Source organism: Phacochoerus africanus, chromosome 3 (assembly GCF_016906955.1).
Source record: "Phacochoerus africanus isolate WHEZ1 chromosome 3, ROS_Pafr_v1, whole genome shotgun sequence".
Lineage (NCBI taxonomy): Eukaryota > Metazoa > Chordata > Mammalia > Artiodactyla > Suidae > Phacochoerus > Phacochoerus africanus.
Genome location: NC_062546.1, coordinates 182,283,599 through 182,571,956, shown reverse-complemented (window position 1 = coordinate 182,571,956; position 288,358 = coordinate 182,283,599). Strand labels below are relative to the sequence as shown.

The following is a 288,358-nucleotide window of genomic DNA, read 5'->3' as shown; positions in this document are numbered from 1 at the left end:
TCACTATTCATAATTAAAGGTCATTTGGTATGACATTGGAAATGTAATTTTCCTAAGGCTTTGATCCTTAATTGTGCTTTCCTTATCAACACCTGGAGGGTTCTCCAGACCTTGCACACTTCAGAGGGTTCTTTTTACAACTACCCAAAATGTTCAGAGCAGATGATTCTTAGAAATGTCCTGTTAGGAACCAGAGGGCCATTCCTATGGGAGACAGTCTGTGGTTTATGGGTTTAGGTCACAGCATGTCTTAGCAATGTGAAGGGATGGAGGATGGTTGCAAGAGAAGAGAGAGAGAGAGAGACCTAGATTTTCTGGAAAGCCAATGGAGCCACATAGCTATGGGAAAAGTAATGTAACACTCCTAGAACCTCTTGTGTTGACATTCCACTTGTACCTTCACTGCCCTAGGGTCTCCAGTAAACTCTAATTTAACTAGCGCTGTGATGCCCAAATAATTGGAACTTGCTGAACAAAACTTTCCCTGATACTCAGCTCTACAGTAACAGCAGCTATGAAAACACACACACACACACACGTCGTGACAGTAAATCATTGTTATAATTTAACATTTATAGGATGTCAGCAGCATGCTTGGTGCTTTGAAAAATGAGGAATATGATACTGAGATAGCTTGATGAGTTTATGTTGTCAAGTAAATAGCAGCAGCTGGAGCAATTAGGCTATCCCTGTTGAAAGGGACAGGACAAATTTGCTGAATTCAATGATTTGTTTTCCTTTATCTCTTTGCTCCTTCAGTGTTCTTGGATGTCTCATATCTCACAGCACAGTATTTCTCAAACTTGGTGACCTGTTGGAATCATCCGGTGAGCTTTTAAAAATAACACAGTTCTTCTCACTCTCAAAGACAGTGAAGTAATAGATCTAGGATATGTTCTGAGCAACAGGAGGATTTTTAAAAGCATCCTACGTGATTCCCATTTGTAGCTAAGGTTACAGACCACATTCGTGGTCTTGTTATTGTTATTGCTGCTTGTTATTTTAAAAATTAATTGCCCCTGATGGCACTACAGTTGCAACAGCCTTGGTTCCTATTCTCATTTTTTTCCTCTTTTCTTTGTGCCTTTTGCAAAAAGAAAAAAAAAAAGGGAAATCAATCCCACTATTCAGCCCCATTTCTACCATGATATTAACAGAAGAGCATTCTTGCTCCTCTCCCATGTGGCATGTGAATTTTAAATGGGGTCTTCTGGATACCATGGCTCATCTTTATCCAAAGTTGTGGCTCTCATGGTACAGATTTTAAGTGAATCAACTGGCAGATAGTCTCAACTTAACTTGTGAATCACATTCTGGCCCTCAGTCTATTTGCTTGGCACATATATGTAAGAAAGATCTTTGTTAAGATCTCCATGTTGTGTTTCTCAACCAGCTTCAGGTATTTATTTTTTAATTTTATTTATTTTTATTATTTTTGCTTTTTAGGGCCCCACACACAGCATATGGAAGTTCCCAGACTAGGGGTCGAATTGGAGCTGTAGCTGCCAGCCTACACCATAGCCACAGCAACACAGGATCTGAGCTGCCTCTGTGACCTACACCATAGCTCACGACAATGCCAGATCCCTGATGCATGAGCCAGCCCAGGGACTGAATCTCCATCTTCATGGATACTAGTCAATTCGTTTCCACTGCACGACAGGAACTTCTAGGTCCTTAGTTTAAACAACAGACTTTCCCCCCAGTGATAGATGATGTTTATGTTCATCACGTCTCCTCTACTTTGGTTTATTTGACATATAAATAAATACCTTGTGCTTTGTATCAGGCTCACAACATAGACTATTCCATATAATTCTACTATATTATTTTCTTCCTAAAGTAGTAACAGATCATGCCTTGCTAGGGATTATGCTTGGAAAGAAAATGTTGATTATCAAAGATACTGGGATGACATCCTAAACCTGGATTATGCTCCCTCTAATGAGTGTGATATTTTTCAATAAGAGGGTGGTGGAAAAATTTGTCTCCCACCATAGGGACTTTTTTAAAATCATTATCGTTGGTATTTGTTGTTGTTTTTCTTCTATATCTACTGTTTTATTTAACCACAGTATTTTGTGGGTTCTTTGGGAGCAAACTAATTTTTTTTTTTTGCTTTTTAGGGCTGCACCCGAGACCTATGGAGGTTCCCGGGCTAGGGGTTGAATCAGAGCTACAGCTGCCGGCCTATACCACAGCCACAGCAATGCGGGATCCAAGCCATGTCTGCAACCTACACCAAGCTCATGGTAATGCTGGATCCTTAACCCACTGAGCAAGGCCAGGGATTGAATCTGCAACCTCATGGTTCCTAGTCAGGTTCAGTTCTGCTGCGCCATGATGGGAAATCCTAGACACATATTTTCATCTCACTAATATAGAACAGCTAGTGAGTGAAAATGCTAGACTCAGAACTCAAGACTTTTGACTCCAGTATTGTCTAATACTCGATACACTACCTACTTTAGCAATAAAACATTCACTCTCAGAAACTCTTTTAATCAGGTAGTCTGATGAATAAGATCCCTAGCGGATCAATCTCAGAATAACTATGTGAGGGAACAAAGCCAGACAAGAAAGAGTATGTATATATTGTATAATTTCATTTTTTTTAAAAAAAGGTCTACTGAAATTTTTATTTATTTTATTACAGTTCATTTACAACATTGTGCCAATTCCTGATGTACAGAAAAGTGACCCAGTCATACGTATATATACAGTCCCATTCTTATATTATTTTCCATTATGATCTGTCCCAAGAGACTGGATATAGTCCCCTGTGCTACAATAAGACCTCATTGCCTATCCACTCCAAAGGCAATAGTTTGCATCTACTAACCCCAAACTCCTAGTCTATCTCATTCCCTCCCATTTCCCCCTTGGCAACCACAAGTCTGTTCTCTATGTCTGTGAGTGTGTTTCTGTTTTGTAGATAGGTTAATTGGTGTCATATTTTACATTCCTCAGATAAATGATATCAAATGATATTTCTTTCTCTTTCTGACTACTTCACTTAGTATGTTAATCTCTAGTTGTGTCAATGTTGTTCAAATGGCATTATTTTGTTCTCTTTTATGGTTGAGTGATATTCCATTGTATATTTATACCACGTCTTCTTAATCCATTCATCTGTCAATGTATCTTTAGGTTGTTTCCATGTCTTGGCTATTGTGACATGTCATGGCTATTCCATGTCTTAGCTGCTGTGAACATATGGGTGGATAAATCTCTTTTTTTTTGTCTTTTGTCTATTTAGGGTCCCACGCATGGTAAATGGAGGTTCCCAGGCTAGGGGTCGAATCGTAGCTACAGCTGCTGGACTATGCCACAGCCACAGCAATGCCAGATCCAAGCCACATCTTTGACCCACACCACAGCTCACAGCAACGCCGGATCCTTAACCCTACTGAGCGAGGCCAGGGATCAAACCTGCAACATCATGTTCCTAGTTGGATTAGTTTCCTCTGTGCCATGACAGGAACTCCCCTATATCTTTTAAAATTGTAGTTTGTCCAGATATATGCCAAGGAGTGGGATTGCTGGATCATATGATAGCTCTACATTTAATTTTCTGAGGTGCATTCATGATGCGTTCCATAGTGTTGGACACAATTTACGTTCTCACCAATAATGTAGGAGGGCTCCCTTTTGGACACATCCTCTCCAGCATTTGTTATTTGTAGATTTTTTTTCTTTTTGGTCTTTTTTTAGGGCCACACCTGTGGCATATGGAAGTTTCCAGGCTAGGGGTCAAATCAGCTGTAGCTGCTGGCTACACCATAGCTACAGCAATGCCAGATCTGAGTGGCATATGTGACCTACACTACAGCTCACAGCAACACCAGACCCTTAACCCACTGAGAAAGACCAGGGTTTGAACTTACATCCTCATGGATATTAATTGGGTTCATTACTGCTGAACCACAATGGAACTCCCTTTAGACTTAATGATGGCCATTTTGACCTGTGTGAGGTGGAAACTCATTGTAGTTTTGATTTACACTTCTTTAATAATAATAATAATTTCTTTGATAATTAGTGGTGTTGAACATCTTTCATGTGCCTACTGGCCATCTGCATGTCTTTGGAGAAATATCTATTTAGGTCATCTGCCCATTTTTTGATGGGGTTGTTCATTTTGCTTTTGTTGTTGTTTAGTTGTATGAGTTTGTCTGTTTTGGAGATAGCTCTTGTCAGTTGCATCATTTGCAGCTATTTCTCCTATTTCATAGGTTATCTTTTTCTGTGTGTGGTTTCCTTTGCCGTGCAAAAGGTTTTAAGTTTAATTAGGTCCCATTTGTTTATTTTTGTTGTTAAGAAAACATTTGTATGGTTGATGTCAGAGAATATTTTGCCTATATTCTCTTCTAGGAGTTTGATTGTATCTTGTCTTATGTTTAAGTCTTTAAGTCATTTTGAGCTTATTTTTGTGCATGGTTTGAGGGTGATTTCATTTATAAAAATCTCTAGAACAGTGGTTCTCAATAAGGGCCAGTATGATATATAGGCAATGTCTGATTACATTTCTGGTGGTTGTCACTGGGGTAGGGCTACTACATACATATCTCAATGGCAGAGACCAGGGATGATGATAATCCCTCTGAAATGCAGTTATCACCCTTCTACAACAAAGAATTATCTGGTCCAAAATGTCAGTAGTGCTGAGGTTGTGAAATTCTGCTGTAGAAAACACAAACTAACCTATAGTGACAGGAAATCAATGGTCTTAGGGATTGGGACCCCAAGGAAGGATGGCAGGGAGGGATTACAAAGGAAGACCAGGAAACTTTCAAGGGTGATGGAATATTCACTCTCCTGATTTTAGCGATCAGTTCATGAGTATAAACATATGTCAAAAACAATCAATTTGTAAATTTAAATATGTGAAGTTCCTTGTCTATTATGTCTCAATAAAGGTGTTCCTTTAAATAGTTAAAAAATTAAATGATTATATTTGGAGAATATAAGTAGTTTAGTCTTATCGAAGTATGAGAGGAGAGATTGGATCCCAGAGGTGGGATATGAGCAAGAGGTAAGAGTCCATCAAAAAGGAAACATTTTATCTTACTGATGAGTTTGGATTTTATTTTATAAATGGTGGGAAACTCATAAAGTATTTTCAGCAAAGAAACACAAACTGGTTTGTATTTTGGAAAGATCGCTTTGGTGCCAGTGTGGAGAATTGATTTCATGCCTGTTCTCATTATTGAAGTCTAGGGATGTTTGTTTCATCAATATTTTATTATTTCATTGTCATAAATTAACATTGATTTGTGCAATTATGCTTCATTGCTAAGTGGCAAAAAATGACTTCTTAAAAGAGAGAAGTAATTCCTAACATAATTTTTGATGTAAAGAGCCAGATAAATACAGATCATTTTTTTTTCTTTTTTAATGGGGTTTTAGTTGAGTAATGACAGTTTGAAACTACCCTCTGCCCACATGAAGACATTAGAAGTCCCCTGCGGCTGAGGGTGAGCAGAAGTTGGAGGCAGGGTGAGCAGAACAGCTCCGGACGTGGTGAGGAGTGGGAAGCCTCCTCCAGGGAGAGGAAAAGGGACATGCTGCCGTTTAGAAATGAGATTCACAGCCTATTCTGTACTGAAGAGGGAAACGGGATTCACAAGTCACAAAACTCTGTCATTTTCAAAAAGATAAAATTCTCGTCTAACAGAGATTATGGATATTTTATCTTCCTGGCCAGATTTTGACACCCCTTTATAAATCTACAAGGTCCTCTCGTCCTGGACAAACATTAGATGCTAAATGTCCTCTTGTATAATCCTGTGACCTCCTTCCCATGGATGTTATTGGCACCCCTTTTATAAAGCCTTTGTGTTCTGTGCTAACTTGTAAGTACAGACTGCATCCTTTCTTTTCCTATCTAGTGCCATGTTTTTGGTTTTTTTTTTTTTTTTCGTTGTTGTTGTTGTTTTAGGGCTGCACCTGCAACATATGGAAGTTCCCAGGCTAGGGGTTGAATTGGAGCTGCTGCTGCCAGCCTACAGCACAGCCACAGCAACACGGGATCTGAGCCGAATCTGCAGCCTGTACCACAGCTCGCAGCAATGCCAGATCCCTAACCCACTGAACGAGGCCAGGGATCATACTCTCATCCTCATGGATGCTGTTTGGATTCATAACCTGCTGAACCACAACGGGAACTTGTGGTTATTATTATTTTTTTTAACTGAATCTTACATCACCGCGCCGATCTAGCTGACCACAAAACAGACTGCGGAGGATCTTAGACTATGCTCATGTCCCAACCAAAGCTTGTCATGTAGATGTGTTAGGGAACTGGATATGTTGGTCTGTTCTTTGAGTGCTCTTTATTTCTTATAAGCAGAAAGCCCTGTTTTTATATTCTGAGGCTGAATTGATTTTCTTCTACAATAGTACTGATTTAGCCTACCGTACGGGGCCCTTCATTCTCCTGGAATGGAAAACTAGATATAGGAAAACTTAAGACCAGAGGAGAAAAATTAGGACATGAGAAAAAAAAAAAATCTGAGTTTGCAAGAATGAAACTTAGTCAGGCTTGAATCCTAGGTTTGCTGAGGGATGTTCCTGAAAACTTGACTTTTTAAAAGTTATTCTCACAGGAAACATGCTGCGTTACTTCCTTGCACCTGTTGAGTGTGTAAACACAGACGCTAGCATAGGCAGGTTGGGAAGAGGCCATGAGGATATAAAATATCCCCAAGGAAATGCAAACGTGAGTTTATATGCCTGGCAGAATCCCCATTCGGGGAAGAGGGAAGGTGGTATTCACATCTAGGAACTCCCATGGGGGTCTTTGGAAACTGGAAAGCTCTATCTCTATTCGGGAGACGTAATTTTGTCTCTATAAAATTTTAAATATGTGCTGTTAAGGGACTTCTCAAGCCTCTCACTGTGATTGTGGCTACTTTCCATTAACTGTGTCACTATTCTATTGAAACACACATGCCTGTGTCACATGAAATCTATAGGAAAAAATTGTACTCTAAGAAAACTGAAAAGATATGAGATTGTGAACAAGAAACCATGATTAATATTTTCAAATATTTGATGGGTTATTATGAGATACAAAGATTAGATTATTCTATGTGGTTTCCAATAGTAAAACTAGGACCAGAAAGAAGATACTGGGTCATGATAGGGAAGACTTTTGTTTATTAAACAATTTAAACTGGTCATGAGCAGATTTTTAACCATTGTATGTATTCAAATGGAAGCCTAATTACACTGTTATGTTACCAGGGAGACTTTCAAATTTGAGTCAGACTAGATATCTTCTGTCTCTTGGAAATGGAATGTTCTAGAATTGATAAAGATATGATACACTCAATGTCAAGATTGTGAACTACAATCTTTATATAACTTTTGGGTCATTGAAGATAATCAAGGCACTACACATTTTTGTTTGCATAATATGCTGTCCTCGTTTCTCTTCTGTGACTATTTTTGTGTTCAACAGCTATTTTACTTTTTGATTTTTTAATTTTAATTTTATTTATTTTTTTCTTTTTTCCAGCCAAACCCAGGGCATATGGAAGTTCCTGGGCTAGGGATTGAATCTGAGCTGCAGCTATGACCTACACCACAGCTGTGGCAATGCCAGATCCTTAACTCTCTTTGTCATGTGGGAACTTCTGACAGCTATTTTAATTTGCTCTTTCATTTGTTTATTTGTTTATTCAATCACTTACTCAACAAATACTGTTGAGTTCCTCATCTGTAGTACTGGATACTGTGCGAAGGACCCAGAGATGAAAAAGACTGTACTGCTTTGTCCCCGTGAAGATATGAGTCTATGCTCAGTTGCTGGAGACTTACCCTCAAATATATGGGATAGTTTTATCATTGTTTAGACCCTTAGACCATAGCGTTATCCATTCAAATTGATGGTTCCAAGCAAGGATGAACTCAAAACAAATGTTCCACAGAGTTAAGTGAGAAGGCATTTGAGAGACATCATTCAATGACATGTGTTAATACTTTCTCCTTGACCGTGAGTGGGTGGTTGAACTTGTTGATGGTCAGTTCTTAAGGGCAAAGATTCTGGGTTCAAACAGCAGCGTTCAAATTCTGCTTCCTCTGTTTATTAGCTGTGAAACTCAGCTACCTAACCCTTCTGTGTCTTGATCTTTTCACCTGGCAAAGGGAATTATAATAGAATCTACAAATGAAGGCTATTATATGCAACAGAAATAATGTTTATAAACTGTTTTCCAGAAGGCTTCACATAGAGTAATTACTCAATGAAAATAAGCTATTTTTATGGTACCTTAGATGAGGCTTTCATTGCTTATTTCTATTTTAGCATTTATTGCATTAAATTTTAGGAACTGCAGTTGACCTTTGAACGACACAGGTTTTAACTGTATGGGTCTACTTACATGCAGTTTTTCTAACAGTAAATACTCCAGGAGCAAGATATAAGGGTATTTAATATCTAGGTAAAAGTTCTATTTAGTATGGTTTAAAATTTCATAGCAATTGTTAGGGGAAGATGCCTATTTTCCTATTTATCTGTAGACCATGGCAAGAGTTTTGTTTTTGTTTTTATTTTTTTTTTGGCTGCACCCATGGCATATGGAAGTTCCCAGGCTAGGGGTCGAATTGGAGCTACAGCTGCTAGCTTCTGCCACAGCCACAACAATGCACAATCTGAGCCTTGTCTTCGAACTGTACCACAGCTCATGGCAATGTCGGATCCTTAACCCACTGAGCGAGGACAGAGATTGAACCTGCATCCTCATGGATACCAGTTGGACTCCTTTCCACTTCACCACATTGGGAACTCCTGAGAGGGCTTTTCTTAAATGCTTTAAGACTCTTGCCTCAGTCATTAGTCATAGAGGTAAAATGAGCTAATTGGTTGGTGGCTGAAGGGCATTGATCCACAGCTTTCTACTGGGTGGAGCCAGTTTGTTAAAAATGCTTAGGCTTAGATGATCCTGTCTCTTGCAGATATCTTATTTTCTCTTAAACATTTAGGCACTGATCTTCAGGAATTGTGTGTATTCTTGGACTTAAACTTTGTTTCAGGTAGACTGTTCCAAAACATAAACTGTGGTGGGGGCAAGATGTTTTTACAGATCTATTTGGCTCTTGGCACTAAGCCATTCCCTCTGATAGGACTTTATCAGAAATCAAGTTGCTATTATGGCTTTCACTTCTCTGATTTCTGTATCTGTATCTCAATTGGTTCCAAATTCAGACAGAAGAGAGTATTGTCATTTATTAGGCCTTCCAAAATGCCAACAGTGGCCAATTGCTGTTTATTAGTATTCAATATATATTAAAAGATAATCTTCAAAACAGAAGTGGTGCATATAGATGGTAAACCATTCCGACCCTATATAAGAATAAGGTGAAATATGAAATTCACTTTCCTTTGTCTTATTCTTCCCTACAAATTAATAACTACGAACATTTCTGGGAACCTTGAGAAAGAAAAGCACCCAAGATTACACAGGTTTTTAATGTGCTTTAGAAAATTTGCACAAAATCTTGGGTTAGGCAATGCTTTTTAGATACAAATTACAAAATACAAATTTTAGATACAAAAATACAAATTTTAAAAAAGGAGATTAAGTTGTACTTCCAAGTACATCATCAAGAGAGTGAAAAGACAACCCACAAAATGAAATATCTGCACATGATCTATCTGTTTAGGGACTTATATTCAAAATACATGGATAACTCAATAATGAAAGACAAATAACAAGGTCCTATTGTGTAGCACAGAGAACTATATTTATGTTCTATGATAAGCCACAATGGAAAAGACTTTTTAAAGAGTATGTACATATATAACGGAATCGCTTTGCTGTACAGTAGAAGTTAATACCACATTGTAAATCAACTATATTTCAATTAAGAAATAATAAAAGAAATAACTGAAAAATGGGCAAAGGACCTGCACTGACATTCCTCCCAAGAAGATGTATGACTGGCTAATAGCACAAGAAAAGAGGCTCAACGTCACTAGTCATTAGGAAAGTTCAAATTGAAACCAAAATGAGTTGCCACTTTATACCCAGTGGGATGGGTATAATAAAAAAACAGAGATGGACAAAAACAAATGTTGGTGAGGATGTAGAGAAATTGGAATCTTCATGTGTTGCTACTGGGAACATAAAATTCAGCCACTTTGAAACACAACCTTACAATTCCTTCATAATGTTAAACATAGAATTGCCATATGACTTAGCAATTCCATTTCAACATATATACTCAAGACAAATAAAAACATATGTCCACCCAAAACCTTGTACATGAATGCACTTAGAAGGATTACTCATAATAGCTAAAAAAGTGGAAACAACCCAACTGTTCATCAGTGAACAACTAGATAAATAAAATATGATCTATCCATATAAGAGAGTATCATTTGACCTCACAAAACGAATGCAGTACTGATGTGTGGTACGATATGGATGGATCTTGAAAACACTATACTAGGTGAAAGAAGCAAGTCACAAAAGACCATATATTGTGTGATTCCATTAATAGCAGATGTTCAAAATGGGCAGATCCATAGAAACAGAAAGCAGTTTAGTGGTTATCTGGGTCTGGGAAGAGGGAGAATGGTTAGTGTTTCTGGGCAGAGGGTTTCTTTTTGGAATAATGAAAATATTTTATCATAAGATTATGGTGATAGGTGTTCAACTCAGTAAATACGCTAACAATCATGAAATTGTACAATTTAAATAGGTAAACTAATGGTATGTAAATTATATCTTAAAAAAGTTGTTGGAGACCTGCTGGGGTGCAGGGGGTTTAGGATCCGTCATTGTCTCTGCACCAGCGTGTGTGCGATCCCAGCCCTGCACAGTGGATTAAGGATCTGGTGCTGCTGCAGCTGTGGCATAACTGCAGCTGTGGCATAGTCATGGCTGTGGCTTGGATTTGATCCCTGGCCCAGAGCTGTGGGTGCAGCCATAAAAAACAAAAAGTTAGGAAAAAAAAATGTCCACATATATAATTCTGTTGTATACACTGCCACCTTATGTTTTCACTTAACTCATCTTAATGTGTTTTATTTTTCTGTATAAAAACAGGTAAAGTTACCTATGTTTTTAAATGGTTATGTAATATGCCAAATCATGGGACACTTGAATGTTTCTTGTAAGTTAAACTTTTATCATAGAGTCTCCTGAGGTTAAAAAGAGTCTTGTTCTTGGCCTGTCTGTATCCTACAAGTGACCACAATAAGGGAATGAGAAGTGTTTAGAACTGATGCAACAGAACAGTAGGGAAAAGAGGTGCATAGTTTTTGTTGCTGCTGCTGAGTCCAGGTGTGATGAAGAGGCAGGGCAGCGGCAGGCTGCCCCTTGCTTTCTGGGAATCTTTCCTTGTCTGACCTCATATTTTCGGGTGTTAAAAATAGACCACCAGGCCTGCCCCCAATATGATGAATTTTATCAGAGTAAACTCAGTGCACCTGTGTGGCTGATGATGTTGCTTTTTGATTAGACCTACTTTGCATTTTTTTTGTGGAAGTCTATAGGTTTTTAATATTTATTTATTTATTTATTTATTTATTCTGCCTCACCCATAGCATGTGGAAGTTCCTAGGTCAAGGATCACACCAGCACCACAGCAGTGAAAACACCAGGTTCTTAACCTCCTTGGCTACTATGGAACTCCAAAATTTTATGTCTTATTTTAGTATTTTTTTTGCCTCCTTTCCCAGCTCAGGTCTGCAAGTTTATTTTTATTTATAATTGATTCCTTGGAGGCAATGAATATTCTTCCTTTTATAAATATATAGAAATATATTTTGCTGTTGGTTTCTGATAAGCCTTTGTATCAGATTAATGACATTTTCTTCTATTTCTTGATGAATGATTTTTCTTAAAAATCAGGAGTGGATATGGAGTCTTACCCAATTTGGGAGGACATCCATCACAATGGTTGTATACGTATTTATTTTTCTCCTTTAATCCACTCATGTGATGAATGGCATTAGTGTATTTCCTAATCTATTTTCAATCATTCATTTGGCATTCATTTCACACATATTTGTTTAGTGCCTTCTGCATGGCAGATGCTGTTCTGAGCACTAGTGATACAGTTATAAGCAAAACAGACATCATTCTTTAAAAACATTGCTGAAATGCAATCTGCTAACATTTTAACTTTTTTTCTGCATTTAGGTTTTAGAATCTATCGCAAGAAATATTCAAATGTACACACGAAGATATAAAGGATGGTTATTACAACATTGTTTTTCAATGTTAACATGTCCATTAAAAGGAGAGTGTTGAAATATATTTTAGTTTCTCCACAGTATAGAATAATATATAGTAGTTCAAAATAATCGGGTAGCTTAGTACATACGCATATGGAAAGATTATGAAGAAAGTCAAGTTGCAGGATTTATGTATACGTAGCATCATGTCACTTTTGTAAAAAAAAAAAAAACCTCTGTGTGTTCATAGTTTCTGTAGGGATGAGAAAAAAATAACTGGAAGGATATGAAAGAGCAAATTATTAGATATGAATTCCTTTAGGATATAGGATGAGAGCTGGGGAACATGAGCACAGGTTTTTATTTTTCAATGTATAATTTTCATAATGCTTGATTTTTTATTTTTATTTTTTACAATAAGCAGATGTCATTGTAACAACAAAAGGAGAAAAAGTAATGGAGCTTAAGGGCTGGAAGAAGGGCAAACAGGAACACTCTGAACATGACTCCATGGGTTAGGGCCCAATTGTAAGCAACAGAAGCATCAGAGCCAGTCTTAAGCAGAAAGGGTTTTTTACTGTATATGAGGTGGCTTACAATCTTACTGGAGTAGCTGAAGGAACAAGTGGTTGAGTGCAGTTTCCAGGAACACCTCCAGAATCACACTGCCTTCCTTGTAATCAAGGGCAGTTAGCACCACTGGTGCAAGAAGCTACAGTCAGGAAGCTGGGGTGTGGGGACCTCAGAGCTGCATAGCTTCTACAATGATCTGCTTCAGTCTGTACCCCACAGCCTGACTCCCTTTCCATTCAACTCGCTTTCAAATTCTAGCCACACGTGAAGGTGTCTAACTGGCAGATTCTAAGTCTCATCTGGAACCCTCGCTGCAAAAGAGTTTAAGACTATCTATAATTTTCAGCTTTGCGAACACTGCAGTATAGAAAGATGTACTAGAAAAAGGCTGGAATGGATATTAGGCAGGCCAACACACACAGTGTCTGCCACGATGAGCAAATAGCATGTTCCTTTTCAAATGAAATAAATGGCTATTTTCTCACAAAGGCTGGGCAATTCATTGATTCACTGGCAAAATATTTTTGCATGATTTAAAAATTTATATACTAATTACAGAAAAATAAGAAAATAAGCAAGCACAGATCAGAAAAATGTATATAAAACATCTGAAATCTCACCATCCAGTGTTACTATTTTGAAGTATGACCTTTCAAACACCTAAAACACCATGCCCCCACCCTGCCGCAAATGCACTTCAAAAAAATTGTCATATCGCACATCAACAGAATCTGTTTTAAATGTGTAGTAAAGGTTGATGCATTGTTTAAAAAGTAAAGTTAATTAAAAATCATAAAACACGTATGGACTTAATAACTTAATTTAAAAACTCATTGAAGTAATAGACACTGAGTTTTAGAAGAAATGAGATTCACTTTTAAATCACTTTCATCAAGTCAAAAATAGGCTGTCTTTTCTTCATTTTTAATGAACTCTAATTTTCAACTTAATCAGGGTTTGTTTTTAATTAACTTTTTTTTTTTTTAAATTCAAAAAACCTCTCCCTTAATACCTTGTCTCCCCCGGTACTGGGGGAGGTTCTGTACACTGTCCGGTTTTAAAGAAATGGGAAGTGCTACCAAGGTCAGTCGCTAGCCATCTTCATGACCCACAAAAGCCGTAAGACCTCTCCGTATCTTTGTTTCAGTGTTTGGAAAGTGAAGAGGATGAACTGTACTCTCAGGTTCAGATCTGAGACTGAACATTCTATGTAGAGCTCTTCATTGTTGGGTGTAAGTTTCAGGCTGCAGACTCCTGGCTTTGATTTCCAGGCTTGCTCTTTAAGGGCCAGGTGACCTTGAGCTCATTATGAACTGCAGGATGCCTGAGTTTATGTATCTGAGTGCTGAGATTAAAAAGAGTTCCTATTTACTTCCTGGAGCTTGACAAGGGCTGCCAGCTCCCTTGCAGCAAATGTCCTATATACATATTATAACTAATTAAAGAAAGGACAGTAATGTGGTCCAAGAGATAGCTAAGCAGAGTTCTTTAATTTCAGTGTAGATTTTAATTTTGAGATGGCTCCGTGAGAGCAGAACCATCTCAAAATTAAGCAACAATGGCAAAATGTTAAGATAACAAAAAAGCACAGGAATTTATTTCAGATAGTGAATGGATTTGATGACTGCTCCAAAGGAAGTGTTTACCTAGCAACATATATTACTCTATCTGCAAGTCTACCAATCTAGTAACTTACTTTCCATACCTCTACATATATCTTGAAAGGCTAATACAAATTAAATGTGTTTATTCTGGGATGGAATTACAAGGGATTTTCGAATTTTCCAAGTTATTAATGAAATGAGATTATTTACCTTTAGTGAGCTATTGATATTTTGTATATGGAAAAAAAATACAAGCAAGTGGGTTTTTAAAATGTATGCTCTTTTTTTTTTTTTTTTTTTTTTTTCTTTTTTAGGACTGCACTGGCTGCATCTGGAGGCTCCCAAGCTAGGGGTTGAATTGGAGCTGTAACTGCTGGCCTGTGCCATAGCCACAGCAATGCTATATCTGAGCTGCGTCTGAGACCTACAACACAGCTCATGGCAACATGGGATCCTTAACCCACTGAGCAAGGCCAGGGATCGAACCCACATCCTCATGGGTACTTGTTGGGTTCGTTAACCTCTGAGCCATGATGGGAACTCCTAAAATGTATGTCCTAATGAAAGTTGTTCTGTGTTGCACATATTCTGAAGCTACAGCAGGTAGTAACAAGGAAAGAAATAGTATGTATTTGTTAGATTATTCTTCCTGATATGAGAGACAGAGAGGAAACAGAGGAGAGAGAGAGAGAGAGAACAGCAGTGAGTAGAGAATTCCAATGTCTTTTAGTCATTCATGACTCAAAAAACTCCAACAACAACAAACAAACAAGCAAAGAAGCAAACAAGCAAAAAAACATATCCTCCAAAGTCTTTAGGTAGATGTTCAAGGCCTTCTTGTCTGTGTCCCAACCTATCTTTCCAAGCTATTCTTTTTTCTGTCTCCAATGCTTTCGTACCTGCTCTTTGCCCTCGCTCTTGCCAATTCCTTGGCCTGCCCTTCCCCACCACCTCCACACATCTGTATCCTTGTCCTTTAGGGTTCAGCTCAAACCCCTAGGAAGCCACCCCCAATTTCCTCCCTTGAAATGCTCTATATTTTCCTCTCTGCTCCTGTAACACTCAATCTTTTCATCTCTTGGGCAGTTGCTACCTTCCACTGTGTATTGTGGTTATTTGTGCTCTCTGGGAGCCCAGCCGTAAACACTCTGTCTCTGATTTGACATAGTATTTTCTATTGTAGGCCTATAATAAATATGTGCCATTAAAGAATTGGATCCAACATTGTTTCTGGGTTAGATCCCACCAGGGTGGCTACATAGTGGATGCTTATTGAGCTTTTGAAAAAAAAGAATTAACATCCCAGGCCACAGAAGCCCCATTTAGTGCACGAGGACTACAATTTATTAAATGATCCAGACTTAGTTATTTTCTTGAAGACGAATTGCCCAAAGTTAACACTATGCTGTCTTTGGGGGAGTGTGAACTCTTTCCTGGTACTAGCTCCTGAATCTGCATGGGTGGCTCTGAGGCTAGAAAATGGAAAGGTCATTTATCATGGCTTTTGAACTCACAGGCAATGGAATAAATTTTAAACTTCTTATCACACTTTGCCCACTTTTTCTTCTTTGCCTCTTGCCCCTCTGATTTATTTGTTTATACTTTTCTTTCTTGTACAGGTTGGCTCTAGGCTATTTTTTTAGAGTGATTCCTTTGGGGTAGCTGCCAACCTCTATTAATGACAACCTGTGAGTGCTGAGGAAGTGGGTAGGAGTTTGTTGAGAAAAAGGCAGAGGAGGCTACTCTCCCCCCAACCCTGGGGAAGTGAGTATTTCATCAAGGGTAGTGGAAAACTAGATTGCTCCCACCCCAGGTTACGTGATCCATCCACCGCATCTTGTGTGGATACCCTGAATCCTTGAAGGTGACCTTAAATCCACAGATGACCTTGAAATGATCAATATTAAATTTCTCGACTCAGCAGCATGATGTTTCAGAATTGAGTATTAATTCAAAGAGGGAACATTCAGTAACATTTCTTGAACAACTAGGTTTATGACCTGAAATTTGGACCCATTACATGGAAGTCTTACATGTCACTTTCTGATGATTTTGTTTGGTTATCCTGAGTCTGGTAAATTCCAGTATCCTTAAGTTGATTTTCTAGACTGAAGGGCTGTGATGAAGTCCCTGGATGACTTCTCCAGAGTTATGCTGTTCTTGAACTCTTCCCTTTATGAGGCTTTGACATTATCACTGTGACTTTTTAAATCACTGTAAGAAATAAGAGTTCCTATTGTGGCTCAGCAGGTTACGAACCTGACATAGTGTCCATGAAGATGCGGATTGGATCCCTGTCCTCACTCACTGGACTAAAGATTGAAGTTATTGCCAACTGCAGCATAGCTCACAGATGTGGCTCAGATCCCATGTTGTTGTGGCTGTGGTGTAGGCTGTAGCTCAGATTCGACCCCTAGCCTGGGAACTTCCATATGCCACAGGTGTGGCACTGAAATGAAAAACAAATTACTATAAGAAATATTAATGGTGAGAGAAGAGGAGTGGCATTGATGTGGGCATGGTGACATGTTGTAGAGGTGGTTTGTTCTGGTTAAAGATGTGGCAAAATCCTAAAAGAAGCTTATAATTATAAAGTTCAAGGGAATGATTTTATATATCAGTTAAAAATAATATTTAAAATTTGCATTGAACAAATATATGTAACTGCTGCCAAATTTTTTGACAGAATTACCTCAAAACACCCTTTAAAAAAATACTCAGAGTTCTCATTGTGGCACTAGATCAGGGAGTCTCTGAAGCATGAGGATGCGGGTTTGACCCCTGGCCTTGCACAGCGGGTTAAAGGATCCAGCGTTGCTCCAGCTGTGGCATAGGTTGCAACTACAGCTTGGATCTGATCCCTGGCCCAGGAACTCCATATGCTCCGGGATGACCAAAAACAAACAAACAAAAACCCATCATTTTTTTCTTTGCTTTTTAAGGCCACACCTGCAGCATATTGAGGTTCCCAGGCTAGGGGTCTAATCAGAGCTATAGCTGCCAGCCTACACCATAGCCACAGCAACACCAGATCCAAGCCGTGTCTGCGACCTACACCACAGCTCACGGCAATGCTGGATCGTTAACCCACTGAGTGGGGCTAGAGATCGAACCTGAAACCTCATGGTTCCTAGTTGGATTTGTTTCTGCTGCGACACGATGGGAACTCCAAAAAATTTTTTTTAGAAAAGAAAAACAGACAGAACAAAGTAATGCAGCACGATTGTTAAGATGGAACTCTTTTTTTTTTTTAATTATTGAGTTTTAGCAGCAACTTGAAAGGCTAAGAGTAATACAATAGGTTTCAGGCACCCCACATTGAAAAGTGACATGTGGAATCACCTGTGCACAGTGCACAGGGAGATGGAGGAATGGAGCAGTGTCACATCCCACGTGGAAAGCATTGAAGAGGTGAGTTGCTTTGTCCTCTCTTTAGCTAAGGGAGACAAGGGGTTTCCAAAACTCTACATGGAGGATTTGATATTCATCTCCTGGGATCCAGTGAACTCAAAACTGGGGACTGGTTCTTTCCAGGAGAAGGCTGAAAGTAAGGCTTGATCGAGGATGCTGGAAGTGAGCCAGGCTTCCTTGGAAGGTGGGACAAATGTGTTTCTTTCTTGGGGACCAAATCCCACTGGAAGGAGCAGCCTGAGATAATGTTAAAATAGACTCTGTCCAGAATACTTTATGAAAGCACAGCAGGACACCAGCCTGAATGTGGAGTGCTGGAAGTCCGGGGTCCCAGGGGGTGTCGGAGTGTGTAAGAGGAGTGGCACTGAGTGTGTGAGACAGAACTATAACCAGAGGTGCTTGGGGATGAAATATCTGAGGAATTGCGAAGATCCCTATGAAAGAAATAGCACTGGATTGCCATTTCCAAGGCGCCAACACCAGGTTACAAATGAGTCACTCAGGAAAACCCTTCCCTGTGCCTTTATCTCTTCTCATCCTCCACTCTCAACCAAGAGGCACACATCTCAGCTGGCGAGTTATGGAGGGTACAAGGAGAGAAGCCAGCCGGGCTGTCATCCCTTTTCCCCTGTGCAGTCTGTGTGTCAAGTGGGGCCAAATGTGACTACTTCTCACTCTATGTAAAGAGATACACTGGATCTGAATTTGGAGTGTTAATATTATACCTGATCAAAATCGTGTGATTCTTAGCTTGGACTGTACTTTGTATTATCCAGAAAAAATAGACCATTCCTTTTTTATTTAAGAGTCACCATAAAAAAGATGGAAACTCTGTGAAATTTCATCTAAGGACAAGGTATAGCAAATTCATAGAGTGGATTCATGGGAGCAGCACTGAGAAAACATGGTTGGTTTCTGCTTTTTCTCTTCTAGTACCAATCACCCGAGATAACAACCACCCACCGATGCCCAGCGCATCTAAAAATGAAACTGGGATCATATTTTCTTGGTTATAGTTATGCTTTTCATCTGTTTTTCTCTAGTCCTTTACCAAAGTCTTAAGAAAAAGTTAGACAACAATAGCAAAATCCTTTAAAGAATAAACTGGGGTGAATCTGGAAGTGGTAAGTCACTTTAACGCTGTCCATTTTCTGTAAAGGTCAGGGCAATTGTGTAATTGTAGAATGACTATCATTAAGGACCATTATAGTGCTTTGTAAATCAGTTAGTATTACTTGCTGGATTTTGTTGACTTCTGTTCAACAAAGGCAGTTCAGCATCTGAAAGTTTTACACTCCATTTTGGTCGTACATAGAACTAAAACTGTGTGAGTCCCTGGTCTGTCCCTTTCACTATGAGTCATCAGTCTCTGTTGAAGTATCAGAAACACCTGGTAATTGCAGCGAGACAATAATCTTGGCACTATGTCATTAATTACGTCTCCTTCCCAGCTGGTGTTTTTATTTCTGGAATGTTTTTTCCTCCCTGTGTAGACTTCATGCCCCCTGGGCAGGGACCACATTTTCCATTTTGTCTTGTCTTGTGCTATTGCTAACGAATACTGAAATATAATTTAAAAAATGGATTTGATTCACTTAGTTAGGATTCATTTACAAAGATTGGCAAGGCCACAGGTATTTTACAGCTCTGTGTCACAAAGCTATTACGCTCCAAAGTTTTAGCTTTTCCAACACATCCTCTTGTCAGGGGCACTGGGCAAAGGATTCATGACTTTTTTGTAAATGAGAATGCCAGATATTAAAGATATTCTTAATCAGAATAGACTGACTACTCCTTTCAACTAAGGTGTGACAAATACCGTCAAAGTTATTTGTTTTTTTCTCTATCACAGTTGCGAACTGACAGCCTATGAAAGGCTTATTTTGTTTGGGTTATACATTTTTTAAAAGGTGAAGTAATTGAAAATATACACAAGAGACTCACATAAATATTTAAGATAAAATAAAACAAAAGTTGCTCGCAAATCAAGGCTTGTACTCCTGCACAACAATAATCGACTGAATAGCTCTTTGGCTTTTGGATAGGGTATGCACATTCCATAATGCTACAGTCTCCACTACTCTTTAGTGTCTGCAACTCTGTGACAATATGTTATTTATCCTTCAATGATGCTTGCATTTTTTCCCCTAGACTCAGCCTACCTCAGTCATTCAAATAGCTTGCCTTGTCCCTGTAAGCATCTTAATTTTCTAAGACCTGCCTGTGTCCACCTTCCTGATCTTGTTTGGCAATTATGAGGTGCCAGTCGGGTATTTTACTGATCACTGACATCAGTGAATGGGGCTGCTCCAGGACACCTAAGGTCATGACACCACAAAAAGTTTTATTTTGAAAGAAGTATTAGAAAAGGATTTGAAAACAGTAAATATTCTTGAGGTTCCTCATTAATGAAATGAAAGCAAATTCTTTATTAATAAAATAAAACCAGACTCCATCTTGAAGCAATATCACTCTTACCAAGCTCTAGAAAACAAGTGGTTTAACATGCTACTGTAATTGAGCTAGGTGTCTGCCTCCCTTTTCTAGTTAGAATGCATGCAGAAAGAGGCATCTGCCCGATGGTCTGGATGACACTCCGGTTGATAAAATGATGCTAAGCTCTCCTTTCGTCATTATAAGTGGTTGGAATTCTGCAGTTCTTTTCAAATCCCAGCTGTCAGGAGGACCATTTATCTTTATAAGGACTTAGGAAAGCTAATCACTCACTCCCAGGTCCCTGAAAATTACGTTCTAGATCAGCTGATAGACTACCAGTGTAACTTCGCTTTAGGCAGTGTAGCTGTTACTTCAGAATTTTGTTAAGTTTGTTTACATTTTAGAGGTGACAGTTCTGTTTCATTCTTTGCTGACCTCCTCCACCTCCAGTGTCTTTTAGCTCAGTGTATTACATCCATTCAATCCAGCTGTTCAGGTCAGATACAGGGAGTCGTCTTTGACAGTATGCTCACCTTCATCAACCACATCCAAGCAACTCCTGTTGATTCTACTTGTTAAATACTCTTTCTTCTCTTAATATTAAATTTTAGTTGATTTACAGTGTTGTGCCAATTTCTTCTGCACACGTATTAAATACTCTTGACTCATCTGCTTTTCTCCTTAACTACTGTCACTTTCTTGGTCCATGCCACTATCCTTTCTAGAAAACTCTCCTAAGTTGTCTCCCTGAATGTCTCTTGCCCTTCGCCAGACCAGTTTCCGTGGGACAACAGTGGCTCCCCATTATCTTCAGGATAAAGTCCACTGTAATTCACATCTCTCCGGGACCCTCTGTTTTCCATTCCAATGAGGACTGCCATCGTCTTTCCAGAATCCTTGTCTTCCCCCCCCCACCTCTGGACTCTCTCTCCTGAGGACATCATGTATGCTCTATGTTTGTCCTGGAGTATTCTTATTCTCACAGTTCACTTCATGTTTACTTTCCATCCTTTTTTTTTTTTTTTTAAGGGCATGTATAAGTTTCTGGACTAGGGGTCAAATTGGAGCTGCAGCTGCTAGCCTACACCACAGCCACAGAGACACCAGATCTGAGCCACATATGCAGCCCATGCCACAGTTTGCAGCAATGCTGGGTCCTTAACCCAGTGAGCGAGGCCAAGGATTGGACCCACATCCTCATGGATGCTAGTCAGATTCTTAATCCACTGAGCCACAAGGGGAACTCCTTACTTTTCGTCTTAAACCTCCTTTCCTAACCAGTTCTTCTTCATACTTGTGGGTTACTCTCCTAATATCCCAGAATTTCCCTTTTGAAACAGCTATCTCGTTTTAACTTAGTTGTTCAATTTCTTGTTTTCCACTAGGCTGTAAGGTTCACAGTTCTATTTGTCTTATTCACTGTTGTAACTCCAGTGCTTAACACAGGATCTGGTACCTGCGTTAAGTGTTCAAATACATGAAAGGAACCAGACATGAAGCTATGAGGGCCTGTGAACATAAGAAATATGTATGAGAGTTGAAACGCTTGAGAAAATTGGTTATTTAGCACTAGAAAATTGCAGTTTTGTTATAGAAGTTAAGAAGGAAAATCATAAAATGCAGAAAAATAATAAAGGATAAATAAAGGTAATAAAAGTCACTCCAAATCCTCCCTTCTAGATAAGTTAGAATCATAATTTCTATATAAAACATTCCTGTGTTTATTCTATGTACACAGAGATGTAGACATAGGTTGGTAATTTGACTTTTTTTCTTGAGTGTATTAGGAAACTACTCCTATGACAGGAAATATTTTTTCAAACATCATCTTAATGCCCATGGTATGTATGTTTCACAATTGAGGTCCACATTCGTGACTATTATTGTCTTTTTAGATTGCTCGTATTTTAACTTTTACTTTCGTTTAGACCTTAAGTATCTGTTTATTGAAGGTCATGCCATGACCATTCCCTTTACTTTTGGGATGGTGACAAGGACAGTATGTTTTTGAAAAGTCTTAATATTGTGAAGTCCTACAGGAGAATGGTTAAGAGCATGGACTTTGGAACTAGATTTCCCAGGTTTGGATCTTGGATTTTTTTTTTTTATTTTCAACATTTCAAAATCAATTTTATTGCAGTCAAAACAGTGGAATTAACTGTACATAAACTATTATACACATATATATAAATTTTAAGTTATAGGGAATAGAGTTGATTTTGGCAGAGAATGTTAAACAAGATGAAAGTTGCATACATTAGTAAAATAAATCCTTAATTTGGTGTGAGACACACTTTCTTGCTTTCCTGTTCTAAACAGTTGTGTGACTTTGAACATACTACTCAACTTGTGGATGCTTTTGTTTCCTTATCTATAAAATGTAACATAATGTCAAATCAGGCTTTCTGTAAATCTGACTTGGATTATTTTCATAGACTTTTTAAAACAAATTTTCTTTCAATCCTCCCTTTTATTCTAATTAATAGTCTGTTTTCTATTAACTCTTGGAGCACAGCTCTGATATTTTCACTCTACTGCTTAAGAATCATCAGTACCTTTCTGTGTGGAAGAAAATATGTATACCCTTTAACTGAGAATTCAAGGGTCTCCAGATCTATGCTCCCATTCTACTTCTTCACTCTTATTCTCTGCCCCTTTCTTGCTCTTCACTTGGGCTCTAGTCAGTGCCTTGGCTTGAGGTTCTTCCTCACCCCTACTCATCCTTCTGCTTGTAATTAAGGACTCTGTTCAAACTTCTAGGATGTTCAAAGTTCTTATTGCCTTCCCTTAAAGGGCCCTCTTCTCTCCTTGGCATGCTCATTACACTTTATCATTCCACCTCCTTGGTCACTTATACATTTTTTTCCAGTTGCGTTTTGGTCATTTGTGATTTGGGGAGCTCAGCATGTAGTCATGAACACCGTCTGTCTCTGACTTGGCCTGACTTTTGCTACAGGACCATGACTTTGCAGAAAGGCAATAAATATGTGCTAAATTAATAAATGGGTTCCAAAATGTTTGGGGACTATATCCCACTATACTTTATGGGAAAATTAACTTTTCAAACCCACAGGGTTTAAGTCATGTGGTTAAAAGGAGAATTAAACAATAATACCAACAAAGCACTTTCATCTCATTTAGTTCTGCTTTGTGTGTCTTTTCCTATACTCACTGTATTTTTCTCAAATATTCAAGACCAATGGATTAAAAAATAGTATTTTTTCAGCAAGAATTCATAGCGGGCTTTGTCCTTTGATCACCTCCACTTATGGCACTTTGCTTGTAAACAGATGAACAGCTATCACTGTGGCTCTCTTCTTTGCTCTTTCGCCATCGCATTTGCTGCTGCCTGGTTGCATTCTGGAATATACTATTTGTCACTGCATAGTAAAAGATAAGAGGGAGGACAGGGTTATGAATATAGTGTTTTGTTTGTCTTAAAGAACAGTACCTTCATGCCATTGAAGGGTGGTTCCCCAGGGTTTTGGTGGGTACCAGCTATAGAACTTGAGAGTCAGGGAACAGAGTGGTGGAAATTGCCATGTCTTCTTACTTAATTCATGCTGCCTGTGTTTCACGGGGCAAAGCCTGTGTCAATTTCCTCTAGTCCAGCACCATCATCAGCCTCTCAGTGCCCCTGCCTCAGAGCTAGGGAATGACTGCCCAGATTCTGGTGCTGGATTATCCAGTATTCTTCAGTGTAAGTTTTACTTGTAAACACTGAGTCAAAATGGGAAGTAGGAAGGGTGTACTTCAGATCCTCCTTGGCTGATGCATTTGTGAACTGGAAGTCATGAAAGACAATTAAAAAAAAGGTTTAATTTTTTTCCTGCTTTTTAGGGCTGCCCTGGCATATGGAGGTTCCCAGGCTAGAGGTCGAATCAGAGCTATAGCTGCTGGCCTCTGACACAGCCACAGCACCACAGGATCTGAGTCACATCTGCGACTTACATCACGGCAATACCAAATCCTTAACCCACCAAACAAGGCCAAGGATTGAACCTGCATCCTCGTGGATACGAGGTGGGTTTGTTTCCACTGTGCCACAATGGGAACCACAAGTTTGTTTTTTATACTCGAAAGTTTGTATGTGAAGCTGGTGTAGCCCATTATGCCACAATAGCAGCTTGTGGCACTGTTTAAATGCCAAAGTCACAGCAACAGTCTGTGAAACTCCCTGTGCAGATGGCATCCCACTTACTCTGTGGCATTTGGATAAATACCCAAATAATTTCCACACGGTGTGGCTCTGATCAGGATGACAATGAGCCTTGTCAGTTGCATTGGGGAGGGGGAGTCCTCCTTCAGTTTGACATCGGATATAGAGAGAAAGAGAAAGGTTGGGCCTGAAAGCCTACGTCAAGCTCACCGAGCTTTCAGCAGCTTTGCTGGTGGAAGTCAAAGGATTGAGCAGAAACCAGGTTTTTTCCTGAGGAGTCAAAAACAGAAGTCCAGGTAGCTATAACTATATTTTTATCCAGACCTCCTTTGTCTATACAAAGATAATGAAGAGAGAACACACTAGTTCCTTCCTTTCTCCCTCTGTCTGTCTTTCTTTTTCTTCCTTCCTTCCTTTCTTCCTTTCATCTTTCTTCCTTTTCTCTGCACCTGAGGCATATGGAAGCTCCCAGGCTAGGGGTTGAATCAAAGTTACAGCTGCTGGCCTACTCCATAGCCATAGCAGCACTGTATCTGAGATGTATCTGCTATCTAAGCTGCAGTTTGTGACAATGCCAGACACTTAATCCAGTGAGTGGGGCCAGAGATCAAACCCACAATATCATGGACACTATGTAAGGCTCTTAACCTTCAATGGAAACACGTACATTGGCTTTAAAATTCAGGAGTCTGGATTTACTTTCTCTCAATTATAAGCTCTGAAACATGCTTAGAACTGTACTTTGTAGTATCATAAAAATTACATAAATTTCTCATGGCATAAATATTTCTCAAATCTTAGCATATAGACTGATGGTACTGAGTTAAAATTTTTAAAATCAAGCAATCAAGAGAAACAAGGAAATTAACACTATTGCTTTATAATGAGGGTTTGAAACAAGTGATTTAATCATTAATTGTGGTGCTCCTGTTGTTATACAGCAGGTTAGGAACCTGACTAGTATCCATGAGGATTTCAGTTCTATCCCTAGCCTTGCTAAGTGGGTTAAAAGATCCGGCATTGCCAAGAGCTGCAGTGTAGGTCACAAATGCGGCTTGGATCCTGCTTTGATATGGCTGTGGCATAGGCTGGCAGCTGCAGCTCTTATTCAACCTCTAGCTTGGGAACTTCCATATGCCGTGAGTGATGCCTTAAAAAAAAAAAATCATTAACTGGTTCATGATTGCAAAGCAATCAGAAGGTAGGCATAAAGTGCCAGGAAAAGGCTTCAGGAGAAATACAATGAGGTCAGGCAGTGCCTTTTAAGCTCATCGTAAAGCAAATGCACAAATGTGTGGCTTGGAAATTTTCTTTTAATAAAGGAATAACTTTAGAAACCCTTAAAATACTGCCCCTCCAATCTAGAGCTTTATCTTCTGCCTTTCCAGTCCTCCCCATCCAGCCACGTTTTTTCTGAAACCAGTGAACAGTGGTGGGGGATGGCTGGCTGTCACAGCAGCGTTGGTCCACTTGAGGTGTGAGAGGCATCTACACAGCGCTCTGCCCTCAGGATTGGGGTGCCTTTCCTACCACACCCACCAGGGGCGAAGACACCTAGCCACACATGATCCTGAGGGTTGTTCCTTTGGCCTCAGGATGTGATTTGCAAATCCTTTTGTGCAAGTACCTCTACTTGGCATGGGGATTTCCCTGGATTTGGTCAGCATTCACCCAAACTTGGTGTTGTGCCATCTGCCCCCTCATCCTCTGGGGACCTAGTAAAGATGACTCCTAGTCTCCACTCCAGACCCACAGAATCAGGATCTCTGGCAGCAAGGCTCAGGAATCAGCATTATCAATCCCTTTGGGATGATTTAAAACTCTCAAGAGACTGGATATAGTCCCCTGTGTTGCCCAATCTCTTGGGATAGAATATGATGGAAGATAGCATACACACACATGACTGGGTCACTATGCTATACAGCAGCAATTGACACAACATTGTAAATCAACTGTACTCTAATAAAAATTAAATAATACTCAAGAAAGTAAAATTAATTTATCAGATACATGAACACCCTCCACCAGCACTAGCAGACATAATTTTATCATTTTGGTTTTGAATTTTTCATAAAAGAGATAGCACATCTCAGATAAAATTTAACCACCTTTTATTTGTCTCTCTACTCATTCCCTTACCTCTTTTTAGCTATAATCACAGTCATGAATATGGTGGTTATTTCTTGAGTCCAGGTTTTATATGTATATTATGGTTTCCATGTGAGAATTCTTTTATATCATTTCTTGGGTAATTTACATACATATTTTAAATCTCAAATCTTGAGACAAATCAGGTGAGACATTGGGAAGATGGGTAACTATAATTATCTTGAAGTGAGCAACACAGAGACATTACTGATTGGTAGGAATCCATTCAAGTCAAGTCAAAGGAGACAATATTGACAAGAGGAGTTGAAGGTTAAGGTTGACGCCTCCAGGGCCGGGACAGGAGTTTGGAGGAGAGAAGTGATTGCCATCTAACCAGGTAGTCTTGCTTGTGACTATGGCCATACTAAGAGTGTGTGTGCATGGTTCTGTCTGCGGCTAAGAGGAAGTCATTCTTGCAAATAAAATAAATATTTATTGGTTCATATGCCCCATATACTTTTGACAAATCTTATGCGTGGCGTTCCAAGAAATAACAAGTTTTGGAAGCAAAAGAAGTACTTTAATTGGCATTTTCAGCATATAATTCTATGTAGTTCTATAACCTTGGTAGGAGATTTAGGCATGACATTATCTGAAGACTACCCAGTTGTGTTCATTGATGTTTTCCAGTGTTTGAATATTCATTATATATTACGACTCACTGTAAAGCAGACAGAATATTTTCTTTGGAAAGGGAACCCTCCTACACTGTTGGTGGGAATGTAAATTGCTTCACACACTATAGAAAACAGTATGGAGGTACCTTAGAAAACTATACATAGAACTACCATATGACCCAGTAATCCCACTCTTGGGCATATATCTAGACAAAACTTTCCTTGAAATAGACACATGAACCTGTATGTTCATTGCAGCACCATTCACAATAGCCAAGACATGGAAACATCCCAAATGTCCATTGAGAGATGAATGGATTAAGAAGGTGTGGTATATATACACAATGGAATACTACTCAGCCATAAAAAGAATAAAATAATGTCATTTGCAGCAATGTGGATGGAACTAGAGACTCTCACCCTAAGTGAAGTAATTTAGAAAGAGAAAGACAAATACCATGTGATATCACATATCTAGAATCTAAAAAAGGCACAAATGAACCTTTCCACAGAAAAGAAATATGTGGACTTGGAGAACAGACTTGTAGTTGCCAAGGGGGAGGGGGATGGAGTGGGATGGACTGGGAATCTGGGGTTAATAGATGCAAACTATTGCCTTTGGAATGAATAAGCAATGAGATCCTGCTCTATAGCACTGGGAACTGTATCTGATCACTTGTGAAGGAGCATGATGGAGGATAATGTGAGAAAAAGAATGTATATATATGTGCGTGACTGTATATTTATGTACAGTAAAAAATTGAAACACTGTAAACCAACTATAATGGAAAAATAAAAATAATTAAAGAATATTTTCTTTGGAAACAAAGGGAATTAGTTTACATTTAGCAACATTTACCCTAACATCCAACTGGAAGATGCTCTTGGTGTCACTATTAAAACTGGACCAGGAGTTCCCGTCGTGGCGCAGTGGTTAACGAATCCGACTAGGAACCATGAGGTTGCGGGTTTGATTCCTGCCCTGCTCAGTGGGTTAACGATCGGCCGTTGCCCTGAGCTGTGGTGTAGGTCGCAGACGCGGCTCGGATCCCGTGTTGCTGTGGCTCTGGCGTAGGCCGGTGGCTACAGCTCCGATTCGACCCCTAGCCTGGGAACCTCCATGTGCCGCGGGTGCGGCCCAAAGAAATAGCAAAAAAAAAAAAAGACAAAAAAAAGGCTGGACCAGTGTTAGTACAAAATGACTGCTTTTTCTATATGTGGAATATTAATTATCTTTAATTTTAAAAATGACTTTTATTGACATTTTTGGTGTTATTGTTTCATTTTAAAATGTTTTCTATTATTCTATATCTATATCGGGTAGAGATAATTTTATATGTAAATGAAATATATTTGTATCACACTAGAGGGGTTAATTATAACAATAAACCGTATGTTTATTATTATTCAGTTTTCTACAAGGTACCTCTAAGACTTTTAGTATAATTCTATCAAAGAAAAAAGACTCACTGTTTTTGTGGTTACTTATTATTATTTTAAAACTTTTAGGGAGTTCCCGTCGTGGTGCAGTGGTTAATGAATCTGACTAGGAACCATGAGGTTGCGGGTTCGGTCCCTGCCCTTGCTCAGTGGGTTAACGATCCGCCGTTGCCCTGAGCTGTGGTGTAGGTCGCAGACGCGGCTCGGATCCCGCGTTGCTGTGGCTCTGGCGTAGGCCGGTGGCTGCAGCTCCGATTCGACCCCTAGCCTGGGAACCTCCATATGCCGCGGGAGTGGCCCTAGAAAAGGCAAAAAGACAAAAACAAAAAAAAACTTATAAAAAGTTTTATGAAAAACAGAATAAATCATGATTTGGGGAATTGCTGAGAATTTCAGTTTCTCATTCCAAAATCCTAAGTATAGTCTAGGAAGATTAGATGATAGTTGGGGTATTTCTACTACATTCCTTTCTCATTCAGTGTTGTTTCCAGGTGTACTGTAGCAACAGCGAACATTTTAAAAGAACTTTCTGTGAAGGCTGTTCCAAGTCCTTTCCATGTCTCAACCCATTTAATCTCCACAACAATCCTCTGAGACAGTTTACCATGACTATCTTTTTTTTCTGAGGAAGAAATGAAGGGACAACAAGATGAAGTAACTTGCCTGTGATCACTCTGCTATAATAATTCACATAGGTTTAGTTCATTGATTTTAACTGCTATATAATATTTTATCATACAATAACTATGAGTTTTCTCCCTTTAGTATACTAGTTATAATTCTTTTCTTTTCTTTTTTTTTTTTTACATTCTTAGGGGATGCCTTAGAGTTTACAGTATACATTTACAGCTAATCAAAGTCTACTTTCAAATAATGCTGTATGAATTCATGGGTAGAGTGCATACTTTTATAAGAACAAAATAATGCTAATTCCTCCCTTCCATTCTGAGTGTCATTGCTGTAATTCTTTCAACTTATATAAATAAGCACACATAGCATATATATATATATATGTATGTTTAAATATACACACGCATACACACATATACATACATAAGCATACAGAGCATATATGTATATATACACAGACGTGTATACACACAAGCTTACATGATCAAATACATTATTGGTATTACTATTTAGAACACTGTTATCTGTTAGATCAATTAAAAATAAGAAAAATAACAATTTTTATTTTACCTTCACTTATTCCTTCTTTACTGTTCTTTCTTACTATTACGTAGATCTGAGTCTCCGACCTATAGTAGTTTCCTTCTCTCTAAAGAAATTTTTTTTAACATTTCTTACGAAGCAAGTCTGTTAGCAACAATTCCTTTAATTTTTATTTTTCTGAGAAAGGCTTTACTTCTCCTTCACTTTTGGAGGATAATTTCACAGGGTATGGAATTCTAGGTTAGGAGGGGCAGTCTTCTCTGCACTTGAAATATTTCATTCTATTCTCATCTTGCTTTTGCATCACTTCTGAGGAGCAGTAGGATGTAATTCTTTGTTCTTCCATAGGTAAGGTATTTTTTTCCTTCTGGCTTCTTGCAATTTTTTTTTTTTTTAAAATTTTGAACTTCTGTAGTTCGAAAATGGTATGCCCAGGTGACTTTGTTGTTGTTGTTGTTGTTTTGCATTTATCCTATTTGTTCTTGGAGCTTCCTAGATCTGTGGTTTGGGGTTTGACACCAATTGGAGGAAAGTCTTGTTATTGATGTTTCAAGTATTTCTACTCTTTCTTTCTCTCTTCTCCTTCTGGTATTATCTCTAGCATTTCTTTTTGGTCCTTGTATTTTCCCTCACTCTGCTTACACTGTCCATCAGTTTTGGATGCTGTCCATTTGATCCATTAGAACCCTTAGGATATTAATTATAGTTGTTTTATTTATTTATTTATTTAGTGGCACCCATGGCATCTGGTTCCTGAGCCAGGGGTGAACCCGTGCTGCAGTTGGGACTTGTGCTACAGCTATGGCAATGCTGGATCCTTAACCCACTGTGCCACATTGGAACTTCCTAATGATAGCGGTTTTAAATTCCTGTTCTGATAATTTTTAACATCCTCGGCATGCCTCATTTTGATGCTTGCTCTATGTCTATATTTTTTTGCCTTTTGGCACGCCCTGTAATTTCTTCCTGATAGCCAGACATGGTGAACTAGGTAAATAGACCTTTAGGGATATGGTGAGGTGTGGGGGGAGGAATCCTTCTATAACCTTATGATCAGGTCTCAGTCTTTGAGTAAACCTATAGGCCTGAACTTCGAACTTCACAAGTGTTTTGCTTTTTCCCTACCTCCTTAGGGGGGACTGGATGACTAGGGCCAGCTGGAGTTGGGCATTTCCCTTCTCCCAGATTAGGCTCTGATACCATCCCAGCTGGTTAGGTTCTGTTAACTAGTTTCTCCTGAAACCAGGCTTTATTAAGAAGAGCAGAGGGCCCTGATGAATTTGAAAATGGCTCCTTTTCCCTTGTCCTGTTGGAAGGCTGCAGGGATTTTTTCCAGTATTTATTGGATTTGCTCTAGCTCCTGGAGGCAAATCTCACCATATTGTGGGAGCCTCCCCTTTGACAAGGTTCCCTTATGATTTGTCTGCACTGAGCCTCCAGCAATTCACCAATACCATTCAGGGTTTCCTTACAGGAGCGATTTCCCCCAGCAGTTTCCCTTCCTGGAGCATCGCTGCTCTGGTAAGTCACAATTCCCTGTATTTGTCAGTTTGTCTCCTCAGTCTCGGCAGCTGGGGTTTGTTCTGTGTCCTCCCCTCTGCTATGAATGCAAGAAGAGTCGTTGATTTTTTGTCAGTCTGTTCAGCTTTTTTCCTTGTGGTTTGGATGGACTGGTGAAGTTCTGAGTTCTTTAAATGGGCAACTGGAGGCCCACCGCTCCTATTCCTCTGTTGATGGACCTCTGCTTCCAGTTTTCCACTTTCGAAAATACTGCTACAATGAGCATACTCATATGTCTCCTGTAAGATCCTTAGGCGTATATAACTAGAAGTAGTATCTCTGGCATATAACATGCTATGTTGTCAACACTGCTGTACTTTAACAAACTGTTTTCAAAGGTTAAACTAAATTACTCTCCCCTGAGCAGTGCTTGAGTGTTCTTATCTCCTCATTTTCTCAGTAATATTCGGTATCATAAAATTTTTATTTTTGCTGGTCTGAAGGATGTGACATGGTGTCTCATTGTTGTTTTAATATGTTAGTATCACATTATTAAAGATGAAGAAGCTAATGCATAACAAATTTTAATAACTTAAGGTCATGGACATAGTGGAGTTTCCTGGAGCATAGAAAATGAACGTTGGTTTACTGAAGTAAAATCTTTGCCTATCGATCATCCTCTCCAAGCCTGACTTGACTTGTATTAAACAAGTTATGGAAAGAAAGTTGGCCAAAAATCATCTGACTTTTGGAAAACTTCAATCCAAAGAGGCCTCTTGAGAATTTGTTAAATGCGGTCATTAAGACTCCCTGGCCTTGCTCAGTGGGTTAAGGATCTGGCATTGCCACAAGCTGTGGTATATGTTGCAGATGTGGCTCGGATCTGGCATTGCTGTGGTGTATGCCAGCAGCTACAGCTCTAATTCAACCTCTAGCCTGGAAATTTCTGTATGCCTCACCTGTGCTCCCCCCCAAAAAAACCAAACAAAACAAAGGAAAAAAAAAACCTATTGTGCAAAATTGTCTCTGAGACATATTCCTTGGACTACTAAACAGCAAGAGTGTGTATAGGTATTTTCAAAAATGGCCCAGTGTTGTCAGAAACATGTTCCCTCAACTTGTGACTGCATTTATACATGGTCTTTTGCCGTGTGTCAGTTTGCATCTTTTGAATATATGATAGCATTTAATAAAACTCATAATGCTGGGATTTGTCCCCTCATCAGTTTTGAATTTACACTGGTGAAAGCCTTGGAGCAAATGTTCTGGATTAACTGACCCACGAAAGACGCATTTTCATACACGTGAGGTCATACTCTGGATTTAAACATTTTGTGACCATTTCTTTACCCAAATGGTTATAGCTATAATGTCTAACCCCCAAAATGTAGTAGATGGAATTCCAGAATCATTTTTAGTACCAAATGTGATGGTTGGTTCTAGTCTTTTTGTACTTACTACCTTAAATCGTTCCCTTTTCAATTCCTTATTGAGAAAAAAAATGGATTTAAGGAAGCCAATTAGAACATATTTTCCTTTCTTTTGCCAATTTTCTTTCAGCTTTCAATCTTTCCTTGTGAGAATAAATCAGTTTACGTTTTGCATAGAGAGTGATCTTTTGCGTTTTTAATATTCAATTCCCAGCAAAATGCTCCTCAATGCAGTAGGAAGCTTATAATAATTAGTCCCCTGGATTTGAAAAACATTCATGCGATTAAACCTAGTGATCAACATGCCAGCACACATATTTATTAACTGGTATCTGAAGTATTATGGAACAGGGAAAAGTATATGTGGAACTGATAGAAAAAAATTACCCAGGGATTTAAGGCTAAGCAATATGATGAATAATTTATTGCGTTTGGATAATTTTATTTTTTTTAAATTCATGAAAGCATGAAAAATTAAGCCACTGAACTATTTGCCTCTACTAAGGGAAAGAAAACAACCAAAGCCATTAATATCACATCACTTTAAGAGAACTGAACCTCAGCTGGAATTGCCTGAGTTTTCTGAACCAAAGCTTGGAATTTTGTTGAGTGATATTAGACTCTCAGGCTGGGGCAACTGGCTGGAGAATGGTGCTGTATAAAACTCTCTGTGTTAACTGGAAAATATGAGACAGCAAAACAATGAGAAAGAATAGGAATTTCTTTTCTCAGAAACTAATTGATATTTTTAGTGTCAACAGAGATCCTCCCATAGGAAAAAGAGCTGGAAAAAAACAATGCATTGAACAAGGAAGCAGTTTAAAGAAGGAAATGAAATTGTTACTTTATATAAGGATAAAATGCAGAGAGAATATTTTATATAAGAATAAAATGGAGAGAGAATACTATTTAGGCATAAAACCATATTTTGGAGATGGTTTTGGGATTCTAAATATCAGAGTATCTCTTCAATAAATTTTCATCCTTTTCTTGCCTTGAATAATTGAAAAAGTTGAAATGGTTTATTTTTGCTTAGGTTTTCCTAAGGTTTATCAAAGATATTGTTTTACAATAGAAGATATTGTTTTACAATAGAAAAAAGTTAATAGCATAAACATTAAACAATTGGGGAATAATTAAAATATTTTATAGTTCAACCATATGCTAGAATGTGCTCATTAAAATTACATCCAAAGAAATACTAAGAATTTTTTTAAAATAATATTTAGTGGTAGGGGGAATGCTGTCTATAATGCTGTGTGAAAAAGAAGTAGACTACAGAATGGTGTGGGAATTATGTTCTTAATTTTACAAGAAAGTGCATATTTACATATTGTATAGGTAGAAGAAGGACAGGAAAGAAAGAAACCACAATCTATTTTACCATCAGTAAATATAAACATTGTAAAAGTGGACAAGCAGATTTTTTGGGTTATGACTATATGCTTTTATGACAAAAATCCCTTACGCAAATATTTCTTTCCTTTTTCTCCCCCTCCCCCCTATTTCTTGGTCCCATAGCACAGTGCCTGATATCTAGTAGATTCTTAAGTAATTGCTTACTTAATATGGAAGAGTATTGTCATGAGTTTATGACACTAGAAATTGAAATGAGAAAATATAATTTCTTGGTCTTGGTACTGGGTTATCTTAATGAGGGGGTTATTAATTTTGCATGGTCTAGTGCTTAAGAGTACAAGTGCTTTGAATTCCAAATGCCTGGCTTCGGATCCAGTGCAATACTTAGCTATGTCCTCGGACACGTGGCTTAACCTCTTTATTCAGACGCACTTTTTTATGGGTATATTGGAAGTATTGAATGATACACTCTTGTCAAAGTGCTTAATATTGTGGCTCACCTTGTGAATGTTTATGATAGCATTGCTTTTATTATGAAAAGAAAAATCCAGAAATAATTCAGATTGTTTAAAATGAAACTGGAATAGGACTAGGTCATAAAGCACAATAATTTTTAGAGTTGCTTTAAAAGACTAGAAGGTTATTGTCACAGATATTTTAAGAATTTGACATGTGGTCATTATTCTCTTGTAAATATAAGAAGTGTTCTGTAAAGTAGTAGGTACATGTAATCCCATTTATATAATTTTTTTTTTGTCTTTTGTCTTTTTTGTTGTTGTTGTTGTTGCTATTTCTTGGGCCGCTCCCGCGGCATATGGAGGTTCCCAGGCTAGGGGTCGAATCGGAGCTAGAGCCACCGGCCTACGCCAGAGCCACAGCAACGCAGGATCCGAGCCGCGTCTGCGACCTACACCACAGCTCACGGCATCGCCGGATCGTTAACCCACTGAGCAAGGGCAGGAATCAAACCCGCAACCTCATGGTTCCTAGTCGGATTCGTTAACCACTGCGCCACGACGGGAACTCCCATACTTTTAAGACTTCATTTTGCATCAGAAGAGAAATGTGCATTATGTTCTGAAGGGTTTGAGCAAATATGTCCTCATTACACGTGAATCTACAAAGAGTCTATTACAGAAAGGTACTCAAGTTGGAAAGAATTATTTGAAATTATTTCTATGTTATTTGTAACTAATACAACTTTAATACAAATGAGAAAGAACTACCTCATCATTACTGAGTAACAGGAAATATCTATACAACAAAACTGCTCTTATTGAGCCCATTTATTTATTTATTTATTTAATTGACTGCACCCACAGTGCATGGTAGTTGCCAGGACAGGGATCCAATCTGAGCCACAGCTTCGGCAATTCCAAATCCTTAACCCACTGCACCAGGCCGGGGATCAAACCCTAACCTCAGCAGACACCCAAGCTGCTGCAGAGACAATGCTGGATCCTTAACCCACTGAGCCACAGCTGGAACTCCTTGAGTCACATTTATAGGAGCTCAGAAGTACTGAGGATGACTACAGCTGCTTACTGTAGTGGAAGCTGTGGTGCAGCACCTGCCTCCTCTCCAGGACTGAAGTTTCTAGTCCTCCGATGCTTTGCAAGGGTTTGCCTCCAGCTCAATAGAGATGCTCCCTTCCTGGGGTGGGGGTGGGCAAAGGATGTGTCTTGGCCTCCCTCCCTATTCCTACCTCCTCAAGAAGCTGGTTACCTCAATAGTGCCAAATTATATACTTATGAACTTTTCTTGATTTAATGACTTTAAGTAAACTATATACTAACCACTAGAAAAGCTGAGGAATTTTGTATACTACTTACTACTCACTTCTGGAGATTTAGTTACATTATTCCTGTTCTTCTAATTAATACTCTAGAACTGTAAATTATGAACCTAAACCTCTGTTTTTTGAGCCAATAATTTAAAGCAATATCTAATTATGTAAAATTAGAAAATTAACATATTTTACTCTGTTACTCTTTACTTCTCTGGTCAGTTACTCCATTTTGTTTCATTTTTTTCTCCTTTTTTTTTTTTAAACACAAGTGTATAAGGACATACACACACATTTACACGTGTATGTTTTTATGTATCACTTTTGCCTCATATGGAAACATTTATTGTATGTATCTGTATGCTATATATATAAATATATATGTTTATATATATATATATATGAAAAATTTGGAGTTCCCATTGTGGCTCAGTGGTTAATGAATCCGACTAGGAACCATGAGGTTGCAGGTTTGATCCCTGGCCTCACTCAATGGGTTGAGGGTCTGGCATTGCTGGTGAGCTGTGGTGTAGGTCGCAGATGCAGCTTGGATTCTGTATTGCTGTGGCTGTGGGGTAGGCCGGTGGCTACAGCTCCTATTAGACCCCTAGCCTGGGAACCTCCATATGCCATGGGTGTGGCCCTAGAAAAGACAAAAACAATAGCTATGTGTATATATATATATATATATATATATATGAAAAATTCATTTTAGGATTTTGATATCTGCCCATAGGTTAATTAGGAAAATTAAAACAATGAATATTACATACTATATTATGACTATGTAAGTTGTATTCATTGCACAACTAAACAAAGAAGTTCGTGACTAGATCTAGAGAGAAGGAAATATAATGCTATATCCTTAAGCCACTATTTAATAGAGAATATTTTCAGTGTTAAGATCAAATGTATTCATCTTTCTCTTACTCAGTATTTGGCTTTATATTTGGACCATGACTTTCTTGTAGAGCTTTTTTTTTCCTCCCCCAAACTTCTGAATGCATTGTTTCTTATGGAACACTTGTTAAGATTTTACATTCTCTAAGAAATGTGCTTAAATCATTGTTCCTAGAGATTTTTATCTTGTTTGTAAAATCTGTCCTACTTTACTGCTATAATCCTGAGGTATAACCTCATTGCCATGTTGGGTTGGTTTCACTATTGGATCTCATTTTTCCCCTTGGATTTATTTCCTCATTTTGCTGGGCTATAACCTTAAGTACTGTTTTCAAAAGGCTCTTGGTGGATAAGTTTTCTGAGTTCTCCCATGTCTGGAAATGGATTTATTTTGTCTACACATTTGTTTGATAGACTAGTCATAAAATTATAAAAGTTCAAATAATTTTTCCTCAGACAAATAATTTGAAAGCATTAATTATTGTCTTTTAGAATTCTGTGTTGTTGTTAATCTGGTTCTTCTTCCTAATGTCACGTTTATCCCTCGTTAGAGACGTTCAGAGCTTTCTCTCTAATCGCAGACCTCCAAAATGTCACCCTAAACAGCTAAGCATGAGCCTTTTGTCATTCATTCTTCTTGACATTTGGTGACTTCTCCATCTGAAAATGGTATATATATATTTTTAACTTTTTCTTTTCTTTCCTTTTCTTTCCTTTAATTCTCTCTGCATTTTCCTTATGGGATGTCTAGTAGACAGATGTTATGCCTTCTGGATCGAGCTTCTGTGTGCTTTAATTTTTCTCTGCTTCATCATTTTGTCTTTTAAATTCCAAGTGATTTATTTTCTGTTATCTTTCAGATGTCTAACTTGGTCTTCAGCCATATCCATTATAAAATTCAATCTCTCTAGTGAATTTTATACTTTAGTAATTACATACATAATTTCCAGGAATCTATTCTTGTTCTCAGATTCCTTTCAAAAACCAAAACCAAAAAACAAAAACAAAAAAGAAATCCGTTCTTATTTTACAAATGTAATAATATTCTCTTTATTGTCTTTGGGGGTAATAACAAATTGGTTAAAATTGGATTAAAATTAGGAGGAAACAAGTTATTTCCACTTATTTGTATTGGTTTTGCAACCCTCACCATTACTGTTTGTTCATCTTGGTCATTCACTTTCCTGGTTGGTTTTCATCCATCGTCAGACAGGAAGACTAATTTGCATAGAAGGTTAGCCCAGGTTTTCTTTGCCATTGACTAACTCTCTTATTAAAAAGCCCTTTCCCTTGAATGGGAAGATGTGCTAGATTAAAAATGCCTTCAAATTCTTTGGTACTCCCTCTCTCAAGAGGTGAGAATCCATGTCTCTATAAAAATAGCTCTTGGATGCAGTTCCTGCTATGGCACAGGGGATTAACGATCTGACGTTGACTCTGTGGTGGCGTGGGTTTGATCCACTGGTTCCGCACAGTGGGTTATGGATCTGGTGTTGCCACAGCTGTGGTGTAGGTTGAAGTTGCAGTTTGGATTTGATCCCTGGCCCAGGAGCTTCCATGTGCTGTCGGTGTGGCTGAAAAAGAAAATAAAAACAAAGAGTAGCTCTAGGAATTCAACCACCAACTGAGAGGAAGCCCAAGCCGCTCTGTGGAGAGGCCTGTATGGAGAGAAACTAAGGCCCCTAGCTGCCAGCCCTGGGCAAGCTCTTAGCCGGAAACCAGCACTTCTTGGCCAGCTGTATTAATGAGTCATGTGGAAGTGAATGCCTCCAACCTCAGCTGAACTGCCCCACTGATGCCATGTGGAGCATAGATGAGTTGTTCCCATCAAGTTCTGCCCCAATGGCTGACTCATAGGAAAATAAGTGCTTATTGCTGTTTTAAATTAAATTTCGGGGTGGTTTGCTATACAGCAATAGATGATAACTTCCATATGCTGCAGGTGTGGCTGTCTATAAGGCCTGCAAAAATGGACAACTTCGATCAATGGAGGAGTTTCCTTTTGAAGTACATAACAGGGAGCAGCAAGGCAAAATCAAGTTCAAGAAAGTGAATGAATTGAGCCAGATGCACACACAAAAATATTATATAACTCAATTTACATAAATTTGCATAACAGATACAATTTATATATAGTGATGGAAATCAAATAGTGATAGAAATCAAATCAATAGTTGCCTGGATATGCAGTGGAGGGACTTTCCAGGGAAAGTCATGAGGAAACTCTGGGGTGATGAAAATGTTCTATATTTTGATCAGGATGGCAGTTACACAAGTGTGTATGTTTGTCAGAACTCATCAAACTCTTAAAAACCAGGTGCATTTTATTGGATGTAAATCACACTTTTATTAGATTGATTTTTAATGTATGATCACTTTTCTCCCATCCTATATATATTCAAGGGCTCCATGCTGCTGAAGTATTACAAACACATCCAAATTCTTTTTCCTGGGATTCCTGGCTCTCCATGGTCTGGCAAATGCATTCTCCATGGCCACTCCGGATTCATCCCGTGCTCATGTTCTCCAGTCTACTCACCTTTTCCAATCATGGATCTTACGTCCTAGAGCTCTCCCCAGTCTCTCTTCAGGAAAGAAGTCTTTCCCACTATCTTTTTTTTTTTTTTTTATTGGCAGCATCTGTGGCACATGGAAGTTCACAGGCTAGGGATCACATTGGAGCTGTAGCTGCAGGCCTGCATCACAGCCACAGCAATATGGGATCCAAGCCACATCTGCGAACCATGCTGCACCTTGTGGCAATGCCAGATCATTTAACCCACTGAGCAAGGCCAGAGATTGAATCCTCATCCTCACAGAGACTATGTCAGGTCATTGACTCACTGAGCCACAACAGGAACTCCCCAGCCATCAATTCTTAATTTCCGAAATCCCCTCTTTTAAGGCCAAGGTCTCAGAGTTCCTCTCATGGCTCAGGGGTAATGAACCCGACTAATAATCATGAGGATGCGGGTTCAATCCCTGACCTCCTTCAGTGGGTTAAGGATCCGGTGTTGCCGTGAACTGTGGTGTAGGTTACAGATTTGGCTCACATCTGGCATTGCTGTGGCTGTGATGTAGGCCAGCAGCTGTAGCTCCCATTTGACCCCTAGCCTGGAAACTTCCATGTGCCGAGGGCGTGGCCCTAAAAAGCAAATAAATAAATAAATAACGCTAAGATCTAATAAAAAATCTTTCTGGGAGTTCCCATTGTGGCTCAGCAGGTTAAGCATACGACTAATATCCATGAGGACAAGGGTTCGATCCCTGGCCTTGCTCAGTGGGTTAAGGATCCAGCATACTGTGAGCTGTGGGCTAGGTCGCAGATGCAGCTTGGATAGGCTGGGGCTGGGGCTGTGGCCTGCAGCTGCAGCTTTCTTATCTGAATTGCCTTTCTCTTTTTGGGTTACCACAAGTTGCTTGCCCCATTCCCTTAGAATGTGTATAGGGATACCTTACATCATAATTAGACTGTCTATATATTTGGTATGTTGAGCATCTCTTCCACTGGATCGAAGCTCCTTGGGACAAGGAAGTTTTCTTGTTCAACTTGTAATTTCAGTAGTTCTTTGCCCATAGTAAATGCTCAATAGAGGCTTGTTAGTTGAATTATTTCACTAGTTCTAAATTATCTTGTTTTAGGATAGACTGCTAATTATGATTATATTTTTCTTTTGTATAGTGATTGTTTTATGTGGCATTTCAAGCTAGCTTTGTTTTAATCTTTGCATATGACTTTTGTATCATACACATTTCTCCACTTTGTAGGGTGCCTTATTCTCATTTTCTTTGCTGTTAGGAGTTAATAATTTTAAAATATTTAATAATAGTGGTATAAAGAGAAGATGAACATAAGTGTTCAATCCATTGTTTTTAACAGAAAGTTCCACTGTAATATCCTAGATATCCCAATTCTGTACAATTATATAAAATGTTCTGTTACTGTGTTATCTTTACAAACCATTTCTCTCTTTGGTGCTTCACTTCCTCATCTATAAAAAGATTGGAATGAACAACATGAACTTTAAAATATTATTTCAGGTTTAACTTTCTAGTGCATTGAGTTCTAGGCAGACAGACTTATTTTTCCAATATTGAGGTTTAATTGTGCACACCTACCGTGATATTGGGGAGAGAAAAGAATGATAGAGATTTAAGAGAGCTTTACATATGTTCTAGCAACAATCCCCATTAGCTGCTTTTGAATGAGATGGGACATCCTGTCTTTTTACAGAGAAAATTCTCTGTCTGTTTTGCACAAAGATCTGATCTTCCTGCAAGGAGCCAAAACAGAGGCTTGGAAACGAAATCATTCTCTCATAATCCCAAATGACCCTACATGTGCTGTGGTGGCTCTAATGTATATGAGGAACTTTTTAGAATGATTTATTTACAGTATACAAAATGGGTAATCTTAAGCGTTCATCAAAATGATTTATAAATAAACACAAGTAGTAACACAAAAATCTACCATCCTAGACCTTGTCTCTCATGTCACTTATCAGTCATTACAACAGTTACTTATTTCTCCACATTTCCAAAACACATGTACCACTTAAACAGTCAGAGGTATAGAACAGTGCTCGTGAGAGTGGAAATCTAGGCATAGCAAGTAGAATACCGTTTCTCTTCTGGTGGGTTGTGTTTTTCTGGGAAGTCATATGTGTACACACACACACACACACACACACACACACGTATAAATATGTAGGGCCACACCCATGACATATGGGAGTTCCCAGGCCAGGGGTCGAATCGGAGTTGCAGCTGCTGACCTACACCATAGCCACAGCAACACAAGATCCAAGCCATGTTTGCAACCCACACCACAGCTCATGGCAATGCTGGATCCTTAACCCACTGAGCAAGGCCAGGGATTGAGTCTGCATCCTCATGGATAATAGTTGGGTTCATTACGACTGAGCCACAATAGGGACTCCAAAAATTATTTTTCAATTAACATTTCATTAAACCTGTTCCCAGTTCAAGGATCTAAGACTGACACTATTAGAAATGATATATTCAGTGTAATACAAGAATGAGGAAGGAAGGAAAAGAACCTTCAGAGAGGGAGGATGGAGGGAGGGAATTCTCCGTGTAACTGTGGAATGAATTGTTTTTCCACTGAAGGCTGAATCTGGGCTCCTCCTGACCTGTAAGGAAAGAGAGGGATCTGCAAGAAAATGCTAACATCCTGGTGCCTGGACTTCAAAGTCAAGAAGCAGAATCAGAACCAAGGCATATTGTTGGAGCTGTGAGAATACTCTGGGGAGAAGGGTTTGCTTGCTAAGCAAGTGTACTGAAAGCACTATTAATATTAATGCTTTGGTTATACAGAAACAAGATCACATTTCTGTACCTCAAAATCCCCTCGAGGCATGTTTTAGCTTGTCTTTCATTTTCCATAGAGATTCATGTTATCAATTTAATATGTAAATGACTCTGGTTTAAAACCTCTGACCTGGAAGAGGTAAAAGGTAAAATGTTAGCCAGTTCCCATTTTGGAAAAGTGAACCTCAGAAGCTAATCTTTGGTTTTCATTTTCTTCAAAATGACACAATGACAAACAAACAACAAGGTCAAAAGGAATCCATCAAATGCATCCATATACATAATTCACTGAGTGTATGGTAGTGACGTGAGACACAGGCATTCTGAAAACTCGCTTTTGCAACTGGAGTTGCAGAGACAAATTAAAATGCCAGAGCAGACATCCGAAGTTCATAACAGATGCTGTTTTGAGCCTGGTGAAGTAAAGCCAACAACCACCATCCTTAGTATCGTTTCAACCAGAATGCCTTATTTTTCTCAGATGCTACTCAAGTATAACCTGACACATACAACAAATTAACAACATTCCCTAAATAAATCAAACTTTTCATTTTCTTCTCTGGAAAGTCTAATGAGATCTATGTAGCAATGATTACATCTTTTGTTATTCTAAACCTCTAAAGGCAAATTGTTTAACACAGAATTGTTCAGTTTTCAGAGTTCAAAACCCATTTTCAAGTGTTTGCTTCAAACCTCAGCAGTAAGGTTCATTATGTGGGTGACTAAGGACACCCTTAGGATGTATTCCCAGGACACCTGGGTTTTATTTGTGAATGTCCTCATGAGATGCCTGTTTTCAGGAGCAGAAGTGCTTTCTAGTGATTATTGAAGAAGTCAAGGAACACCTGCTTTTCCATGCTAAGACTCAGAATTTCCAAGGCAAACAATCACCTTTCATCTCCCATCACATAAAACAAGAGAACTCAGGACCCATTTACACACAGGTGAACAGAAAGGAGTGGCATGGTGAGGATAACTTAATAGCAAAGGGCAAGCTGAGAGCTCTTTCAGTGCTTAGAGATCAATTGCCTTTCACATAAAATGAAGAGGTCATATTTCTAAGCATCTCCTCAACAGCTTCATTGCACCTTTATTTCTACCTTGACTGCACATGCCTTATTGGTTTTCATGGGAGATGATGACATAATTTCCAGAAGAGCCTTACCAGTCAAGGTGTAGGAGACTCAAGGTTTTAGAGGAAATCTGCTTTCAGGAGGAGTGAAATGATATGAGGATCTGTTTCCTTTCCACATGTATCACTGCCTCGAGAGCTTACTGTATTCATTTTATGCATGAGTGCCTTATTTGTTTCATATGAAATACAGCACAAAACTACTGGAGCAAAATCACATTAGGTCTGGAAAAGGATTGGGTCACTAATGCTTTGTCATCAAGGCTCATTGGACACAGATTTTGTGCCACCTTTCATGTATTTATTAAGTGATAAGTATCAAAGGAAGCATATTGGTATGCATGTACAAAGGCATGACATTTGAAATCGGTTAGTAAAGTGACATTCCACTTAAAAGCAAGGCACAGGTGCAGCTGTGTTCTGGGGTGCCTTGAGTGATTGGTTTTTCTCTTCTAGTTTTGACTCTGGCATTGGTGGAAAAGTTAATCTTGGCCAAAGTTTATTGTTTAGGATATTTCTCATGGGTCTAGGCCTAATGGACTACTTACTGCTTTGAATAAAAGGGAGGGACAGGATAGGGTGTGAGGGGTAGGTACAGGTGCTTCTGGATATCTCTGCCTATCTATTGAGATAAACATTATTTTCATATATAGTGTGTATTATTATAACTTTATGTAGTGGTTAATAGCAGATTCAGGTTGCTTTTTTTCCCAACCCTTCAGCTTTAGGCTAATCAATCTCTCTGGTTCTCGGTTACCTAATCATCACACAACTCTACCTTTTTCTGTATTTTATTAATGGAGAAGCTCTAGTACACAGAATTTAATAATTTTCCTGAACTCACACATTTAATGAATGGTAAAGCTGAGGTTTGTACCCAGGTTGTCAATTTCCATGGCCATGATTTTTATACTAGCTTCTATTGCCTTCAATTCATGTAAGCACTTAGAACAGTATCTGGGATTTAGAAAATAAAATCATATATATATATATTAATATATATAGATACATATGAAAATTTGTTATGATGATTCAAACATTTATAGAGCACTATTATATGCCAGTCACTCTGCTGGATGTTGGGAATATAAAAGTGAACCAAAGCTGACATTAGTCCCATGGAGATGATGGTTAATTTGCAGAGAGTGATAATTAAAAAGGAGACAAAAGTCTAATTATAGACTATAATAAAGGCTACAAAGTGAAGATATTTGGAACTCTAGTGGCATATATAACGGGGCAATCTGACACAAACTAAGGAGAAGGGAAAGCTTTCCCCAGAGAAATGATGTTTGAGCTCAAGTTGAGAAATGAATAGACATTAATTGGATAATGTGAATGGATGGTGAAAGAAGTGGTGGTTTTTAAGGGTTACCTTCCAATCAGAAAGAGAAATAGGGAACAGAGCCTACTGGGGAGAACTGAAGATGGCAGGTGTGTTGGGAGTGTCATGGCTAGAGGAGGTGGAGGTATAACATGGGACAGGAGAGGTTGGTAGGGAATGGATATCACAGAATTATGCGGGCAATGTTTGGATTTTTTCTAAGGGTAATGGGAAGTCATTGAAGGGTTTTATACTGAGGGGTAACAGGCTTGACTTATAAAAAGATCATTCTGATATCAAGATATTCACACATTATAGCCCTCCCCCCATGACTCACTCTTCCTCATCCCTTTCTAATAACTTAAAAAAAAAATCAGCTTCTAAAGTTGCCTCTTTTTTTTTTTTTTTCCTCCAGAGTCCACAAACATCCTCTATACAAATTCTTTCCTATCTTCTAGTGAACTCTAAGCGTACGAATTACAACCAGCTTACTCTAAGTGTCAGGGATTTTTTGCTTTTTAGGGCCGCACCTGCGGCACATGGAGGTTCTCAGGCTAGGGGTCCAACTGGAGCTACAGCCGCTGTCCTACACCACAGCCACAGCAACCCAGGATCTGAGCTACTTCTGTGACCTACACCACAGCTCACAGCAATGCCCAATCCTTAACCCACTGAGTGAGGCCAGGGATGGAACCCACAACCTCATGGTTCCTAGTCAGATTCATTTCTGCTGCACTGCAACAGGAACTCTAGGGATTTTTTTTTATTATATCACAACACTGCCATAGCAGTATTGCTGCTGGCTTTAGATGATTTTCTTCCTCTTGCAAAGAATAATTTGTAGGTTTTATTTAAGGTTCTGTATGTAATCCATTTCCCTAATTTCTACATCATTATACTTTGCTAGCCTAATCTTTTCTATTGGTTCAGCTATAATCTTCCTTTTTTTTTTTCCTGCATCCATGGCATGTGGAAGTTCCTGGGCCAGGGATGGAATTTGCACCACAGCAGTGACAGTGCCAGAACTTTGACTCAATGTGCCAAAGGAAACTCTAAATCATCATTCTTTTATCTGACATTTCCTCCCAGGTTTATTGAGATATTATTGACTTAGAACATTACAGAAGTTAAACGTGTGCAGTGTGTTGACTTGATACACTTACATGTTGCAAAATGATAACCACCATGGGTTAGCTGACACTTGCATCACATCATATAATTGCCATTTCTTTTTTTGTGGCAAGGATGTTTAGGATTTGCTCTCTTAGCAACTTGCAAGTATGCAATGTAGTATTGCTAACTAGAATCACTGTGCTGTACATTAGATCCCCAGAACTTTATTCACCTCATAGCTGGGAGTTTGTATTCTTTGACCAACACATCCCCTTTTCCAGACCCAAATATTTTTCTTCATAGTTGCCGGAATATATATTCAGTATTCAGTGGTGAAGAAAAGAGACAGAGTTTCTGTCTTCATGGAACTTAGGTTTAGGTCTCTAGATGACGTTCAGACCTGTTCATCCAGTGGTCTACTGGGCCTATCTCCAGGATCAGTACTTAGAAATGGCACAACATCTTCTTAGCAAGCTTTATTATAATGCTTCTAGATTTCAAACTTCAGAGACTTCTTGGCTGACTCCTTTCCCATGCTGTCTCATTGACTCCTGATCACAAATTCTCTCATTTGATACATTTGGCAAAAGCTTCCTTACTTTGTTCTTCAAATTCTTTCCCTCCTTATTTCTAGAGCTACCATTCTAGTGAATGTTTATTCCCTTGCACTTGGATCACTGCTTTAATAAAGCAGTTGATCTTGTGAACATCTGTGGTCATTCTCTTCTCTAGACTATGATGATCCTTGGATGGTAGGTTCATTTTCTAGATGTACAGTTCTCATATGTCACACTCCTCATGACAACTTTCTGTGGTGTCCATGTTCCCACTGAAAGAAATCCTTGCTCTCCATATGGACACTCTAGACCCAAAGTTTCAGTACAGTTTCCTCCCCCTCAGGTGTCCCACATCTCAGTTAAACTGTATTTCTGCTTTTCTCTGAACACACCTCATGCTTTCTTAATTTTGTGTCTTTTGCTAATGAGGCTCCTTCCATCTGGAATATCTTCCTGAAATATGTCATCTGTCAAATTCTTTCAAGACTCATCCAAAATGCCACCTACTTCATTAAGCTGTTCTTGAGTTCCTCAACCAGATATGTTCACTTTTTTTTTAGCTTGTCAGTAGACAAATAAAAGCTAATAAAAGACAGCTTGTAAACAGGTGTTCATTTAGGCAGCTATTTATTAAACTATTCAATTAAAAGAAAACTCTATACCAGGTACACTTTTTTTTTGTTTCTAGTGTATGTGCTTATCACATTCTATCTTATAATCCTTTAAACTATAAGCTAGATCATCCATCTATTCATCTTACGAATATTTGTAGAGAAAAGAATGAATTATTATTTTTATCTATGCAGAAGATAATACAAAATTTTTACCCGGTAAAAAGGCAACCAAGTAATATTCAGTGAAAAAGAAATGGAGCAAAAGAGATGAGTCCTTGGAAATAAATTAATAAAAGTATTCTGTTATCTTGCAATTTGTGAGCTTATTAAATTTTTGTTAAATTTGTTATTTATCTGATTCTAAATGAGCATTTACTTTGTACCTTTGTACCGCTTATGATATTTTGTTTTTGTTTTTTCCTTAAAAAAAAGGTCTTGAAATTGTGTTGACTTAAGCTCCTCAAAGCCTGGATCTACCCCTGGCTTTCTACCCTTTCCACCGTTAGACCAGTGAGAGGTTACAGTCTTAGGTAAGTGTGTCTGCTCTGTGGATTCAGATTTCCTCTGTTCCAAGCTTCAGGTCAGTGGTTCTCAAACTTGATCATTCGTCAGAATCCCCCGGCCCATCTCCCCAGGGCATCTGGTTCAGGTTGTCTGATCCTGATTTGCATTTCTAACAAGATCCTAAGTGATCCTCAGGCTGCTGCTCCAAGGACACTACTTGGAGAACCACTGCCCACTACTTTGATCCAATGATTCTCAATTTTGGCTTCACAGTGCAAGCACCTGGAAGGGGTTTAAAACTACTGATGCCTGGGGCAAGTCCTTAGTGAGCCTTCTGATTTAATCAGCCTGGGCATGGGATATTTTACAAGTTTTCCAGGTAATTCTAAAATGGAGTCAAGGTTGAGAACCAGTGATACAGACTGTGGGGCAGGAGTTAAGACACTTAGGTAGTAGATCTAAGCTACGCTTTTCAGTATAGCCTCCTCAATAACAAGGGTGGTTTTTTACACATCATTTATTGTGCCCATGGTCTTCCAATGTTGATATATGAAGTCTGTTAACTAAGAAGCCAATGTTATATGAAACAGTGGTACCTCTCATAACACTACCCACAGCTTTTTATATTTTTAAAATACGTCAGTATGTCTATGGAAAATCAGTGATTAATATTTTGAGGTAAAATTTTTGGGGAGGTCATGATAGAATTCATTAAATAGAAGACATTCTGCAAGAATTCAGCAAATGAACAATCTTCCTCTTGGACTAGAATTTGGAGTTTTAGGCTTTTGATTTGTGTACATATCATATGCATATTTTACCCTGTTCTGGTAATGAGAATTAACTTGTGGTTTCCTATTAATGGTTTTTAAATTATAATTTTACCTTCTTAACTAATTCTTTTTTTTTTTGTTGTTGTTGTTGTTGTTGTTATTGGGCTATTTCTTGGGCCGCTCCCGCAGCATATGGAGGTTCCCAGGCTAGGGGTCCAATCGGAGCTGTAGCCACCGGCCTACACCAGAGCCACAGCAACGCGGGATCCCAGCCGCGTCTGCAACCTACACCACAGCTCACGGCAACGCCAGATCGTTAACCCACTGAGCAAGGGCAGGGACGGAACCCGCAACCTCATGGTTTCTAGTCGGATTCGTTAACCACTGCGCCACGACGGGAACTCCATCTTAACTAATTTTTATACCATTTCCCTGTTTGACCTGGCTTGGCAGATCTAAGAAAATGTATTATGATACTTTATTTAATGCTCAATTTATAATTTTTCTCACCAGAAACTAAACCGCTTATGATATTTTCTCTAAAACACATTTATCAGCCTTATCCACTAAAAACCTAAAGGACTGTGGCACCTCTAGACTTCCAGTTAGCAAGGCCCTAAAAGAGCTGGCCCTTGATGATCTAGTGAGCAGTGGATTGAGAATGAAAGTAATTTTTTCCTTTGAATATCTGGGTGCCTCATGGAGATGGGAAGTCTTTAACCACATATTACATCTTTATACTTATTATCATTCCATTTGGAAAAACATGTCACATAGGGCCAAGGAAGATCCAGTTATGCTGTGGATTCTGCTTAAATGAATACCTGATGAAGCGATAAACCCGTTTTAAAATGAATTTGCTGCTCCCATCAATTCTTTGCAACTCTGTTGCAAGCCTGAAAAATGTATCAAATAATGAAACTTGATAATCTGAGTGCTAAGTGCTGCAAGCAATGTCCCAAGCTGTACATATGGTGGGCTCTTTATTATTTAATTCTTAAAAAAAAAAAAATTCTGTGTAGAGGAGTGTTTTTTTCCATCTTCCAGATAATGCATTGAATCTGGCTACACATGAAACCTAAACAAATTATATTGGGTTATTTGGACAAACATATAATTAATTCACATTAAGTACATTGTGACACTGTCATTAATTATGATAGAATAGAAGGAAACGGAAGGAAAAAAATGTCTGATTCTTGAGGCTGACTTTGCCACTGGACAGATAATGCAAGGAGGCCAAGTTTCCAACAGGAGAGTTGTCCTAATTGGCAGTCGAAGGAGCACATCTAGTGAGGTTATCTTCTCTTTCACAGACTTTTGAACTCCATGTGAATAGTCCTTGGGCTGAAGGGCTGTATTTTGATCCAAATTCATTATCGAGGCTGGAAATTCATGCCTCCCAGAAGCACAAATTTTATCCAAGTGCCTCATTTTACCCTGGTGAGAGATTAGCATGTCTCACAGGAGCATTGAAACTAATTGTTACAACAAATTAATTAATGACATGTACAGACGGAGTTATTCCCTTGCATGGAGAGGCCTAGAAAGGCAGCATATATCATTTTACTTAATAATTTAATTATAATGGAATGATTATGATAGCACCTTGTTTCTGTGGGTCTTCAAAAATTGAAGGCCGAGGTGCAATTTTTTTATCGGTGGCTAGGGATGCTTCAACCAACCTTTCAGTGTCAGTCTTCATTTGCTGTTTTCTCTTACCTTCAGAGCAGCTTCCAGATGATAACTACTACTTATCATAATTACTTGTTCATATGACAATGTAGTGTTGACTCTCCAGAGGTAGAAAATGGATTTTTAATTTATTTTTTTCCAGTGATAATGATGAGTTTGTACTGAGTTTGTCATGCTTTCTGACTTCACCCTCTTGTGACTACTGCCGCTACCCCTTCTGATAATGGTGGCCCAATTTTGCGGGGGGAGAACCAGCCCTCACTCATTCCAATCCATCTTATTGGGGTGGTTAATTCCTCTCCTAGGCTCTGGGGGTGGGGCATGTGGACCAGACATGGTAGAAGAGAGTCCAGCATATGCCTAGATACATTAGTTCAGGGATAGATGTGAAATCTGGGATTCTTGCTAGAAATTTCAGAAAAGCAAAGCTTCGTGTCTGTCTTCTGATGTTGCTAAACTGTGTAGGATGGGATTTGAGAGTTCTTGTTGAACCTTGGTGTCATTACTGGGGGAGAGCCTATCTTAGCAAAGTCATCCTGAAAGATGAGGGGGTTATAGATGCCTGAAATTGGAGCACCTGAATCTACCTGTGCCTGAAGCCGATGTCTAGACTCTTAAGAGGTCAAAAATCCCTCTTTTTGTTGGATCAAATTGGGTTTCTATTACTTGCAGCCAAAAGAGTACTCTCATGCACATGTTCTGTGGCCATGATTCTGAGGATATTAAAGGGAAATGTGAAAATAGAGTCCTCTCAAGTTATATCTGTGTAATGAAGAGTCCAGGTCATGGTGTTTTTAGTTGATTTCACTGCATTACAGTCCACATCAATTCTGTCTCAGAGTTCTTGAGACAGGAAGGAGTTCTAAGAATTTCTCACTTTAAAGAGGAAAAACTTAAAAATAAAGAGGAAAAACTTAGAAATTTTGAATGCTTTTATGAGAAATTGGGAATGTTTCTTATTGTCCTCTGCATCTGAATGTGAAGGCTTATTTACAGCCAAGATTGGACCAAGCAGACAAAGAACAAGAGAGATGTAAAAATGCATTTCTTCTTTGTAAGGTTTACAACAGCTTATGCTGTAGAATGCCCAGTCTTTTACAGAAAAGAAAGCTAGACTGGTTGGTGAATGGGGGTAAAATATTTGTAATGATGATTCAATTTAAACTTATCTGTAATTACTTCACTCGGTGCAAAAGAAAGAGTCACATGAGAACAGAGCTGTTAATCCCGGGCTATGGTATATTCAGGTCATTTTCTCTGAGTTTGCTGCTCCCATTCACTAGCTTCTGTAGACTGTTTCATTCTGTGAAGATTTTTTTTTTTTGTTCCTGGCACAATGTTTATCCCCTGGTCATGGAGATCTGAAATAACATGAGAGGGGCTGTTTGAACTGGGATAAAGGTAACCTCCCATTGCCTCTTTCTTGCTATTAGGTTTCAGATTCTGGAATTTAGAAGTCAAAGCTTTTTGAATGGTCAGTGCCCCATTTTTTACTGGCCTCAGTTGTTCAGTGGGTCAGTCGGTAGCAGCTAAGTGGCTAATTGTGTGTAGCGATGAGTGAAGCTAATTAGCTCTGATGGGCATCAAATGTGGCATCTTGGCATCATGAGCACTATCCTCCAAACCCCTGAGTACACTGGATGTAGAGTGACAGCTGAGAAGCTGGCAAGCCCAGCCTTTTGTGTGGTCACAGGGTTCACCCACACAGGTGTCAGAGTGTGTCTGAAAAGAAGCTGAATTTAAAAAACCTCCTTCCGCCTTTCCTCAGCTCCTCTCCTAATATTTGACCAATGAATTAATATCAATAAAATCATCACTTTAAGAAGATGAAGCTCATCTCCCAACTAAGATAAAACATTTTTCCCCTCTATTTTAAGTGTTGACTATGTACAATTGGTGTTGTGCGTTGAGTTGCATCCTCCCCAAATTCATTTGTTGAAGTTCTAATGCCCTGAGTTTCAGAATGTGAATTTATTTGGAGGAGAGGATCTGTACAGAGACAACTGAGTTAAAATGAAGTAATTAGGGCGGGTCCTCATCCAACATGACTGGCATACTTATAAATAGGGGACGTGTGAATACAGACATGTGTAGAGGGAAGACAAAGGGAAGAGACCACAAATCAGGAAGAGAGGCTCTTTGCCTCACAGCGCTCAGAAGGAACCAGTCTTGCTGACACCCAGATTTTTGGACTTCTGATTCCCAGCACTGTCAGACAATAGAAATGTGTTGTTGAAGCCATGCAATTACTGGTGCATTGTTACCACAGTCCCAGCACACTGATTGATAATAGTTGACCAGTATCCAAGGTCTTGGAACTCTGGATATCTCATTTAATCATCCTCTGTGAGGTAGTCATTGCATTTCCATTTAAAACTCAGGAGACTTGTCCATGAGCACAGAGCAATCTAGTAGAAGAGCTTGGTTTATAAACCAGGCATTTGATTCCAAGTCTAGTGAGTTTTCCTCTCCCAAAACACAATTTCAAGAAGCTAAGAGAAATAGATTACTTTTCTAAAAAGGAGGGGGGGCACAAAAAAATTTAAAGGGTCACACAAAAAAAATACTGGTTATAAACATCGATTTAGGTGCCATCCAAATTTAACAAACATTAAATTTGTTAAATGTTTTTTTGTTTCCTTCAGATTTTTTTTGTTCAAGACATAAATCATTATGAATATATTCTTTTGTTTCTCTTTATAGGTGATTCCTTTTCCTCCTCCCTAAAGGCAAACAGAGCCATTAATTTAGTTTATATTCAGTCCATATTTTAATATTCTAACTATTTTTTTCTGGTAAAAATAATTATGCACAAAGTATTGCTGCCATGGAAATCATTGAGCACGTCCCTCGTGTATGTTTGGAAGAATTTTCTTTAGATTAATATAGCTGGAAACCAAAATGATGGGTTATTAATAGGCACTTCTCCATTTTTACTAAATATTGTCAAATTGATCTTCATACCAAATGACATTCCCAGTTATTTGAGAGTTAGTACTTTCCCATAATGTTGATATTGTCAGACTTTATGTTTTTAGCAATCTGATATAATTTAAAAATATGTCATATATATATACACATGTATACATGTATATGTACACCTATACAAATAGATCCATTAACAGCATATAGTATTATTTCCATGTTTTAAAACTGATGTTAAAGGTATTATATTTTATGTATTTTACTGCAACTTGCTTTTTTTACTTAGTGTATTTTTGAGCTTTATCTAAAAGTTGGCTTTATCTAACAGTTGCACTGTTCTAGTTCATTCATTTTCACTGCTATATAATATACTCCTGTGTAAACATAACCCACTTTATTTATGCATTCTCCTCTTGATGAATAATGAGGATATTTCTGATTTTCTGGCCATGGCAGTCAGTATTCTTGTGAATATACTTATACATGTCTCCTCGTACATACATGTGAGGAGAGGATCTACATGCCCTAGGGAAGAAATTGCTCAATTATAGGATAAATGTTAGTTAGCAGTTTAATATAATCATCACCATTATTGTTATTGCACCTTGCCTTTTAAAAACTGTCTTTTTTTGCGGTTTTGAGTTTTCCCAAGCGACGTCCAGAGGGTCCTGGAACTTCGGTGCTCTTGGTATGTGCATCTCAACACGACTTTGTGGCTTTCTGTTCTTTATCATGTGATCTGTATTGCGTGCCATCATCTAGTGCTGACAACTGAATTATTATTATTATTTTTGCTTTTTAGGGCCCCACCCATGGCATATGGAAGTTCCCAGGCTAGGGGTCAAATCAGAGCTGTAGCTGCCAGCCTATGCCACAGCCACAGCAATGCTGAATCCTTAACCCACTGAGCAAGGCCAGGGATCAAACCTGCACCCTCATGAATACTAGTCAGATGGATTCCTTTCCACTGCGCCACAATGGGAATTCCTGAATGTTTTTAATGTGTGTAAAATTAGAGATGAAATAAGATATATGACTTAATAAAAAGTTAAAAAAGAGGTAAATTTATTGTTTTGAAGTGGAAAGGAAGCAGGTGATTTTTAATAGAATATGGTTCTGGAGCAAACTAAGATCCTTTGCAGAATGTTCTGAAATAGTGAATTTAAGGATATGTAAAGGACCCTGGAAGTAGTCATAATGAATCTTAGATGTCCATGGTAAATATTTGTCCATTGATGTAATTTGAATTGGTCTTGGAAGTTGCCTCTGTGATACAATTTGAAAAAATAGGAAGATTTCTTGTTCCTAAATTTCTCCCTGACGATCATAGTGTATTTCCTCATCAGAGATTCATTACTTTGTGCTAAGTTTTGACCTCTCTCTAGAGACATCTTTTAACATTTATTCCATTTATTGTCAAGGGAGCGGGAACATTGTCACCACCAATTTAGGCTAAAGGTTTTCAGAGATGCAGACTCAATACTTCTTGAATATCATGTATGCCACACTCCTCTAGCTACTGTGAACAACAAAAAGATGAAACAAAAGTACTTGTCTTTTGGGAACTCATGGTCCAGTGGAAAAATGGATTGAATGAGATATTGAAATATAATGTAATGAGTGACATTAAAATGTATGAATAAAGCTATCTGGTAGCTTAGAGGAGGAAGCAATGACTGATTCTAAGAGAAATAAGGATACTCTTCAGAGAGGAGGCCACATTTGTGTCTTAGAAAGAACTAGGGGAATGTGCTTGCTAGGAAGAGTTGGGAATGATTCTTTCTATGAATGTGAACACTAAATACAGATATGGAAGGTTAAAATATGGTGAAACAGGCGGGGCTCTGGAGGAAGGGATGGGAGTGTCACAGACAAAGTTCATTTCTTAATTGTCTAGTTGTCTATTCCAGCCAGTTGAGAATCATAAGAAGAATGTTTTATTCCATAACACTAGGTGCTATTCATAGCCTGAGTAAGACCTCAGTGATTTTATTGCATGTATGTATATTTATTGTGTGCTTAGGGTAGAAGGTAACATCTGCCTAGCAGTCTGAGGCTTTAGCCTTAGACCAGTTCCGCCACTTATTAATCATGTAATCCTGTGCAAACCATTTAACTTCTTGGAGCTTCAGTTTCCCCAACATGGTAATGCAATAAATACCAGTTGCTCTGTCACTACAGTGATTTCTTAGGGTAGGAAATTAATAGTATATTTGAGAACACATTGAAAATAGGAAAATGCTACACAAATAGAAACTTAAGTATGAAGTACAAGTTAATGTGTCAGACTAATGCCTGGATGACCAGGGATGATGTGTTGGTAAAGAGTAAGTTTAAGGCACAAGAGCTAGTAGAATGGTTTGGAAGCTTTTGTGTCCCAAAGATGTTTTCTGGATTGCGTTTGACAGGACGAGCGCTCACGTATTCTTCACTTGGTTATCCCAACCTTAGCCCTGTTCCTAATATGCCATTTTGAAAATGAGGATATAAATAGCTGGGGATATGCAAGCTCATACTTAAGAATAGGGAATAGTTTAAGAGAATGACACTGGCCCATGGAGACATCACCTCTGTCTCTGTCTGCCTTTAGTCGTGAGGAAAAATGAGTTGAGCTCTTCTTTCTTTAGCACATTCTTGTTAAATTAGCAGAAACTGGAACCCCCACCCCCCATTATACTACTACCTTTTGGATTTTGAAGAACATGGCATTCCTACTTTCGTTTTTGTATGGGATGCAAAATTAGTGAAAGACTAATAAGTGAAAGCAGTAACCTTGAATTTTGTGAAAGTTAAGGAAAATCAAATGCTGAAGAGTTATACATCTGCAACGGAAATTAGTCCCAATGCACCCCTTCTGCTCTCGGATTCCGGGCGCACCAATAAAATACCAGAAGACATGCAATACAATGAAAATTGGTTCTTTGGGTATCGTAGCATCTTGACTTAGGCTTTAACCTTGGCCTCATGCTTCCTGCGGGGCCTGCTGCTGATGCTGTGTAGATGCTGGAACTATCAAGCAGCACTCAGAAATTTTCATCTGAGTAAAATTAAAAATGAAACCTTCAAAGTCCTATCGATTCTAGACATGTTCTCTATGCATTAAACTCAACCTAATGGACTGAGAAATGAATATTTCAGCATGCATAGATAAGAATTATTTCTATGAGAATCAATTATTCATATGCCCTTTACCCCGCAATATATGTATTTATGTACATGAGTAGATAATACCAAAGCATCCTGTCGAATCTGAGATACCTGAGAATCAGTTTTCATTTGGGCCACTTAGATTATGGTCAACATTAAGCCAACATTAAGCCATCATTAGCTCTTGGCTCTGGACTTCTCTAAAAATATAAGTGACAAGATTTAATGAGCATTTTGACCACTGGGAGCACTGAGAAAGGACTTTAGCATGACTAGAATACAAAAGAACATGTGGCCGCAGAGATTTATGACTCTCTGATCATCACCCCACGTATCCTCATTTGGCTTATTTCTCTGTGTTATAATTGATATTTTCCCAGCTCTATAGTCTGTGCTTGTGTGAGCTTACCTGCTTCATGTCTTTTATGTTCTTAAAACTCCTCACCCTGTATCCCTATCTGCTTCTTGTCCTTGAACTTCAAACTCATATATCCTATGATCTGCTGGATAAAGTTATTTAGAAATCTCGTTATCTGCAATTCAACATAAACTTTAATAGGACTTAATTAAAGTTTAAAATCTTCTTCCTTTAAACCCAACCTGTTCTACCCCTTGTATTTCAGCTCTCACTCAGACCACACTGCTTCCTCCTTTCAGTTCCCATATTTAATTCTCAGGTCTTCATGATTTTACTGCTTAAAGTTAGGTCAGATGGATCTCCTTCTCTTTATCCCTATAAAAAATGCTCTAGAGTAGACCATCATGATCTCTTTAATTGAGTACAGCTGCCCTCCAGCCTGACCTCAGTATAGTGTCCCACCCTTAGATGCATTTTCATGGTGTAGCCAGGATCAGAGTCTTCTCTCCAACTTGCACATTTGACTCTGCATCTCCTCTTGAGAATCTCCCACTGGTTCCCTAACATCTACCAACTGAAGTTTAACTTCTTAAATCTTCATTTATTAATTATTTATTTACTTTGACTGTGCCGGCAGTAGTGGAAGTTCCTGGGCCAGAGACTGAACCTGTGCCACAACAGTGACCTGAGCCATAGCAGTAACAATGCTGGATCCTTAACCTGCTGGGCCATGACGCAACTTCAAGTTTAACTTCTTAATAGGGCTCACAAGACACCTCCCCCACCCAATGACTCAGCCCACACTTGTCCTAATAGCTTCACCTCTCCATCTGTGTGTACTATGAAGTTGCTTGTAACTCACCACACTTGCAGCATTGCCTCCCACCACATGTCCTTGTTTGTGATGTTCCCTTGGCTGCAACAACCTGCTCATCTCTCCACATCCCATTAGCCCTTGTACACCTTTCAGGATTCAGCTGCCACATCTCTTTCTCTAGAAAGCCTTCCCTAAAATCCAATGTGAAGTAATCCTCTTTTATGCTCCATCACATCCTGTGCAAACCTCTATATATTGAAATTTTATTGACAGTTTTGTGTCTCTCCTTCACTAGGCTATAAAGTTTTTTTTTGAGAAATACTATTTTGTATTCATCTTAGTACCCTTAACATGAAGCCTGATGCCTTCCATTTGGTAAATGATTTAAAATGCTTGTTAAATTGTCTTTGAGTTAAATTAATACATTTAATAGTTTTTCATAAGGCTTCTTTGGCTGAGAGTTTTGGTTAATTGGATAGATTATGGAGAAAACCTTGGAGGGATTCTTAATTTAGAAGCTCTTTGTGTCACTTATAGGTTAGAAACAGGTTTTAAGGGCAAGTACTGTGTTAAAGTCCAAAGGAATATACACCAAAGTTTCAGCTTAGTTTTGTAAGATGCTGGTTAAAAGTGTCTGGGAACTGTTTGCACTTCCAGGATTATAGGATTGTTGCTATCCTGCAATAACATGTACTATGAGTTCAATTATTAGAAATGTAAAAAACTTTTTGTGTAAATGATTGGTAATAATTAATGCCCATCGGGTTAAGAAATTTGCAGCCTCTGAGACCCTTCCGGTTTTGGAGTTTTAGGAATTTCTAGAACTCATTCCTAAAGAAAGTCAGAATAAAGATTATTTTAACTGTATTGTACCTGCCAAATTGGACCATCACTTGGTCATGTTGGTTATCTAAAACTGCAAAAACTGAGCCTATCACGTGACCATCTACCACCTTTTTAAAGAAATCCCAAGTACTTTGTATTAATGTGCTCTCTCGGTCATTTTAGTCAGTTTTCTCAGTTAAGAATCTTAAAAGAAGAGGTCAAAAAGTCTAATTTCTCTGAAGAAATGGGAATTTTACATAAAAATAGATAGCACTTTGTCTCTTCTCTTTGCCAAAACTTCATTCTGATGGACCCACTAGCTGAAAGGAGGGATATGCACGTTAACAAGTTTTTTTTTTTTTTTTTAAGATGTCATTTAATAGTCTCCATGGGTCCATTTGTCTGAGATAGGGTAATATGCTTCTTTTTTTAAGTAAATGTGTTTGCTTTGCTAATTGTCCCTTCATTTGGTGGGTTTTGGCACCAAAATGCTGAGCAGCTAGACTTTTAACTTAAGGAACCTATAATGTACATATTCCTGGAAATGAGGAAACATTTTGTGTTTAGAAAGAAGTGGATTTATTTGACACATCAGAATTTTTGATTTGTTTAGAAAGACAACTTACATATTTCTCCTGACATAGAACATCCAGAAGAAGGAAACAAATCATAAAGTTTAGGGGTAAAATTGATTTTGTGTCTTGAGGGTACCTGCAATATTTACTTTATTTTGTTCCTTTATTAGATTTACATCTTATTACATGCCAGACACACTGCTTAATGCCTCATCAACTTATAATCTGGTAGAAGGTACAACTAAAAAGATAATTTATAAATTTCCTGAACAGAGACGTCCAGAGGGCAAGGGAAGGACATTCTGAGGGATCTTAACCTAATCAGAGTGCAAGGCTAATGCTCCCTACAAAATGCCCTTTATGCTGAGGGCTGAGGGCTGGAAAGGAGGAGTTGGGGTGGGGCCGGTTCAGGTGTTCCAGGCAAAAACTACGGAGCACAAAGTTCCTATTGGATGTGGGCCATCCCCTTGGGAAATGGTTAATACTCCCTCTAGTCTCTGATGACCCCAGCTTCAGTGTCCTGATGCTTTTTTCCTTCTCTATTTCTCATCTGACCTTTCAGAACTCACTTGTTGGGGAGTCTTGCCTCTCTTTATAGACTTGTACAAGACTTTACTGACCATTGAAGGGAGATGGTGATGAAGGAAAAATTTGGCTGGAAGTGATGAAATAATATGAAGGACAAGCCCTTTCCTTCAAGACTAGAAACTGGGCTTCACTGCTGGTGATTTTAACATTCACCTCTGCTTCTAAGCAGCTCTCTGCAGGAGTCCAGTACATTCCTAAATTAAAGTATATTAAAATGTAAGTTTATAGAGATTTCCTCTTATTTTTTCCATAATAGCTGATCTTTGAGTGAGATTGAAGATTTTTTAATTTTAGTAATTACATTTTTCCCCCAAAATAAAGGGATGCTGTACTATGAATGAATTTCATGAACAAAATGTTGAATGAAAGATGCCAGCCAGGTTCAAAAGATACCTCTTGTATGATTCTGTTTGGTTTCAAAACAGGTGAAAGTGAGTTGTGCTGTTTGGCAGTTCACTATTTTTGCTGGGGATTATCCTTGGTGGCAGTGAGGGCATTGACTGGAAGGGGGCGCATGGGGATTTGTGAGGTACGAGTGATACACCCTATATATTCCACATTATGAGCATCATACTCTGTGTGCTTTTATGCATGTATAGTGTAAGTCAAAAAGGAGCTTGGAAAAAACATTGTTCACTTACAATGACTCCTTTATATAAAGGAAGAAAGCATTTGGCTTTGCAAACGTGATTCTGACAATTTCTACGGAGTCATTAAGAAGTGGGTCTTGACCATGATCCAGTTTCTTTGATTCAGCTCAATAGACATAAATCAGGTCTCAAAGAAAATTAGTTTGGACAAGATTATTTAGTTCAACCTCAAGTCCGATGATGCTAAGGATGCAATTGCTCAAACTAAGCAGTTTAAAAAATCTGCATCCCATTGTGTCAGAGCAGAGGGTAGGAGAATATGTTTCTAGACTGTATTTTATTGCATGCAGGGTGCATTTCCAACGTGCCCTTTTATTTCTCCAGAAGACAGCTAAAGAAAATTACAGTGCTATATACCCAGTTTACATACAGTGGATTTATATGTCCTAAAATAGAGATTTCATGGTAAACAAAAAAAATTTTTCTGAGTTGACATCATTTCAATAAGGCATATGAGTTTGATGATTGGCCTTCCATTTTCTGAGAGTACAAATCAATGGGTTAGAATATGTGATTACAGATGTATGTTCTGGTTTTACTTTCTTCGGCAAGTGCAAAGGGGGAATGTATCATTGCACACTGCATTGGTGTCATGAAGCCTCGTAATTCTGTGCAATCTTCTATTTTTTAAAAAATTACTTTATGATTTTCAGATGTATTATTTCACAGCTTCGCCACTGTGACCCTGGCCACCCCTACTCACTGCAGGATAGCTGAATGTTTTTTGTGTTTTGTTTTTTTTTAAAGCCATAATCTTTTCACAAAACTATTAAAAGCTGCTTACTCTGGGTTCTGGGTAGCTGGTGGCCTGGCTGCTGATAAAAAGCATGTGCTGGAAGGAAGAAGGTGAGGAATGGAACCCTGGTTGTCTCTGTTCTCATTCCTGAGTGGTGCTGGGATCTCTCCTACTATTATTTCTCTCCAAAGTGTGCCATATAGAGCTGTTCAGTCACTCCTGAGCTGGAAGGTAGAGTGGGTAGCTAAAGCAAACTCAGGCAATTAAGTTAACATTCCTGGGGGCAGAATATTCATCAGGCTGAGAAATAGGTAACTAAATGGTAAGAAGCCCCTGCAACATGGCTGTGTTCTCTGGTGAACTCAAAGTGGCATCCAGCCCAACCAATGGCATAGCAGTGCACTTTACAAAAACAAGTAAAGTGGCTTGCAGACCACTCTCCTCTGACGGCATGTAGGTATCCTCTGTATATCTGCATATCTGGATACCAAGGGGAGTCCTTCTCTGTTCCTTCTTTTTTTTTTTTTTTTTGGCTGCCTCTGTGGCACACAGAAGTCAGGCTACGGACTAGGGAGGGATTGAACCTGCATTACTGAAGTGATAACTGTTGGGTACCTAACACACTGAGCCACATGGGAACTCTGTGGTTTATTTGTTTTTTTTGCTTTTTTTTTTTTTTGTCTCTGTTCCTCTTAGAGCAGAGATGCCCTGCAGGACCACATCAGATAGTAAACAGAGCAGGTAAATGGAAAGTAAGTCCTCTTGAACAGAAACACTTGTGTAGATGCTAAAAAAAAAGCAATCAAACAACCCCCCCAACTATATGTTCATATTAATATTTCACATATTTAAGAAGACATTATTTTCCTTTTTATACCTATATCTCATATTGTCACTGCAATGATTTGGGGTACCATGGCAGCTTGATTTTCATCCCCTCAGCAACTCTCCTTTCCTTGCATTCAGCCTCCCTCTGAAATCAACGTACCACATGAGCCACAAATGCTTAGGGATGGGAAATTAAATCTATGAACAAGCAGAACTAATGAAATGCTTCACAGCAAGGCAAAGGTGGGATAAGAATTACTGTAGGCTAAACAAGCCTGCAATTGTTAGGCACAAAAGTGGGAATGTTCTAACTCTATGGAGAATTAGCAAGTGTGTGATCTTAATGACATAGCCATCAGCCCACCATAATGTCTGTAGCTTGTTACCTTTCTATAGATACATTGTCCTGTACTATTTACACATAGATATGAATACACAGTATGTACCTTAGACATTTTCTACTTGCAGTTTAGAAATCATATGTCTTATATATCCAATAACTGCCAATCTTCTCTGTAAGATGTTGCCTAGCATCTTTTTATTATGTTTATAAAATTATAACACAGGAAACTTCTTTTCTTTTTTTCTTTTTTTTTGTCTTTTTGCTATTTCTTGGGCCGCTCCTGCGGCACATGGAGGTTCCCAGGTTAGGGGTTGAATTGGAGCTGTAGCCACCGGCCTACGCCAGAGCCACAGCAACACAGGATCCGAGCCGCGTCTGCAACCTACACCACAGCTCACAGCAATGCTGGATCCTTAACCCACTGATCAAAGCCGGGGATCGAACCCTCAATCTCATGGTTCCTAGTCGGATTCGTTAACCACTGAGCCACGACAGGAACTCCATGGGAAACTTCTTGACAGCTTGTTTCAAGACTAGTCTTGTGAGTTTACAGAACACATGGTCATCCCCATATTGTCATTTCTGAACATTTGGAAAGGGCTCCTGTCTCCACAGCACATCTCTTGTTTGCTTTCTGATGCTTTAACAGGGACCACATGGTTGAACCTGGTATCAAGTAGGAAGAGTCAATAGGTAAGGTAAAAAATGCAAACACTCTTAATGGATGGCACTACCCAAATCCTACTGAGATACAAGGACAAGTTTTGATAAAAGGAAGTACCCTGGGTACCCCAAATTGGGTAGAGGACAGTGAATTTGACTGGGCTGTAAGCTGACTACAGAGAAAAGGGCAGATGGCAGCAACATAAGTGATTCCTTCATAATATGAAGGTGACCTATATTGGCTTTATTTGCTCAAAGTCCTTGGTTTGGTGTTAGGCACGAATTAACTGACGGATAGATTTCGTTATTAAAAAAGTGGGTACAGTTCCATGGTCAGAGGTGATCAGAAAGTTTACTGTATAAACTGTCCAAGGGAATCAGATACTTCCATCATTTTATCTTGTCTTTTCCTCTTTTAAAACTCACAGTCCAGGAGTTCCCACTGTGGTTCAGTGGAAACGAATCTGAGTAGTATCCATGTGGATGCAGATTAGATCCCTCGCTTGGTTTGTTAAGGATACAGTGTTGCAGTGAGCTCTGGTGTAGGTCACACATGCAGCTTGGATGTGGCGTGGCTGAGGCATAGGCCAGTGGCTATAGCTCCAATTTGACTGCTAGGAACCTGGGAACCTCCATATACCGAGGGGGTGGCCCTCAAAAGACAAAAAATCCAAAACTAACAAAAAAAAAAACACCTCACAGTCCATCTCCCAGGAAGCCTTCCCATAGGCCCAGGATGATGCCTTGCCTTTTGCAAATATTCCAGTATATCTGTTTCTATCTAGAGCACAGCACTCATCTCTCTCTTTTTGTGAACTTGCCTTGCTGTTTGTTCTATCAGGCCATAAGCTCCTGGAAAGCAGGAAAAAAAAAAAATGCCTCTTTGTATTTTAACCATAGTGACTAGTTTACCAGCTGGAACATTATTTATTGACTTATTGAATAAGCTCTTCAATTAGGATGACAGACAAAAGGAAAAGTCTGATGGCATTGATTGGGTCAGCCACAAGACAATAGTGGAGAAGAAACAGGAAACCTAAGCATTTACTGTATTAACATAATGCACTTTAAAACATCAAATTTATTTTTCTGAATTAAAAAAAGGACTGTGTACAGTATAGTATTTTTCTCAAGAGTTCCTGGTCCATCCTGTTTGCATAACAAATTTCAGTGGAGGGATCTGATGAGATTCAGGATGAACTTTTTTGTGATGACTGAAAAGGCCCTCAAAAATGGCGACCTCTGAAATGGCTTTCAAGTCATGAGAAGAGTAGGTGGTTGAAGACAGCTATTGCCTAGATGCTGAATAACCTGTGTGTGGTTTACCCTGAGATGGTAGCTACTAGAAGCCAGAGACGGACCTTTCAACAAGATTAAAGAGATGCTATTAATTGCTATCGATCATGGGTCAACAAATTAAATTGCATCTGCAACTGCATCTCTGAAAGGTCTAAATGAGAAATGCAGTTAATGGGTCTGGCTGACCCAATGTTGTGATTAATTAAAAAGAGAGTGGAACCATAAAACAAACAAAAGCCAAAAAAAAAAAAAATGTAGTGGAACAGGATGGGCATCCTTGGAAATCTCAAATCAAAAGGGTCTCCCAGGACCTAACTTGCCACTTAATCCTGTATATTCTGAAAGGAAAAACAAGAACAAAAACAAAAAACCAGCAAAGGCCCCAGCAGATGGCTAAAATATTCTTTTTTTTTTTAATTTTGAGAAAACTGATGAATAATAATAGGAAAATAAAGCTGACATTATATATTCTGAAGGGGTATGAACAGAGGTGCTAGAAATTTATAAGCAGGCTGTATTCACAATATACAAAAAATTATTTAACCATGATGAGAGATTATTTACCACAAATTAGTAAAGAACTCTGTTATTCTTGCCATTGCACCTTTTGACTTCTATTTCAAGAATATTATGAAAAAGTTTATGACCAGTGGAGGACTTTGGCTCTTCAAATTGTAGTTATTCAAACCAGGATGAAAATAGAATTGGTAAATAGAAACAGAGAGGGCTGCCCTGGAGGCAAACATATCTGAGGTTTATCCTAAATACCTTTGCCATTACCAGCATCATTCAGCACAAAGTCTAAAGTAGAGTATGTGCCACTCCCAAGGAAAGCATGGGTTCCATGTTTTTCATGGTTGTTAATAGCATCAATATCCTTCTAATCACCTAAACCAGAAACAAGGGCTATTTTAATTCTCGAATTCCATTTGATCCTCCATGAAGTCCTATTGCCCCAACCAGTCTGAGGGTCACCACTACCAGATCAGATCCTCATTATTCCTTCCTGAACTCTTGTGGTTGCTTCTTGTTAGCATCCCCACCTCTCTCCCCAGATCCCAACCCATCCTTCATTCTGCTGTCAGAATTGTTATTCCCAGATCTGCATATGGCCATGTCACTCTCTTGTTTATTAATTAACGCACAGTATCAATTAATAAAAAACAAGTGCACTTTCTCAGCATGATTTTCCACCACTTGACAACTATATTTCCTTCCTGGACATGTCTTTCTCTGTGTCCCACCTACCTCCAAATTGACAATCAAATCACACCTGACTACTTATACTCCAAAGATATATTCACTTTTTTTGATATGCTATAAAAATATCATCCCCTAATTCCTGCACAACTTGCACTCAAGCTACATGATCCAAACTCAGGGTTACCTTATCCATGAAATTTCTCTTATCATGTCAACCAGAACCATGCTAGCTAACACATCATATTTTTCTTAGGTTCCAGGCTCTGTTCTAAGTGATGTTGGGGTAATATTCTGTTTAATACTTATAATCCTGATTAAAAGATGTTTTGGCTCCAATTGTGTGAGCCTGAGAAAATCACCCTGAATCTCACTGTTCCAGTCTACAAAATGGGAAAGTAGTTCATGATATCATGATGGGTGAATGGTTAAACACATGAATGTAAATCATCTCATGTAAAGTAGCCAATACAGCTTCTGATGCACAGAAAGGTCTCAAGATGTGGAAGCTGAAGTTTATATCCAGATTCCTCCCTGCCTCACATAACAGTTTTTACAACTCAAACTTAATAAATATAGCTCTTTTAGTAAGTATAGATCTTTAAAAAGGGTTACTACTCAAAGCCATGGAGTAAGGTAAGCACAGGAATTTATGAAGTTAGAATTTGGGCTTCAAAGAACAATGAGTTCAAGATTTTCAAATTGAGGAGTACCTGTTGTGATTCAGCACATTAAGAATACAACATAGTGTCCGTGAGGATGCGGGTTCTATCCCTGGCTTTGCTCAGAGGGTTAAGGATCTGGTGTTGGCAAAAGCTGTGGAATAGGTTGCTGTGGTGTAGTGCTGCAGCTGCAGCTCTGATTTGACCCCTAACCCAATCACATCATCACCACAATTGAAAGTGTTTAGAATAGAAAACAAATTTTGAGTCCTTAAAATTAAGTGAAGGACATTCCTTTAACTCAATGTATTTAACTCTTGCCCTATGAAAGGCACTAAGGCACTAGCTCATCAAAAACACCAAGATGCCTTCTGGATGTATAAGGTCAATCAGGGAGAAGCAGGTGTTCACACCAAACAGAGCAGATTGAGGCTCATTAATAAACCTGTCCCCTCCATTTGAGGTATAAATCCCTTACCAATGGGCGAAGAAAGTATAGGTGAGATTGCCCGCTCAGAGAAAGTGTTTGTCTTTCAACATCATGAAGGTACCTTTCTTTAAAAGAGTAATATTCCTAACACGAACACTGAAACAACCACCCAGGACTCTATCAGAGTTCAGAGCTTTCCCTCCAAGGCTTGGAAGGGTTCTTCTGTGCAACTTGAATCAGAAATGAACTGTAAACAATCTTTTGCGAGGGACATAGGCAGCTGGGGATTGGACACATGGGAAACTGAAAAGCAAGACAGCCTCATCTTGTTTTAAGAAAATGTTGGTGGAGCAGGAGTGTGCATCCATGTGTATGGGGACTCCATGCTGCTGTTTTTCTAGTGGTTGGCTCTTTTCATTCTTCTTCCAACAATGCAGTAAATGATGGCGATTTATAAAGCATTGTTCAGTTTTACTCTGTATTAGGCAGTGCGTTTGTCTCAAGGAGAAGGAAAATAACAGTTTGCTCTTACTCCCTAAGGAAAGCTTATACATGGACAAAGGGCAGCATCCTCTGGGTGCTGGTTATGGGCTCACTCTGGGGCTCTTTGTTGATCCTCAAAGATCAGTTGGTAGAAAGCCTCTTGCCTGTCACTTGCCCTGCTCAGCACCTAGGAGGGGGTTTAACATGCACTTTAAAAGAGTAATTTTCCTCAACATAAACCCTCTAATAACAATAACAAACCTGTGAGTCTGTTGGAGTTCACAATTGTTCAAATCCCTACTGTGGACTTAGGCAGAACAACCAAATGCAATGTTATGGTTGGTTTGGATCATGCAAACACCCCTTTTCCCTCATAGTTTAGAAAATTAAGGAATTTGAATATCAATTGGATATTGATGGTATTAAGAAATTATTAGTTGTGTTAGGTTTGTTACATTACCCCTTTTTTTCAAAGAATTGACTATTGCAAGATGAAGGGATGAAATGATAAGCTTGGTGTTTACTTTAAAACACTCAAGGGAAAAAAATAGATGAAGCATTATGCAAAACCTTGAAAATTATTGTATCTGGGCAATGGGTAAATGGAGGTTCTGTATTCACTTTTCTCAATGTTTGTGTATGTTTGAAAACTTGTACAATAAAAAAAAAAAGTCCGCTTTGCCAGTTAAGATCCTATGACCTTGGGCAGAGCATTTAACCTCTTTGTACTCTGGTTTCTTCAACAGCAAAGCAGAGAAAACAAGAGTCTCTCCCTCATAGCTGTGCTGTGTGGATTAAATGGAATATTGTGGGTTCAGAGCAGAGCACAGGGCCTGCCACAGAGCATGCACTCAATAATTACAGATTATCATTAGTAGTGTGCATGGATACAGGTCAGAGAAATATTTTTCCTATCGCTTACACTCTTCACTGCTGGTTTGAGTTCCTCTCTGATCCCTAAGTCAGCCTTGCCTTGTATTATGAAAAATGAAAATGTACACAGTCAAATGCTAACGGCCGAGCTTAATTTGAATTGAATCTCGCTCTAATGACACATGTATTTTCAGATGATAGAAGTCCCTGAGAATTGGTCATTAAATGATGAGATTAGGGAGAAGGGAGAACTTTAGGAAGGAAAATATACCACAAACAATGTTTGCTGGTTAACACACTTTATATTTAACAAAATAATTTTTTAATAATATATTCTTTTACACATCAAAGATTGTTGCTAGAATCCCCTTTTTATACAGTTTAGTGTTTAGTTTTTTTTTTTTTCTCACTAGTTTTCAGGCACACCATTTTTCAAAGATTTTAGAAACTGAATCGTTTTTGAACAGGCATCAGCCGACAAACAGGATGTTGATCCCTTATTTAAACAGAGCTGTAGTTAAAGCCGAGAACCAAAGGCAGAGGAAAAACGGGGGGCGGGGAGGGGGGGCGTAGAGGTGACAGGGTGGCTGCAAACAAAGCTTTCAGAAGAAAAAAAAAACAAAAACAAAACGACAACAGAGGAGACCAGAACTCTGCTGTTCAGAGTTTGGAAAGAATTTCTCAATGACCTGGGTAGAGGAAGTTGTAAAACGGTTATCAGTTGATGAGAAATTCTGTCACAGTATAGGTTCATCTCTCCCTAAAGGGGGAAAAATGTCAGTGCTACAAAGTCTTAAAGGAAACAGCTTGCAGTGAAACTCTGAGAGGGGGGAAAAAAAAAAATCCAAGGACAACAAAAGAAAATCCCTCTCTCTGGCTGGAGCAGAGGCCACTCAACAGCCTTCATTCTGCAAACTCTGTAGAGAGTTTCTTGATGGATGGATATTTTACTCTGTTCTAGGAAATTCTTGCTGTGACTATCACTGTGCCAAGACTTTGATGCAAAATTTCTGTATCCTGGCTTCCCATTGCTCCCTCCTTTTGTTTTCTAAAAAGGACATAGTACCTCCTTAATAATAGATAGGGTACTATGCTACATGGCTCTATTAATGATGTTTTCTGGGTTTCACACCTTATTCCTGTCATTTATTATTATTATTCTTTCTTTCCAAGAGTGTAGATTTTTGAAGCTGGCAATAGGCAACCTCAGGGCAAAGAAAGCTCTATAATACATCTCTGTCTAGACACACGCTGAAGTGTAGAGTGCCTTTACTTTGGAGTGCAGGCATAAATCATGCAGAATTGTTCATGAATGATTCATGACTGTCTATATGATGTATCCAGGGTGGCAACTGACAAGCACCAACCTTGCTGCAAATTGGTGTTCTAAAGGGAAGGCAGCTTGATGTTCTCCCTCAGATGGCACCAGCCAGGCTATTTGTGTCATAACACTAGCCTGGTGTGCATGAGAAGTGCCAGGTCTGACTCATCAACACATTAATTTTGGAAATGACAACTCTTTCTTGATGACAGGAGGTGCTCCCAAGGAGGAGAGGCTTGACGATTTTAAATGAAAACCCAGTTGATGAGACTAAAGAAATGTGTGTCCTGAGGCTGGACCTGTGGCACAGAAGCATCACCCCCTTTGGATGGGACTGACTTACCCTCTCAGGGCTGCTGATTGTGCCTATCCCAAAGGGCTCAGAGCTCTCACCAAAGCCATAGCCTCAGCCAGACCTTGCCCGGTATGTCCCACTGGTAGGAAATCACTCTATACTGATTATTCTAGGCCACTGGTTCTCAGCCAGGTGAATTTGGCCCCTCCCCCATGCCTTGGGGACATTTGGCAGTGTCCGGAGATACTCTGTTGTTACCATTAGGGTGCTGCTCTTGGCATTTAGTGGCAAGAAGCCCCAAATGCTGCTAAACATCCTAAAAGTGCACAGGACAGCTCCCAACCACAGTTAATTGTCTGGCCCCAAATGCCACTAGTGCTAAGGTTGAGAGGCCTTGTACTGGGATGTGACACTCCCCTGGAGCTGTGGCCAAGCCCCGGTGGGGGTGGAAGCAGAACAGACAAGGACATCGATGATGAAGACAACCTTCAAGTGTCCTCAAGGACCCTCCCCCACTTGCGCCAGGGTTTTCAAAACAGGAGAGTGGAATAAGCAGCTAACTATGCCATGTGGTTTCAGAATTGCTAAATTTGCACTTGAATCGAGGTGGCATCAGATACCCTGTGTGTTTTATTTTTTTTCAGTTACTACACTAGCAGCATTACCAGGGCAACCTTGAGACTCTTCAAAGGTTCACTTTAACTGTTCAGTATCTAATATATACATTTAAAAAAATGTTCAACAATTGGAATTGTATTGTGCAAGACCCACTCTACCCTAATCTGTAGTTTTAATCAGCACTTGAGGTGGAAAGAGTGTCCTGAATCTGTGTTTTAGATGTAGGGCTGAGGGGTCATTACTATGATATAGCAAACACAGTCCTGAACCAGAAAAACTGCCTGTGTATACTACCAGCTCCCAGCCAAATCTGAACTCCAAAGCTGGAAGTGTTCAGAAGGATTCAGATTCACAGTGGGGCTACCTACTGTTCTGGTATTTATCGTGCCGGGTGACAGAGCGGGTTTTAGAGTATGTTTTGTTATAAGCCGGACTTAAATTCAGCATCATGAGAAAGTCTGGTGATTAACACTGCAATTTTGAATACCTGTCTCCCTTTAGATTCTTTAGTCAAGCTCAAGTATTCTTCACCTATTAGTGTTTGATTGGCAGTTTCAAGGTTTTGTGTATGAAATGTGTGGTTTGTAAGAGTTGAATTGTGAGTCCCTGCGTAATGCACCAAGCACCGGGTCCCCTCTCAGCCCAGCAGAGGGTCTGTCTGTGTGTACCTCTCTCTTCTGACCCTGCTGAGCGTTATTCCCTCAAGGGGAGTGATGGATACTTCTGCATCTTCCTAATCAGGAAATGTCCTTACCCCTGACACTGCTTTACCAGAGTTTGACACAACTCACAACCTCACTGGCCCCTCAGACTCTAAAAAGGAAAAAAGTAAATTATTACAAGAGAGAAATGGCATGTTTACAGAAGAGTGAAAATGGAATAAGTCGGTAGATGGTGAGCTGGCGGGCCAGAGGTGTCACCAGAGAAGCCTGTACAAGGCTATTTCTTTCTTTTTGTTCCAGAAATCCGGTTGTCAAGTCACCATCAAGCGTGGATAATTACAAAAGCGGTCTTGATAGCTGTATACTATATATATTTTATATAGCAAGAAAGAAAGAGAGAAATTTCCTCTTAGTAAAATAATCACTTTTGTCAACCCTAAAAGGTTTTGCTGGTGACCCTGTTGGAGCTGGCAGGAGTTTGTTTGTTTGTTCTGTCTCATTTTAAACGTGTGCAGTGTAGAAGCCATAGCATCCTCTCCTAAGAACTTGTCATCAGGTGGGAATCTCTTCTACACAGTCTGCTTGCCTTGGCATTCGCGCTTTGAACACTGAGCAGGCTTCCACCAGTCCCCGTTGTGACAGTGACAGATGTTACATTCATCCACTTTCACTTCAATGCCAGCCGGAATTATCGTAGTTCCTGCAAAGCAGTTTGGACCTGGAATATATACATACCTTGATTAGTTGATTAAATCTGAGCGGCCCCTTTTCTTTCTTCCATCCCCTACCCCAATAAAAAACACCCGACCCCTAAAGCTATGAATGAGTAGGTCAGACCACTCTTAACAGTATATCCTTAAGAAATTTTCTAGTTATCGCCTTTAAATGCAAACATCAGCTTCTATCATCTTTTGCATACCTATTGTCTTTTTTGCACATGGCTTGTATTCCCTATAAGTGTCATGCATTCAAAAGGGAAAAGATCCAATGCTCAAAAAGTCTATCTGTTACTGAGTACATGCAGTTTTCTAAAGTAAGGGTCTATGGACTAAACTATTTGCTTTACGCTCTCCTTGTAAAATCTGCCAAATTGTCCCATGAAACTCAAGTGGAGGTCTAGCACAGTTTGCAGCAGTTGGCAGGACCCCATGGCCCATCCTCTCTCTTCCATGGTGGGTACAAGACAGTGAACTCACTAGCTCCCTGGTTTCAGCACCTCCCTAAGCCCAGTTCCTGGAATCCCCAGCTTGTTTCTTGATAACAATGAATAATTCATGACCAGATGATTTATTCATGTCCTAAACAAGCTTTGTTAGAGGTTCATTTGATTTTTATAAATGGAGTTCCTTTAATCTGCTGGCTATTTTTTTTTTTTTTTTAAGAATGACCCAAAGGGTTGGCTTTTGAAAGTCAGCAGGAATTTCATTTTACTTTCTAGATTCAGGAAAGCTTTACTGAAAATGTCACTTGCTCGTTATATATAAACATTTTTAATATTCACCATTCTCAGTTTTTTTACTTCTTCTCTTTTTCCTACTTCCCTTTTGTTTTCTCTTTTTGTTTGTTTGTTTTCTCTTAACCCTCCCAATGCAGAAATGCTAGTATTTGATATTAGTGATCTTATTTCTCAAATTCAAATGAGATGAAAATTGTTTCCCAAGATGCAGTGGGTTACAGTGGGGTGGTGCAATTTGCTGTTTCTTTGAAACAATTTGGTGTGAGTCTCTGAGGTATGTATATGGATAAAGAGAGGAAGACATGTTCCCTAACTGCAAAGTAACATGGCCACAAGCATCTATATCTGTACCTTACTTTCACTTTCTTACCATTGGGTAAGAATTTATGGGGGTACATTTACCAATAAATAAATAAAATCAGGGGCAATTTGTAGTTCACTTCATAATTGGAATCTTACCTTTATAAAAATGGTAATTATTACATTATAATGTCTATTTCTCAATGCATAACTATTTAGTATGTCATGGCTCTAATCCCCATTATTTGAGAGCTCCTGGAGCTCAGTTGTGCATGTTCTTACCAATGGCATTGGTGCACCTATGCCTTTCTTTCACTTTGGTGCACAGACACCAGGGACATGTGCCTGGGCATGAAGAGCCAGGAGAGTAGGAGGGATATAATGGGTCCATGCTGATAAATAGCTTAGCAAACCGCTTTTGCCCAGGAGGGTGCTTCTTGTTAAGATCTGTGGCCAAGATAAACTCTTGGCCATCTTAATTGCTGATTATATAAGGATCACTTTCTCAATTCCATAAGTCTAAGGGTTTAAGTCACTGTTCAATACACTGAACTGTCTTTGGGACTACAGCACCTCCCTGGGAAAATTCCACACCAAATCATGAATTTGTTCTGCTATCAGAACCAAAGGGGTCTTTAGAGAACTTGGCAAGGAGACTTTCAGAATATAGATGGTTCTCCCATGGCTGCTGTTGGCAGACCTCTCCCAGCTCTGTTAATTCTTGGCTGGAAAGGTGCTGACCAGAGCTACACTAGCTTCAGAAATTGAACTAGATGAACACTACCCGTTAACTACCTACCTATTTCTCCAGAGCCAGCCCAGAGGCGGCAGTGGTTTCTGCCTCGCCTCCTCCCCATATATAACCAACTCTTTTCACCCTAATTGTTCACTTTTAACAGTTTTTTTTCCTAAACAATGGTTCTAAAGCAAAAAATCCCTGAAACTAGTAGCATACGATGTAGAAAGAATTCCCCAGCTTCTTGAGAGGTTCGGAAATGTCAGTAGAATCTTAACTCTGTGTGTGTGTTTATGTGTATGTTTTTACGTGTGTAGAGGCACACTACTGACTCCCAGGGGGTAGGTTCATCTCAGTGGAACAACAAGAGAAAAAGGCAGGCAGGGATCTTGGTAAAAAGAGATTTCTGGGAGTTCCTGTTGTAGCTCAGTGGATTATGAACCCAACTATTATCCATGAGGATTTGGGTTCAATCTCTGGCCTCACTTAGTGGGTTAAGGATCTGGGTTTGCCGTGAGTTGCAGTGTAGGCTGCAGAGGTGGCTCAGATCTGGCATTCCTGTGGCTGTAGTGTAGGCTGGTGGCTACAGATATGCTGTGGGTATGGCCCTAAAAGGACAAAAAAAAAAAAAAAAAAGGAGAGAGAGAGACTTCTGATAAGTCATTGTGCTTACCTTAAAGAGAGATTTTACTGGACCTTTGGTTTTCATATCTGGCCCTTTTGGCATATGTTGGTATCATACAATGGTCAGCATGTATTTGATCAAGCTCTATAACATCATTTCTTAAGAATTGGTGGGAATGTAAATTGGTACAACCACTATGGAAAACAGTATGTGGAGATATCTCAGAAAATTAAATATAGAACTGCCATATGACCTAGAAATCCCACTCCTGTGCATATACCTGAACAAAACTTTCCTTGAAAAAGATACGTGCACCCCTATGTTCACTGCAGCACTGTTCACAATAGCCAAGACATGGAAACAACTTGACAGACAAATGGATTAAGGAGATGTGGTATATATACACAGTGGAATACTACTCAGCCATAAAAAGAACAAAATAATGCCATTTGCAGTAACATGGATGGAACTAGAGACTCTCTTACTAAGTAAAGTAAGTCTGAAAGAGAAAGACAAATACCACAGGATATCACTAATATCTGGAATCTAATACATGGCACAAACGAGACTTTCTACAGAAAAGAAACAAACTCATGGACTTGGAGAACAGACCTGTGGTTGCCAAGGGGGAAGGGGATGGGGTGGGATGGGCTGGGAGTTTGGGGTTAGTAGATGCAAACTATTGCATTTGGAAGGGATAAGCAATGAGATCTTGCTGTGTAGCACTGGAAACTATATCTAATCATTTGTGATGAAGCATGATGGACGATAATGTGAGAAAAATAATCTATATTTATATATGACTGGGTCACTTTACAGCAGAAATTGACAGAACAATGTAAATTAACTATAATAGAAAAAATAAAGGCCTGAAAAAAAAAAAGAGTTGTTTTGAACTCCTGCACTCAGCTCAGGAAATATTCATTTACGTTGATTGACAAAATGCATAGAAAAATCCTTAGCACCTTGCCAGGATTGACCAAAGTCTCTGCCTGTAAGTAATATAGTAACCTCTGGACAGTCTACTTGGCAGCCAGAGGTATTTTACCGAATCAAAAACTCCTGCTTGATTTCATTAACAGTGATTTTATTAGCACCCGTTTGAGAACTTCAGGTGTAAATAAGCAAGCCTCAAGTTTGCTGCTAATAGCCTTATCTGATTAAAAGTAGTTTAGATAATTGTCAAGGAAAATCATTGACACTATTTGAAATTACTGTGGTCTTGGCCCTTTCTCCTTGATATTGGTGACAATAAATTCTAATTTGCTTTGAGTATGTGAGTGTCCTACATGAATTCTTTTTGGAGGAAATCTATGCTATTGTCTACTTTATTCCTTTAGTTGGGAGCTGCTTTCCTTTTGTCTTGGTTTATGTGAAAGAATAAGTTGCTTAGAACAGTGAACTCAGTGTGGCAAAAGCAACAAATTTTAATGCCAAAGACTTGGAGAGAGTCCAGAGGGGAGCCGTGAAAATGATTACACTGAAGCCTGGCAAATAGGACCTCTGAGAAAAGGTTAAAGGGATTGGAATTATTTAATCTAGAGAGAATATGAGGTATAACTCAGTAATTCTCAGGGAATGAAAGTTTATTATGTGAAGAATGGTGACCAATTGTTCTCTCTCCCTTCTGACACCTAAAGTAAAAGGAAATGGAGATGCATCGACTCTCAAGGGATTGGAAACACACCTACACACATCAATTACTCAGAGAGTTGAGAATTGAGTGTGGTATTTGCCAATAGTGTGGTGAGGTCTTCTTTCTCAGAGATCTTTAAGAACATAAGAGGTCTCACCTGACAGGTAGATGGATATCGTCGGCTCCTTGAAAACAGGAACTGAATATTTGTTATTTCCTATGGGCCAGCCCCACTACTGTGTCTTGAAAATATTACATACTCAGTATATGTTTCTTAACTGAATGAAATAGTATGAACTAGCTAGTTATATACTGGAGGCAAAATTATTTTATGAAGCTATAGATCCGGCCTTGCATGTATTAGGCCTAGCTCTAGGAATATAGAAATATTTGTTAATTACTGGAAATTCATAGTGATAATTTCTTGACCACTTCATGCCGGGAATTTATCTCATTTAATCTTCCCAAAGGACCATGTAAGATGTACATTCCTATCCTGAGGATACTGAGCCTCAAAAATAAGAAATAACTTGCCTCAGATCACATATCCAGGGAACTCAAGTCTGACTTTTAGGAAAAGAGGCAGAGTCCAAGAGTGTATTTCTAGGTTCCTTTGTCCAAATCCAGAACTTTTGATCCAAATTTAGAAGCCCAGTTGGCTTTAGTATTGAGAATGCATATTGAGGTAAGAAATTTGATGGCTAAAAAGAAGTGAGACCATTTTTCTATAGGTCTTTATCAGATATGCTAGTTTTATACTGTATACCCATATGGTCTCTAGAAAACATAATTGATCTAAAAACTAAATGAAATTCCTCAGGGAGAGGATACATGGGAACTGAGGCTTTGGCTTTCCTTTGGGTAACAGTGAAGTTCCCACTGGTACTGGAAGTAGATAGACTAAGAAGCAGAGTACTTCTTGAAGACCTCAGACTACTGACTCAGGAGACCTGGTTCAAGCTGTGGTTCCATGATTGGCAAGCACCCTGTAACCCAAATGTAGATGGGAGCCCATATGGTCCAGTCTCAGAAAAGATTCATAGCTTTGAAAATGCAATAAAATTGGAAATGTAATTCAAATCTTTACTGGGAGTTGGAACACACGGAAAAAACAGGCTAGGAATTCTCATATGTAACAAAATTTCCATGAAACACATAATTTTCTTTGTTATTCTGTATTTCTCTAGGCACCTATTTTTGCCCACCTAAAAAATAAAAACTGGTTTGCAATTTTTAAACAATAGATATTTTTCATAAGAAATCTCATAAGGAAGACCAATATAAGAAATACTTAAAAGCCGAACATTTCTGGTGAGGTGGCCATGGGGAGCCTCAAGCTCTATCATTTCAGCAGGATTTTTCCCCAACCTCCTACCACAACCTTGCAGAAGTAACCCATGAGGCATCTGTGTAGAATACCTAGTGATCAGAGAAAAAGCATTTGGAATAATCTCCTCCAGCTTCAGTAATCGAAGAAACCAGAAAAAATTACAAGCAATTCTGTCATATTTGTGGTTGTAAGAACTGAGCCAATTTGCTGAGCCATTGAAGTTCTCTTTCTTGGTGAGTCCTGAAATTTCCCTCATAAGGAGTGCATCAAAACTACATGGAAAAGAAAATCTGTAGCTACTTGGATTATACTTCCTACAGATTCATGTTTGCCTGCAATCTTAAATATTATATAAGTTGTGTGAAGGGACAAATTCGTAACCTGAAATCAATGCTCTGAAGGTGACAATCACAAAGCTGTGGAAGGTCGTAACAGAGAACTTGACCTATGGGTTTGTGAAAAGATTTGAGTTGTGTGTGCGTGTGCACTCACATGCACGTGTGTGTGTGTGTGTGTGTGTGTGTGTGTGCAGGGAGAGGAGGAAGGTGAAAAGCCAGTGGGGTTAGAATGATGAAGGTACTGAGAAGTGGCTAGGAAAACAGTGACGTTCTGGAGCTAGAGGCTCACACTGGCTTGCAAGAGCCAGTTGTTAAATATTCAGGAATTTTATAACCTTGTTGACATTATTTTGGTGCTTGAAATTGACATATGAGATGTATTTATGCCACTAAAATCATCACATGCTACAAATCAGGATTTTAATTGCCCCTTCCCCCTGCTGAGAGCCAAAGGATATAATCATTTATATCACTAGGGTTAGGGCCCAGGATTCAGGGCCTTATTGGTCATGTTAAAAGGTGTTGTTTCTCACTCTAAAAACAATGGGATGCCACTGAAGTATTTAGGTAGGTGTCTGCATGCACACAGCATCTGTGTATATACATGAACATGTATAATCATCATGTAAAGACTAATTCCATAAACTGCACCAGTCTCACTCTACGTCTTGTCCATAATGCACCCCTCATGGGACTACACGTGATATATCTTGATGGATGGACTTTGAGATTGCAGACAACAACTGGAACCCTCACAGGGCCTGGTACTGTGTGATGGCAAAAGCACATTGCTTTCTCTTTTGCTCTGAGGCATTAAATGTATCTGCTGAAATGCTGGAGTAATATTAAATTAGCGCCAGCAATTAACACATTGGTTTGAATTAATGGATCAGATTATTCCTTATAGAAAGTAAGGTCCTAAGGGAAAAGGCACCGGGAAATGAGCAATTTGATCCGGGGAAAGAAGGAAAAGGGCTGGAGCCAGGTGGGAAGGTAATTTCTAGGAGGATGGTTTAGTTGGAGTCTCTTAGGGACAAAGATCATGTTTAATCTGATGGAGATATTGGGCTGTTTGAGGACTTGAGGGAATCCTATCAGTCAAGAAACAAACCTATCCTGGAGAATTTAAGCATAAAAAAGGCACTAATTAAAGGAAGTTGTATTTAGAGAATATACAGAATAGCCAAAAGAACCAAGCTTGGAGGTAATACAATCAGGAGCAAGGGCCAAAATCATGCCTCAGATCTGACTCAGTGAAAGCACACCCTGGATGTAGGTACAGCAGCCAGGCTCCATCAATATTACCAACCCAGGACTCTGGCTGCTGTTGTGGGGGATCATGGACACAGCTGGCTTTCTGACAAGTCCTGCCAAGATGGAGATTGTGTAGTCCCTCTTGAAATCACTAGCTGTCAGTGGAAAGTGTGCAGTGAGTGAACCTGGATACAGAGCCTAGTCAAGTTCCCGCACTCTAGCTGCAAGAGAGGCTCGAACATGGGTACCTAGCATTTATGGCTTCTCTAGGGAGAGAGAGGCTTTCTTCATATATAGAAGATTCCTCTATCATAGGAATAAGGCATTTGTTCATTTCTGATGCTAAGACAGGGAGGAGGAGTGATCAGTGAGGGCAGATTTCATTGGCTTCAATTTTTTTTTTTTTCTGGGGCTACCTGCCAGTATGCTTGTCTAGTAATCACATAACAAAATAAATATTCATTCAGGACAAGACTGCTCTAAGCATGAGATACAGCTGTTAAGAAGACAGAGTTTCTGCCTTTGGGGAGTTGACATTCTAGTGGAATAAATCGGACAAAAAGCAGAAAAAACAACAGGGCATTTCCGGTCATTCTCTGCTATGAAGAAAATAAACAAGACATCATAGTTGAAGGCCTAGACTCAGAGAGGGAACATTCTTTAGAGTTTATAGAATATGTTTATATATGCATTCTCATTTCATATTCACCGTAACACTGTAAGGTGTTACTATGAATCTCACACATGTGAGGAAAGTAAAGTTTAGCGAGATAAAAGGACCTGATGAAAGGTGACTAAACAATTGGAGAGCTTAAATTTCAACCTTCCTCTTCTGACTTCTTTTCTTCAGGAGAGTCTTTTTATTTATTCTTTTCTCTTCTCTTTCCTATTCACTTTATTTTATTTTATTTTTTCCCTTTTCTGCTATACCCACAACATATGGAAGTTCCTTGAGCCAGGGACTGAATCTGAGCTGGAGGGATTGAATCTGAGCTGGAGTTTCAACTTATGCCACAGCTGCAGTAAAGCCAGATCCTTAACCCACTGTGCCGCAGCAGCAAAAGTCCAGGGACGGTCTTTCTTTTATCTACTCCAGCGTCAGGCAGAATCGTATTCTCCCCTCTTCCAGATTCTCCAGGTTTCTCTTGTAGATGCTCTTGTGAGAACCAGATCCAGGTGGCAGCACTGAATTCAGTGAACCTTTTTGGAGTTCTCTTTAAGAATTTTCATGCACGACCTTATTTCTTCCTCACATGCGCTGCAATTTTCTCTGTTGTACAGGTGAGACAAGGAGACATAGGCATGTCACGTGACTTTCTCAAAGTCTCACAGCTAGTGAATGATTGAGCTGGGACCCAGAGCCACTTTTCTGTGCTCTGTCCCAGAAGTCAATCTTCCTGTGAGTTGGAACTACTTTTCATTTTAATACCACCCAGCTGGATTTGAGGGAAAAGACTAGGATGTTTAAACTCCTGTTTAAGTGCGTGTAGGGGGTAGGGGCATGTGCTCACACGATGGTAAAGGGGTTATTGGAAAGGGGGAGGTCTGGCTATAAAATCCCTGTGGGGTGGGCAACGGAGTCCCTGCAGGAGTATTATTTAGCCTCTTCTCCTTTAGTGCAGAGCCGGGATTGCTCTCCAGAGGCAGACATGGCTGAGAAAGCAGTGTGGCTCTAGCGACCTTCTCAGAAGGCCGCCAGGCTTGTGCTGAGATCTCTCAGCAGGAGATGCCTTGTTCTTGTTGCTTGTTGACCTGAATCTCCTTTACAGCCAAGCCTCTTCCTTCTCAGCTGCTTGGAAAGCTAGGCTGCTGGTCGTGACCATTTTATAGATGTTTCCAGATTATAAATCAGTATGGCGTCCCTGAAAATCCTCCTTCTGACAACTTCATATTGCTTAATAGTCCTTTTTTGCGTATTGCAATTTCTGGCCTTGATTTGAAAATTTATTACTGATGCTCGGTGTCTTTTAGAAATTGGCTGTAAACGATCTTCCTGCTGCATAAATGAGGCAGATTCCTATTGTGTAAGGCCATAAACATCCTATATTTATTTGGCAGGGCATCTCAATCATTGTTTCAGCAAATAGTAGGCTTCTAGGCAGCAGTCTGGGGTTGAATTGGATTGGATTATGTTCGTCCTTTTAACTGATTTTAATTCTCTGCATCACGAAGTCTGATAGATGCTATTATTGTGCAATGGAAAAGCAAATAGGCTTTCGATCAGGTGAGCCCATTTCCGACTATTAAAATCTTGGAGAAAATGTTTCTAAAAACCATAATTAGAGCTGATTGCAGCTAAAATTGAACTAAGGGACTGAACCCTCCCTAGGAACACATTCCATTGGCCTTTTTAGGCCTGGACAGAGAGCAGTGACAAGACTCCAGGTCCTGGAGGCATCTTCCGGACTAGAGAAGGTGGTGCTGCTCTCTACCTGCTTTTAGTCCCTCATTCCTACAGTACTTTCCAACCATTTGATTAAACCCGAGAATAAAAAGCTTCCGCAGATTAAGGTGGCAAGATTCAAGAAGGATTGTTTTCTCAGAAGCTGCCCTAGAGGTGTCTGTTAATCATTTTACTTGAAAATTCAATATTGCCAAACTCCCACACAAATTTCAGTGTGAGGGCTCCAGAGAGTTTTCTGGCCCTTAAGTATGTAAGATTTATAGCCTGGTGCATCAATTAAGCAAAATGCAAAGACCAGAGCAGAGGGAGGAAGGATGAGGTCAGGCTACACAATAGAGGTGAAGGTTGGCTACTCCTTTTCTAATTTCAGGCAAATCAGCAGCTGTGAGACTCTGTGTTCGCCTGTCCTATACATCCACTCTCACCTTCACAAGGGTGTGTGTTGTCAGAAAATGGCTTGGTTTGCTGTTGTATCAAATACTACCTGCTTAATTTTTGCTTCAAATGATGAAATTGACTCAGCTCAATTTCCAACCTGATCCCAGATGACCCCCACCCTTGTTAGAACTTTCAGGGATTTTCAAACCACTTTCCTGGTTCTTCTGAGCAGTCCTAAAGGTAGGAAGAGCTGTTATTACTCTACCCACCTTATAGCTGAGGGCCCTGAGGTTCAAATAGAGGACATGAGTTGGTTCTCTATGTACTTATTTCCCAGGTGATGTGCTTTATTTTCAGGTGAGCATATAGGACTCTGGAGTCGTAGTGTCCACATTTCTGTCCTTCTTCCATTTATTGGAGTTATGATCTCAATGTCCTCAGCCATAAAGTGGGAATAATATTGAAATAATAGAATATTTACCTGAAGGAGATTCTGAAGAAGGAAATGAATCAACATAGGTATTTAGACCAGTGCCTATCATGAACTAACAATAAATGTTAGTTGTTGGTATTTATTATTCTGATTATTATTAAGTTATGACCTATGCTGCTTGGGGATAAGCTATAGATTCTAGGACCTTTGATTCCTGGTCTAATTTTTCTTTTTTTAATTTTAAAATGTCAGGAAATTAATCTTGTTAATGTCATTTAATATTTTTTTGCAAAGTGAGTAGAGGAACAACAGTAAAAAATCATTCTCCTGTGGATTTCCCCCATCCTTGTTTACCATTTACCAGGAAGCCAGATGGGTGAAGAGAACACCTGAGTAGCGAGAATATGATTGGGGAGAGTTAAGGGGAGATAAATTAGACTGAACCAGTTGTTGACTGTGGAAGAATTCATTAGGGAGTTGATTAAAAATGATTTGCTTGGACTGCTAATAACAACTGGCTTAACCTGTTGGAAAGAAAGAGCCCAGATGTGGTGGGAGAACATCTAAGATAAAGGCTAACAAAGAGATTGCAAGCTAATTTAAAGAGTAAGCAATGATAGCTAGCAGTCGATTGATTGCTCTATCCAGAGTTTTTTTTTCTCCTTTACAGCAGTTTTCATAGTGCTTAAAAAAACACACACATACAGAAAAAGTATAATGTGTAATGCCCAGCAATAACAGAAATATTAAATGAATCATGGTGCCCCCCTCCTTAGACTCTTCTCCATTCATTGAAAAGAATGAATTATAACATCAAGCTGATTTGCAGAGATTTTCATGAGTTATTATTGAATAGGAAAGGAATTATGCAGAGGAGTGGGTATAATGTCCTATTTTAATAAAACAAATATAAACAAACAAGCTTCTCTGTTTATATTTGTATAGGATTATATGAGGGTGGAGGAAAAATAAAGAAGCGTTAATACGATGTTGTTAATGTGGATTATCTTGCTGGCAGAAGGAATTGCTAATGAGGGAGGAGATGGGGATAGGACAAAGTGACAGGAGAAAAATCAGTGCATCATGATATGTTGGTATTTGGTTCTGTGTTTAAAATAGAGAATTCTTAAACTGGCAGGCATTTTAAAATCATTGTCCACATGTAATACTGCAATTATTTAACATCTGTTATGACATTGATAATGTGTCTGACATTCAGACATATCCGTGTTTTTTTTTTTTTTTTTGTCTTTTTAAGGCTGCACCTGTGGCATATGGAGGTTCCCAGGCTAGGGGTTGAATTGGAGCTGTAGCCATTGGCCTATACCACAGCTACACCAAGGTGGGACACAAGCCATGTCTGTGACCTCCACCACAGCTCACTGCAATGCTGGTGAGCTTAACCCACTGAGCGGGGCCAGGTATTGAACCTGCATCCTCATGGATCCTAGTCAGATTCGTTTCCACTGCGCCACGAAGGGAACTCCCAGACACATCTTAGAACTAAGAAAGTGTAGTGAATGTCATAGAAATGGGCAGACCAAGCAGAACCCTCAATGCCCCCATTTCCTTGAATCTAAAGGTCAGTGGCCACACTGTCCATCATAGAAGCCACTAACTTTGTGTGCCTTTGCAGTACTTTAGATGCAGCTCGTCCAAAATGAGATGTACTATAAGTGTCAAAAACAGACACAGAATGCATAAGTTTCTTGAATTCTTTGTAATATCTTGATATATCTTAGAATATATGAGAATAAGAGTAAAATCACTCATTACTAATTTTTATATCAAGTACATGTTGGGTGACAATATTTTGAACATACTGGGTTAACTAAAACGTTATTAAAATGTCATCTTCTTTTTTCTAATGTGGCTTTTTTAGAAAATTTCATTTTAGAAAATTAACTTAATTTGAAACTAAGTTTAGAGAATTTAGAAATCAGTGTGTGGCTCATATGATATTTCTATTGGACAGTGCAAGCCTCAAGGAATTACCAACGGATGAATAGGTGTTAGGAGTGGCCGAGAGAAAACTAATTTGTATATTATTTGGTAAGAAGGAGGGCTAGGTGTCCTAGGAAAAGGACTAACTTTAAGACAGGGGCTCTCAAAGCATGGGCCCTCAAGCAACAGCATCAGAATCACTGGGAACATGTTTGAAAGGCAAATTCCAAACCCTACCAGACATCTACTGATCACAATTTCTGGGTATGGCACCCAGTGATCTGTGTTTCTGTATTTTAATAAAGATTCCAGGCAATTCTGATGCAGGTTAAAATTTGAGAACCAGTGCTTTAGGATAAGGCAGAGCTTGGTATAAAAACCGTAGAAGATAGCATAGTTAGTCTGGATTTTAGAAGATACCTCAAAATAGACTAAGCTTTCCACACCACAATGAATTCAGCCTGCTACATAGGCTTTTAGCAATGGGTCATTCTTGAGGAGAAATTGTGAGTGAGGAAATGGTGGTTAAATGGTTCAATTACTTTCAAGTTTCAGCATCAGACTCTGAGCTGTCATTACTGTGTTTCTTTGATAAGTGTAATTTTTACCCACATGATGGCTTTGAGAATCAAAGAGTCATATGTGAAACTTGACATTTGAAACCATTAGGATGCTTTAATGACCTCACTTTCCAAAAACAAGTTTTTTATCACTGGAAAGAAAATAATATATATTTTTCTTTGGGATAGAAACAGGTTAGAAGAGATACTATTCAGTTTTATCTAAATTTCATATAAAAGATATAATTTCTTGAAGCAACAAACTTTCTACCTCTGACAGTGAATTTAGTATCATCTTTAAAGCTGCCGACTTCATTTATGAAAAAATTGCAAAACTATTTCATTTCCTTAAAATGCTTGAGTGAATACACTAGAATGGAAATTATATCCTCACTGAGGGAAAGGGGTGTGGGACGTGGGATAAGCTTATCAATGAAATGCTATCAACACACACAATATTTGCACATTGTTTCATAATGGGGAGGAAAAAGAAAACTTTCCATTTTCATTTTCTGTGTTTAAAAGGTGATATGCAGGTTATTTCCTTAGTAGATCATATGGCCAAAAATGCCCTGCTGATATTTGCATGATTTTCGTGGTAATGAATTGTTAGACATGCCCTTGGTAAATTAAGTAACAAAGTGACATTTTCTTTAATGTTCATCCAACAATGCCTGTAGACAGCTAATAACTATGACACAGAAATGATGAGAAAATTAGTAATAATAGTCCACAAACTGTATACCAAGTCTAATCTATAAATAAAATCTTGACTAGGCAAACATATTTCCTTTCCATATGGATGTGGCAAAAGTAGGTATCGAACATAAATAACAAAGGGATAAAATTTCTGAAAAAACAGTAAACATGCTAAGGTTATTTAATTTAGTCTGGAAGTCAGAGAAGGGCACCTTGAGGAAGTGATAGGTGATAATGGGAGGGAGGCATCAAAGTAGCTATAGGTGAGCATCTTCCAAGTGCAATAAAAGCTTGGCATCTAGGGGAGCATTTCAGGTACTACAGAGCAGGGAGCCAGTGGAAGGCGGATCAAAGATAAAAGCAGAGACATAAGTAGGAGCTAGTTTCTAATATTTTTGAAGAACTACATGTGGGGGTTTGGAGTGCATCTAAAGGGCAGTTGAAACTATGACATCACCAGATTTACTTTTTAAGTAGATTATGCTGGCTTCAGTGTAAATAATGAGCTGGAGCAGAGGTGAGGGCCCTGCTGCAGGAAGTAGACCAATGTAATCAATTCTTGCATCAGTCCAGGCAAAGCTAATCATGGGCTAGACCAGGCGGTGGCCATGGGAACGGAGAGAAGTGAGTGAATGTGAGATATAGTTAGGAGGTTGAATCAACATGAGTTGGTGGTAAAGTGGAATAAGATAGAAGATGTTCCTCAGATTCCTGAATTAAGCAAAGATACAGGACAGTGATGAAAGAGTGGGATTTGGGGGAAAGGGAAGGCAGCTAGTGTTAGAAACATTGAGCTTATGAACACACAAGTCACCTAGGTGGAGATGAATAGTGGGACAGAATTGACTGGGCTGGGCACAGCGAGTTGGGTGTCCCTGGCAAGCCAGTAGTAACTGAAGCCGGGGGGTGCATGAGGGGTTCTTGGAGCATTTAGTGTAGGGCAAGAGGAAAGAGGGCCTGGGACAGAAGATGGGAGAGTTGGGGCCAAATAAGGTGATTAACAAGAAGTCTCCAAAGGTGGTGGTGGTGGGGATTAGCTGTACATGGTGTCAAAAGAGCAAAGGAAAGGAAACATTTCTGGTGGGGGCAGTGACAACAGAGTTGAATGCAGCTGAGACGGTAAATGGGATTGGGGCTGGGGTAAGTTTATTGTTGACTCCCAGGAGCGCTTTCTGTGGAGTAGTGAAGGCAAAAGCCAGAGGGTTGAAGGATAAATGGTGTTCAGGGAATGTAGACATAAAGAAAACCCAGTTGTAGCCTGAGTTGAGAGAAGATATTTAAAATCAGAGGGAGGCGTTCCCGTCGTGGCTCAGTGGTTAACGAATCCGACTAGGAACCATGAGGTTGCAGGTTCGATCCCTGGCCTTGCTCAGTGGGTTAAGGATCCTGTGTTGCCGTGAGCTATAGTGTAGGTTGCAGACGCATAGCTCAGATCCCGTGTTGCTGTGGCTCTGGTGTAGGCCAGTGGCTACAGCTCTGATTGGACCCCTAGCCTAGGAACCTCCATATGCCACAAGAGCAGCCCAAGAAATGGCAAAAAAAAAAAAAAAAAAAGAAAAAAAGAAAAAAAAATCAGAGAGAGAGAGGGAAATAAATACGTTTGAGATCTGGTAGGAGAATCTCAGCAGGGAGAGAATAATTAAATGTAAAGTGGTGGTGGGGGTAGGGCTGGGAGGATAATTGATAGAACAGAGTCCCTGAGAAAACAAAAGGGTATGGGCCTCTGTGTTCTTAGATGGGAGATAGGGAACCTCTTCCATTGTAATAGGCAATAGGAGGATAAGGGAGTTTTTCTCTGGAACGTAAGAGGGACATGAAGATGGGAAAAGGAGAGGGTTGAGGTGGTTGTTTAGGAAAATGAAAAGGGTAACAGCCTGGGGAAGCAAAATCATTGAGCAGGGTGAGGGTCCAGATGAGGATGCTGACTACAACTTGCAGTGTTTCCCATTTAATGGCTCCTGTGATCCTACCCCCGGAGTCCCCCAATAGCGTGGAAGAGTACCCCAGGCTGACAGTCATCATTGGATAGCCATGTCACTGGGGCAAGTCACTTACTCTCCGTTTCCTCATCTGTGAACTGGGACCAATAAGAGTATACATCCTATAGGATTGTTGGAATTATTAAATGAGTTAAGACACATAAAGTACTGGGAATAGTTAGGAGATGGTGTACACGCTATAGTAAGTGTTAGCTGTGCTCCGCTGTGGGGTTTTGTCAGGCATGAGATGATGGAAGCAATGGAATGGGAAGTATTGACAAGAGAGTGGTTGAAACTGTAGGCTGAAGAGTTCAGCTGCAGAACAAGGGAAGTGAAGCCACAGATTTTAGAAATCACTTGACTATTCTGCACTTACTGGAAGTCCTTCTGGCCTAAGATTGCAGTATGCTAGTTTTGCTGAGCGAATTATAATGTTAATGAAAAATGAATAATAGTACCTGAGCTCTGTTATTCCAGCTCCCATTCTGATTACTCAAAGAATTGACAGTAGAAAGATGTTGTTTTGAGAATTTAAGCTTGAAGCAGATCCTGTGTGTGATACTTGATGTTCTGAATTTTTGTGAAATGGGAAAGTTCTTTAAAAAAGAAAAAAAATGTAATAAGTGAAATGGGAATGTTCTTTAAAAAAGAAAAAAAATATAATAAGTCATATTAAGGGAATCTCAAGTTAAGGCAATTTTGTTTAAAGGCCGTAAATTTGCCAACAGTTTGTTTTTTTCCTTGAGGTCTGCAGTGCAATTTAAGCCAGAAAAAACAATTGGCCCAAGCTTGAATTTCTGCAGAATAGACAACCTCCAAAAGTGAAATTTAAAAGGAACTCTATGCATAGCTCGTGGGCTGAGACACTCAGAGATGTAATTTTGTCTGAAGAAGACATTTTGTTCAGTTTTTCAGATTATATATGGGGACCCTGGTCTTTTATCATAAGTGTAAATGGACTTTAGACACCAACATTTATTTACAGGTTGGAAACTGATTAAGGTTTTGTATGGCAAAAATATTGCTGACAAGCCTATTGAACTCTCTGAAAACAGGAAAAAATTTTCTTGCACTAACAAGAAAATAAAGTACAATTATAGACTAGGGCCTGCCCCCCTGCCAATCTAGAAATCTTGATTTTATTTTTTCTTGGGCCAAAATTTTTTTTTTCATTTATAGAAGACATTTCCAGGTGGAGTAGGTGGAGAGAAGAGAGATCAGAATGGTCCATCTCAGGTACAAATACTGCCATTTTTGTCTCAAAGATGTCCTGGAATCAGCTTCCATCCCGGGAATTGCCAATGGATAGGTGTCAATTATTAAGGATAGTTTATTTATTCATTTATTCAAAAGCAGTTATTGAAACCTTCCTATGGGCCATGAAAACCCCTGAGATACTGTGACAAGAAGTCATCTTCCCTAGGAGTTTCCTTCACAGTTTAGTGATAATGAATCCAACTAGTATCCACAAGGACTCAGGTTTGATCCCTGGCCTCGCTCAGTGGGTTAAGGATCTGGTGTTTCCATGAGCTGTGGTATAGGTTACAGATGTGGTTTGGATCTGGCATTGCTATGGCTGTGGCTTCGGCTAGAAGCTGCAGCTCCAATTTTACCCCTAGCCTGGGAAGTTCCCTATGCCATGGGTGCGGCCCTGAAAAAATAGAAAAAAAGAAAAAAGAAGACATATTGCCAGGTCTCAATGGGCTTATAGTCTAGCAGAAATGAGGCAAGTACAAAGTTAGAAATAGGATTTTATAGGCAAGTATATGAGGGAACCTACTCAAAACAGAGGAAGAAGAAGATTTCCTCCAAGATATGAAGACAGCGTGGGTCATTGTAGGTGCACAGGAACAATTTTGATAAAGAATCAGGACAATATTGTTGAGTGTGTTGAGCGGGGAAGTTAGTGGCATAAGCAAAGAAAGACTTTGGAAAAATGTAAAGAATTCTGGAGAGCTGGAGCTTAGGGTCCCAGGAGGAGAACAGGATGCTGAAGCTGGAAGAGAAGGAAGAGCAGTGGTGATGTTTTGGAAGGCCTTGTAAGCTGTACTGAGTAGAATGGAGTTTACTATTGTAGCACTGTGGGGACCCTGAAGGATTTTTAATTGATATGGTGGAGTGGTGTAACCATATTTATGCTTTAGCCAGATTGTTCCTGCTTCTGTGTCGGGTGGGGTTGGAATGCACCCAGCTTGGTAGAGAAACAAGAATAGTAATGGCTCCAGGAAAGAAATGGGGAAGGTCCACAATGAACCAGTGGAAATAGGAAGAGAGAAGATGGGATGGACCAGGGTGATATTATAAGGAGTTGAATTGATAGAATGTGGATGTAAGTGATATGGAAAAGAAAGGAAATAAAAAGATGTCCATATTTCTTGCTTATGTTCTGGCTGGCAGGTGGTATCTTTCATAGTAAGAAGAAATGTAGGAAAGATGAGTTTATTTATTTATTATTATTTTTTGTCTTTTGTCTTTTTAGGGTTGTACCTGTGGTATATTGAGGTTCCCAGGTGAAGGGTCGAATTGGAGCTGCAGGTGCTGGCCTATGCCACAGCCATAGCAAGTGGGATAAAAGCCTCATCTGCTACCTACACCACAGCTCATGGAAATGCCAGATCCTTAACCCACTGAACAAGGCCAGGGATTGAACTTGCATCCTCATGGATACTAGTCGGGTTCATTAACCACTGAGCTACAACAGGAACTCCAGGAAAGGTAGGTTTAAGTGGAACAGTCCAGTGTTCAGTTCAAGACATATTAAGCTTTAAATTTCTTTAGCTTGTAACACGGAAAACTTAAAGTAGTGGGATCTAAGAGCTGAGATCTCAAGGGAGATATCTGAACTGGAAGCATCAATTAATTTAGAAGCCTTCAGGTTATAGGTGGTGATTAACTACATGAAAGTGGCTTCCTAGGAAGGGAGGGAGTAAATAATAGGAAAATTACCATTAGCAAGAATAGAAACTCCAAGGAACTAACATTTACATCAAGAATAGAGGAATGAAACTCAGAATGGTGTGTAAATGAATGATTATGTAGATGGGAGTAAGACCATATGATAGAAGTTAATGGAGAAGAGGATTTCAACAGGAGTCAAATGCTGCTGGATGCTGAATAAAATACAGGCTGAAAATATCCATTGAATTTCATATCCAGCAGGCCTTGGATAGCCTTGACAAAAGCGTTTCCATGTCATCATGGAGCTTAAGCTGGACTGGCATGAGTTTAAAAGTGGACGAAAATATGTAACCTACACATTCAAGAAAGCTTGTTTTGAAAAGAAGGTGACATGTAGGGTTAAATTATGAGAGAAAACTTACTGGGCTGGAATTTATCAATTCAGTCAACTTCTGAGTTTTGTTGTTGTTGCTGTTGTTTTAACATCAGGAGAGGTGCCTGTCTATATGCTGAGAAGGAAGAGCCCCAGTGAAGGGAAAATTGCAAATTTGGAGAAGAGGAAGTTCTGGGTGTTCTGGCAGAGACAAGTTTATGTGTCCTTAATCAAAGTGCCCTGATCTCAGGGCCAGAGGCAAAGGCATCACCCTGGAGCTTGTTAGAAATGAGTCATGTCAGGCCCTACCCCAGATTTATTTAACCAGAATCTGCCGTTTAGCATAAAAGAAACATTTCCAGAGATATGAAAATAAGGAAGATAGGATAGGAAGATAAGAGCAGATAAGTTTTTTGATATTGGAAAGCAAGGGTGTTATCTTACCTTACTGTGAAGGAATGAAGGGATTTACAGAGAAGTAAGGAGCAGGGCGGGTGGTAAAAGAGAGCAAGCTCCTGGGATTTGAATGGGTGGCACGGAAAGCTTGACTGCAAGAGAAACTCTGAGCTGAGTGTGGTATGCAACTAAACTTGTGTGTGGATATCTCCAACTGCCTGGGGCCGTTACAGGAGGGGCAGACCCTTTGGTTTCTGCAAAAGTGGGAGTCAGCAAGAAAGAGGGTTAATGAACCATGGGTCTATGTTGGAAAGAGAAGTCAATAAAAATCAATAGGAACTGATAGATTGGAAGGAAATGGAGGTTAATCATAGTCATTAATAGAAGTGAGAACTATTACACTGCCAGCAACATTGGAGCTCTTCCTTCTCACTGAAGAGCCTTTTTGCTTGTATGTTTTACAAATAGCACATTGAAAACATTCTCTATTCTCCTTTCCCTCGTCGCCTATGCCTATTGAACTAGAGTATGAGGCTGCTCTAGGCGCTGCAACTGCCCACTGAGATAGCATCCTCTTTATGACATGGATGGCAGCTTCTCAGTTCTTTAAATGGAAATCAAGAAGACTTGTGAAATCTGACTGAGGGCTTTGGAAGAGCAGAGTGATGTTTTTGGTATTTTTTTAGAATGTTCTTTCTTATCCTGAATGTCCTTTATTTTCTTTATAACCATGGCAAAATTTATTGTTATAGAATGTTATGAATATTACACTGATTCTTCACTCAGATGTTTGTTATTTTTGAACCTCAAAGCACATTTTCCTTTCTTATGACTCTGTTTAACTATATAGCCGACTCTTGAACTACATAGGTTTGAACTGCCTGGGTCCACTTATAGGTGGATTTTTTTTTCAAAAATGATTACTCTTGTATTACACAATCCGTGGTTGGTTGAATCCAGGGAGCTGCCCATTCAGAGGGCCGATCAGGAAAGTTATAGATGAATTTTTCACTGCAGAGTTGACGCCTAACCCCCCACATTGTTCAAAGGTCAACTGTGTGTGTGTGTGTGTGTGTATATGTGTGTGTATTTTTAACATAGTTCAAAAGTTTCATCCCTTATAAGAGGTGGTAGAATTTTGAATATCATGAGCCATCTGGCTAATTTTTGTTGCATTGGCAGGGAAAGGTTTTAGAGCTAAATTAAAGGGTTCAGAAATAGAGCATGCTAGAGAGAGGGCTGGTGGAAGATGGTGAAAGGCCCTTTGTACTGAAGTTAAGTGTTTGAACTTTAACCTCTAAGATGAAGAGCCACCAAAAAGCAAAGCAGGGACATGACATGCATGCTCTGGAAGCTCATGTTGTCCAGAGCCTAGAATACTGCACAGAGGAGTTCAAGGTAAGAGGTAGAGATGTGAGTTACAAAACAATTGTGATCGTCCGGGTGAGAGACAAGGGTCTGAAATCAGGCATAACTTTGAATATGGACAGGATAGCATTTACTATTTTGTAGGATTTAATGACCTTGGGGGTAGAGGATGAGACTGGGGAAGAAGCCTGTAGCTCATCTTGTGTTTCTGGATTGGGAGACACAGATACTGCCATTCACTGAGATGGGAAGAGAGAAAAACAAGTTCAAGGAAGATGAAGGGGGGGTGGTAATGATGTGGGGAAGGTGGGATGGATCAATTTTAGAAATTCTACAATATTTTACCTATGGTAAGAAACAGGGGGTTGACTGCATTCAAAGAAAAATGAATATGAGTCTCTTTTGAACTTTAAGGAAGAGCCAAGGTTGAAATGGAAACATGTTATTAAAAAAAAGTTTACATTTATTTCCCCCAAGTGGAACTTATACACCACTCCTACTGCCAAGTCTGTGGTGGGAAAGCAAAACATCTGGATGAAATTCCACTGACCTTTAGATACACCCGAATTTTCCTATGATGCTCATTTTCATTCCAAATGCTACAGCACAGCCCTAGGGACCGTACTTCCTGGAACATTTGAGCAATAAAGAGAATTTGCGCAGCACTTGCATTTCACATGCAGATTTTCCAGCCAACTTGGTTCTAAACACTGAGTTGGGCACTTGCAAAACATTTGCATATCTGAGTTTTTCTTCTGTGCATCAGAAAGTTTGTAGAGTGAGTGTGAAAAAGGTTAGGAAGTCAAATCTCTGACCTAGTCAGTGTTTTTTCTCTGCCTTCTTAGCAGAGGCATCTAGATGAAGCAGTAAAAGGGGCTTTAAGGATGTTATGTTTAGGAATCAAGAAGGAAGATCCAAGAAATACACTCTACATTTTTGCACTGTTCCCAATTTTTGATAACATAAATGTATGGCTAGGCCAACTTCTTAATACAGCTTGTTTGCAGGAGCAGAATTTAATGTTCCCATTGCTTCTTTCATCTGTGCTTCTCCGATGCTTTCAAGGGGGGGAATAATGTTCTAAATATGCAGAGCTGCTATTTTTGTGTCCTTTTTACTCTACCACCTGGGATAGGCTGAATATTGGCCTCTTTGAAATGTTCACATGCTAATCCTGAAGCTTGTGAATATGTGACCTTACATGCTCAACCAGTGTTTACAAATGTGATTAAGTTGAGGATTTTGAGTTGGGGAGATTATCATGGATTATCCACATGGGCCCAGTGTAATCACAAGGGTTCTTGAAAGAGGGAAATAGGATCAGAGTCCGTAGTAGGACATATGATAAAGGAAGCAAGAGACTAGAGTAATGAGAGAAAGGTGTCATGAACCAAGTAAAGCCACAGACCTCTAGGTGCTAGGAAATACAAGCAAACAGATTCTCCCCTGCAGCCTCTAGAAGAAATGCAGCTGGGCAGCCTACATCTTAATTTTTTTCTTCTGATCTCCAGAACTGTACAAGAATAAATTTGAGTTGTTTTAAGTTGGTAAGGTTGTTACAGAAGCAATAGGAAATTAAAATACCACCCCTTGAGTCAACTTGTAGATGGTGCTAGAGTAAGAAGGATAAATTTAGACATAAAGTAGAATTTCCCAATGGATTTTAAAAGAATTTCAAATTGTATATTGATTACTAATGCTCTTATTAGTGCTTTTTACAAAGGATCTCTGGAGGGATAAAAGTTGGATCCACCCTAAATACTGAAGCTCAAAAAAGTTGCTTGCCACCAGCAGGTTATTGTGATAGCCATTTGACAAATTGTCTGTGTGAACAACTTGGCTGGATTTGACTGGAGCATTTATGATCTGTCCTTAACAGTTTCTCGCACACTAAAAAAAAATCAAGGGTTCTTCGAGGCTCTCAGAATGGTACTTTGATCCACAGGATTTGGTTGAATTCACTGCTTAGATCTAAATTTGCAGGCAGCATTTTAGAGTATTTATATCCTGCAGGGAAAACATGGAAATTTATTTATGAATTTAAGTCCTGGCTTGCCCTGCTAATTTTCAGAAATCAAAAGTACATCATCTCTGCCAATATGCCATTAAAAAAAAAAATTGCCCACCCAGATCCTAGAGAACATTGGCATATATATATATATATATATATATATATATATATATATATATATATATATATATTTTGTCTTTTGTTCTTTTAGGGCTGCACCCAAGGAATATGGAGATTCCCAGGCTAGGGATCTAATCGGAGCTGTTGCTGCTGGCCTACGCCGGAGCCACAGAGACAGCAGATCTGAGCCTCGTCTGTGACCTGCACTACAGCTCACGGCAATGCCAGATCCTTAACCCACTGAGCGAGGCCAGGGATTGAACCTGCAACCTCATGGTTCCTAGTCGGATTCCCTTCCACTGCGCCACAACGGGAACTCCTAAATGTTTTAAAAATTTGTGTAAATATTAGGCTTGTAAATTGCATGCCTCGTGTTATTAGGTAGTGATGAAAACCCATAATATAAGGAGAGATGGGGAGTCACGTGACTTAACACAACTAACAAGAGTTCTGAGTAGTACAAGTGACTAATTGCTAGTTACTACTGGCAAAGAGCCTCAGAGAAGAAAACATTCACGAGTGGTATGATTTTCGTAGATTTAATGACAACCCTAGAATTACATTTGGCATTGCCTCCAAATTGAGAAGAAATTGAAGGAAGCAGAATTCACATGACTTGGTGTGGCTCAGTGTGGAGCCTAAAGCAAAGCAAGAAGCTGGGAGGAGAAGTAAGAATTCTCTTGTGCACAGAAGAGGCAAATCTTCATGTACGTGTGGGTTGACTCAACAAGCTCTATGTAGCACCTGCAGTACACCATGCACTGTGCTTTTTCAGGACAAAAAAAAAAATCTTCTTCCAGCTATGACTATGGGAGAATGGTCATACTAAGCTGAGAATGACTAAGGTCTCTGGAAGGCTGGGGACTTAGAGAATGTGTTTTACTTGTTGGCATCCCATGGAATTTCTGTACTTTGAGGTGTCTGTGACATCGAACACACCCAGGACACTTTAATGATTGAATCCTGTTACAAGGGAAGAAAGCCTGGCCAGATTCTGCTGAGTTTTGTTCTACATGGTCTTCAATGAGTACTGCTCAAATGATCTCCTGCTCCCCAGTAACTTTCACATTGAGGCTGGTATTTATCATTAAAAATTTAAAGGTAGCATTTATTTTTAAAGAGAGCCAAGAACACAGATGTTAACAATCACAGACCACTTGGTGAAAAGTCTTTGAGTGTCTCCTACGCTGTCAGCCCTAGTAAATTTTACCTTGCCCCAGATTGTATGTGTAAAATATTCCCCAGCCTGCTCTGATCTGTATGCATCTATACCTGCTCTGATCTGTATGCATCTATTTGTTCTACTTTGGCTTCTAATCATACTTAAGTTCTAGGGTTGATTCAAGGATTTTAGGAGGGTGCACATTCAAATGTTCATATATGTATATACCCAAATGTATGTATACCCCGAGTTCTTAATCTCTATTGCAGAATCTGCCACAGAAGAGTATTTATTGACCAAGTTCATTTCAGTGCTGGACTTTGAACCCTGCAAAGGCATTCAGCACAGTGTGGAGGAGTAGTTCTATAAATGATGTGTTCATCAGTACTCCTGAAAGGTTTTGCCTTTGGTATTAAAAATAGGGTAGCCTCCTCCTTGAGTTTCCCTCTGTGACTCATGGTTTTGGTGAAGAATCACTTGAACACACCAACTCTACTAATGAAAAGCCTTCTCCCTTGGTCACTCACCTGGTTTGTGACATTCAGTGCTCTTGGTGTTTGCTAAAAATGATGTTCACAAAAACTGGAACTTCAGGGTGGAAGAATGACATTCATTTCAAACATGCAAACATTGTCATATGTCATGACAAGGTTTCTGAATATTGCATGCATTTCTCTGTCATTAAAAATCTGATATTTGCCATCCTTACTTGGCCTGCCCATGAATGCCACACTTCATTTTTATGAAGATAATGATTGCTGGCAATGAGGACAACTGCTGCATAGAAGAGCAGTATTACTCCTACTGTGGCCATTTCTGGAATAAAACAGAGCTCTTGCATGCTCCCCACTAGAGCATTATTGAGAAAGGAAGGAAAACAATAGAATTCAGGAGAATCTAGGAGATGCTGAAAGATTCACCAAACAAGATCTAGGGAGAATTTGATTGAAAGAAAATTAATACAAGGAACATATGGTAATCAAACTGAAGTTTTGTACATCTTAGCAGCTTTGTGCCAAATGCCACAGCAATTCCTTCTCCCTGCTTAGTAAATGGGCCTAACCATGAGAGGAAATGAAAAATTCAATACCCCAAGAAAGCAGAAATTATTAAGGCTTAGCTCAGGAGACTCTTTTAGGGGCAGTTAATTTCCTAGAGCTATGCTACTGTCATTTCTCTCTTGTTTATACAAATTACCTCCATATTCATCCCCAAGTATGCTTGCTAGTATTTACACTCTGGTGTGGGATTCAAAATCAAATCCAGAAATTAGTGAGTAGAGTTGGAGATGGTGGTGAGAGGAGAGTGGATATAGAAATGCCTCACAGGAAGAGAATATTTTTGGTGAGCATCCCTCAGTTATTTTTGTTAGATCCAGTGTAAAAAATTTGAATCAGCTGATGCTGAATGATTATATGATTTCACAGACTATTTTTCCCTTTGGGGTGTGGGAGTAAGAAAAGTCAGGCATTCCTCACATCATGTAGTGGAGACCAGTGCAATATTACGGTTGTGGGTATGGTCAGAGTCATCAAGGATGTTTATGGAATTTCCTGATTTCTCTGATACCCCCACCAAGAATTTTTTGTTTAAACCATATTTTCAATTTGCCTGAAATTAAAAAAGAAACAAAACTTTAAAAATCACCAGGGAAGTAAATTTTTTTTTCAGGAGTGGTATCAGTGTGGTTAGCTTTCTGCTAGCTCTGAAACGTCAGAAATATCACATTATTTTTAAAAAGATTTTGTGATGTGATGTTTGTTTAGGCTCAGTATTACTGTCACAGATACCTTTTATGTTTTGAGCAGAATTATGTCTTGTTCAAAACACACCCTTTAAAACGATCATATGCTAGTATGGTACTTGGTTTAATATAATTTATGTCATTAATCCACATGGCAACAGTCATGGATCATGCCATATTTTCTACAAAAGCTTGGATAGTGCTGTTCTTCAGTGTGTTGGCAGAGATATTACTTTAGGATGAGCAATTAATAACAACAGCTTTCAAAGTGAGAGTGTACACAGATATAACACATGCCAGGGCATCTAAATTACCTGGTAGTTTTCTTTTTTTTCCTATTTAACTAATCTTTACAAAATCCTTGTGCTATAGATAATTGAACTTTCCAGGCAGCCTTCGACTATTTTACTGCTTGCTTTTATCCTCTATTTTATAATTCTTCAAAGTTTTACATGCATTTTATACTCATAGCAGCCATCACATCATTGCTAGAAGAGGCCTTTAGTAATGAATTCCTGGAGACTGAGCATTTTATGTCCTGCTATCCAAAGTAAAAAACACTATTTTTAAGTGGACAGAGTATACAAAAAATCAGGATACTTGGGAAATGGCATAGCATAGTGAATTAAGGAGCCTGGGTTCCAATCTTATTTTTGCTGCTTAGTAGCTGCATCCTCTTGACTAAGCTGTAAGTTTTTTCATCTTACATCCTCTAAGCTGTAGCTTTTTTCATCTGTAAAATGGGTTAATACTAGTATGGACTTCAATAGAATTGGTATGGAGCATAAAATAATGCCATAGTTTCCATAGCAGAACCTAAGAGATTAATCCATTAATGTTGTGTAATTTTCTCAGCAAATGCACAAGAAGCATAGTAGTACCCTCCATTAGAGACAAGGAAATTGGAACTCAGGGAAGTTAAAAGACTTCTCCAAGGTCAAGGTTAGATTCCTGCTCCTGTTCACCATTATTCAGTCACCTGTTGTTACCATGTCTTGGCTTGAGAGTCTTTACTCAAACTTGAGGATGAAGTGTGGTGTCAAGGAGTATCAAGAGCACCAGTCTTAGACTGGGATGTCCTAGAAAAGACACCCAGGTACATAGGGAGTTCCTGGAAGGTAGCCAGGCATAAGGAACTTGTAGGTCATGGAAGGGCTGAAGAGAGGGGCTGTGCTGACCAGTTTGGCTCAGTAGATCTGACTGGTTACCTGCTGGTGGCCATCTACCACCTTCTTGAAGACTTTACAAACTAGATCTTCTTACTCCAAAATGAATCCATACTCTGAGGGTCTATCTCCATGCCTATTCAGGCACATGTATCAGAATATTCTGAATGCTAGGCCTTGGCTGCCCATGCCTAGAGTCCTTCCCCTGGCCCCTTGACAAGCACAAAACAACAGTCTTGGAATTAGAGGCCAGGAGCTCTAGTTTTCTGTGTTCTATGTCTTTTCAGCTGTAAGAGCTTTCTGAATTTTTTTTTTTTTTTGTCTTTTTGCCATTTCTTGGGCCGCTCCCGCGACATATGGAGGTTCCCAAGCTAGGGGTCTAATCGGAGCTGAGCTACCAGCCTACGCCAGAGCCACAGCAACGTGGGATCCGAGCCGTGTCTGCGACCCACACCACAGCTCATGGCAACGCCGGATTGTTAACCCACTGAGCAAGGCCAGGGACCGAACCCGCAACCTCATGGTTCCTAGTCGGATTTGTTAACCACTGCGCCCCTATGGGAACTCCGATCTTTCTGAATCTTAAATCCTCGTTTTTATACAGGAATAGGAATATAATTCCTATATTTTTAGCCTCATGGGGTTGCAGGATTACCAAATAAAGTCATAAGAAAACATTCCCATAACTTGCCGATAGCCATGGTATTCTTATTTCCGTAGTCCTGATGTTGGCAAATAACACTTCTAGATGCAACAGAAAGGCCCCAGGTTGTCCTCTTACCCAGAAACACAGTGAAAGTGAAGCCATTTGGCAGGTCTGGCTGAAAGCCAGGCTTCTAAATGCCCTGTGGGAACCACTTAGCCCTTTGGAATCAGCCAGATTGGCTTGGCTTTGAGGAGGGGTGTAGAACACTATTCGGAATTCCCTTGTTTATTCAATTAAGCTGAGACCTCGCTGATCATCTCATTTTGCTCTTTTATTTCTCTTGTTTCTTAGAGGATGAACTAATCTATAGAGTTTTCTTGGAGCAAATACAACATAGTTTATATTTCTGAAAAGCTCTCTGGATAAGACAAGGACTTCTTATTGATATTCAATAACTATCTTATTATATTCAATAGCTATCTTGAAAAAATCCTATTTATGAAATGAGAAAGGAAGGCCCCGATGGAATTGATTAGGTTCGATTGATTAACTTTTTTTTCCACTTTATGAAAATTTTTATTATATAGGATCTTTCTTTTCCTTTTCATCATTTGTTCCCTGATTCAATTAACTTTCTAAGTTGTGAAATTGAATTAGCCTTTCCCAATAATTTCAATTAAATTGAACCACACCCACGTGAAGTGACTGTCATGATCGGGATATTTTGTGATAGTTAATCCAAATATTTTTAAAGGAAAACATTCTTTGGAGAATTGAAAGGTCTCGAAAAAAAAATTCAAAGTGTGGCTTGGTTAGAAGTTCTGTTTGAACACATGAATGAAATCATTCCCTGTCAACTTTGTTAAGAATTCTGGGAGTTCCCGTCTTGGCTCAGTGGTTAATGAATCCGACTAGGAACCATGGGTTTGCAGGTTCGATCCCTGGCCTTGCTCAGTGGGTTAAGGATCTGGCATTGCCGTGAGCTGTGATGTAGGTCACAGATACAGCTCAGATCTGGTGTTGCTGTGGCGTATGCTGGCAGCTACAGATCTGATTAGACCCCTAGCCTGGGAACCTTCATATGCTGCAGGTGTGGCCCTAGAAAAGACAAAAAGAAAAAAAAAAGAATTCTGGAAGAACATGGGGAGGGGGCTTTTGGTGTTGTAAATTGGAAGTCAACTTTTCACATTAACCTAAAGGAGCTGTGTCACAAGGTTGCTATTGCTACTGAATGTGTGAGAGAGATGCACACTCAATGTTACATTCTCTTAGGTGCAAGTCATCCTATGAGCAGGAATTAGATTTTTCAGTGAGAACTATCAGAAACTTGCAAAGAAAAGGTCTCAGTGTAATACAGCCACAACCCAACACAGAGTGGGTGTGCAGTCAATGTTGGCTGAACGCAGGGACCTAAAGTTGGCACGTCATTTCTAAATTGTGCACACGTTTTAGGAATAGGAAGGTCTATATAAATAGGTCTTGGATGAAGGTGTATGAAAATTGTAGAGCCATTAGCTATAATCACCCCTGGGATAAATCCATTCCTGGAGTGGGAAAGGCAGAGAGAGGATGAAATTTGAAAGATTGGAAAGGGCATAGGAGAGGTACACTAGGGGGATAATCAGATGCAGGAAGCTTATTCTGACTGATGCCTGAGGCAATTTTGGCTTGCCTGGGGCACCCGGTTCACCACGTGGATACTAGCTAAAAGAGGAACTCCGTGGGCATTGGCAGCTCTAATGCCAGCATCTCCATCTTGCATTAACCGCACGTTTCCGAATGGTGTCAGGGTCAATCTGAGACAGGCATCAGCAGGAAAAGTTTTCGGCCACTTCAGCTCACCCCAGTGTTAGGAGCATCAGAGTCTTGTCAGCAGCGCTGATTGCTCACTGAGACAGCAGGTATGGAAGACAGACCATTGGCAATGCTGGTCCCCAGACAGGGGCACAGCTGCTGGGTCAGGCACCTGAGAGGGACTGTGCTTCTTGTCCGTTTTGGAGGTGTTGCTGTAATTTTCCCAGCTGCCTGGAAGCTTGGTGGGTTGTGTACAAATTATCAGATGCAAATTGTCCCCAGTGGTCACAGCTTGTTTTCCCCAAATTTTACCGTGCCACACTCAAGGACAACCTGGAAGGACTCTCTTAATCATCTACCACCAGAGCCACTGAAGGTGAAGGGAAGCCGTTAAAACCAGACAGACTGTCATCGGCATTACATTCGCCCAGGGAGCCAACACCATCCTGTAATGAGTGCCCTCTTGCACCTGAGCAAAATAAAACAACTACGCAGCTCTTCTGCAGCTGAACTTCCCTTCTGGTGGCTGTTTATTATTATTCGAAATTAGATTGAACACTTTCACCTCAGGAAAAAAAAAAAAAAAAAAGAGAGAATTAACCATGCTTACTCTTTTCCAGAACTCTTAATGCTATTCAAAAATTTACCTAGACTATGTTTCAGTGGCTCTTATTAAAATCTCCACATGATGAGTGTAAATGTGTTACCTACTTACCACAAAAAAAATAAATGCAAAATAAAAAGTGCTATTACTGTATATTTGCTTGCGGTTAGGCACAGAGCTGAGCCTGTAACATGCTAATTGTTGCAGTTTTAGAGACAGGGAAGCCAAGGTTTGGCGGGGTTGAATGACTTGCCCAAGGCAGTATGTTAGGGCAGGAATGCTGAATGAAGACTGCCCTCCCCCCCCAAGCTGGAATTCTTTGTCATGATGCATACTACCAGTTTTATCTCTGTATTGCCCAGAAAATTCTTCCATTTTAAATTGTGAGTTCATTCAGTAATTTCTTGACACATGTTGTTTGAGTTCCTACTCTTCATCAATGAATCAAGACAATGTGGAGCCATATGGCAGCTCTGTAGAGGGATGAGATAAGGAGCTCTCAGAAGGTCATGTCCCTGGGGGCTCAGCCTGATGTGGAAATGCCTAAATGTCACTGAGACATCAACAAGGAGAACACACAGAATGGAGAGTTTTATTTTTTGTTTGCCTATTAGAGTGGTACTAAGTCTGGAAGCAAAATAAGGTAATTAAAAGGGATGAAGAATAAGCTATATGAAGAGCTAAATGGCCTTGACAGGTGATGGCAGAAGAGAGGATGCATTGCTGTCCATCCGAGCCCAGGTTCTTAGTTATCTTATACTGCGTTCCACCCATTGTGCCAAAGTGTTTCTGGAGTTGGTCTGAACAAAACACCCTGAAGTTTACTAGCTGAAGTACAATCTTTTGTGATTCTATCCCTTTTGTGATGTTATTCCAAGTATTATCATCTAACTAGTATGTTAAAAAGTCAAAAAACGAACAAACAGTAAAACCTAACAACAAAGTGTAACCTGAGATGGGAGATGGGAGATGGGAGATGAAAAGCTAAATTTTGAGACATTAGAGGTTAAAAAAAAAAAGTGAAATATGTTGGGAGGGTGCTTTTTTGACTTCTTTTATGTCTTGTCTAAAGAAAGGCTTTGGTCCCATCTGCTCACTATTTGGTGAAGAAGAGAACATTTTGACACTGCTGAGGGCACATGTCACATCATAAAATCTACCCCAAGTCTCTCATCTTGCTTTTCAATGTATTGTTTACAGATGCTAGGCATTTTAGAAGAAAAGCTGTCTGCCATTTACCACACGCTCTCAAGGAATAAATTAATTTCCCTGGGATTCCTCTAATTCAGATGAGGTCTGAGTTCTTCTCATACAAATATTAGTGAAAACTTGATATTCATTAATGTTGAAAAACACAAAACTCTGGAAATAAATGTCTTCCATCCAGGTATAGAAGATAATGGTTATGTACCAGAGTTACAGACATCAGCTGTCTGATATGTGTCCACCACGTATCAGGAAAAACCATATCTTCTTGGAAAAGATAATGTTTCATTTTTAGACAGTGTTGCACATAGGTTCCCAGCAGGGGCCATGGGGCCATATTGCTTGGATTTGATCTTGCTCCTACAGAATTTTCTACCTGTAGGACCTTGCCTAAGCTACCTCACTTCTCTGAGCTTTAGTATCCTTAGTTGTAAAATGGGATGTCCTGCTCATAGATTATGGTGAAGATTCAAGAAATAATGCACATATAGGTTGTGCCAGGTGCCCATTAAATATCATTTTTGATGAAATAATCAATTATCTTCTTTCTGATCTTTTTCAAGCAAGTTTTCCAATACAAAGGGCTTATGTGGTATCCTTAGAAGGTGGAGATTCTATTCAATAAACATTAGAGATTATTGCTATTTTATATGATCCTCTCACCAAACAGATTACAACTCTTCTAGTGAGATACTCAATTCTAAGTCAGCTTTCTTGGGAAAGATGAATCAGAAGTTCTAAATTTTGTACCTCATTCTTTTAAAGCCACTTTGTCTGATATTTTTGAGTTTTCTGTGAATTTTGCCAGTCAAAACTCACACAAAAAGCCTTATGTAGCATTAAGAAATATTTACCCTGCATCAAAATTAATCTTAATTTTTGCTTTAAAAATTATTTTAGAGGTGAAATTTAAACCGGTTTAATTAAATTGTGTAATATGTTGTATTTTCTAATATCAGTGATGCTTGAGAGTTTTAATTCATTTTAAAGGAAGATAAAGCAGTCTGTTTCAGGAAAGTTAATATCTTTGTTAAAATATTAGCTGTAAAAAGTTTATGCAATTTAATTATGTTGTTTATCAAAAAGAAAGTGTACATCAAGAGAATACAGAAGACAAAACCCTCAGCTTATATTAACTACTTTTGAACAAGGTCAGGATAACTTTGTTATTTGCTAACAAAGTTTGTGGATAAGTATGGAATTTGGATGTTCTCAATTTATTGGGCCAGAATAATAAGTAGTCAGACAGTAACGGAACTAAAAGGTCTCTTTCATCCTCATTGATCTTTTTTTCCTAATTGGTACAAGGTACACACAAAGATATCAGCTAGCAGTGACAACTTTATTAGCAGTGAACTAATCACAGCCTTTATGTGGCATTTGCATTTTGATTGTGGCAAATTTTGGAAGAAGGAATGCAAGGATCCCCCAAATAATTTTATAAACTTTTCTGTAATTGAATTGAACACATTTAGGAAATAAGCAGTTTGGCTTGATATCAGCTGGGCTATGCTTTGTTGCTCAGAGTTAATTTACATCTCCTTTGCAATGTTATCAAGTGTTTGTTATCATTCTTAGTCAAGCACTATTGTCCCCAAACAAATGAGAAGCAGTGTGGTATCCAAGGAGAGTACCATCACATTACCTTTTAACAATTTTAATTGATTGTATAGTTGCTTAATTTTATGAAGAGGCATTGCAGCAAACATCTTCAGGTATGAAGCCAGAGATCTGCTCATGCAAGGAAGATCTATAGATGCAATTTAAAAGCACTCAGTTTAGAAATTATGAAGGCTTTTCCACAATGGAAATTTTAATGTGAGTTGTGCAAATAGGCTAGACAGCTAATTCCTCCCTCAAATAGCAGAGAACTGAGGATTTTGACAGAAGTGACCCTGCATTCACCCACTTGATGACTTTAGCTCTTAAGTAACTTGAAGCTGACAAAGCAGAGTACTGAAAATTATGGTAGCAGAAAATATTTTGTAAGCATACTTGGGAGAAAGTAGAGAAAACATTCCATCAGAACATTTTTTAACTAAAAGTATACTATTACACTAAATCATATGCACTAAATAGATATGTATATATATATGTGGGTGTTTTTGTGTGTGTGTATATATATATACACTAACATATACACTAAATTATAATAAAATTATACTGACAATGATTGTTAAGGATCTGTTTGCATTTTTGAGTTTGCATTGCAATGGTCACCCGCTTAAAAATATTTGCTGTAGTCAGAATATTTTTATTTAGGTATGTCCTCACCCCCAGCATTTGAAGCCACAAAGTTACTTATTCAACATACTTTTGTTGAACTGATTGAATCAGAGACATTTGTAATATCACAGTATTTGTTTAGCTTGCACAAAACAGGCTGAATATCTCACTATCTTCCTATTTGTACAAGAAGCCAGCTATACTCACCTACAGAGTTGGATGCTGTCTATGGGTACATCTAATCAAAGTGATACTTTTCTAGAGTGATAACAGCTCCCAAAAATGCGAGCAAATTAGCTTATGAGGAGCCATTCAGAAATTGTCGATGAGTAATACTCAGTCTATCTCTCTGACTCTTATTTTGTCTATCATGATCTCGCCGATATTGGGATATATACCTGTCACGTTGTTTGTCACATCTCACGGTCCAGTTCCAAGCAAAATCACCCCAATTCCTACACTCATAAAAAAAATGGCAATAAGTACACTTATGCCCCAAAAAAGGAGACTGAAGAAGGAGAACACTGCTTGGGGTGTGGGTATGGGCACACATGATGACAATCAGTATATTCAGTGTCCAGTTCAAAATCTTATCCATAGCAAGCCCACCAAAGACAGTTCATTATATCAATCCATTTGGAAGCAATATGCTTGTCCTTGTTGGCTTTATTTGGGTTTGTGCATTGGGTTGATAGGTTGAAAAAAAAAAATCTATGCTGAGGAGTTCCCGCTGTGGCCCAATGGGATCAGTGGTGTCTCTGTGGCACCAGGACACAGGCTCGATCCCCAGCCCAACACAGTGGGTTAAAGGATCTGGCACTGTCACAACTGTGGCTCTCCTTGGCCCAAGTCCTCCGCATACTGCATGTTGGCCAAAAAACGAAAAAAAAAAAGTAATCCCCATTGTGGTACGATGGGATCAGTGGCATCTTGGGAGCCCTGGGACGTAGGTTTAATCCCTTGCCCAGCACAGTGGGTTAAGGATCCTGAGTTGTTGCAGTTGTGGCTTAGGTTGCAACCATGGCTTGGATCTGATCCCTGGCATGGGAACTCCATATGTCACAGGGCAGCCAAAAAAAAAAAAAAAAAGAAATCCATGCAGAATATTTTTGGAGAAAGTATAAACAAATACAAAGGCATGGATATATTAATTCCACAGAGTTCGATCAATTTTTGCTTATAATAATAAGCATTATGTTGGTTGCTAGGGATCCAAAGACATTAAGATACAATCTCTGCCTTCTAAGAGTTTACAGACTGTTAGGGAAGGGGTGAACTGACAAATGAGTTATGTATGGTGGTGCAGGGTTTATTTAAGAGGGCCACTCAGCTAAGACTGTGGGAGGAACTCATGCATGAGGACTTGTACATGTTTTGGAAGAATGTTCCCTGAGCTAATTAAAAAGATGAATTAGCCTGGTTAGATGGTTAGCCTGGTGTCTGTGTAGGGTATGGGTTTGTGGGTTGAGGAGAGAGAGGCATTGTCATACAGAGAGGACAAGTGGGAAAAAAAAGGAAAAGTATCTGTGAACTTCAAGTATTACAGATTTATTTGGGGTGGTGACGGTTGTGGTTATTGCTGTGGAGAGTGCTGGGGCATAAGCCTGCAGAATAAGCAGGGGCTAGACCATTAAGATTTTGGTAAGTCATACCATGAACCTGGACATTACACTGAAGGCAGTTGTGGGATTTTAAGCACAGAGTGAAGAGATCAGATAGATATTTTTAGAAAACTCTCTCTAGGGGCAGTGAGAATAAAACACTCTATAGGATCATAACAGTGATTATAACTTTTGTTCTATAAGAAGAGGTGTATCTTTTTTTTTTCTAAAAAAGAGATAAATGACAAATCTTCACTTCTATGTTGGTTTTTTTTTTTCCCCTATTTTTACGTACAAATGTTAAGATTTTGCGCCTCATTTGGATGTTGCCAAAGTTTGAAAATTCCAATGATGGGTTAAGTGGGTACTGGCCAGAAGGTGGCAGTCTATTAGGTGGCTGAAAAATACACAAACACTACAGGAAGTAGCCAAGGCCATGAAGTTCAACCCTATTCCTTGTGATCCAGGGAAATACTTCTCATCTAAGAGCAGAATTCAAGGCCATCTAAGGTATTTATTTTCTCATCCTAAAAGCTGACCTTAAATTGAAAGTGCTCTATAATCTAGGAACATGTTTATCAAGTGCTGCTAAATGCTAGGAAGGCCCTGTGGTAGATACTCAATAAGTGTGCATTCCATGAAAGAAAAAAAAAAAAAGAACACTTTTTATATTAATCCAAAAATATTTACTGAACCTTGGAGTTCCCATCATGGCTCACCAGTAACAAACCCAACTAGTATCCATGAGGGTTTGATCCCCGGCCTTGCTCAGAGGGTTAAGGATCCAGCATTCACATGAGCTGTGGTGTAGGTCACAGACATGGCTCGGATCTCATGTTGCTGTGGCTGTGGTGTAGGCTGGCAGCTACACCACTGATTCGACCCCCTAACCTGGGAACTTCCATATGCCACAGCTGTGGCCCTAAAAAGAAAAAAACAAAAAACAAAAGTATTTACTGAACCTTTACTATGTGTCATATACCATTCTAGCCACTGGGACAAAAGGTGAACAAAAATAGTTCCTCATGGTACTTAAGAATGTAGTGTAATAATGGAACACAGGAGAAACACATCTCCTTCCTTGTACCAATAAAGGATACTGGAAAATATTTAAATGGGTAGCCAGAAGTACTGTCCAGGATGGAGCTTAGCCTTGGGTAGAAAGCCCCAGAGACTGAGACAACATAGTCCCATTCTCTTGTAGAAAAGGGCATATATGACTTACTTCCTAAGGCCAGAGCCCCATGTCTTCTCTCTTGAATGTTCCTAGGTATAAAATAGCATGTACCCATGTGTGCATGTTTTCATTTTTGTATCTCGTGTTTGAATTTCTATCATGATTATTAATTTCTGCTGTAAACTCTCTTTACCTAACTGAGCTCAGTCCCATGTACCTGTATCCAGGCCTGAGTTAGACTGACACCCCAATACCCAATGTTTGAAATTGGGATGACTCATACAATTTTAAGAATCACTCTTCTGTTTCTATTTCTAAAACAAGGGCTCGTGGTTTAGAAGCAATCGTAGTGTCACTTGGATTACCATCTTAAAAACTGTAACAAAGACTGTTCAAAGGCAGTGAACCTGGTGTTTCCCATCGTAAAGCCAAGTTTGGTTCACATGTCAATAGCCCAGTGTGGACACAAGGGCTTCTTGAGTGGGAGGTGTGGCACCACTCAGTGTGAGAATCCTGCACTGGGGAGTAGAAAGAGACATGGGGAATTTTATAGAAAAGGTATCTTCAGGACACCTATGACCTTTATAAATCAAATGACAGAATGTAAAGCTCAGTAAAGAATTTGGCAGGTGGTATTCAAAAGTTAGTTTGAGAAAACACTGGGAAGAACATAGTTTAAAAAATGTATCTGTATCTTATTTCCCCAAATAAAGGCCATTGCTTTGTTTGTTTTTTATTTAAAGCAGATTTTATTTAGCTCCAAGAATATATTTTCAGCCTGGGGGGAAGCAACCCTCCTAAAATCATTTTTGAAATACTACCTGTATTACTTCAATGGAACTTTTCTTGATGCTCTCATGCCGTCTTTCATTTTTATGCAGTACTTTCATTTCATAACCACTTGCCAAAGGCCTACCTCAAAACAAATGGGGATGATTTGGAATTTCTTCTTGTTTTCACCAATAGGCACTAGTTACAAGAACACTACTTGGAAGAGAGAAACATTTGCATCAGACCTATTACTTGATGTTTATGAACTGACCTTGACTCAGAATTACAGAGTCTCTGGATTTAATACTAGAGATGATCTCATGTAACCTTCTTGAGAAAAAGGAGGAAAGTCAAGACCCAGAGGGCAAAAGACCTGGAGCCTGTGTCTCCTAGATGGGCACTTCTAATTTATTTGAGTCAGTCTTTCTTTAGGAAGATTTCCCTAGGGGTAGCTGGGATCTTGCAGGATTTTTTTATTGCACAGTTTTAGAGGACACTGTTCACATTGTGATGTGAGTGAACACTGCCCTTTAGGGTATTGTGGCAACTTGAAGTGGTACAGTCTCTGCACCCCCACCCCCGCCTTCCCTGAAGTGGTGATGTTCTAGGTGGAAGGTTCTCACAAACAAGTCCCTAAGACTCCACCCATATCACAACTTCAGTTTTGAAATGTTTCTGTCGAAGAATGCAGAGATACTAGACCATGACCTGAAAGACAAAGAATGCAACTGTTTCCTTGAAACCCTACATTTTAACCCCAGAATATGCAATTAAAATGTATGGTGTCCAGGACAGTGGTGACCTGAGCAGGATGCACTGTAGCCACCAGGGGCACTAAGATGTGACACCACTGCTTTTCAATCCGACGAGCGCTGTTCTGGCTCAATTTTATCATCTTGGCCGCAACGTTCTCCGGACTTGAGACACTTACCCCGCATCTCAGAGACACATGGTGTGAATCAGAGGGTCAGATTTGGCCCTAGGTTATGTCCCCTCTGTGAACCTTTTCTGAGGCTTTGCCCTTAATTTCAGCCAGCAGTATCTGCAACTGAAGGGAATCAAGCAGCGCTAGGGTTCTGAAGCTACGGCCAAGAAAGAGAGAGAGAGAATTGAAAGTGTTCCATCATCTTATTGTCAATGAGTCAAGGAAAACAGCTTAGAAATCTTTGTTTGGAGAGGGGCTCAGAAAGTCACGGATACTTGGAAGGTTTATGGCTAAACTCTGCCTGCCGTTATCCATAGATAACCCCAAATGATGTAAATTATAGAAGCCTCATGGGAATAATTCAGGGTGAAGTTATAGGCATTCCCTAAAACCTCCTGCTCTCCACTTGGTTGGCTAAGACCAGAAAAATGTCCATGACTTACTAGGCAAATGCCCTTAATCAGAGAATTCTTTGTGATTTTACTCTTGGGCTGAATTTGCATTTATATGAATAGAAATAACAAGTGTACATTTGGAGGATGGATCCTGTCTCTTATTTTTTTTTTCAATTACACTTATTAATCCCTTGGTTTTTTTCCTTTCCCCTCTCCTTAGCTTTGCAAGGAAGTTCATCACTTCAGATTGTTTTAAGGATGCATGTCGAGGCAGGAAGACTCCAAAGTAGAAGTCACACCGAGCAAGTCAGTGGCAGAGCCAGAGGGTAGAGACCTGGGAAGAACAGCTTTAAGTTGGCTGTGTAATACCAGCAGCCTCGTGCAGAGAGTAGACTATGGCAGCTGCGGGCTTATTCAATTATTCTGACTTTCTCTTTAAATATTGCTAGAGCATCTTATAAAGCTAGTGCTTTAAATATATGTGTACACACACACATACACATGTATTTACAATTACTGCTCGAAACAATCCCATGAGGTAGAAGTGCCCATTTCTGTGTTTTTGAGATACAAAAGCAGGAGCTTGATGAGATTAAATGGTAACTATGAGCAGAGCCGTGAGACAGATACAGTGATACAGGTGGAATTTCATTTTCCTTGTTTGTAGAGGTTGTGGACTTTCCTAGACTTTCTTCTGTGAAAAGAGCCATGACTTTGGAAGTTGGTTATTTGGAGCAGAAACTATTTGTTTTGTGGGGAGAGGATCATGAAAAGAAAAGCAGAGGTCAGGCTGCTAGGGACCCACCATTCTAGCATGAGATCACTGGCTCTGGCATCTGCATCCCCAAGCCATCCTCAGGGGTTTTAATGGGGTTGCCTCTGGCTCTTTCCCACTCAAGTCTCAGGTGGCAAAGACTCATCTGGGAGAAACCTTGAAGTTCGCACACAGATGCCTGAAGAGAACCCTGTCTGTTGCGCGCCACCCCACCTTCTATTTCCAGATAGTTGAAACCACCAAATAAAGTAGCCATAGTCAGTCTTTTGAGTTCAGAAATATGTGACATAAAAACAAACCATACAGTAAGACACACAAAAGAACCTGATCGTTTCTTAAAAGGCTACAAAATCACCATGGAGCTACATGTAAGAGAGATTAGCCTTTTTTCCTCTCTCCTAATTTTGGTAACAACAGAATAGAAATGGATTGAAAATACATTTCAACCTAATCATAAATTTTTTTTTATTAAACTGTTGGAAGGAAAGGTGGACATTGGGTTGGTCCTGCTTGTCCATGGGAAGGTTACTCATGGAGCCTGGGTGTGGGGGGTCTCTTTCTAGATTCAGTGAAGTGAATTACTTTTTCCCTAGTATATTTATCAAAAACACATTCTTACCTCAGTAATAATCCATGTGAGCAAAGCGAGAAATCAAATTTTATTGCCAGATTTTACATCTAGAATCTGAAGTAATAATGATGGTACTCCAAGTATTATTACTACCTTTACTGTGACTACTAGCTATTTATTGCTTCCCTTCTATGTACTAAGTGCTGTGCAGGCATTTTGCTATGATCAGAAGTGGATTATGTCAAATCAGAGAGCAGGCTTTTGTCAGTTCCTGGTCTGTTTCCTATCTCCGTGACTACATTTGCATCTTGTGATCTCAAGGTTTTATAACCATGCTTTGTGGAAATTCCCAGAGAAGTAGACTTCTTTTTCTTCCCCTAATCTTACTGAGCCTATAGAGAAATAGCAAGTATTATGGGATAGCTCCTTTTGGACGAAAGACTGTGGATTGCAGAAATATAAAATTAGTGTGTGAGTGGAAATACAATAATGCTGCAACTGGATATGTTACTACAGTTTTCATTTCTCCTCATCCTTCAAATCTGATAGTAAAGTAGTTGGGGGAACCTGAACACAAACATTCAAACCTGATCTGTTTCAATAAGAGAGTAAGATGTTGGTAGCTTCCGCGGACAGTCCTGTTCTTATGTGGGCTCTGCCGTGGACAGTCTGTAACGCAAGAAATCACTTTGGTTGGCGCATCCCCTGGGCCACTTGTAGCTCTGATTCTGCCTTAATGTGAAGCAAACCACTTCTGCAAAGAGCCCACTTAAGAAATGGCTTTGCTTGACATCTGCCTATCGAAGAGTTCACCCTCCCTGAAAAACAGAACACTTCACTCCCAGGAAAGCTGATTACCTGCAAAATAGACCTAATATTCTAATACAGAGAAAATGCAAAATTGCTTTTTTATTTTCACATTTTTCTACTGCGCCAGAATGAATATTCTGTTCCTCTGTACATTTGGAAGAAGGAATGGCATACCAAGGAATAAAATAACTTGATCTAAAAGGCATTTGTTACTTCCCTGGAATAATTATTTGGCACTGTTTCTTTACATTTCTGCAGAAAAATGTGTCCTAATACAGTCTGCACATAATCAGAACATGTTTACACGTGGAAAGTTCTATATATATATACGCTGGGTAGGTAGGACCTGCTGGCTCCTTTGCTTGCTTTCCTGCATTGCTTGCATTTTTTATGTTTTCTGTGATCCCAGCATGATTCAAGATTTGTAGATGTGTCGGTTGGAAGGTCCTTAGGGAGTACCTACTTTGCTTTTCAATCTCATTGAGTCTATGGAGAGGTAGCAAGATCAAAACCAAAACAGGCTGAAGTTCACCTGAGAGGGAAAACAGAAATATCCGAGACTTGGGAAATACTTAAATGACTGTGTGGGTGGCAATGTTAAACTACCCCTATTGTAGACATTATTTTCTTTTAATTCTACTTATACATCCTAATGTGATTACCAATACCTCTAAAACACACAAAGTATGACTTCGTATTTCAGCAATGGGTTAGAGATTTGGGAGTCCCCTCCCCTTTTTTGTCTTTTTGCTATTTTTAGGGCCACTCCCGCGGCATAGGGAGGTTCCCAGGCTAGGGGTCGAATTGGAGCTGTTGCTGCTGGCCTATGCCAGAGCCACAGCAACACGGGATTCAAGCTGCGTCTGCAACCTACACCTATGCCGGATCCTTAACCCACTGAACAAGGGCAGGGGTCAAACTCGCAACCTCATGGTTCCTAGTCGGATTTGTTAACCACTGCACCACAACGGGAACTCCAGGGGGTCTCCCTTTTATATGGTTGCCATGTTACTGTTGTTTTTGTAATAAGCTTTACTTATGAGTGTGCAGAAATTTTGTGTCTACCTACACCATTTACTGTGGCTCCTCTTCTGGTGTTCCTCTCATGAAACCATGAGTCAAGAGTGGATGGCCAGGTCCACCTAACTTTGCAGCTTCATCAGTGCTAAGAATGTGTTTATATAAAGGACCAACTGCTATGACATTGAAGCAGAGATAAATGTTACCTCCTGTGTATTAGAAGCGAATGGTTAAGTGGGGATCAATACTAATTTTAGAAGGTGAGAACTGTGCCATCACTTACAGACGAACTCAAGAGGCAATCTCAACCCCCTTCCTCCTGCTTTTGGCATTAACTTGCCCTCCTCACGGAATAATTGCCGGTTGTCTTTGTTACCCACACGCCACAAGCCGTGGAAATGATGGTGCTGTCATGACTTCCACATTTTAACTAAGGAAAGGTGAGCTGTGAAGGAGAGAAGCTTTGGCTTGGGCCCCACTTGGCAGGAATTCATTTTAAAGTACTTCACAAAGAAAATGGAGCCCTAAGTAGAGTATTTTCATTTTTTCCCCTACATGGTAAGTGATTCTCTGAGCTACTGTAATTCTCATGACTCTGACATGGTTATTGCTATTTCAGCTGCTGGTACTCTGAGATATGGAGAGCTACTAGTTAGGAGGAAGCTTGTGTTTTTAAACTTAGGTTGCTCTTGAATATATTGCATTGTATGACTTTAGGATGGAGGCTTCTGGAACTGCCAGACCCTCATCTGATAGAAAATGAGGGATATAACTATCATATATCTCAGCTTAAGCATAAATCACTGTAATAGATGCATAGATGTGATTTAATAATTCCACTGAGCTGAGATATAAATTAAAGAAACCATGGTGACTATTTGACTTCCTCAAACATGATGATGATACTGTGTAGGATCAGGGCAGTAATGGAAATGACTCAGCACTTTCCCTATGAACCCGGATTGTAGAAATACTTAATAATTTAGATGTAAAAGGGCGATGGAACAAAACCTGAACTTGGCAATGGCTTTAGTACAAGTGCTTTTTGCCTCACAAGCTTTTACAAATTATCTCCATAGATTCTACTGCCTAAAGATGTAAAACAGATAGGTGTCCTTGTGTATTTGTCGGAAGAAATGACTTATAAAAAATTTATTGAAACCAGAAAACAGATTTTGGTCATTTTGTTTCTATTGACTTTTTCAAGTTAAAAAAAGTCAGAAAACCCCACACAACCAGGAGCTGTTAATAGTAAAGACAAACGGTAGCAGCGAAATAATGAATCTGTCACACTGGCTATGAGTGCTTTGCCCTGGAGTCAGAGTGCCCACGTTCCAATTCCCAGCTCCCTGATTTGTGATTTTGGCTAAGTTAATAAACTTCTCTGAGATTCAGTTTGTACATTTTTAACACTGAGAAGATGATAGAATCTCCCTGGCAATAGAACGTATTCACTTCGTCTCTAGGAATCTGAAAGGCTCTTCTCAGGTAGAGACCAAGTGATGTGGTAATGAGAGTCTTGGGTCAGGATTCTGGCTTCTGATCTTGCACTTGTCACTATTTGGCTAGTGATCCTGGAGGAGTTACTTACTTTCTACTAACTAACTTCTTCACCTGAATAATGTTGATGGTGTATTTTGTCCTTATATACATGTTATATTGGGTTGAGTTCTAAGAAATTGCCACGTTTTTTCAGCTTTGCTTGAGATACAATCAATATATAACATGTAAGTTTAAGGTATATGACATGCTTATTTTGTACACTAATATAGTGCAAAATAATTATCCACATATAATGGATATGCTAATAACTCCATCATCTCATATAATTGCAATTTTTTTTATGTGCAAAGAATAAAAAATTCCCTCTTAGCAACTTTCAAGAACATAGTGCAGTGTTGTTAACTGATTACCTTGCTGTACCTTTGATACCTCAAACTTTTTCATCTTGTAACTAAGAGTTTGTACCTTTGTCATTCCACCCTCTCCATCCCTGGTAAGCATCATCTGGTCTCAGTTCTGAGTTCAGCTTTTTTAGATTTCATCTTCAATGATAAACAGTATTTGTCTTTGTCTGACTAATTTCACTTAGCATAACACCCTCAAGTTTCATCTATGTTGTCAGAAATAGCAGGATTTCCCTCTTTTTCATGGCTGAATAATATTCCATTGTGTATGTGCACACACGTACTCTTCATTATCCATTAATCTGTTGTCTGACACACCACTCTTCATTATCCATTCATCTGTTGTCTGACACTAAGCTTGTTTCTGTATCCTGGCTATTGTGAATAAGGCTGCAATGAACATGGGAGTTCACATATCTCTTCAAGGTCCTGATTTCATCTTCTTTGAATATATACCCAGGAATGGAATTGTTGGATCGTATGGTAATTTCATTTTTAATTTTTTGAGGAACCTCAATACTGTTTTATGTAGCAGGTGCACCAGTTTACATTCCTACCAACAGTTCACAGGATTCCCTATTCTCCACATCTTTGCAAATGCATATTATCTCTTATCTTTTTGATGGTAGGCATTTTGACAGCCGTGAGGTGATATACCTCATTGTGGTTTTGATTTAAAACTTGCTCTTTTTTGTAAGTTAAAATAACCACATATTGGCAATTTCATATAAGTTGAGCTAAGTAGGATTTTTCATTTTTTCTTTTTGCTTTTTAGGGTCACACCTGGGGCATATGGTGGTTCCCAGGCTAAGGACCAAAACATAGCCTCAGCTGCCAGCCTATGCCACAGCCACAGCAATGCAGGATCCAAGCTGTGTGTGACCTATACCGCAGTTCATGGCAATGCCAGATTCTTAACCCACTGAGTGAGGCCAGTGATCGAACTCATGTCCTCGTAGGTACTAGTTGGTTTCATTACTGCTGAGCTGCAATTGGAACTCCTAAAGAATTAAAAAAATTTTTTTTCCAGACTCATTCACTGTGGAGAGATATTCCCTTCCAAGTAATAGTAATATCGATATTACTAGAATTTTTCAGACTCATTCACTATGGAGAGATATTCTCTTCCAAGTAATAGTGATATCAATTTTTATAGAGCACATTTAGGAAGTGCAAATTTTGCAGAATATAGCAATCAATTTGATACTCTAATAGGAGTTGCTTAACTTGGAATCATGAACTTCCCAAAACTTGCTGCAAAAAATGTGTATATATGTATCCTTTTGACATAGGTACTGCCCACCTTTCCCAGGTCCCTTTACCTCCAAGGCCAGAGGTTCATTGCCTTTCTCTGACCCCCAGTATGGTTAAGAATTCCTTCTAGGAATTTTCCCTGCAGAAAAACATACTTGAAAGGATGGAATCCTTTTTAGCTAGTGTAATAAGAATTTATGGAGGGACCCATGAGCTCATTGTTTGTTTAGAGTTAAAAAATAAAAGAGAAAATTCTGCTCTCCCTGACCCCCTCCAATTCCAAGCTTTTTAAAACACAAACCACTCAATGAGTATGTGGCTCTGTCTTGCAGTTGGCATTTCTAAAAAGCATAAAGTTAGTTTAAGTGTCCTTGCTTCTGAAGCCATCAGTGAAGAAATGATAATGAAATTCTTCTGTGTTCCTCTGAAGTTTGTTTGAGGCAAGATTAAATGATAACTGTCTATAGTATATTTAGTTCGGTGGTCAAATGACCCGGTTCTTTTAAATAAACTGTGAAAAGTGGAGTCCTGTGCTTGAAGAGACAGAACATGAGTGAGAAGACAGCAATTCCTAAGGCAGTGATGCAACATCATGCTTCACTCATGAGGGGCAAGGGATGTGGGCAGGGACCCTGTGCTGTGCTCATCATCATGTCCTTGATACTTAACACAGTGCCTGGCACACAGCAGTGTTTACTAAATCTTCATGGAATGAATACAAAGTAGCTTATAATCAGGATAATTTGCATTTTATTGCCAAAAAAGTTCAGGAAGGCTTTGGCTTAATCCTTTCATTTTTAATAATGTGAGAAAATCTAGGCTTCAACTCAGACCAAGGGAGAAAAATTCTCAGAACTTGGCTGAGATCTAAGAATCTCAGCGAAGGTAGAAACTCTTAGAAACAAGAATTTCCAGAACCAGATCTGATTACCTTTAGAAAACTGAGATACTCTTTCTAGTGTGAAGGTGACATGCAATGGAACTTCACCATTCAACAACTGAGAATGAGTTGAACAGATAGAACCAGGAAACTTAGAGGTTGACAATATACAAATCAGACAGGGGGACAATATAACATAACTTATTGCAGTTAGATGACAAAGCATGTATTACGATAATTTGCTTTTTTTAAAAATTGCTCTATATAACAGGATGTGGTATGTTCATTATTTGAAATTTCCTTTTTTTAGTTTTGTTCTCCTGTAAATAATGAACAATATCTTTAAAATAAGCTTATGGCTCTATGAGACATGAATTCCTTATTTTTTCTGCCCAAATTAACCTTAAATCATTCCCTCCACTGTGCTTTCCTTCATCGGCATAGCTAACCCCAGGAAGTAACTATTGCCAATTAAGGCAAGAAATTTGGCAAAACCTGAGTTTTTTAAAGACTAACAATAATTTCATATTTACCACTCCCTGGTGTTTTAAATCATTTCTTTTTTCATCTTTGAAAAAATCTCAGTTTCTCAATTTAAAAATGTAGACATTAGGATTTCTAAAATACTTACTTTCTAATGAGGAATCCTCACATTTAAAATACAAAGGACAAATGGGAACTTAGAAGCCTCTCAAACTATTATAAATGTGTTGGATATCTTAGCGTAATGGGAAAGACAAGTTTATCAGATTCCCAGATTTTTTACTGGCTCTTGGAAAACAAGAAACAGGTGGTACTTTTCTCAAGAATATGAATGTCCCAAAGGCTTCTGTGCTTTGATTCCTATTGTCATAGAGGTCAAACAATTAGGACATGACTGAAGTTAAAATAAAATGAGCTAGTGGTGTGGGGCCAGGGAGCTGGGCCTGGACATTGACACTGTAGCCTTAGAAACAGACAGAAATCACTACTAAATGATAGAATCATTATGAAGTTGTTTCTTTTCTGATAAAAGTCAACAGAAGATGTTTACCTGGTTCCTTTCACCTGGGAAAGTTTACTGGGAAAGTCTGGCTTGTTAGCGCTTATTTCTATATTGATATAATGTCGGACAATGTGTATGAAATATATTACGTATATAAAAAATTAACATGCTCTTTGAATATTAAAGTTAGCTTTGGGACTTTTAACTTGCATACATTCTTTATTTCTTCTTTATTTTCCTGTATGTTCAATTTTCAGTATCACTATTTAACATATCAAGATATAATATACGACATTGTAAGTCAACTATACTCCAATAATTTTTTTTAAAAAAGATTTAATAAAACCCCAAACAGAGATAACATTTTGGAAAGTAGTTACTTATTCCATAAAATAGCTATTGTATTCATCTATGTGCAAACTTTTATTTTCATAGCTTATAATGATCATTAAGTAGTATGTTTTTAAACATTTACCCAAATGTATCTTTAAAAGACAAGTTAGAATGACTTTGTAGATATACACAAGGTTTGTTTTGTTTTGTTAGGTAGATAATATAAATTTAAAATACTATGTGCCTGTTTAAGGACTACCATAAAAAGCATCTAGCTGTTATCTGGATTTTAATAAACGTAGAAGCAAACCTGTCATTTATAAACACAAGAACATAATCATATTTAACTTATCATTTCCTGCCTTCTATCTTCTTAAAATTATTAAGATCAATACTAATACAGAGAAAGTACAATAGCTTTATCGATGCAGGAAAGACAACAGTTTGGATTCTGACGTTGTCTCCCTAAAGCAGCCACTTTGCTCACAGAGGTGGTGTTTGTCATGGGCAGGGTGCATTGTCACCACCCAGTTAATGTTACCGGCATAAGCAACTCCCATTGTAAAGTACTTTCAGGGGTGCCAGGAAGTGATGCTTCAATTAATACCAAGGCTAATCCCTTGCTTTTGGGCAGCCATGGCCACTGCGGAACATCCAGAGTAGCTTATGTTCATATCTTCTGGAGCTGGAGAAGCAGCTCTCTTTCTGGGGGATTGTTCATAATTTATTGACAACAGCTTTAGTAAGGAACCCTTTTCTTTGAGAATGGCTGTAGAAATACTGACTGCTTTTGATGATTTTTAAAAAGAACAAATACTCATTGACAGAAAAGCAAAAATATGGGAGAGTAGGAGGAAGAAGAGGAAAAAGCCAGAATTGTGGAGTTAGTTCAGCTTAGGTTTAAATCCTGGGCTGGCTTCTATGTAGGTTTCATATTTTAATCATGCTTTTCTGTAAATGGTATATTAAAACTTTCCAGAGTTTTGAGGATCAAATGAGATATCGTATGTCAATTACCTACCACGTTGACTGAAACATGGTAGCTTTTGAATCAGTAGTACATGTAGTATTATTAATATTATTACATGAAAATAGCTGTAATTTAATATTCTACAAACAGGAGCTAAACATCCTAACATTTTTATGTATTTCCTTCTATTCATTTTTTTTCTAGGCATACATTCCCGTTGTTGAGAACACATTGCCTGTGCAGGTTCTTTACAACTCTGTTTTATTTAACACACATAGCATCAAAAGTGATAGTTTTTCATGCATCAAACTGCCAATGGTGATAAAAAGATAACACTTGCGACTGAGAGTTAGGAGCACTGTTGTACATCATCGGTGAGAGTATCAGCCAGTATATAACCTTTCTGGAAAGCAATTTAGGAAATATATTTCAAGAGCATTAAAATTGTTTACCTTTTGACCTGGTAATTTTACTTCTATATAGCCAGCTGAGGAAATAAGTGAATATATGAACAAAGACTTGTGGTCAAGGAAGTTCATGGAAGAGTCATTTACAACAAGAGGAGGATAAAAATCATTGCCGTCTACCATAAGGAAACTGCTACATAATTTATACTACACCCAAAATATAAAAATAAATTTTATAAAGAATAATTAATAACATGGGAAAAGGGTTCTTGATAGGCTTGCACATGAAATGAACAAACTTCATGCTGCAAAATCCCAGTATTTTGAGTTAGTTTTTTAAAAAGCAGGTATTGGACAGAGAATGGCCTTGAAATAGAATGGCCTAAATGTTAGTAATGGTTATTGCTGGGTGTTGGGATTTCGTCTGATATTCATCAAAATGGTTAGCTTTTTATTTGTATTTCTCACATTTTCTGCTTTGAATTGTGGACTTATATAGACATAAAAGGTGAATATATATGTATGCATGTATATACACATGTACACGTACACACATTTCATAGATACACGTCCACACACATGTACACACCCACATTCACTGTTGATGTTTACAGAAGCTCATGTTCAATGCAGAGAATTTGAGAAATATAAAGACACACATACCTACATGCATATATACATATAATTGCTATGAAATAGAAGCAAACATTATACCCATGCTATTATATAGTCTTAAAATTTCAGAAATATGGGGGGTTTGTTTACTTGTTTCTTTTTTTCTTTTTTTGAGCAGAGAAAGATTTATTTCAGGGCTGAACAAGGAGAACAGGTGGCTCATGCCTAACATGCCTGAACTCAAGAACTATGAATTTTAAGTAGCTGTAGAGTGTTTCATTTTGAAGATAAACCATAATGTCCTTAACCTTTTTTTTTTTCTTTTTTTGTATTTTTAGAGCCACACCTGTGGCATATGGATGTTCCCAGGCTGGAGCTGTAGCTGCCAGCCTACACCACAGCCACAGCAATGCCAGATCTGAGCTGCGTCTGTGACCTATAGCACAGCTCATAGCAATTCCAGATCCTTAACCCACTGAGCAAGGCCAGGTATCAAACCCACAACCTCATGGTTCCTAGTTGGGTTCGTTAACTGCTGAGCCATGATGGGAACTCCAACATTTTTTTATATGTTTAAAATGTAGACAATTTCAGTGTACCTCTTTGCACGTAAATACCTTTGTTTGCATCTCCAGACAACTCTCTTAGTGATGCAAAGGCATCATTGGGTTGTTTAAGTGAACCTGGGGGTGTGGGTTTGAGTGTGTGCATGCTCACAACTGGACAAGCACCTTTAGGAGCAGGAGGGAGAAAATGAGACCATCCCTTCAGATTGCAGAGAGAAATGATGTGGCACTTATGGGAAGGAAGGAAATGGCTTTTATCATTGGAAACCACAGTATTTTAAGAAGACCTACTGCTTGGGAGAGAATTTAACCAGCGTGCTGCTGTGGCTATTTCTTTTCTTTCTTTTTTTTTTTTTTTTTGTCTTGAACTTACCTTGCAGATTTTTCTCTGGCTAAGATCTTATTTTTCAAGACACACTTGTGCTATAAAAGTTTTCGATGTAGGCTGAAACTGGTGCTCTCACAGCAGTCTCTACCTACTTCCATCTTTGCAATTTCTCTACTATGGCGAACTGATCTATACACTGAAGTGGTCTCCATACCCTGTTTTCTTGCATGCTTCTCAAGGGCAGGGGTTAATTCTTACTCACTTTTCTATATCCAGTGCCATGAAAGGTGCTTGGTGCATAGTGGGTGCTCTGTAAATGGTTTTTTGGGCCAGCAATACATTGGTAAGAAGTGGAAATCCTCAATGGAAGGACAGGGTCTGACAGTGGACATCTTTGTCATTATAGGGACTATATGTAACCCTGCGTTTCCTTTCTTCTCTTTGCTACCTGATCACACAGATTATGCATAAATCAGCATGGTTTTCATGGTAAGGCCTTTTGAAAGAATAGAGATGTTCCTAAGCTAAGCTTTTTTTTTTTCTCCCCACAATGCTCACTGCAGCTCATTGCAGTCAAGCCTCTTTCCTATAAGCCTGCATCAGTGTGCTGCTAGTGAGGAACACTGGCCTTCCAGTAAGATCTGATATGCTCTTTGCTGAGCATCTGGCAAATAAAGTAGGATATTCCCCTAAGTAACTCAAGGGCTTTGGAGAAGTAAATTATTCAATGTGAAGGTTAATATTTGTATTGCAATTTATAAATTAAAAGTGATTTCATCTATATTGTCTCACTTAATTTGCTGATTTCTAACTTTCCTTTGAGAATAAAGCTGCTCATTCCACAATTTCAGATAAAACTTTAAGATAGAGTCCTACTGAGAAAAGTAATCCCAGTAATGTACTGTTATCAGATGGTTTTCCAGTGGGAGGTATTGGCAAGAGGAAAAATCCTGGCCTTGAAGGACAGGAGAGGGGGAAATGACATAAAGGAGAATAAATATACCAATCAGAGATAAGTTTTTCATGATTCATGATGTTCCTTGTACTAGTTCTGGTTGGAGAAAGAAAACCCAACTTAGCATCAGTCATGGTTCTCTTAAAAATGAAGCAAGTCATAGGCCAGCTTCTTAACTTAATTCCCCCAACTTTTCTGAAGGTCTGTATCATCATCATCAACAACAGCATTTAACGTGTGCTTGCTTTGTGGCAAATGCTGCTCTAAAAAGTCATATATGAATTATTTAAATTAATCCTCTAAGAAACTTATGAGATAAGCTAATTGTTATGTACTTATTGGAGATAAAGAAACTGAGGTACCTTGCCCAACATCAAAGAAAGTGGTGAAGTGAGTTTAAATCCAACCAATTTAACTCCCATTTCCCCATCACTTGATACACAGCACTTCTCTTAATTTTTATCTTTATATTTATTATAAGCCCAAATCATCTCACTGAATCTCTTAAGTACTAGTACTTATATCTTTTATGGCATCTTTCAAATAATATTCTCTCTTGTATTAGAGTCCTTGGTATACAAATATTATATCCTCCCTACTTTCTTTGCTCCGGTACCACCAACCTGTCTCGTTTTTGGTATTTACCTGCTACCTTCCCCATGGAGCCTTTCTGTAAACTGCACCTTCCCCTGGGGATCTGCTTTTACTTCTCATTCTTTATCTAAATCAGTGTTTCTCATTGTTGGTTGTACATTGTAATCACCTGGGGATCCTTAAATAACACATATGCCTTAGTCTCACCTCCAGAAATTCTAATTAATTTGGTATGCCCAGGATATCAAGATTTCCAAAAGCTCCCCAAGTTACTTAAATGAGCAGCTCAGACTGAAAACCATTGGCCTGAGCATTTCCTGCTCATTTTTCATATCTCACCTACAGCATTCTCACCTCCTTCACCAGGGTTCAACATTCCTATTACAATCTGTTATGACAGATTGGGTTATGACCCAATGGAGTTATAGCCCATAGACCCCTGGAATTAGTAGTGCCCATGGGGAGGAGGGGAGCCATGAGAGTCTGGGGTACTGAAAACCCAGTGAAGCAAGTATACGAAAAAGGAGGGGTTGATTAACTGTGTCACATGCTTAGTCACGTAAGATGAGAGCAGACTTTACCAATGGATTTAGTAATATGCAGGTCACTGGTGATCTTGACAAGATCAACAGAGGCTATTGGAGCAGTGAGAAATAAATCCCCAAGTAGAAAATTAAAAAAAAAACAAAACTGATGATGCAGGAGAGAGGGAGACATCCACCAGGGCCAAATTCTTGGGTAGGCAAAAGGGATGGGCTTTGGTGCACCTCATCTCATTTAATCCTTGTCACAACCCTAAGAAGCTGATGTTATTTTTTATTTCCATTTTACAAATGAAGAAAGTGAGGCTTAGAGAGGTTACTAACTTGTCCAAAGTCACAGAGCTCAGTCAGCAGAGCTGAGATCAAACATAAGTCTGTCTGCCCACAGAGCCCTTAGCAACTATAGTCTCTTGTCTCTTATTGATAAGAAATATTCTTTTCTTTGCCGCTATGTCAGCTGTATATCCATTTCTTCCTGAGATTATTGTCTTATTTTCAAGAAATTGTTTCTCCTACAGCAAAATTCCACTTAGTGATAAAATATATATAATCTACATAAAGTAGATACCAATACACTGTTTTTTTGTTTTGTTTTGTTTTGTTTTTTTGGTTGTACTATGGTATGTGGAAGTTCCTGGGCCAGGGGTTGAACCCATGCCACAGTTTCCACCTGTGTCACAGCTATGAAGACCCTAGCTCCTTAACCTACTGTGCCACAGGGAACTTCCAGAAATGCATTCTTTAGATTAAAAGAAATAAGCCTTTGGGACCTGAAGCTCTGACAAAACTATTGATTATTTTTCTATACATCAGTGACAAAATTGCCTGTTCTGATATCTCCTGGCTTCAGAAGAAGTCTTGGTAGAACCCTCACCCCCTGACACAAGTAATTCTCAGGATTTTTATACACTTGAAGGAGCCTCATGGCAACTCTAGCATGCTGGATTATCAGTGATTGAGAGTTGATGGCTGGAGACCGAGGTAGAGGATGAATGTCGGTAGGTGATCTGAACCTTGATGAGCTAACTCCTGGGCTGGTGCAGTAAGAGCAGTAATGTGCTGATGTGTGTTTAACAACCAGCTCTAGGAAAAGAAGAACCCAATTCATAGTATTTGCCCAATTCTGTGGTGTGAATATTTTCACCTTGGCGAATTTCAAGCTATCAGTTTGAAGTCACTAAATGGGAGTCAGAAAGAGATGAGAACAATATATTGTCTTTTGTCTATTTTCCAGTCTACTGTGGCACAGAAGAGTCTGTGCAAACTGGCACTAGCACACCATTAGGTAAGGAATAAAAAGTTTTCCCCTGTACCTCTCAGTGGACAGTCTCACTTATTCCTTGAGGTGCCAAGCACTTCCTGAAGCGGCATAAAGAGGTAGAAAGAACACGCTATTCAAATTCTGAAGAATAGTAGTCTGGTTCTGATTCAATGATTAGCCATGTGGCTTTTGCCAACTCACTTAGCGTCTTTGGACTCTGATTAGAAATGAAGCAGCTGGCCCTTTAAGGCTCTTGAGAGTTTGAAGATGCTGTGAGGCAGAGCACAGAGGATGCTAGATATCGGCCCTTTCCTCCACAGGGGTGGAGAAAATCTCCTTGTAAAACTATGCTACATTGTGCTTTTGGGTTTCCGATGAAAACATTGTCTTTCCTCAGTAGCTTGCCCATGCTGTTCTCTATCACTATGGCCTTTGAGATTTCTCAAAGAAACCAGCAGGGATGTTTGAGGTTGTTCGCATATAATGTTCTCAACGAGACTGTCTAAATAATGAAAAGGAGTATGCAATCACACCAGATAACTTCTCATTCTGGGCATAGGCAGAACTGCAGTCTTAACCTTTCATTTTATGGCTTTGCCATCTTTTGCTAACCCTTTAACATTATATTAACAAAAGATGGACTGGGAAGGAGCAGGGAGGGGCTTAATGTTCTTTATGATCTATTTTAACATTTTTACTTCTCTTAAAAAATAAATTTACCATAAGAATTAAAACTGTATTTTATGCTTTTAAATATAGCCCGAGATGATGTATGTAACTGCACTGGCAGCCAGTCAAGTCTACACAAAGCCCAAATTGAATCTTCCTTCTGACTACAGCTGTGCATGACATTTTATGCAATTTTTATGCTGGTCATAAATGAGGTGGAAACTGTGATTATGCCAGTTTTGGAATAACACATTCCACCAAAAAAGTGACGGCCAGTTTTCAGACATGTGTATGTATTTACAGGATCCAGCCCTCCTTTTCCCATCACTAGATTGCATGTTGTTGACCTGATAAAATATTTCTAGGTAAAGTGCTGTAGGCATTCAATATCCAATTGCTACTGAATGTAAGATTGCAAAAAAAGTGCCATGATTTCTGCTTAGAACAGTATTTTGTAAAATGTAGCCCCTAGCTACTGAATATTCTGTAGTAGGTAAAGGGCTTTAGTTGTAAAATGATCTATTCCATTATATACATAGATGGATTATTCTACCTAACTAGACAAAGACCAAAATTAATGGGAAGGGAGGTTTAAAAATACAGAACTATGCCCCGGTACTCAAATATCATATTTCACTGTGTTACATGAAATGCTGTCAAGGAGGAAGAAACATACTACCTAAAGATCAGACATGTATGCTCTACTGTTTCTCTTGTCTGTGCTTGACACAATACAGATGCTTTCTATCTACATCTAGTATTAATACAGAGATTATCCTTAAACAATTTAAATTGGAAAGCTTGAAAGGGAGACATTAAAATGTTAAGGAAATGATTACAGAAAAAAATAAACCTTTGATATGAACCTTAACAACCATTTATCCAAATTAACATGGCATTACATTTAGGGCTATAAAGATGAAGCCATTAGCATGAGTGTGCTTATGTAGGCTGAACCATCAATCAGTTCTCACTGACAAATAAAACCCAGAGCCAAAGTTATTTGCTCCACTAGCACCCTGCTGTTATCCTGCAGACCACTTCTGGCAGAATGACAGCCCTTTAAGTTGCTGACTGAACCTACCATGTGACCAGCAGAGAGCATTGTGGCTGCTGGCAATCATATTAGTGGGCAGATTTCCTACATTTCAGAATTTTACTTTAGAGCTTTCTGGAAGGTTCTTAAATCAGAGACTGACCACTCGCTAAGGGTGCTGAAAACTGTACCATTGCTTGGATCAGTGTTTTGTTCTGTAAGTTATGTTCCCCCCCCAGCTTGGTCCTTTATTCCATGAAAAAGAGATAATGTGGTTCATTGGGATCATCAGTAGCAACCCTTGTTTGGCACTGAGTAGCTCTTCAAAATTATATGTTGAATATTTGAGTGAATGAGTGAATGAAATGGTAGATTGGGGCCAGATGCCATGTTGAACTCTGTGCCACAATGCCGTACTTCTGAGGAGTATTAATAGTGAGAATCTTCTCTGCCACACTATGAGTGTTCACATGTAATTCTTGCACTGCAGATAAAATATCAGGTGAAAATAATCTTCCCTCTCACACTGGCCTAATGGAAAAATGAATCAGATTTTGCACATCTCAAGAAATATCTCTTGGGATTGTAATTTTGGCAACTTAGACACCATTTAATTATCAATTCACAAACACGTTAGCTTGGCTTGCATAATGTTAGATGTTCTTGAGTGGGAAGGTGAGTTGACGAAACGTCAAGGTAAAGGAATTAAAGCTTGAAGGTCAGGTTAAAGGTCTAGTATATGTAATGAGTAGGGAGACATTGCTGGCTCTCCTTGACCTTAATGGAATCACTTGTCTGACCAAAATGTCATTCATTTTTAAGATGTTACCATCAGTTCTAGGACAGTTGGAAGATTTTCCTTGTTTGTAGTTGTTCAGTAATCTTTGATGATTAATGACCAAGTTTGCTGGATTCTTTTTTTCCAAGAGTTTTGCTCCCTTTGTCCATACATTATAGTTGGGTTACCATTACAGTGGATTCTAGAAGCATTCAACCTTGAAAATAACTTCAGTGGATTCTGTAAGATGTCAGCCTTGAAAATCACCGATGTTACAGGAGGAACTTTCTAGCACATGTTTTCTTAGATGGTCTAGTTTATGTGATCATCTTCTAACTATAATTCATTTTGTCAACCTTGATACATAAAGTCACCAACAGTTCAGTTTCTATTTATATTCACATTATACATTCTTCTTGTGGTCTATCATGGTTGTATGGTGAAACAGTGTCTCTTTTGACAGTCCTTAGATTTGAAATTCTTGGTTGTTGGATTTAACACATCTTTTCTTTAATTTTATATTTTGACCTGATAACACAGGGTTTTTTTTTTTTTTGGTTTGTTTGTAGCATAAACCGTATTATTCATCAGCAGATCTCTGTCACATTGATCAAATAATTTTTAGAAAGTGATAGTGATTGATTTGGAAATGTATATGACTCTTATCACATTACAGTAGTAGAGGTACCATGAAGATAGAAGAAACACATCAAACCAAAGACCTGCTGACTTTTTTTGCTTGAACAGGTAGCAGTATATTTTTTCCCAGCTGATTTGTTGTAAAAATAAAAATTCATTTTAATTCCTCTTGTGTGCATTACACAAAACCATAATCAAATGAGATCAAGACTATAATCAAATGAGATCGAGTGGAATGGATGGATGGTCCATTTGTGAGAGAGGGACAGTTTGTAAATAACGTGTCTCAAAAAGAGAAGTATAAATGGCAAGGGTAAGAATTAAGTTCATCACCTTTTGGGAGCAAGACCAAAACCATCATCTTTTATTTCATCCAATTTTACATCCTTATATTTTCAGTTTAAGTAATGCAGAACTTCACAAGGTTATGTACCTCTTATGGAGAAATGCAATGTAACATCTTTTCCAGAAAAGCTGTAAGTCTGCTTTAGCTGCCATGACAAAATACCATTGACTGGGTTACTTAAACAACAGGAATTTATTTTTAAAAATTCTAGAACTGGTTAGTCTGAAATCAAAGGGCTGGCAGAGGTTTCTGGTGAGGGTTCTCTTTCTGGCTTCTAGTAGTGTCCTCAGGTGGCAGAGAGAAATCTCTCTCTTCTTCTTTTGATAAAGCCACAGTCCTATCAGTTTAGGGCCCTACCCTTATGACTTCATTCCACCTCAGTGACCTCCTAAGGACCCTGTATCCAAATACAGTCCTCCTGGAGGTCAAGGCTTTAACATAACAGAATTCAGTCCACAGCAGTATAGTTAGGACTTTTCATTTCCTGATCACTTTAACAAATATTTACCTATAGGTTCAAGGTATTATGTTGGTGGATAAAACTATAAGACAGAATTCTTACCCTTGCACATCTTACAGTAAAGCTTGTTGGCCTCTTGCTCTCAAGGGACTTACAATGCAAAAACAGGGAAGAGATGCATAAGAAACATCAAAAAGGGCATTAAATTTACAAAAAGGAAGATTAATTCCTCTGGGGAGGAGGGCTCAGTGAAGGGTTTCTGTGGAAGTGGCATTTAAGATGAGTGCTGGAGGATAGATAGACTTTTCAATCAGCAGAAATAAAAGTGAGAGTATTTCAGGAAGAGGCCAAAGATATATTATTTTTTATTAATGCTGAAACAAATGACCATAAACTTAGTGGCTCACACAACACCTATGTATTAAATCACAGCTCTCTAGGTTGGAAATCTGTCACGCTGGGCTAAAATCAAGCTGCGTTCTTTTTTTCTGGAGACTCTAGGAGAGAACCCATTTTCTTGTCTTTTCTACCTTCTAGAGGCCACCAGAATTCCTTGGGTTATAACTCTGTCTTCTGTCTTTAAAGCCAACAAGATTGCACCTCTCTGAGCTAAGCTGGGAAAAGCTCTTTGCTTTTAAGAACTGAGGTGAATAGATTGGGTCCACCTGAAAATTTCAGGATAGAGCCCCCATTTCAAGGTCAATGACCTTAATTACATTTGTAAATTCCTGTTTGCTTTGTAAGGTAACATATTCATAGGTCCTGGGTCTTAGGATGTGGCATCTTTGGGGGAGCTATTTTTCTGCCTACTTTGTGGGCCAAGAGAGGAGCTATTCTAGGATTCATTCTTTTACTCAGTAATTATCTGTTAGGGAATGAATATGTGCCAGGCAACACAGTCTGTGGGTGCATCATTAAATGGCTGAGGATGTGATTGCAGCTGAGGAGAAGAGCCACTGGTACATGTCTACAGGGGTCAGGAAGAGTTTCAAGTAAGATTAACCTTCCTTTCAATGTTTTATATCATATGAAGCCATCCTTCCCAGAACCATGAGAGAGGAAAATTGGAGTAAGTTAGTTTCTCAGAATCACAAATACCTTGTCAGCTTTACCTACAAAGATAAATTGAAGAATAAGATGTGGAGGAGAAACTGGAAATAGTATGGTTTTCTCAGGAGACTTCCCCAGACAAACAGAAAGCAGCTCCAAAAAGAGGAATTAATAACATGTGAATGAATTAAATACTTAATGCCTAATACTTAATACATTAGAGGAGTAAATTATAATTTCTAAACATTTCAGTAGAGCCAGAGTGATCCCAGAACTACAAACATCATTGATCATTACAATCTCTGATGGTCAATTCAGCTAACATCTGGATCCCATTAATGAGTTATTAGGATTCAAAATTTCTAGGAGTGTCAAATGGCTTTCTGATTCTGAAGGAAGAGAGACAAAATTATAACAAAGCTTGGAGTATAATAGAGATTTAATTAACAAGTTAGGCCCATCAAATGGAGCCAGGTGCTTTCTGCACACAAAATTGTATATACTGTATGATCTTCTGTTCGCAAATGGGATCTTATTTTAATGGTTCATAGTTATATAAGGTATAAAGTACATTTTGCTGATAACTTTGTTAATAAAAAGAAAACCACCAGCTTCTGTTTGAATACGACACCCTGATCACATGTGTTTGTTTCCTTTTCTTCAAGAGGCTATCCTTAAATTGATCATAAAGTGACTGATATAAAAATGTATGAATCTATAGTCATGAAGAGAATAGGAAATGAACCATCATCAGTAGGAAATTTCAGCAATGATCTAGAAGGAGAATAAATGAGGTTTAAAGTAGAGCAGAGAAAGCAAGTGCTGAAATTATACAATAAGGGGTTATAGCCAAGCAGAGAGTCACTATGCCCTGCCAAACCCCACAGCAATTCAGCTCTCAGTTACATGGGGTAGAGCAGAGGAGACACTGAAGAAGTAGAATACAAGCCTGTCTTCAAATCAGTTGTAACCCCCTTATCATGTCCCTCCCCACACCAACCCCACCATCCAAATCTGCAACATCCATAAGCGAAGACATTTATCCTCCAGGCAAATTCAACATCAGCAGCAAACAAAGAGCTTTATTAGAGCAGTAACTTTTTTCTTTAAAGAAAGAAAACCCAACTGTCTTGGGGATGTATGGGCAGTGTCTTAGGAGCCAGAGGCTGTGACAGAGAGTAAAGGTATTCATGCTTAACAGCAAAAACTCTAAGACTCTTCAAACAAAATGAATGCCTTATGACCATTTAATCAATTACTTCACCTTCAGTATGAATGAGCAGTCAATGATTTGACATACATTAGAAATTTACTGTCTTCTTTGAGATGAAAGTACAGCTGTCCCTTGATATCCAGGGTTCTGCATTCGGTTTTGTTGAATCCAAGGTTGTGGAACCTACAGGTATGGAGGACTGACTGTACTACACTATTTTATATAAGGAGCTCGAGCATATGCAGGTTTTGGTATTCACAGAGGTCCTGGAACCAGTCCCCTGTGGATTCTGAGGGAAGACTATAGTTTATTTGGGAGGTGATCTCTAGAAACTCTAATTGGGTGAGTGGGGTGGGGGATAAGTCTAGGAAGAGAAGGAGGCAATAAAAGCCTGTGTACGATTGGTGCCTAGTCTCACTGAGCACATTTGGTACACCCTGCAAACTTGCTACACAGTGATTCAAACAGGGGGCAGGGATCTTGTGAGCTGCTGTACCCAGAAAGTGGAAGAGAAAGACAAGAGAGGGAGGAAGAAAGAAAGGAGAAGGAAGGAAAGGAAGGGCTCATGACTTCATGTCTCCAAGGCTGTTCAATACAAAAAAATTAGAACTTCCAAAATAAAATTCAGATTACTCAAGTAGATTTGAGGAAAAAAAGAAATTTTATTAGTAAAAGAAAAAAAAAGGACACTATAAAAAAGTAAAATCAGAAAACTTGAATGGTTTCTTGGGAGTTAAAAAATGAAAATGATTAAAAAAAAATCCGTAGAAGCATTAGAAGAAAAGTCAAAGATTTTTATAAGAAAAAGGAAAAAAAAATCAAGGGGAAAGGAAATGGGAAATCCGAGTTAAACATACACACATTATATAGGAAGGAAAATGTGACTATAGTAAATTGCTTGGTTGTTGGTGAAAAAGCAATTATGTTGTCAGTTATAATGTTGCCCTATTTCTAGTTCTATCACATAGAATCATCCTATGACAGAGCTTGACAGATTGTAAATGTCACCAACTTTGAACATTTAAAAGTACAGATGGCAGTTAGGGGAAGTAGAAAGGGAAAGGTGGGGTGGAAGGGAGGGGGAGAGACATTTATATCTTCATCTTACCAAATGGGAAATCCAGAGGTCATTTCTATAGTTTTGGAAAAATAAATGAAAATAACTATGTCACTTAAAATTTCAAGAAGTAGTGATAATTTAAGCCCTTAATTAATTGACTTTTTAACAATATTAATATAATATCTATAAGGATTTTGATTAAATTGTGTTTTAAAAATGTGGCAAATTGCTATGAATTCATTGAAACCCATTCATCAGGTGATAAGCAGGCTCTATGCCATCTAGTGGTAATTTGAGCCCACTTCAAGCTCATGACTCATCTCCAAAGCTGCTCAATACAAATATGTGTTGTTCATCAAACTTACCAGTTACAGGTTAGAGGTGATGATGTACTTTAAGAGCAATTATTTTTAGTAGAATCACATGAGTAGGTAAGAGAGAGTAATTATTTTGGGGTTCCAGAATGGAATATTGGCACAAACTTTGGACTTTGGTCCAGGATTAGAAATCAGGAGAAGTCAAAGACCTGGTTCCATCATTGACTTACCAAGATATTTTGGGTTACTTCTTTAATTTTGCTCTAACAATTTCTCCATATCTCTAATCAGAAAAGTACTATTCCTGTTTATAAATATATGGGTCAAGTGTAGTAATATATATGAACATGATTATTAGTGACTTAATTTTTATATCTATGATCATTTTATATCATATTATTCCACCTGATTCATTAATTAGTGGATTTCCAAATTCTTTGGCACAGAATAAAGGACTCTAAATAGAGTTCAAATTGCAATTAAACTTTATCTGAGTATGTTGGGTAGATAATGACATTCATCATTTTAAATTTATTAGTGAATACCTTAATAATGTTAAGATATCTATGTTTTAAATATTGAGTCTTTAAGGCTTTTAGGTACAAAGATTAAATATTATAAATATTTTCAGTTACATTTATTTCTGGAAGATCTAATTTTAAACATGCTTCTCTTCTAGTACTTATTGCTTCAAAGAAACATTAATCCTGACCTTATTTTATAAAATAGATTTTATACTTTGTAATCATAAAACAGAACATTCTCCTTATAGAGCATTTCATAAAAAATTAGAGAAAACAATTTCCAGTAATTTCAATCACCTAGATATAACTTTAATTAATGTTTTAATGTTTTCTATTCTTCTCTCTATGTACTTAGATATCAAGTTTTTAAAATATTTGGATAATAGAGTTTATATTTTGTTTTCAAAAAAATATTTATCATAAATCTCCATGTCATTACATACTCTTCAGAAATATTTTTATTGGCATAATATTCAGTAAAAAGATGATCAATATATGTTAAAAATTTTTCTGTTGACATTAGATTATTTCTATTTTTTGATATTTCAGTTATGATATTTGTTATGATTAATAACTTGTATGTCTCTCACTTCATATTTGAAGATATTTTTAAAAAGACTCAGACGTAAAATTACTAAGTCAAAACATGTGCTCATTTCTAAATATCAATTTTGCCCTCGCCTCTACAAACATTAGGTGTTATGATTTGAAAACATTCTTTTTTTTTTTTTTTTATGGCCACACTTATGGCATGTGGAAGTTCTCAGGCCAGGGACTGAATTCAAGCTGCAGCTGTGACATATGCTATAGCTGCAGCAACGCCAGTTCCTTTAACTCACTGTGCTGGGCCAGGGATCCAACCCTCATCTCTGTAGCAACCTGAGCCACTGAAGTCAGATTCTTAACACACTGTGCCACAGTGGCAACTCCTAGACATTTTTAATACTAATACAGGAGTTGAGGGTTATTTTCTTTTTCTAAATTGAAATTTATTTGATATACAATATTATATGTTATAGGTATGCCATATAAGGATTCACAATATAGTAAAGTTTATGTTCCATTTATAGTTATTATAAAATATTGGTTATATTCCTTGTATTGTACAGTATATCCTTGTAGCTTATTTTAAACCTAACAGTTATTCCCTACCTTGATGTTACCCCTCCACCTTTTCCTCTCCCCAGCAGTAAATATTAGTTTGTTCTTTATATCTGAGTCTTTTTTATTTTTGCTAGTTTGTTGTATTTTTTAAAATTTTCACATGTAAATGATGTCATAGCAGTATTTATCCTTTTCTGTCTGACTTATTTCATTTAGCATAATGCCCTCCAAGTCCATCCATGTTGCTGCAAATGACAAAATTTCATTCTTTTTTATGGCTGAGTAGTATTTCTTTGCATATGTATACTACATCTTATTTATCCATTTATCTATAAATGGACACTTAGGTTGCTTCCAAATTTTGGCAATTGTAAATATTTCTGCTAGGAACATTGGGGTGCATGTATTAGTGTTTCAAATTAGTGCTCTTGTTTTGTTTTTTGTTTTGTTTTTTTTCCAGATATATATCCAAGAATGAAATTGCTGTGTCATATGGTAGTTCTATTTTTGGTTTTTTGAGACACTTCTGTACTGTTTTCCATAGTGACCACACCAGTTGACATTCCCACCAACCATGTAGGAGGTTTCCCTTTTCTCCACATCTTAGCCAACATTTGTTTTTGTGTTCTTTTGATGATTTCCTTTCTGACAGGTGTGAAATGATATCTCCTTGTAGTTTTGATTTGCATTTCCCTGATGTTTAGCGATGTTGAGCATCTTTTCATGTGCCTGTTGGCCATCTGTATTTCCTCTTTGGAAAATGTCTCTTCAGATTTTCTGCCCATTTTTTAATCAGCCTCTTTGTTTTATTTTGTTTTGTTTTGTTGGATGCACTGTTTATATGTGTTGGATGTGAACTCCTTATTGGCCACAGCATTTGCAAATATTTTCTCCCATTCAGTAGGTTGTCTTTTTGATTTGTCAGTGGTTTCCTTTGTTGTACAAAAGCATTTAATTGGTTCCCATTTGTTTATTTTTGCCTTTTTTTTTTTTTTTTTTTTTTTTGGCTGCATCTGTGGCAGCATATGAAAGTTTCCGGCCAGAGATCAGATCTAAGCTGCAGCTGCAAGCTATACCATGCTGAGGCAATGCTGGATCCTTAACCCACTGCACTACAGAAGGAACCCTTGTTTAGTTTTGTTTTTATTTCCTTTGTATTAGGAAACAGATTTAAAAAAAATGCTATGATATATGTCAGAATGTTCTGCCTATGTTTTTCCTCTAGGAGTTTTGTGGTATCTGGCCTTATATTTAGGACTTTAGCTCATTTTGAGTTTGTTTTTATATTTGGTATTAGAGAATATTCTAATTTCATTCTTTTATATGTAGCTATCCATTCTCCCAGCACCACTTATTGAAGAGACTGTCTTTTCTCCATCGTATATTCTTGCTGAGGGTTATTTAATTTGATTTATATTTCTTTGGTTACTAGTAAAATTGATCTGCTTTATGTTTATTAGCTATCAATATTCTTTGTATGTGATTCTGTTCATGCCCCTTGCTTGCCTTTATTGATATTTTGGTATTATCTTACAGATTTGTATAAGCTTTTCAGATGTTAAGCATATACATCTTTAATTTATCATACTTGTTACAATTGATTTCTATTTTTTGGCCAAATGTAAATGATTATATATCATTTAAAGTGGAAGGATAAATTTATGCATGTCCATAGAAAATAGTCTTGTGAAAGACTAAAGATGGAAGCATGAGGTAATATTTTCCAAATTGTTTATTAAATTGCCCTTCATGAGACCTTATTGTTGTTATTAGAATTAATGATATGTATAATATTTCCATATATATTATTAAGCAGTGGAGTCAGATTGCTCGATATGAAAATGTCATCTTCTTTTCAGCACCTCTTGCTATTCTCTATCTCCCCTCACCACTATCCCTAAGAAATTTGAAAATTTAAAACAACCTCCAAAATATAAGATTACAGCTCAGAAATTTTATCATTTTAAACAACCTTACTAGAATATGGGTATATACCTTTTTCTGCCTTCCTTCTCCCTTCATTCTTATGCTATTTTTTACAAAAAATTAGTGATTGGGAATGTCACTGAATTTAATACAGTGACAGAACATGGTCTCAAAAAATGATAGTTTTTTAGGACAGTTAAGATTTTTCTCATTGACGGTTTCTATTGTGACTCACAATGCTAATTAATTTCTTAATTCATTAGAAACATAACCAAAGAAAAGGCTTTGAAAACACTGTGCTTTGTGTAGATGTCTTTTAATTATGGCTAATTAAATACTATGGAAGGACCTGATTATACCTTTGAGTATTTCTTAGTCTGAAAAAAGAAAAAGACTTGTAGTCATGAATACATTGAACAAAAGCTGCATTCAACATCTCTTTATAACAAACAAAAACTTCAAAAAAAGGAACAAATTATAGAGTAGCACTGGGGGAGTATTCTCTAAATATGTGTGCAGATTCTCTGCGGAGGCTTATGCACTACTGTTTGTTTTGGTTATTAGGCAGAATCTCAAGTAAACCCAAGTAGAAATCACATTGATTCTGAAAATGAAGAGCATTGCCAGTGGGTAAACAGTTTCAGGGCAAACTGAAGCAATACTCCCTGGAGTTAGGAACGGATTTTTCCAGATGGTCACTGTGCATATGGCTGGAGTACTGTGGTAGCTGAAATAGGAAACGAGAACATGATTCTTGCCAATTAAATCAACACTGTCCTTGAGAAAAGAAAATTCACAGAATATAGCTGGGGGGGGGTGGGGGTTGACAAGAAATAGCATTCAAGTCCATCAAGACATCTTTAATTTCACTAATTATAATATCTTTAAAAATGTTCAGACCAGTCAAATCTATTTTAGGATTTTAGGCGAGCAAGGCGATGAGCTAAAGGATGCACTAGAAATTCAGAGCTTGAAACTGGACTTGTCTGTCCTCTTTCATTCTGGAACATTGGGTGAGTTACTTAATCTCTCTCTGATTGTCTCCTCCTGTGTAAAGTAGGAATCACATCCCCAGGCTGCCCAACAGGCTTGTTGTAAAGATAAAACAATAAATGTTATGAGGCACTTGGTAATCATGAAACACTGGATTGTATTTTCCAGGACTTGGAGGGAATAACCAGTAACTCCAGTTCATGCTGTGTCCCACATCATGGTCTCTCTTAGGGAAGACGTTGCTATTTATAATGGGGTAAGACTTCTAGCTTTGTTCAGGCCCTTCCCCTGATAAATTCTTCGGTGGTTACTCAATTCTTAATTAAAGAATAATTTACTGGCCTGTGTATAATCAGCTTGGCTGGAAGCTGACTTTTGTGAGCAGTCTAGTTGACTTAATAAATTTCAGGTCCCTAAAACATGAGCTACATGGGCTGCTGTTACACATGGTATCACAAGTGAGCAATCAGATGGAGACCCTAAATACTTCTTTGCGGAAAGCAACCCATTCTTGCAGGACATTTGTTACATCCAAGGAGTGCGAGGGTCACAGGTGGCTAGTTGGCACACCAGTCATTTCAACCCAATTATCTCTTCTTTTTTTCTTTGCCTCATGTATCTTAATTTCACCCTTCTTTAAGAGAATCATCTAAAGCTATTTAAAATTAACAACAAAGAATCTTTCTGTCTTCTTATTTGAAATGTATGTTTTTTTTTTCTCTTTAGTTTTTGCTTAGTGTTTCAATCATCTAGCCAACTGATCCCATTTGTACAGAGACCCACCAACAATTTGTATAATCTATTGGAATCTCAGCTGTTTTCAAGGATAATCTGATATATCTCTCTTGCCAGTGTACAATTTAAGTGGTTTTCTTGTAGTCAATACATTGTACTCTTTTTTTTTTTTTTTTAAGGATAATATACCTACAGATAGAATTTTAAGGGACTGCCAGGTAGCTGCTAATCATGGAGCCAATAGCGTAATACTTACCATATGTAAATGGTAAAAACAAGTCACTTGGGGGAGAAGTTATAACAAATAGAAACATACTCATACCTTATTTGTCCCATCCTTCAGCTCTGTTCCTTAGGGATAAAAACTTTCATCATTTCTAGCTCTTCTTCTTTAGTAATCCTCTAATTCAATGTGTAGGAGAGTTATCTAAATTGCTCATTAAGAATGCAGATTCTTAAGATTTATTCTAGCCTTGCTTAGCAGGTCTGCTGCTATTGTGTCTGAAAATCCATAAAAGAAAGATCACAGGAAATTCTAATACCTTCTAAATTTTGAGAATGATTAGCCTAATAAATCTTGGGCTACATTATGACTTTCATGAGCTCTAGGCATTTTTGCCTTCATGGTTCTCTTCCTCCATAAAAAAATACTTAAAATTGTATTTTATTACTGCATTAGTATATGTATGAATATATTAATGTTACATATTAAAATTTTTTTCTTCAGCCTGAGTTAATTTCATTGTCCAATTGGAAAAAAATAATAAAATATTTTCATTGGCCCTTGAAATTATTGTGGGCACTAGGCATTGTTCTTCCTACTTCTCCTACAGCCCAGAATGGATTCAGGACTAGTCAACCTAGAAAACTGGCAATCTAATATTCTGAAAATTTAAATCCTAAACATATCTTTGACATATTACAATGAAATCCAGATGAAAACTTGCTGGAGTTCAGAGGATACAACTTGATATGAAGATAATTTGCAGGTTGTTTTTACGCTTGGAGCCAGATGCCTAGATATGAAGGCAGCCAGAAAGCTTTCAACTGACTTCTCAAGGATAACTAATGCAGAAGGGGAGAAAATGCTGGGTCATAAGTTTGCTCAAGTGTTACCATCCTATTTGGTGACACTAACAAATGCATATGATAGCCATACACATACAGGTTTATGAAATATTGGGTTATAGGAATATCAACTATTAAGGCCCAGTGGGTAAGTCTGGCAAAGCTTCTTCTTGGAAGCAAGAGAATGGGAGGAAAGAGAAAGGGAAGATGAAAAACTCAGTGTAGCTGAGAAGGAAGTTCACAATATAATAGCACTCATGAGAACTTCTAAGAGAAAGCAAATAATGAAAGCTGCCTGCTGTTGCACAGAAATAGAATAGGGACTGCAACAGATAGAAGATCATAAAATGATGACTTTAGATCCCTGAGAAGACTAGGTATCATTTTAAGAGTTTTAAGAAGGCCACTAGCAGCAAACAATGCTCGAAAGTGATTATTACTCTGAATATTTACACTTACTCTCACATTTGCCATTTACAAAGTAATTTACATAATAGTAGCTAATATTTATGGAGAACTTACCAATATTTCAAGTTCAGTGGGAATACACACTGAAACCAAGACTAGATAAGGAGACAGTATAAAAATGATTGTAGAAGAAATAGTAGGAATTGCTTTGGTTATTGGTTGTTCTTTCACAAACCACCCCAACATTGAGCAATCTAAAACAATCAAGATTTTATTTGCTCCATTCTTGCCATCTGGGCTGACTTGGCTGGGCAGTCCTGCTCATCTTGTTGGCAGTCCCTCATGGGCTGTAGTTAAGCAGGTGAATCAGTATGGACCTGGCTTAGCAGGCACCCTGGACTTCTCTTTCCTTCTCTGTAATCTCAGATCCCTGTCCTCTTAAGTGGCCTTTCTGGAGGGGTAGCTCGACTCTTACACATTAGCTCACAAGTCTCAAGAGAGCATCTAAGCAGCAAGTGACTTTTTTTAGACTTAGACTTAAGGCTGATGCTTTCTTTTGGTTCAAGCAGATTGAAGGGAAGGGCACAAACAGGGCATGAATCCTCAGAGGACCTATTCCATGGGGCCCCCAAGGGACCAGACACCACAGCATTAGGGAGAACTTTCACCTCACACCTCAGATTTCCTTCCAGTTGGTGGTGACCGTTTGTAAAATATTCTGCTACGGGTCCAGTGGGGTGGTCTATCCTATTGCTAAGTTTGTGAAATGTAACAGCATATTTGCCTCTCAGGAATGAGCTTTTCCTGTAGGAGTCCAGCATTGCCAGTAGGAAAGTCTATATTACTTGGGGTTTCAATATTAGCTACTGGCTAATAAACCTGAAACCACACTCTACAACTTGGTCTCCACAAGTGACCGAAATGATGTTTGGCTTCTGTCTGCTACTGTATGATTTTATTTCTCAATTCAGGGAAGAGAGATGCTATTTATAGGCCTCCTTGGGGATTATGGCAATCTGAGGAGATATGTGGGGGGGATTCAAAGAAAAGAGATGAAGAGAAAGTGATGAGTATACTGAGAAAGGTATTCTGCGACCTCAAGTGGGCAATTAATTAACAAAATAATAGCATTTTAGACTCACATTTAGTTAGGGAATGGAGGTTGATTATTTGTGTATACCTCTTCTAACTGAAGCTGTGGGTATTTTATTTTAGTAGCCTGCTGATATCAATTCTCCCCTTCATCCTTATATAACCCTGATCTTGTTGGGGACAGCAATGTATCCAGGTAAAAATGTATTTCCTGACATTCCTTGAAGATAAAGGGGCTACATGACCCAATTGACTGGTGACAGGTAAGTAGAAACTGTGAGGCTGTAGCAAAGTTCTTCAGAAGCTGTCAGTGGAGCACGGTACAGACCTGGAGAGCAGATTAGAATAGGAGGTAGCAGATTCAAATATGTCCTCCTATATGCCCTTTTTAAAAAAATCTGTGATTTAGATATAAGGCTAAATTCTGTTGCTGCAGTGGTCATATTGTGACCATGAGGTAAACTTGAAGAAGAAATCCTTTAAGAGTAGAAAAGCAAAAAAATAGGAGGCTGAAGCCTTGATGCTATAATAGAGCCCCTGAAAACCAGCCCTCCATCTGATGCTCCCTGACTTCAGTTTACATGAAAGAAAGGAAATACCCTATTGTGTTTAAATTCCTGTTTTTTTTTCTTTTTTTAACGTTTCTATTAGTTTGCAGTGGAACACAGTTCCTAACTGGCCATTTTATCAGAGCATATAAATAAAAATATGTAGTTGACACTTTTTACAAGAAAAATGAATGCCATTTAGATGATAATTATTTAAAATCATATGAGAGATTTTTTCCCATTTTTTGTGTTTTATTTTAATTTTTTATTGTAATTGATTTACATTGTTCTCTCAACTTCTGCTGTACAGTGAAGCAACCCAGTTATACATACACATACATTCATTTTCTCACACTACCTCCATCACGTTTCATCACAAATGATTAGATATAGTTCCCTGTGCTATATAGCAGAATCTTGTTGCTTATCCATTCCAAATGCAATAGTTTGCATCTAGTAACCCCAAACTCCCAGTCCATCCCATTCCCCCTTGGTAACCACAACTCTGTTTTCCAAGTCCATGAATTTGTTTCTTTTCTGTAGATAGGTTCATTTGTGCCATATATTAGATTCTAGATATGTGATATCATGTGTATTTCTCTTTCTGACTTAGTATGAGAATCTCTAGTTCCAACCATGCTGCTGTAAATGGCATTAATTTGTTCTGTTTTATGGCTGAGTAGTATTCCATTGTGTATATACACCACATCTTCCTAATTCAATCATCTGTCAATGGAAATTTGGGTTGTTTCCATGTCTTGGCTATTGTGGATAGTGCTGCAGTGAACATAGGGGTGCATGTATCTTTTTCAGTAAAAGTTTCATCCAGATATATGCCTAGGAGTGGGATTGAGAGAATTTTATTATATGAGCACATGTTAGAAATTTCTACTATAGGATACCCTGTTTCATCAGAGCATTAAGCACTTTTTCTTATCTGGCTCGATACTCTTCCCATGAATATTCACTTGGCACGTGCCCTCCCTTCACTGAGGTTTCTGTTCAAAAGTTCACAGCTCAGAAAGGATGTTCCTAGTTATCCCTTATGTGCAGCAATAGCCCCATCATTCTCTATAGCTTTACCCTATCCCTCCCTACTCTTGACATTGTTTATTATTGTTCATTATTGGCCCCTCAGTTTTTAGAGGAGTGTCTTACACTAGCAGTTGATTGGTGACTATTTGTTAGACAATTGACTTAGTAAATGGAAAAGGCAAAACTAATGCATGTTTGATTCTGAAAGTTTTCTGAGAAAAGTACCAATAAAACAATGTGTGTATGAAAAATGAGAACTCACAGCCCATTTCAGGTTGAGAACTTCCAATATACTGTTAAACTTCAGGATATCTCTGTGCCTGTTAAAATAATATGTCTGTTAAAATTGTTCAGTGTAGCTGGTAGTATTCAAGCTAGAAGGCAATTTTTCAAACTTTGCTGATTTTTTTTATTTCAAATTTATCTGAAAGAAATAGAATGGTGAGATATAAGCCTCAAAAGGCACATGAAGGTATTCATAAATCACCTTTATGTTGCCTCGTCCACATAGTCCCTAATTTTTCTTGGGCAGATATACCCTATGTCTCCTTAGTAGTAAAATGAACACAGCAATGATTTATGCTCATGAAAAATATATCTGCCACATGGTTTTGTTACACACACACACTCAAAATGACATCCAGCTGCAGATATATTTGTAATGTACCTATGTAAATATTATGTAATGAACATAAAATATTTCTAATGTACATTTGTGAATATATGAATATAAATACATAACATATATTTACTATATGATATATAGTGTGTGTGCATTAGAAAGAAAAACAAAAGTTTTATACAAATATACAACTTTGTTTTTCAATATTAGGAACATGTTAATTTACCCATCAATTTTTATGTATTATAGTATTCATATAGCTCAACTCCAAATTTAATAAAATCTGCCTATGTTTCTAGATAGCCAGGGAGAAATGTTAAGAAAAAGAAATGTGGAAGATTCAAACAGTCCAAGAGAGAAGCCTTGAGGGGATCCTGGTTTTCCTTCTCAGGTAGAAATGGGGGTCTTTGAATAACTGACCTCTGTGGTATGTTGTGGAAACATGGGCTTCATTTGTTTATCCTCTGGGTGATGCTAATGGCAGCAGTGCCAGGAGTCTGGTAGAGTTGCTAGTGGTGCACAGTAGTGCACAGTGGTCTCTGGAAAGCAGCTTCCCAGGGCCCAGGACTTTCCAGGCATCAAGATGGAACCCCAAGTTCATGGGGATACTGGCAGAAGTCATGGAGGCCACTTCCAGCCCAGACCCATAAACATTGCCTAGGGCGTTTTCCATTATCTCTTCCTCAGTTGATTGACTAGATGTTGATGTTCAAGGTAACAGTGGGAAACGTGGACTGAAGAAGCCAAAGCCTCTGTCAGGCTCAGTCCCATAATGTGTGTCTAGAGCAGAGCATCTCTTCCCAAATGTCTGTTTGGTTAAGTTGGCAATTTTTTTTTGTCTTTTTTTGTCTTTTTGTCTGTTGTTGTTGTTGTTGTTGCTATTTCTTGGGCCACTCCCGCGGCATATGGAGGTTCCCAGGCTAGGGGTTGAATTGGAGCTGTAGCCACCGGCCTACGCCAGAACCACAGCAACGCAGGATCCGAGCCGTGTCTGCAACCTACACCACAGCTCAGGGCAACGCCGGATTGTTAACCCACTGAGCAAGGGCAGGGACCGAACCTGCAACCTCATGGTTCCTAGCCGGATTCGTTAACCACTGCGCCACGACGGGAACTCCCCTTTTTCCTTTTTAAGGCCAGACCTGTGGCATATGGAAGTTCCCAGGCCAAGGGCCTAATTGGAGCTATAGCTGAGCCACAGCAACACCAGAATCAAGCCATGTCTGCGACTCACAGCATAGCTCACGGCAATGCCGAATCCTTAACCAGCTGAGTGAGGCTAGGGATCAAACCCGCATCCTCATGGATTCTAGTCAGGTTCATTAACCACTGAGCCATGATGGAACTCTTATGTTGGCAATTTTTATTTCTACTATGTTATAGCACCGGGTACTACCTCAGCTGGTACACAAATGCTACAGCTTTTAATGGAGGTTATGAACTTATCATCCTTAGAGAGAGCTGGCTGAGCAGAGAGCAGTAGTTCTTAAACTTCAGAATTTTCTGGGGGAGAGTTTGTTATGAATACAAATCCCCAGGCCTCACTCCCAGATTCTGATTCATTAGGTTTGGGATAGGGCCCAGAAATAGGCATTTTAATCACAACTTCAGGTGATTGTAATGCACATTTGGAGGAAAACTAGTGTGCAGAAATGGCAGCTGGGAGTCTGGGGCTGGAAATGGACAGCAGGTTATGTTCTGAGCCAAAGTCTGAGCTGGATGAATTAGAAAGCAGTGAGTAAGGGAAAAATTGTCAGAGGCTCTTCTACTGCAGTAATGAGTATTCATACTTGGGCACTTATGACCCTGACATCTTTTAAGGAGGATAAAGCCTCAAAGATGGGGTTACAAAGTGGGGTGAAGCCATAAAGGATGCAGTTGACATTTAGAGAGGCGGGGGAGGATAGTTTCAATATAAATGTTTGCAAACAGAAGCCCCTTTAAACTGGCATAACACAATTGAAATAGATAATTTTGAGGCCAAAACCACTATCAACACCAATTTGCCTCTCACAGAAGAACAATATGTGGAAAGGCAAGAGTTTAAAATGAATTTTTTTTTTCTTTCCAATATGCCATCAAATAAAAATGTTACAGGACTAAAGCCAGAGACTATTCTTGGACTGGATCTTTTCCAAATCTCTAAATTTAACCAGCTGGGATTCTCTAAGTACCAGTCTATTCACCCTTTGGAAATGCAGAATTTGCCTTTTAGTGGGAAATCTGCATTTCACCTTAAGTGGAACAAACCATCTTTCCCCTCAAAGAAATACGTTTCTTGGTACCTTTAATTAGCACAATTAAAAGATTGTAGTAAGAGAGGAAAGGGCCAAAATATACATATCAATCCATCTACTACTAAGGACCATGAAAAATGTACCTCTCTTCATTAGAGCCCATATCATGAATACTGTTAGGGATGATCACCACCAAGTTTTTACTGAAAACCAAGTATCTGGTGAGAAGAGAATTTGAAAGAAGTGTACTTTTAGAATAAATGGTTGATAAAATTATATCTTCTTATTTCAGTTAAAGCATCACTCAATTATTGGAGATTGACTTGGTCAGCAGCAATGTTAAGCAGTGGTATACACTTGAATAGGATTTCTCTTTAATCTTGCTTCGTTTGGGAAACCAGGTGCTCTAGTTAAAAACACCTTTGCTCTGTAGTAGTGAAATCAAATGCAAACATGGTCGAAGCAGAGTGGTGAGCAAGTTCTTAGAAATAGTAAATTAATTAAGGGGTTTATCAATGCTCTGAAAGTGGTGCTGTTTTTTTTTTTTTTTTTTCCCTTCTTTCTGTTTAGGGCTGCACCTGCTGCATATGGAAATTCCCAGGGCTAGGGTTGAATGGGAGCAGCAGCTGCCAGCCCACACCACAGCCATAGCAACGTGAGATCCAAGCTGCATCTGTGACCTACACCACACCTCATGGTGACGCCAGATCCTTAACCCTCTGAGTGAGGGCAGGGATGGAACCTGCAATCTCACGGATACTAGTTGGGTTTGTAACCCACTGAGTCACAATGGGAACGCTCGTCTGTGCTCTTGTGAATGAACAGGTCAGGAGACCTAAGCATAAGAGATATTGTAAAATAATACAGGACAGTACCCAGGTGTCATGGTCTGTGAGAAGATACCTAGTATCTTGAGGAAGTTTAAAACCAAGTCATGGAGAATACAATGTTTCTTATACTTGTAGCTAAATCGTATCTCTCTTTTCAAGCAGGTAGGATATTCAATTCATGAAATATCTAAACAGACTTACTGGCTTTTTTGAAATATTTCTGGTAATTTACATGTTTTTGAGCTGGTCATGAGGATTTCAAAAAGAGGTCATGCTGCTGTTCCAGTTTATATACCTTGCCTATAAAATGACAGTTTGCAGGTGAATGTTTTAGGTGTTTTGTACTTTAGGAAAAATAGTCACAGCATTTTCAGGGTTATCAAATACTTTGACAGAGAACTTGTTTGACACAACAGCCCTGTGGTATAGATGGTGGAAGCATATTGGTGGAATGTGTCGGTCCTCATTTTACAGATGAGGAAACAGAACCAAAAAGAGGTTAAGTAAACCCACTAAACTAGTAGGACTGTGAGTTGGTCCAGTGGTGGTTCCCAATACTAATCAGTCAACTGAGCGAGACTGATGTTTGAAAGAGACCCCTGATTATCTTAGCAGGAAGCAGAGAAACGAAATCATTCAAATTAAGAAATGTTTGCTGAGAAGCTACCTTGGCATTTGAAGTGAAACAAGGATGAGAAACCATGATCTCTGCCATCAGGCTCCACAGTTCTGAGGAAAATGAAGCAAATAATTTCAAAACAGGTCCTGGATGTCAAGGTTTGCTCAGCAATGGGAAATGGCAGATGTGGGGTAGAAAGTCAGCAGTGATGGGTCAGTAAAGGATGGGAGCAGGGGACAGCTTAGCACCTATGTAGTTGATTTCTGCAACTCCTTGTGACTTTGACAGTGGGAAGGGCGAGATGGCAAAGATTCTCCTTGACCGAACATTAGTCAGGCTCCTTTCAGCCCTCTTCCCAACTAGGCCTTGACCTTTGGACTTCCATGTGCATCTCTGAATTGCCTAATTTTGATAAGAATCTTTCTCAGCCAGTTTAGCAGAATCCCACCCTGGATGTCCGATCACCCTCCACATCTGGCCCAGCGCCTCATTCCACAACACCCCCCAGGTGTCAAGCCAGAATTCCGTCAAGCCTGTTTAGCCAAAAAAAAAAACCAAAAAACAAAAAACAAAAAAAAACAACCTTTTACCCTTGATGTACAGTTTAATAATTTTCTATTCATTTACAGCCCCCCCCCCCCCCACTATTTGCTTGGCTAGAAATTCACGCTTGTCCATGTTGTATTTAGAATTGAGGGCAGTTCTATGCTGAGGTCTCCTTCCCCTATTCCAATAGTTCCCGAAAAAAAAATTCTATTTTTACTGTGGGACTTCTGTCAGGCTCTTGTTTTTTTGCTTCTTTATTGCTGACAAATGATTAGCACAATAGTTTTCTAATCCAGAGAAGTAAAAAAGTAAAACACATCAAAAACTATTATGCTAGTCATCAACATAAAGGTATGAAATACTAAATTATTTATGAAAATTCGAGACAAACCAAACCACTTTAAAGTATTATAAAGACTATGACGTATTAGAAGAGAGCTCAGAAGCAAAGACCTTAGAAATCTAAGTTGTTCTAGATGGAAACTTTAATGGGCAAATCAGAGCAACAGTGGCAGTTTTCAGAAAGTTCTTTTCTACTTGAAGTATGCCCTTGAAGGGAAAAACAAGAAGAAAACACCCAAGACACCAAATTAGAAACTTAAAAAAAAAAAAAAAAAGGATGCAGTGCTATAAAACAAAACAAAACAAAAAAACAAACAAATAAAAAAAACCAGTTGTGTAACATCTCAAGGATGACTTTTAAACATATTCAAGTCTTGAGGCAGGCAACACTTGCTTAGTTCTGATCAACTTTAATTTCTGATTTGATTTTAAGAACTTCTGAGAGAAAGAGGTGAACAAGGCTGATCTGAAGAGACTTTGAGACTCAAATATGAGCTGAGAGATTTTCCTATGAAATGGAGGGGACTGCCCCAAATGGGAGAGGTCAAAGAAGACTGGCTCTGAAGAGGGTGAAGGTCAAAATCATTCTTGATCCTTAGCTGGGAAACTCTTCTGCAACATGCAGAAGGAGGTTTTCATTGTCTGGTTTGCTGTTAAAATGCTTTTGGCAGTGCAGGTGGCAAAATTTATCTGTCTTAAGTCATTCGAATAGCCTTGTGTTCACTGTGCATAGGAAAGCAGTTTTCTTTGCTCAAACATATTCCAAATCAGGATAATTGATAAGTACTTTATTTCATGTCTTTGAGAATAAATTATAATATTTTATTACACCTAGGACTGGATAAATAATCGAAGGCACTGTAGCGAGAAACAAAACCTTAGATAAGCAATTTACAGTATTCCCTGTTCATCTGGGAATGAGGTTATGCTAAATAAGATGACTATAGTCTCATCATGTGCTGATGAGGATATAGTGGGTGCATTTAGCATGAAATATAATAACCATAGCAAATCACTGATTTCCCTTTTCTATTTATTTTTTATTTTTTATTTTTTGGCTGTGACAAAAAAAGTTCCCAGGCTAGGGGTCAAACCTGCACCATTTCGGCAACCTGAGCCACTGCAGTGACACCACCAGATCCTTAACCCACCATACCACAAGAGATCTTCTTCACTGATTTCCTTTTGAAAGTTAGAAAACTAGGGATAGATTTATAGAATTTGGCTGTATATTTGTTTTGTTTTGTTTTGTTTCTTTTTTACCATATCCACAACATGTGGGAATTCCCAGACCAGGGATTGAACCTACACTAGGGCAGCAGCCCAGGCTACTGCAGTGATAATGCTGGATCCTCAACCCACTGGCCACAAGGGAATCCCTGTATATTTGTTCTTTAGCTTGTTAGGAGCTGGTGGCACTAGACAGGTTCATTATGGAAATAGATTGAGAGAAAAAAGTGAATGAATAGGGCAAGAATAACCTCACTCCAGAACATTTGCAAACAAAGTGATTGATGTTCTTTACTTGGTTTGGGTGCAGCATTTCCTTCGTCAACAAGCCCTGTTATCTCTGTGACAATCCTATTCAGTCTATGAGGTCCCAGTAAACCCCCTCTTCCTCCAGTACCTTAGATGGAAGGTGACCAGGGCACAAGCTCAGAATACATTCTTTTCTGATTTCAGAGGTGAACATGTGACTCACTTTGAAACAGATTTCTCCTTTGAAACTTTGCCAGAACTCTTAGAGAGACATTTTCTTTTTTTACTACAGTTGTCAATTTGGTAATTTATAAAACTGACCACGGCTGTATTTGCCGCAAAAATTGGTGGGATGCCTAAGAATGAAGGGAAGAGAGAGGAGAGAGGTGCTGAAGTACAGAAAAACCAAGCGAAAGACCCTTAAGACATTTCTGGACTTCTGCGTCTAACCATGCATGAAACTGTACCTATCCTTAGATTTTTCAGTTCTTTGAGCTAATACTTCTCTTTTCATTTCTTTTTTTCTTTCCTTTCCTCTTTTCTTTCTCTCTCTCTCTCTTTTTTTGTTTTTGTTTTTTGTTTTGGTCTTTTTAGGGCTACACCTGCAGCATATGGAGATTCCCAGGCTAGGGGTCAAATCAGAGCTGTAGCCTCTGGCCTGTGCCATAGCCAGCAATACCAGATCTGTGCTGCATCTGAGACCTACACTACAGCTCACAGCAACACTGGATTCTTAACCCACTGAGTGAGGGCAGGGATCGAACCTGTGTCCTCATGAATACTAGTCAGATTTGTTTCCGATGAGCCACGACAGGAACTCCTGAACTAATAATTTTCCTTTGGATCTTGTTAACATGGGGTTAGGTTTCATCATGTGTACAAAGATAGCCACCTAATTGAACAGAATATGGGTTAATAGGAATAATACTTAATCAAAAAGTCAATTAAACTCTGCCTCTCAGAAGCCATAAAGTTCTTCACTGAGATATTCTTCTGAAGTGGTAAGGTGTTGTTACATTTTGCCTGGTTTTCCCAGACAGGCCCATCTAATTGAACCTGAATTAGTGCAGATTTGAAAGTTTAACAGATACATATATGTAGGTATACTCTACATTAGGAGTACGATAGGTTTTAATATAGTACTCAATTATTGGCTGCCCTCTTGCTGTAAAGCCGCTCTATTACCCTGCCCCACTGGCACAGACTTGGCCAGGTGATTTGCTCTGACCCAGTGCGATGTGAATGGAAGTGATGAGCCCCGCGTGTGAGTGGAACCTGGAAGAACCCTCTCGTTGTTCAGCCATTGCTTTTTCCCTCCTCTACCAAGAAAATATCGATCCCAGATAGGGATGCTCCTTCAGCTGAGGCTCCAGAATGATGAATTTGTGAGAGGCAGAGTCATAGCTGTCTCATACCTAACATATAAATGTAAGGAGAAATAATAGCTTGTTGTAAGCTCCTAAGTTTGGTTGGTTGGTTTATTAGAACATCAAAACCTAATAAACACGGACAAGTATATTAGGCGTAGAAAAACCCCATATAAAGAATCAGTGATTATTTAGAGTTAATAATTCGTAGTACCAATGGATGTCTTTAAATTACAAGTTCCTTGAGTTCTTGCTGTGGTACAGTGGGTTAAGAATCTGACTGCAGTGGCATGGGTCACTACAGAGGTGCAGGTTCTATCCCTGGCCTGGAGCCATGGGTTAAGGATTCGGTGTTGCTACAGCTGCAGCTGGGATTCAGTCCCTGACCCAGAAACTTCTATATGCCATGGGTGTGGCCATTAAATAAATAAATAAATAAAACTATAAGTTCCTTTGGTGCATTAATAATACTCAATTTCCAAAAAAAAAAAAATTACACAAGATAAATGAATGTGTTCATTGTAAAGTCCTCCCCAATCCTGAATGTATTTTAATTCCGTTTTCTTCCTTGGTTATCTTTTCTGGGCTCTGCTTGTTCTTGTACATCTAACATGTTCTTGTGTGTCTATGGACTGAACTGTTGATTTACTAGATCTCTTTGATGCATTGTTCTGACAGCTCCTCAGCTGCTCTGCCAACAAATGTCAGAAGAAAAGGCACCTGTCAGAGCAGCACCTCTTTTGTAATAGCCCTTTGTGGTCATGGTTGATGAGCAGTGAAGTTCTTTGAACATCTGTTCCCCATTGTCACACATCACACTCTGAGTGCAGTGATACCAGCCACTACCTCTAGGGAGAGTTAGTCATCATGCTCTCTTGCTTCCAAGAGGCTTTATGTTGCTTAGTGGGTCACCCCAATGCGTATCCCAGAGCTACACACAGAAATTTGCTTTTCTCCCTTATTCGTTTGTAATTTTTAATTTTCTAAGATCAGCTGTCATCATGCTTTATATATATATATATATACCCATATATATACATACATATATATATATATGTAATACTCCTTATTAGTTGCCAGATTTCTACAAATTAGGTCATTGGGAGGAAATCAGAAAGTGAGGTTAGAATTTAGGCGGAAAGGAGGAGGAGAAAGCTTATTATGTGCCTGCTATTGGGCTAGGAACTGCAGTGACTAAAATGTAAATGTTATTTTCCCTGTATTATACATGGTTGAATAAAACTCAGAAGGTTAAGTTATGTGACCAAAGTGCCATAAGTAATGGACCTGGGATTCAAATATATGTCCCTCTTGTCCAAAAGATCTTTTTTAAAAATGTGATGATGTTTCTTAGAATTGGATGAAGAAGTTCTCAGGGCATTATAAAAATTCATAATTTGGGGAAAATTATTTAAACTTCCTAGTTAATGACAAGATTGAAAAAATTTTACCCTAAGCTATCATAACATTCTGTGACTCTGAAATGGTTGACCAAAAGCCTTTACAAGCCAAGGTCTGTTCCTAGAACCTGGCAACATACCCGCCCTTCAGATCCACTGATTCATTCCCAAATATATCATCAGTTCCCAATTTATTCTGTATGTCCATTTGTCTCTGAAAACTCCAGAGACAACTATTTGTGGCAGAGACTGGCTAGATAATGGCTGTTTCTTCTCTGGCATGTAGCTAAACTCTTCCCAGCCTGCTTGCCTCCAGTGACTACACTGCCAAAAGAATGAGACTGAAAAGTTACTTCTGGGCTTAGATGCTTAAGAGTAGGTGCACTTTCTTTACTTTTTCTCTTCCCCAATATAGTGTAGAACGCTGTCACCATGACCTTGAAGCACATGTTGAAGATGGAAAGCCCTAAATGATTGCATGGGGGCAAATCACCCTCCGCCCTGAGACCAATAGAACAAGAAATAAACTTTTACAGTCTTAAGACTGAGATTTAGGAGGTTTAGCTAGAACAAATTCTAACAACATTACTTAACCTGACTAATGTGTTGTCTTACAGCTGCTTCAAATTCAATGTGCTCAAAACCACATTGATAATCTTTCCTTCCTCTCCAAAGCTTGTTATCTCAGTGAATGGTTCAATGTTAGAAAAAAAACAGTCTTCTCTTTTGTGTTCCTCCTTTACTCTCATACTCCCACCACCCTCACAACACATCTGACATCAGATGTATGGGGGCTTTTCCCCCACCAGACAATGCTCTGTGACACCAGCTGAGTCTGTCCTCCAAGGAAACTCAATTCTGACACTATCTACTGGGAGAAATTGTGAGATCTTACAGGTTAAGAACTTAGTTCCACAAGCTTGCTCCCACTCCACTTCAGATGCCTAATCTAATCAAGCATTATCACTTGATTTAAGCTGAGTATCACCATTTGGTTGCAGAGAACCAAAGATATCATGGTCTACCAGGTGTCATGACTTGCCCTCTTCTTGCTTCTCCAGCTTCCTCTCCTAATACTTCCACACACATCAGACACTTTCACCATGCTGGCTATGCTACATTCCTCTATGGTCCGTGCTCAGAGACCCCTGCATTCTCAAGTGCAGTTTTCATGGAAGGTCATCCACTGATTTCTACTTATTCTTCAAAACATAGCAGTTACAAATGTCTCTAGGGTGCCTGGCCTGACACCTTACTCTCTCCAGCATGGTTCGCCTTCTATGTCTATCGTCTGCATCCCCACATCACATTGGGTACAACTGTTCATTGCTACTTTATCATGCTGTGTGATAATAATCTCTTCCTTTGTCTGTCTCCTCCCGAGGCTTGCAAGCCTCTTGAGGCAACAGCTATGTCTGCTCACCACTGTATGCCCAGCAACTGGACAGAGCCCAGCACATAGTAGGTACTCAGCAGTGAGCACAGTAGGTACTTACTACGTGAAGATTAAATACTTTCAGTGCTTTGAGCCAATGCTTGCAAACTAGTAGTAAATATAAAATTAAGATTACTAAATGTATTTGTTTGCTAGAACAACCATGACAAAGTGCCACAGACTGAATGGCTTAAACAATAGAGATCTGTTTTCTCACAATTCTGGAGTCTGGAAGTCTGAGTTCAAGGTGTCAGGAGGGTTGGTATCTTCAGAGACTTTGGCTTGTAGATGGTTGTCTTTTCCCAGTGTCCTCATAGAGTCTTCCCTCCGTGTGTATCCTAACCTCATTTTATGAGCACAGCGATCATATTGAATTAGGGCCCACTTTAATAACCTCATTTTAAATTAATTATCTCTTTAAAGACTTTATCTCCAAATGCAGTTACATCTTGCAGTACTAAGGGTTAGGTTTCCCACAAATGAAGACACAATTCATTTCATAACACTAACTTAACAAATTTGGCAAGATTTTTCCTTAGAAGCTCTTGAGTTTTGCTTTATGTTAGAGTGCACAGTAGATGAAAAGCAAACTAAGAGCAGCTTAAAGCAGACTCAGGGATGACACAGAGGAATTGCAGCTAATAATGAGGGAAACAATACAAATAAAAACCCATGGTAACTAGACATCACGGTGGTCATTTTTATATGTATATAAATATTGAATCTCTGTGTTATACACTTATATACACTATATAGCACAGCATTGTAAGTCAATTGTACATCAAATACAAATAAACTCACTGAAAATGAGATCAGACTTGGAGTCACTGGAGGTGGGGAATGAGGAGAGGGAAAAGGGATGAATGTGGTTAAAATGTACAAACTTCACTTATCAGATAAATAAGTACTAGGGATGTGATATACAACATGATAAATATAATTAACAGTGCTATAAATTATATATGAAAGTTGCTAAGATAGTAAATCCTGAGTTTTAATCATGAATAAAACATTTTTTATTTCATTAATTTTGTATCATATGAGATGATGAATGTTTACTAAACTTATTTTGGTAGTCATTTCAAGACGTATGTAAGTCAAACTATACTGCTGTATATCTTAAACTACACAGAGATACATGTCAATTATATCTCAACATAACTGGAAGAAAACACTAAAAATGTATGTTAGAAGCAAAATTTTTTATGAAGTAAAAAAGAAAAAACTGTGCAAACTAGAGGTCCAAATCCAAAATAATAATAATAATATAATAATAATAATAATAATAATGAACCTAGACACAGAACTTTTTACCCTTTACAAAAATTAACTCAGGGAGTTCCCATCATGGCTCAGCAGTTAATGAACCTGACTAGTATCCATGAGGATGCAGGTTCAATCCTTGGCCTTACTTAGTGGGTTAAGGATCTGGTGTTGCTGTGAGCTGTGGTATAGGTTGCAGACGTGGGTCAGATCCTGTGTGGCTGTATCTGTGGCATAGGTCAGCAGCTACAGCTCCGATTTGACCTCTGGCCTGGGAACCTCCATATGCTGCAGGTGCAGCCCTATAAAAAAAGACAAAAATTAACTCAAAATGGATCATAGACCTATAAAACTCCTAAGAGGTAACACAAGAGATAATCTAGATGACCTTACATATGGTGATTCCTTTTTAGATAAAACACCAAAGACATGATAATGAAAGAAATAATTGGTAAGTTAGACTTCATTAAAATTAAAAAAAAATAAAAATTTCTCCCCTGTGAAAGACAATATCATGAGAATTAAAAGACAAGCCACAGACCAAGAAAATATTTGCAAAACAGGTATCTAATAAAGAACTGTTATCTAAAATTTACAAAGAGCTCTTAAAACTCAACACTAAGAAAAAAATCCAATTAAAAAAATGGGCCAAAGACACCACAGAAGTCATACAGATGGCAAATAAAAAGATGCTCTACATTTTGTGTCCTCAAGGAAATGCAAATTAAAACAAGACGATTAGAATACAGACACCACATGATGGCAAGGATGTGAAGCAACAGAAACTCTCTTTCCTTGCTGATGGGAATGCAAAATGGTACAGCCACTTTGGAAGACAATTTGATAGTTTCTTACAAAACTAAACATACTTTTAGCATATGATCCAGAAATTACACTCCTTGGTGTTTAGCCAGAGGAATTGAAAATTTTATGTCCATGCAAAAACTTGAATGTAGATGCTTATAAGCAGCTTTATTCATAATTACCACAACTTCGAAGCGACAAAGATGTCTTTCAGTAGGTGAATACATAAACTCTGGCACATCCAGACAATGGAATATGATTTAGTTTTAAAAAGAAGGGAGTTATCAAGCCTTGAAAATATATACAATAACCTTAAATGCATATTACTCAGTGAAAGAAACCAATCTAAGAAGGCTACATACTGTATGGTTCCAACTATATGACATTCTGGAAAAGGCACAGAGACAATAAAAGATTAGTGGAGACAATAAAAAGATTAATGTTTGTCAGGCATTGGGAGGAAGGTAGGAATGAATAGAAAGATCACAGAAGATTTTTAGGGCAGTGAAAATACTCTTTATGGTATTATAATGATGGATGTATGTTATTATACATTTATCCAAACCCATAGAATGTACATCAAGAGTGAATTCTAAGGTGAACTGTGAACCTTGGGTGGTGATGCTCTACCAATGCAGGTTCACCTTTTGTAAAAACCACATAATTCTGGTTAGTGATACTGATAATGGAAAGTATGCATGTATGGAGGCAGGGGCATATGGAAAATATCTACTTTCCTCTCAATGTTATTGTAAACCTAAATATGCCCTGAAAACAAAAACAAAAACAAGGTACACACAAGGAGAAAACCCCAAAGGCCCAGCTAGTGAAGTTCCTGGGCTCCAAATATCAGGATCTCTTCCAGACTTCCAGCTCAAGGGGCCAGGAAGGTTCTCTGCCCTGCCTTCCTCATCAATGGCTGGTTTCTACTCACTGATGCAGAGATACATACATAATTACCAGAGTAGTATGAACACAGTTCTGAGCAGATCTATGAAGCTGCCAGATGAACAAGATAGTCTGTTTGGGGCAGGGAAGAATTAAGGAGAGGTGGCAAGCTGTCTCAGAATAATTTTCAATCCTAGTCTCCTATGATTTCCTGTAAGAACAGACCATCACAAATCGTGATAACTCACATGCAGTGGTGCTAAGCAATAAGTAGAGGATTCAGGAGCTCTGAACTCTAACACCTACTTTGCCATTGATTCACTGCTTGCACCTTGCTAAGCCACTTAACCTTTCTATGGCTCAGGGTCCTCGCTGTAAAAAATGATGGTATCTGCAACATTCCTCATCAGGTGGCTGTGATAAATAAGCAATTAAAGGGGCTCAATATAGTAATGGCTATTTCCTGTTCATACACACACATCACCATCTACACACAGTCTACATGTATATCACATGACATGGGAAGGAAAAAGACGTAGAATTATTTTTAGTTGGAATGATCAGATAACAGATTCATTCACTGGAGCCAGGGTCTATATCAACTGTACCTTTAATAATTTATTCCTAGGAAAAACTTTCAGGTTTTATTATTTCTTTTTAATATCTACCCATGAAATGAAAAAAAAGTCTTAGTAGTTATTCTTTTAATTATACCTATTCATTCATTCGATAATGTTGAGTGTGCCAGGCATTGGAGAAGAAGAGTCATGGTTGTTGTTTTTCTTCAAGGAGGAGAAGTAGGAGAACAGTTACAATCCTCAATTCTGAGTGTGGGTAGAGCTATATGTAAGGTTGTGCTGGCACAGAGGAAGAAGAAAGCACAGGTCCTGGGGGATGAGGCAAGCATGTGAATTTCAGCTTCCCATCATGTTTTTCAGTTGGGTTCTCTTTATTTTTCTCTTTTGGGCCAGGTACTGAGCTAAGTGAGTTTCACGCATTATTTTTCATCTCTTATGGCCATTGTATGAAAAAACATACTTTAAAAAAATTTTTTTTTGCTTTTTAGGGCTGCACCTGTAGCATACGGAAGTTCCCAGGCTAGGGTCCAATCAGAGCTGCAGTACTGGCCTACACTACAGCCATAGCAATGCCAGATTCCAGCCACATCTGTGATCTACACCACTGCTTGTGGCAATGCCAGATCCTTAACACTTAATGAGGCCAGGGATCAAACCTGCATCCTCATGGACACTAGTCAGGTTCTTAACTTGCTGAACCACAATGGGAACTCCAGAATATATTTTTCTTACCCTTATTTTTAAGAGGAGGAAAAAGAAACTCAGAGAGGTTAAGTAATTTGCCTCAAGTCAGGCAGCTAGAAATGTGGCAGAGCTGAAAAATCATATCCAATCTTGTTTCTTTACTACTGCACACAATTTCTTCTCCAACAAGTTGTGTTTAAGATACAAAGTTCTAAAGGTATGTTCTAAAGAAAATGTTTGCTTTGTATGTCTCAGCTTCAAAGAGCCCTTTAATAATCTTCATGATGATATATTTATTATGTTTATAAAAATATAGATGACCAGGAAAGGGTCTTGTTTGAAAGTTCATTGTTATAGAATGATCTATTCAATTACTCTGTAGCCAAGAATTTGTGAGAATATGTAGCTTGCAAAAATCAAATGCAGTTATGAAAAAAAAAACCCATACCACAGATGTTATCATGTTGTTTCATCTTTTGTCATGCTTTAGAAGAAGACTTCCAGAGACTAAAATAAATCAGAAATAAATAAATCAAATAAATTTGAGCTGTAAAAACTCCATTGATTTCTAGTTGAGGCTGTATCTTAAGATGGACTGCATGTGAAGCCTAAATTGAAACTTAGGCCTTCACTGACTAGGCTGCCTAAAGGGAGACCTGTCACTATTGCTCTGTTGTGTGAGCTGTGCTCCTTGCCTGGCCAGCTGGCTGATAAGTGTGTGGCATTGTTCATAAGGGGAAATTGGGACAGCTGGAACTGAGCACATGAAAGAATCAGAAATGGCTAGAGATTGGAGGGCTCTCAGAGAACATCTAGTTCAAAGCTCTTTATTTTAAGGGGAGGCTGAGGCCTGGAGTGGTGGAATTGTTCAGTATCACACAACTAACTTGTGACAAATCTCAGGGAAGAAGTCATACCACCTGAATCCCTCACTAGCATCCCTGAATTGGGTTAAAGAGCATCTTCCCCAGATGTCTGTCTACCCCGTACCTCAGAATGTGACCTTATTTGGAAATAAGGTCTTTGTAGATGTAATTTGTTAAAATGAGGTCAGCTGGGTTAGGGTGGGCTCTAGTCCAATGGCGTGGGGGGCTTTATAAGAAAGAAGAAGACAACGACTCTATGATATCACTTATATGTGGAATCTAAAATATAGCAGAGATGAATCTATCTACAAAACAGAAATGAACTCATAGACATAGAGAGCAGACTTGTGGTTGCCAAGGGGCAGAGGGAGGGAGTGGGATGGACTGGGGGTTTGGGGTTAGTAGATGTAAATTTTCCATTTAGAATAGATAAGCAATGTGGTTCTACTGTACAGCACAGGGAACTATATCCAATCTCTTGGGAGAGAACATGATGGAAGATAGTATGAGAAAAAGAATGTGTATATTTACATATATATGTATATACACATACACACATACGTATATATATACACACACACATACATATGTATATATATGATTTTTGCTGTACAGCAGAAATTGGCACAACATTGTAAATCAACTATAATTTAATAAAAATTTAAAAAAGAAAAAAGATATGCAATAATTAATAAAAGAAGAGAAAACAGATACAAAGAGACATAGGGGAGAAGGCAATGGAGGCAGAGATTGAAGTGATGCATTATAAGCCAAGGAACACCAAGGATTTCCAGGAACCATCAGAAGCTAGAAGAGGCAAGGAAAGATTCTATGCTAGAGCCTCTGAAGGGAGGATGGCACTGCCACACCTTGATTTCAAACTTGGAGTCTTCAGACCTGTGAGAGAATAAGTTTCTGTTATTTTATGATAACTGGTTTGTTCTGGCTGCCTAGGAAATGAATACAATCTCTTCTGCTTAACTAGTGCTTGTCTTGGGTTTCTTTCTAGATGAAAACCTCCAAGTGTACTGCCACTGCCAGCAGTTAAGAGTCCTCTCTGCACATATGAAGGACGGCATTTTAATCTGTAAACTTAAGGGCTCTTGCACTCGCACCTGACAAACACACTTACTGTTGTTTTTTTTCCAATTAGTTGTAAGTCACCTTAAATCTCATCACAAGAAGCAGTGATCTATTTAAATTGAATGTAAATATATTGCTGCCTGCTTTGATACCAAACAGGAATAGAACATGGAGAAATTAGTTACAAGGTGTTGTGCCTCTTGAAATCTAGAACTGATAAGAAAGCTTAGATTCTTGGAGATTGGGGTAAGAGAAATATTGATATTCTAGGTACTAAATCTCCATAGAATTGACTGGCACATTGCAATTTCCAAAACCTTCTTTTTTTAAAAAAACATTTTGCTAGATATGTTGTTCTGATTTCTGCCACGCTCACTGAAGGTGAAAGTTTAACAGAAAAAGAGATAGTTTAGCCATTAACTCAGATGACTATATTATGGTTTATCTGAGACTAAGCTCACCTCCAGCTCGCCATCGATTTGCCTTCTTGGATATGGTAGCAATAGCTGCTGACTCTTACTTTGCACTCAATTATACCACATGTGAGTAAAGTAGGGTTGAAAGCTTAGACTCTGTGACCAGAAAAGTCATTTTAGACTGAAACACTGAGGTTTTGTTTTCATGACACATAAACAACCAGGAAATTAGAACTTTGTATTTCAAGCCCCCTCATTCTTACAATGGGGTTGCTATGAGAGAAAGAGAGAGAGAGGGAGGGAGAGAGAGAGAATATATTGATTTCAAGCCCACTACTATGTACTGCTGCTTGTGATCAAAGGAGAAAGAGAAGAAGGGGTCAGTGCTTTGTGCTTTGTTATCAGGAGTGGGCGGATAGACTGAATACAGGTGCTTTTAGTGCAAATGGCCTTTTGACACTTCTAAGAGCCCTGGGAATGGGCAGATGCTCACAATCCAGGACAACAGGTTTTAGGGAGCAATAGGGGAAAAGAAACTGGCCATAAGATAGACAAAAATCAGTGATGAATGAATATTTAAATTTTACTTCATTTTTCCATCAGTTTGGAACAACATGCAGACATAGTTATTGCTTTTGAGTAAAAGGGGAAAAGAGAGAGATGTAGAGAACATTTTCTCCAAGCTGGAGCTGAGGCCAGTGAGAGATGGTTCACATCCTCAGTAAGGAGTTATGAGGACTGAAGAATTGCGTGATATGTTTTGGGAGGAAAGTGGTCCGCTTTATATCTCTTTATGGGTGCTTTTAGAAGCTTTATTAAAAATTTTCAAATCTTGGAATTCCCTGTGGCACAGCTAGTTAAAAATCCAGCATTGTCACTGCTGTGCTGCAGGTCACTGCTGTGGCATGGGTTCGATTCCTGGCCTAGGAACTTCCACATGCCTTGGGGACAGCCAAAAAAAAAAAAAAAAAGAATTAAAAAAAATCTATTCATATACTTTGTGGTATTAAATGTTGGTAAGCACTGAGGAGGATGAAGGCCTAAGTTTTCAGAGCCTTTTCTTCATATTATGACTATATGGCTGCCCTTTTGGTCTTTGGCCCTCATTGACTATCCCTGCCATGTTTGGTATGTCCAAATCACTTTTTATATATTTTTGCCGGTGTTTAAATTATCCATATCCCAGACTTAAGTATTAATGTGCTCCTTTTGAATACATGCTCTAAATTAAGAAATTGGTTCACTTTTAGCCATGTCCCCTGCCCCCAGAACCCCCCCCGCCTCACCACTTATCACATTATCTTTTTGGTATGGAATATTTCTTCACCTTATTAATCAAGAACATTGTTTAAGAATTTACACTAGGCACCAGTATCGGGGAAAAGGCATTCTGCTCAAATATGGAAATGAAACTTTAGGTTACTTTTATTTTCAAGAACCCATAAAATACTTATGATGCCTTTCTAAGAAGGTAAACTGACTAGCACCAATGCTACTGTATTCCAAAATTAGAATTCAGGTTAATACTTTCAATATTTGTCATAGAGTTTATTTAATGTCAGGACTCTAATGTAGTTTGTATAAAATTTAAAAACCAGCATCTCAGAGTTCCCACTGTGGCACAGCAGGTTAAGGGTCTGGCATTGTCTGAGGTGGTGCAGGTTCAATCCCTGGCATCATGTAGTGGTTAAGGATCTGGTATTACTGCAGCTTAGTTGTAGGTTGCAGCCATGGCTCGGATTCAATCCCTGGCCCAGGAACTTCCATATGTAGCAGGCGCAGCTGGCCAAAAAGGAATAAAAAGCCAGCATTTCCAGTTATGTCAAATATCAAACTATTATTTGTGATGATTTTCATTTGTATCATTGTATCAGTTGTCTATGGCTACATAAAAAACCACCCTAAAGCTTAGTGGCTTAAAAGAGCAATGATTTATTATTTCTCATATTCTGTGGATTGACTGGGTGGTGGGCCTCTTCTGAGCTCACTCAAAAGGTTTCAGTCAACTGTCAGCTCAGAAGGTGCTGGAAGGTCTAAAAATGACCGTATTTTAAGCCCAAGATCCTCGTGCTGGCTATCTGGGCCTGTTTCTCAATGGTCACTCATAATTCATTAACCTAGCTGGGCATCACCATGGATGGTAAAAGTGTTGCAAGAGGATGAAAATAGAAGTTGTGAGGTCTCTTAGGCTTAGAAATCTGACAGCATGATTTCTGCTGCATTCCATTGGTCTAAGCAATTCATAAGGTCAACTCAGATTCAAGGGGTAGAGAAATAGACTCTACCTCTGCTTGGTGGGAGGATGAAAGGGTCACATTGGAAAAGGATGTGTCCAGAGGAGGATGGTGGGGTTGTTATTGTGCATCCCTATCATCATTTTCTAAGGCAGCTCCTTTGGGAGTCTGCATGTCTCTCTGCCCCTGTAGTCTTCTTCCTATTTGGCTGAGTTCTCTGTATTTGATTTTAGGTTATGAGAATAAATAAATTTCTTTATCTTTCTGTGGCAGAGACTGCCAGCTGTCCTTCAAAATCCATTATTTCCTTCCTTATCAGAAATAAGTATCCTATTTTTTTTTTTTTTTTTTTGGCTGGGTATATGGACCTCTGAGTTCCCTGAAACCAAGAAATACTATGCAAGCTATTGACTGATTTCTTGAATGTGAAAGTGAAATAAATTTCTTAATTGTCTGAGCACTAGTTCTTGAGCACTACATGCAGAAGGAGCTGCATGACCATATATTCCTTTATTTCATAATTAAAGAGTCATTAAGAATGTACTGAACCCATCATCAAGCTGTTGTCTATTTTTCTTTTGATATCATACAGGTATGGAAGCTCAGTTATCTTCTCCCTTGCACTTATTTATCTATAACTTTAATACATCATGAATATTGGTGAGTTTGGATTTTTCTAATTTAAAAAGTTTTTTTAAATTCAAGCTATGTATATTTTTATTAACATAGAAAACAAGGAACTATTTATTATTTTAAAACTACTGATACATGAGAATAAAATGTATCAGTATAAATGAATAAAATGGATCTAGTGTTCTTACTACTTGCTATACTTCCAGACTATAAAAAAAGTTTAAGAACACTCAATTCTTTGAGAAAGTATACCCTTTAATGGTTTTTAAAAATTTCTTTGATTATTACTTTTTGTTAGATGCAAAAAGAAATGAAAATTCAAAGCTTTATGATCTAAATGCCCAACAATAGGGAACAGATGGGTAAATATGAAAAATAAATAGGAATATTGTGAAGTCATTAAGATGGTAGATATGATAACCATAACAAGAAAGAAATTGTTATGGCTAATATAAATTAAATAGTAGAATATGTTAGTGGTATCCTATGGTGTACTATCTTTAAAATGATATTAGAATGGAAGTTTGTTCCATCAGTTTTGAATGCTATGATATCATCATAATAAATATGAGTTTGAAATAACCTCACCCATATGAAGAATTTACAAAGGGAGTAAACTGCTGCATGATTTTTGGCTCTTCTAATAGATCAGGGATATTATTGGGTGTTGGAAAGAGGATCAGAATGAGGAGGGGACACTGGTGAAGAGACTTTTGTGGAAATGATTGTCTTTCCTGAGTCTTCATACCCCCACTTTGGAAAAGGGATACAAGTTCCTGACCCCAAGCCTAATGAAGAGGATTAATTGAGAGCTTTGGAATGTGCGTCTGGCATTTTGGGAGATATATAAGACTGATGCCTGACCCTATACCTGGGAAAGCTCAGGTGGCTTAGGGATTAAGGCCTGGGAAATAATGAGGGTGTGTGAATGGCTGCCTGGCTTTCTTTTATGGTAGAACCAGGAAAGATCTGCTGCACAGAAATACTGTCAAAGCAGGAGGGGCTTGAATAGTTCTCATTGCATACTTGTGGCCTACATGAGAAAGTGAATCTATGTGGGGTTGTCTTGGGTTCTGCTTAGCAGTGTTATATGGAGGTGAGAAAAATTCAACAGAAGCCAAAGTTCAGGAGGTGGAAGAGGTAAGCCTAGAGAAAAATCACATAGTAGCACCACACCTTCTCCCCAGTCCCTGGCTTCCAGACTGAAGCTAGAGAAGTAGAGATCTGACATTAAATGAGACTTAGAGTTTTGATTAAGATCTTGGACTAGACATTCTAATTAAGGAGTTAAGGTTATGTTTGTGACTTTAAGTCTCCAAAGCCCTGGCTGAGTTTTCATCTAAGAGTTGGGAAAGGTAACATACACCAAATAAGTTTAAAGAGAAGATAAGAGTCAAAACTAAAGTTATATTTGTTCATAATCTATGTTAGCTTTGATCAATAAAGTATATACACTGTCTCCAGTATTTCTCCCAGAAATTTTTCAGGAAATGGATGTAGTTTGGCTGATACTGCCTAGTGACTATAGGCTGCTTAATTCATTGGACAGAGGTAGTAATTTATTTTAAAAATAAAATGATTAAGTGGGGAAATTTATAAAGCTAAATAAATATATTTTTTTCATACATGTTTGAAGTGCAAATCTGAGGGAATTCCATTTGTAGGACCAAGTTGACATACCAATCCTAACATTGTATGCTATAAGAACTCTTCTGAGGATGGACTTTTGATTAAAGTGCAGTGGAAGATGAAAAAAAGTCATCTGAAAAAAAAAATGAAAAAAATGGCTATTTCAAAAACCTCTCATCAAAGAAAAGCGCAGGACCAGATGGCTTCACTGGAGAATTCTACCAAACACATACAGAAAAATTAAAACCAATACTTCTCAAATTCTTGCAAAAAATTGAAGAAGAAGGGGCACGTTCCCATTGTAGCTATTGGGTTAGGGACTCAACATTATCTCTGTGAGAATGTGGGTTTGGTCCTTGGTCTGGCTTAGTGGGTTAAGGATCCGCCATTGCTGTAAGCTGTGGCACAGGTTGCAGATATGCCTCGGATCTGGTGTTGCCATGGCTGTGGCATAGGCTGCAGCCTGGGAACTTCCTATGCCACAGGTACAGCCTTGAAAAAAAAAAAAAACTGAAGAGGAGGGACTAGTTTCCAACTCATTTTGTAAGACTATCACCACCCAGATGCCAAAGCTAGACAAAGACAGCATGAGGAAAGAAAACTAAAAATCAATATCCCTGGTGAATATAGATACGAAAGTCCTAAACAAAACACTAGCAGACTGAATCTAATAACAGCACATTAAAAGAATTGTACTCTATGGCCAATTGAGATTTATCCCTGGGATGGAAGGATGGTTCAACATATAAAAATCAATATGATAGGCCACATTAACAGAATAAAGGGTAAAAATTATATGGTCATCTCAATAGATGAAGAACAAGTGTTTGACAAAATTCAGTACCCTTTCATGGTAAAAACTCTCAACAAACTTAGGAAGAGACAGAAATCACCTCAATGTGATAACAACCATACACAGAAAAAGCTCACAGAGAACATCATACTCAACATTAAAAACTAAAAGCTTTTCCTCTAAGATCAGGAACAAGGTAAGGATGCCCACTGTTAGCATTTCTGTTCAACATAGTACTGGAAATCCTCCCCAGAGCAAGTAAATAGCCAAGAAAAAGAAAAAAATCCAAATTGAAAGAAAGGAGTGAAATTGTCACTGTTGTAGAGGACATGAGCATATATATATAGAAACATGCCCTACCACCCCCTAGAAAAATTGTTAGAATTAAATGAACTCAGCAAAGTTGCAGGATATGAAACCAACAAAAAATGTCTTTGTATTTCTATATACTAACATGGAAATATCTGAAAAGGAAATTAGGAAAACAATTCTATTTACAACAGCACCAAAAAGAATAAAATACTTGGGAATAAACTTAACTGTGGAGATAAAAGACACATATACTCAATACTATAAAACACTAATGAAATAAATAAGATACAAACAAATGGAAATGTGTCCCGTTTTCATCGGTTGGGAGATGATATTGCTCAGATATCCATGCTACCCAAAGTGATCTATAGAGTCAACAGAATTCCTACCAAAATCCAAAGGGCATAGAAAAAAAGCCTAAAATTTATACAAAAGACCGTGAATAGCCAAATCAATCTCAAGAAGGAAGAATGAAACTGGAAGTATCACACTGTCTGCTTTCAAACTCTATTGCAAATCTGTAGTAATCAAAACAGCATGGTATTTGCATAAAAGCAGACATATAGACCAGTGGGATAGAGTATTCCAGAAATAAATATTCCAGCCCAGAAATAAATCCATGCATGTACAGCCAACTAATCTTCAACAAGGGTTCTGAGAATATAAGATGGGGAAATGTCAGTCTCTTCAACAAATGGTACTGGGAAAACTTATACCCACCTACATCCAAATGCAGCGAAATCGGATCCTTATCTTACACTATACACAAAAATCAACTCAAACTGGATCAAAGTCTTCAAACATAAGACTCAATTGTAACCCTCCTAGAAGAAAATATTGGGGAGTGGGATGGATGGGGTGCTTGGAGTTAATAGATTCAGACTATTGCTTTGGGAATGGATTAGCAATGAGATGTTTCTGTGTAGCACTGGAAACTATGTCTGGTCACTTATAAGGGAGCATGATAATGTGAGAAAAAAGAATGTATATACATGTATGTGTAACTGGGTCACCATGCTGTACAGTAGAAAATTGACAGAACACTAAACCAGCTATATCAAAAAAAATAAAATAAAAAAAAGGAAAATAGGGAAAAGCTTCATGACATTGATCCAGTTCTTCATAAATATGACGCTAAAAGTACAGGCAATAAAAACAAAATAAGCAGGACTACATCAAACTAAAAAAGCTTCTGGAGAGAAAGGAAATAATCAGAGAGTGAAAATGCAATTTGTGTAATAGGCACAATATTTGTAAGCCATGTATCTAAAAAGAGGTCAATCTCCAGAATATATAAAGAACTCCTACAACTCAATAGTTTAAAAAATAACTATTGATATTAAATTATTATTAAAATAACTGATTTAAAAATGTTTTCCAAAGAAGACACAAAAATATTCAATAGGTATATGAAAAAATGTCTAATCATCAGGGAAATGCAAATCAAACAATGAGATGCTACCTCACCCTTGTCAGAATGGCTATTATCAAAAATGCACAAAAGATAGTAAGAGTTGGCCAGAATGTATAAAAATTGGAACCCTTGCACATTATTGGTAGGAATGCAAAACAGTGTAGCTGTTTTGGGAAATGGTATGAAGGTTCCTCAAAAAAATTAAAAGGAGAGCTATCAAATGATTCAGCAATTCCACTTCTGAATATTTATCTAAAAGAATTGAAATAAGAATCTGAAAGATATACTAGCTCCCCTATGTTCTTTGCAGCACTATTCACAATAGCCAAGTTGTAGAAACAACATAAATGCCCATCAGCAGATAAATGAGTAAAGAAAATACAGCATTGATGTACAATAGAATACTATTCAGCCCTAAAAAAAGAAATTTGGCAAAATGCAATAACAGGATTGAACCTTGAGGACCTTATACTAAGTGAAATAATCTAGCCATAGAAACAGATACTGCATGATTCCATTTATGTGAGGTATCTAAAATAGTCAAATCATAGACTCAAAAAGTGAATTGGTGGTTGCCAAGGGCTGGGGAAGTTGCCATTCAGCAGACTTAAAATTTCAGTCAGGCGAGTTGAAAAAGCTTTAGATATCTGTTGTATGACAGATACAGTCAATAATAATTTATTTCCTATCTAAAATGTTGAGTAAATCTCATGTTAATGTTTTTATCACAATAAATTATATATATATATGAAAAAGAGAAAAAGCAAGCAAATAAATCAACCCTAAAAAAAAAAATCATAACTTGGAAATAACCTAAACAGTTTCTTTAATATTAAATAGTACTACCTAAGAAGGAATGAAACTCAAGGAAAGCTGAAGCCTTTTGTTGTACATCCAGCATAACACAGGGATTAAGAGTCAGCCTTGGAGTTCCTGTCATGGCTCAGTGGTTAACAAATCTGAATAGGAACCATGAGGTTGTGGGTTTGATTCCTGGCCTTGCTCAGTGGGTTAAGGATCCGGCGTTGCCGTGAGCTGTGGTGTAGGTTGCAGATGTGGCTCGGATCCTGCGTTGCTGTGCCTCTGGTGTAGGCCGGTGGCTACAGCTCTGATTAGACCCCTAGCCTGGGAACCTCCATATACCGCGGGAGTGGCCCAAGAAATGGCAAAAAGACCAAAAAAAAAAAAAAAAAAAAGTAAGCCTACCTAGGTTCAAATCCTGCCACATCATTTACTAGTTGTGTGATTTTAGGCAAGACACTGTATTTTTAAGCCTTTGTGTCCTCAGCTGTAAAACAGGGATAGTAATAATCATAGCTGCATTGTAAGCTTGTTGTGAGGATTAAATGAGCTCATCCATAAAATATTAAGTGTTCTACGTATGTTAGCTATTGTTTTTGTTATGCTTCCAAGGACAGTGATGAAATGAAGCAGGACTGTCCCCTTTGCGGAGGTGGTGGTCAGAGAAGCAAGGAATATTTTCTTATAAATCAAGGGAGTGTTGCAAATCTCCTAGCAAAGCTTTGTGCCAGAGAAACAGGTTCCCATTAGAGTTGAACCAAAGATGACCTCTGCATATCTCTCAAGGCTTGCCTGCAATGCAAAAGCACAGCTGTGGCTTCCAGGAACGTGATGGGTTAAAGGAGAGAACATCCTGGCCACTTCCATTTCTTTGGGAATTTTCCAACATTGATGTAGATAGTAAGAACTCAATTCACAGCCTCCTTAGGGAGTGGAATGTTCATACAAATGACATTTTCTAATTCACTGAGATCTATCCCTTTTCTCCTTACATAGGTATTTCTTATACTCCAGTTCTGAAGGGATGGTATTAGCTTCAGGGGCCATGAAGCCGTAGTAGGTGGAAGCTACATTAACAATGGCAACCTTTTTCTTTTTCTTTTTTTTCTTTTTTTCTGTCTTCAGAACTTTTGATTTTATCACAGCATAAAATTCAATCTCTCTGAGTATGGGGTTCTAAAAAGGGACTGGACCTTTAGGGAAGTTAATCAATGCCCTTGGATGTGGAAAGAACACCTTGGTTCCAGCTACATAACCAATTGACAAGATAAATGTTTGAAGTTCAGCTTTTCTTACTAAGTTTCCACACTCTTAATAAGTAGACGAAATATAAAAGTACTTCAATAGCTCAAAAGGAAACAGAGAGCATGAAAAAGGCAGAGGGAAAATGTGGTTTCACTTCCAAATGTGCTGAATAAATATAATTATGGATGTAACGAGGCCAGCTCTAAGTTTTAATCACTGTTTTTCCACTACCTAATAATTTGCTATTCAGCACCTGCTGTCATATAGCTTTTGGTTGGGTGGCATTAGCTCACCAGGTAACCACAAGTAATCTCTTTAGTTTAAGCCTGTGGTGCATCAGAGCATGAGAAGCTGGACAAATTAGATGCACTATGTAAAAAAATTTTCTCCATTAATAGTTGGCATTTGACGCCTTGATCTGTAACCAAATGAGTATTTTTGCAATTGCTATGCTGTGTGGAAACTATCATTTTGACCAGAATATCAGTATGTGGTCTGTAAATTTCATACTGGGTGAAAACTATGCAAGCTAGCAGTTGGAACATGCATGAGTTTGTTCTGAATGTATATCATTGAAAATATTGATTTAAATGATACAATAGTGCAGCTTATACCAAATCTCTCAGCATTCAGGCTGTGGTATATTTCCTTAAATCTACAAAGACATTGGCTATCAAGCAGGAGATTGCTTTCTGTGAGTGTGAGAATTATTATCACAATATGAAAGGAGAAAGGGGGTGGTCTTATCATGTCCTGGATAATACATGAGAAAAAGGGGAAATCTCTTAAGGAAAAAAAAAAAAGAAATAATAAGAACATGTATTTTTAACCTCTCTGTTCTACTTTTAAGAATTATGCTCTCAACGATGTTGTGATTGATTCAGATGTAAAAAGACTGACTGATTTTCCTGTGCTGGGGGTTGGGGGGTCAGGAGAACCAGGTTCAACTTCTGGATTTGCCAATATCAGTGTGACCGTGACAGAATCACTTAGCCTCCTTTGCAATCAGTTAATTTTCTGGAACAGGGGCTCTTGCAATTGTCAGCAATCACAAAGCCCTATTTGGCCTACAGATAGTTTTTCTTGACCTACATTATGTTTGCAAATGTCTCCAAGTCAACCCAATGCTAAAAAAAGATGAGAGGTTTCACTTAAAAATCAGATTTCTGGCTTCCATTAAAAAATTGGAAGATTTAATACCAGACTCACATTCTTACAGGCAGAATATACCAGAGCGGATGGTACCTCCAGTTCAAATGACCTGTGCCTCTCCCATTTGTTTCAGTCTTCACCATTCCCTGCTCTCACCTGAACGCTGGAACTAAATGCTAGTTCTACCTGCTGTGCTTATTGTTGATATTCTTCTAAATGGGTAGATATTTCAGTATCCACCACCATCTCTATCTAATATAGAAAAAATAAAAATCAAGGCATCCACAGGTTTCAAGAATATATGGGAAGTGTACATTTCCTTTTTAAATGCAGACCATCTGGCTTTAACATGCTAACAAAGAGTTTCTATGGAAAGAAAATGAGCCCAACTTCACTTATTTATGTTACTTGCCTGGCCCCTCTAGATATTTAAATGCCATTCCATGGAGTTCCCTTTGTGGCTCAGAGGAAACGAATCTGACTAGCATCCATGAGGACGCAGCAGGTTCTATCCCTGGCCTTTTTCAGTGGATTAAGGATCTGGCGTTACCTTGAGCTGTGGTGTAAGTCACAGACACAGCTTGGATCTGGCATTGCTGCAGTCTGGCGTAGGCCAGTGGCTACAGCTCTGATTCGACTCCTAGCCTGGGAACCTCCATATGCCGTGAGTGCGGACTTAAAAAAATAAAATAAATAAATTTGTCATCCCTGGTTCTCTTAGGTATAAAATGCCACATTTCTATAACTTCATGAAAAAACTTCTCAACAGATGTCTTCTTTTAAATGTCCCAGTGATGTACAACAAAGAGAGAATTTCTTTGGGAAGATGTTTGAGTCTAATAGCCAGAAGAAGGGCTTACACATGCAATATGACACTTTCAAAAGAAGGGCTCTGGGGGGCCAGACAGTAGCTTGCTGAACAGTTACAAGAAATTTGCATTGGTTCAGGGCCCTTGGTGAGATCACAGTGTGCTAGAGAGAATGGTTTTCCTATACCAAATTCCATTTCTTTCTGTATATTTCTTCATTTCCACAGTGAACCAAAGATTTCTGTTCTGCCTAGCACTGTATTGAGGTGTTTTTTTTTTTTTTTTTTTTATCTTTCAGTCAGAGAGACCTGACTGAGAAGGGTGGGAAGCTGGAAAAAAGCAAGCCTGAGGGAAACAGCATCTCATACCCTTCCTGATAATAGACTCAATAATTGGCTGGCATTTACTATGTGCCAGGTGCTGTGCAAAGTATTTTACATACATTATCTCATTTAATCCTCATAATTACTTTATTAGGAACATATTTTCCTCAATACACATGGGAGGTCTAAGGTGCTAGGAGGTGAAAGAGCTGGTTCAAGGTCACACAAGCAGCATGGGAGAATTGGTCTGTTGCCACAGCCTCTGTTCGAAACTACTTCCAGATATTACGTAATGACCTTAATGGTTTTGAAAAAGAAAGATCAGAGAATAAAATAAATGGCCTATTTATGCAATAATAGAAAGTATTTTTTTCCCTCAAACATTGTAATATTTTCTACCAATATGCATTTTTGTCTCCCTATAATTCATAGTTGACAAAATACTTTCACACACATTAAACTCCCACAACAGACTCAAGAGGCAAGCTGGCCAGTCTTACTGATGTCATTTGAAAATGAGAAAACCAAGCCTCCTAGAGGTGAAGTGACTTGCTCAAGGTCATACGACCAATGGAATTGAACTATAGTTCTCATGTGCCCATCTCTGCCACTTCCCAGCACACACTGCTGCCTCTCTTCTTTTAGGCTAGCAGGTTGATAAGTTTCTATGTATGAAAGATCCTCTTTTCTTACAAAGTTAAGGAGAAATGATCTGACGTCTATGAACACTGTAAAATATTTTCTTCTTCCTCAGTTTTTCTTTTAATGTTGCAATGTGGATGGTGATAAAACAAAATTATTATTGGAAATTGGGTTATACTGATAGAGCAATCTGTCCATTTTAAACCCACTTATTCTATTATCTGCCATGGGTAGACTTTTCAGATGGACATAACATCTTTGAGAGGTGTCTGTGATGTTTAAACCCTTTCCTCAGAATCGGAGACCCCTCGTGTAATTGATTAGCCCACTTAGACATATACTAATGAGACCAAGATGATGATTTAGCTTTGCTCATGTCCATAGATACAGATTGCCCCCTGACCTTGACTATGTTCCCTAAAGCTGATAGGAGGGATAAGAAAAGTGGGCTAATTTTTTTGATACCACTAAAAAGTAAATTCTTTCTTTCCCAAATTTTTTATATCAAAAGACTATGCATAAACTATGTGTATCTCTCTCTATTCCTAAATGAATATTCACGGAGTCTAACATTTCTTAGACTAGTATTAGTATTATTTTCCTTGAAATACTAATAGATGTTCTGACAAATAAGGAGATGACTGCCACAATGGTGGCATGGAATGCCAGTCTGATGAAGACAGGATTTATGTTATAGGTCTCTTCAACCCATTTCCCATCTTTGGGTAAGGTTCTACTGCCAGATGCCTTGTGTACAAAGGTAGTTCTTAGGTATGAACTGAACATGCAGAATCATGACCATTATAGACTTTCTATCAATGTTTGCTTGGTCTTAAATTATCCGTTATGTATTTGTCACTGTTACTGGCAAATATCTGTAGGTTTGGTTCATATGCACACAGATTTTTTGTGGCAAATATTTCAATTTTCTTCCTAATTCTGAACTGTAGTGGAAATGTCATGTTTTTTGACATTTAGGAAACAACCTTTTTTTCTGAGTATAGCACTTTTTATTTTCCTAGGAAAAGTATCCACTGTCACTCCATACGATGAGTGACATTGTCTCCAATCCCATCTTCAGGAATGGAAATGTGCCTCCAGCCTGGCCAACTGAGTGTCCCATTCTTCCATACAGGGGGATTGGTTCAGGAATATCTTTATTCTAACTAAATACTAATGTTAGATAAAAATCTGTTACTTCATACTCCACTAGTTATAGTCATCTGAGGAAGTAAGCCTGTACCGTCTGGCAGCCATTTTGTCACCATGAATGACTTCAAAATGCAACCAACAAGAGAAATACAGAACAGAGAAGTGAAAAAAAAATCAAGTCCTCCTTTTGTCTGAGTTCCTTGATTCATCTAGGCCTAGAGCCAGTACCCTTGGATTTTTTAGTTAGGTGAACATTTTTGGCCAGGTTTTTTGTTTTTTGCAATTGAGTTGGTCTTCACCAATGCAACCAGGGAAAATAAGGACGCTAAAGGCAAAGTACAGAGCACATCCATAGTGTTCGAGTCTGTAGCATCCCATGAGTTCACTCCAGAGCCCAAAGCCCCTGTTCGTTGTGCCTTTTGTTAATGTAGTACATGAATGACAGCATTATACACAGGTAGTGTATTCATAGAGCACATGTTGGCTGTGTGGTTTGGTGGAAAGGGAATGAGATTTGGGCAGGAAAGAGTGATGAATATAGGTGCTACAACTTTCCAACTATGTGATACTATGATAAATAAGTTTCTAAGCCTCAGTCTCATCTGTACAAGGACAGTTGGGAAGATCAAACCAGATTACAGGTGTACAGTATTTGGCCTAGATGCCCAACACACAACTGTTTCACAGCCAAGTTTACCTTTTACAGCTTTATTTTCATCTAACCCACTCATCTTAACACTGCATAAACAATGCCTATTTTACTCATTCCTGTCTTAAATTATTCACTCATCATTTTTTTTTCTTTTTTAGGGCCACAGGTGTGGCATATGGAAGATCCCAGGTGAGGGGTCAAATCAGAGCTACAGCTGCTGACCTACACCACAGCCACAGCCACAGCCATGGCAACATGAGATCTGAGCCAAGTCTGCGACTACACTGCTGCTCATGGTAACACCGGATCCTTAACCCACTGAGCAAGGCCAGGGATCAAACCCACCTCCTCATAGATACCAGTTGGGTTCCTTATCACTGAGCCACAATGGGAACTCCAGTCATCAATTTTAATATCCAGTGAGTTACTATGAATAACCTTGGTTTTCCATTTAAATTTCACATACTCACATACCCATGAAATGCAAAGTAAAGAGTCTATGAGCTCTAGGAAGGGCAAGATTTAAGCTTTGAAACTTCTTATCCCATGAAGGAATATAATGCAGCTTAGATCATGGCCAGTCTGGATAATGTCATCTTCTTATGCTGGGAAGATTACTGAGACATTTGCATGAACAATAAAAATTACTGAAAAATCATTGGGATAATCTTTAAAAATTCTTGTGGGGAAAAAGATGGTTTGTAATCAAGAAGATACATTCATTAATTTTTTAAAAAAATTTGAAGTATAGTTGATTTACAATAATAGTTTCAAGGATGCAACATAGTGGTTCCATATTTTTATAGATTATACTCCATTTAAACTATTATAAAGTAATGCCTATATTTCCTTGTATTGTACATTACATCCTTGTAGCTTATTTATTTTATACATAGTAGTTGGTGACTACTCTGAATCTGCTCATAACGTGCTCACTTAGCTGTCTCAACAGGAGGCTGCCAACTGCGGTTCTGTTACTTCTGCTTGCTTATTCTTTGAAGAGCAAATACTTTTATTTTCCTATAGGGAGTCTTTCAAACAACTTTAGGCCTTTTCTCTTGAAGTCTCCAAAACAACAGTGGAAGTAAATGCTTTCCAGTTCTAAAAATTAAAGGAACAATTCACAGATGTTATCATTTGGAATTAGATTGTTCTTTACCTGCTGGTGTTTTAAGGGAAATTATAGATGATTTAAGTTTCTAGGACTGTCGGAGGGAAGATGATTGAAAAATATCAAGTGGTGTGGGAACAAAGAGAAGACAGCAAACTCATAGAAAATTTCAAATATGCTAAGGAGATCCAATCTGGATCTCCTTAGGTTGCCAGGCTCTAATCTTTAATTCCTATATTTAATATTTTCTAAGAGGCACTCTATCGGGTTTTTGTTTCTTATTGTGGGAGTAGAGAGCAGGAAGTAAGGAACCATCTATTCTACCTGCTAATTCCTAACATTTTATCAAGGCTTTGTATAAGCAGAGAGCAATAAAAAGATATTAAACATTTATTAAATTACAAGTACATGAAATCAGTCTTTGCAGTTGTGCTCAAACTAGTGGACATAATGGTTCAAAGAATCTGTAGATGGGAAAGCTTAAGGACCAATATATTGCCCATATTGGTTACTGATAATTAATTCTCTCCAATATAGTCAAAGTGACTTAAAGTTCTGTTTACTTTTTTCTCCCTCTAGGCACTTTTCAGCAAATTTTCCTTACAACATTTTTTTTTTTCTTTGAACATATTGCAATAACAATTCATTACCTCTTTCTTATTTGTTTTTCTAGATTTCCCTTAAAGCTGGAAGTTTCTTGAAGGAAGGGACTAATCTTGGTTACTATTGTATTTCTGGCAGTTATAGCACAATGCCTAGTCTGTAGTGGGTACTCAATAAATATGTGTTGACCTAGTGAAGGAGAGCAGTAAATTCTTGCTCAACAGAATTGAGCACAAGAGAGTTGATATTTTAATTTTATTGTGCTGTGGAATATATTCATCGTGACAACAATAATACATGCCACTAGAAAGATGTGGATGCTAAAGAGGAACTCTCATTAGCTATTTTTCAACATTTCACTTAAAAATTTGGGGATCTCAGAGTGCCTGTTGTGGCACAGTGGAAAGGAACCAGACTAGGAACCATAAGGTTGCAGGTTCAATCCCTGGCCTTGATCAATGGGTTAAGGATCTGGCATTGCTGTGAGCTGTGGTGTAGGTCGCAGATGTGTGTCGGATCCTGTGTTGCTGTGGCTGTGGTATAGGCCAGCAGCTGTAGCTCCGATTAGACACCTAGCCCAGGAACCTCCATATGCTTCAGGTGTGGCCCTAAAAAAACCAAAAAGAAAAAATAAAATTGGAGGGGATCTCTTCTCCCAAGAATTACTTTGAAATGGGTTTCATTTCTTTCCCCCAAAGTTGTTCCTTGGGACATGGTGTTTCCCAAACCTATAAACATGCCAGATCCCCTAATCTTTAGTAAATATTGTCATTAACATTCTAACCACACATTTTTACTTGTAGGTACACAAGTGCTTGCAAAATCAAAAATAACTTTAAGAATCATTTGATTGGCACTCAACACCCAGCGGCATATAAAAACAAATTAAATTCTATAAAATACTTGTCATAAAAATGTACAAGCATTCCTATTAAATAAAAACAAACCAATACCTGTGGATATCAAGCAGAATCGTATTTATTTAGTTTAAAATGGGTCCCCTGAGAGTGAGCAAAGCTGGGCTGTTGCTCTTTCTGATATAGTCTTCTGAATAATACACCCTCACATGCCATCCTGGGGTTTTTATTCAAGTGCAAAAAAAGATTTACATCAATTGATTTCCAAGGTCTCTTTCAGTTTTAAAATTCTATTTTTTAGGAGTTCCCATTGTGGCACAGAAGAAATGAATCTAACTTGTATCCATGAGCATGCAGGCTCGATCCCTGGACTCACTTGGTGGGTTGGGGAGTCTGGTGTTGCTGTGAGCTGTGGTGTAGGTTGCAGACATGGCACTCGGATCCCACGTTGCTGTGGCTGTGGTGTATGCAGACAGCTACAGCTCTGATTCAACCCCTAGCCTGGAAACTTCCATATGGAGCGGGTGTAGTCCTAAAAAAGCAAGAAAAGAAAAATAATAAATAAAAATAATAAATTCTATTTTTCTTTTCTATGATTTTCAATTTTCTCCAGAAAGTAACTAGGAAAAATTCATTTATAGAGTCTGCAGTCCAGCCCTCTTCTTAGAACTATATCTTCTCTGTAATGGGTCTATACCTATCCACATTATTACTATAATGTTTTACCTATATTAGTGTAGGACTTACATGTAGCATCACTTTGGCCCTCGCCTTTTTAAAAAAATCAAATCCTGTTTAAAGGTGTAAGAGTCTCTTCTCCTTCTAAAGGAGTCAGCACTAAGTTCTTTGGATGCTTGAAAAATGCTGAGACAGAGGGAATATCAGACCCATTTCTATTCATTACAACCATGCTGTAAAGAAAAATAATTCTATCATAAGTATTCATTTGTGCAGCCAAGATTCTTAGTCCTCACTTCATAGTAAGAATGAAATAGTCTTTGAGTTTACATTTTGCTTCAATGTAGGAAATTTTAAAAAGCTGAAATGAATAAAGAGTAGTTTTAGTATATTTATTATTTTGTCCTAATACTTTTCAAGGTGATATTTTACTTCCAGTTATCCTTAAGGAAATACAGAGATCTCAAATGCTATATGAATTTTCCTTTCATATTCTCCTATAAAATGTCCAAATGATAACATAAAGAGCTTTTAGTGAGGAAATAACCTGAAGGAGACCCACTTCTCATGTAAGGTTGTGGTTGACTGCGCAGGTTATACTGGAGCTAACTGGTCATTCCTGACTATTTGATAGTGTCATTAGCACAATATGTATGGGATTTTCTTTAACTTAATTTCACTTTGTGTATTTTTCATCATTGGGCAGTTCAGTAATACAATGCAATTATTTTATTTTTGTAATGGTTATAACATGTTACATGAATGTTTTAAAAAGGAGTATACTAGTTATAACATAGACGTTTTAAAAAGGAGTATACTTTGTACTGAAAACATTTTTTAAGATTGTATTTGTTTAAAGTATTTCAACCAAGATCTGAGAGTAAAAGCGCTTTTAAATTTACTATTATTTTAGGTAATAGCTTTAAATAAAAAATATCTGTTACCTTTAACAATGTTTAAATCGGTAACATTAAAGTTTAAAAAGCTTCTTCTTCAACGTCTAAGAAAGGGTTTGTAGGCCACAAAAATAATACAGCTTCTAAAAAATTTGAAAGTTTTGGTCCCAAGTCGGAAGCCATGTACTGTTTGGTGGTTTGTCAAATGTACCTGTTTCTACCTCTGAATCTTTCCTTTGGATTTCTGAATCTCTGGGTCCCTTCTCTTCCACTGCAAATTCTTGTTCTCAGTATTTGGCATTAAATTGAGTAATAAATTTAACCACTTTATAGTCTTTTCATTTTATCACTTTCATTCTTGCAATACAAATTTTCTTTCCCTGCTGTTCTACAGAAAACCTCTTTTAAAATTCTACTTGTCAGCTAAATTTTTTTAAGGTGGTACGTTAGAAATGCTTTAAAGCATAATTAGATAATTCATTATTAAATGCACTATTTCTGTTTTATGGTAAATATTAACCGCAGCATGGTGGAAAGTGAAAAGTCTTTGGAATCAGAATCATCTGAATTTGAAAGCTACATATATCACTTACTGAATTGGGCACATTATTTCACATCCCTAAATGTAATTTCCCTCATCTACATAAAAGGTAAAATTAAAAAAGGAGGTAAAACCTCACAATATGAATAGAAATAATTTGTGTAAACTATCCAGCAAAATGGCTAAAATATGGTATGTACTCATTATTTATTGAGTGACAACCATTTGACAGTTATTGAGAGGGCAATGAGTATTACTGTTTTAATTTGTTTAGCTCTGAGTGGTTCAGCATCGTTGTGTCAGAGAGTGGATGAGCTTGGGTCTCTGTTGAAAAATACAAATTATGAAATTAAACAGTGCGCTCTTCCAGTTATGTCCAAGGTAGAGTAACTGAGAAGATTTATACTCTCACTAGAAATCTTGAAAAACAAAATAGGTGAAACAATCATTTTTAAGACACTGGATATTGGACAAGGAAGGAGAGCTACTTCTGAAAGAAGGGAAGCAAATAAGGGGCGCTCTATGATTGCCCTATGTTTCTGCCTTCAGAATTTCTAGGTCTTAGTGCTAGGTAGTGAAACCTAAGGAAATAGAGCTAAAGTTTTGTGGAGACCAAGGCACCTGGAGTTTGCAGAACAGTATTGGTGAGGGGAGAGCTGCTCAGAGACAGAACACAAGAGACCTGCAGATATTCAGTATATGCATGTGAGGAAACTATCCAAGACAGGGAAAGAACCACCAGGGAATAGGGCTGGCAAAAGTAGCATCCCCACTGGCCAGACTAAAAATCTTATGATTATTAGGGTATTGGGTATAGTATTTAAAAATCCTTACCTTAGTAGGGATGTAATTACTTCCAGACTAAGCACTGTTTGTTTACTCTGCTGAACAACTGTCAAAAGCCAGATATAAAAGGAACAAAATATTTCCAAGTAACTTAGCTTTGTACTACAGCAAATTTCAAAAATATTTATAGAAATACAAAATGTCCAGCACCAAACAAGTTAAAATTTTACCATATCTGATGTTCAATTTAAAAAAGTAAAAAGAAAGATCTAGAGATAATATAAAATAAGCAAAAAAATATTAAAATAGTTATAACTTTATTCAATACATTCAAAAAACTTTAGAATCCAGGAATGCTAACCAAAAATAACAACAAAAAACCTACCCTCTAGAGATAAAAACTATAAAGTATAAAATATATTGGTATTCAATATATGGTTATTGACAGATTAGATAATACAGACAAAAAGATTAGTAAATTTTATGATGTAATTGTAGGAACTATACAAAATGAAAGTCAGAGTGGAGAATCAGAAAAGATGAATAGAGCTTGATATGTGTGATAACTTTTTGGCAGCCTAGTGCATATATAACTAGGATACCCAAAGGTGATGGAGTGATAAACAATATTTGAAGAAATAAAGGCTGATTATTTCTAAGTTTGAAAGAAACTATAAACCACAAAAGTTAATGAAGCACAAGAATAAGAAACACTAAGAAAACTATTGCTATACATAATAATAATAATTACATAATAATCACATTGCACAAAAATAGTGAGAAGGATAAAACCTTAAAAATGCCTGGGGATGGTGTTGGAGGGAAGCATCTTAAATTCACAGGCATTAAAAAAAAGGTAACCGCTGATAGCTTGTCAGAAAAAAATGCAAGGGAAAATACAGTGGAGCAACCTCTTCAAAGAACTTGGTGGGGAGTGGAATCTGTCAACTAAGAATTTTGTACCAATAACAATGATCAGACTGTATTAAAAAGCAACAACCAATCTTATACTGTCTACAAGAAAAGGACTGCAAATATACAAACACAAATAGATAAACAAGATAGAGCATCTAACACTATCAAAAGGAAGCTGGGTTAGCTACATTAATGTCAGCACAAAGTAGATTACTGAGCCAAGAATATAAAGGCTTGAAGAATGCCATTTAATAATTATAAAGAGCTCAGTTTATGAAGAGATCATAATAAATTCCAAATATTGATACACATAATAAAAGAGTTTCAAAGTATATGTAACAAGGCTGATAAACCTGCTAGAAGAAATAGATAAATCCAAGAAGAGTCAAGGGTTTCAATACCCCTCTCTCAGTAATTAACAGAACAAACTAGACAGAACAGCAATAGGAGTATGAAAGACCTGAGCAATGTCATCAATCAATTTTACTTAGTTAATAGTTATAGAATTGATACTCAAAAAAAGCAGAATATACCTTCTTTATAGGGCACGTGGAGTATTTCCAAGATATATATATTCTTGGCCATGAAACAAATCTCATTAAAAATAAAAAAAAAATGAGTAGTAAATATATTTCCTCCATCTTTGTAAAATTAAATCTGAAATCAGTAACATAGATATGTGGGAAATATACAATATCTGGAAACAAATTAACACATTCTAAATAACCTGTGGTTCAAAGAAGAAATTAAAAAGACATCATGATGTATTTGTTTTATTTTATTTTTGCTTTTTAGGACCACACCTGTGGCATATGGATGGTCCCAGGCTAGGGGTCTAATCAAAGCTGCAGCTGCTGGCCTACACCACAGCCACAGGAATGCAGGATTTGAGTTGCATCTGCAACCTACACCAGAGCTCACAGCAATGCTGGATCCTTAACCCACTGAGTGAGGCCAGGGATTGAACCCATGTCCTCAGTGTTGGGTTCATCAACGCTGAGCCACAATAGGAACTCCAATAACGTATTTTAAATTCAATAAATGTGTGAACACAACATATGAAAATTGGTAGATGATACCACAATTAGGGTTTTATAGAAATACCAATGTTAGGAAAGGAGAAAAGTATCAAATTGATTATGTCAGATCCTAACTTAAGAAATTAGGAAAAAAGAGACCAAATTAAACCCAAAATAAGCAGAAGAAAGGAAATGTGTACACATCAATGAAACAGAAAGCAGAAAATGTTAGAGAAAATCATTGAACTCAAATGTTGGTTATTTGAGAAATAAAATTGATGAACATTTAACTAGAAAAAAAAGTAGAAAGGATAAACTACCAATATAAGAAATGAGAAAGATGAAATTTTATAGAATTTGAAGCTATTAAAAGGATACTAAGGGAATATTAAAAACCCCATGATTACAAATTCAAAAACTTAGATGAAATGGTATAATTCCTTGAGGACACAAATTTCCAATGCTAACTCAGGATGAAATAACCCAAATCACCCTACATCTGTTAAATAAATTTGTTCTAAAGAAACTTTTCCACAGAGAAATCTACAGCTCATATAACTTTATAAGTCATTGGTGAATTCTGCCAAACATAAAAGAGAAAATTAATACTAATTCTACACAAACTTTTCCAGAAAATTAAAAAGAGCAACTAATTTCATAACTCACTCTATGTGTTCAGCAATACTTTGATACTCAAACCTGGTAAAGACACTACAAGAACAGAAAACAACAGATTAATATGCCTCATAAACTTAGATAAAAAATATAAACACAAATTTAGCAAATAAAATCCAACACTATATAAACAAGGATAATACTTTATAACTAAATGTAGTTTATCTTAGGAATGCAAGGTTGGTTTAATTAATAAAAATCAATCAATTGAATTTACTATATCTATTCCTATCAAAGAAAATCATGATCCCCCTCTAGAGATACTAAAAAAAACTTAACAAAACCCAGTTTCCATTCCTGATAAAATCTATTGGGAAAGTAGGTATAAAAGGGGAGTTTCTCAGCCTGATTTGGGTATCTAGGAAAAACCTACAGGTAAAATTATATTTAATTGGGAAAGAAGGCATGATTTTTATTCCATATCTGAAGAGCACAAGGATGTGTGGTTTTAGCATTTCTATTCAATACTGTATAAGGTGTAGTAGCAATTTCAATAAAATAAAATAATGAAAAGGCAAATTTGTAAGAAAAATAGAATTGTCTCTCTGAAGGTAACATTATTGTGTATGTAAATTCCAACGGAATCTATTAAAAAACCCACAAGTAGATTTAATAATTGAACCTAGCAGTGTTTCAGGATTAAAAATCAATAGAGAAATATCAATTTTATTTCAAATATTAGCAAATGATTAGAATTTTTAAAAATGCAACTAACTACAATAGCAGTAAAAACAAATAATTTGGAATAAAACTGAACAGAGACTTGACAAGCCCTGTATTTTGAAAACCACAAAATAGTACTGAGAGAAACTGAAGAATGAAATAAATAGATATATCATGTTCATGAATTGTAAGACTAAATGTACTTTTAAGACATCAGTTCATCTCAAATTGATATATTCATTCAATGTAATGACAATCAAAATAGACTGTTTTTGTAGAAACTGATAAACTGATAAAAAAATTCAGAAGCAAATGCAAAGGATCTAGAATAGCCATAACAACCTTAGCAAATGAGAATGGAGAGTACATAAATAGATGAAAATATATAAAGACTTAAAGAGACAACTGATTTTTAGCAAAGGTACAAATAAAATTTAGTGGAGAAAAAAAGTTGTTTTTAACAAATGGTATTAAAACAACTGGATAGCCATATTGGAAAAAAAAAACAAAAACTTCAGTCAGTTCCTTGAATCATAATCACAATGTAGCTTAAAATTAATCATGGTTCTAATATAAAATCTAAAACCAAAACATTTCTAGAAAAAATGGGAAAAACTATTTTTGACTCTGGGTTGGGCCAAGATTTCTTAACTATGACATTAAAAGTACATAAAAGAAAACAGTGATAAATTAGATTTCATCATGATTAAAAGCTTTTGCTTTTCAAATGAAAGGATGAAAAAACATGCCACAGACTTGAAGAAAATATTTGCAAGACATATATATAATAAAGAAGTTCTCTCTAGAACATAAAAAGAATTCTGCAAACTCAATAGTACAAAAACAACCCAATATTTTTTTTTAAATGGGCAAATGATTTGAACAGACGTTTCTCTAAAGAAGATATACAGATGGAAAATTAGCATATGAAAAGATGCTCAACACCAATAGTCATTAGGAAAATGCAATTTAACACCATAATAAAATAATAATACACTTGTATTAGAGGAGCTAAAATTAAATAGCACTGATGATCCCAAGCACTGCTGAAGATGTAGGAACTGGCACTTCCACACATTTTTAATGGAAATTTCAAATAATGCAGACACTTTGAAATAGTTCTGTATTAAAGAAAAACTAGTGAATTATACACCTACCGTATGATCTAGTATACTACATCCAGGTATTTTCACGATAGAAAATAAAGCATACATCCACTCAAAGACTTATGGGAAAATGTTTAAGACAGCTTTATTTGTAATAGTCAAAAACTGGAAACAACCCAATGTCCACTAACAAGTGAATGGATAATTTTTACTGTGGTATATCTATTTAATGGGGTAGCACTGAGCAATAAGGAAGGAATGAACTAGGATATATGCTATATGGATTAATTTCAAAATAGTCATGCTGAATGAAAGAATCCAGAAAAAAGAGAATACCTACTGAATAGTTACATTATGCCAAGTTCTAAGAAATGCAAATTTATGCATTATGACAAAGTAGAACAGAACATTGCCTGGGATGGGGTGGGACAGAGAAGGGCTAAAGGAAAGAATTACAAAAGAATATGAGGAAAGCTTGGGGAGTGATAAGTATGGGTTCAACCATGACTATACTTTTACTCCACTGGGGTTTACCATCCCTAGATCCTCTCCAAGTGGCCTTGCTTTGCCTCCAGGGCATTTTATGTCTAACCCTTCCTTTCCAGCCTTGTCTTACTTCTTATCCTGCTATAACACTATCTCAGATACCATTGGCTGATGGTTATTTCAGCTTATATTCCCCAACCACCCCCAACACACACACTTATTCTTTGTTTGAAAGACACTCTCGAAAGACACTCTCAAAAGACACCAGAGAAGTCCACGGTTCTCAAATTTTGAGCAGCAGAATTGCCTAGAAGTCTTGTTAAGACGCAGAATGCTGGGTCCCACTCCCAGAATTGCCGATTCAATAGATTTGAGGTAGATTCAGAAATCTGCATTTCTAACTGGCTCCCAGATAATGGTGATATTGCTGGCCCAGGGCTACTTTGAGAACTACTGGTTAAGCACTATTGCCTTTGAAGTTGGATAGAGCAGGGTTCAAATCCCAGAGGTATATGTGAGGGTAATTTGTATACTTTCCGTTTTCTTCCCTCCAATAAATGACAGCTAGTGTTACTCTTAGTAGTTTAGGTTAATTACCATTATTAGACGAGTCACTGAGGAAACATATGAAAAAGACAACTATTTTTCTCAATATGTGTATGTCTTTTCATTTCATCCTCCCAGCATTCATTGCTCCCTTGCTCATCCTAAGGCATGCATCTCAGGTATTCTCTCTCCCTCTGGTCCAGTACCTTCCTGCTGTCTCCTTGTCACCCTGGTTTTACTCTCCCCCACTACTTGGGTCTATTTGATGATCTAGTCATCTGATGAGCTCGAGAAAATCTATGTAACTTAATTGGTGTCATTAATACCTAGGTACCAGCTATTTTCTTCAGGCTTTTTAGTGACATTAATTATTAAAAACTTAAAAATAAAAGAAATTGTGAGTGTGGGAGTATGTATGAATGTGTATATGAGGACATGTACGTTGGCAGGCTAGAAGGGGCACTATTTTCCATGGGCTGAACAACTTTTGGTGCATCTCAGATGACATTGCATAGGGGGCTGATTACTTCACTCAGCTTAGGGACCTGACTGTTGCATTTGCTGGGAGTTAAAGCAGAATCCAATTAAGTTTTCTGCCGTCAACCTGCAGGAATTCTGGCTTGAGAGCCTCCTGTGCCCTCCTCTACACTGCAGCTTTCCTCCTCTGCAGCTTCTTCTTGTCTTCTATCTCCATCCTTAAAGAGCTCATCAAATGACATCAAAACAGGTAGGACAAAGCAGACACAGAATCCCACATCTTAAACACATGACATCAGCTCTTACCCCCGTTTAAAGTCCCCATACAGAAAGTTGGAGCGAGGCAGGCTTTTAAGATTTGGATACAAAGCTGTCAACCGTTTTGTTCTTTAATGACATTGGCATCTGAGTTTCGCCTTCCAGAAGGCAGATTGTGTTGCTTTATGGACTTTTCTGCAGAATGTATAAAAATGATGGGCGAACGGAAGAGAGGACTCAGGGTTGGCTGGTTATCTACCATGACAAGCAGCAGCATTTATGGCTGCTCTGTGTCATCACCTTGTACAAATGAAGCTCGTGTAAGCAAAATAAGAATGCGTGCAGGAACTTCCCATTTCTCTTTCTCAATTGAGGGGCATCCAACCATAAATATGTTTCAAAAGAGGTTTGACATTTGTGATAGATTGATTTGAAGCAGCTCAGAGCTACATTTAAATATCAGAGGTCTTACTCTGAGGGCTTCCTGCCTCAGCCACAGCAATCCTAGGAGAGTTTCCCAATCACTATTTGCCGGAAAAGATACTGGTTAACTAGTTTCCTTGGTCCCTGTTTGGGGCCATACTTCTGATTTCTTTTTCAGTTGGACAGTTTGATTTCTTTACTTAAAAATTCTCCCCTACAATCAGTTCTTCTTCGGCCCTGATATATGGTCTCATTTTCTAAATATTTTTCATATCTTCACATTAAGTTCAGTTGATTATACCAAATACTGACTAATTACATATTCAGCCAATGCTCATGACTTCCTTAAAAAGTCCAATCCCTACTATCAGATAAAACATATCATTATAGATAATACTGACTAAAGTATTACTTTAATTTTGCGCTAAGGTTACACACATCCATTTCTTAAGAAACAGAAGCTTTAGGTGTCCATAGCAAGGCTATGAAGCAATAACACATCAAGCTGGACTCAGTTTTCCCTGGCACCCAGCCTGTCTCTAAGAGATTACTCTGATACACCTCCCATCAATAGATGTACCACTAATCCTAGTGGCAAACCAAAGAAAACAATTAGGAAAAAAATCTGCTAAGGACCTTCCTTCCCATGACACAATGCCTCCTAAACTCTCCATTTGAAAGCTCTTCTCTATGACACAGAAGGCTGATGTTTTATAAAAAAAAAGAAGTTAAAATAACTCAAAGAATCAATTTTCTTATTTAATATTAGCTCTTCCAAAAGCACAATATGGCTATTCATTCATCCACTTATTCACAAACATATATTTGCATCTAGCAATTTGTTTTAGAGAGTGGAAGCACAAAATCTTTTCCTATGCGTTCCCGTCGTGGTGCAGCGGAAACGAATCTGACTAGGAACCATGATGTTTCAGGTTCGATCCCTGGCCTCACTCATTGAGTCAAGGATCTGGCATTGCCATGAGCTGTGGTGTAGGTAGCAGACATGGCTTGGATCCCACATTGCTTAGCTGTAGTGTAGACCGGCAGCTGTAGCTATGATTCGACCCCTAGCCTGGGAACCTCCATATGCTGTGGGTGAAAGCAAAAGCAAAAAAAAATCTTTGCCTGAAGAGATGTTATACTCCTGTGAGTAGGGGAGACAAGCAATTAAAAAGGCATAATGTATGCTATTCAGGTGCCCGTAGGTGTGATGCAGTATGACAAAGCAAGGGATGGGACTGGAAAGTGGGGGTATGGGATGTTCCTTGGGAGTTCCCTTCGTGGCTCAGCAGTTAATGAACCTGACTAGGATCCATGAGGAAGCAGTTATATAACTCATAGAACCATGGGGAGATCAGAGTCCTAGTGGTCCTGGGCTCCTGGTGGGATCTGAGAAACAGGAAAAATTGGTCCTAAATGTCTGAAGCCAGGCCGTGAGGGTGAGGCCATGATGGCTGGCTGGGGAGGTGTTGGGATCTTTTCAGGAATACTCAAAGTTCTGGGTGCCTTCTTTACCAGTGACATGAGATGTAGAGACCCAAGAGGGTTGGTCTTATCTGTAAGAAAGGGAATCTGGGAATCTGTTTCTCTGAGATGAGTCTGTTAGACACTCTTGCTCCAGACTGCTGAAACTTTTGAGGAAGATAGAGTTATACCTTCCTTGAGGGCTTTCAGGCTCATCTTGCCCAGTGCCTTTGAAGACATTCAAATTCAAGGCAGGTCAAGGAACAATTTTTTTTTTTTTTTTTTGGTTTTTAAGGTTGCACTCATGGCATGTGGAAGTTCCCAGGCTTGGGGTCGAAGGGGAGCTAGAGCTGCCATCAACAGCCACAGCCACAGCCACGGCCACAGCCATTCGGGGTCTGAGCCATGTCTGCAATCTACACCATAGCTCACCAGATGCCTAACCCTTGGAGCGAGACCAGGGATCAAACCTGCTTCTTCATGGATCCTAGTCAGGTCCATTAACTGCTGAGCCATGAAGAGAACTCCCAAGGAATACTACTTACATAGCAACTCTGTTTTATTTTTGTCTGGCTGTACAAGTTTTATACTAAATAATGATGGGGAAAGGTGGTGGGGTGGTTGGACACAGCTGGCTCTGGGCTTCCTCCTTTCTGAAAAGCCTGAGCATCTGTACGGCAAAGTTGACGTGAGTTGAAGGAGTAAATCCAACTTGCTAATGTGCGTACCTCAGAAGGGAGGTTTGGATAAAGAGAAACTGTTCCTTCGTCATGCTTTCATTATCACCAGTGACCCACTGGTCTCTGGGTACCTCTGAGCGCTATGTGGCTGTCTGGGCTGTGAGAAGAGGCATTTGGGGGTCATGATGGACTGGTGGCTCCATGCCCCTGATATAACAGTTGTGAGGCTCCCTCAGTGAGGGTCTCCTGTGACCAGTAACTCAAGCCTTGACACAAGATTATTTTTAGGAGTTCCTGGAAACTTGGCAAGACTGAATTCCTTAGCTTCCCAGTTAGACCCCACCTTAGTTACTCCAGGAATCAAAACCAACTTCGCAGGTACCTGTTAGTGATCCCAGTAACCCTTTTCCTAGCACCCACAGTTCCAAGGTGTTTTATTAGAAATTATTATTTACAATCCTAGAAGTCAGCACTATTCTATAAAAACTTAATTGAAGAGAGGCTCAAGAACAAAAGAGAAGGTGGGGTTAAGAATAGAAATGCATGGTCACTTCTGGGAGATACATGCAACATTCGGTCCTGCTACTATTTTTGAGCCAGATTACCTTTAAGTTTTTATGAATGTGTAAAAACAAGACATTTGGTACATGTGTGTTCAGTACCTTCCTCTGGTCTCTCGTGCACCCTGTGGGGGGAGGAGGTGGTGGTGATGGATGGGGAATACCACTTGGCCCTTGAAAAAGTGAGTGATAATTGCTAATATGTCTGTTCTCAAGTGTGTGCTTTGCAAGAGGCCTGGATCCAACCTTCCAAATGATTATGTAGCGACAAAATAGTCCCTAAGAATTTTGCATATACTGAAGAGAAAACACAGAGAGACATTGTCATTTTTGCATGCGTTGGCCTTCGTTCCTTCATTTTCTGAAGGGCCAGGTAGCCCTGATAATTAAAGAAGAGATGTGATAAGGAGGAAATGAATGCAGCATTAATTTTCTTTGCGTCAACGCTGTGATATACTCTTTTTGAAATCTAATTTGCTGATGAATAAAGAGGGAATCCTGTTGGTTTAAGACAACCTAAATGTAAATATTTCCTTTTGTATTTTGGGTGAAGTTTTATGAAAGCAATAGGAAATTATTATTTGTGGCTCATTAAAATAGCTGTTTTGTTTTGACATCTACTTTATACAAATATGATAATTCTGACCTTCAGTTATGGAGTCAATGAAATACAGACTTTGAAACTGCCCTTCATAGGATATGCTTTCATCATAAACTATTTCAGGGGCTCTGTAGCCAATGGATTTGTGCAAGCATCAGAAAATTTTTCATCTTCAGTGTGTTTGTTTAATGTCTGTGTTTCATGTTACTAATTGTCTACTAAGAGGAAGAGAGAAAATATCACATTAAGGTGAAAGACTTGCATCCAATTTTCAAACTTTAAAAGGCTGATTTTGCAAAAATAGCTTCCTGAAAATGTAAATGGCTATACTTAAATGAATAATAGGTACATAAAATGGGCAATGAGGTTTTCCAAAGGTTTTACAAAGAATCTCATCATTAAAGGAGTTGAAAGTCAGGTAGTAGAATTATTAGTTGGTTAATTAAGGTATGGAGAATGAATCATAACAAGAAATCATAATGTAATTTCTAATAAATGGCATGTCTGACTATTTAATTATTAAATCATAACAAGAGAATTTTTTACATGATCTTTTTAAAGACTTTGTCTATTTTCTCTTTTAAATAGTAATTTTAAATCATGGAGATAATACATGTTTGCTATAGGAAATCTAGAAAATTGGGCTAATAAAAAGAAGAAAGTAAAACTCTGGAGTTCCCATTGTGGAGCAGCAGAAACGAATCCACCTAGGAACAATGAGGTTGTGGGTTTGATCCCTGGCCTCGATCACGGCATTGCGGTGAGCTGTGGTGTAGGTTACAGATGCTTGGATCCCACATTGCTGTGGCTGTGGCATAAGCCGGCAGCTGTAGCTCTGATTCGACCCCTAGCCTGGGAACCTCCATATGTCGTGGGTGTGGCCCTAAAAAGCAAAAAAAAAAAAAAAAAAAAAAGCAAAAAAAATCATTCATTGGTCTACTGTTCAAGTATTTTCTTCTAGTCTTTTTCTACAATGTAATATTTTTTCTTTCTTTTTCTTTTTTTTTGTCTTTTTGCCATTTCTTGGGCCGCTCCCACGGCATGTGGAGGTTCCCAGGCTAGGGGTCTAATCGGAGCTGTAGCTGCCAGCCTACGCCAGAGCCACAGCAACGCGGGATCCGAGCCTCGTCTGCAACCTACACCACAGCTCAGGGCAACGCCAGATCGTTAACCCACTGAGCAAGGGCAGGGATCGAACCTGCAACCTCACGGTTCCTAGTCAGATTCGTTAACCACTGCACCACGACGGGAACTCCTATTTTTTCTTTTTAACAAAAATACAAAACAATATAATGCCTTCTGGCCCACTAGTTTAAGAATATATTCTGAACATATATTTTTTTAGTGGAGGATGTCCTTAATTTTTTTCCTATGATATCATGTATAACCATTTTTTAGTAGTCAGTCCATGTAGATATACTACGTTGTTTTCAACAACCTCCTTATTGTTGAATATTTACGTTTTCCAAGTTTTTGCTACTGTGAACAACTCTGTAATAAATATTTCTCCTTATACATCTTTATGTTCTTATCTGACTATTTGGTTTTGATCAATTTCTAGAAGCCACATGGCTGGATCAAAGGTCTGCACACTTTCATTGCCCTTCAGAGAGGGTATCTGTTGCAGCAGTGCATCATGCAGTCCAGAGAGGCTCTCCTGTAGCAGTGCATGGATCTCCCATAGTAATGCCTGTTGCATTTTACCTATCCAAATTAATTTGTGAAGAAATTTAAGGATAAAATTATGCTATCTAATTTGTATTTTAATGTTCCCTTTATAAATTCTTTATTTGTATTTATGTTGTATTTAAGACCATTCCTACTCTAAGAGTAAGTTAATGTTCACATTATTTAAAAAATATCCTTATGGTCTTGTTTTTTTAGAGTTAGATCTTTAATCCAACTGAAAGTTATTTTTATATAATGGGTAAGACAGGAATGTAATTTCATTTTTGTAAAAAATGATAAACATGTATAACATATTTTTAGAATAATACATTCTTTTGTCAGATACTTGGATGTCACCTTAATTGTATGCTAAATGGTAATACAAATGTGGATGACTTTCCGATTTCTATTCTATTTATTTATTTTTGTTCTGCTATGACAGTGTTTAAAATTTGTATATCTTTATATATTATTTTAATATGTCTGTTAGACTGAATTTTCCAATCTTCCCAAGTGCATTCTTTTCCATGTACTTAAAATTTCCAACTTTTGCCAACTTAACAAAAGAAAATTATATTACATGGAAAATTTGATAGATTTCCATTTATCATTAAAGAAATAACTAACAAATTTCAGTTTTCACATTTAGAAATCAGTTATGGCTCATTTTTTTAAAATAGTTCTTAGTAAAGTTTTGTGATTTTTTAAAACTATCTCAAACAAGCTCCCTCTTTCTCTCTCTCTACATATATATATGTATAATCATGTATATACATATATATGTATTCTCCACACATTAATATTTATTTTAATGTTTTTAAATAACCTATTATCAGTTGATTCTAAGTAGATTTCTATTATTTTCACAATTTAGAGTCATTTGAAATTAAAATTTAAAATGTATTATTTGAGATAAAAAATGAGGTAAATGGAAGCTAAATAAATTATAAATCAATAAAAATATTATATTGAGTAAAGTAAGAAATTAACTCTTTTTTGATTGTTAACTAATAGCATACTAAAAATATATAGTTATTTTTACAAATTTTCTGATTATTATTTGTCAGAAAACCTGAAGTACAACATCAAAAATGAGCAACATCATTTGTCATTACACATCTGTAAATAGAAGTGAGATTGCTGAAGTAAAAGATACATGCACTTTAATTTTGACATACATTGTCGAATTTCCTTCCATCGGGGTTGTAACAATTCATACATCCACCAGCAATGAAAGATTGTCTGTTTTACCACATATCAGCAACAAAGTGACATTAAATTATAGAATATTTGGCCAATCTGCAAGTAAAAACTGGTATTAAATTTTTGTTTGAATTTTCCTTTTGAGCAATTTTTGTATGCTTTAGGAACTTTGTATCATTTTTTTGTGGAATGAATTTTGAAGTTCTTTGCCCATATTTAAGATTGAGTTGTTGATCTTTTTCTTCATCAATTTCATATTTTTATATGAGAGAGATTAACCTTTTGAAATATAAGATTATTTTTCCCTCTTCATTTTTTATTTGTTTTCAGTAGTGTTTTGTTTTGTTTGCTGTGTGGAGATTCTATTGCTTGTTTGTTTTAAAATCTAGCCACTTTAAGATTGTGAATCAAATGTCCAGGTTTTCTTCTTGTACTGTTTGGGAAAATATTTCATATTTAAATCTTCGTTGAATTGAAAGTTTTCCTGATTTATGAAATAAGGTAGGAATTTAAAATTATTTTTTCAGACAACTATTCAGCTGTCTGAATACCATTTCTTCTACAAATTAATTTTCCTCCATTTATTTTAAATGCTACTTTATCTGTCATATACCAGTGTTTATATTTTTTTTAGGTCTCTTTGTGAAGTTTCTTATATTCAATTAATATCTCTGTATCATGTATCAGTGCTACAATTTTATTTTAATAATATGTACATATGTACATATACATAGAGATCGATCCGAACTCTCATTTTGTAGTCTGCTGTCTTATTATATTTTCTTTGTAGCAGTTGTTAGTCTTTTTCTTGGGTTTTTCAAGTATACACTCATATCCAAATAGTAGTAATTTTATCTCCAAATTTTTCTCCTCTGAATTATTTTTCTAATTACATTAGTTCATATCTACTGTCTATCCGAAATTTTGAGTAATGGGGAACATCTCTATCTTGTTTCTGATTATTACATTTTCTCCCACCTTTATGCTCTTAAAATGCAGTGAACCTTTAATGCTTGAAGGTGGGACAAAGTATAAGTACAACTTCAAATCACCTGATAATTTTGATAGAATCTTCTTAAAAGTTGTCCCAACATTTTCTCAACTCATAGTATCTTTGCTGATTTGAGGTATCATTAATCTCTAATTATTATAAATACAGTATTGATATCTCATTGTTTCAATTTCTATTTCCCTGATCTCTGGTAAGGTTAAGTGTATTTTCATATATTTCTTTGATATTTGGTTTTCTTCTGTGAACTTGATTTATACACCCTTTGCCCATTTCCTCCTCTGTGGAATTGTTTTTCTCTCTCTAATTTATTGCAAGGTGTTCTGTGTACATTAGAGATATTAACAAACACATAGCACCTCTGTACCCAAGCACCTTTACAAGGTGTTGGATGGCTCTCTTATTTGTGTACTGGCCATCCACTTTGCTGTCTTCTTTTCTATTTGCCTTTGGCTTCCTTCCTTGTTTGTATCACTATTAAACTGGAAGAGAGTAAGGGATATGGAATTAAATATTTAAATAGGGCTTATGACAACCTCAGTTTAGTTGAAAAGGATATGATAACGTCTCACTTACTGTGTATGGAAGATTTTGTGGGTGTTTCCTGTCTATTCTAATTTTTCATGATGTGACTTTTTCTTCTGAACCATAGATAATGACTGACTATATATCCCAATGAAAACATAGAACTCATTGACATTCTGGCTGGTGAAATGTAAAAATGCAGTTAGTCATGTGGATGATCTAATGATCAAATACTTCACTAGTCAAATGAATGGTCATTTACCAACTATTTTGAAATATTTACATAACTCTTCAAAATATAGATGTTTTAAGTACATGCTGTGCTAATCTATTTTTCATATTATAAAAAGAAATAACTGTAAACAATATTAATTATTTCCTATGGAAAGGTCTGAAGCTGAAAGGACACAGTAACACAATCTTGGAGGAAGAAAAACAGTCTAGAAAGATTATATCTTTCAAGAAGGTATTTGGAGTGCTAGCTCTTGAAGATGTATAGAGAAGGGGGAAGGAAATGCTTAATAATATTTTTAAAAACAATAAATTCTAAATTCTTATGTCAGTCACTGTAATCCTCCCCAAATAAAAAGTTACTTTCCTCTTTCTCCTGTTTTGTGTATGACCAGCCATTCTTAGCTTTCCTTAAGACTAAATTGATGGTATTTTCTTGGTGCTAAAATAATTTTAATAAGAATGGAGTATATTTTATGACTTGCCTATATTTATTGATAACCACTGGCTGCTTGAGGTAACCACTGAGACCAAGAAATTAAAAATTCTCTGTCTCTTTTTACATTATTAGAGAAAAATTTTATATGTCTTTATATTTATTCTTACTGATTATATTATGGAGCTTAAAGAGACTGCTATTGTTTATCTAGGGATCAGAATACCTTGTACTTTATCATATTTAAAAAAATACTTATTTCTAGAAGCAATTGCTACCTTTTAATTAGTAAATTACTGTTTTCTGGGATAACTTCATATATCTACCTATATATCTTTGTACTTTTTTTTTTCTTCCTCTTACTCTGAGAACAAAGATTTTGGTATTAACTGAATACTGTTTGTTGCAGATTCTATTGCTTTAAACTTTCATTTTATATCTTTAATGTCACTTGCTCTTGGCAAGCTATAATTCAAGGAGGTGGGAAAGTCAATCTTAGTATGCAGAAAGAAAGTATTAGACAGGATAGTCAGCATTTATGCAAACTGAAATTTTTCAACATTCATGAAGATTTAAGAAAATGTGCAACATGTTATAGGACTGTTTATACCATAAGATCTATTGCCTCTACCTTGCCTCTATTTCTTAATCTAAGAAAATAGTTTTTTTGATTTATACTATACCGGGCAAATGAATTGTCCTATAGACTAAGATAGTCTTATGTGTTGGAAATTGAAGAAAGTTTCCTAGTTATGTTGTCATAATAAATATCTATTGCCCCCTGGCTCTTCCACACATGGGTCATCTGTTTCTGTTTTCTAGACTGAGAATGAGGGCAAGCAAGACTTGGGGCTCAGTCTGTTGTCTCAGTAAAAATACTGGTACCACTGGTGGCCATGAGGCTTCTCTGGCAGTTTTCAATATACGCTTCTTTGACAAGGATTACCCTTTACTTTGGGGGCACAAGTGACTAACTAGTAGCATTTAATAATAAAAAAATGATAACATGTCATGATATTATATAGTAAAATCAGAATTAGTCATCTGATTCCAATTCAGGTTCATTCCCCTTAGTTGAAAAAAGGAAAGAATGTGTTTAGAAATGGCATAAGGGAACAGAAGTGGTTATTTTGTTACGCTTCATGAACAAAAAGCTAGAATACTTAACTAACAGATGTTGTCTCTCAACATGTTTTTCAGGAATATTGATGAGTTGCTAATTAATTAACTAATGAAACAGTTAAAGTCCATTCACTGTTTTTGTACAAAGAGAGTTTCATTGGAGGGTGAATGTCCACTCTGGCATGTGAGAGAGAGAAAGAGGGTAGTCTTGGGTGACATCAGATTAAGTGTAACTAGTTTGTAGTGGCCAATTAAATGTTTGACGTAGACATCAACACTGGATCTATTATAGGTTTAGGTGGGGAGTACTTACGCTGATGTGGCAGATGCATGTCTAAAACCTGTACCTTAACTATACAGTCTAGTATGCTTTAATTCTCTAAATATACTGAGTATGTCCAGAAAAGAGTTTTTAACTCTAAGCATAGTTTTGTTTACCCTAAATGTGAAACATGGCCAACCAAGGCCATCCAAGGAAGAGAGGATCCTCAAGGACCTGTTTAGACAGTTGCTTCTAGGAAAAAAAACAGCCTCTAGTCAAAGACTTGTCAATCCCATTTTTAAAGATTGATTAGGTAGCTGATTTTTCCCTCCTTCTGTCCTTGGAGAAAATGAAAAATAACAGGTGCTCTTCCACTTTAGACTAACCATTCATATACTTTATGACAGTTAGGTCTCCCTGGAGCCTTCTTTTCTCCAGGACAAATTATGCAAACTCCTTCAGTCTGTCCTCACAGGTCCTATTTCTCAACCATTAAATCATCCTAGTCTTCTTCCTTGTATCTTTTCCAGTTTCTTCAATATTTTTTAAGAAATATAAAGTCTCAAATATGGTATCTCTGCATATATTAGATTGGTTTGAACTACAGGAGGATATTTATCTCCATCTTCTAAGTCAGAGAGATGGTCACTTTGACACAGGTCAGTTGGATGAGAGGAATAAGAAGAAAACAAGAAGCCAGGTGTGCCATTTAGAATTTGACTCAGTGGATTTATATGATCAGAAATTATAAAAAAAAATATTATTATAATAAAAATTATTATTATAATAAAAATATTATAAGGGTTCTTTATAAGTCATTTGAGAAGATACCAAAACACTACAGTTATTAAAAAAAAAAACAGAACAGCTTTTGTTTCTTCTTTGGCAAAATTACCTGATCCTTTTTTTTAAACTAATTATAATCATGCAAAGGAAAAGATTAGTAGGTGAGCTCACATAATGACAATTTCGGGAAAAAATGTGTAATAGAGGAAGATGAGTACTGCTAATTCAAGGTAGGGCATAGGGATTTGGCGTTAGAGTGACCTCAGCCTAATTAAGAGCTAGAACTACTTTTTCGTGCAGGTATTAAGGCCAAGAGGTTCATTTGTGGAAAGTTACATAGTGAAGCTTTACTTTTTGGTGGTATATGACCAGTAGCAAGAGTGTGATGTTGATTTTGCCCATATGCTGTCCCAGTTTTATGGGATTGCATTGTCTTCTCTGCAGCATCACCTTGACTTTGGGTGATTAGCACACCATAGTCATTACAACCTGTCCATTTACTGAGGGCCAAAAGGAACCTGTATACTTGTAAACCAGTTCCCTTCTATAGCAATTACTATGAGAACAAGTTGCCTTTGTAATAAAAACCTAGAATAAGAGCCTTACAGTTTTTAGTTTTCCCTACTTCAACTTCAGTGAATGAACAATTGAATTTTGTAATTCCTTGATAACTTTAAACCTATAGTCTTACCTATACCCAAAACAAAACACCTGGCATTTATCCTACTCTTGGTTCTGAATTATGTGCAATGAACTGCTTCATAGCCTTCACAAGAGAGAAGTTCAGTCGCTACAAAGAGATGGTACTATGTTCTTGCCAAAATTCTCCTTATGAATCAACAATAAATAATAAGGATCACAACAAAGTCAGCTTATAAGAGCTTTAATTTCCCAGATAGGCATTCCCGTCGTGGCTCAGCAGTAACAAACCCAACCAGTATCAATGAGGATGCAGGTTCAATCCCTGGCCTCACTCAGTCTGTTAAGGATCCGACATTGCTGAGAGCTATGGTGTAGGTCACAGACGTGTCTCAGATCCATCGTTGCTGTGGCTGTGGTGTAGGCTGGCAGCTACAGATCTGAATCGACCCCTAGCCTGGGTACTTCCATATGCCATGGGTGCAGCCATAAAAAGAAAAAAAAATCCCCAGATGGAAAGTTTCATGATTCATCTATTGCTGACTTATTTTCACTTTAGGGAGGGATAAAAATATAAATCAGCTATGTCCATATTGAAAAACCACAGGCAGATCTTAGAGGGCCTTTGCATTGAATGGTGTGGAGTGGTTGAAATATCTGTATTTTGCACTAACCCCTCTGAAAGCTAATGCAGTATGGTCTTACCATTTTTGCAGACAGGACAACATTGTTCTGGTTCATAGACTGGGTTGACACATTCAGGAACTGCGCAGTCTGCTACAACACAGTGAACTTCATTGCTGGGCTCACAGCGACACCATTCACATGGAGAGGGCTAGGAACAAATCTAAAATTAGCCCCTTTTCTCCTATAACTTAATGCTTGCACATTCATATGCTGTCAGAAGACAAAACATCAGTGTTTATATTGGCTTTACTGTATTAACTCCATTTACCATGTGTATGATTATTCTTTCCCCATGGAAGTCAACCTGGACATCCAAGCCAAGGTGAGTTGCCATGGGCAGCCCAGGTTGCTGTGTGCAACTGGAGCACTCAGGTATGACTCTTCCTATGTCTTATCTTTCTACTTTCCAAAGAAATTTTTGGACAACTAACATGTCACTTCCTGGTTTGGTTTCCAGATACACTCGTTGCTCTGCCTTCCTCTGGTAATAAGAATGATACTAGAACATGTGAAATAATTTTGTGCCATTTTTCATTTTTCTTCCTAAGAAAGAAAAGGATTACTGAGAAGAAAATGGTAAATGGACATTCTTGTCTTTTTTCAAGCCAACCTAGACTCTAAAGGCCTTTTTTTTTTTTTTTTTTTCAATGTGAATTTTAGAGGAGATTGCATTTTGGATCCAAACATCCTGATACTGCTTCTTGAAAGAATTAGTGAATATTTTCATCTTTCCTGCTTGCTTTTATGAATGAACTAAAAATTGATCGACTTAAAAAGCTACTATTTGAGAGTCAGAGACTCAAAAATGAACAATGACTAGAGAAAAAAATTTAAAAAGTAGAAGATGATTTTTGTCTCCAAAGTACTTACCGATCAAGAATGAGTTTGGGGTTTTATGTTTCCTTTCTAGAAAGTTCCTACAGCACAAATAATGTAAAGCTGTGGCCACTCTGTGCCTTTCTTATACTTTACAATTTCCAGCTCTCCCTTCTCATAAAACAGAGGTTTAGAATTCTGGAATAAGAAACTTGGAGGTCTCAGAAACAATACAAGTCTATACTTCTCAAAACAAGCCATTTATTCCTAGAAAATTCTGCCTTGAATTCCTGTCACGGTGCCAAAGTTTCTCACTTCCAAACTGTGTTAATTAAAGCCCTCAGCCTTTGTCTCAGTAACTACTGTCCATACATAATGCCTTCCAGCTCTCGTGTCTTCATGACCTGACAACTTGGGTAGTATCAATGCTCCTGGACTCAGGTAGTCTATGAGAGTGGAACCCTTTCAACTAAGTTTTTTAAAGTTAAATTTATCTTTGTTTTCTGCTTAAAGAATGATGGTCTTATTTTCAATTAACTATTTTACTTTCAAATTTAGTAGGAACAATATATTTAGCCATAGAATTTGTGGAATAAATATTGCTGTTTCTTAGCATGGTCGATAAGTTTATTGAAGGGTACAGTTAAGCTCTTTACCATGTGGTGAATTGTGTCAAGTATTCCAGAAAAATCTATTGGATCATTCCTAAGGGCTAGAGTTTTCCAGATGTTCCTCTAGTGAATAATCTTAGTAAATTAAGGAAAATATTTGTTACCACAACCCATTGTTTAATAAAAGGAATTTTGAGTGGGGAAACAGTGTAAAAGACAGAAATTCATGCTGCTATATACTGCTTCTTATTTTGCAAGTCCCATTGTGATAGCTTAAATCCCCAAGCAAAATCATCAGAAAGTGTCTCTTTTCTTGATTACTTGCAAAGAAGTATTTTGGCACAGCCTTCTGAATTACAGCCAGGACTTGTCTGCATTTATTACTAATATGAGAGACAAAAGGAGCTGCTAATATCATTGTTTCCACACCCTGCCTTTCCATTGCCATGGTTGTTCTTGCTGGATCCTTTCTTGATGAAGGATGGGCTGATCTGTGAAAATCTAGAGGACCGATTCTGTATTAGTAATCCCAAAGAGCCTCCAAATTTTTCAATGCAAAGTGTTGACCTCAAAGCAACTGTGGTCTTTGATAAAGATTTTTGGCTGATTAGATTCCCAACACAGATTGAGGAAGAATACTGCTCGGATTCAAATGGTGTTTGCTAAGTAATTTACCTATATCAAGTTACTTATTTTTTTAATAACCCTATGAAGGATGATTTGTCATCATCTCATCTCACAGATAAGGAAAGAGACTGAGAGAGGTTCAGTTGTCTTCTCAGGTCCTGTAGGTGGTAGGGGAGGGGCAGGATTTGAATATATGCAGCCTAACTGCTACACCGTACTGCCATGGATAGCAAGAATGGCTATTCTGTGCCCACAAGGATGGCTATTCTGTGCATCTGAGTAGTTTATTGTCCAATGCTTTGTACATTTCTCCAGGCAGACTGGATCCACAGGAATAACCATTAGCAACTGAATAATTGATTTATAGAGGACATATCCACTAACCACCCTCATTAGGTTTCATTTCACTAATGAGGGTGGTTAGTGGATAGATTATTAGGAGCTGTAGAGCTTCTTAAACTTCTGCAAATCTGAGTTCATAGAAAATTGTAATAGGATTAATTACATGTTGCCACAAGGCTCATGTTCTTGGGAACCTTGGCATCTTCAAGCCTTGGAACCTGGTAGCTACACTCATGGTAGCTATCTGGGAAAAGCAGTAACAGATAATGGTTCAGCAAAGGCCCCCCCCACCCCACCCCAGGCCCAGGCATCTGCTTGAAGTCAGTGGAGACTGGGTGATTGTACATTGGAGTCCTGAGAAATACTCTGACAAAGAGCAAAGACTACAAGGCTTAGTGATAAAAGGGTGCACAATTTTTTAAAAAGGATTTTGAATAATGAGAAACAAATTAGAAAAAGAAAAGTATCAATCTAGCCATGGTAGCTTCTAATCAATTTCTTCTCTGATGTTGGCTTTTTTCTTATATTTATAGTATTCTGTCCCTTCCTGGCCCAGACTCTTGTCAGAAATATTATTTCTTTTGTTTTTATTCATTTTTTTCAAATAATTCCTCTGTTAAAGTCTATTTCTTCTCAAGACTCCATGTGCCCATCTCCACACCCTCCAAACACCTTATCAAATGTAACCTACTGAACTTATACTAAAGTCTCCTCTGTCCTTTCCAGCCTTGCCAAGCCTCTTCCCTCTCGTAAGCTCACCAGTTCCAGTTCCGACACTGTTATTGTTTTCTTTCCTCACTTGACTCCTTCCACCCTCCCCTGCTTTCCATTGTGTTTCTAAAAAGGCATTGTTTATACAGCCAGATGTTCCTAGGAGTGAGCAGTGTGCTACTTTGACGTAACTTCAGACTGTAAAAACCCTTCCCACCTTACAGAGTAAAACTCTGAAAGGTTTGGTGCTTTCAATAAATCTTTACATCTTAAGCACTGAACTGGTTACAAATTTCCTTTTATCAGGCTCTTCAATGTGAAAACTATAGATTAAATCTGAAAATGTCCCCATAAAACCAAAGATTAAACAATAAAGCTATCTTTAGAGAGGAACAGAGAACACTGGAACAAGTACTTGGGAAAAATTATTCTTGCTAGCTTTTTTTTAGAAGAACATGTACATGGCTTTTGTCAGTTAGAGATTTGGTCTGTAAGATGATTAAATGACACCACCCTGGAATTTTATACAAGTAAAATCATTTTCTAAGAAGCCTCACAGAGCATTTTATTTCAAGGAAAACTTCGAGAAGTAAGGTAGCATTCACTATACGTACCTTCACATAAATTTTAATTGAAATTAGGATTAGAGGTCAAATTTGTTAATATATGTATTAGGTGATCTGAATATTATACGTCTGTTAGCAATCTGTTTACCTCCAGCGTAGTGTTTTTTGAATATCTAATGTGGGACTCTGTTTAAGCAGAACCCATATATTTCATCTGATAATTCCCACTGTCACTGAATATATTTGCATGGCAAATCCAAATGCTGTCCCAATTATCTCTAAAGTACAAAGGGGTTACCTACTAGATAGATATTTAGTTTATAATAGAGTCAACAGGGGATCTTTCTTAAATATTGGCTTAGGTGAGAAATCTTCCTCCTTGGTGTTGGAATGGAAACATGGTGATATGCATCATTTAAACAATGCTTAAATTCTGAAGACCTTGAAGCTGAAATCCCAATGTCACTGTCTGTGATTTTTGAAAATTCTTAGAGCATTGGAATTCCAGAATCCTGGAAACGAAAGAATGCTCCATGATTTTTTAAAACATGGAAAGTTGCCTGAGAACTAGTAGCTTAGATTACTGGAGTGACTGAATAACTCCAGAAAACATTGTCAAATATGTTCTTTGTGAGAATTCGGAAGGTAATGTGGTCATCACTAAAGGTCAATACAGGCTTATTAGAACACATTATTGGAGGGAGTTCCATTGTGGCGCAGTGGAAATGAGTCTGACTAGTATCCAAGAGGATGCGTGTTCAATTCTTGGCATCACTCAGTGGGTCAGGGATCCAGAGTTTCTGTGAGCTGTGGTATAGATCGCAGATGTGGCTTGGATCCCATGTTGCTACAGGCCGTGATGTAGGCCTGTAGCCGTAGCTCTGATTGGACCCCTAGCTTGGGAACTTCCATATGCCATGGATGTGGCCCTAAAAAGCAGAAAAAACAACAACTAAAACATGTTATTGGAGAGTGGTTGCAAAGAGGTTTCCAGATGTTCATAGACAAATGCACACTTTGTATTTTGAATACAATGAGACTTATTTATCAATATCTAAGGAAAGGCTGGATGTTTGGGCCACACAGCATTACCTCGTGGCATTATTCTTAGTGTGGTGGCTGTTACTGGCATTGTATATAGTATGCCCAGGAGGAAATGGTTATAGTCTCTAAGATTTCATTATATAAATTCACATGTCAAAGTGACAATGGACACGGCATTGTTCAGTTTACTATTTTAATTTGATATGGTGTAAGATAACAATATTCTTACAAGTTGAAGAACAGTCAATTAGGCAGAATTGAAAAAATACTTTGTTGGTTTTATTTGGGTGGCTGTAGTTTCCTGGTGAAAAGCAAGTGCTCTATAGCTTTAGGACTTGAGTTACAGTCTCAGATCCCCTTCTGGCCTTAGTTTCTTAGTTTATAATATAAAAGAATAATAATATTACCAACCTCACAGAGTTACTGTGAAGCACATAAAATATGTAAGAAATATTATGATTATTATTCCCTTGAATACTTAGCTAGATGATAGCTTTCTGAACAATCATTCCAAAAGTATAAAATGGGAAGCACACAAATATATTGAAAAGAATATTTAGGTTATATCTCTTGTTCAAAGTAGGATATGATTGCAGAGATGGTTGCAGTAAAGTTTTCCAGGACTTAGTTTGGTGGGGGAACTTGTGACTAATAGATTTATTCATGTCAGAAACACATTGTAGAAAAATTCTTATAGAATCCTCTAGGTAAAGAGTAATTGTGAATGATTAAAACGACCATTAAAAAACACTCAGAATAAAAAGTCAACAAATCTATTTTCATTTCTTGAAGTCTCATCATTTAGATGTCAACTTAAATGCCCTCTCCTGGTAGGTCTTACCTGACTATCCTTCCAAGTCTTTCTTCAACACATTGACCACTCAGTGCTCTCATCAGTTTATGAAATTACCTTATTTATTTGTTTATATGTGTTTATTCTTATCTGCCTTCCCCGTAGTTTATAAACTTCTTAAAGTATATTATTTGTTGCTGTAGTCTTGGCACCAAGAAGAGATATTAGTACATAATAGATACTCAGGAAATATGTGGTAACATATATAGTATTATTTATGCATATTCTATGTTTTCTTATTTGTTAAACTATACCTCTGGGCAACTTCCATCTGTGTCGTCATGCATGGATAGGATTCTGATTCAATAATATATTTGAGTTTTATTTAAACATTGTAAAGGGCACTTTGAGGGGAAAGGAAGCTAATTATGAGTCATGAAATTAATAGTTGGGTTTTGGTATTATGGCAATAAACATAAACTTGCTCTCTAAAGGTAATTTAAAATTCATAATATCCATTGTATGGATCACAAGTTAAGTTGATCTTTAAGCACTCCATTGACTAGACTATCTAGTAGCAGATTACAGGCTTCTATTGTACTAGAAAATACCACGATAAGTAAATTTAAGACAAGAATACATGCGGAGGAATTATTAAAGGGTCTGAGATAAAGTTAGTCTCATTTTATAATGTATGTCAATTTCAATGGTTACTTATTAAACAAAAGGATTTTAGTATATTATAAAATATTTTTCAGGAAAAAGCCTCATTTTAAACACGTCCTTTTTCCTAAAGAATGAGTTCAAGTATCGAGTCCCCCCCAAAAATATATCCTGAATACTCCGAGACACAACTTGATTCCTAGGAAACCCTCTGTGAATATTGTTGAGGGTTGAAGGGATGGATACATAAATGGATGGGATATGTACTGAGTGCAAGTTCTAGCATACTAAACTGGATCAATGGCTTTCCTTCTGTCCGGGTGATGTTTGGCTTCTGATACCTTGTGGTACTCCACTTTGAGAATGGGCAAGAATTATCAGAGAACATAGCTCAGACTGCTTTCCCCTAAACTTCCTGTTAAACAACTATTTAAAATCTGATCTCTACCAAGGAAAAGATCCTGCTTTAAGAAGCTCTTTTCTCTTACAGATAATTTATGGCATAAATTTCATCACTTTATGGAACAAATCTCATTACTTTCAAGCGGTATGAGAAATTCGGAAGACTATTTCAAAGTTGCTGATGCCTGTCAGAAATCTCACTGTTCACTTCATTAAAATATACATTAAGTTGTACAGTACAAGAGTATTTAACATCCACCACCATTCCTGTAGCCAGTAATTTGCATGTGGCAGATGTCACCCTGATAATCAATGGATCCAATAGATTTTAACCAGAATGCACAATCTGAAATAAGGCCCATTGTGTCACTGATTAAAATGCTCCTCAAGGTCTAGTGTCTAATGGGATTGTGGTGACCTCTTCAGTGATCTGTCGTATTGATTGGGGCATATTTGAAACACTGAGGTTGTAAGTCTCATCAATTTATGGACATAGAGCTGGAACTTCCTTATGAATTTTTAATACTGCTGAAGCAAATAAAAAATAGATGCTTAGTTTTTTTTGTAATCACTTCAGTTGGTCAGCAAATGTATATAATGGAATCATTTGAGTAACAAGCTAAATAGTAGCTGTTCTTTCTGAGAAGATGGTACTTTGATAATATATTCTAGAATATTATTTCTAGGGTGTCTGTCAAAAACTACTTCATGCTTGTCGAAAACACATTTTAGCCAAGTTATAATAAAGGGTGAACATAGCTTTGCTCGTGTAGATATAATAAAGTAGGTAGGTAAAAAACTAGAATTTGGAAATTATATAAATTTTAAAAATTCCTTATTCAACACATTTATTAAATGTGTATTATGCACAAGAGAATATATGTAAGATATACCAAGATAAATTACATAGCTATCCTGACCTCAATAAATGACAATAGTGACAATCTAGATATCTATAAAGATGGGTTTTGAGTTTTTAAAACAACTAATTATTAGAATAACTGATGGCACCACTATAATGGAAGACAATTAGTGAGGGTAATCTTTCTATTTTTATTTGCATTTACTCTGAGCTAATGTAAAACAAAAGAATATTGCAAAACCAGTTGATTAAATAATCTTAAACAATTAATTATTGAGTAGAAAAAGTTTACTCATTCTTTAAAATTAATCAGTTGCAACACAACAATGAGATTATATTCATATTTTTTTCTCTAAAATATTTTTTCTAGAACAGTGATTTGAATATATTTTGGCATTTGCTTTAAGAACAGGCAACTCTATAATCCTATAGTGCCTACTCTGATAACTTATAGTATATAGAACCATTTTTTTATCTGAATATTCTCAAGGAGTCTTATGACAATAAAATGTAGCCTTTTCTGAAAAATGAAGGCTAACATGGAGAAAAATAAAATATAGATAAGAAGAATGTAAGGAAAAAAATCTCTTTAGTTGCAACCCCAGATACATTTTAAGTAGGGAAATGTACACTTAACAAGGAAGTATCAGTGTGTATTTAAGAGGAACAAAAAAGAATGTTTTTGTTGCCTTTAAAATCTTTGAAAGAGAACCCAAGGTATAGACAAAGGCTGGTGTATTCAAGATAAAGACTGGATAAAGTATCACACCTATACTTGTGAAATAGCCTAGAAAAGCAGCTGCCTGTAGTGCTTCACTGATAGATAAGCTGGATTGACAGTTGGTTTTGATACATGAAAGGTCCTTGACAAGGAACTGAATATTTTGAGTAGAGCCTGCATGTGTCTATGCTAAGGATGCTCCATTTGTCACCCATTTATGCAATGGGTGAAAAGTGAGCAACTGCATAACTTCACAGCTTTCCTGTTGACACTGAAAAGCACAGATTGTTGATATCAGTTAAAAGCCATCATCTACAATAACATTAAATCAAGGTCATGTGCAGATGGAGGAGAATAAAACACCATTACAATTTTACAGTGTGAAAGAAGTAAGAGACAATACCATCAATTGTATTCTACAGGAAACACTGTACAGAGGTGATAACAGAAAGGAAAGAGGGCCACAACTCCAGCCTTCTCTACTCATATGAGTGAATTCAGGGCTTTTCAGGGTCTGTGGGTGGGAGTCAGACATTCCTATAAAAAAATCCATTTGTGGAGTTCCTGCTGTGATGCAGCGGGTTAAGAGTCCAACTGCAGGAGCTCAAGTCACCACAGAGGCTCAGGTTCAATCCCTGGCCTGGTGCAGTGTATTAAGGATCTGGAATTTCTGAAGCTGTGGCCTAGGTCAGAGCTGCAGCTCAGATTCAATCCCTGGCCCTAGGTGTGGCCATTAAAAAAAAATCCATTTGTATTGAGGGTGCCAATCAAATTATTACTTAAGAAATCTAAAAGTTGAAATATTTTCTTCATTTTCCATTTGCTGGTGACATTCTTTTACATGTTCTAAAGAGAAAGTAATTAAAAATTAATAGAATAAAGTGCTTTATAATTGCTAATATGAAAATATATTCATTTCCAATTTTAAACCCAAACAGTAATTTCCTACTGAATTTTATTCTTCATTATTTGATGCTTAATTTATAGCTTACCTTATTCCCCCAAGAATATAATGGGATGGCATATAGAAAATATGAAAAATATTTTGAAAAAATCTTGACTAAGTTTTCGGATAAAACTTTTGACTTTAGCGTATATTTTCTGTGCAAGTATAGAAGAAACACTCACGACTTTTTTTTTTTTAGGGCCACATTGCTAGCATGTGGAAGTTCCCAGGCTAGGAATTGAATCAGAGCTGTAGCTGCTGGCCTACGCCACAGCCACAGCAATGAGGGATCTTAACTGCATCTGCAACCTATACCACAAGTCAGCAATGCCCTTGAGTGGTGTTAACCCACTGAGTGGGGCCAGGGATCAAACCAGCATCCTCCTGGATACTACTTGGGTTCATTACTGCTGAGCCATGATGGGAACTCCCACAACTTTCTAACCATATATAAATATTGTTAGTGTTATCATCCAGTGGAATTCAGCTATAGGATAACATGGAATTGGAACATTTGAAACTCAAATCCTACTATCAAACACTGGTGTATTACCTAGGACAGGTTACTTAAAACTCTTGAAACTGGGCTTTCTTAATTGTAAGATGGAATTAATAACAATAAGAAAGCTCTAATGGATTCTTATGAAACAAAAAGAAAATAGCATAATATTTGAAGGAGCTTGTAAATTATGTGGCGTTGGTTAAATGACTGTCAATGTCATCATTGCTTTGAACTTGACCAGTGTTTTGTTGCTGTTTTTTTTTTTTTTAATTTCCTCTTGTCTATTTTTCAATGGCTTTGTATTTCTCAAGGAAGTATATTAATTATAAATTATTTTTTATTAAACTATGGCATCCTAATTTCCACTATGAATTATTTGAAATAGTAAAATTGTAAAGAATATGTATGTTTTAGTTTTGAAAGCAATTTGTGTTGCATATCTAAAATGTAGCAATATTTGCACTCAGATTGTCGTTGTACTGAGAATGAAACTGGACAACATATTTTAGATAATTATATTCTTATTTACAGAGATGAAACTAGATTCTTATTTACAGAGATGAAACTTCAATTTTTATTTATTCATTTATTTTTTTGTTTTGTTTTGTTTTTGTCTTTGTGCCTTTTCTAGGGCCGCTTTGGCAGCATATGGAGATTCCCAGGCTAGGGGTCCAATTGAAGCTGTAGCCACCGGCTTATGTCAGAGCCACAGCAACGCGGGATCTGAGCCACGTCTGCAACCTACACCACAGCTCACAGCAACACCGCATCCTTAACCCACTGAGCAAAGCCAGGGATCGAACCCGCAACCTCATGGTTCCTAGTAGGATTCGTTAACCACTGTGCCACAACGGGAACTCCAAAACTTTGATTTTTAATCAGAATCTTGCCAAAAAAACAGATTTGCAGCAGGGTACTTTGTGCTCACATTTTTTTTGAAGTTCTGATTTGAGTATCTTCTAATTTCAGTATGAATGTCCTAGAGTATCATTAACAAAAGGAAAATTCTCTGTGATTGTCCTTTTTCTCCCTAAGTAAGCTTTCTAAATCTCAGTGGTCAAATGTTGCTATTTTAGCAGGATTTTGTTTTTAATGTTGGTGAAAAATGAAAGTTAGACTGAACAATTTTAATTTTTCCCTGTCCTATTTAGGAAAGTAAAAGTAAGCTAGCATACAGTGACAATAAGTGGAGTTCAAGGAGTTGGGGTTGTTCTCTCTCTAAAAGGAACTAAGACTTAATTTGGTAACCATTGAGAATTTCTACAATGACTATGGCATTTATTTTATTTTTTTGATTTTTGTCTTTTTAGGACCACACCCATTTCATATAGAGGTTCCCAGGCTAGGGGTCCAGTTGGAGCTGTAGCTGCCAGCCTGCACCACAGCCACAGCAACTCTGGATCCTGAACCCACTGAGCAAGGCCAGGGATCGAACCCGCATCCTCATGGATACTAGTCAGGTTCGTTAACCCCTGAGCCATGACGGGAACTCCGCCTATGGAATTTCTATGACTGCAAAAGACACAATCAAGGTCCATGTTTTCTTTTCTTTTTTTTTTTTTTTAAATTTGTGTTTTTCTGATGTGGAAATCTAAAACAATAACTACTTTGCAAAAATATTCCTAGTCAATCCTCACTGAATTCAGAATGTAAGTTTTTTGTTTTAGTTTTTAATGGATAGGAATGAACTTTAGATGCACCTTTATTTACGGCCAGGGGAGTTTATATATATATAAATATATATATATATATATATATATATATTGTTTCCATGATAGCTGGTTTACAGTGTTCTGTCAGTTTTCTACTGTACAGCAGGGTGACCCAGTCACACATACATGTATACATTCTTTTTTCTCACATTAAAATAAGCCATGTAAAATGGGGATCAGGGAGAGAGTTGTCCCTCATGTTAGCAGTGTTCTGCATTTCTCTCAGACAGATATGAGACTTAAGATGAAATATTTCAGATTTATAATTAAACAGGTATTCAGGAATATAGGACACACACACACACACTCAAATGAAAAATAAGCCATCGCTATTCCATTTCTTGCATAATGTCCATAGTGAACACAAGGAATCTAGGCAGGTACAATGGAGAGAACACTGGAGTTAGAGTCCAAAGCCTTCCTTCCTGTTTATGAAATGAAGATAAAAGTATCTTAAAACCAAACCATTCAATGAAGGGATACAGGTGCAAAATATTTCATAAAATTGTCAACTATTATTTGTTATGTCCCCCAGGCACAGATCTGGTTGTGTCATTTCCCTACTCTGGTGATTTTCCACTCAGTCTAGGCTTTGGCCCCAGCCCCTGAGCCTGGCCAGCACATTATGAACTGGTGCCACACTTCCTTCTCACTCTTAGCTCTCACTTTTTGTCTCCTTTACACCCTATACTCTGGCCACTTGGTTTAACTTACTATTTGCTGAACTGGCTCTCCATTGACTTTTGCCAGTTTTCCAATTTTGTCTAAAATGTTTTCAGTGCACTGAAATCCTCACTCTTGGGATCTTCCTAAGTTCTTCAGACTTAATTGCTCCCTTCCTCACATGCATTTCTAGAGCACTCATCACAGGCCATTGGCTATTAGTGGTACCTGTGTTGTTATTCGTTTTGACAGACTAGCAGCACCCTGAGGTGCATACATCTTACACATTTTGGTATACCTCCCATAAGACCTATTGCCTTTCCACATTTAGGACATTTAATGGAATCAAACCATGGATCATATATGTTGACTTGAGAAGATGTTAGTGAACTTAATACCTAAGTAAGCAGACAATATACATATTTTCATTTATTAATATAGTAGGAGAGATATTACATTAAATGAAAAATACCTACTCGTTACACTAGCAAAGGAGAACATGTGGGATATTGAAATGAAGGAAGTTTTTTTTTTTATCATTTTTGCTTATCTATTTCATCTGAGAATTCTCAGTAAGTGGGAAGTTATTCTATTACTATACATCTCAATGCAAAGGGCAAAGCTGTGATCCTTAGAGACAAGTGCACAAAGAGATATAACTTAACATGTCCACTGTTAAGTATGTATAATATATTTAAAATAGGCAAATTTAGATGCCTTTTAAAATTTACATATGTAGAAAGAGACCTGTAAAATCATCTACAAATCAAGTGGAACCTTTATCAGTGCCCAAAGAATTTGTATCCTTGAGGAATGCAGGTTAGATCTGATAATGGTACAATTTGAGGGAAGTAGAAAAGGAAGAAGAACATGATCCTAGATCGGAAGTTGGCAAATTTTTTCCTATAAAAAGTCAGAGAATAAATATTTTTTGACCCATGTAGGTCATATATTCTCTGGAGCAACTACTCAACTCTATATTGCAGCCGTAAAGCCAGCATACATGATATATAAATGCTATTTTCCAATAAATCTTTACTTATAAAAACAGGTAGTGAGTTGGATTTGGCTAATAGATTGTAGCGTGCTGATCCCTGTCGTAGATTTTAGTAATATGTAACTGGCATCATCATTGTTATTTTGAATAAGTCATTGTCCATTGAAATTGCTTTGTGGAACACGAATTAATAAATTGCCATAAATAATCACATTAACTGCAATTTTGGAAACTTTATAAAGGACCAGGCAATAAAAGATAAGCCGATTAGATATATAGATTTTTTTTGTTAACTGCCCATAAGAGGGAGATATAAGAATAAAGGATGATCTTGAGTCATTTACAAAAATACTTCTTAAATTGTTTCATTGAACACTTATGAACTTTAAGATGTTCAGAGGAAAAAAATTGTTCTGTCACATGAACTTATGAAATACGGGACTAGATATAGGTTAATAGTAGTAAAAATGTCAGATAGCTTTTATGAATCCTTTATTGTGTGCCAAGTAGTTTTTACTGTTATCTTGATTTTAGAGATGTGTGCACTAAGACGTACAGAGATAAAGTAATATGCCTAGGTCATATGGCTGGTAATCTTGATTTTAGAGATGTGTGCACTAAGACGTACAGAGATAAAGTAATATGCCTAGGTCATATGGCTGGTAAGTGATAGGACTGTCTTTAAAATGCAGTTTTCACCACACTGTTGAGCTCTCAGCTGTTGAACTGTGTTCACACTGACTCTGAAACCTTTAAAAAATTCTTACTGTCAGTATATTAATGTGCGCTGTACCTTTCCAAGAGATGCTAAAGCAAGCATCATTTCTCAATTTATTTGACCATGAAAAAAAATTGAAAGTCTTACTGAAATTCCAGATGATCATCAGAATAACCTAGAAAACTTCAGAAAAATGTAAGTTTAAATCATTTTGATTGGTATTTAAGAGGGAGAGGTCAAGGAATGTGAATTTTTGTAATATTCCTGCCTTAGGTGATACTGATCACAGACCAGTTTAGGACCTTCCTTTTTTTTTTTTTTTTTTTTCTAATGCCACACAACTAGAGGTTTTTCTATACCTCATCCATTTTCCACACTCCATTCCTGCCAGGTAGTAAGAGGTGGGAGTTGGCAGAGTGGAAAAAAAAATTTAAGAACATCAGTCCTCAGTTCCTAAGATCACTAAATGTATGGAAAGAGCAGCTAACTTAGTTCCTTTGTTTCTTCCTAGCATAAAGTAGTCTCTGTGAAAATAAATAGGTGGTGTTTAATCTATTATAATTTTATTTTGCCCTACATTGTTTGGTTTAATTATAGAATTTTTCACTTTTATACAAAGGATCCCCATTTTATTAGAGCCTTTGCAAACTTAGGATTCTTTTGCAAATTGTCCTCTATCTGTGTCAAAGACTGATTTTAGATATGCCAATATTTTATTGTTCTTGTCTACTTGGAACTCTGGGTTGTCACGGAGATGGCTTCTGATATCACATTTCCATAGACAATTGGATGAAATAAACTTTTACATCCAATATTTTTACTGGAAAGGAAGATGTAAATGAGTGGCATTTTCCTGTTAAACCTGAAGGCATAAAATATAGATAAAGATCACAAGAAAGAAATATATTAATACCATCTTTGCAAATAGTGAGCTATGCCAGCCATTGTGGTGTTTTCACTAAGTTTCTGTTGGTCTTTGTTTTATCAGCTTCAGAGTTCTTTTCCAGATCTAAAATTCTGTTGTCAGATCTTAAAAGTAAGGACTTACATTATTAAAAACAAAAACAAAATCATAACTTGTCATATAAATAGAAGAATTTCAACTTATATAAACTCAGAGACTAAATATCCAATCCCATATCAAGAAATAGCAAAGATAGTCAAGGGTCAATATTAAAACAAAATTATTTCAAAATCTCAATCAGGTAATGTTTAATTAAAAGAAAATAGAAATTTTGGGGACTTCCTGTTGCTGCTCAGTGGTAACGAACCTGACTTGTATCCATGAGGATGCAGGATCCCTGGCCTCACTCAGTGGGTTAAAGGATCTGCCATTGCTGTGAGCTGTGGTATATGGGTCACAGACTTGGCTCAGATCTTGCATTCCTATGGCTGTGGTGTAGGCAGGCAGCTGCAGATCCGATTTGATCCCTAGCCTGGGAAATTCCATACGCCACAGGGGCGACCCTAAAAAGCAAACAAAAACAAAACAAACTTTTGAGCAGTCAGAATTGTTAATTATAAATTGCTATGTAATACTTTAGCTTTCAAATTCCCAATATTATTTATTCTTCATAAGACATAAATGATTGCATTATTGTATCCATACTAGAGATAGAAAAATTAAAATTATTTGAGTTTTGTTTGTGGTCTCATGACATAATAGGGAGGACACTAAGAGCTATGTTTAGTGGATTTGTTTCCACTTTAAACAACTTATACAGGCATAAAATAATATCATCTAAAAACTTTTTCAGGCCAGTTTCCTTGTGGCACAGTGGGTTAAGGATCCAGCTTTACCACTGCAGCTGTGGCACAGCCAAAATATTAAACATATAAATAACTTCTTCAGGAGATTAAATTTTCTTGTCACTTTAGTACTTTGTTCACTCTTTTCATGTTGTGATGTGCTATATGGCAGGCTAGAGGCAAGGAGATCAATGTTGCTGGTATGTGAGGCTGAAATTACTACTGCTAATCAGTGGTGATAAAACGTCCAAAGTCCAGACTCTAAAACAAGCCAATATCCAATTAATAACAACTATAGCTTGAGAAAAATCACCTGGATAAGCAAACCCACTGATCACTTCTTTTTTGTTTGTTCGTTTTTCTGTTTTTTAGTGCCACACCTGCGACATATGGATGTTCCCAGGCTAGGGGTCAGATCAGAGCCGTAGCCGCTGGCCTATGACACAGCCACAGCCTTGCCAGATCCAAGCTGTGTCTGCAACCTACACCACAGCTCACAGCAATGCCGGATCTTTAACCCTCTGAATGAACAAGGCCAGGGATAGAACCTGTGTCCTCATGGATGCTAGTCGGATTCGTTTCTGCTGAGCCATGACGAGAACTCCCCCACTGATCACTTCTAATCATCTCCAGTTATTTCTTTCAAGCTCTTCCTCGAAAGCTTGGCAAAATACAACTGAAAAATAATCCAATGGTTTTTTTCTTGTGTCATCCTTCGTGAAACACACTGCCTGATATATAAGTCAAGCTATAGGAAAACAAATTTAAAAAATACAGTCAGGGTGAATAAGGAGGAGTAGAAAGAAAGGATTCTTCTAATCTTAAAGATTTACTTAAAGTGAGAACATCCCCAACTCCTTCAAATTTCACACACACATACACATACAATGCATATAGGAAGCGACTTCAATTTAGACTATATAGGTTATAGACTGATCCACAAAATTTGTATAAAATATATAGACCCTGATTTACGAACTAAGATAGAGGAAGTAGAAAAAATGTTAATATCACACTATTGACTAATTATGCATTTTGGTGAGTAAAATCACAATGAAAAACAAGCAAATTTCTAACATAACCAAAATTTTGTACAAAGTTTGGGGGGAATACTACCAGGTCACTCTCTCTTCAGAGTCAGCTTCTCATAGTATTGAAGAATCAGTAAGGAATGGAAAACAGAGTCTATAAACACTGATGACTGACCTTAAGTCTAAGGTAGACATTAACAGTGACAAGCTCTGCAAATCTCAGCTGTGGCTGCAAATCGACACCAGTCTCCCCGTGTGCACAGGGAACAGATGCCCAGACATGAATCTTGGTAGTAATGCTAATCACAGCTATCACCATTCACAGCTGCATTTTGCCGTATGAAGGACAGCAATAAAAATCAGTAGGCATGTCAAACTATTCCTACATGTGACTAATCAAAGGGACCAGCTAACCATCAAGTCTCTCAAAGTTTAAAGCCAGACTTTTTCAGACTATTTCATCCCTTTAGGGGTTAAATTGGAAGCCATTTATTCTCACAATTCTATTCTCTTGTTTTAAAAAGTGTTCAATGAAGAGGATCATTTCCCATTCTCAAGGGAGCTGTTGAAAAAAAAAATTCAAAAATCTGATCTATTTTCTAGATTTGAAGTAGTTTTATAGAATTAAAACATGCCTCCTGCGCATAATATAAAAATAATGAGAAAGGGTTTGAGGAACCTTATAAATTTGACAACATTGACTTTCTAATCTTTGAAACTGGTCAGACATTATACAAATAAAGCAGAGGCTTCCAGGTTATTTATAAAGATGGGAGCTTCCACATGAGAGGTTTCCGACTCTGGGCCTGTAGGTTGTGAACACTGGGGCTCAGTTTCAGAGAAGCAACAGTCTTTACTTAAGAGTAAAGCCTTTACTCCAGATTACTTAATCTCTGTTATTTTGTAGCTACTTGAAAGGAGAGGCCATCCTTGAGTTCACTCAAAAGCAATTTTAATACTGAAAACTACAACATGTTCTGCAAAGCGAAAGCAGTATTTTGTAGAGTCAGCAGCTGTGGATTTAGTCTCTGCCATCTCTCAACAAAGACCTCAGTTATCTTTGTTGTGTGAAATTAGGATGTTTTTCCGGACTTCCTTTGGATGGAATCTTATAATTGCCCCTGTTTATTCCATTAACCATTTGTTGAGAACTTGTATATCCCCTCTTGGGAAAAATATATTTAAAAGTCTTGTCCATATTCTTAAAATTCACCCATTTCTCTGTTACTAAGTCAGGTGGGCAAAAAATAAAAAAAGTAGTAAAACAAATTCCCCCTTTTGTTAGGACAAAACTTTCATGGCATTTCCCCCTGTATTTCAGCCGAACATAAAAATAACTCCATTTTATGTGGAGTTAAAATGGATACATATGGAGTTCCCGTCGTGGCGCAGTGGTTAACGAATCCGACTAGGAACCATGAGGTTGAGGGTTCGATCCCTGCCCTTGCTCAGTGGGTTAACGATCTGGCGTTGCTGTGAGCTGTGGTGTAGGTTGCAGACTCGGCTCGGATCCCGCATTGCTGCGGCTCTGGCATGGGCCGGTAGCTACAGCTCGGATTAGACCCCTAGCCTGGGAACCTCCATATGCCGCGGGAGCGGCCCAAGAAATAGCAAAAAAAAAAAAAGACAAAACAAACAAACAAACAAAAAAACGGGAGCGGCCCAAGAAATAGCAAAAAGACACACACACACACAAAAAATGTATACATACAATTTTCATACCTCTGGGAGGATGCATTCTGTGCCTTTCTTGGGAACTGGTGCAATGGCTTGTGAGTGGGTGGGTACAAGAAGTTGTGTTTCTGCAGCTATTAACTGTTAGTCCCCTCCACTTCATTCTTTACCCAATTTTTCCTGTTCTTTTACATGTTTGGTTATCACCTCCTAAATAGGTTGCTTTCCATTCTCTCTACATATTAGACAAACAAGTAGAGGTCAAAAAAATTCCCAGTCCTAAATTCAAAAATCCTCTCTATTCACTTTATAAATTTCATGTTACAATACTGGATATTAATGGTGGGGGCCTAAATTAATGAAAAAGTCAGGAAAAAACCAACTTCCTGTGAATGTACCCATTGAAGAGAAAGTCAATTCTAAACCTTAATTGGCATCGACATTTTTTATGAGGGTGATGATTTGGCAAATACAGCAATACATTTTTTGTCCTCTTCGCTTCTTTGCTCAAGATTTAAATGTTAAATCCAAAGTCCAGGGCAAAAACTAGACAGCTTACCTCAGCATGAAAACACATTGTGTGTGTCTGTATTTCAAGCAATAACATATTTATAAAATGTCCAACATGAGACAATAATCACAGTGAACTTTTTAAAAATAAAAATCAGAAACCTGATCAACTGTTTTCGGCCCATACTGGGAAAAGCACAAAGGTCAGTACCTGCAGAGAAAGGCAGATCTTGGGCAAGTCTAAATTCTGTCTTAGAGATCCTGGGTGTTGACTGCAGAAAATCACTTTAAAATAAGACAGGCTGAAAATAAAATAAAGGCTGAAATAAAAAGACCTTTTTCAGCTGCATGTAGTATAACCTTCAACGTCTGACCTAAAACTAAATCAGTACAAGTTTTATAGTTTAGAAAAAAATCCAAAAAGGCTAATTCTAGCTGAGTGAGAGTTATAAAAACACTGTGCAAAGTAAGAAATTATTTCTTCCTTTAAGAAACTCAGCATGAGAGAGTTAAGCACAGAGCCAAAGCTGAGAGAACCTATGTTTCCAATCAAGCTTTTTTTTTTTTTTTTTTTTGGTAGGAAATGCTATTGTAATTTATTACTAATATTTCTTATTTCTTAAAAAGTAGGTTCCAGTGTCATTTTTCCTGGGTACACATAAAAGAAAGATGGGAAAACCTACTATACGATGACCTTTATCTTAATATACTACCAGAACACTGGAAAATTTAGAGTTTTCAAAAAGGGTAGCGAGAAATCCATTTTCAACGTTTGCATCAGTAAATGTTGGAAAAAAAAATTTAACCTTTATAAATGGCATTATTTTTTCCATCAGGTGACATGTGGATCAACATACATTTTAATTTAGTGATTAGAATAGGTTGAAGCAAAGACATATATTTTATAACTGTATAGAGTGAGAATCCACATCTAAAACACCGGGTGGTCCTTACAACACTGGCATGGAGAAGCAATCCAAGGAGAGTACTGGTTAGGATTGGGTAGGGAGAAGGAGTAGAAAGTAGAAGCAGGATGGAAATTAATACTTTATAAACAATGTATGTCATCTTTAGGGGTCCAAAGAGCATTCTCTACCTGAAGTTTGAAAGCTTCTTTAATTAAAATGCAGATATCAACACATAAACAGAAAGGAACTAAGCCATTTTAAAGGGAACTTCTTATTCTATGTAACATGAACTCATTTCATTCACCAACATATATTAAATGCCTGTTACATAGTTTACATGGTGCTGGGTTTGGGAGAGAGGAGAAAAACAGAAAGCACTGTCTTTAGACTCGGTGGATTCACTGTCCAGCAGTAGAGACAGAGAGTTTCACATTATATTATTGCACACTACTGTCTCTACTGATTGAGGTGGTAGAGATGGTGACGACCTTAGATTCTGAAGCCAGGATGCCTAGGTTTGAATCTCCATTCTTCTACTTCAGAGTTATACAATGTTGGGCAATCGACTTACACTTTGGAGCTTCCATTTTCTTATCTGAAAAACAATGCTAGTAGAAGTGTGATCCTCCTGGTGTTATTATGAAATGAAATGTGCCGTAACACACATAAAGGTCCTAAAGGGTGTCTGGCTATGATTACTGTTCTTGTTTTAGTGGTGTGCCGCATGCAGCCCAGAATACAGCATTATGAGAGTCAGAGAAAGCTTTCCAGTGAGATGAGATTTAAGTGGACTTCTGAAGCAGTCTAGCAGGACTTACATAGGCATAGATAAGTGGTGAAAAAATGTGGGACAGCATGTGGGACAGGGAAGAGAAATCACTGAGTCTGAGATACTTGAAGAGGTTGATGAGTAGAATGTAGACCACACTAGGGAATTTAGATTTCTATCTTAACGACTACCCTGAATGTTTTTGTTTTTACGCATGCTGGTCATCTCATTCTTTGTTTGCTGCAAGAGGCCCACTTCCCCAGCCATTAATTTATCTTAACCTTGATTCACTTATATTCTGGGCTACAAGGTCATCTTGTTTAAAAAACATATTTAGCTAGGTCATCTCTATGTATAACAACCTGTGGTTGTATTCTTTAGACTGAATCTAAATATTTTGGCTCAATATTCAAGTTCCTCTTACTATGTTCCAAAAACACCATGCATATTTACCTCTCTCTCCTAATAATAGTATTTTAGTAAGATCCAGCTTTTTATTATTTTCATCTCCCTCTGTTCTTTGCAGATTTTTTTCATCCTATTCTCTGATTTTGTTCAAGCAGTTTCCTCTTTGGGATTTTAATCTCCTCAGATAAATTTTAACTTTTATAAGAACAGGCTCATCTTCGACCATCCTGAAGGAAAAGAAAGTTCGTCTGACCAAACCTCACACCATGTTGATAAGCTTCTGGCCCTACAATCCCTTGGTGTTGACCTTCATGATCACATAGTTCAGTCTGCTTCTTCCCCACTTCTCTCTCCACATTGTTCCTGCCTTCCTTGTGAGAAGAGATTTTTGCCTTCTAGATATATTACTTTCCAGTGCATGTACAGTAGCACCTCTACAGTATTTTGTATACTAAGAAGCCAAATAAGTGCCTGTTGGATGAATATACAATATGTAAAAATATCTCATAATACAGCCTCCTTAACAACAGGAAGTTATTATGTGAATGTTGTATGCATCTTTACATATCAGCTTATAAGAGACAAGTAACTAAATTAGAAGAGAATCAAGATGGCTGATATTTACTTTGGTATATACATAGTTCACACAGATAAGGAGAACATTTCAAAAAAAGGTATTGTAATTCTTTCGATTGACTGACTTTTACACAGTTGAGCTTCCATTGTAAAATGTAGATGAAGACATAGAGGAATGTAGAACTTTAGAGTAAATCCCTGGATAGGAGAAGGTAGTAGGAGTGGAACCTCCATTTGTTCATTATCTATTGTGTAAGAAGAAATCATCATGATGGCCATCCTATAAATAAGGCTACTGAGGCTCAAAAAGTTTAAAACTCCTTCTAAAATCTCACATCCCAGTGATAAATTTGGGATATGAATCTAGGTCTGTCTTATTCCAGAGTCAAAATGCTTTGGGACGTATGTAGACTTTATTGTTAGAATGGCAGTATTTAGAAATAGGTTAAATAACTCAACGATTTTGGACAACTAATAAACTTTCTTGATCTCAGTTCCTCATTCTTACTAATTTACCTTAGATAATCTCTAAAGCTTTTATAACTTGAAATCCTTGTGGAAAAGTCACATCTCTTTTCTTTCTTTAAAATTGCATTGATTTAAAATAAATGGTGTTGCAAGTTAGAGAAAAAGTTGTGCATATCAATGAATTAAATACTAAGCAGGGACATATAATTATAGCAAAGAAATTGTTAACCTGATATATCCTCATTGTTTGACATAGAAAAGTAATTATTATCTTCAGAATAAAATCAAATCTAAAAAATATAGGGAAAACTAAGCATTTTAAGTAGTAATCCAAGTTAAAAAAAATCAGTCAATATCTTTCCTTCTTTTATAAAATTTGCTAATCAGTATTTAATAATCTCAAATTTTCTCTGATGAACTTTTTTGCTTGGGCTAGGCTACCTTACACTGTCTTTTTTACATTCTATTCTAGATAAATACGCATGTTAGAGGAGAGTGATAAGATTCTAGAACCATGCCTAGAATCAATCATGTGTTGAGTACTTAAATTTAATTTCACTACCCTAAAAGTAAAAATAGTCTGTCAAACTGTGTCCAATATTTTAAAGACCAGAAAGGCATTAATAAATGTAAGATGCTTTTAACTATTATCTTAATGACCATAATGGTAATTTTATTGGGCTCTGTAGTCTCTTATTTCTCAATATTGTACAAGTATCATAATACATGAAAAAAGAAGTCTCAAATAACAGTTTATATGTATAAGAAAGTTGAATGTGGTAATTATTGCTAAAAAGATTTCTCTCATGTCCTGAGGAATCTAGTTAAAATTAGATAACTAAGTTAATCTAATTTTATCCTGGGTAAATTAGAACTGGTTTGAACCCACAACTTGGAATAAACTGAATTGCCAATACATAGAAGTAATCTGATCATGATCAGCTATAACTTTTTTCCCATGTATTGACTTCTTCTACCATTTGACTCTTATAAAGAAGGAAGTTTTGTCAGTGCTAGTAAACATTCTTCTCTCAAACATAAACAGTCATGCTGAAAACTAGCTGCATCTTCTTTTGCATACAAGGTTCTGAGTACCTTGTCAAAGAACTTGGTTGGGTGAAGTAAAAGTCATTTATATTAAGCCATCAGGATGACAAACTCCAAGGTACAAACTGCCATTACATTTGAGGACATGTTGATGTATTAATTTATACCCTAAGGGTTCAGATCTGACTTGTAGGAAACCCTAATTAAAACTAGCCATTAGAGAAAAGAGACTCTAAGAAGAGATAAAAATGAACTCCAATTTACTTGAAAATGTAACACATCCATAAAAAGAAAAAGACTAAGAAATACCATAGAGGCTGAAAAAATAGTTTTTTAAACTACCTTTTACAAGGGACTATGATAAAAATTCAGTTCTCTCTGGGGTGCTATAAGTAAAAAAAAAAAAATATCTACTGAGCAGATGAACAGAATGGGAACCATACTCTACAGGAAGAAATCCCAATGCATATTTTTAATATAAAGACCACACCTGAGAGTGTGTCTTGTAGCACTTGCATTTCCATACACCAAATAGATAATTCTAGACTATAGTTTAACAACTCCAAATACAGATTTAATAAGACACACACACACACACACACACACACACACACTCCCACACAAAACTCACAAAATTTAAACATTAAATTAATGGACACATAACCTTTTAACAAAATTGTTTCCCTTAGAAAACATATTTTGTAATAACACCAAATAAATATTTAAAAGCAAAAGTAAAAGATGGTAATCATGCCCCAAATACTTCTGGAGGAAAATTCTATATCATGAAACCCTATAGATATTGATCAACAAACCAATTGCTTATTGACCATGGTAGTACTTATGCTAACTGGATAAGTATTATTTATTTGATTTACATATTTTTGTAAATCAAAGAGATATTTTAAGATTTTTTCCAGCTTTAACTTTAATGTAGTAATCTAAGTATGTTGTATAAAAAGTTAGTATTCGATAAATATGGAGGGTAACTCATACCTTAAATTCCTCCAAGATTTTGTAATTTTTCCCATGATATTCACAAAAGTTTTTCACTTCTTTGCATTCGGGACAGCATCCATTGTGTTCCACTTTAGTACACTTTGGGTGAATTTTGGGGCATTCTGGCTGGTCGCAAACAGGTCCATCCAGAGCACAGACACATGGACAGTTGGAATGCCCTGGGAAAAATCGTTCTCCCAACTTGTATACAAAGCCGCTGTCATCCACACACCCTTTCCCTCGATAGTCATCAAAAATCAGATTGTCATTGTTAGAGGTCTGGTCACCTTCATCAGCAGGATAGTCTTCATGACTGATGGCAGCAGAGGTGACCAATCCAGGGATGACCAAAAGAAGTATGCAAGCTTCATGAATATGAAGAGCCATCCCCCTCCTCAAAGGCTTCTGGATGTGCTCCTAATATTAGATATGCTCAGCTCCTTCCATGGGACTTCAAGAGGGGTAGGCTGAAAATAAATATTTAAAAAGAATAATGTGACATACATAAAGCTAATATACATTCATTTAAATCCATGCTCTTAACCTGTTTATTTGAGATCTGTTGGGAAGATAACTAAAACCTCAAATAGACTAAGTTTATGCAACTATCTACCCTTTACTAGGAAGTTTGGAGAGTTGATCTTTGGCAATATATGCATTAAAATTTGTCCTTTATGGACTTATTTCACCTAGTTATCTTCAGTTTGAATTTAACTTCTGCATGTCAAAGGTCTAGCTTTGTCTAAACTTTAAAAAGTGATTTTAGTGAGACTGAAATTGATTTTACTAGTAGTTCCAAATAAATTGAGAATATTTACATTCATGTTCTCTTTGAATTCAATAACTAGACTAGCCAGTGACAGAATGTGTTTGTATATACACACACACACGCAGATATATAATATTATAATCATCTGTATGAAAACTCAAGATATTAGGGAGAAAACATTATACTTCTAAAAGAAAGGGAAGAATCCAACAGTTGAATATAAATTATAATTGGATGGAGCTAATATAAAGGCCTTCCCGTTTCTTTATGCTCATAATTGGAGAACAACATGGTCTCAATATGGGTCACTTGTTTCAGTGAATATGAATCTGGTTTTGAAACATAATTAAAAAAGAATAATTATTCCACAGTGAATAAGAGAAAAAAATTTAAATATTAAATATTTTAAGAAAATGCCATATATTGAAAAGGATTTGTTAAAAATAACTTTATTTGTATTATTGTCCAAACCTTTATTTTACTTAAGAAGTAAGCTCCTAGTGGGCAGGAAAATGTATCTGTAAATTATTTTTATAGCAATTTGACTCTAATATTCATATAATAAATACTATTTGAATTAATTACTTCGATGTAAAATAACATCCAATCTTGAAAACATACCTCTTTTCGACATGTCAAAGATACTTCTTTTAGGCAATTTGTACAAAAATGCTAGTATAAAACTTGTCTATTGAAGTTCCTTAATAATGTGTTGTCCTTCATAGAAAATATGCCTATTAATTTTGTGTTATTGATTCTTATAAACTTCACTTGGTATTAGTGGTTAGTGGGAAGTATTGGTAGTGGGCTCTTATTTAAATATTTAGAGTGACTAACTCATATAAAGCCTTGGGGAAACTGACTTTAGGGAGTAATAGATAAGAAAAGCATCAAATATTTAATTTGCCAGTTTAAATGCTACTAGTTTTATGCCAATATTGCTAAAATAGGACATTTTCAGATCACTTATAAATATTATTCATTGGCTTATTTTCAGATTATAATAGAAATGATAAACCATCTCTTTTCAGTCTGACATACACAGACAATAATTTTAAATAAGATAAAAATGGCATTAGGGAACTTAATGAACTATTATATTTGCATTTTAAGTTAGATATGTAAATTGTAGTAATATTAAAATGGAAGGAAGTATATTTATGCCCTTCTTCAAGAGAAAACTGCTCTCTAATATTAGAATTCCTTTTGGGTAGGTAATGATAAAGGAGATGGATTTATTTTAAAATATGTCAAAAATAATGAGTCATGACAGAACAAAAAATGCAAACCTATAATTCTACTTGAGAAGCTGGAAGCTCCCTTTGACAAAGCATTTTTTTCCTCTTAAATTACTATAGAGGCCACAAACGTAACACAAGCTCCTGAAAAAGCATAATTTACTAATTAAGGCATACATTTATATATCTCTCACATATTTAGAAAGTTTATCTTAGAAGAAAAAAGAGCTATTGTGCTTTCTTACAGTTTTCTAATACTATCTGTCAATGCATGCAAGAGAAGCCATGTAAAGTACACATATCATTCTGTTTCAAAAGGACATAGACAGAAAATGATCTCTTTGCAAGCTACAGGTAGGCATTAATGTGTCAGGTTAGAGTAAATGTAAACTTAAAAATAGAAGTGTAATACCCACTTTATAGAAATATTAAACATGCTTTTATTATATGGAATACATTTTAAAATCTACATGGAGAAAACAAAGTATTTTTTTCAATGTAAGAAAGTTATTTTTTTAAGGCATTCTTCATAATTGAGCTGCTCTAGCACAGCTTAAGATACTATTTATCTAAGAAACATTAGAGAAATCACAATGTTTATCTAAAAATTTTTAATAAGTAAGCAAACATTGCTGAACTGAGGATCACTTCCCAGCTAAAGTTTCCCCCTCCTCATATTGCTACATAGGATTTAAAATGACTGCATCTATTTCTTTGAGAAAACAAGCATAACTCATGTCATAAGATACACTTACCTAATCACTCTGGAGGTTAATGGTCGTGGTTGGGGTCATAGACCAATACGAACTAAAAGACCAGGTATGTTTTAGGAAAGCAGTTTTTCCTTAATTATCCAAAGAATACATTTTCAGGCTTGAATTAAAGGCAATCCATTCTACCTCCCATTTCAAAACACAGTCAAGAAGCAGTCTCCCGCCCTTCCAGAGAGAAACACAGCAGACACACATAAGAAATATGCTTTGGACCTATCTTCAGAATTCAAAGCAAGAAGCAATGCTGGTCCTGTAGCAATCCAGACCTCAGTAGCAGAATCATGTTGAACTTATTTTTAGCCTTTTCCCCGATCCTTCTATGAAATTTCCCGGCTGATTACGCCTCCTCCACACATGAGTTCACTTACACAGTGTTTGCTACGGCAGTAGAGGTGATTTGGCTAGGCTCTGAGGATCAAAATCAGCAACAGCATGCTGTAGCTTAAAGCCCGCTCTGCTGGCAATACCATCAGCATCATCCACAATATGTTGCTTGAATCCCCTCTTACACACCAGAAAATACTAACTGTGGACGTGAAGGAAAGGAGCAACTTTAGCTTGGTTTCTGCATCACTGAGAGCAGTTTGCAGACTGCTGATTTGGAGCTCATTCTGCCGACAGCCGGGAATTCCTCAGCACCACGGACAGCGCCAACAACTGGCTTCTGAGCCCAGCTGGGTCGAAATCAGGAGCTGCTCCTTTAGAGCAGGCTAGAGCGTTCTTTAAGCAGTCGCACTTTATATGGTGGATGCATGCATTAGGAGGGGGAAAGGCATTTTACGGTGAGAGATACTTACTTGCACTGAAATTACAATGAAAATGAAAAAAAAAAAAACACCCATTGCAATTACACCTAATTCATTCCTGCATGGGTTGCAGAGATGAAAGTTCCGGAAGAGCCTTGCATTTAGATTTAAGCCATCTGCAGTCTCCGATTATTATTAACAGATAAAGCATAATCATTGTCAAAGAATCTGGGAAAATTTATGCTCCCCAGTTCTATTTGACACTTTGGTTGCAGAAAGACTGTCCCTCTGCCACACGATTAAACTTCAGGTCTTCCTGCAGTTTAGATTTGATTGAAAAAAAAAAAAAAAAGTAGTCTGTTTCTCCTGCAGCTTGTTTTCTAACATTCAAAAACAATCTCCTGTAATTCATCTAGTCTGTCATTAGGCGTCATTGTAAAGCTGTTTCTTCCAAACCACTAGCAAGGATGCTCTGTCTTGCAATTCTTAGCAAAATGAGAAAGAAAAAAGACCCAGACACAAATAACTTAGCAGAAAGTTATTACTATTTTTATTGGTAACAGTATGAGTACTAAAATGCATGTCGAAAGCATGTTTTAAAGCAAATTATAAATGTTACCTGCTGGCATATTTAACCAGATAGTTACTGATTGAGGTCTGTATGAGGCAGTTTCAAGCCTTAAAGGGAATACCCTTTGCAGTGGGATATGCTGACCATCAAGACCATGTTCGAACGGTGCCATCAGAGCCTCCAGAAAACAGAGTCTCTCCGTCATGAGAAAACACGACTGTGTGAGCCTCACTGTCATGGCCCATCAATTTGTGAATCTGTCCCGATTTAAGATCCAACAAATGGATAACCCCATTGCCACTCGCCTGAGCTAAAATTCGACCTGACAGAGAGAGAGAGAGAGAGAGAGAGAGAATGAATATCAAAGTTTTATTTCAAGCAGTCACAGTCTATAAGCAACTGAAGATAGTTTTGTTTCAGTTATAATTCAGACTCACTTTACGTTAGATTCTAGTAATTAAATATGAACAAAATCCTGGCCTTATAGGAAATAATTCCCATCAAAATGAAGACATAGCAAGGATGTGATTATAAAATTTTGAAACCTACTTTATATACAGATGTCATCAAATGCCCTGCTAGTCTTTTTATATTTGAGATTAATAAATAATTTTGAGAAGATAAGAAAGCTTCATTGCTTAGTTGTTTCATTCTTTTTCAAGTGAATTATTTCTAGAAAAGTATTAAAAAACAAAGAATTCAAAATGTACGGCAAAAAAAATTCATACATATATAAACACACAGAGGATAATATATATTAAAATTTTTATTAAACTTTATCATACTAAATCACTACTTAAAACTATATTAACATATATATTTGTGCTTTAAAATTTGTGACACACATTAGCACAGCAATTTTTTGAAGTTAAAGTCAAAATAAAAACTTCCATTTCAAAGATGTCTAGGATTTCTTACTCTAAAACTTCAAAATTGTGGTAAGCTAAAATTTTGTTACATAAGAGGGCTATTACAACACAAAGTGGTCTCATAATTTTTATACCATATTATTTGTGAGTGAATCATTTCCTTAAAGTGAAAAAACATATCTGCAATGCAATTTTCATACTTTTATTAAAGAAGTCCAACAGCAAACTATCAGAGAATTTGGAGGTAAGTAAAAGTAACAGTATATCTCTACATAAGCTCACTATGTGGGGTGATGTTAGTACTATCCTTGGGCTTATCTAATTATACTTGCATAGTATATATTGTCATTCCAACAATAACATTTAAAATTAATTAAACTCTTTTCAACATGCTAAATATTAGATTTAGTACTTAACATAGATAATTTCATATTATCCTTACAATATCTAATGATAAAGAAAATAACAGTAACTCCATTATATAGATGAAGAAAGAAAGGCTTGGAAAGGCTAAGTAACTAGCTTAAGATGACACTTTAGGTATGAAAGGAACTAGCATGTAATCGTAAGCACTTCAAATTCAGGTCTGGGCTTTTAGTCATTATGTTTCCCACATCCAGCATTGCATTGTTATCAGTGATGCCTTTTACCGATGTTAAGTAGGTGATATTTTGTACAAATAGAATTTGCCCATTCCATAGTAAAAATTCTATAATGATAGCACCATAAAAGTCACAGTAAAATATTTAATCACAAATTATAACCCAAATTGCCACGAATACCTCTAAAACAGAAAATTATAAAAGTAAAGCTAACCATGATAAATATGGCCTATTTGCAAACCTTTATATCTACTGAGCTTCTTCATCTAGAACAAAGCCTGACACAGCAAAGATCCTTAGGATGTATTAGAGTGTCCAAAGCAGCAGATGTGAATATTTATTATAAACCCTCTTCTACTAAGTCTTTGCTGACCAAGGCATTACATATGGATTTCACTTCCAGCTTCACACTGTAGGCAATTGTTGTTTGTGACTTTCCTAAGAATCAAACAAATAACTTTTTTTCTTGTAGTCTTCATACCACAGCTAGAAAGGTAGTAAATACTCTTTTCTCTCTTTGAAAACAAAACCAAGTAGAGTAAAAGCCCATTAACAAAAAAAAAGGAAAGGGTTTAACTTTATTTTTTATTTTATTTTATTTTTTTGTCTTTGTCATTTTTTTTAGGGCCTCACCCATAACATATGAAGGTTCTAAGGCTAGGGGTCGAATTGGAGTGGTAGCTGCCAGCCTACACCATAGCATATAGCAATGCTGGATCCTTAACCCTCTGAGTGAGGCCAGGGATTGAACCCGTGTTCCCATGGATGCTAGTCTCGTTCATTAACAGCTGGGCCATGATGGGAACTCCATAAGTGAAAATATTTATGAAGATTCTTGGAAATTTCTCAAGTTTGTTCAATAAAATAGGGAAAGTGATAATATTGGAACTTAATAGTAGGATTACATAATTCAATAGCACCATGCATCAGGTATTTAAAAAATGTCGCTTTGTTAGAACAAATTTGAGTAAGCAAGTTTATGGTGAGGTTTTTCAGGTTTACTTGATCTCATTTTCAAAAGAATGCAAGACGTGTGTGTGTGTGTGTGTATTCTTTTCCTAAAAAGGGTATACATTTATAATCAAGTTCAACTGTAAAGTATATTGGATTATTACATGGCATATAATATTTGACTGAAACATTAGTTTTAATGGGAATTGAAATGCTGAACTCTTTTTAGGTTAGATAATTTTCAAAATTCCTTTTCAGAATGTATCAATTACTACATTAGATCTATTGGTATGAGAGAGAAGTGGCACTTTCAACAAAAAAATCAGTGTGATTATTGGTGGCATTTCTATAAAGTAGAGTATTTACAGGTATGTGCTAATCTCTCTAAATATGAATCATGTCACAGTCTTAATGACAAATTTAGGAAGAATTGAAAATTTAACTACATCAAATGTGGTCAATGGAATTAAAATATAGTAGACATGAAAGTTTAAAGAGTACTATGAGGATTTATGAAAACATACTAATAATATTCATGTTTGATTCAAGAGGCTCTAAAAATATAAAAATATTTATTTCTGCTTTTTATAACATTTTAATAAGCAACAGTTTATTGTTTATAACATAACATTTTAATCAAGTATTTAACCATTATAACATTTTTATGAAAGATTGTCTTCTAACATGAAATTCCTTAATAGTTTCGTGTCATTTAGCAAATTTTCAGAAGGATAATATACTATGAACGCACACATTGCAAAAAATGTCACATGGATTTAAAGAATGTGATTTTAAAAAATAGAGTAATATAGTTTGTCAACATGATTTTAAAATAAAAAGTCAAATTGATTCATAAAGCTATCTAAAAATATAAATATTTGATTATCTATTATATAAAAAATGACTTTCTCCTTTTTTGGTTAACATTTAAGTTATTAGGATTCTCAAACTTTTCACACAATGGGAAGAAAACAGACAGTCTGGGAAGACTGATACTGTTTTATAACTGCTATTCTTTTCTGTAAATCAGTAAATATCAACAATGAGTGATTATGACTCTGACTTTATCCACATGTCTCTGAAAAACTTAATATTTATTTTTATCTATCAAGATGTTATAATATTTTCTTGTTGGTTAAGTCAGTATCTTCTTTGTTGACCAGTGGGTTTGAGTGAGGATAACATATATTGCTATCCATTTTACGCTACTGGATTAATTTGCCAACCTCTCATGGCTAAAGAAGACAAGCATTAAATTTTGCCTATAAACCTTTAAAAATTGCCAATAAACCTTTAAAAATTAGTATTTCTCTCAAATTTTAGTTCTAACTGAACTTATAATTTAACACAACAGCCTCTTTATACTTTGTTTTAAAAAGCAATATTTTGAAACAAAATAGGTCTATCTAATAATATCTTGGGCAGTGCAGTCTCAATTGGATTTGGTAAACAATTTGAAATCTTTGAATGTACTTTCTAATATAAGCATCATTAGCAATAGAATCTCTTTAAGCTTATAAAATGAATTAGCCCATGGAAATCAAGTGGTAACATCTGAATGGTACCATTTGTGTAAATGTAATCACTTTGGATAAACCCATATAAAATGGAAACTCAAGTTGTACGCTAATAAATTGTGTAAATAAAATATTGCCACTTTTTCAAACTAAAGGACTTTAATGTAGTTTTATCTACATACATGTATGAAAATTCAATTTGATTTTGAGAGTATACACCTAAAGGAGCCAACAGTTACCTTAATCTTTTCAACACTGACTTCCTAGCCTAGACAAATTCTTCTTAAGTTTAGGAATTCTGCATGCCAGAAATTATTGCAATATTTTTGACACTAATTATGAAATGACATAATCAGTGCTTAATACACACATGTTGCAGGAGGAGTTGTAGTTTGATACAAATAGCAGTATGATATTTTTTGAAAGGAAAGGATATGAGCTTCTTTGTCTTTCAGGTCTACTAGGAGTTCACAGTTAGCCATCACTGATTGAATATTTAGAGCTCTACCTGCTACCTTACATGCTCTGCATTCAACCCTGTGAGATAGATATTCTTTCTTCCTTTTAAAAAAGCTAATGGGAGCAGGTAAATGTTGGATTTCAACTGAAAAATTTATTATGCAAAAACTCTTGTTTCTTTTACTGGCTTTAAATTTCTTTCATAAATTTAGATGCAGGTAAGTGTGACACTTGGGGCTTCTCTATGAATGCCATTGAAATTCCTAAGTATTTAGGCTCAAATTTAATGCTTATGTTAATTTCCTAATTCTTTTTTTCAGTGTTGATTTTACTGCTTTTTGAAACTCTGAAACTAAAAATCCTGTTCTTGCAGGATTCATTCTTCATATACATCATTTAATTAAATGAACACATATCATACATACTAAAAATTATACCTGATGATAACTAAAAGGTTTCATGTTATATCCCTTCCCACATCTCCAACAAAATCATCTGCCTAATCTTCCATTTCTATTTTGAATACTATATTCTCTCTTTTTCAGACTCCAAACTACAGTGACCATTATTTCACAGCTTTTCCCTCTCCATTCTTAATCCAAGTTTTATCCATTTTTCTTTACTACTTTTCTGTGATTTGCCCATTTCAAACTATTAGGTCCATAATATTGAAGTCCTTACTTTTAGATGTTAGGACCAATAAAAATATAACCCAAATGATTTTCTGTTACAATTTCCTTACTTTCAAATCTACCTACATTAATTCCTAAAGCTTTCTTCAGTTGTCACTCCCATCCTAAAATACCGTAAATTTGACTAGAACAAGAAAAACAGCAGCAACAATGACAACAGAGACCCCTTACAACTACAGCTCTGACATTCTCATTTTGTGTTTTGTTTCTAGAGTTAATTGCCTTATTTTATAAATACATGATTAAATGATTTGCCCAAGGTAAGAAATGTACTCATGGCAATTGTAGAACCTGGCTAAAATCAGATCTTTGACCCGAATCTGGGCTCTTTTTATCTTTCCTTCTGATGCTGAATAATGTCCTAGTATCTTAGTTTTTAAGTTAATACACTAACACAAACTTGCATTTACTCACTCGAGTATACTTTTACATGACTGTGTTCTCCACCAAAAATTTGCCATTTCTTTATTATATTTTGTACTTCCCCGCCTTTGAATTATTATTTATATTATTACCTCTGGTAAAATATTTTTCTTAGCTATCTCCAAGGTTCCTTACTTTATCTTCCTAAGAAAAATCAACTCATTGATTAAATCCAGTTTAAAATGATTTCTTCACCAAGTTGTTACAAGGTATCTCTAGTGGGGAAGATATTTTTCTTCAGAGCATTTATTGCATTTTATTCATACCACTCATGCTAATAAGAGGCCATAAATTATAGTATATTATGTATTTGTCGTGCCTTCTTAACTTTCTAGTTAGTCAGGAAGAGTCTTGTCATTTATTTGTGCTTTTACCCCAGTTCAGCACCTAGGCTGTTGTAGTCAACAATCATAATAGTTAACAGTTTTTACAATTATCATATCTAGTCCTTTTTATTTGCCAACAGTGTTCTAAATACTTTACACACTTTATCTCATTTTATCCTTACAACAGCTCAATGAGGTTGTATATACCTCTGCTATCCATTATAGCAGCCACCACATACATACGGCTACTGACTGAGCATTTGAAATGCAGCAGTGCAAACTGAAATGAAATTGTAAAATGCTCACCAGATTCTTATTTTAAAAATATTAATAATTTCATACTGATCACACATTGCAATGGTACTCATTGGGGTATGTTAAATAAAACATATTTTTAAATTAATTTCACCTGTTTTTCAAAACATGGCTAGAAAATATTTTTAATTATATAGCTGGTTCACATAACATTTCTACTGGACAGTGCCAGCATATATTCTGCCATATAGAGGAGAAAAATGAGACAGAGAGAGATAAAAGCAACTTCTCAAGGCCACACAGCTTATAAGTGGTAGAATCTGGATATGAGGACTGTATGACTCCAAAGCTAAAACTCTTATCCTCTATGTCATGCCCTAATACCTCCAGATGAATTTTTATTGATTGGCTCAATGTTGTCTCTCCCACTGTGATTAAGCTGCTGCTACTAAAATGTAACATGAGTCAGAGTAAATATCTCTTGGGTGTACAGCTCCAGTTTCTAGCTGAATCTATGCTTACTCCTAGGGATACTTCAAAATTAATTTCTATTGAAGTACAAGAAATATTTCAAAAATTTCATTTCTGTGGTTACCCTAATGGTACTTATTGACTCCGAGAATCTTATTGTACAATTAGCTTTCTGGGGATAAGTGAGAGACTTAGGAAAGCAGTTTTTATTCTTTTAGAGTTTAAAAAGCCCTACTATGTACCCCAGACTCTATACTGCCTTAGTGAGCAGAAAAGATACCTCCATATCTTTAGGTGAGTATTTTAAGATTTTATAAAATTTATTTTATTTTTGCTCTAGGGGAAACACACCAGAATATATCATCCCTCTGATGCTTATGCTTTTAACACTAATATTTCCTCAGACTCACTCAAATAGTATTTTTGAATACAATGAACATATTTTATCCAACTCCTTATACTAATTGTTCATGATACAGTTATTTTGTTGAAAGATTTCCACTTAGTTTTGTACAAATAAAAAAGTTTCCTTCAGAATTTAAAAAGACATTAAATTGTTAAATTAATAAAGTAAAATTATCCATGGTGGAGATATTGAGACCTCAGTTATCAATATTCATATTTCCTGAAGTTCCAAACAAAAATCATGAGATGAATGAAATATTTAGATAAAGTGAAAAATAGTGGTTAGGTTTTAAGAAGGTAGTGGTCCAGCAACACTTTCTATGGTGGTTTATTCACTGGCCAAAAAAATGCCATTTTGTAATGGAACATTCAGATAAGAAAAATAGGTAATGTAAGGTTATGAAATTTACTAAGTCATGTTGACACGAATCTCAGGAATCTTTGATTTTTGTTATAATTGACAACACTAGTTAATGTACTAAGAGTTAGAAGCTTCCTTGGAAAAGTCCTTAATTGATTTACTAACATTTATCTGATGAACCATCAGTTATCAGATGCTATTAGCCTAGGCTATTATGGATACATATATTATGTGGGTCAAAGCTAAATAGAGTCCTATTTAAGAGGACTCATTAAATGCTATATCTATTGAAACTATACATTTATTGTTAGATAGTTTAGAAGACATGCTTTTCTTATTACTCTATGCTTATACACATAATAATAGCAAAAATGTCACAAAGTCCTCTTATTCATTTGATCATGTTGCATAAATATAATTTGCCAGCAATATTATGAGTCAACAGTTGACTAAAATTATGCTGTTTTCTATTATTTATACCATCAGGAATAGCATCATTCTGGATTCAATGCATGTGTCTGTATGAATGGAATTCTCTTATAAGAAACAGAAGCAGATTCAAAAATTTTAAGCTTATTACAAATAATGAAAATGTGACTGAAATACATCATTACATTTCTCATTAAAATCAGTAATTTCTCAGGATTATACATGTTTTGATTAAATTTCAAGCAATATGTTCTCCCCAAGAAACAAAAACACCCATTTTATAATCATTCAAATTAGTCTCATACACAGATCATAGGAAATATGTTTATTACGAATACACATGAATGAAGTCTAAAACAGTTGTATGCCATATATGAAATAACATATCAGAGTGGATAAGGGAGGCTTTGATCAATAAGGAAATGATTTTTATACACATCAGAACCAATTTGAAGCAGTTCTCTCGATCAATATGGATAGGCAGAAATGCTTCTCAGCATTTATTACCTGTGGAGAGCATTATTGATTAACTGTATTGATTTTTAGAATGCATGTGGAGAGGCATCGGTTATTTCTTTAAAAGATGTCTCAAAATGAAAAGTATCAAGCAACTATTTAAGTTTTGAGGATTTGCATTAATGGCTCAACCTGGGTCATTATTCAGAATTTTAAAAGCATCATTGAAGGAGATATGAAATTTTATTTAGTTTATTTTGCACCTTATTGCTGATTGATACATTTCAGAAAAAATGTATTTCTTGAGAATATAACTTGCCTAAATACTGGTAACAATATATAAACTTTCCAGTATTTTTTTTTTTACTATGTTTATTCTTGGTAAAATGTCTTAACTTTTCCCTTGTAGGTAGAATTGCTTGAATAAGGATTACTTTGAATCAAAGTGTAAATTTAGGCTAAAAAATAAATGAATTTAAATTTATCTAGGTAGAAACTCATGTCCTAAAATGACAATAGAGTGAAAGTTTCAGCATGTTAGTTTATGACTCTAGTCAGGCAGATATGCTTACCTTATTTGGAACATATATTTAATAGATACAACAAACTGAGAGGAAGAAGATAAAATCTACTGTTGTTTAAACTCTGTACAGAATGCTATGAAATGAATTTTGTTCCACAGAGTATATTTTATATGTTTACCCTAAGTAAACTTTAAATATGGTAATTGTTTTTTGACTTCCACTTGAAATCTAACAAAGACAATTTTTGAAATTCCTAAAACTCAGCAGGTGAATATATCCAAAAAACTTGTCTTTCCCTTCAAGGAATAGAACATTTAGTCTTACCATATGTAATTTATAATTATGTTCCTCCTATTTGGAGAATGTGAATGAATATCTTCTTCAACAAGTGCTTTCCTACATGAGCTATCTTCTTAATATTACAGAAACCCCTTGTGAGATGCATGTAGAGTCCTAAAAATGTTCTAACTAATTATTGAATCTATTTAGACTATCAACAGCCACCTGCTTTCATTATGAAATCCTTGTAGACCTCTTTCCTAACTTGGTCTTCACCTATCCAGCTGATCAGTGTTGAAATAATATTTATTCTGGGACCCATGCACCTGGAGATTTGCAAACATTTCAGAAAAGCTTTTGCTGATATCAGAGGAAAAATCTAGCTTCAGTTCAGTTGTGGGGGTCAGATAAGTTACGGTAAAGTGAAGTCCAGACCAAATCACAGATTGGGATCTCTTCTTCCCTGTTGCTCATGGGGAGAGAAACAACCTGAAGGCTGATATTTTATACCAAAAACTAATTAAAACTAACTTGTAAATCTTACTATAAAATAATTTAATACTTAAACCATAACTTTACTACAGTTTATAAGTTAGAATTCTAATATTTTGGAAGTTTTTCCCTTTAGTGGACATTCATGTCACACTAATTTCCTCATAAAGGAATCCCCCCTTCCTGAATGTGTAGTCTTATCTGTGAGGAGGGAAATACTGTCAGCCTCTGTTATTTAAAGATGAGATGGTGAATTATTAATAATTGCACATTATTTTTTAATTATTGTATTATAATTTATTTATAATGTTCTGCCAATTTCTACTCTATAGCAAAGTGACCCAGTATACATGTATATATACAATCTTTTTCACTTAATATCTGCCATTATGTTCCATCACAAGTGATTGGATATAGTTGCCTGTGCTGTCCAGCAGGACCTCATTTCTTATCCACTCCAAATGCAATAGTTTGCATCTACTAACCCCAAACTCCCAGTCCATCCCAGTCCATCCCCATCCCCCTTGGCAACCATGAGTCTGTTCTCTATGTCAGTGAGTTTGTTTCTGTTCTGTAGACAGGTTCATTTCTACCATGTTTTACTTTTTTTTTTTCAGTTGATGGCTGTTGATTTTTTTTGTCTTTTCTAGGGCTGCACCTGTGGCATATGGAGGTTCCCAGGCTAGGGGTCTAATCGGAGCTGTAGCCACTGGCCTATGCCATAGCCACATGGGATTGGAGTTGAGTCTGTGACCCACACCACAGCTCATGGCAATGCCAGATCCCTGACCCACTGAGCAAGGCCAGGGATTGAACCCACAACCTCATGGTTCCTAGTCGGATTCATTAACAACTGAGCCATGATGGGAACTCCTCTACCATGCTTTAGATTTCACATATAAGTGATATCATATGGTATTTGCCTTTCTCTTTCTGACTTGTTTCACTTAATGTGAGAATCTCTAGCTCCACTTGTCTTGCTGCAAAATGGTGTTATTTTATTCTTTTTCATCCATTCTTAATCCATTTATTTGTTGATGGACATTCAGATTGTTTCCATGTTTTGGCTATTGCGAAGAGTGCTGCAATGAACATAGGGGTGCATGTATTTTTTTCAATGAAAGTTTTGTTTGGATATATGCCCAGGAGTGGGGTTGCTAGATCATATGGTAGTTCCATATTTAGTTTTCTAGGGTAACTCCATACTATTTTTCATAGTGGTTGTACTAATTTACACTCCCACTAACAGTGTATGAGGGTTCCATTTTCTTCATTCCTTCTCCAGGATTTGTTATTTCTAGACTTATTAATGATAGCCATTCTGACAGTGTGAAGTGATACGTCACTGTAGTTTTGATATCTCATTGTAGGAATAAACCTGATCAAGGAGGTGAAAGACTTATATGCTGAGAACTATAAAACATTAATCAAGAAAATTAAAGGGGATTCAAAGAAATGGAAAGATACTCCATGCTCCTGGACTGGAAGAATTAATATCATTAAAATGGCCATACTACTCAAAGCAATCTACAGATTTAATGTGATCCCTATCAAATTACTCATGACATCTTTCACAGAACTAGAACAAACAATCCAAAAATTTATATGGAACCATAAAAGACCCAGAATTGCTAAAGCAATCCTGAGGGGAAAAAAAAAAAGCAACAAGCAGAAGGTATAACTCTCCCAGACTTTAGACAATATTACAAAGCTACAGTAATCAAGACAGTGTGGTACTATTACAAAAACATACATACAGACCAATGGAACAGAATAGAGAACCAAGAAATAAAACCCAGACACCTACAGTCAAATATCTTTGACAAAGGAGACAAGAATATAAAATGGGAAAAAGACAGCCTTTTCAGCAAGTGATGCTGGGAAAACTGGACAGCTGCATGTAAATCAATGAATCTAGAACAAACCCTCACAACATGCACAAAAATAATATTAAAATGGCTTAAAGACTTAAACATAAGAGGAGACACCATAAAACTCCTAGAAGTGAACATAGGCAAAAATTATCTGATATCAACTGTACAAATGTTTTTTTAGATCAGTCTCCCAAGGCAATAGAAATAAAAACAAAAATAAACAAATGGGAACTAATAAAACTTACAAGCTTTTGCACAGCAAAGGAAACCATAAAAAAAAAGACAACCTATGGGATGGGAGAAAGCAGTTTCAAATGATGCAACTGACAAGGGCTTTATCTCTAAAATATATGAACAACTCATACACATCAACAGCCAAAAAAAAAAAAAATGACAAGTGGGCAGAAGACCTGAATAGACATTTCTCAAAAGAAGACATACAAATGGCAAACAGGCACATGAAAAAATGCTCTGCATCCTTATTTTTAGAACTTCATCCTTTCTTCCTCCAAATCCTCCTAAGTTCCAAATCTGTCATAACATATTACCTAAGGAAATATGCCTCCCTACCACCTAATTGATATGTTAACCTTTAAAATGATGTGAAGGGGTTGATAAAAGATAAGACCATGAGTTTCCTTTTACTGAATATCTCTCTACTTTGTCCACAATATTTTATATTATTTTATGTAATACTTATAACCACTTGTGAATTAAATATTATTTTCATGTTAGAAAGATACTGAATCACAGAGAAGTTAAACAATGTCTTCATGATAACATAGTATTAGAACAAGAATGCCAACCCAAGATTGCTATAAACTTTTTCTATTCTATAGCCTGGGAAAAAAGGAAAGTAGTTATGCCAGAAAGCTAAGCTAATTTGGCTGTTACATGAAGTGCTAAATAAATTTAAATTAACTCATAATTCTTTCCATCATTATGGAAAGCTAAAGTAATACTCTAGTATATTGTATTATGATGGTCTGGATTTGTATTTCATAGAAAATTTAAAGCAACAGTGTGATTAGTTTGTTCTTTACTCAGACTCTCTCCATGACATTTCTCAATCTTACTCTCTTAATCTGGCATTCCAACTTATATCAAATGGGCTTTTGCTAAAAGCTAGGAGACAATTTGAGATTGAGGGCACTGATGAATACTTGGGGTTAAAGTTACAAGACACAAAATATTTAGATGTGTACATGAGGCATAAAAATGACAATGCTGACATTGCAATTATTTTTTAAAAAATAGAGTTTGACTTGTCTGAATAGGTAGCGTATGAATTCAGGAACTTTTCAGTCACAAGTGAAAGAAAATTCAAAGTGTCCAAGAAAAATACAGTTGAAAAATATACATTTATAGCCCAGAAATACAAGTGGACTGAAATCAGAAATAGTTGGACCATCATCTTCCAATGATGTTATAAGAGCACTATCTCTATTCAGTTCTGCTTTCTGCAGTGTTGATTTACTCTCAGTCAGACTCACTCTTTTTGGTAGTACCAACAGGTTCAGCACCTCCCAAAATTAATATCCATAGAAAGAGTTTACGAGCAGTTTAATATTAGACAATAATGTACCTCATTGGCTAGTTGGTATCATGTGCTTACTTATGACTGAACCAGTCACTATGGCTGGCAGGTGGAAGGTTATGATGGATCAGGCCAGGACTGAGTGCCTCCTATAAAATCTGAGAGTGTACAAGAATTATTCAAAAGAAGATCACGATGCTATTATTTAAGATAAATGGACAATTTGTATGAAATAAAAGCTACTTCAGATAGTCAATCTACATGTTCAAAATCAAAGTCAATTTTTGCATCAGAGAAGAAAACAAACAAAACAAGCCACATTCCAGGGCATGGTAACAATATTTTCCCACTATTTTTCCATTTGGCAATCCATTCCATGACTTTGCATCCTAAAAGACTACAGTGCGAATAAACTGCATCTGGCTTCCTTAAGAAATCAGCACAATTATTTTGTTAAACAGAATGCCAATATTTGGAGTCCCATGATTTATACTCAGACTGTAAAATGCAGAAAAATCCTAAGGAAAATTGCAAGGATGGTGGGGTGAAATGGGAATTACAGCTGGGAAGGAATAGAAAGAGCTGAACACCTATGTGACAAGCAACATGTGTTAGGAAATGAAAAATATTCCCTGAACTCCAGCCTCTCTTACATTGACTAAATACTCTGATTATTAATATCTGAGTTACATCCATATACCAGATTATAACTTCCAAAAGAAATACCAACCCAGAAAGTTGCACTGAATTTCCTTTAAGTAAAGAATAAAATTAGCTACAAGTAGAAGCATACATCATAGTTTTTAAAGGGCTTTCCTAATAATATCAGTGTTTGAAAGAAAGTAAATAACTTAAGAAACATGTCTTTTCATGGGCTTTTCTATCTAGGTTGATATATTTTAAGTTTCAGTAACACATGAAGTTTGCACATGTTCCAAAGACAATGATGTGGTTTTATGAAGAGTTCTGAATGCAAAAAATTTATTATTTCAGCTATTTCTAAATCAGAGACTATTTTTCAGAAAAAAAAATGTAGAGATATAGACAGCCAAATCAAGGCTATTTTGTGAAATCATTATCTTGAGAAAATACACTATTTTTGCTGAGGTCAGTATTTACACATAACAAAACCCCTCTTTGGGAATTGTTTCACAATAAAATACATGAAAATGCAAGGGGATAGAACTGATGAAACAAAACTGAGAAAAATCTTACAGGTGTTGATTAAATGGGGTTCTTTATACTATTTTCTCCACTATTATTTTGGAAAATAATTAAAAATTAAAATAAATGCTAGTCACATCATAAGATCAACATCATTACTGTGTAGTCATTTTTTATATTTGGAACTAAAAATATGTTTATTATCAAGAAGACATTGTTCTAGAGATAGGTATATATACAATGTGCTTAGGTAATTTGCCACCTAAATTAGTGGTTACCACCTATAGAGCCAGATAGTGATAATTCAAATTACTAAATATAATAATATGTTAGAAAAAGATATTTGAAACCAAGGTGAGATTAATAGATCATTTTAATTGTAATTTAAAAAATAAAATGCATATTACTTAGGATAATCTTATCCTAAGTGCTAAAAAGTAGGTAAATCTCATCATAAGTGCTAAAAAGTAGATTCTTTAAGTGTTTTTCTCTTAAAGTCTAACTCTTATACATAATTATAAATTATCATTTGAAAGTGTCTTCTTTAAGTTGTGAATCATACCATATAATTTAAAATTTTAAAATTAAATATTAAGATTTGTATACTAGAATAGGAAGCAGTTATTTAGCCAAAGAACTAATAGTAATAAGCTATGCTGATAATTGAAAAATAATCATAGCTCAAACTCAAAAATTAAATTCCTGAAGTCATCATTATATACCTCCAAACTGGACTTTAAAAAATAAAGAGTTGCCTATGTAGATGTGGTTATGCTTGTATTACAGATATTAAAATAATACAAAAATTTTCATTAAAAAAATAAAACTATCACAACCAGAAAGTAGGTTGAAAACAAAGAATGAATTTCCTGGCTCACACTCTACAAATTGGCCAATGGTAGTTCTCAAATACACCAGATAATTGTTCCGCCATCTGCATCACATTGATTACATAGTCCTGATGATACATTTCCTATGACTGGAGAGAGATTCCATTTAAAAAAATTCAACATGATTTGGACGTTCTAAATTGGGAGTCTCTTCAAAATAGCACAAGAACTGTTTTTAGAGCAAATCTAAAGCTTTGATGTGGTTTTCTTTTCTTGTAATTGATCAATATCTCTAATATTTCTCATGCATCACATTTTTCTGTTTTTTTAAGCTTCACCTTTTTAGTGTTGTAAAGCATGAGGGGTTCAAAATACTAGTTTTTAATCAAATGCAAACATGCCTCTGAAGATGTATAGGGATCTGTTTAATCCTGTACATAAAACGCATGCACACTTTGACTTAAATGATCCTGATATGAATGGCAATTTATTTTACTAGATAACTATTTTGCAATTTGGGCAAAGATATTTATTAAAAGTATTTTACCCTTTTCTTAAATCTGAAAATATGAATTCTCAACTACTATATATTTAATCCAATCAATATCTTACCTTTTCATGTTTATTATTCAGTGAACTAGTCAAAGAGAAAAAAAGTAACTATTTTTTTTTAACCCAACTCTACATATTATTGAACCAGCTTTTCTAACTGGTGACAGCAAGGACATTGCAAGACAAAGTCAACCAAATCTTACTTATTTCTTTCAAGGGTTGCCGGCTAAAAAGCAAGGCATAATTATAAGAAAACTGTATTATATCATTCAATCAATACAGGGATAAGCTACCTAGAAGTCATCTAGATTCATGAAAATGTCTTTAATTTCAAGAAGAGAGATTGAAAGGCTGCTTCCATACAAGATATTTGCATTTTAACATAATTTTGATTTTATTAAGGAAATATGACATGGATAAAACAAATTCTATAGGCTTATGATAAAAAATAGTTTTCTGTTCTAACACTTGTATCACATAGGCCCATTACCTAAAGTGTCTATTTTAAATATTTTTAGCTGCTTCTTTTGAAATTTGCTACCATATTGCGACTGTTATTTTTTAATGTATCAATTTTAGGCATTTTCTCATGGAATTTCTATTAAGGAAGAATATTAGACTTTTTTTTGTAAATACACTCCTCATCTCTCCACCCTTCCAATTAGTTTAGATCACAGTTTAGGTTTAGATTCAGTATTAACAAATTCAGTTAATACTAGTTCAGTTAAATTATTATCTGTATGACATCTGTACTTGTCATTCACTACTGACTCAGGATGCCCTAATTACATATCTTTTGTTGCATAAACTTACTTCCCAAATTTTCCCCTTTCTGGGTTGGTTTTATATGTACTTACCACTAATCAAATTAAACTCTCTTGAGGAAATAGCCTCATGTCATACAGCTAGTCACTAGTAGGGCATAAATGCACATGCAAGAAGTTTGGGTACTTATGTGGAACCACAAAAGACTCTGAATAGCCAAAACCAAGTTAAGAAAGAATGAGGCTGGAGTCACCACACTTCCTGATTACAAACTATATTATAAAATTATAGCAATCAAAATAGTATGGCATTGGCATAAAAACTGCCATGGATCAACAGAAAAGAATTGAGAGCTCAGAAATAAACACACACATCTACAGCCAATTAATTTATGACAAAGTAGCCAAGTATATACAATGGCAAAAGGACTGTCTCTTCAATAAACTACTTTTGGGAAAACTGGATAGCCCATACAAAAGAATGTAACTAGGCCCTTACTTAATATCATTAGCATAATTCACCAATAGCACTTTTCACAGGACTAGAACAAATACATTTTCTATAGAAACAAAAGAGATCCTAAATAGCTAAAACAATCTTGATAAAGAAGAACAGAGTTGGAGGAATCATGTTCCCCAATTTCAGACTATATTACAAAGCTACAGTTATCAAAATAGTATAGTACTGGTACAAAAATAGACACATTGATCAATGGAATGGACTAGAGAGCCCAGAAATAAACCCACACACTTATGGTCAATTTATCTCTGACAAAGGAAACAAGAACATGCAATGGAGAAAAGGCAGTCCCTTCAATAAGTGGTGCTGGGAAAATTAGACAGCTAAATGTAAAAAAATGAAATTAGAACATTCTCTAATACCATATACAAAAATAAAATCAAAATGGGTTAATGATCTAAATGTAAGGTCTGAAACCATAAGACTCCTAGAAAAGAACATAAACAGAATACTCTTTGACATAAATCATAGCATTATTTTTTGGGGGCAAAAAAAAAATCAAAGCAAAGCAAAAATAAATAAATGAGTCCTAATTAAACTTAAAACTTTTTTTCACAGTAAAGGAAACCCTTAACAAAATAAAAGGAAAATCTACTGAATGGGAGAAAATATTTCAAATGATATGGCAAATAAGGGGTTAATATGTGAAATATATAAACAACATCAAAAAACAAAAACAACCTGATTAAAAATGGGCTTCCACTGCTATGAGTCCTGTGAGCAGGTGCCAAGTATTGCCTTTGCTGTCCCAGATGAGTGCACGAGGGCCACAAAACCTGAACATTCCATATGAAACAGGTAACACTGAGGGAAGAGGCAGCAAGCATCCAAACAAAAATCAGCCCCTGGATTCCATTAGTGAAATAGAAAGAAATGAGCTTACCTCCTCTCATAAAAACATTAAGATCACAAATAACTGCTGAACAACCATTGACAAAAAAGACTAGAACTTACAAAAAAAAAAAGGTATTTCACATCCAAATACAAAGAAGTAACCACAATTAGATGGTAGGAGGGGCACATGTGCAATAGAATCAAATCCTATAACTGCTAAGTGGGTGACCCACAAACTGGAAAATAATTATATCACAGATGTCCTTCCACAGGGGTAAGTTGTGAGCCCCACATCAGGCTCCCTGAGGGTCTGGCATTGGACCCAGAGCATTTTTCTTTGAAGGCCAGTAATGCTTAAAGGCAGGAACTCCACAGGACTGGAAGAAACAGAGACTCTGCTCTTGGAATGTGCACACAAGGTTTCACTTGCACTAGGATCCAGCACAAAGCAGTGACTCCATAGAAGCCTGGGCTAGACCTACCTGTATGTTTTGGAGGCTTTCCTGGGGAGGCAGAGGGTTGGCTATGGCTCAGTGTGGGCGCAAGGACACTGGTGGCAGAGGCCCCAGGGAATATCTGTTGGTGTGAAGTCTCCTGAAGGTTGCCATTTTGGCACTGAGACCAGGCCCCATCCAAGGGTCTGCAGGCTGCAGTGCTGGGACGCCTCCAGCCAAACAACCATCAGTGTAGGGAGATAGCCCCATCCATTAGCAGATAGGCTACCTAAAGTTGTCCTGAGCTCACAGCCCCCTCTAAACATATCCCTAATCATGGCCCTGACCATGTCAGGGGCAAGACTCAGCTCTACCCACTAGTGGGCAAGCACCAGTATCTCTTGCCAGGAAACCAGCACAAGCCCCTGGACCAACCTCACCTACCAGGGGGCAGACACCAGAAGCAAGAGAAACTACAATCCTGCAGACTGGAGAAAGGAGACCACAAACACAGAAAGTAAGACAAAATGAGATGACAGAGAAATATGTTCCAGGCAAAGGAAAAAGATAATAACCCAGAAGAACAACTAAGTGAAGTGGAAATAGGCAACTTACCTGAAAAAGAATTGAGAAATGATAGTAAAGATGATCGAAGATTTTTTAAAATGAATGGAGGCACAAATTGAGAAGAATGATTAAATGATTAAAAAGAACTAGAGGATATAAAGGATAAAAACACAGAAATGAACAATATAATAATTGAAATGAAAAATAAACTAGAAGGAATCAATATCAGAATAACTGAGGCAGAAGAATAGATAAGTGAGATGGGAAGACAGTGTTAGAAATCACTGTCATGGAACAGAGTAAAATAAGAGTGAAAATAAATAAGGACAGTCTCAGAGACTTCTGGGACAACATTAAGTGCACCAGCATTTGCATTATAGGGGTCCCAGAAGGAGAGGAGAGAGAGAAAGGGCTGGAGGAAATATTTGAAGAGATTATAGCCAAAAGTTTACTTAACATGGAAAAGGAAACACTCAAATCCAAGAAGCACAGAGTCCCATACAGGAAAAATCCAATGCCAAAACATGTATTAATTAAACACAAAGAAATTAAAGACAAAAAATATTAAAAGCAACAAGGGAAAAGCAAAAAAATAAAACACAAGGGCACACTATAAGGTCACTAACTGATTTATCAGCAGAAGCTCTGCAGGCCAGAAGGGAGTGGCACAATATATTTAAAGTGATGAAAGGGAAATACCTACAACCAAAAATTCTTTACTCAGCAGTGCTCTCATTCATACTAGATGGAAAAATCAAAAGCTTTACAGAAAAGCAAAAGCTAAGAGAATTCAGCCACTAAACCAGCTTTACAATAAATGCTAAAAGAACTACTCTAGTAAAAAAAAAAATACCACAACTAGAAACAAGAAAATTATGCCTAGAAAAGCTCATTGGTAAAGGCAAACATACAGTAAAAGTAGGAAATACTCTACACACAAATATGATTTCAAAACCAGCAATCAAGAGGAGAGTACAAATGCAGGATATTCCAAATGCATTTGAAATTAAGAGACCAGCAATTTAAAAGAGTACTATATATATATATATAGTACTATATATATATATATATATATATATATATATAGTACTATATATATATATATATATATATATATATATAGAGAGAGAGAGAGAGAGAGAGAGAGACAGACAGACAGACAGACAGACAGACAGACAGACAGATAGATATATCAAAACCTCATAGCAACTGCCATCCAAAAATCCAAAATCAACACACACACTCACAAAGAAAATCATCCAAACACAACACTGTGATAGTCATCAAACTAAAGATAGTCATCAAATCACAAGAGAAGAAAACAAAAGAGGAAGGGAAGAAAAAAGACCTACAAAACAATTTAAAAATGGCAATGAGCATACAAATTAATAGTTTCCTTAAATGTAATTGAATTGAGTGTTCCAACCAAAAGATACAGACTGGATGAATGGACATAAAAATAAGACCTGTATATATGCTGTCTACAAGAGACCCACTTTAGATCCAGGGACAGATACAGACTTAAACTGAGAGGATGGAAGAAGGTAGTCTATGCAAAAGGAAATTGAAAGAAAGGTGGAGTAGCAATACGCATATTAGACTTTAGTGGGGGACTTTAATATCCCAATTACATCATGGACAGATCATGCAGATAGAAAATCACTAAGGAAATGCATATCTTAAGTGATATATAAGAATAGTTTGACTTAATTAATACTTATGGAATATCTCATCCAAAAGCAGCAGAATATACCTTCCTCTCATTTGCACATGGATTATTCTCCAGGATATATTGAATCTTGGGCCAAAAATCAAGTTTCAGTAAATTAAAGAAAAATGAAATCATATGAAGTATCTTTTCTGACAACAACAGTATAAGGTTAGAAATCACTTACAAGGAAAAAAAAAAACAGAAATGCATGGTGGCTAAACAATGTGTTCCATTAAAAAATAATGGATCACTGAAGAAATAAAAAAAATACTTAGAGAAAAAAATGACATGAAAACATGTCAATCCCAAACCTATGGGATGCAGCAAAACAGTTCTAAAAGGGAAGTTCATAGCAATACAATCTTACATCAGCAAATTAGAAACATCTCAAACATACAGTATAACCTTACACCTAAAGCAACTAGAGAAAGAAGAACCCATAGTTAGCAGAAGGAAATAAATCATAAAGATCAGAACAGAAATAAACAAAAAAGAGATGAGATCAATGAAAAGATCATTGAATGATCAATAGAAAAGATCAATGAAACTAAAAATTGGTTCTTTGAAAGGAAACAAAATTGATAAAAATTTAGCCAGACTCATCAAGAAAATAAAGAGAGAGGGCTCAAATCACTAAAACTATAAATGACAGTGGAGAAGTTACAACTGACACCGTAGAAATACAAATACAAGCAACTATATGCCAATAAACTGAATAACCTAGAAGAAGTGAGCAAATTCTTAGAAAGGTACAATCTTCTATGACTGCAGCAGGAAAAAATACAAAAAAGTATAGACCAACCACAAATATTGAAATTGAAACTGTGATTATAAAACTTCGAAGAAACAAAAGTACAGGACTAGATGGCATCACAGGCTAATTCTATCAAACATTTAGAGATGAGCTAACATCTCTTCTTCTGAAACTCATCCAAAAGAATTGCAGAGTTAGGACACTCCCAAACTCATTCTATGAGGTCACCATCACCTTGATACCAAAGCTAGATGAAGATACTAAAAAAGAAAATTACAGACCAATATCACTGATGAGCATAGAACCCAAAATCCTCAACAAAATACTAGTAAACCAAATCCAGCAAAACATTAAAAGGAGCATACACAATGATAAAGTGGGATTTATCCCAGGGATGAAAGGATTCTTCAAGATCTGCAAATCAATCAGTGTGATACACCACATTAACAAACTGAAGAATAAAAACCATATGGTAATCATAGTAGATGCAGGAAAAGCTTTTGAAAAAATTCAGTGCCCCTTTATGATAAAAGCTCCCCAGAAAGTTGGCATAGAGGAAACTGACCTCAACCTAATAAAGGCCTTGTGTGAAAAGCCTATAGCTAACATCATTCTCAATGGTAAAATTTGAAAGCATTTCCTCTAAGATCAGGAACAAGACAAAGATGTCCACTCTCACCACTTTTATTAACACAATTTTGGAAGTTCTAACCATGGAAATCAAAGAAGAAAAAAAAAATAAAAAGAATCCAAATTGAAAAATAAGAAATAAAACTGTCATTGTCTGCAGATGACAAGATACTATACATATAAAATCCTAAAGATTCTACCAGAAAACTAACTCATCAATAAATTTGGTAAAGTTGTAGGATACAAAGTTAATACACAAAAATATCTTGCACTTTTATTTATTAACAATCAAAGATCAGAAAGATAAATTAAGGAAACAATCCCATTAAACATCACATCAAAAAGAATAAAATATTTAGGAAAACAGTTACCTAAGAAGGCAAAAACCATACTCTGAAAACTGTCAGATGCTGATAAAAGAAACTGAAGATATACCATGATCTTGGATTGGAAGAATCAATATCCTCAAAATGACTATACCACCCAAGGCCAACTACAGATTCATCACAAGCCCTATCAAATTACCAAGGCATTTTTCAGAGAATTAGAACAAAACAATTTTAAATTTGTACAGAAATAAAAAGGAACCCAAATAGCCAAGGCAATCCTGTGAAAGAAAGACAGAGATGAAGGAATCTGGCTCTCTGACTTCAGACTATACTACAAAGCTACAGTCATCAAAATAGTATGATATTGGCACAAAACAGACATATAGATCAGTTGAACAGGAGAGAAGGCTCAAAAATAAACCCATATGCTTATGGTCAACTAATATACAAAAAAGGAGGCAAGAACATTCAACAGAGAAAAGACAGTCTTTTCAATTAAGTGCTGGGAAAACTGGAGAGTTATATATAAAGTAATAAAATTAGAACACTCTCTAACACCACACAAAAAAATAAACTCAAGATGGATTAAAGACCTAAATATAAGGCTGCATGTTATAAAACTTTTGGAGGAAAACAGGCTAGACACTCCTTGACATAAATTGCAGCAATATCTTTTTGGATATACTTTCTAGAATAATGAAAATTTATAAAAAATAAACAAATGTGACCTAATTAAACTTAAAAGCATCTGTACAGCAAAGAAAATCATAAACAAAACAAAAAGACAACCCACAAAATGAGAGAAAATATTTGCACATGAATTGACTGATAAGGGATTAATCTCCAAAATTAATGCAATTCTATATTAAAAAATTGATTAAAAAATGGCCTGTAGACTATATGCCAATAAAACAGAAAACCTAGAAGAAATGGACAATTTCTGAGTAAGGTACAATATTCCAAGACTAAACCAAGATGAAATAGAAAAGATGAATGGACCAATCACAAGAACTGAAATTGAAACTGTGATTTAAAAACTTCCAACAAACAAAAGTCCAGGACCAGATGGCTTCACAGGTGAATTCTATCAAAGATTTAGAGAAGAGCTAATACCTATCCTTCTGAAACTATTCCAAAAAATTGCAGAGGAAGGGATACTCCCAAACTCATTCTATGAGGTCACCAACACCCTGATACCAAAACCAAACCAAAGACACCACAAAAAAAGAAAACTACAGGACAATTTCACTGATGAACATAGAATGCAAAATCCTCAACAAAATACTAGCAGACCACATCCAACAATACATTAAAAGGATTGTACATCAAGATCAAGTGGGATTTATCCCAGGGATGCAAGCGTTCTTCAATATCTGCAAATCCATCAGTGTGATACACCACATTAACAAACTGAAGAATAAAAACCATATGATCCTCTCAACAGATGCAGGAAAAAGCCTTTGACAAAATCCAACACCCATTTCTGATAAAAACCCTTCAAAGAGTGGGCATAGAGGGAACCTATCTCAACACAATGAAGGCCATATATGAAAAACCCACAGCAAACATCATTCTCAATGGTGAAAAGCTGAAAGAATTCCCGCTGAGTTCAGGAACAAGACAAGGATGTCTGCTCTTGCCACTACTCTTCAACATAGTTTTGGAAGTCCTAGCCATGGCAATCAGAGAAGTAAAAGAAATAAAAGGAATCCAAATTGGAAAGGAAGAAATAAAACTATCACTATCTGCAGATGACATGATACTATACCTAGAGAATCCTAAAGACTCTAACAGAAAACTGTTAGAGCTCATCCATGAATTTCACAAAATTACAGGATACAAAATTAATACACAGAAATTGACAGCATTTCTATACACTAACAATGAAAGAGCAGAAAGAGAAATTAGGGACGAAATCCCGTTTACTACCACATCCAAAAGAATAAAATACCTAGGAGTAAACCTACCTAAAGGGACAAAAGACCAGTACTCTGAAAACTACAAGCCACTGATGAAAGAAATCAAAGATGACACAAATAGATGGAAAGACATACCATGCTTGTGGATTGGAAGAGTCAATATTATCCAAATGATCATACTACCCAAGGCAATCTACAGATTCAATGCAATCCCTATCAAATTACCAAGAACATTTTTCACAGAACTTGAACAAAATATTTCAAAGTTTGTTTGGAAGCACAAAAGACCCAGAATACCCGAAGATATCCTGAAAATGAAAAATGGAGCTGGAGGCATCAGGCTCCTGGACTTCAGACTAGACTATGAAGCAATAATCATCAAAACTGTAGACTACTGGCACAAAGACAGAAACATAGATCAGTGGAACAGGACAGAAAGCCCAGAATTAAACCCACACACCTATAGCCAACTAATCTATGACAAAGGAGGCAAGAATATACAATGGAGAAAGGATAGCTTGTTCAATAAATGGTGCTGGGAAAACTGGACAGCCACATGGAAAAGAATGAAATTAGAACACTCCTTAACACCATTCACAAAAATAAACTCCAAATGGATTAAAGACCTAGATATAAGGTGAGACACCATAAAACTCTTAGAGGAAAACATAGGCCAAACACTCTCCAACATAAATAACAGCAACATCTTCTCAGATCCACTCTTAGAGTAATGACAGTAAAAACAAAAACAAACAAATGGGACTTAATTAAACTTAAAAGTTTCTGCACAGCAAAGGAAACCCTAAACAAAACGAAAAGACAACCCACAGAATGGGAGAAAATCTTTGCAAATGAATCAACTGACAAGGGATTAATCTCCAAAATTTATAAACACTTTCTGCAGCTCCATACCAAAAAAAACAAACAAGCCCATCCAAAAATGGGCAGAAGATCTAAACATACAATTCTCCAAATAAAACAAATGGATGGCCAAAAAACACATGAAAAGATGTTCAACGTCACTCATTATTAGAGAGATGCAAATAAAACCCACACTGAGGTACCACCTTACACCAGCCAGAATGGTCATCATCAAAAAGTCTATAAACAATAAGTGCTGGAGAGGGTGTGGAGAAAAAGGAACCCTAGTACACTGTTGGTGGGATTGTAAATTGGTGCAACCACTGTGGAAAACAGTATTGTGATTCCTCAGAAAACTAAAAATAGAACTACCATTTGATCCAGCCATCCCACTTCTGGGCATCTACCCAGAGAAAACCATGACTCAAAAAGACACATGTACTCCAATATTCACTGCAGCACTATTTTCAAAAGCCAAGACACGGAAACAACCTAAATGTCCATCGACAGAGGAATGGATCAAGAAGATGTGGTACATATGCACAATGGAAAATTACTCAGCCATTAAAAGAAATGCAATACCAGCATTTTTGCAACATGGATGGACCTAGAATGTATCATGCTAAGTGAAGTCAGTCATACAATGAGACAACATCCAATGCTTTCACTGACATGTGGAATCTGAAAAAAGGACAGAATGAACTTCTTTGCAGAACAGATACCGACTCAGAGACTTTGAAAAACTCATGGTTTCCAAAGGAGAGAGGTTCGGGGGTGGGGGGAATGTGCTGGGGTTGTGGGATGGAAATCCTATAAAATTCGGTTGTGATGATCATTGTACAATTATAAATGTAATAAATTCACTGATTAATTAAAAAATAACCAAAGAAAAACAAAAAATGATCTGAATATCTAAATAAAAATTTCCACAAAGATGACATACAGATGTCCAAAAAGCACATGAAAAGATGCTCAACACCACAAATTATTAGAGCAATGCAAATCCAAACCACAATGAAGTATCATATCACACTGGTCAGAATGGTCATCATCAGAACGTTCACAAAAAATAAATACTTCAGAGGGTTGGGAGTAAAGGGAACCCTTTTGAACTGTTTGTGGGAATGTAAATTAGTACAACTACTATGGGAAACAGTATGGGGGCTTTATCAAAACACTAAAAATAGAGTTTTCACATGATCCAGGAATCCCACTCCTGGGCATCTATCTGGAGAAAACCGTAATTTGAAAAGGTACATGCACATTAACGTTCACTTCAGCACTATTTAAAATAGTCAGGACATGGAAGCAACCTAAATGTCCATCAAAAGAAGAATGGGTAAAGAAGATGTGGTACATATTTACAAAGGAATATTACTCTGCCATATAACAGAATGAAATAACGCCATTTACGGCATTATGGACGGACTTGGATATTATTATACTAAGTGAAGTTAAGTCAGATAAAGACAAATATCATATGATATCACTAATATGTGGAATCTAATTAAAATCAACACAAATAATCTTATTTAAAATCAGAAATAGACGCACAGACTATGAAAATAATCTTATGGTTACCAAAGGGGAAACATCATGGAAGGAATAAATTAGGAGTTTAGCATTAACATAAACACACTACATATATAAAATAGATAACCAACAGGGACCTACTGTATAGCATGGGGAAATCTACGCAATAGTCTATAGTAACCTAAGTGGGATAAGAATCTTAAAAGCATGTATATGTATAATTGAATCATTGCTATACATCTAAAAGTAACACAACACTGTAAATAAACTATACTCCAATATAAAATGTTTTAAAAAGAAGGAAAAGAACAAGCAGAAATTCTTCCAAAGAGGCCATCCAGACGGCCAGCAGGCATACGCAAAGATGCTCAACATCACCAATCATCAGGGCAATGCAATTTAAACCCACAATGAGATGTCACCTCACACCTATTGAAATGGCTATTATCAAAAAGGTGACAAATTTTGGATAGGATGTGGAGAAAAAGATACTTTCATACGCTGTTGGCAAGAACATAAGTTGGTGCAACCATTGTGGAAAAAGAGATTTCTCAAAAAACTAAAACTAGAACTACCTTATGACCCAGCAATTTCATTACTGGGTATATACATGAAATAAACAAAAACACTAATTCAAAAAGATACATGCACTCCAGTGTTCATAATAGCATTATTATAATTGTCTAGATATGAAGGCAACCTAAGTTTGTATCAACAGATGAACGGATTAAGAGGATGTGGTATACGTATACAATGTATTACTACTCAGCTTTAAAAATGAATGAAATTTTGCTATTTGCAGCAATACAGATGGACTTGGAGGGTATTATGCTAAGTGTAATAAGTTAGAATGAGAAAGGCAAATACTGTATGATATCAATAAATGCTGCATCTACAAAATAAACTAGTGAATATAAGAAAAAAGAAAAACTCACATATACAGAGAACAAATTAGTGATTACCAGTGGGAAGAGGGGAAGGGCAGTATGCATAGGGGATTAAGAGGTATAATCTAACATGTATAAATAAGCTACAGAAATATGTTTTATAATACCAGAAATATAGCCAATACTTTATAACAACTATAAATGGAGTACAACCTTTAAAAATTATGACTCTATATTGTATACCTGTAATTTACATAGTATTGTCCATCAGCTGTACTTCAAAAAAAAGATTGATATTATTTCAGACTAAAATTCTTCTGCACACAAAGAAAAGCACCAACAAATGAAAAGGCAGTCTACAAAATCAGGGAAATTATTTGCAAATTATATCTGATAAGGGATTACTATCCAAAATATATACGTAACATGCAATTCAACAGCAGAAAAACAATCCAATTAAAAAATGGGCAGAAGACCTGAAAAGATATTTTTCCAAAGAGGTATTCACAGCCAACAGGTATATAAAAATGTGGTCAACTTCACTAATCATTAAGGACATGCAAATGAAAACCACAAGGAGATACCACCTCATACCTATTAGAATGGCTAGTATAAAAAAGACAATAGCAAGTGTTCAGATTTAGAGAAAAGGGAAACTTTCTATACTATTGGTGGGAATTTAATTTGGTGCATCTACTCTGAAAAACATTAAGGAGCTTCCTCAAAAAATAAAAGGGGAGGAGTTCCTGTTGTGGATCATTGGGTTAAGAACATGACTAGTATCCATGAGGATGCGGGCTTGATCCCTGTCCTTGCTCACTGGGTTGAGGATCTGGCATTGGCATGAACTGTGGTGTAGGTTGCAGACATGGCTTGTATCTGGCATTGCTATGGCTGTGGCATAGGCCAACAGCTGCAGCTCCAATTTGACCCTAGCCAAGGAACTTCTATATGTGACAGGTGTGGCCCTAAAAAGAAAAAAATAAAATAAAATAAAAATGAAACTACCACATGATCCAGCAATTCCACTTCTGGGTATTTATCAAAGGAAAAAAAATAACTTGAAAAGTTACATGCATCTCTGTGTTAATTGAAGCATTATTTACATTAGCCAAGGCATGGAAGCAATGTAAGCAACCATAAATTCATAAATGGATAAAGACATAGTGTATAGGTACAGTGGAATACTATTCATCTCTAAAAAAGAATGAAACCTTGCCATCTGCGACAACATGGATGAATGTGGTGAGTACTACTCTAGGTAAAATAATGCAAAGAATGACAAATATTCTGTTATTTCACCTATATGTGGAATATAAAACAAATAAAGTAAAAGAACCCCCAAACAATGAGCTCATAGATAGAACAGATTGTGGTTGCCAGAGACGATGGTTGGGAGGTAGGCAAAAGGTATAGATATCCAGTTATAAGATTATGAATTCTGAAGTTCCTGTGGTGGCTCAGTGGTAACAAACCCAACTAGTATCCATGAGGCCATGGGTTCAATCCCTGGCCTTGCTCTGTGGGTTAAGGATCTAACATTGCCATGAGCTGGGTGTAGGTCCGGTTCAATCCCTGGCCTTGCTCTGTGGGTTAAGGATCTAACATTGCCATGAGCTGGGTGTAGGTCCCAAATGCAGCTCAGATCCCACATTGCTGTGGCTGTGGTATAGGCTGGAAGCTACGGCTTCAATTCCATCCTAGCCTGGGAACTTCCATGTGCTGCAGGTGCTGCCCTAAAATGAAAAAAAAAAGATTAATGAATTCTGAGTACATAATGTACAACATAGTAACTATAGTTAATAAATATTATCTTGTGAAAAAATTGTAATTATGTGAGGTGATGGATGTTAACTAAATTTAGTGTGCTAATCATTTCACAAATATATATATGCCAAATCATTGTTGTACACCTTCAACCAATACAATGTTGTCAGTGGGAACCCTCCTACACTGTTGGTAAGAATGTAAATTGGTACAACCACTATGGTTTCTCAGAAAACTAAATATAGAACTGGACATATATCAAGACAAAACTGTAATTCGAAAAGATACATGCAACTCTGTTCATCACAGCACTATTTAAAATAGCCAAGACATGGAACCAACCTAAATATCTATCAAGAGATGAATGGATTAAGAAGATGGCATACATATACACAATGGAATATTACTCAGCCATGAAAAAGAATGAAATAATGCCATTTGCAGCAACATGGATGCAACTAGAGATTCTCATACTAAGTGAAGTAAGTCAGAAAGAGAAAGATAAATATTATATGGTGTAACTTACATGTGGGATCTAAAATATGGCACAAATGAACCTATCTACAACAGAAAGAGACTCACAGACATAGAGAACAGACTTGTGGTTGCCAAGGGAGAGTGGAAAGGAAGTAGGATGGACTAGGAGCTTGGGGTTAGCAGATGCAAACTACTACTTTTAGAACACATAAGCGATGAGGTCTTACTGTAGAGTACAGGGAACTATATCTAATTTCTTGGGATAGACCATGATGGAAGACAATATGATAAGATATATATGACTGAGTCACTTTGCTGTATAGCAGAAATAGGCACAATACTGTAAATCAACTACAATAAAAAAGTGCACGCTGTTGTCAATTATATCTCAAAACTGGAGAAAAAAATAAAATTTAAATACAGAAATTATTCAGTCTAAAAAAATGAAGTTTTTTTCTTTATATCTCTGCTCTTAACCAGATGCATACAGCCTGTTTAAGTACAGGTTATGGTTTTGTGATCTCTACTATGGTAATAGTTACCTTTATAGCTTTCAAGAGCTCCCAAGAACCACCATGTCTAAAACTAAATATATCTAATAAAGTGCTTTCCTCAGAAACATCTCTGGAGTTGCTCTGCATTTCTTTTAAGCTTCCTTTTATCATGGTGCATTCCTTGTCTATTATTAGTTTTACATGTGGACTTGTCTCTTTTGCCACCTCTACATTGGCAGCTCAATTTGGGACCTTTTTTTTTTTTTTTTGAGACTGATTTGGCTCTCCATTAGAACTGTGCTTCTGGTACCTTTCCTTTCAGCTCTACATATTCCTTCTAGTTGAATATTAGCAACATGACCGACATTCCCCTCTAGATCCAATGTTGTGTTCCCTGACTATCACCTGCCTCTCTTATCTCTTTGGGGAGGGGAATGACAATGTTCTCCTGTCATTCTAATTAGATGGTATTGGATTTTAACTGCCCTTTCAAATTATATATTTAGTGATTTTAATTCAGCATTCAGAAATATGACTGTTTTTAACCAATTTATACTCAAACTGAGCCTGAGATAAAATGGGAATTGGGTGGTGTAGAAGAATAGTCACTTGTTTGGCTGTCCAGGAAGCCAAGTTTAATTTTAGCCTTGAGAGAATTTGAAATCATTATAATTAGATGAGTATTAAAGCCCACAAGTGAAAGGACTTTTTTTCTTTTTAAAGCAAATCCATTCATTTGGCATCAATTCACAACTAGCAGTTCATTCTCCCAAATACACTATTACTGAGCACGCATACAGAGTTAAAGTATTTCTGGAGGAGTTCAAATAACTTGGAAGTAGGTCATTGCTGGGGATGTGATATAGACACTATAATTAACTTAAATATCCTGAGAAAAGTATAAAATGCGTATGTATTTATGAAGAAGAAGATTGTATTGTTTCATATATTTTATTTGTGGTGCACAATAATGGGATAGTTGGTTTAGAACAAGTCCAGAGTACACCCTGCATTTGGTGTTGGGCTTCAGTACAAATGCTAGGTAATAACACTCCTGAGTTTGGGCTCCAAGGTTAATTTGAAGTGCCCAGAAAAACAGGCAATAATTTCACAGTCACTTTAAAGTTCTACATAAGTTCTGCTTCAGCCCAGACTAATGCTCTGAATGAAGAATGTCAGTGATATGATGATTGGTGGTATCTTGAAAAACAGATGAGAAAATATGACTGGCAGTTTAGTCATCTAGCTCTGCAAATAACTAAAGGTATTTTTTGTTAAGATTTAGGAAAAAAAAAAAACAGATTCAAAATAGGCTTTGGAACTTCCCATAGAAAATGAATGCAAAACCTCTTAACATAAGCATGTTATTGTCAACAGTGGCATCTCTATTAAGCTTATTCTCTTACCTAAACACTCCTATTACTGTCATCTCTCAGGTTTGTCGTACCCACTGTCCTGACAGTACAAACATTCCACTGTAAAGTCTGTCAAAGAGGCCAGCTGATTTCCTACATCTTCTGACACATGCGGCTCTTTAATATCAGCCTGTCAGAACACCTAAGAGAAAGGCATCTGCTTTCATGCTTGGAGCTAAAGCTGAGACTACCATCACAGATACTGTAATCATTAGCCTTACACTTCTATGAATTCTACCTTTTGGAATCATAGAATCTCTTGCTGGAAAATACTATTGGCATAAATCTATCATGAAAGTTAGATTGGATACATCTTGATGGAACTAGTTCCTGCAAAAAAAAAAAAAATTCTGTTGTGAATCTGCTTTAATCTCTTTTAATGATATGTTGTTTTGAAATGTATATTGGATTTTTCTCTGCCACAATCAAGTGATACACCTTCACAGAAGTCAAGAAAATGTATTTTTGGCTTGACTTGTCTTGATTATATTTTATCCTTGTGGGTTATATATGCCTCTGCCTTCACCTTAGGTTTGTCTATCTAAGGAGGAATGTTCTATTTGGTTTCAAAACTGTGATTAATTTAAGTAATTTCAGGGTGACATACTAGACAGTCTTTCATTGTTTTCTTGGCACCTCAAGGGTAGGTCATGGAGCCTTTATCATCTTTCTTCTAATCTGGTTCTCTTGTGGTATGTGTTTATGCGAGGCCTGGGGGAAGTCTATTAATACAAGGGATGTTCTCATAAAAGAACGTACCTAATTTTATAACAAATACAACAGAACTAAAACCAATATATATGGTATATTCATATAGTCACCTTGGGAGGATGTGGACTTACCCCAAAGACAATTGTAGGAAATCTTTGGAACGCTTTCAGACTACAGCAGTGCACATTTTATTCCCGACTCAGTAGAGTTTATATTAGTCTTTGAAATTAAAAAGTCACACATTATCTCCATAGTAATGAACAAAACTATCTAAAATAAAAATGCTGACTGTATACCTACTCCAACAATGTACCTTCACCCCTGGCTTAACCACCCCCTGCCCCTTGATGAAGCTAATTTTAGTGATTTGGTTTATAATCATTTCATAGTTTTCATCTGCTCATAAAAACATATACACTATACATGTGGATTTAATTTCCTTTAATGAGAATGTATATATAATACATATTATTTAACTTGTTCTTTTCTTTTTAACAATATATCATGTGTCTGTGCATGTTTACCATGAAATAAATGAACCATGAAATTTAGGGCCCTATACTTTCATGAGCCCCTTTCAAGTTATGCAGGAGGATGGTCCTAACCATTTTTTAAAATTATATTTTTGTATTTTTTATTCCTAAAGGAAGCCCTTGACCTTTTAATGTACTAGGCTCTACAAAAATGTGGATCTATTTCTGAGCTTGGACATCTTTCTAGGCCAGTACATCTGGTCTACGTACTTCCTTTTTTGTTCTAACATTCTCATGAATGTGAATCTTTCTGACAGAATAGAATTGCCAAATATACAAATACAAAACTTATTGCAACATTTTAAAATATTAAAAATATGACAACCTAGGCTTATCATCATTTGGGGAGAAGTTAAAAAGGTATGTTACAACCACACTTTGAATATAACATGTACTTTTGCATTTTCTAAGTGATGGAAAATTGTTGGTTTCTAAGGGTAGATTTGATTTTTTGAAGCAATCAAAAGGTATTTAGAGCCTCATGAAAAGTAGAGGAGACATTGGAATAGTATTACCTCTGATTAAAAATTAAAACTGCAAAGTCATGGGATTATTTTACTTGGGCAACTCCTCCCTTCAACCAGCATGTACTAAGAGCTGCTGTGTTTCAGGTATTCTGGTGGGTAAATCAGGGTCTCATTTTTAAAAGCGGAAATGATATTCGCATGATAATCCCAGTTTAATGCAGGCTGTCAGATAGCAGACACTCAATGAATATTTATTAAAAGAATAAACAAGAGGTCAGATTCATGGTTGTGTAAAGGGAGGGTAGTGTGGGGGGAGACTGAATGAAGGTTGTCAAAATGTACCTACTTCCAGCTATAAGATTATAAGTACTAGGGATGTAATGTAGGCCTGATGACTATAGTTATTATTGCTTTGTGGTACATTTGAAACTTATCAAGAGAGTACATCCCTCAAGTTCTTATCACAGGGAAAGAAACTTTTTCTTTCCCTCTCTTTCTTGTCTCTTTTTTTTTTTTTCTTTTTATGGCCACACCTGCATCATATGGAAGTTCCCAGGCTAGGAGTTGCCACAGCTATTGCAACACCAGATCCGAGCTGTATCTGTGACCTACACTGCAACTTGTGGCAACACCGGATACTTAACACACTGAGCCAGGCCAGGGATCGAACCTGCATCCTCATGGAGACTATATAGTGAGCCATTATGGGAACTCCAACTTTCTTAATCCATATGAGATGATAGAGGTTAACTAAACTTATTATGGTAATCATTTCATGGCTTGTAAGTCAAGTCATTATGGTGTACCCTTTAAAGTTACCCACTTCTGTATGTAAATTATATTTCAACAAAATCAGAGAAAAAAAGAATAAGCAGGTGAATCAAAAAATGCTATAATGGTATTATGTATATGGCATCATAAGAACACAGAAGAAAGAAAGATGTTAATTACTCAAGGTGTCAGACAATTCTTGCTTCACAGAGGATATGATGTTTGAGCTTAATCTTTAAAAATAAAAAGAAATTGAAGAGAAAAGAGTGAACAGAGAACATTTTGGTTAGAAGGAAGTAGTATATGTAAAGGCATAGATGTGCAGAGAAATTTGACTTGTTTGGAGAAGTTAAATTGAGTTTGGAGTGTAGGGTATTTGTATATGACCAACAGGAACTGCGATTGGAAAGTTAGAAGTTAGGCAGCTGCCCAAAGGCACGTGGTTCTCCTCATTTTGTATTCTTAAACTGTATCTTTATTTTCATTCCTTAATGGTCTTTGTTAGAACAAAATTCCTCTGCTGGATGAGTTTTGTTTACTACATGTAGCTGACTTTTCCCTCTATAGAGTATAATATTCTTTAAAAAATATTCACAGCTTTTCCCTTTCTGGAACATGCTAGATATGATTATTAGCATAGGTATATACAACATAAGAGCTAAATTGCAATATTAATAGAAAACTGGTATCATTTTAAAAGATGGCATACAAATGGCAGCCAAAAAATTCAACACAAAGTCTTCATTATTCAACTTCAAATATTGATTTGTGCTTGCTGATAACTGACTCAATAAATTCATAGTTTTAATTTAAAAAGATATACTCTAAAAATAATATTTGTTCTTGCATCACTTATAAAAATAAGTAAATTTTTAGACTCTAGGATCAGAATGCCTTGGTAGTACCTAAGCTCTCTATCATAGCAAATAGAGATCATATGTGGTTTAAATGAGATACTAATAGGTAAGATTTACATAATGCTTAGTATATGTTAGGAACTGATCTAAGTACTGTATGTACATTGCTGTTTCATCATCATCATAACTTCGAAGTTGCAGACTTTGCCCCATTTTACAACAGAGGCACTGAAAATTTAAATAAGTCTTCAAAGAGCATATAACAACAGTAAGTGGTAGAACCAGAATTTGAACCCAGGTGGCCTGGTTCTGAAGCCAGGCTTTGAACTATTGGCCATGCTACCCGTCTAAAATAATGTAAGCCACCAGACAGTGCCTGGCACATTATGAGTGCTTAATAGCTAATGACCATTACTGCCATGATGGAAGACAGAAAATTTCAATATTATCTGAAAGCAAACATAGTCATGGATTTTTATGACTGTCTCTTATTGACTATGTTAAAAATACAGTATTAAAGTGGAACTCAATGATAGCAGTTTGGCAAAAGGCACATCAAATGTGTGCCAGTAAGAAAATTTCAAGAATTCCAATTGACCCAGGCTTAGAATTTAGAACACACAGAAGTGTGGCTCGATTGTAAGTGCTTTAGTTGCTCTCTCCTAAAGATGACTTCATTTAGTTTGTCTCCCACATTGTGGATTGAGGAAGCAGCCATATGCTTTGGAAACCAGATTAGCAGATGGCTTGTTTGGAGATCTACTGCATAAATTGAAGAAATGAAAAAGTTTCCTTGCCTGGAAAACATGTTCTGCCACTGGCACGTAAGTATCTACCTTCTGCCTAGAGAGGGATGTAGAGTGTTTATCAGGATGGCATCCAAGATACTTAAGACATTTTTATAGATTATAAGTGAAATAGGGAGTGGGAAAGTAGAAAGTGTGGTTGTGAAGTCAAAAGTTAGTTAAGTCTTCCTTCCTTCTAGGAAACATGGCACTACTCTGGAACCCAGCAAGGTTTCCTGAGTAAAGATCATAACAGAGAAACAGAGGCAGAATGAGAAGCACATTCATAGTAATGGTCCTAGTTAACTTCCATAACCTGGTGTATTATGGGATTATTTCTATGGAACAAATGAAGGCTAACAGGTGGTGTTATTTAAATAGAAAAGGAGAATTCCATATATAAAATAGAAATTAATAGGGAAAAATACTATAACAAATATAATTTAGGTGGTAACTCTCATACCTCAATGAAGAGAAAATCCTTTCAGACAACTCAAATATCTTGGTGGCCAAGAATAAGAAGAGTAAAAGTTTATTATATTTTAATAATGCTTTTATTTATATATGCTTTTTGTTTGTTTGTTTGTTTTTTTAAGGCCACACCTGCGGCATATGGAAGTTCCCAGGCTAGGGGTTGAATTGGAGCAGCAGCTGCTGGCCTACACCACAGCCATAGCAACTCGGGATACAAGCTGCATCTGCAACCTACACCACAGCAACACAAAGCCTTAATCCACTGAGGGAGGCCAGTGAACAAACCTGCGTCCTCATGATTACCAGTCAGGTTCATTACTGCTGAGCCATAACAGGAACTCCAATAATGCTTTTAATTTGGTTTGCTTGATATATTCATTAAAGAGCAGGTTTCAAACTGAAATGCTCTGACATGGTCTTGGAGGTTAGTAGCTCATATTCAAAGTAATGACACTGTTTTAGAAATTCTGGACCCAAGTGTCTTAAATATCTATTAATTAATCACTTGAAAGATAGAGGAAATATGTCACTGATAACAGCCTGATGGGCAAAGTTATTTCAGCAACAGAGACTGATAGAGGGTTTGATATGTGCATGAATTGTTACAACAACTCTATTCTGGTCTCTCAGCATCTTCTCTTACCTCTTTTTAACCAAATCTTCCTACAATAGTGAATTTTAAGAAATCAAAGGAAATCTTATGAGAGGTTCCATCTGCCTTATGATCTACATATTCTCCTTTCTTTTTATTTTTTGTGTCATTTGCCCCCATCTGATTCCCCCTCCCAGTCTTGACAAATTAGATTCTGTCTGGAAGGTTTTTCTGTCCAAGCACCTCCTTTTCCTTATTAAATGGGTTTCCTTCTAGTTTTAATCTAAATGTCCCTTCTTTGGGGAGCCTCCTTTGATCTCTCAGACTATGTCTAGGGCTTCTTATTAATGATTTCATAGTACCTATATCGCTTCCCAGTACCATGCAACAGGTAATTATTTTAATTGTTTTCTATTTATTTTTAGGGCTGCACATGCAGCATATGGAAATTCCCAGGCTAGGGCTTGAATCCAAGCTACAGCCGCTGGTCTATGACACAGCCATAGCAATGAGGGATCTGAGCCATGTCTGTGACTTACACTACAGCTCACGGCAAGGCCAGAGCCTTAATACAGAGATTGAACTTGCATCCTCATGGATACTAGTTGGGTTTGTTTCCAGTGAGCCACAGGGGAAATCCACAACTAATTTAATTGTGATAATCTTACATAATGCCTATCTTTCCCACTAGACTGTAGATTCAGTGAAGATGAGGAATATGTCTGTTTTGTTTGCTTCTCTATTGCCAAGGACAAACATTGTATATTGTGTTTATTAAGAAGTTTACAGGCCAAAAGGAATTTGTTTCTTAAAGGCTAGGAGAGTGAGGAAGGGGTACTAAGGGAGGATGGGGGCTTCTGTATGAGCAAAGGCATAGAGGTGGGCATCACGTGGTGAGCTTTTAGGTTCGCAACACTCAGTGATCCTTTATGAAGGGCCATAGCAATAGTCATGCTAAGAGAGAAGGACAAGCATGCTGATCACATGAGGCCCTTTCTACTCTATGATTTTCTGTATCCGGCACATCTTTTTACAACTCTCAGTGGAAAAAGCCTAGTCTCTGATTGCATATTGAACAATTACTTAGGCACACAATGGGACGTGAAGGCAATGTTCTTCATTTGGAAAAAATGCTCGGATTCAATATGAAAACTTCCAGTAAGCGTAGACCAATGTCATGTGCTTGATAGATATTCAATAACTGAGCTATTGTTGCTGAGAAAGGATCGTGCCAACTCTTAAGAATCTCTCCACCACTATTATCTTTTCAAGCACACCCTCCTCCATGAGAGTGTTTAAGTCTGAAGGCTATTACCTTCAATCACAAAATCTGCTGCACAGAGCAACACCTGCCATGAGTTATACAGGTACTTATTACACTAATGTTGAGTCACTCGATAGGGAACCACAAAATCTAAGGTTAAGTCATGAAAAATGTAGGTTCTATCTTGTGACAGATATGTTTTGGTTTAGGGATATAGAGCATTTCTTCACAGTGAAGTTATGTTAACAAAAAGCCATTTTGCAGAAATGAATTATGCTTCTTTGTACATTTGTAATGGAGTTTAGCTCTTACTCAAACATGAAACAGGTTAGAGCGATTCCTTTTAATCAGATTTTTTTTGAAGACTTGATCTTTCTGGTCATTGACATTGTTCATATGGGTGAGCCACAACTATTTTAATTATTTTCCATTCACCACACGGCATTGACTCTGGCAACAGGAGGGATAGTCGATGATTCTGTTGCTGCAAAACCTGGCTAACAAATCACTGTGATATTTACTTTTCTTTTTCCAAATCTGCAGGGAAATAAATTTATGGATCACTTAACCTTTTGCCCAAGGAACAAATCCAAGTCAGTTCTGAATTAATATGCTCTGAGGATGCAAAGCAAGTTCTGGTTTTCAAAGCGAAGCTGAGGGTTAAGGCAACAATCCAGGTAATAGAGGCAGAACTGGTTGTCCTCACCTGAATTAAATGATTGTTCCAGCCCTAAGTATATTTGCATAGACATTTAAGAGACTGTTTTGTTTGTCTTGCTTTGTTTTATTCAGCTTGTATGAAGTAACAAATCACGTACTACTTTGAATTGGAGTTCTCCAAGGCCAGAAAAATGATGGTCACCTATGTCCCATTGAGATGGCACAGACGCTGATGCCCCTCCCTCACCTGAAGACCTCTGATCTGGCTTCACCCATAAAATCTGGCTGCACTCAACACCAGAAGGTGTGCAGAATGCATCAAAAAAATTTCTAGGTGGTTCTGATTTCTATATTACATTTCAAAGCTTGCCAAATATACTGGAGATGTGATGTCCCAGCTTCCTCTTCAAATAATAAAATCTTGGGCATTCCTAAAATATTTTACTCAAAATGAAAGACGTTGGCAGAAAAGCCACCATCTTTGGGAATTATGCCTTCCCATATCTCACACTCTGTGCGTGAGAAACTTGCCTACATGAAAAGACATCACTGCTCTTTCATACTTGGAATAATTTTTCCAAAAGAAAAGCACCTCTTGATTTTGCTAAGTTACCAAAGATCTGGTTTGATGCAGGAATGGTTGGAAATTTAGCTTTGGCATGCATTTTCTTAACAGTAAGTGGGAATTTAAAACTATTTAGAAATGGCACATGCTTTCTGCATTCCCTTGAACTATCCTTTGAACACACTGAGGGTTCTTTGAAACATGTGATAATCAATACTCTGAAAGGCACAGCTTCTTAGAATTGTTGTCACTAAGCATACTAATTTTCTTGAAAAAAAAATGTCATTCTGCTTCTCTTGTAAAGAGGTAAAAGGTTTTACAGACACAGCAGTATCAAGAATTCCCTTAGGATCTGGAGGGAGATAGGCGTGGTTATCCATCCCAGGGGATTCAGTAGCAAATTGGAACCCTTTTCCCCTTATTTACTGAAATTGCCTTAATAAATTCTCCTCTGGAGAGTAAGAACCAATTACACTAATGTAGAAGTGGAAGCAGTAGTTGACTTCACATCATGGAAAACATCCACTGAAAATGGTGATGGAAAGGGCGGGGACCATGTTCAAAGCGCTGCTGTTGCCTGATACAGGCCGTGGTGTTTATCATTTCCATCCTGTGATTTCAAGTCTCAACTTCCATGAAAACAATGTTTTGTGGCTCCCAAGAGCCTCTGAGCCATCTCATGTTGAGGGTAGGCTCTGTTTTAACTTCGTTATACACTGATTTATCCCCAACTTAGAAATACATTCAGTAATATATATGCCAGTAAATTATCTCTGGAAACTAACAGGGTCTCTGTTTAATTAAAAAATAAAAAATAACTGTGGTGCCATTCTGCTGCTCATTTTCTGTATATTAAAACTCTCACTCATTATTAACAGTTCTTGAACAATAAAGCAGAAACAATCACACAGGACTACACAAAATGCAATTTCAGTAGGGTTCAATAGAAGAACTTCTGAAAACTGTTTTAGGTATTTTCTTGAAGATTGCTAGTAACTAGAAATACTTTTCAAGCACTAACATTTGCAAAGCCTGAAAATTCATATGATGCTTATTGGGTAAAAAGATCTTTCGTTTTTACCCCATGAATGCTAACAGTGGAATCTGTGCTATTTTAAAGTTTACCACTGCTGGTCTGGGACTTACTTTAGGATCTGCTTTGTTTAAGGCAAAATGTTTCATAAATTTTGTTGGATAATGACACACACCTAGCCGTGTTCACTGTGGTTTCAGCATCTTGCTCTATCCTTGCCTTTCTCTTTGCTGACAAAGTGTTGACTAAGTTCTCCATCCTGTCATTTATTTGTCCTTCATTTAATAATGATATGTTGTGGGTTAGACACACTGTTATTGCAACTGGAGATGCCCAAGATGCATGAGATTCCTAAGACGCAGTCTCTTACCCTTATGAAATTCAGAGTCTGGCCCGTTTATACCCTGATTCCTAGGTACCTGTTCTTTCCTGAGCTGTATATATAAGGCTGGGACAATTTGAGGGCTCTTTCAGAAAAGCCTCCAGAAACAGAAGGGTACTTAAGGGTAATTCTTTTCTATCTTTCATGTTAACCCTCTGGAAATGCTTAGACTGTGATAGAGGATGGATATGACCATCTGGCAACCAAATTACCATAACAAATCCTTATAAGCAATACTATTACACTCAGCTTTTCCTTATAGTTAATTGGGATGGAGCAGACTAAGGGGGCCCTTAAGTCACTAGATCCATTCTAATTGTCTTCTGGAATTAATCTAGAGAGGCCTTTCCTCATCTCTATTTTTAGTTCAAACAAAAAAATCTAACAAAGTTTGGTGCTCCCCAGACCTCCTAGCCTCTCTATAGAACACTAGGACCAGTTCTGAGATGAATCATCGGTCACAAGTATAGTGTTAGGATTCGGGCACATCTCACACTGCAATTCTATCCAGATATCCAACTCTGCAATTCCATCCAGCAACTATGAGCACAGAAGGGGGAAAATGGGCTCAGGAATCACACTGCCTTTAGGTTAATAACAGCTTGACATTTACAAGCTTTGCAACTGCAACTTAGTTCTTACACTTCCCCTTCCATAAAATTGGAGAAAATAATGCATTGAAGGCTGGAGACTAAATGAAATATAAAGTGTATATAGCTCAGTGCATACCTTATGACTATCCAACTGATTTCCTCTTTGTATCCTTTTTCTTCCCTCACTGCATTAATTTGCCTGGCTACAGAGCTGGTTGGGTAAGAAATTCCTCACAACTGATCATCATATCGGATGCTTGTATAACACGTAGGAAAATGCAGATTTTGATGCAGTAACTTATACAAAGGAATGTATCCATTTTCAAAGGGTATGCACCATGTTTGGGGACGAGTCACAAGAGGCTATCTTGTATCAATCTAATTCAGAGTTCAGCAACCTGCAGCAGGTATGCCAGACGGTGCTGTGATGAGCCAAGGTGCTGGGCATGTTGCCATTCCCCAGGTGGAACCAAGTCTGGACTAACTGCCAGTCCGAGCCTGGCAGAACGAGCCACGAGTTTTACTAACTGCTGATCCTTCTATTACACAACTGTCCTGACAGAGCAAGGAGAAACATGGCCAAGTAAAAGCTGGACCTCTGTCCAAGACCTGGGACTGAGGGCACTGAATTCCTGGAACTTTTTTTAACTACTTTCATCCCTACTTTCTCCCAGTCACAGGATTTTGTGATATATTTTGCGGAGCATTGCATGTATTCAATCTGCATATGCTTGCCTCTTGCCCTTTCTTAATAGAATTCTGATTTTGTTCAGCCATCTGCCCTGTCACAGGTAGCCCTTGAAGGAAGTTCCCAGGATGGGGCCTGATTTGTCCAAGTCTATCAAGGTAGATATTTACGAGAAGCTAGGCTTCTTATGCTAAAAATCAACAAGGAAGAATTTAACTCCAATTGCAGTTTCCCCAAATTTATAAGGGAACTGGTCTTAGGATGAAGTAAATAAAACAAAAATACCTACAGGGTAGAGATACAGAGCTGAATTAGATTGCATCATTGATGATATTACCGAGACAATGCAGAAAGCCACTAGCCGTCTAACAGACCTCCTCATTTGCAAACCAGTGTTCTTGCTTACTATTTAAACCAGTTTGGTTTGAAGTTCTTGCTCTCTGAAGCCCAAAATTATCCTCAACTGGTTTACCTGTTATACTAGCTTCTTATTGCTGCTCTCACCATTACCACAACTTAATGGCTTAAAACATGCCAATTTATTATTTTACAGTTCTAGAGATTAGAAATCTGAAATGAATCAGCAGAACAGACTCCAAGGAAAAATTCATTTTTTGCCTTTCCTGGCTGCTGGAGGCCACCTGCATTCCATGGCTTTGGCTCTTCCTTATTCCCACCTCTAGTTATGTCACTGTGTCTGTTTTTACGTCTCATTCTCCTGCCCCCTCCTACTAGGACCTTTGGGACTATAATGGCCCACTGGGTAAATCCATGATAACTCCCCATCTCAGCAACTCCAATTTAATCATATCTGCAAAGTCCCTTTCACCCTATAAGGTAACATATCCTCAGTTTTGGGGGTTAGAACATGCTATTTTGGGGGGGGCATCATTCTCCTTGCTGCATGTGTTTAACATGGTCACGTGGTTCCATCCCTAAGAAGGCTCTGTGTGGTGTGCAAGCAGTAAGAACTACAAGTATCAAGTTGTGCATTTTTAAAAATGTGTAATTCATTCAGGTCATTTAATCAACATGCATGGAGTCCCACATGCTAGCCACTGTGCAAAGTGTCTCACAAAGGTGAATACATCTTTGCTCTCTTTGAAACAGGAAGACAGACAAGGGAGTCAGAAGATCTTTGCAGATAATGTTCAGTGCTGCAGGGAAAGGCTATGTGAGCAGAGAAGAACCTTCACTCTAACTGCTGGGTTAGGCTGTTTGGTCATAAGGTTTTTAGTTGCAGATACAGAAGATAATTTCACTATAACACAAGATCATCAAGAAAAATATTGTTTTAAACTAATCAATTTCCAATTTGGTTTTTATGACTTTGAACTCCCCCCACCCCCAGATTTCCACGTGTCTGGTTTCCTTAGGTCAAGTGGGCGTAATTAGAGAAAACAACTCAGAGGTCTGAGAAATGTGGTTTGGATAAGCTTGGACAATACATTTAAAGACTAATTCATCTCATAATCTATTTTTTCAACAGTGTTTGATAACTTACTAAGTAACCAGGAAGTATGCTCTATGCCAGAGGTGATTCAAAGTTAAGATATTATGGTCTCTCGTATTCTCGTTAGAGCTAGGACAGGTATGCAAATAGCTAAAATACACTTAATACACCGTGTAATATTTAATGCTGCCACAAATTGCTGCATTATTGGCTTCTATTTTTTCAGTATTTCCTCTCATTGTTTTCAATGTTATTTTTTATTCCTTCCTCTTTGTTATTTAAAAATTTTAAAACAGTGAAGATGACAGGAAAACAAAAATCACCTATTGTGCAATGGCTTTAAAAATAGCATGTCTTATAGAATCTAAAGCACACAGATGGTTAGATATGCTGTTATTGTATGTGCCACTAAGAAAGGGAAAATACACGTCCAATTAAGCTGATACAGTATCAATTATGAAATGATTCCTGACTGTGGGGATGTTAACTTGTGAAATTAGGAAAATCTCCCCTCTCCATATCTCTCATTTCAGAGGTAACCACTGTGCTTAGTTAATACCAACTTCATACATGTGAGAAAAAAACCACAGGGGACACGATGTTGTATGACTCCATGGTAAGACATCTATATGCCTAATATTTATAGATATATTGATAGACAGCAAAGCATATCAGGGTTACTATTGCCTTTCTTCATTATTTCCATAACTTGACCATATGCATTCACAATATTTCAGGAATGGTGTTGTAGAATAGCATTTTCATTTGTGTGTATCTGTGTGTGTATGTGTGTATTGGTGGTGGAAGTGTGTTCAAGTGTCAGCACTCATTCAGGTCATCATGTGCTAGTGGAGAGTCTACTCAGCATAGAAGGTCATATGTCATGAAAAGTTATATTCTAGTCCACATAATGAAGAGAGAATATGAAGGCCAAGGTAAGAAAAAGGTAAAGAGGAAAAAAAGTCTCTGCCCCCTTTCATAAACTAGTTTTTGGCCACTGTTCCCTAACAAGTTTCTAGAAAACCAAAATAGCTCATTTTTAGAGAGACTTCAACTTTTATGTTTTCTAACAATTTCAAATATTTTCTTGGAAACCCAAACTCTCATGTACACTAGAAAAACATTTAAAGTTTTATTCTAAAATTAGTTAAGGTCTAGAAAAACTAGCAAGTGCTTGATAAAGGTAATGAGCTGAGGCTGCTGTCCTTCCCCTAAATCTTGAACTCTCAAGTGTCTGAAGATGTTAGTTCTATAACCAATTAAAGGAGAAAAGCTCTGTTCTGACATGTGTCCTTGAAGACCCATATTTACTCTAACACACTAACAGCATGCCTATCTCAAGGGCATTTTGATATTAAAAATCTGACAGTATAATGTATCTTTCTACAATATACTAAGAACATTAGTGGCATGCAACCATCACATACATGATTTTGAATCATGCAGACCACATCTCCGTGTACCGGGAAGTACACACACAAAAAATCCTAAGGAAGGAACAGATTTATCGAATGCTTACTAAGAACCACACTTTGAGCTAAATGATTTTGTTTGTGGTGCTTTATTTAATTGAATGTGGTATGCATCTATATCAATCTAACTTTGGTTCAGAAATCAAATGTTCTACTTCACAGAATGATTAGCTGAGTAAATTACTCCAGTGTAGCTCTAGTGTTTGGAATACCTGATTATTCAACGCATTTGCTTTTGGGGCTGCAGGTGTAGGCTGCCTCTCTAGAGTTTCTGATGTTCTTATCTCCCTTCTCTTTAGGTTAGGTTGGGGGGGAGGAATGGACTGGGGGTTTGGGATTGGCATTTGCACACTACTGTATATGGAATGGATGGTCAATGGGGATGTGCTGTATAGAAGGGGAACTCTACCCAATATTCTGTAATAAACTATATGTGAGAAGAATTGGAAAAAAATGGATGTGTATACAGATAACAATCACTTTTTTCTTTTCTTTTCTTTTTTTTTTTTTTTTGCTTTTTAGGGCCACACCCAAGGCATATGGAGGTTCCCAGGCTAGGGGTCCAATTAGAGCTATAGCTGCTGGCCCACGCCACAGCCATACCAACATCAGATCCGAGCTGCATCTGCAACCTATACCACAGCCCACTGAGCGAGGCCAGGGATCAAACCTGCATGGTTCCTAATCATGATTCCTAGTTAGATTCGTTTCAGCTGCACCATGATAGGAACTCCATCAGCTTTTTTTTTTTTTTTTAACAGCAGAAATGATCACATTGTAAATCGACTATATTCAATAAACCTTTAAAAAAGAGTTTATGATACCAAATATTTTAGAGACAGTTTGTCAGGCAACAGCAGCTGGAGGAATAAGCTGGTAAGTGATTTAAATGTGGGTATTATTTTTATTGCTGCTAAATATTCAGGGAGGTTAGTGTTCCCATGCTGGTAGCCCCTTAAAATTCCCATCTTGTTTAATGTATAATCAGATATATTTCATTGTAAGGATTCATTTTTAACATCTATCAAATAGATTTGGACAAATTTGCTTACTTGGGAATTTGATCTGAAGAAAATCATTCTGGATAATTTTAGTCATTTCCAGATTCCCTTCCTGGCATATCACTGCCAAGCAGACGTTTTTAGATGTTCATTTAAAATAATTAACATAAAAGCAGTGTTTATCAGTTGCCTATGAGATAAAATCCAAATTCTTTAGTGTACAGTTCCAGGTAGGTTCTTTGCAAGCTGGCCTTGATCTATTTCTAGCCACTGCTCCTCACTGACTTTGCATGCTTCTATTTTAGCACTTCAGCCAGCTACAACACAATTTTGCCTGTTTTTGGCTTTCATTTGACTGACAAACTCAAGAATGAAAACCATGTCTGTTTTCCTTGCCTCCATATTCCTGAAACATGGTCAGTTTTATGCACATAGTAGGTGTTCAAAGGATTACTGTTAAATGAAGGAACAATATCACATTATTTCAGTTATAATTCTGATGGAATCATTGCTAGGAGAACTTCTATTCCATTCATCATTGGCAGGAGATAAAGAAGATGTACAGTAAAAATCTGCCTCTTCACGAAAGAAGAATCTACCCTTTAAGTTTACACTTCCATCAGCAAAGTCATCTCTCTGTCTGAGTCTGCCTCTCTCTCTCCCCCTCTCAGAATGACCTACTGGAACTTTTTTTTTTGCTATTTCTTGGGCCGCTCCCGCGGCATGTGGAGATTCCCAGGCTAGGGGTCCAATCGGAGCTGTAGCCACCGGCCTACACCAGAGCCACAGCAACGCGGGATCCAAGCCGCATCTGCAACCTACACCACAGCTCACGGCAACGCCAGATCGTTAACCCACTGAGCAAGGGCAGGGACCGAACCCTCAACCTCATGGTTCCTAGTCGGATTCGTTAACCACTAGAACTTTTGAATTAGAAAGGAAGGGACATTGCTCTAGTGAAGTTGGGGCTTTACTCTGAAATTTCTCTCCTTTCTTCTATACAATGATAGTAAGCCGAACATTGCAAGTCGCAGACTGCATGATAAATTAAGATATTTGTATTTTGTAAATTAATAAATTATCTTTTATCCATACAAATATACTAGGTTTGATATTGTTCTGAGAGGATGAGCTGCATTATAAGGTTTACCCACATAACTTTGGCTCATAATCACTTTCATTGCTTTATAGCCACATCTCATGTAATCAGTAGTATCATGAAATGAAATGTAATTCTCTATTTTTGCTTTGGCTTATAGCACCTCCATATCCTTTTCATAAGATATGTTAGTGGTGTGAAAGTGGCATTTTATTAAAGATACTGTAAAACTGTCTAAACAAATTCTGGATATTATTAGTTTATTCTGAATGATTTTTTTTCTGAAGCAATTATTTCTTTTTTATTAAGAAAGTACAAGCCTGGAAGCATATTAACCTCACCAGGAGATCATAAATAAGAAAAACACATAATTTTACTACATTCTTTGATATGTTCCAATTTTCTCATAAACTTGAAATTACCTAAAATATTCATCATGGTTTTCCTTTTACCTGAGTATTGCTTTGTCATCCAGAGCATCAGTAAATGTAGGGAGTACCAATTCCTGGTACATATATTCAGACATTTCAACTCAAAAATTTTATTTCTAATCTTAAAAACTGCAAGATGGATCACCAATATAATGGCATTTATTGGGGGTAGGGAGGAGATAACAAAGGAAAAGCTGAGATTTTCTACTACAGTTTGGCAAAAAGTTCCCATTTTCTTACTCCTATTGCCTAGGAAATATGTCATGATAAAACACTATACATGGGAGAGTGGCATGTTCCTCTGGCCTAAATTGTAACCTCTTTGGGACAAAGTCTCTGAAATCCATCTCGTTCTCTCTGGGTGAGTGGATAAACAATACAAAGAAAGGACTTATGGACAAGGCTTGACACCCACCTTTGCGTCCTCAAAAAAATATTTACCAGGTATATGTTTCAGATGATATTAAACAGGAAAGTTACTTGTTTTTCACCTTTTTTTTTCTTTTGAACTTTTGTGGTATCCTTGACTGCATGCAATTTGATTTTTTTAATTTGTTTTAAGAGGAAGTCTAATTTTGTATAGTTCTGAAGCTTAAACATAGAGACTGGTTAGTTAGACTGTTATGGTGCTTTAAGAAAAGTTGAGATTGCTATTTGCGCCCTTTAGCCATGGAAAGGAATTAGAATGCTATAGGCCATTTATATAATTCCTATCATAGAGATGAAGCATAAAATGGCATGGAATTTAGGTCTCTAATGAATTTTATATATAATAAAAATGAATAATCACAAATATACAGTGCTTTATGAATCTTCTACATGGTATATAAATTTTATTCAATAGGAAATATCTAATAGGAGCAACCTATGAGACTTAGAAATATCTTAAGGTTAAGAGAAGGGAAAGTCTAGTAATAAACTCTATACAAGATATGCACACACGTATCAGAATCTTCTACTCTTTGCAGGAAATAAATTCACATAAGCCAACAATATGAATTATAATATTTTCAGGCTTGGCTGCCTTTATAGACAACCTCTAGCAGAGAGCCTAGCACAGAAGATCAAGTGCTAATGTACATGTTAGGCTGTTGTGACCTAGGAACAATGGATTCCCCCCACAGAGAACTTGCATTAGGATGACTTCACTGAAGAACAGCTTTAGAGTTCCTACCTTCTGAAGCCTTTAGTCAGATATAGTGAGTTACCCCAGTAACAGTCTACGTTAGACTGTGAACCTGACAGTGGCTCCATTAGAGTGACAACCACTTCACAGCTCCAAAAAGATCCAGGACAACCATTAGGGAAGGGAGCTGACATCCTGGAAATTGAACACTCAGATACAGATAGGTGTGAAGGTGTCAGGGAGTTTGGATCTAGTATAGAAACTTGATTGAAACATGACTTCATTTGTTCATCTTCACAACTCGTCTTATTACACTGTGTTCTAACACACGGTCTTGAAAAAATGCTGCAGGTTAGATTTTCCAGGAAAAGTGAATCCATCAGTAAAGATGAATGCCCATTAGGGTGAGCAAATATGTGGAATAGCAAGGAAAGAGAAGTATGTTGGAGACTGGATGTGGTTCAGAAAAGGCTGGGAATGATCAAAGAGAAATATTTTAAACATTTTGTTGTGACTTTTTCTAAAGATTGCTCTACTTAATGAGAAATGGGAAGAACCAATCATTTCTTTACATAATGCCAGTCGATTTGGAGAAATTTTACAGTGGAATTGAAGAAGAGCAATTAGTAAATATGTATACACAAGACTACTCAAAAATAAGAGGAAAGGACCTCAACGGGAAGCACTGTAGAAATCATAAGATATTATAAAGGGATAGGTTCTGGGCAATAGTATTAAGGGCTGCAAATTTAAAGACCAAGTGTTACAGTTTTCAATCACTAGGCCATTTCTGACATTTGGAAAAATAATTTTAATACACAGGTGAGGGTGAAGATATATATTCTTTATTTAAATGTTTTGAAATAGATGAAGTAGATTAGGAAGAATGGGAAAAAATGATCCAGAAATGAGAGATTCATGACACCAGGGAAAAATAATTGATAGAGTAGTTTTATCTCAGAGGAGGCAAAAGTGGTAAGATCAATATGACAGATGGAAAGACTGGCCTTGAAAAAGAGTTACTTCTTCCTTGAGATAGCACAGGTGACTATTTAGGCAAGTTGGGAAGAAAAATTGAGGGAGTTCACAACCCCATGATTTATATTCTTCTGATTAAAAAGAAAAAATAATTTGTTACCTTTGTTGAGAATCATGAGCTAGATGTAGAGCCTATATCTTGGGAAAAAAAAATGAAATAAGTTATTGTAGAAAGTGAGAGTTAACCAAGGATCGATATTGAGATAAAGTTAAGAAGTGATACTCTCTTGCAATAGAAAGTAAGGCAGAACCATCATATATTGTCTTCTCTAAACTAAGGTATTTACATAATGCAGATTTCATAAAAAACCCTACAGTGGGATTAAAAAGAGTTATCTTCATCTTACAGATGAAGTTATGAAGTTCTCAACATCACAGACCTGGTGGTAGAGCAAGGTTCTGGTCCAAGTTAGATTTCTAAATCTGTTCCTTTTCTTTTTCTTCTCATATAACCTTTAAATTCAGACAGTCCTTAGGCTAAAATGAAGTTTGGGGTTGACCAGAAGTGTGGCAGAATATAAAGAACACATCAGGATTCAGGATCCAGGCAACAGTAGGTGAAATAATTGATCATGGGGTTCCATTATAGAAGATAAGAAGTTAATTCCAAAGTGGGAAACCACTTGAGTATTAAATACTTCTGGTGAATATTTTCAGTGAAGAACAGATTAAGATGGAGTAGGGGTGTTGGAGAAGTGGAAGACTAAGATACTGCAGGCAGAGATGAGAATTTCACAATTTATTTTCCAAGAAGTACAAGGATTTTATCTAGTAAGAAAAGTCCATGGTATGGTCATATGAACTGTTTTCTAAAGTGGTTTTTGAATTTTCCCATAGGAATATAAGGAATCAAAGACTGAAGTTAATTAATTAGATGGACTATTTTGAGATTTCTCAGAATGATACTAATAGTGGAGAGAGGATAACTGGAAACCAGGTATTCAGTCTTCCAAAAATCGGGGAAGATGGCTTAGATTATTGCCGATTAAAGTAGGATTAAGCTAATACAAATAGAACTTTGCTTTAAATTATAGTAGACTTCTCTGGGGTAGTATGAGATAAGTGGCCTAGGATAAGATAAGGTAGAGCAAAAAGATTGTAAATTTATCCTCATTAACTTCATGCAGAGAAAAAGGTGAATGGCTTCCACACGTGGAAACTACTTGTGGGACATGATTATGAGAAAATACTAAGTTTCAATTGAGTAAAGTAATTGATCACATACTCTCAAGAGAAGAAAATATTCATATTTTTTTGACCACAAACTAAAATATCAGAGGAGATATTATACTAGAAAAGTTTGATGGGATAAGGAAGAAGAGAAGGGAAAGGATTGTTTAGGAGGCAGGATGGATTGTGTTGAGTAGAGAACAAGACATGTTTAAACAGATGTGATAGTTTTAGAAAGAAAACATTTTATAGAGAAGTCAAGAAAAAGTTACTTCAAAAATATGTCTATGCTATGGGATTGATAAAGAGCATTTTCATGATATGCTTATGTAACTAAAGTGAAGGATTAGTATGTTATATAGAAATTCTGACCTATGATAGGAATAATATTGAGATCCCTGCCTTTAGAAAGATAACATTTTTCACTCCACCAAATCCTCACAGACACTTTCAAAGTTTTTCACCATATGCTTCCATCATTCTGGCCTTCAAGATATAAGTCAGAGAATGTGGAAAAAAGGTTCCCATATTTTGAAAATGAAACTTACTGTGGGAAGAGATGGAAATGGATATAATCAAAATATATAGAAGAACTATACAGTAACAAAATTTCCTGAAAAAAAATTGAAAGTGGTACAGCCAGATTATCATCAGAAGACAGTATGTAACATGGGAACAAGTAGCAAGAGAATAAAGGGCATGAGAGACTTGGGCATGTATTCATATGAGACAGCAGTACTATTTTGTCTACACAAAAATTTTAAAAAAAGAAAAGCATATTGGGAGTAAGGGCATTATTTTACTTACATGCCTAAAGGTTTAGTTCACATTCCCTAAAGAAGATTCTTTGAGTTCAAAGAGATTTCATCTCATTTCCCTATAGAACTGCTACTTATAATCAGACAGCATAGAAGTTTTTTCTGCCTTTGGCTGTTTACTAAAAGAGAATCACATCCACTAAAAAGTCAATTTATTAGGCTAATTACAGTCAGTTAAGTTTGATGTAGAGTTTCTTTAATTCCATGGAACTATTATATCAGCTGTGCTAGTATAGTTTCCAGTTCACATTAAGGATTAACAGAAGCATGCTTACAAAGAACAAGATAAACAAGTGCAGCTAACCCTTGTTTGTCTTGTGATAATAAAAACAAAGTATACTGGCCACATGAAGTGTTTCAGCAAATTCTAAACTTTCTACTCTTGAATTAAATTGTTTTGTTTTCAAAAGTTATTCTTCCTTAATGATTATTCTTTTCTATACAACAGCATTAAGGCATCACAGGCAAAATTTCCTCATCTGGCATTTTAAGTCAAAAAGAATTTTATCTCTACCAACTTTCCAATCATGTCTCCCAGTGATTCCCCACAGAAACCCTCCTCTTTAGGCACATGGAAGAGAAACACTTGGGGAGAGGCTATTAGCAATAAAAGGCAGCATTCAGTGAAAGACAGACATCATATGATATCACTTATATGTGAAATCTTAAAGGATACAAAATAACCTATTTGTAGAACAGAAACAGACTTACAGACTTTGAAAACAAATTTATGGATACTTAAAGAGACAGGGGTGCTTATTGGGGGAAGGGATGGACTGGGTGTGGAATTGGCATATATACACACTGAAATATATGGAATGATTGGCTAACAGGGACTTCTGTATAGTACAGAGAACTCCACCCAATATTCTGTGATAATCTATATGAGAAGAGAATCTGAAAGAGAATGGATGTATGTATATGTATAACTGATTCACTTTGTTGTATGGCAGAAATTATCACAACCTTGTAAATCAACTATATTTCAATGAAACTTTAAAAAGGGGGGAAAGAAAGGCAGCTTTCCCCCTTTTTTTTTTCACCTCTGTTTATTCAGGCCTGAGAATGTAAGGCTTGAAATCTGAAGAGAGTCTTTAAAATAGACTTTGGAATATGACATGATAGGAAGGACTTTTGGGAGAGAGTAGCATTCACGCTAGCAAATGTGCTTTTCTCAACTACATTGAGCCACTTAGGTGCTCCATATAACCTAAGTTACAGCAGATGACATTTAATGCCACTACTTACCTTTTTTTGTATTCACTTTCTCCCCTAACATTCTAATTACTTCCTTCCAACAATTGAAACTCACTGAAGCATCAATCAAACCAGGTTTTGGTTGATTTTATGGTAACTCAGACATTCTCGGTATTGAATGAAACAATGCACAAAATTTAGCACATATTTATTAAATTCCAAATTCCCTTGAGTCACCTACTGGAATTTTCATTTATGAACATTTGTATTCACTTGCTCACTTGTGTTTTGTCTATGCCATACACACACAAAAACACACATACTGTATATATATGTTATATTTATACATGCCCCTATATATAGATACCTTTGTATCACATACATCTATATAAAGCAGATCTGCTCTAAGTGTATGTGTGTGCATGTGTGCTAGAGATATGTATATTCACTAGATAGATGTGCACTAGATATTTTATTGCATGTATTGCTGTATATAATAAAAATCTCTGGCATATATCTATATACAGAGATTTCACTTTACACCAAATTGAGTAGTTTTCCTCTGAGGGGCTGTTTCAATATTTCTGTTCTAGGTAACACTTTGAAAAAGTAGATCATACTAAAACTATTACTCAGTGGTAGAAAAAATTTTTGGTAGAAGCTATATATACCTACGATAATCACAAATTCAGTAATGCACAGGAAACACAGTATAAAGGTTTTTAAGTTATCCAACAAATACAGTTGTTTTGATGATCAGCATCTTTCATTTTCCTCAGGTATGCATTTATAGGATTTTTAAAATTTTCAGTTGTAAGCATAAATTTATTGGTGTTTTATAAAGGTTACTTAGAATTTGATAATAGAATGTATCAGACTGTCACTTTTAGAAAAAAACAGACCTTGAAGAGAGTGAAGAACAAGTTTTATGTGACAGAATAATAAAGATGTCATCTCTACCATCTTGTTTTTTAATGACATTTTTCACAGTGGGGAAAATTAATAGATTTCAAAATATAAAATATAGGAAAAGGGCATAAGTTACCCTCATATTTTTAATGGGAACACTGTTAAAAACACAGTTGTGTAGCACTGGGAACTATGTCTAGTCACTTATGATGGAGAATGATCACGTGAAAAAAAAAGAATGTATACATGTATGTGTAACTGGGTCACCATGCTGTACAGTAGAAAATTGACAGAACACCGTAAAACAGCTATAATGGAAAAAAAATCATTATATAAAACAAACAAAACACAGTTTTAAGCAATTTGGGGGAACTATGATTTTTTTCCATTTATTTGGTTCTTAATACTACTGCATATTATATATAATGAATATTCCTGAAGCATGATTTTTCTATTTAAAATTCTTAAGGATGTATTTCCTATTATTTTAATTTTGCCATTCACTTCCTTGGTGGTGGCACTTTATGCTTCAACTGTTCGATTTCATTTGGATGGCAACTGCCAATCAGGTCAAATGACATTCATTTATTGGAGGCTGCTGTTAACCAGAAAATTGGGAAATTTGGTCTTGAATATCTTACCAAGTGACAGTTCCCTAAGTCATTTAATAGGAAAAGGAAGGCAATCCTGATATGAAGAATTTAAATGCCGATATTCAAGTTCAAATTCACATTTGCTCTATAAACTCACTATGTCCAAAATTGAACTCATAATCTTCTACAAAGTTACACTTCCTCTTGTATTTCCCATCTCTTGTTAAAAGCAGGAACATCCCTGTGTCAGGCTTGAAACCTTAGTTATCTTCTCTCTCCTTTACCCTCTAGCAGCTATATTCCTCAGTCCTAAGAATGGTACCTTTACAATGTATCTCTTACAGTTCTTTTTTATTTTCATATCTCATTTCCACATTTCTTCCTTTCTAGATGGTTACAATATCTTTTCCATAGCTTTTTCAGCCTACCTTCCATTCTATAAGACATACTGACATTGTAGTAATCTTCCTAAAGTTATAAATTTGAATAAGTGACTCCTCTGTGCTCACAAACTATACATAGCTCAGATCTGACCACAGGGAAATAATAAATACATTTATCTGTTACCCAAGGCATCCATAATCATCTCTGGTATACCCTCCAATCTCATTTGCTATTAATCCTTGCTCCAAAGTGTCCCCCTATTTTAGCTGAGTTAACCTTCTAGGTATTCTTAAAGAATACTCTGTACTTTCAGTATAATCAGAATGCCATTCTCATTAGACCAGAATATAATCCATTTTTAAGGCCCTGTTCAAATTCTGTCTCCTGTGTGAAGCTTTTAGTAAATTTAGAACCATCCAAACATGCAACCATGCAGATTTATCAAGCATTGTAAAGATGATGAAGCCAAAAATATGTAACACTGATGCCCATGCTTAAGAAGTTAATTGCCTAATGGAGAAATAATGGCAAATGAAGAAAAAATTCAATATGATGTAAATGGTATGTAACTCTTACCTATAATAGTGGTATTAACAAAGTACTTGGGAACACAGAATAATGGCTATCTCTTCATTAAAGAGTCAGAAAACATTTTATACAGTGTATTTTTACAAGTAGAACAAAGGAAGTACTTTTTATATGGAGGAAATAGTACTCAAAAGCAGTAAATAGTTAACCTATTCAACAAATATTTATTGAGAATACTATATATCATTCTTTACTAATTACTGGTGATACTATATTAGGAAGTATGGAAAGGAACATTAATCATTAAAATATGTATTTCAATAGATTGGAAAGATAATAGTTACTGTTTAGTTGTATGAGGGTATGACAATGGAAAAGTCCACTAAAACTTTTGGGTTTCCTGATTAGAAGTGATGATAAACTCACTAATCAAATTACAGAATACTGGAGAAGAAGTATTTTAGGGTCATTTTCCAACCAGTTAAATTTTAATTACAGGCAAAGCATTCACATGGGGAATTGAAATGTAGGTCCATACAACTAACTTTTAAATAATATTTGATAAGGTATTTGTCTTTTTCTGTCTTATTTCACTCAGTATGAGAGTATCACTCATATCTGGTATCTAGTATACAGCACAAATGAACCTTTCCACAGAAAAGAAAATCATGGACTTGGAGAAGAGACTTGTGGTTGCCTGGGGAGAGGGAGTGGGGGTGGGAGGGATTGGGAGCTTAGGGTTAACGGATGCAAACTATTGCTCTTGGAATGGATTAACAATAAGATCCTGCTGTATAGCACTGAGAACTATGTCTAGATACAAGCAGCAGGACAATGGGAAAAAAAATTATGTATACATGTATGTGTAACTGGGTCCCCATGGTGTACAGTGGGAAAAAAAAGTGTGTTGGGGGAAATAATAAAAAATAAACAAAAAAAATAATAAAATATTTGATGAGAAAAATAAAAACAAACAAAAAAACCCAAATGGGACCTAATTAAACTTAAAAAGCTTTTACAAAGGAAACTATAAACAAAACAAAAAGGCAACCCACACAAAAGGAGAAAATCTTTGCAAATGAAGCAACCAACAAAGGATTAATCTTCAAAATATACAAACATTTCATATAGCTTAAAGAAAAAGTTCAATTAAAAAATGGGCAGGAAATCTAAACAGACATTTCTCCAAAGAAGACATACAGATGGCCAAAATGACATGAAAATGTACTCAACATCAATAATTATCAGAGATATTACAATATTACTTATAAAAGAGAAAGAGATACTGCCATTTGCAACCATGTGGATGGACCTGGATTGTAATATGTTTGGTGAAATGAGTGAAATAGAGAAGGCCAAATACTATGTGATATCATTTATATGTGGAATCTAAAATATAATACAAATGAATGTATCTGCAAAACAGAGATAGGCTCACAGATATAGGAAATAAATTGTGCTTACCAAAGCGGTAAGTTAGGGGTATGGAATTAACAGATAAAAACTACTAGATTTAAGATAGATAAGCAACAAGGATACCCACTCTATGCACAGGGAATTACACCCACTGTTCTGTAATAATTTATAATGAAATCTAATCTGCAAAAACATTAAATCTCTTTGCTATACACCTGACACTAAAAATATTGTCAGTCAACTCTATGTCATAAAGATAAAAAGAATCTTAATGGAATGAATGGTTTAGGAAAGCAGGATGAAGATAAAGTGGTAATTGAATTACTGAATTTAGAGGTGGAAATGAGAAAAATTGGGGGAGATCAATGGCTCCTACTGTGTTGTTATGGTTATGGAATTTTCTATTTCTTTTTTCTTTTTTTTCTTTTTTTTTAAGGGTCACACCCACAGCATACAGAAGTTCCCAGGCTAGGGGTCAAATTGGAGCTGCAGATGCTGGCCTATGCCACAGCAACAGTAACACATGATCCAAGCTGGTCTGTGACCTACACCACGGCTCAGGGAAATGCCAGATCCTTTAACCCACTGAGCGGGGCCAGGGATAGACCCGCTTTCTCATGGATATTGGTTGGGTTCCTCACCACTAAGCCACAATGGGAACTCCCAAATTTTCAATTTCTTTTAAATTGTCATCACATTTTACACTAAATCATAGATGGATTTGTATTTTAACTTCATAATAATAAAATTAGAAGTTGCTTAAGATCAGATAACATGTCTAGTTTCCTTGTGTTTCCTCTATACATTTAGGCAGTGTTTGGTACACTGCAATTTTAGAGGAACTTATATAATGTATTTTTTAAATAATCTTATTAAACAATAGTTCACTATATATTTGTTATGGAAATTCTTTTTCTTTTTTTTGTCTTTTTAGGGCCACACCCTCGGCATATGGAGGTTCTCAGGCTAGGGGTTGAATCAGACCTATAGCCACTGGCCTCCGCCACACTATGGCAACACTGGATCCTTAACTCACTGAGAGAGGCCAGGGATCAAACCTGCCTCCTCATGGATACTTCAAGTTCATTACTGCTAAGCAATGATGGGAACTCCTGTTACTGAAATTTTTTATTGACTAGCCACAGTGAAGGGGAAACCATGGGCATAACTTGAGGTTTTAAGGCTGGAGAAGAGTGAGCAATTGTCTGGATTCTTTGCCTTCAGCAGAAAAAATGCGATACCAAATGGAGTACAACAGTACACACAGTACAAAGGAGAGAATGTTATGTTGATATATTTGATTTTCTTTCTATAGTTTCCCTCTATGATAGAGTAAATTTTTATTAATGTAGTTGCCACCTGAGGAAGGGCTCTACTTCCCTACATGCTGAATTCAGGCTCGGCTTTAAGACTTGGCTTGGCTCTTGCACTTGAGGGAGGTATGTATCCACATTCTGATGAATATAGGAATGGCTGTGTGACTTGTTTTTATTAGTCACATGGAAATGCCATGTTTGGACAATTTTATTTTTTCCTCCTCTGCTATTAGACTAACAATATCCAAGATTAGTGGCAACTCCATACTTTGTGTCTAGTGCTAAAGATGACATGGAACAGAACCTCAGCCCCTGAAATGGGCATTTGTAAGACTGAGAGAGAAAACTTTGTTCCAGTGAATCGCTGAAAGTAAATGAAAACCATGGCAAACAACGCAGACTACTACATTCTCCTCCCAGGACTACTTCCTTGGGATGTCATCTGTGATAGCTTGAATCATGAAGTCAAGGAGCCTGTTGCTTGATACACATTCAGTCTAGCTGCAGAGAAGATATAGACACATGAAACAATCTAAGAATATAAATTAATCATCCTGAAATGGAAAATAATTTGAAGTGGGTTTTTGAGAGCTGTGTGTAAAGATTGGGCTTAATAGCAGGTAGGCCAAAGAAATTAAGGGTTCGTGGAAGGAGTTTTGAAGTTGAGTTTTCTAAAAGACAAAGAGCAGGAGTTAAAGAATGAGGATGTTGTCTCAAACATGTAGAATTTCATGTCCAGTAAGCTTTCTAATTTTGAAAGTCTAATCATTTCTACTAAAATTGGTTCTCTACTGAAAACAAAAAACCTAAAATTAGATTGAGAAGTGATTTCATAGTTAGACTAGCAATTCATATTCAATGTGACTACATGATAATAAATTTGGTAACAAAGGCAAAAACAAATTGTCGTTGTGTATATATGTACATATATATGTGGGCGTGTAGCCTAAAAATTCTACTTTACTTGATATATGCATTTCTTAATTATTCTATGTTATCATTCATGTCTTGACCACTTGAATAAATAGTACGTTTCAACAAACCAAGAAAGCACACATGATGAAGGATTTTCATTTACTGATTAATATCGAATTATCACCAGCTTCCGACTAGTACAAAATGAAAAACAAATTTTAAATTGTAACAACTATATTATACTGAAGAGTCTTCATTCAGTCCGAGAAGTTCAGAGCCTTGTACCTACTTTAAGTAACTCCATAGTGATGGACTTTTAGGATAAACAGAACTGCATCTACCTCTGGATAGCCTATAAGTGGCAATAGCAACTTTGCTTAATATAAGGTGACTAGAGTTATAGAACACTGTTTGCTATTGTTAAAATGAGATGTTGACACCACAGAGTTTAATTTTAGTGACCGTTTCTGTCTGTAGCTGTTTAAGATTTAAAGGAACATGCTTCAATGTCTAAAATACTTGTTTCTCTTGTCCAAAAGAATACTCCAATGTACTTTAAATCTACTAAAATATCATACTGATTTTTCTTCAATTTGATCCATCAGTTCTTTGGCTGGGACAGCCATTAAGGGGGAAATTCCTGATGCCCTAACAACTACACATCATCTCATTTCACAATAAACAGTCTTTGTGCCCTGCCACAAGAAATGACACAACTGTGGCAATTTGGGGCCGGAGGGAGGTGACAGGGTAAATTTGCCTACTAAGTTCTGCTCAAGACGTTGACTGGAGAGGAAAAGTTGCTGCTTGTTTCAGAATATAGCACCTGAGACCAATCTACATTTTGACATGCTCATTAGCAAGCCAGTTGTAGACTAAATACTCTCCCTCAGAGGGGCTTTAACCAAGTCAAAGCTCATTAGTGATGAGTCCTTGGTGGCCAGACAAGTCTCCTGCAGATTATGCAGACCAAGCCTTCTTCATTTAAGTCTGGTTTTAATCATTTCTCTCAAAATTTTTCTCAATTAGAGCAAATTGACACTACATTTTCCTTAATACATTTAATTAACTCTTTAATGATATATAGGGCACTGGGATATATTCCGTTGCTCTGATCATTTATTTCTCTTAAAAATTCCCTTGAATTTAACTTAGGCCTTATGATCCTCTGATATTTTCTCTATTAAAAATGTAAATAGAACCCTGGAGTGACTAATTTGAAAGTTAATAGTTCATCTGCAATTGATGTAGAAATACAGGACAGGCACAGCCAGGAGAACTAAAAGTTCTTTGAAAGGCCAAACATTTAGGGTTTTTTTTTTTTCAGTTGTTAAAAATATTTTCTTGTGCTCTAAAGTTGTATTAACTCTTTGGTATCACTGAAATGTCGTTTTGTTGTTGTTCTGTCAAATAAAAAACTGCCTCCCCAAATGCCATGCCTCCCCAAATGCCAAATTTGATTTTAGGACAGCTATTTGTTCCCCAAGGAAAGGATATAAGTCTGGAGTCAGGCAGTGCTGAATTTAAACTCCGATCTGTCACTTACTAGAAACATGAATTTGGAAAATTAGCTTCTGAGATTATTTCTTCATGTTTAAAATAGGGACAGAAATGGCACTTTACAGGATTGCTGTGAAGATTATAAAATTTGATACATGTGAAATGCTTAGAGCAGTGCCCAGCACATAGCAAGCTCTCCATAAATATAAGTTTGTATGGCTGTTACTGTTGTTGTTGATGTCATTATCTATAAAACAAGAGTAATCAAAATAACTCATAGGTAGTACCTAGCAGGTGCTTATAGTAAGCCCATAATAATCGATCCTTTTCTCTACACCTCTGTAAGGTTGTGAAAAGAATCATTTATTTACAAGGAAAAAAAGGCAGCAAATTGATATAAATGAGTTCCTTGTTATATGATCATAGATTCTAAATTAATAAGCAAAAATGTTGTGGTAATATGAAATAACAGTGCATGGCAAAGGAAAACTGAAAATAGCCCACACAGAGCCAACAGATCAGCCTGAAAGAGGTATATCCTTCCCTTTATCTCTTTCCCCTCTCTCATCATCACTGAAGTCTCTGTAGACTCTCCACAATGAAATAAAACCACCAGAGTTCAGAAGACTGCAACAACTAGAGCTCCCAACTCTTGAGTTATAGCTGGTAAGGATCCCCTGCTCACAGGGGTGATAGGAGCAGCAGCAATAACAGTGACTATGTCTGTGATTTTAGAGTAGGTCCTATAAATCTTTTGTCAATGTGATAGACCAAATGTCCAGAGAACATAAAATAAAATATACAATAATACTCCATAAACCTTTTTTTTTGTCTTTTTGCCTTTTCTAGGGCTGCTCCCACGGCATATGGAGTTTCCCAGGCTAGGGGTCCAGTCGGAGCTGTAGCCGCCAGCCTATGCCAGAGCCACAGCAATGCAGGATCCGAGCCACGTCTGCGACCCACACCACAGCTTGTGGCAACGCCGGATCCTTAACCCACTGAGCAAGGGCAGGGATCGAACCTGCAACCTCATGGTTCCTAGTCAGATTCATTAACCACTGAACCATGGGAACTCCATACTCTATAAACTTTAAAAAAAATCTTTTAAAATGCATTGTTTAGTGTGTAAGGAAGAGTGGGTTATCATCTAGGAAAAAAAAGTAAAAAAATGCAAAAATTCTGAAAGATAGAAGATCACTAAAGCTTAAGTTTTCCCTAGAGATCTATCTGCTCATTTCTGGTGATCTGGTACTAAGTAGAGTTTCTTCTTTAAGGGACTAAGTGATGTGGGGTGGCAACCATGGTGATCAAGGTGACCAGTTAGGTCAGAGACTCATTAGAAAGTAGGATGCCCAAATCATATATGACACCAAAATCATCACAAATGACTGTAAACATTGAGCATGGCATAATCCTAGGGAATGTTTCTTGAATGAAACACAATGTGAATGTGGGCCACTGAAGTTGTACATGGCAGCTCTGGGAAACACCAAAACTAAAAGGAATTAGAGAAAACATGCATCTCAGAAGGATACATCAAGTACATGTGCGTGTTCCAGTCATGACTCAGCATAAAGAAGATACAATTTTTCTTTTTTAAAATCTTCTGAAAATTGCTAACCATAAAATCACACACACAAAAATCTGGGCCCAAATCAACATTAACCACATGACCTAAAAGCCCCTAAATTCAACTATTTGAAGTTTTCCTGAGATAGAAACATCTCTGGACACTTACCAGAAGCACAAGTAGATACTCCCCAGCAGAATCTCTTAAATTACAATCTCAAAGAATTCTATGGGACAGAAATCACCATAAAGAAAATCAGGTAACAAGCCACAGGAGGGACAGCTAGCAGAAATAAGCGACTGAAAATCAGACCCATAAAGATTTCAGATAATGATATCATCAATATAGAATATAAAATGAGTATATTAAATATATTTAAGAAAATAAAAGATAGCATCAAAATTTGATAAAGAAGCAAGAGACTATAAAAATAATTAGGCATACTTGAACCAACATAATTTCCACAAATGAAAAAAGTAAATAATTGAAATTAGAAATTTAGTAGATGGCATAAAGATCAGAGTAGACACAGCTGAAGGGAACCTGAATAAACTAGAAGACAGATGAAAAGAAATTAAACAGAATGCAGCACAAAGACACAGATGGAGATATAAAGGGAGGGGATAAGAAAAGGAGAAAAGAGGAGTATAACATATTCCTTGTTAGTATTTCAATGGGAGATAATAGAATGGGGAGATAAAGTATTCCAAAAGAAAATGATAATTTTTCAGAGTTAATGAAAATACTGATTCTAAGAATAATAAATTTAAAGAAATTCATTCTAGGCACATAGTAGTGAAACTGCAGAATACGCAAGACATGGGAGATCATAGGGAAGCCAGGAAAAAGACTGGCTCCTTTTGAGGGATTATTATTAGCTTTAAAATACTATCTCTGTAACAGCAACGGAACCAGGAGAGAGTGACCTGTCTTCAAAATGCTGAAAGAAAACTGTTGATCTATAAATATACATAAATAAAACTTTTAGAACTGTGGGCACAACGAAGGTATTAGAGAAAACATGGAGTATTTTGGATGACTGGAATACCTATAATATTTTCCAGAATGAAACTGACCACAACAGGAATGTATGAAATGGAAGAAGAAAACTTGAGCTAAGGAGGTAGCAATCATTTTGGAATACTAAGTCATTATTACAATTTTAACATTTTGTGTTAAAAATTTAGAATTAAACCCCACTTTATAAAAGTTTAGTTAAGAGAGAACACGGTGGCTTGAGTTATATGGTTTAAAGGCCCTTGGATTGGTCTGGAGAAGAGTTAACAAGACTATATTTATGGTAAATGTTTACATTGAAATTTCTAGAATAAATATGGAGAGAATATAAATAAGGTAACTTTTGAGGTAAGAAAAAAGGGGTATATGGATTGAGGTGAGGGCTTTCAGTATATCCAGAAGAGAAAGAGAAAAATTTAATTTCTGAAAATAATGCTTTTAAATGTATTTTAATTAATTGTTCTGCTCTCTAACATACATTAAATGCCTTTCACAAAAAAAGCCTAATAATTTATGGGAGGTCTGGATTACACACACACACACACACACACACACACACACACACACACACTCTTCCACTTTATGCTGCTCGGAGACATTTGTATGCAATTTTACCTAGGAATGAGCTTTCCCCCTTTTCTCCATAATTTCTAACCCTGTTCCAAAAGAATGGAATCTGCTTATTGGACATGTTAACTCTAGAGGGAAAATGTATGTGTTTTTTGAAGAATATGACCAGGAAGAGACCAATATCAATGGGGGTGACTGATTTCTCCATCCCATATTTTCAGGTGCATGTTTCTCATTAACATAATTCAATCACAGCTAAGAGCCATGCTGTCATGCTTAAAAACACAAATATAATAGAAGTATATTAGGAATTGGTAGGTTTGATAGATATATAATGCTTCCTTTTTAGGGCTGTACCTGTGGCATATGGAAATTCCCAGGCTAGGGGTCTAATTGGGGCTGCAGCTGCCAGCCTACACCACAACCATAGCAATGCCACATCTGAACTGTATCTGCAACTGACACCACAGTTCATGGCAATGCTGGATCCTTAACCCATTTTGCGAGTCCAGGGATCAAACCTGCATCCTCATGGATACTAGTTGGGTTCATAACCCACTGAGCCATAACAAGAACTCTGCTTTGCTATGCTTTATATGGTAATAACTGAAGTCACAGGTTTATCAGCAATCATATAAATGACATATTAATTTTAAAAGCTGAAAGAAGAACTGAGATTTAGGGAAAGTTTAAATATCTCAGAATTCTAAGGGAGGTCTTACATCTTTACCCAGTTGCATCTTCTATTCCTGGGTGATCAACTCTGCCGATTAGCATTTGATCCTTGACTATTTGAGTATTTGTTATCTATGAAATGCAAGGCTTCATTTGTAAAGAGAATATCTGATCTGTGGACCTCTCTCTTGAAGAAAAGAATGGCTTTACTGAGACCTTCATCAAGAATTGCCCACATCTCTTGAAGACAGATTGTGGCAACTGGAACATTATACAATTTAAACCCTAAATTGTAGGTTTGAAAATGTGACTTTTTAAAATCCCTGATTATCCTTTGAGCATGGTAGTTAGATTTCGGAAATTTATTATACTGATCTCTCTATGTACAGTGTTATCACAGGATTTAGAAAATGAAATCAGAGTTGATTTTTTCCCTTAGCAATTTCATATATAATTAGTAGTAAATTTAAGAAATGTTGAATTAATCAGCTTTATTTTTAGCATTTTGGTAAAGATACCACCTTCTTTTTTTTTTTTTTGCCTGCATTTTTTTAATGGTTTAGTGTGAATTTTATGCAATAAAGAAACATTTATGGTTGGATCAAATAAATATTTAGATTAATCTCCATTTATAAAATATAACAAGATGATGTAAAAGAATTCCATAGGACTCCTCAACTAAATAACTAGGAAATCTTGCCATTTGTGACAACACGGATGAACCTTGAGGGTTTCATGCTAAGTGAAATAAACCAGACAAAACAGGAAAAGTACTACATGATATCATTTATATGAGGAATCTAAAATAGTCAAAGTCATAAAAGCACAGA

At 37.1% G+C, this 288,358-nt stretch overlaps 1 protein-coding gene across 1 annotated transcript; it reads right to left on the bottom strand.

Annotated features, from left to right (window-relative positions):
- Positions 1-67,453: 67,453 nt before the first annotated feature.
- Positions 67,454-222,995, bottom strand: VWC2L (von Willebrand factor C domain containing 2 like). Its single transcript, XM_047773425.1, has 4 exons — positions 222,257-222,995; positions 219,492-219,961; positions 195,678-195,807; positions 67,454-70,785 (listed from the first exon to the last, which is right to left on the bottom strand). The coding sequence occupies exons 2-4, from the start codon at positions 219,879-219,881 to the stop codon at positions 70,637-70,639; spliced, it is 669 nt and encodes a 222-aa protein (XP_047629381.1). The 5' UTR covers positions 219,882-219,961; positions 222,257-222,995; the 3' UTR covers positions 67,454-70,636.
- Between the last annotated feature and the right edge of the window lie 65,363 nt (positions 222,996-288,358).

What these genes read in the sequence shown, in the direction of transcription:
- VWC2L (XM_047773425.1), bottom strand. Translation starts at nt 219,881, where the DNA reads ATGGCTCTTCATATTCATGAAGCTTGCATACTTCTTTTGGTCATCCCT. An exon ending in AAATCTTGGAGGAATTTAAG is followed by an intron (nt 195,808 to 219,491) that starts GTATGAGTTACC and finishes ATTTGTTCCTAG; the next exon opens with CCCTCTCCATGTGAATGGTG. An exon ending in TTGTCCTGTCTGCAAAAATG is followed by an intron (nt 70,786 to 195,677) that starts GTAAGACCATAC and finishes TATATATTCCAG; the next exon opens with GTCCAAACTGCTTTGCAGGA.